At 51.6% G+C, this 262,237-nt stretch overlaps 1 protein-coding gene and 1 long non-coding RNA gene across 7 annotated transcripts; one reads left to right on the plus strand and one right to left on the minus strand.

The window, feature by feature from the left end:
* The first annotated feature begins 47,329 nt into the window (after positions 1 to 47,329).
* Positions 47,330 to 74,447, plus strand: LOC112449352 (uncharacterized). 3 transcript variants are annotated; one of them, XR_009497052.1, is made up of 3 exons: positions 47,330 to 52,713; positions 53,875 to 63,243; positions 63,990 to 74,447. It is a non-coding gene; the product is annotated as an uncharacterized lncRNA (long non-coding RNA). The 3 variants fall into 3 exon arrangements; XR_009497053.1 differs by lacking the exon at positions 47,330 to 52,713 and having other exon boundaries at positions 52,720 to 54,011; positions 54,110 to 63,243; XR_003037923.2 differs by lacking the exon at positions 47,330 to 52,713 and having other exon boundaries at positions 52,720 to 63,243.
* A 5,206-nt stretch (positions 74,448 to 79,653) lies between these two features.
* Positions 79,654 to 239,840, minus strand: NFATC2 (nuclear factor of activated T cells 2). 4 transcript variants are annotated; one of them, XM_005215064.5, is made up of 11 exons: positions 222,490 to 222,854; positions 202,082 to 203,090; positions 197,793 to 197,964; positions 157,141 to 157,343; positions 156,109 to 156,281; positions 141,844 to 141,984; positions 128,121 to 128,176; positions 127,361 to 127,487; positions 125,395 to 126,084; positions 91,464 to 91,551; positions 79,654 to 84,041 (listed from the first exon to the last, which is right to left on the minus strand). In XM_005215064.5, the coding sequence occupies exons 1-10, from the start codon at positions 222,617 to 222,619 to the stop codon at positions 91,508 to 91,510; spliced, it is 2,745 nt and encodes a 914-aa protein (XP_005215121.2). In that variant the 5' UTR covers positions 222,620 to 222,854; the 3' UTR covers positions 79,654 to 84,041; positions 91,464 to 91,507. The 4 variants fall into 4 exon arrangements, with proteins under 4 accessions (XP_005215121.2, XP_005215123.2, XP_002692403.3 ...); XM_005215066.5 differs by lacking the exons at positions 91,464 to 91,551; positions 222,490 to 222,854 and adding an exon at positions 239,605 to 239,840 and having other exon boundaries at positions 202,082 to 202,579; XM_002692357.6 differs by lacking the exon at positions 91,464 to 91,551.
* Between the last annotated feature and the right edge of the window lie 22,397 nt (positions 239,841 to 262,237).

A 262,237-nucleotide genomic window follows, 5' to 3' on the forward strand; every position in this document is an offset into this window, starting at 1 on the left:
GTTTTAGTGACAGTGATCACCATCTGAGCGCCTACTGTGTTCTAGACTCTATGCCAGGTGCTTGACGGGTTCTTTGAAATCCTTCACCAGCTCTTCAATGTGAGGATTATTGTCGCCGTTTTCTAGAGGCATCTGAAATGTGGAGATGGTGAGAAATGAGCTCATCCCTTTAGAGCAGAGATTGGCAAACTATGGCCCATGGGTCAAATCCGGCCCACCACCTGTTTCTGTAAATAAAGTTTTATTGGCCCACGGCCACCGCCATTCATTTATGTAATGCCTGCAGCCGCTTTCCCGCTACAAAGGCGCGGTAGTTGCGACAGAGACCATATGGCCCACAAAGTCTAAAATATTTACTATCTGGCCCTTTCCTGAAAAAGTTGGTCCGGTTTAGAGGAAACACGTGAATACTTTCTTCTTGCCAGGCTGGAAATCAGGTCAGGAAAGGCTTTGTAAGCCGGGGTGAGGAACTGAGCCTTGCTGGGCTGGCAAAGGATCGTCCCTGCGGGAGTTTTAGTGTGTGTTTGGGGATCATCAGTCTGGCTGCTGAGGGGAGAATTGGTAGCAGTGAGCAAGGGAAGCCTGGCAGGAGTCTGCTCAGGTAACCCTGGCAGGAGAAGGCTGGGCTGGAAAGTCCTGGTGGGGCGAGCGAGTTCAGAGGGAGAACCCACAGGAGAGAGGCTGGTTGTCTGGAGGTGAGCGGGGGAGAGAGGAATCAGGGAGAAATTCAGTTTGAGGAGGGCTTGGAGGGGACGTCCACTGAGGGACACAGGAGGAGTACAAGGGGCAGCTGGTGTGGGGAGCGGGGACTTCGGTCTGGGAAGCATTGTGTTTGAGGGGTCTGATGGATGTCTCAGCCGAGACGTCCAGCTGGGCGGTGGCCCTGTGGCTCTGGAGCTCAGAAGGGAGGGCCAGGCCGGGCGTGCCCTAGACGGTAGAGATTGCCTGGTCCCCGGCAGAGAGAGGCCCATGGCTGGCCTGCCGGGCGAGATTCAGACCTGGGGCTGGGTCTTTGCGAGCCCACACTCTTGCAGCACTGTGCTTCTCCTCCTGTCTGCAGACCACCTCTTGAGTGTCGGGTGTCGCTGCAGCCAGGAGGGGCGTCCAGAACCAAACAGCGCCCGGCCCATCCCCCATGCAGCCAGGCCCTCCTCCTGGGCCCAGCAGCAGGGAGAGAACTGTCTGTCTGCCTGCAGTCAGAGATCCCAGGAGGATTAGAGGCTGTCACTCTTCCTGAGAGCCTGACACCTGTCAGTTGACACTGAGGAGGCCTTTTCTGGGGCCTCGCACCCCCAGCCATTGCTTCTACTCCAAGGCGGGGTTCAGGGAGCTGGGCTGCACCCCATGGGGCTGCTTTGTTCTGGAGCTCTAGCTGCTGTGGGTTCAGGTGAACACCTGCCTGTTGGGAGAGCTGGACTGGGCCCCAGCCGCCCCCCAGGTACCATTTTAAGTGCACACAGCCTCCAAGAGGCATGCCTGATCCAGGCCTGGGAACGGATGGCAGGTGGGAGGCCTCCTGCATGCTGGAAATTCTTTGCACCTTCAAAAAGGCTGAGCAAGTCTTTTTCCTCCAAAGACATGCTACTAACTCCCTCTGATGTATTTTTCGCCTCGAAAGACTTGAAGGCTGTCTGATTCTTGGAGAGAGAGCAGCAGGGTGCTCCAGGCAGACCAGGTCCCTCTAGCAGAGAACTGCTCAGGAGCTGGTGTGGGGGGGTGGGGGAGGGCCGGGGCAGGTGCTGCTTCTCTGGGTCAAACGCAGCCCAAGGTCCCCCTGGCTGCCTCACGTCTCGGCTACCCCACGACTGACTAATGCTCTATGGGTCAGAACCATTTTGGTGACAAGTACAGCTCCAGCTGGCTTAAGCACAAAAGGAAATTTATTGGCTTGGGCCACTGAAATTTTTAGGGGTGGAATCTTCCTCCTTCAGGTAGAGCTGGATCCAGGTGCTCGAGCAGCATCATCAGACTCTGTCTCTGGGCTCTGCTGCCCTGAATGCTGGCTTTATTCTCAGTCAGGCTGTCCCCCCGTGGTGGGAAGGCGGCTGTCAGCTCCAGACTTATATCTATGAGATATAAGATATATTTATCTTCGAGATGACATTCACTGAGGGACACAGGAGGAATACAAGGGGCAGCTGGTGTGGGGAGCGGGGACTTTAGTGTGGGAAGCCCTGCGTTTGAGGTGTCTGTTAGATGTCTTAGCTGAGACGTCCAGCTGGGGGTGGCCCTGTGGCTCTGGAGCTCAGAAGGGAGGGTCACATGTGCCCTGGACGGTACAGATTGCCTGGTCCCCAGCAGAGAGAGGTCCATGGCTGACCTGATGCCAAATGGGCTGGCATTTCCGGCAGAGAGACAGTGCCTCTGTGCTAATTAAGGTGCAGGAACAGTCCTGGATTCCACGTCAGTGGCGCCAGCTGGAGACACGTGACCATTCCTAGCCAATCACTGTAGCTCTGAAAATGCTCCCTTGTTATCGGCCAAATGCAGTCACATGTCCAGCCCTGCAGCTGGGGTCATCATGATGCCATCAGAGCTCGAGGGGCTACGGGTGGGGCAAGGTGGATCTCCTGAGGGGACACAGGGGTCTGTTCCCAGAAGGGGATGTTCGGGGGGCAGGCAGATCTGACAGATGGGTGACATTACGCTTGCTGGCTCCCTCAGAACGGGACGTGCAAGTGTTATCTGCGAGCTGGACCGGCCCCCACGACACGGAAGGAGGAAGAGCTATGGTGGAGTGCCTTATGTTAGGCAGCCATCTACATGGGGGAAGAACCGGGCACTGGAGTCCAGGGGAGGGCGGGGTATGTGAGGGGGGGCTGGGGGCGGGAGGTGGGGAGACCCAGGCCCCGGGGTGTCAGGAGCAGAGGTTCTAGAGTCGGGTGAGGGCTGGGTCTCCAACTTCCTTCCCTCACTCTCCCAGGCAGGCCGCTGGACCCTAGGACGTGGAGATAAGCACGTCGGGGGTGGCCCCTGCCTCTTAATGCTCGTGTTCTCCTGGGGGAGGGATGAGAAGCAGGCTAACAAATAAACGAGCTCATCTTTTGAGAGATGAGCTAGAAAGCAACTAAGGTGTGGACAGCCGCTTTCACCAGGGTGGTCAGGGAGCGCTTCTTGGAGGAAGTGACATCTGAGCAGAGGTTAGGAATGATGTGAAGGAGCTGACCCTGGGAGAAGGAGGGGTGGGAGAGGGAAGGCCTTGAGTACAAAGAGCCCTGGGGAGGGCAGAAACACCCAACCGCCCGCATGGGTGGAGCCTGGGGATGGAGAATGTGCTGGAGGTCAAAGCAGGGCCTGCGGGAGCGGGAGGAGTCGGCCTGGGAAGCTGAGCTGCTGGGTCTCAGGGCCCCTGGGCAGGAACTGATGGGCGCTGGTCTAGACAGAGGGGGCGATGCTGATGGAGACTGAGACTGCGGCCCCGCCTTCCAGGAGGAGAAAGAGACGATCAACGCACTTCAGGCCACCCTGGGCCAGCTGCTGCATACCCTTTAGACTGACCCCATGAGAGGCACGATCCCCATTGTACAGATGAGGAAACTGAGGCTCAGCAGGGTGAGTGGCCTGGGGCCTCTTGCCCGCCTGCAGGGGAGGCATCTTTTGAACTCGGGTCCTTGCGACTCCCAAGCTCTTCCTCCCACCGGGCTCTGCCGCGGCAGGCGGATGAGGCAGCCGTCCAAAAGTGATTCATCGCTTCTCCTTCCTCCCCACCGCCCCTCCTTGCCTTTCTGGATTTCCACGTTTCTCAGCTGAAACAGGCTGGTATTTCAGTCTGTGGGGAGCGGAGTAGCAGATGGGGGTGGGGGTGTGGGCAGCACGAGGCATGGAGGCTGAATCCCCCCCAGATGCTGAGGCTAGCAGCCCCCCACCCCCCCGCCAGATGCTCCCATAGCCTAAAAGACGTGGGGGTGGCATCCACCAACGACCCCCACCTTCCCCAGCTCCTGAAATGGTTTTGGAGTAGGAAAGAAAATATGCTTCTCCTAGCACGTAAATGTCACTTTACTTCATGTCTTCCTTTTTTATCAGTGCAATTGGAAAATAGCTGCTATCTCCAAAGGAACGGCCTTGGTTTCGTCTTCCAAATGCCACCGCATTTGGGGCGGCGCAGGGCTTAATAGAAGATTATTTTTTACAGCTTCTGCTCTCCTGAGTCTTTGAATTCTGATATCATCTTAGCCAGACACATGAGAGGGCGCGTGGAAAGTCGCCGTCATAAACGAGCCAGGCGTCCTGTGCATTGTCACTTTTTAGGGCCCCTTCACGAGAATCCTGAATTCTAGGGTCCTGGGGTCCCTGGCGTGGGCTCAGGCTTGAGAAATTTACTGCAGAAGAAAGACTTCTTATTTCACCAAGACATTTTGTCGTAAATGTCTGTTGATTTTTTTCTGCCCGGTCACTGCTGAAAATAAGGCCTGGATTCCCTGCAGGGACACTGCTGCCCCTCTCCCCTCAGATCCGGCAATTTGGGTGGGGACGAAATCCCCCTCGGCCTCCTCGCCCACACATACTGTAGGGGTGGCCGAATTGCCCAAGCCTGGCCCGCGGACATCACTCTGTTTCTGACCTACCTTGATGGCTCAGGCATCAAGAGAAACCTAAGTCGGGCCACTTGGTTTGGGGACTTGTATAAGAATAGCCAAGAGGAATCCTACTAGGAATGGGCTGAATGGGTAAGAGGCGAACTGGGAGCTGCTGGCAACCAGAGTTGGGAGAGTCTTTTTGATGCTGAGACCAACACAGAGGAAGGCAGGGCTAAAACCTGAGGGGGAGAGAGGGCAAGATGGGAGTTCTAGTGGCATCACTTGAACTCCTGGATCCAGCCATTCCTGAAGCCGTTAATTTTGCACTAGATGGTTGTACAGATTCATAAATTCAGTTTGATGGCAAGAGTCCTGACTGATACCTGTTGGTAAGATCCTGGCTGCATAAAGCATCTCTGAGTCGCCCCACCCTCACATGTTGCTGCAAAGGTATGGCTCATAGCAAGGAGGAAGGGTAGGAAGTCGGACACCTTTCCTTCCCACCCACACAGATCCCTCGGGGGCCATCTCTGCAAGGTTCAGCTACTGCCTGGAGATCCCCGAGAAAGATGTTCAAAGTATAAAGGGCAGGGCTTGCGGCTAGGACAGAGCTGGCAGCTGTGGGGGAGGGCAGCGCTCGGGACTGCAGCGGGAGAGGCCGCTCAAGCCCCCTCCCTTGATTTATCACAGGGCCTCCCAGGCTACACTCAGCAAGACGTTTTCACAGAGACCTTCATTCTGCTTATTCACTCCCAGAACTGCACTTGGATTCAGTAGATGTTGGCTAAGGACTCTGCCAGGTACTGGGGGTTGATGGACTTGGGTCTGACTCCCTCTGACTTTGTCCCTTGGTGACTGAGTAGTGTTGACCGGGTCCCTGACTGCTCAGATCAGGAATAATACTATTGTCTGCTTCAGAGGGTAGTGAGGAGGACTCAGTGTTCAGCCCTTGTGTGTGCCCAGTAAGTTGTGTCCAACTATTGTGACCCTGTGGACTGTAGCCCACCAGGCTCCTCTGTCCATGGAATTTCCCAGGCAGGAATACTGGGAGGGGGTTGGTGGATTAGACATCTAAGCACCAACACACCAACTGAGTGGGTTGCCACTTCCTTCTCCAGGGGATCTTCCTTACCCAGGGGCCAAACCCACATCTCCTGAGTCTCCTGCATTGCAAGCAGATTCCTTACCACTGGGCCATCGGGGAAGCCCCGTGTCCAGCCCTGGGTCGGGCAGACAGTGAGCACCTGACAATCAGTTGCCAGCAGGACTGATCCAGAGAGGGTTATATCCTGGTCCCGTGCGTGTGTGTGTATGTGTGTGTGTGTGCGCGTCGGGGCTGCGGATGGGAGGACAGAGGTGGCTCAGATTTTAAAGAGAGAGTTATGTAGCTGGATTATTTCTAGTCGTGGGGTTGATGGCAGGATGAACACAGCCACAGGAACACAGACAGGTGCTCAGCCTATGGGTGGGCTTCAGGGAAAGCTTCCTGGGGCAGGTGAACACTGAGCTGAGTCTTGAGGACTGAATCGGAAGGCAGTAGGGCCAGATGCTTAGAGGTGAGGCCTGAGGGGAAGTGTGGCCAGTGTCTCGTTACCAGACAGCGGAGTATGACGGAACGTGGGCGACAAAGGGGGAGCTCGGAAAGACCGCAGGGCAAGATGACAGCATGCGTTTGGGGTAGAGCCTGGGAGCAGTGGCAAGTCCTGAGAGGGGTTTCTAACGAGGGAGCAGATGAGCAGGTTTGATCTTTAGGAGGTCTACCCCATCCTCTGTGCAGGGGGAGGGTTGGAGGGAGTGGCGCCCTTTGAGGGGGGAGGTCATGGGTGGCATCTGGAGGTCCAGCTCCAGGCAGAGGTGATGGTCTGGAGGTGGGGGGTGGAGCCTGGCCAGGAGGGGAGGAGGACTCAGCTGGACTGGACATCTAAGCACCGAGTTTCCCTCTGGTCCTTGCTATGCTGTGATTTGAAAACCTGTTACATGTGCCTTGTAGAGTGATGGGTTGTTTACCAGGATCTCTAAATGCTGACACCATCTCTCCCCTGGTTATCCTCATGTTTCTCAGCCAATCTGCCATAGCTGGACATGTTTCACCTTGGTCATCAGTTGTCCTTTTTTATTTATTTTCTACCTCCCCAAATACCAATCCCATCTCTTAGCTATCAACCTGATTCTCCAGTCCTTTATACGTGTATGGCCCGGGAAAGTGAAACTTAATCACTCAGTTGTGTCCGACTCTTTGTGACCCCATGGACTGTAGCCTGCCAGGCCTCTCTGTCGATGGGATTTCCCAGGCAAGAATACTGGAGTGGGTTGCTATTCCTTTCTCCAGGGGATCTTCCCAAGCCAGGGATTGAACCTGGGTCTGCTGCATTGCAGGCAGATTCTTTACCATCTGAGCCACCAGCGAAGGCCCTGGACCACTCACCAAATGCTCTCCCGTGCGTGATCCCAGTTTGTTTTCACAGAATCCCCAGATAGTAACTAGGATGGCTATCGTGGTGCCGACTTCAGAGATAAAAGAACAGAAGAGCTGGGAAATTAGCTGACTTGCCCAGGATCATACAAGAAATACCTGAAGCAGGTATTCAAATCCCAGTCTTTTTTTAAAAATAAACTTTTAAACTTTGGAATATAAACCTTTCACTACTGTCCAGTATTCTATTATTAAAGTAAATGAAAACTTAATACATGTGAACTACAAAAAATAATAAAACTATATTAAAGCTCACATGTAGGTTAATGTCTTCGACTTGAATGCCAGTTAGGGAGTTTATTGACAGTATGTAGAGTTTTTGGCTTCCCCAGGTTGCTCAGTGAGTAAAGGATCCACCTGCGATGCCGGAGATGTAGGAGACGCAGGTTCGATTCCTGGGGTGGGAAGATCCCCTGGAGGAGGGCATGGTAACCCACTCCAGTTTCTCACCGGAGAATCCCCATGGCCAGAGGAGCCTGGTGGGCTATAGTCCGTAAGATCACCAAGAGTCAGACACGACTGGGGCGACTGGGTACCCACACGTGTAGTTTTGGGCAGTGAAATTTTCTACTGAAGACGAGATGTAAGCAAGTGAGAAAGTCCAAGCCATTCATCAGCAGCTCGTGGTCTAGACAAGAGGCCAGTGGTCCTTCCTGCAGCCGGCAGGCTCTGCTCCATGACACAGACACACGGGGGCTTCGCCATCTGTTGAGAAAAGCTTTGTTTTTATCGCTCCCTCGGCTCTGGGTTTGGCCAGGATGGCCCGAGCCCCCGTCACTGCATTTGAACAGGAGGTCAGCAGCAGCCAACATCAACGCTGCTGTCACCAGTCATACGCAGGCAGCGATTATGGCCGTTTATAGTCATTTCAAGTGTAAAACCAGAGACTCGGGAGACGTGGGTTTCATCCCTCTGCCAGAAAGATCCCCTGGAGGAGGAAATAGCAACTTACCCCAGTCTTCTTGCCTGGAAAATCCCAGGGACAGAGGACCCTGGTGGACTACAGTCTATGGGGTTGCAAAGAGTCGGACACGACTGAGCGACTGAGCATGCACAGCTGTAAAAACTCATCAAAAGCAACAAGCAAAGCAAGTTCACGAGCCTCAGGCTGCTGTGATAGGGACGTAATCCACTCAGCTCAGCTCTGGAGTCGGTCTCGGGCGTGAGGCTTCCTCCCTGACGCTCCACATGCATCCCCTCCACCGGGATCTGACCATTTCACTGCCGAGTGGCCCTTGTCTGTGCCTGTTTCCTGATCTGGAAAATGGGACCACTCTAACTGTAGAATTTATCTCCTCTGGCCAAAATCCCAGGGCCTGTGGTGAGCCTCTAGTGGGGTAAAGCACATTATCTTCTCGGCCCAGTGCCCAGCCTTAGGTGAGCTCTCGTGGTCAGCACTGGGCACGTGCAGACAGAAGCACCCCTTAGATTCAGCGACCACGGTTTGCAAGGAGTGCTCACATCCATCACCTCCTTTCATCCAGCCTGGCAGGTATCGCCACCTCTGAGTCGCAGGTGAGCTGCTTGGAGTTCAGAGAGGCCATGCAGTTTGTTCCAGGTTGCACAGATCTGTAAGCGGCTGAGCCAAGAGGGACCCAGGCCCTTCTGACTGCGAGCACCAGGGCCGGGAATGGGGTAAGGAGAGCGAGACACTCACCTCGAGCGCAAGATGTAAGGAGACACCCTGAAGTTCAGTGATCATGATAAGTTAGATTTGAATGCAATATATATATGTAAATATATATATATTTACATCAGAATCAATGCCCAAAACAACAAAAAAAAAATCTATGGCAAATAGCCACAAGGCAAAATAGCAGATTCTGAAACAAAGCCGGGATCATCCTGGGTGATTGTTTCTCTTTGACTCAGACTCTGGCCGGCTGGGCACAGGCTGTGAGTGGCCCCGTGCTGACGGCAGGCTCCTGCTGCTGGTGGCCAACGTGGCACGCCATCCCCGGGCCTTCATCCTCCTCCGTGAGAGGGAAACAGAAGCTGTGAACCAGGTTCCCACCCACCCAGATGAGCGGGCCTGAGCCTCCCACTGATCTGGGAGTGGAGCCAGCCCCAGCCAATCGCATACAGTGACAGCTGGGGTGGGATGGCCCACCCAGATGTTGGGGTGCTGTTTCCATTGTAAAAAGAGGGCTGCACGTTAAACTTGCAAAGGGGACAAATTGTGCTGCAGGGGAGGCTAACACAGAGGGCTTGCACCCCGACGGTGGGAGAGCAGGCTTGGGGCGGAGCCAGACTTTGGCCTGGTCTCCTGCCTGACATCCCCAGGTTGGCATGGGTCTTCGAGGCAGCGGGCACTTGGGTCCTTTCCCAGCTGTGACCCCCCCAGCGTTACCTACTTCTGCTTCAGGCTGTTTAATCCCTGGTTAACAATGTACTCTCGCCTCCTCCTCCCACAAAGCAATCTTGCTGAACTTTCAGGCCAATTAGTGATAATTCACATTTCTTTTGATCAAGTCTGACTATTTTTGCACTAATAATGAATGGGCTTGTGTGGCAGCCCCTCCCCGCAGCGAAGAGTTCTAGGGGAGGAAGGCAGCCTGAGCCCCCTGGGTTGCGGGGGAAGGAGCCCATCGAGGCGTAATGAGGGGCCCAGGGCAGATATCCAGCAGGGCTGAGAAGGTCTGTGTGCAGCGCAGCAGAAAACGGCGGCAAATGTCTCCTAGCTGTTGCTTCCAGGAGCCTTATCTTTGCCACGAAGGCTGGCAGGATGCCTGGGAGCCAGGCCCAAGCCAGCAAGGGTGGCCAGACTCGGTGGAGATGTAACGCCGCCGTCAGCAGTCTGCAGGAGCAGAGGAGCAGCCGCCAGCTGGGCAGGTCTGTGTGCTCCAGTTTGCCGCAGTCCCCACCGCTCCCTATTGCCTTCCGTCTTGTCTGCGTGCCTCACTTACAGTGCCTGCCCTGCCATTGCAGAACTGCCGTCTTCTCTTCTCCCCCGTAGAGACTAGGCATTTGGCATCCTGGTATCAGAGTATTTGAAAACATCTCAGGGAAGAGGGGGTCATTAGCACTCAGATCCTCCAGAGCAGCCTGTAGGTTGGCTTTTGGCAAACTCTCTCTTTCTCCCTGTTTTCCCAAGCCTCTACTGAAGGAGTATATTCCTGCCCCCTTGCTGCTACCATATGATTTGTTTCAGCCAGTGGAATGGGAGTGAGTGTGACTATTTGCCAGTTCTGAGCCTAGACTGCAAGAGTGATCTCATAATTCTGCTTGTCCTCCTGGTAGCTTCTGGTTTTACCCGCGGACATTACAAACTCTTGGATCATGGCCTCTTTTTTCACCCTGCGTCCCAGAATAAACACACGTGGAGAGAAGCCATGTCGGTTTTCCTGCAGACCTTTCAGTGTGAGGATAAATGTTTGCAGTATGCCACTGAGTTCTGGGATGTGTTGTTACACAGCAGAAGCTGACAGATACAGAGCCTACCGTGATCTTCTGAGGTTCAGGGAACTGGCAGTGATGAGCCTCCGTGACACCAGGGTAAGGGCACGGCGTTGGGCCCAGACCGACCCAGCTTGAGCTTCAGAGGATCTTAAACTCACCAAACCTTATGATCTTAGGCAGTTCTTAACCTCTGTGTTTCTGGGGTGTCCTCGTGTGATAAATGGGTGCAGTCACCCCTCCCCCGGGGCTGTCGTGAGGCCTGACAGAGATTGCGTCAGAGGCCCATGAGATGTAGGACGTCCTCCGTACCTTAGTTTCTATTTTTTCCCCTTCCAAGTGTTGGCAACCTGGGAAGCCTCGAGAATGGCTTTGTGCATCGCCGTGTCCCCAGAAGCCACTTGATGATAAGCTTTGGATTTAAAGGCTCTGCAGTGAGTCTGCCTGGCTCCAAATCCAGCTGCGCCAGTCCGTTTACTCCCAGATGACTTTGGACAAGCTAACTAACCCCCCTGGCCTCCGGCACCGCAGGAGGGTGAATTTTCTAGCTCAGGGCTGCGGGGGTGGGAGGATCCCCCAAGACAGGACAGTGCTAGCAAGGCAGGCAGGTGGCAGCCAGCGACCTGCAGCCCTGGCCACCACGCTCGGTTCTGCAGGACTTCACCACTTCTGTCTCATCTCGTCACCTCTCCCTCCAACCAGGGTTTCTCCCCGTCGGAACCATGTGCCACCTGCCACAAAAACGACGTGGATGGGAGAAGGAGTTACTTGTAGAATGCACACTCCTGGGCCCTGTCTCTGACCCGTAGTGTCAGATTCTCCTGGGATGGGGCCTGGAACCTGCGCCCACTTTATAGAAGTTTGCACCTCAGCCTCTTGGGGCTAAAGCTTGCTAAGCTGACCTGGCCACATGTATTTTTTAATCCAGGGGCACAGCCATCCTGGCTACCTGGTCTGTCTCTGACGGAACTCCTCCAGAGGACCCTCCGGTCCCACGGTTCCCCTGGCCACGGGCAGGTCACTCAGCGGAACAGTGCAGCTCTGGGGTGCCCCCGACCCACCTGCCCCCGCAGGACACACTGCAGCCCCTGTGGCCTGGGAGCAGGCCGGGGAGGGCCTGGTCCTCATTCCCCGCTGCCCTTTCCTGCTGTGTGGCCGTGGGCACGCGGCTTCCTCTCTCCACATCCCAGTCACTGCGCTTTCGTGATGCTGGGGTGGGTTCCCCTTCTGGGTCCCAGCTGGGTCTTACACTCTGTGCTGTGTTCTTAGGACCAGAGTCACTGTTACGGCAAGTCACTTATTGCTCTGAGCCTCAGTTTCCCCATCTGTAAAAGCGCTGTAATAAGAGATGCTCTATTATAGGGCTATTAAAAGATTATAGTTGTTCAGTCGCTCAGTGGTATCCGACTCTTTGCGACCCCATGGACTGCAGCACGCCAGGCTTCCCTGTCCTTTGCCATCTCCTGGAGCTTGCTCAAACTCATGTCCAGTGAGTCAGTGATGCCATCCAAGCATCTCATCCTCTGTTGCCCTCTTCTCCTGCCCTCAATCTTTCCCAGCATCAGGGTCTTTTCCAATGAGTTGGTTCTTCTCAGGTGGCCACAGTTTTGGAGCTTCAGCATCAGTCCTTCCAATGTTAGTGTTAGGTAGGGCACGGGCGCCCTCTCGTGGTGGCATGGAGCTTAGCCTGGCGTCCTCCAGGGGGCAGAGCGGGAGGTCAGCTCTGGGCTTGACGGCTAGGCTCAGGGACCCCGGAAGGGGAGGCACCCATGGTGCTGGTGAGAGCTAGCATTTGTGGGGCACTCATGCACCTTACGGACACTGACTGGATCCTCTTGGCAGCTCTGAGAGGCTGGCCCTTTTGTGTTTCCATTTGAATGGTGGTGTCATTTCCTTAGAGAGACATGCACTGGACCCACATCCATTTCACACAGAGGCTGTGCCTTCAGCCGGTGAGTCTGGGGCCTATAGAATACACTCAACTATTACCGCTGGGGGACAATCATGTGGATCATGAATTGCATGTCTATTATTTTTAACTTGCTTTTTCCAAAAACCTTGTCTGAGGCTTCTGGGGGACTTAAGTGGTCCGGGATGGAGTTTGGGAATCCAGACTCCATTTCACAAATGTGAAATGCTGTGTGCATTTCTGCACATCTCCCTGGAGAGAGGCCCCGAGCAGCCATGAGATGGGCAGAAGGATTGGGACCCAAAGAAGTCACAGAGCCTCTGTTTCATGTGGTTCTGATGTTGTGTTTACCCCTTTGAGACTTTTGGAGGTGGGTGGGGATGGAACTGATTAGAAGACGTTTGTCTTGTCTGCACCCTAATTGACTTGTGACAGGCTTGGGTCTTGCATAAACTGGCTTTTGTTTAGCTCTGGAAGCATCTTGATTTTGACACCTAACCAGGGCCTCTCAGAAGCTGAGGAAGGCAAAAACCATTTTTTTAAAAATCTAAATAATTCTGCTATTTTATTTTGGCTGTGCTGGGTCTTCGCTGCTACACGGGCTTTTCTCTGGTTGCAGTGGATAGGGGCTCCTCTTCTTTGTGGTGCAGGCTTCTCATTGCAGTGGCTTCTCTTGTTGCGGAGCAAGGCTTCTAGGGCTCAAGGGCTTCGGAATCTGTGGCTCCTGGGATCTAGAGCGCAGGATCAATAGCTGTGGTTCACGGGCTTAGTTTCACGGGCGTAGCTGTCCTGCAGCACGTAGGATCTTCCCAGACAAGGGATCGAACTGGTCTCTCCTGCATCAGCAGACAGATTCTTTACCACTGAGCCACAAGGGAAGCCCCTAAAATTTAAAATTAAAAAAAAAATGTAAAGCTAAAAGGGCTATAAGGATTGTGGTCGATTTTAAGTTTTTTGTGTTCAGGTAATGCTTTTCATATAAAGGTCAATGATTACTCATCTAAGATACAGGTACTGTCAGAAGTCTAAATGGGAGTCTTCTAATGGCCCAGACCAGTTGGCCCCCTGGCCTGTCTGCCCACACTGTAAAGGGCACGGAGTAAGTGAACTGTGTCAACCCAGATGCCGGCTTTGAGGAGAGCTAACACAGCATCCACTGGTTTTCTAATTTTTGGAGAAGCAAGGCCACCTCCACTCCAGACAAATAAGGTCCCCTGGGTGGGGGCGTCCTGGGACCAGGGCCCAGGTGAGGGTGGGGAAGGTGAGGAGCAGGAAACAGCTCGTCTCCCCACGGAGAATTCTCCACACCTAGCCTCAGAGCTTAGGTTTAGCTTAGTTCCGAGCCCCCAGCCCTCCTTCAAAGGACACGTTGAAGCTCCTTCCAAGACTGGAAGAAATGACTTTGAATCTCCGCCTGTTGGAGCAATGACAGGAGGAGTGTGGGCTTTGAATTGAGTTTGGGTTCCTGCCGCTCTGGGGCTGCATGACTTTGGGTTAACCTCTTCGAGCTTCTGATTCTTCCCCTTTGTGGTGGGGTTGATAACAGCCCCTGCCCAGGTAGCTGGAGCAGAACGTGGGGTTTGTTCAGCTGGCGTCGAGGGTGGGCCTGTGAGCGCCTGGTGCTTGCGACCTGGGGACACTGCGATGCTGGTCCTGACCTCCGGGTCCCGGGGTAATGTAGGAGACATGAGAGGCGGTGGGGTTTCTAGGAAGGTGGGAGCATGGGGTGAGAATAGGGTCGTGGATCCACCACCTGTGGGTCAGTGCACCATCCAGAAAGGGGGAGTGGGACTGTGGTGGGTGATCCCCAAAGTCCTTTTTAGGCAGAGGGAGAGAGGCAGTCATAAACAGGGGTGAGGTTTAATGAGATGCATGCAGCTGACCTCACTCCTAAGTGTTAGTCACTCAGTCGTGTCCAACTTTTTGCAACCCCATGGACTGCAGCCAACCAGACTCCTCTGTGCATGGATTTCCCAGGCAAGAGTACTGGAGTAGGTAGCCATTTCCTTCTCCCCAGGATCTAGAAAGTCTATTACCAGCGCCGGTCCGTACCTCAGGAGCCGTGCTGAAGATATTCATCTCAGGACCGTGTGCACACACACGTAACAGGGACATACAGTGTCCATCAACGGGAGGACAGGGACAGGCCTTGTGCCGTATCCGCAGTGGAACGGAACCACAGCTATGTTTATGAATACAGACCGATCTCAACCCATCATTTTAGAATGAGAAAGGCATAGTCTTTTATTGTTACTTATGTATACCGTTTATTCATATTAAGTTCGAAGCTTGAAAAGCAATCGTGTGTTATTTACATACAGGAGCATGTGTTTTATAAAGGTAAAGGCAACTATGGGATTGAAGGATAATGATTCAGGAGGTGCTACTGACATCTAGTGGCGGGAGGCCAGGGATGCAGCTAAACCTCCTGCCGTGCCGGCCAGCTTCCCAGCCAAGGATAGAGAACTGCAACCAAAGGCCCGCGGTGCCGAGCTGGAGGGGGCGCAGGAGGGGCAGGGGCTAGAAACCACTCGGAGAAGCTGACATGTCATTCAGGGTGTGCAAATGGGCTGTCACGGATAGGAAGCATCTTCTAAAGGTCAGCTTCCCTGCAGTTTTGTCTGCAGAGAGACCTGAGCCCCGCTCCCCTGTTTTTATCAGGGCTGCCATCTCTCAGCCCAGCCGCCTGCCACAGGGTCAGAGCCGGTTGTGGGGGCCAGTGGAGCCCCTCTGAGGACTTCCGGGGACAAATTCCATCACTGGCTTTCTCATCCCCCTCAGGGCTGATTTCACACTTTAGTAAGAAATATCATGTTAGGTCCTTACAGCTGGGCTGGGGAGGAAACCAAGGCGCAAAGAGGCAAGGCTTTAGCTGTAGGATACACCCCAGTAAGAAACGTGAACTTGGGCCTGAGGCTCAGGAGTACTGAGCCGTCTCGACAGACACCACCCCTCAGGCCCGAAATCTCCAGGGTCTGGATAATGGGACAGCATGCTCTGAGCCAGGGGTTAGAGGAAGTGAGAGCAGATGAAAGCTGTTTTTTTTTTTTTTTTTTGGTATGAGCTGATGTGTGATCCACACAATCACTCTATTTACAGAATCGGTCTACACATGGGGCATTACTCAGTCCTCCCCGAAACACATGTGAAAAGCTAAGCATCTCTATCTCCGTTTCCCTTAAGGAAATGAGACGGAATCTGCCCCCCACATGGCCCGAGTAGAAAGGAGCAGAGGCAGGATTCGAACTCGGGGCTCGGGACGTGTCCCTGGCTCTGCCCTACTGCACAACGCCACCTTCACTTCTCAGCCGTTTCAGTCTCTCTCGTCCTCTCTCTGGCCAGTTCGGACATGGAAATCCTTGCCAATTCATTTTTGATATTTTAGGAAATGGAAGGGCCCAGGAAATCAACTTGAAAATTTCAGACTTTTAGCTGAAAGCATTTCAGAGGAACTGGCTCTGTGTGTGTGTGTGTGTGTGTGTGTGTGTGTGTGTGTGTTTAAAGAGAAGAGTTGAAACAGTGTTTGCTCAGAGGGGTGTGGAAATTTTTCCGGCGTTTCCTTGGTTACATGCTCTTCTAGGGTGCTAGGGATGGCTCCACCAAATCCCATTAGAAGTATTTTATAAATGTATGAATTTTTTTTACATTAAACCCCCTCCACTCAAAAATCCATAGAATTGGAAATTGATCTTTGTTTATAGCAAGACCGTTAACAGCGAATTCCTTCCCACAACCACCGAATCCATCTTCTCTTGAGGCCAGAAATAGCAGCGCCTGGGGTTTTGGTGGGCAGATGGAGGGGAAGCTCCCGCAGACACGCCGGGTCTGGCCCCTCGGGGTTGCCCTCACGTCACATCTCGGACCCCAGCCGCCGTGATGTCACCTGATTCCACGGTGCAGAGCTCCCCTCGTGGTGTCTGTGGTCAGCCCAGGACCCAGAAGTGTTGCCCTTCCCAGGATCCAGTGTCCCAATGAAGTCAGAGTTCCTGGCTGTGGATTCGGTTACCGATAATTGCCTTGCGAACTGGCAGATGCAAAAATAAACATTTTCTGAGCCTGAAGGACACGGAGCTCTGGGGGTGGCCCACCAGGCGGGGCTGTGAGAGTGCTGCCGTGGAAGCCATCTGGGGGGAGTTGGGGTGCGGGGGATCGGGCCTCGGGCTCTGGGTCTGGAACATTCACGCCCTGGGGAAACCCAGTCCCGGGTGAAGGGTGGTAGGCTCGGTTTTCCCTGACTTTTCGCCTGCGGGGGAGGGAAAGATGCTCTGATGGGGCAGGCCTGGGTCCCCGGGGGGTGCGGGCCTTCCAGAGTCACAGAAAGCAGATACAGCGGTGGGAGGGGCCCTGCCAGGACCCACCGTGAGTCACAGTTTCCAGCACCACGGTCCCCGCTCCAAGTCTGCTGTCTCACGCTGTGGTTGCTCTGAGGGGTAAGGGCAGGGCCTGCCCCGGGGACAGAGGTGCATCCTGAGTTAAAGGGACCTGTGTCCTTCCCATGGGCCAGGTGTGGGGAGCGTAGCGAGATCCCCTTCCCGCCCCCCACCCCCCCCCACCCCCGCCAGACAAAGAGCTCTCGTTGCATCTGAACGGAGAAGAGAATCCTAATTCCCACAAGGTCCTGCGTCATGTGGGCCCTGCCCAGCACCCCCCACCCCACCCCACCCCCGCCTTCTGGGCCCCTCGGCCCTAATATCACCCCTGCTCTGTTCCAGGTCCCCGGGCTCCTTCCCAGCACTGGGCCTCGGGGTGTCTGCACTGCCGGTGCCTTCTGCCTGAAATGTTGGCCTCAGGTCCCTGCCCAGTTGTCACGGCCACAAGGAAGCCCTCCATGATCACTCCGTCTATAGTGCCATCCCCACAGTTTCATCCCATCCCTCTTACTCTGTTTTTCCCCTCACAGCCTTTGAACTTACCTGGTGATGTCATGTGGTGGATGATTTACTGACAGTCTGTCTCCCCCTCTACAACATCAGCTCTTTGAAGGCGGGGATTTTTGCTTGTCTTGCTCACCAGGGTGTCCTCATGCCAAGAACAAAGCATGGCAGAGCAATGCTCCATAAAGAGAGGACAAAGGTGTGAATGAGTGCTGAACGCCTCACGGAGCTCTGATGAGCCGGGCACCAGGGCAGATATAGCTGTGCTTGCCTTGGGTTGGGGAAGCTGCCAAGGGAAGGGGCTGGGGATAGCATGAAGAACCTGGGAGAGCTGTTTCCCACCGCCCCCCTCTGCCCACAGAGGAGGTGATATTTTAGAGAGAAGCGTGAACAGGGAAGTCTCTGGAGTCTGACCACTTAGGTTTCAATCTCAGCCTTGCTTCTTCTCCTCTGTGTGAGCCTGAGCGAGTCAGCCTCTCGGAGTCTGTTTCCACATTTGAAAATTGGAGCTAAACGTGCCACCTTACGAGTGGTTTGGGATGGCTCTAATACGATCATATAGTCTGTGCACTTACCCGCGTGCCTGGCAGGTGCCTGAGAAGGCCAAGAAACCCACTTGGGAAATCATCAGCACGGTGGGAGCCTGGGAGCCAAAGTCAGAGCCCAGGTGAGCTTTGCAGAGGGCTGCTTCCGACAGGGCAAGTGACCCAGCTGGAATCTCTTTCAGATCGAGCAATCCTAGAATTGTGTCTACTATCATGTCTGATCACTAGGAGAGCCAGGGTGAGTGTGCACAGCCCATGTTCAACAGTGACCCCTAGTGGCAAGAACAATCAGTGCATGGAGTGCGTGGCTCCCTCTCACCAGTTCCGTTGTTCACAAGAAGGGCTGGCCCCCTTCGGACCCAGTAAATCCCTGAGTTCTTAGACGATGGGAGTGGTGAGGAAGTCAGAGGCTCACAGGAGCTGTTAGATTTCCTGCTAAAGAAGCTCAGTTTATTTACTGAAAACATGAAAGCAATAGAGAAGTATTTGGGTACCTCATTGCTCACAAAGAGTATAGAATAAATCGGAGGTCAGCAAACTTGTATTAAAAGACATCGCTTACATGTGGAATCTAAGAATAAATGATACAAATGAACTTACAAAACAGAGACTCATGGACTTATAGAGTGAACCTGTGGTTGCTGGGGTGGTGGTTGGGGGGGCAGGAATAGTTGGGGAGTTTGGGATGGATGTGTACTGTATAAATACTGCTGTATTTAAAATGGATAACCAGTGAGGACAGGGAACTCTGCTCCATGTTACGTGGCAGCCTGGATGGGAGCAGTGTTTGGGGGAGAAGGAATACACGTCTATGTATGGCTGGGTTTCTTTGCTGTTTACCTGAAGCTATCACAATGTCATTTGTTAATTGTCTATACTTCAGTACAAAATAAAGAGCGTTTCAAAGATTATATAATAAATATTTCAGCTCTGTTCCAACCAATGGGAGCTCTGTACTCATGATTATCTTCTCCTTGACACTGATGGAAGCCGAATCACGGACGAGGTGAGAGGCAGGAAGCTTCCACTTCTGTGATTTACACTCAGCTCGGTCCTTTTCAGGCCATGCGTGTACACACACGCACAAGCTTAGGAATGTACTATTTGCGGTTGTAAAAATGGGGTTGCTCATCTTCTGCTCTGAGAGCCTGGAAAAGTTTACGGATATCAAATAGTGCCCGCTGGCATTGTCGAGCAAGACACATCACTTCCCAGAGAGCGGGCACTTCCCTTCAGTCTAGCCACGTGCTTACCATCCAGGCTTAAGCTGGCATCAGGATTTTCCACTAGACAGTCTGATTCGCATGCTCCAACAGCCAGCTCCGAGATCCTCCTGCCCTCAAAGCCACTGCCGAGTCCAGGGCCCCCGGGAAAACCACCTAGTGAGTAGGCAGAGGAGTCTGGGTCACAGGCAAGGGAATTCCTCACATCCCAGCCCCCTCCTTCTCTCTGCACAGTCCTGCCCATTGTCTTGAGTGTCTTTCTTTAAAACTTTAAGCAGAGCTTTTAACCATGATTTGTAACATACGTAGGTATTGTTTACACGCTCATAGATTTTGGATATAGGTATTTGCAAACAGTGGAGCTACAAAGATAGGCTTCAATTTTTATATTTTAAAGTACAGAAATGAGAATTAGCCTCCAATTTTGGTACAAGGGCTTCCCAGGTGGCGCTAGTCATAAAGAACCCACCTGCCAATGCAGGAGACTTAAGAGATGAAGTTTCAATCCCTGGGTTGGGAAGATCCCCTAGAAAAGGAAATGGCAACCCTCTGCAGTATTCTTGCCTGGAGTATCCCATGGACAGAGGAGCCTGGCGGGCTGTGGTCCATAGGATCACAGATTTGGACATGACTGAAGCAACTTAGCACTCAATTCAGCTCAGTTCAGTCACGCAGTCGTGTCCGACCCTTTGCGACCCCATGAACTGCAGCATGCCAGGCCTCCCTGTCCATCACCAACTCCCGGAGTGCACCCAAACCCATGTCCATTGAGTTGGTGATGCTATCCAACCATCTCATCCTGTGTTGTCCTCTTCTCCTCCTGCCCTCAATCTTTCCCAGCATCAGGGTCTTTTCAAATGAGTCAGCTCTTCACATCAGGTGGCCAAAGTATTGGAGTTTCAGCTTCAACATCAGCCCTTCCAATGAACACCCAGAACTGATCTCCTTTAGGATGGACTGGCTGGATCTCCTTGCAGTCCAAGGGACTCTCAAGAGTCTTCTCCAACACCACAGTTGAAAAGCATCAATTCTTCGGCGCTCAGCTTTCAGTCCAACTCTCACATCCATACGTGACCACTGGAAAAACCATAGTCTTGACTAGACGGACCTTTGTTGACAAAGTAATGTCTCTGCTTTCTAATATGTTGTCAAGGTTGGTCGTAACTTTCCTTCCAAGGAGTAAGCGTCTTTTAATTTCATGGCTGCAATAACAATCTGCAGTGATTTTGGAGCCCCCCCAAAATAAAGTCTGTCACTGTTTCCATTGTTTCACCATCTATTTGCCATGAAGTGATGGGACTGAATGCCACGATCTTAGTTTTCTGAATGTTGAGCTTTAAGCCAACTTTTTCACTCTCCTCTTTCTCTTTCATCAAGAGGCTCTTTAGTTCTTCTTCACTTTCTGCAATAGGAATGGTGTCATCTGCATGCATCTGAGGTTACTGATATTTCTCCAGGCAATCTTGATTTCAGCTTGCGCTTCTTCCAGCCCAGCGTTTCTCATGATGTACTCTGAATATAAGTTAAATAAGCAGGGTGACAATATACAGCCTTGACGTACTCCTTTTCCTATTTGGCACCAGTCTGTTGTTCCATGTTCAGTTCTAACTGTTGCTTCCTGACTTGCATACAGGTTTCTCAAGAGGGAGGTAAGGTGGTCTGGTATTCCCATCTCTTTCAGAATTTTCCACAGTTTATTGTGATCCACACAGTCAAAGGCTTTGGCATAGTCAATAAAGCAGAAATAGATGTTTTTCTTGAACTCTCTTGCTTTTTCAATGATCCAGCGGATGTTGGCAATTTGAGCTCTGGTTCCTCTGCCTTTTCTAAAACCAGCTTGAACATCTGGAAGCTCAACACTATAGTATAAGGGTTTGATCAGAGAAAGAAAGTCAATGGGAGAGATTGCCCCTAGGAGTGTGACCTCATGCAAAATGTGAGAGCTGGTTCAGCAGCATATGTGACCTGTTTCTTTGAATGTGAGTCTGGGTGTCAGCAGGGTAGCTGCCACAAAGGAAGGATGGATGAGAATTGGAAGCCCAAGGGGACGAGCCAGAACCCACAGGACAGACTCAAAACCCCACCCAAGTAACCTGCAGGAGAAGGTTCAGCGCAGACAGGCACCTGCCCAGGATTTGGAGAAGCTGAAAGAAGATGGAGCAGGCGCTGGAGGCAGGGGCTTCCTGCTGGCCCAGGCCAGCCAGGTGAGCCCGCAGAAAAGCGCTTGTGGAGGCGGCCACAACAGCGCCCCCAGCAGCCGCCCTCTGGCCATGAAACCTGCGGCTCTGCTTCTGCATGTCTGTCTTCAGATCTTGCCTCAAATGTCTCCTGTGGCCCATGCTAATCACAAACTTTGCAGGGGAAGGAATTCTGGGAATTCCAACCTCGCTGAGTTGACACAATCCAAACCCACAAACAATTATGACATCGAAAAGTACGTGGCGGTGAGTGAGTTGACTTGGGCTTTTATTAGAAATGTCCTTCCCAACTGTTTAAATGTAGACGTTTAAAACATTTATGAGACAGTTCCGGTATCATGGGAAAGGCCCGGAGGTCAGAAAGCCTAGTTTCTGTCTTTTAGAGTTACTAGCTGTGTGACATAGAACAAGTTACTTCACCTCTCTGAAACTGTACTGCTTCTCTTGTAAAATGGGAGTAAAAGTACCTCCTGCAGATAGGTGTTATAGACAAGGTTTAGTAGATTCTCAGTTCACCAGGGCACAGGACAGTATGTCAGATTGTCTGGTGCTATCTTCAGATTTGTACCAGCCCCTGAGTCTCTCGCTGAACTGTGAATCCATGAAGTCCAGGGTGATAATTAAGCGACCAGCATGAATGAATAAACCTACTATGTCCCTGGGTACTAGGCAGAATAGGTGTAGTGCTCCCATTTAAAAATAACAAACTAAACTTCAGTAGTTTGTCAATCAAGTGTCTTAGCCAGGACTGGACGTCCGACCTCCTAATATCTAACCCAGCGCCTTTACAGCACAGTCTCATGTCTATCCTGTGTACTGGAACACTCTGGGCACACTGTGAGGAAGTGGCTTTGTGTTCAAACCCTGTTGCTTTGCTTTTTATTTCCCCTGATTCTGAAGTTGTGGAGAGTGCTTGGAGTCCTTCACAGGCTGCCCAGAGGAAAGGCCTGTTGGAGAGGCCAAGCCCCACCTCCCCGCAGACGAGCCTGTACATTCTGTTTTGGCTCAGTTCCACCTGGTCCTGTTCATCCACTGATTCAATCATCCAAAAAAATGGATTAAGCCCATCTTATGTGCCAAGCATTGTTATAGAAAATGAAAACACAGCAGTGAACAAAGCAGATACGATCTCCTGCTATTTACATGCTTCCAGGCTGCGGTAGCCAGCCTCCAAAGGGCCCCCGTGATCCTCGCCTCCCCGTGTTCACACCCTGTGCAATCCCCTCCCACAGTGGGCGGGGCTGACTTACGTCACACGCACGCACGCCTGCACGCAGAAAGGAGCAATGGCGGTGGCCTCCGAGGTGAGGTTGTGAAGACGTGGTATCTTCCATCATGCTCTCGCCTGACTTTCTCCCTCCAAGGGAACCCAACGGCCGTGTTGTGAGGACGCTGAAGCACGTCGGCGTGGCAAGCTGTGCAAAGTGAGGGCCTGAGGCCTCCCACCCTCAGCCGTGTGGGGGAGCCATCTTGGAAACAGACCCCCCCGGCCCCCGTCGAGCCTTCGCGTCAAACCATGGCCCCAGCGACGTCTTGACTATGACCTTGGAGAGACTGTGAGCCAGAACCACCCAGCTAAGCTGCTCCTATGCTCCTGATCCACAAAAAACTCTAAGATAATCAGTGTTTGTTGTTTTAAGCCATTAAGTTTTTAATTTTTATTTTGGCTGCATCGCAGGGCATGTGGATCCCTGGTTCCCCAGGGATCAAACCTGTGCCCCCCTGCATTTGAAGCACAGAGTCTTAACCATTCAACCACCAGACAAGTCCCAAAGCCATTACATTTTGGAGTAATTTGTTATGCAGCAATAGGTAGCTAATACATGGGCCGAGACAGACGATGCCCAAAACAATGCCAAATCAAGGTTAAGTGCTATGGAGAAAAATAAAGTGGGCAAGAGGACTCCTGAGGTGGAAGGAATGGCAGTTTTAAAAAAGGTAGGTAAGGAAGATGAGACTATGAAGGTGACAACTGATTAGGGACTGAAAGGAGATGAAGGATTTCACTGTGTGGAAGAGTCTTCCAAGCAGAGGGGTCAGCGGGTGCAAAGGCCCTGAGGCAGAGCTCAAGTATGCAGAAGGATCAGCAAGGAGGGTGATGTGCTTGGACCATGTGATGCGAAAAAGATGAGGCCAGAGAGATAATATGGAGCCCAAAGGTGAGGCATGGAAAGCTCTGTGGTAAGGTGATGGCCACAGTGGCCTGTGACTCTGGATCTGTCTCAGAGCCAGGCAAGGCCCTTCCCATGCATTGCCTCCACCAGTCCTCACCAAATGGGACTGTCCCCATCTTCATTTTCCAGATGAAGAAACTGAGGCCCACAGAAGTTATATTACTTCCTTAAGGCCCCCCCAGTCAAGCTGTGAGAGCCAGGAATCAAATCCAGGTCCTCAAACCCATGGTCTGAATAGCCAGCTGGAATCTGGGTGGGGAGGGAGGAAGAGGGGATCTCTGTCTGTCTCCTTGATGGCTCGCTGCCCCTGTGGTGCTCTGTGTCTCCACGAGGGTCTGCCGAATCCGTGTTGTGGGAGGTTAAGTGTGCATGTTTCAGGCCCTGGGTTGAGCACAGGCCATAAATGACCCATCGGGGTGGAATCCGGGATGGGCCTGAGGTTCTGAGGCTCAGCAAAGAAGCTTGGAGGGGCTCCAGCCCGGGGGGAGCAGGCCCAGCCGAGGCCCACTTGGCAGCGGGGTGTGCCAGCTTTGGTGCTGGCTGCCCACAGACAGGCGTGAGTCACCACGGGCAGCACCGCGCGGTCTGCCCGGGACGCGCCGTTCTGCGGGGACCTCGGCTCCCGCTGGCAGCCGGGGCCAGGCGGGCAGAGTCCGTGGAAAAACACTGTGGTGGGGTACGCCCTGGCACTCGGTGGTGCTCTGTGCTGCCCCCAGTTCGCCCGTGGCCTCCTGCCAACCACGTGGGATTCAGCACACTGGTTTTCTAAAAAAAAAAAAAAGCCAAGAGAACACTTTTTGAAAACTCCCAGGCCAGATGTTGGGCTGTGCTGTTCTGTGTCCGGTTAGAACAGCAGCATTATGTGCACTGAGTGCAACATGCTGGACCGCGATGTATGTTGTTCAATCACATTAAGTCCTCATCCCAGTCTTGTGGGGGTGTGCCTTTATCAGTCCCAAATTCCAGGTGAGGAAATGGAGGTTACAGGGAGGTGAAAAAACCTGAGGTTAAGAGAGTGTTTTCATATTGTGTGGTGTGATCCTCCTGGGGACCTCTGAGGTTAATTCAAGGTCACAGTGAGGGGCATGGAAGGAACCAAGGGCACCCACCCCTCCCCACTTCAGTGTGAGCACTGCGTTCTTATACGTGGGGCTTCTGGTTAATAGTATTTGTATAAATAAACAAGCTTTCCCTTGTTTATTTGTCTGTGGGGTCGCACAGAGACACGACTGAAGCGACTTAGCAGCAGCAGCAGCAGCAGCATACAAGGCCAACTCTTAGTCTGCCTATTCAGTATCCATTTTTCCCTTCTTCACTAACAAGAAAACCCCAGTTTTATTTAGTATGGCATTGGAGCCACATCCCAGCCCCGCTTTATCATCGAGGTAGCCAGTGAGATATAAGCTGAAGGCAACAGATGGGCTTTTAAAAAAGCTCTTAAAAGTTCGCTCATTCACTGGAAGGTGATCCCCTTTGGTCCCACTTCTCTTGGTCTTCTTTTTCCTGCTTGGAACTCCCAACAAAATGGCTGGAGCTCTGGCAGCCACTTTGGACTATGGCTCATCACTGAACATGGAAGCTTGTGCTGAGATGGTTAAGTCAGGAGCCTGGGATGTTAATGGTTCTGTGCCAGCCTTGCTGTGCCAGACCTGTACTGCCCTCTTCATGAAAGAAGCAGGAAACTCACCTTTTAAAGGCTGTATTTGGGCTTCTGTTATATTTAGCTGAAGTTAAACTTGTACAGCAATGTTTTTTGGGTGTTTGCCTTATGCTGGTCGCTGAGCTAAAACTGTATGCGCATAATCTCATTTAATCCTTAAAATAACCTGCTGTGTTAGGTGGGCTATGAACCCAGGTAGCCTGGATGTGAATCCTTACCTCTTTCAACTTACACAAGTGACTATCTCTTTGCGCCTCAGTTTTCTTACTTCTAAAATGAGAGTCGCAGCAACATTGCCTACCTTATCAGGTGTTTAGCAGATTAAGTGAGATTATGTACATAAAGCATTACTAATATCTGGCACATAGTAGGTGTTCAGTGAACGTCAGCTATGCTTAAAACTCTGTTTTACTGAAGTGTAGTTGATGTACAGTGTTGTGTTAATTTCTGCTGTACAGCAAAGTGGTGCAGTTATATATATTCTTTTTCATGTTCTTTCCACCATGGTTTATCACAGCGTATTGGATACAGTTCCCCGTGCTCTACAGTAGGGCCTTGGTGTTTATCCATCCTAGAGATAATGGTTTGCATCCGCTAACCCCAGACCCCCACCACATCCCTCCCCTACCCTTGGGCAACTGTGTCTTTTCTGTGTCTGTGAGTCTGTGTGTCATTGGTAAATTCACTTGTGTCATATTTTTAATTCCTCATGTAAGTGACATCATATGATTGCATATGGGCCTGGTCGGGGCTGCAGGGACAAGGAGCAGGAGCAGAGGGGGAGGTTGATGCAGGCCTGCAGGTCAGGGATGGCCTGGACCAGGCTGGCCGGCCAGCCAGAGGAGACACGACCAGACCTGGGGCGTCTGTTGGAAGCAGAGCCCACAGGACCTGCCCCTGGGTTGGATGTGCGAGTGGAGAGAAGTCGGAAGTTCGAAAGACACCATTGTGATCAGAGTGACCTGGTGGATGAAGGTGTTGTTTTTGGTGATAGAAAATATTACAGCCGTGACCTTGGGCAGGTCACTTAACCTCTGCCTACCTCAGTCTTGGTCATCAGTAAAGTAAGATTAGTAACTTCCTACCTAGGAGGGCTGTTGCAAAAATTAAATGAGATAATAGCTACAGGCACCTGGGGGAAGAAAAGAAGAAAGAATAAAACACACGCATACTTTATATGTAATATTTGATTTATATGGGCTTCCTAGGTGGTGCAGTGGTAAAGAATCTGCCTGCCAAGCAGGAGCCATGGGTTTGATCTCTTGGACTGGGAAGGGCCTCTGGAGAAGGAAAGGGCAACACTAGTATTCTTGCCTGGGAAATCCCATGGACAGAGGAGCCTGGCGGGCTGCAGTATACGGGGTCACAGAGAGCTGGACACGACTTAGTGACTAAATGGCAGCAGCAACAGGATTTATATACTATGTATGTGATTTTGTGAAGTATAGTTGATTTATAATGTTAGGTTAGTTTCAGGTGTACAACAGAGTGATTTGATATTTTTATAGATTATATGCCATTTAAAGTTCTTATAGGATATTGGCTTTGTCCCCTGCGCTTTACATGACATCTTTGTATCTTACTTATTTTATATTCTATTAAAATCTTGGGGAAGGAGCAGTTTGAAATGACGTAGAGGGCACCAAAATTTCACTTTGGGAATTTTTTTTCTCCTCCAGTTCTATTGCTGGAAGAAACATGCCTCTCAAAGGAAATAAGAACCCTCTTGATGAAAACTCACTTTTGCCAATTGTGGCAAAGGCAAATGACATTACGTTTTTGCTGTCATCTGCAAAGGGCACCCTCCTGAGAAACGGCCACTCCTCAAACCAGCAGAGCCTCTGAAATAGGACACCTCTTGGAATGGTTAAGTTTGGGCCCACTTGCTTTCTGACATCACTCAGGGTCTGAACGTTCCGTCTCGCCACTACAGATGTATAGATTTCAGGGTTTCGAGGGCTAACGGAATTGCAGCATACTTGTGGGCTCAAGTCATTTCTCAGCTTTCAGGCCCCCTCGTGGCCGCTCACATAACAGATGGTTCCGGAGCTTGACGTAGGTACCAGCCATTCTGTGTGTCAGATATGTGTTATGTCAGCCCCTCCAAGGCTCTCGGTTCCTGAACCTCAGGTGATCATGCCTGTCGTCCGTGCAGTCGTTCTAACTCTCCGGATAAGGGTTTTTCCTCCCCAATAACATCTGGCAGTATCCAGAGACATATTTTGGGCTTCCCTGGTGGCTCAGATGGTAAAGAATCTGCCTGCAATGCAGGAGACCTGGGTTCGATCCCTGGGTTGGGAAGATGCCCTGGAGGAGGGCATGGCAACCCACTCCAGTATTCTTGCCTAGAGAATCCCACAGACAGAGGGCCCTGGGGGTCTACTGTCCATGGGGTTATAAAGACTCAGACACGACTGAGCGACTAAGCACAGAGACATTTTTGGTTGTCACAACCATAGAGGTTGGAGTTCAGAGGGAATGCTCCTGTTACCTAATAGATGGAGGCCAGAGATGCTGCTAAACACTCTACGATGCAGAGAACAGCCCTCTCCTCAGGGAGTGATCCAGCCCCAAATGTCAGCAGTAATAAGGCTGAGAACCTCTGCTCTAGAGCTCCTTGTTTGCTGAACAAACGCTGAGTGCCTGCTCTATGCCAGGTCCTGTTCAGCCCTGGAGACAAGACTATGAGTGAGATCCGTGAGCTGCTTCCCCACGTGGAGTGAGCATTCTGGTGGAGAAGGCAGATAAGATACTGGTGTACAAGTTAGTAGGGCTTCCAGGCTGGCTCAGCGGTAAAGAATCTGCCTGCCAATGCAGGACACGGAAGACATGTGGGTTCCATCCCTGGGTCAGGAAGATCCCCTGGAGGAGGAAATAGTAACCCACTCCAGCATTCTGGCCTGGAGAATCCCATGGACAGAGGAGCCTGGTGGGCTGCAGTCCCTGGGGTTGCTAAGCGTTGGACACGACTTAGTGACTAAACAACACCAACAGTACAAACCAGTGTCTTTCCTAAGATAATGTCAGAGGATTCAACCTGCGTGAGAACAGGGCCCATCTGTGTTTTGACACACCATCGTTTCCCTGGTGCCCAGCACTCTGCTCGGTGTGGAGTAGGGCTCAGTGAGCTCTCCCCAATTCCGCAGTGATTAAGACTCTGCTGGTGGTCACCTGTGCACTCTTGGGCAAGGTCATCTCTCTGTGCCTCAGTTTCTTCATCTGTAAGGCAGGGATTGTCGTAGGACCCACTTTGCAGAATTGTGGGGATCAAATGAGAGGATATATATAAAAGGCCTGGAACATGCCTGGCCCGCAGTAAATGCTCAATAAACATATATAACATTCCTTCCTTCCTTCATCCTTCCCCCTTGCCATGGGTCAACAGAAATACTACTTGCTCTCACTCTTAGTTTCAAGTCTGCCCTTCATCTTTGGCAACTGTCGTTGGTTACAAGTGCCAATACAAGACCCTCCAGCTGGTATGAGAAGGATGGTGACTTAGAGGAAGTGGGCTTGATAGAGTGGTCCGGGTCACCGCTGGGGAGGGCACAAACAGAGCTCTGTGTCACCAATGGCCCTTGCGGGCACCGTGATGAATGGCGACTGTTGTTCATGTCCTGGCGCCTTAGTGGCTTACACGGGCCCCCACCTGGCTTCCGGCCTCCTGGTAAGGTTTGCTTCTCTCCCACTGCCAACTTCCACTGCCATCTGTGGCCAGGCCCCCAGGGGAAACTGCTCTACGGCCTCAGTGCTCTACCTAGGTGAGTCAAGAGCCTATTGGCTAAAGTCAGAGGAAATCGGTGGAAATGCACTTAAGCCAAAAGAAGAAAACACAGTTGCTCATGTAAGAGAAAAATCAGGGCATGGCAGGATTCAGGATGCAGTGTTTCCAGAAATTTCTTTCCCTTGATCTCAGTTCTTCTACCTTGGCTATATTCTCAGGCAAGTACTTCCCAAACACTAGCTCAGACTCCCCTCTCCATCCCTCCCTGCCAATGACTCTCGAGTCACATCAAACAAGTTTAGAAACCTCAGCTGAAAGAAAGCATATCTTTCCAAATCTTTCCAGCAAAAGTCCTGAAGTCAAGGGTGACTGGCCCACCTGGGGTCAGGGAGACCCCAATGTAGCCATGGAGAGGTGGTGTTTTGATTGGCCAGGCCTGGGTCACATGCCTGCCCCCTGGTCTGGAATAAGAGTGACTCCACCCATACAACCTAGGTTGATAAGAAAGGAGAGGTGTCCCCACAGAAGCAAATCAGGGTGCTGTTACTAAAGGTAACACCCAAACAACAGATGCCATCTGTACCGTCTGATTGAGCTTAAAACCCAAAGGCCGGAGTCCCCAGTCCCTCCTGACTTAACCAAATGTTGGGTTAGCGCTGTCAGCCAGCTCTCTTTTTTGTGAGCAGATGTCAGCACATGGGCCATTCCCATGAAAAGCAGAAGGCTTCAGGAAGGCTATATCCAGGTGGGCCCAGCAATCCAGTGCCAACTGCTTCCTGATACAGACTGGACATCACACCCCACCCATTGACCTATTCCCTGGAATGACCTCCTGGCCTATCTGTAGAGCAGAAGTTCCATGGATTCCCTTTCTGCATGTAAGACTCACCTTCACTTGGAAACAAACTCATGAAACCAGGCTAATCATAAAGCATACTCAGGGTGAAACCTAATCTCTCTCTCTCTCTCTTTTTTTTTTTCTTTTAATGAGAGATTTGGACATGCTGGCAACTATTTTGCTGAGTTGTTTTAAAATTTTAAATCCATTTGTATTTGATGTTTTAAAACTTCTTCCAGTGTTATCTGCTTTAAAATAAGAACAGGAGGTAGAAATGACTCTGAACTTTCTCCTTGTTCAGTTATTAATGGAAGAAATATAATAAAAGTGTGCATACTAAACAGCATGCAATTAAAAAAAAAAAAAACTTTGGGGGAGGACTAACTTGAAATAGGAACTGTGGAACAGGGACTTCCCTGGTGATCCAGGGGTTTTGACTTCTTCCAATAGAGAGGGTTGTAGGTTCAACCCCTGGTCGAGGAGCTAAGAACCTGTCTGCATCAGGGTCAAAAAACCCAAAACATAAAATAGAAGCAATATTGTAACAAATTCAATAAAGACTTTGAAAATGATCCACATCAAAAAAAATCTTTTTTTAAAACAAGAAAAAAAAATTGTGGCTAAATAATAATAATAATAATCGGTTCATCTCTGTCGCACGTCTCCTATGAACTAGGCTGTTCTAAGCAATCTGTCAGTATGTGTCAGCTTCTAATCTTGTTCCCATTTTATAGATGAGGACACTGAGGCACAGAGAGGTGAAGGGACTTGGCCAGGGTGACGATGGCTGATGGATGATAGGCCAGGGATTTAATACTGGCCGGTCTCATTCAATCGCCCACAGGCCTGGGACAGTCTGGTTCCCAGCCATTTCATCTTAAGATGACTTCATTCCTTCTGGATGGCTGAGAGCTCACCCCACTTGAACCTATTTTCAGGTTCATTCAGCAAAGGCTGCATTTTATGACTGCTTGAAGTTTTTGTAGTTAAGGCTAAACCCATATTGGTAAATGGATGCTCTCAAAACCTCTTCCTGCCAGAGCTCTGTTAGCCTGCGGCCCTCAAAGCACTTGGCATATACAAACTTCAAAGACAATTACATGCAGCCTGACGTGACCAGAGGATGCCTCCCAAGGCCCTGGCAGAGATGACAACTGGCAATGAACTGTTCTTAATGATGTTTCGTTTTGATCGAACCAGAAAAAATGTGCGAACACTCAAAAGGCTATTTACAAACTCCAGCTATGCCTGCTGATCTGCATCTAATTCTGCTAATCACATAAACACGAATTTTATCCCCACCCATGGAATACATTTCCAGCTCATACCCACCTGATGCCCTCCTCCGATCTCCACCCCATCCCCACCCTCAGCCAAGAAACTACTTTTGTTTGTTACTTCCAGTCACTGTAATTAGTATTGTCTACACAGCAATACCAGGCAGGTTCCCTTTCTTGCTCCTTGTTCCAAGATGTGCCATTAAAACACAGAACGTTAAGTTTTGTAAAATCTAAACAATCCCAAATGTGTAGGGTTGCATTTGTTAAAAAAGTTCAGAGAATGAATCCAACTTCAGACTTCCATCTATAGCCAATTATATGTTAGGATTAGGTTTCACTAAAAATAACAGAAGACCCGCACCCCACCCCACAATACGTTATGCCTTAAATAAGGTCAAAGTTTATTATTCTTTCATAAAAGTATCAGAGATCAAATGACTATCTTTCTGTTCTGCCATCTTCAGCATGTGGCCTCCATCCTCAAGGTCATCTTATGATTCAGAGTGGCTGCTTCAGCTCCAGCCTTCACATCTGCCTTCTAGGAAAACAGCCAGAAAAAACTGAGGGACCAAAGGGCCCTCATACCTTCCCTTTTATAGAGCCTTTATGGCAAGAACTCCACCCAAGTTCTTTTTATGTCTCCTTGGTCAAGTCATGGTCATATGGCCATATCCAGCTGCAAGGGATGCTAAGAAGTGTAGTCTTTGGACATTGGCTGATATTCAGCAGTTTCTGTACCATCAGAGATGTAGTGTGACTAGGTCATCCCAAAAGAACTGGAGTTCTGATCCCCCCCCAAAACAGTGCTTGGACCAAGGATCGCCTGGTGTTTCTCCCATCATTCACTGACCTGAGTCTTCATTACAGATTTGGGGATGGAAGTGGTTTATTGTTTCTAGTACAGTTAGCTCAGCAAAGCCAAAAGAGCAGTCTCCTTGTGTTCTCAGGAGTGTGTCTCCACGCTCCACCCCGGAAGCAGCCGTGGTCTCTGTAGCTGAGAATCTGCCCCTGCTTTTACCATCTACTTGTGTCTGCCCCAACCTCCCCCGATAGAAAAGCATTTCAAGGCTCTGCTTCACGTTTCTTGTCTCCCTCAAGGAGGCATTACCGAAAATCAGCTTTTCTGCCATCTCTTTTACCTTCTTGTTCTTATTCTTAATCCCTCATCAGCTCTTTCTAGAAATCCTAGAGGTTTGCTCTAGAGTTATGGGGAAGCTTAGAGGAACTGGGGTCTTCTTTAGTGGGAGCCCAGTGGGATGGGCATGGTTGGGAGTGGGGTGGGCAGTGGAGTTGATCAGGAATCACTGGGACTCAAAGACCAGAGAGAAGAGCTTGGGCTAAGGCAGAGGGTCTCAACCAGGGTGGTTTTGCCGCTAGGGGAAGTTAGGTGATATCTGAAGATGCTTTCAGTGGTCACGGGGGTGTTCCTAATATCTAAAGGGTAGAGGCCGGAATGGTGCCAAACACCCCACAGCGTAGAGCACAGGCCCCCACGACAAGGCATCATATGGCCCAGAGTATCGATTGCATTGAGGCCGAGATATTCTGTCTTAAAGGAAATGGAAGATGTAGCTCAGTAGTTAAGAGCATGTGCTCTGATGTCAAAAGCTTGGGCTCAAATCCCAGCTCTGCCACGTGGCAACTTTGTGACTTTAAACAGGCCTCGACCTGTCTGGCTTGTCTGCACACGTGCAGTATTTGAATGACCTCTGGGGCATCCTGAGAGCTGAAGGACAGAATCCTCACAAAGTGTGTTGTCTGGTTACCTGGTGCCTCGACCTCAAACAAGTTTGCAGAGCGGGACCAAGTCAGAAGAATACTTACATACACACTGGGATTGCCAGGCTGAGGTTTGTAACATATACGTCCTGTCCTGCAACTCAGAAGAAAGCAAACGGTTGATTTTAAGTTGAAAAACAAGGGGGACCTCCCTGGTGGTCCACGGGTTAGGAATCTGCCTTCGCAATGCAAGGGACACAGGTTCCATCCCTGGTTGAGGAACTACGATCCCATGTGCTGTGGAGCAACTAAGCCCGTGCGCCACAAGGAATGGTCGCAGAGGACACAGCAAAGAGCCTGCCTGCTGCCACTGAGACCGAGCGCAACCACATTAAATAGAAAGTTGAGAAACAAGGAACAGAAATCGAATGGGGTTATGCAGATGCCATTTCAGAATAAACAAGAGGCAAGAAGAAGATGCCACTCTGTGAACTGCGTACAGGAGGACAGTGGGAACGCCGGCCTCCCGGACCCTCTTCTGTGCTCACCAGTGTTCACAGCGGTGCTCCACTTAGCATCGTTGGAGGTTTGACCCGGCCTTCCGCTCTTCAGACTTCTGGCTGGATTTGGTCTCACTGCTCTGGGGCTATTTAAAAGGTGCTGCTCCTTGGAAGGAAAGCTATGACAAACCTGCCGCTGCTGCTAAGTCACTTCAGTCGTGTCTGACTCTGTGCGACCCCACAGACGGCAGCCCACCAGCCTCCCCCGTCCCCGGGATTCTCCAGGCAAGAACACTGGAGTGGGTTGCCATTTCCTTCTCCGATGTATGAAAGTGAAAAATGAAAGTGAAGTCGCTCAGTCGTGTCCGACTCTTAGTGACCCCAGGGACTGCAGCCCACCAGGCTCCTCTGTCCATGGGATTTTCCAGGCAAGAGTACTGGAATGGGATGCCATTGCCTTCTAGGCAGCATATTAAAAAGCAGAGCCATTACTCTGCTGACAAAGGTCCTTAGAATCAAAGCTATAGTTTTTCCATTAGTCATGTACAGATATGAGACTTGGACCATAAAGAAGGCTGAGAGCCAAAGAACTGATACATTCAAACTGTGGTGTTGGAGAAGACTCTTGAGAGTCCCTTGGACAGCAAGGAGATCCAACCAGTCAATCCTAAAGGAAATCAACCCTGGATATTCATTGGAAGGACTGATGCTGAAGCTGAAACTCCAATACTTTGGACACCTGATACGAAGAGTTGGCTTATTGGGAAAGACCCTGATGCTGGAAAAGATTGAAGGCAGGAGGAGAAAGGGTGACAGGATGAGATGGCATCACAGACTCAATGGACATGAGTTTAAATAAACTCCAGGAGATAGTGAAGGACATGGGAGCCTGGTGTGCTGCAGTTCGTGGGATCAAAAAGGGTCAGACGTGACTTAGTGACTGAACCACAGCAATAAAACAAAGACTTGAGGCAGAGATAGAAATGTCTGAGAAATGTTTCCAGAAAGAGCTATCCAGGCAGAGGGAACAGCAGAAGGAAAGGCCCTGAGTGGAAACGGAGCCTGTGCTGCGGAGCAGCGATGGGGGCTGGAGGAGGGAGCAGAGGGAGCAGAGTGATGGGGGAGACCTGGGCCCCCTGGAATGTCATCGGGACCCTTGCCCCTGCTCCTACTTAGACGAGAAGCTACTGCAAAGTTTTGAGCCAACAAGGGCCTTGATGCCAGGGGTTTGACGGAGCCCTTCTGCTGTCACACTGAGTGCAGACTGAGGGGCACAGGTGCCCTGAGGAGGTGGCTGTGAGGGCCCAGGTGGGAGTGGGGAGGGAGCAGGGAGTGAAGGAGATATTTGGGGTATATTTTGAAGCTGGGACCAGCAGGATTGGCCGATGGATTGGAGGTCGGTTATAAGGAAGAGTCCCCATGGAGAGGTCACCATGTTCTGACCTCAGAAACTTGTGTAGTGGGTTCAATAGGGGCCTCCCAAGAAACATGCTTGCATCCTAACCCCCCGAACCAGTGAAAGTGACCTTATTTGAAAAAAAGAGTCTTTGCAGATGTAATTATGGATCTCGTGATGAGATGATCCTGAAATAGAGTGAACCGTAAACCCAATCTCAGAGTCTCTGTGAGAAAAGGGGAGGATGGGAAGACCCACAGAGAAGACAGACACGGGAAGATGGATGGGGGCAGAGACTAGCGTGATGTGTCTAGTGATCCAGGGAGCACCAGAGATGGCCAGGCAGCCCCGGGAGTTAGGGGGACAGGACACGCTGGATTAGCCTCAGGGCCCCCAGAAGGAATCAACCCTGCGGACGCCTTAATAACAGACTTCCAGCCTCCAGAACTGGGAGAGAATCAATCCCAGTCGTTCTATACCTCTATTTCGGTACCTTGTTGTAGCAGCCACGGGAGGCTCCTAGAAACTGGTAAAGGATTTGCCACTGATTGAGATGGAGGTGCTAGAAGGCAGTTTCTGAAAAAGGGTGGAGGGTGGGGCCTAGTAAACCCTGTGTAGGGAACCTGGAGGCTCAGCTGGTAAAGAATCCGCCTGCAGTGCGGGAGACCTGGGTTTGATTCCTGGGTTAGGAAGATCCCCTGGAGATGAGAATAGCTACCCACTGCAGTATTGCCTGGAGAATTCCAGGGACAGAGGAGCCTGGCAGGCTACAGTCCATGGGGTCACAAAGAGTCAGACACAACTGAGCAACCAACACTCTCAGCTTCGCTTTTTCAGAGAAGCTGAGAGCGTCCAGTGGGGTGATGTGGGTCACATGTCCAGCACGCCTGACCCTTGCTGTCGCACTTGGAACCTTCTGCACGGCCCTTCTTGAGCCCAGTCCCCTCCACTGCACCCCAGAAAGGCCTTCCTCCACTGTCTGAAATGCCCCTGCCTCTCAGTGCGCCCACCGTGAGGTCTCATTCCCTCCTAGCACTGGATACCCTCTACTCTGTTTGCTTTTTGTCATCTATTTCCCCAATACCAAGACGCACACATGCCTTAGACTGAAATTTGCCCGGGGACAGGGCTTTTCTCTGTTTTTATTTCATCTTTCACCTTTTTGTTTTGCTCTTTAGGCGTTGTTTTCTTTTATGAATCCCCAGGGGTCAGGGCAGTGCCTGGGCCGCAGCTGGCCCCTGGGAAGCAGTCACCCAAGGCACTTAGCCAGTGTCTGCTGACTGTACTCCCTTCTGCATCTTCGACTCAGTGCTCAGACACTGAGTCCTGTTTGCAGCCCCATGGACTGTAGCCCACCAGGCTTCTCTGTCCATGAGATTGCCGAGGCAAGAATACTGGAGTGGGTTGCCATTTCCTCCTCCAGGGGGTCTTCCCAACCCAGGGACTGAACTGAACTTACGTCACTGGCAGGCGGATTCTTGACCGCTAGCGCCATCTGGGAAGCGCGCGTCTTAGACTAATGGGTGCGCCACAGTGCTGTGCTGAAGCCTCCCCAGGGAGGCTTACTAAAAATGTGTGACACTGAGATTCTGATTCACTGGGTCTGCATTAGGACTTAGAAACCCACATTTTTAACAAGATCCCAGCATGATGCCGACGCCAGTGGCCCGAAGGGTCTCACGCTTTGTCCAGCACCGCAGTCCAGGCTGCCCTGGGAATGGGGCCAGCACACAACTGCTGCTGAGACGCTACCCTCCTGGGAGGCTCCTGCCTGCTGGGGACCCGGTGGTGTTGTGACTGGCCTATTGCCTCGCCAAACTCAGGGTCCCGAGCTTGGGCTCACACTCAGGTTTAGGGCCTTATCCAAAGCCCTGTTGGTGGGGACAGAGCTTCAGATGCACTCAGGGTGTTTCTGCACACGTGTCTATCTGACTCACACCACATGAGGTAGAGCCAGGAGGGAGCCTCCCGTCAGGACACCCACTTTAGTGCCAGCGCTGGAGAATGTCAGTCCAGATGCCTGTGACTAACCCTTGGCCCCAGGGGCATCCCTGGGTGGGAAAGGGAGGAGGCTTGGCATCTCTGGGGTTTAACATCCCCAGACGATTTATGAAAGTGTCCAGTATACTCTGGGGAAACTCAGATAAAGGCTTGTGGAATGGAGGCAAGGAATGGTGGGCAAGAAGGCGACCTGCAAGCCTGACTATTTAAGGGTATGGTCTCCAGAGCCTTGGGCAACAGTCGACCTTCAAAATGATGCTTGACCTTGGAAAGCGATGAGTCACACGATGAGTTGCCGATGGCAGAGCTTCCAACCTCTGGGAGCCCCAGGGCATTTGGGTCCTGGGAAGCCTGTCTGCTTGGCTGATGTCAGCCGCTTCTGCCAAAATGCAGTGAGCCAATCTTGCTGGGGAGAGCTCAGCTTCCTGGGAGGACGCTGGGCTGATAAACACTTGGAGTCTCAAGGGTCTCATCTGGCCTTAGGGGTGGGTTGACTGTACATGGATCCGTGTTGTTGTTGTCCGGTCGCTAAGTCTAACGGCAGAAAGTGGAGAGGAACTGAAGAGGCCTTTTGATGAGGATGAAAGGGGAGAGTGAAAAAGCTGGCTTAAAACTTACCATTCAAAAAACCAAGATCATGGCATCCGGTCCCATCACTTCATGGCAAATAGAAGGGAAAAAAATTGGAAGCAGTGACAGATTTTATTTTCTTGGGCTCCAAAATAACTGCGGATGGTGACTGCTGCCATGAAATTAAAAGACGCTGGCTCCTTGGAAGGGAAGTGGTAAGAAACTTAGGGTATTAAAAAGCAGAGACATCACTTTGCTGACAAAAGTCCATCTAGTGAAAGCTATGGTTTTTCCAGTAGTCATGTATGGATGTGAGAGTTGGACCAGAAAGAAGGCTGAGCGCCAAAGAATTGATGCTTACAAACTGTGGTGCTGGAGAAGACTCTTGACAGTCACCTGGACTGCAAGGAGATCAAACCAGTCAATCCTAAAGGAAATCAGTCCTGAATATCCTTTCGAAGGACTGATGCTGCAGCTGGAAGCTCCAATACTTTAGCCACCTGATACAAATAGCTGAGTCATTGGAAAAGACCCTGATGGTGGAAAAGACTGAGGGCAAATGGAGAAGAGGGCAGCAGAGGATGCGATGACTGGATGACATCATCGACTCAACGGGCAAGAATCTGAGCAAACTCTGGGAGGTACTGAAGGACAGGGGAGCGTGGCGTGCTGCAGTCCATGGGGTCGGAAAGAATTAGACTTGACTTAGCAATTGAAGAACAACAGTCACTCAGTCCTGTCTGACTCTTTGGCAACAGCATGCACTATAGCTGACCTCTGTCCTTAGGATTTCCCAGGCAAGAATACTGGAGTGGGTTGCCATTTCCTCCTCCAGGGGATCTTCCCGACCCAAGGATTGAACCCAAGTCAACCTGCATTGGCAGGTGGATTCTTTACTGCTGAGGTACCAGGGAAGCCCTGCATGGATCCATACATGAGAATAAATTGTGTTGGTTTGTGGAGATAAGGCCAAGGAGAAGTAGAAACCAGAGGGCCGGGGGTGGGTGTGGTGTCTTCTTTCTATCTTAACTTGTACTGGAAAAACAAGGCAGCTAAGATTGACGGGTAGGCCCTGAATGGCAGACTGAGCAGGAAAAAAACCCGGTCCCTGGTTTCTTTCACGTACTACCTAATGCTGATGGCAAGCTGTGTTTCCATACATCAAGTCCCTCTGCAACACCGGCTGTGTGTCCTACCATTCAATTCGATTCTGACACTAACTGGAGTCAGCACAGACCCCACAGGTTAAGGGCTTAGTCCCACCAGACTGTCCCTTCCTCCACTTCAACACAAATCCAAATCCAGGTTGCTAGCCTGTGCTTCTGACTGACTGGCAATAAATGGGGGGGGGGGGTGTTCCCCCAGCTCCCTCTTCAGAACCCCGGAAAGCAGTTTGCTTTCTATCATCAGTTTATTACAAAGCAGGAGTCCCCAGCCTCGGGGAACTAATTCCTGCTGATCTGAGCTGATGTAATAATAATGGAAATAAATTGCACAATAAATATAATGCATTTGAATTATCCCCAAACCATCCCCTGTCCACCCCGGTCTGTGGAAAAACTGTCTTTCCTGAAAACTGGTCCCTGGTGCCAAAAAAGTTGCGGACGCTGTCATAAAGCGTATTTTAAAGGATCCAAATGAACAGCCAGATGAAGATACACATCGGTGTCTAGAAGGGCACCAAGTGCTGGGAGCCTGTCTCGTGGACTTGGGGCCACCCCCCATCCCCGTCCTGGTCCGCGGATGTGTTCATCCTCTCCGAAGCTCTCTGAATCCCATACTCTGGGAAGTTTTATGGAGCTTTATCACATAGCTATGATGGGTCATTGGGCTTCCCAGGTGGCTCAGTGGTAAAGAGTCAGCCTGTCAATGCAGGAGACACAACAGAGGTGGGTTTGATCCCTGGGTCAGGAAGATCCCCTGGAGGAGGGCTTGGAAACCCACTCCAGTAGTCTTGCCTAGAGAATCCCATGGACAGAGGAGCCTGGTAGGCTACAGTCCATAGGGTCGCAAAGCGTCAGACATGGCTGAGCAACCGAGCGCACACATGTATACTAAGATAACATATATAATATATATTTATCCATGTATATAAAATAAGCATGGCCCTGGCACTCAGATGTGGCCCAGACCCCACAGGCAGGCTGGGATGACTTGAACTTAGGACGCGCCAGTGTGGGTGGTGCCGCGTCCCCAGCACCGATCCTTTGGGTGGGTTTATAGAAGCGGGCAGCTGAGTGCTGGTTGCAGTGGTTTTTCTAGGGCCCGTCGTTGAAAGGTCTCCCCACCAGGAGGTGTTAGAAAAAGGTTATCACAATCCCGGACTGTCCAGGGAATGGGCACTGTCCGTCTTCGGGCCTGGCTGTCCCTCTGCCATCCCAGGGCCTTTGGACACACTCCCGATTGCTCCCTCCGCCGCCCCGAGTGGACACTGCCGTCCCCCCTTGAGGACCTTAGCAGCTCGGGCCACTGTGCTGCTCCTCCCTGCACAGACACACTAGCAGTTTTCTCTCCGAGGGCGGGACAAAAACGCCTGGTTTTTGGCAGAAGACTTCACAGAGGCGTCCAGCAGGTGTAACTTACGAGGGGGTCTGCGTTTGGGATGCTTTTAACCCTCTCAAGCCATCGCAGAGCCTTACAGTGCAGTGCCCTTAGCCAGTCCGTCCGTATGAGCACGTCATAGTGCAGGACATCTTGAATCGGATTCCCTGCTGGGCCACTGACGGCTGTGCGGCCTTGAGTGAGTGAGTGTGCGCCTCTGGACTTCCATTTCCCTGGGGTGAACGGCAGCAAGAGAGCCAGCCTTCCAGGCGCGCCATGAGGCTGCGCAGACTCCCACGAGGCCCCTCCCTTGGCGTCAGCCAGTCCACACAGATGTCCTTCCCGCCGCCCTGCAGCAGGGGGCCAGCCTTCCACCTCCCACCCACCCTGGAAGATGACAGAGGCTGGTGCAGAGAGCTTCAGGCCCACTCCTGCGACCACAGGTGAGAAGCAGCAGGTGGGGCTCAGGGGACGCGTGCGGACAGGGGCGCACAGCAGCGGTATTTGCGAGGATGAAAATGCAGAAGCCGTCTAGACGTCGCTGCTCGTAAAATTCACTGAGCAAATCACAGCACCGCCGCAAAGGGGAGCGCGCTTTCTGTGGACGCCTGCCTTTACGGGAGCTGTGGGTTGATCGCTCAGCTTTCAGCCCCGCTTCCCCTTTCTTCTTAGCAGCTCCACCACCTTAGGTGTTGTCCCCTTTCTGATGCGGGTTTCCCAGGTGGCACCCGTGGTGAAGAATCCACCTGCCAATGTGGGAGACACAAGAGGCAAGGATTTGATCCCAGGGTTGGGAAGATCCCCTGGAGAAGGAAATGGCTACCCCCTCCAGTATTCTTGTCTGGAAAATTCCGTGGACCGAGGAGCCTGGCAGGCCACAGTCTATGGGGTCACAGAGTCCGTGGGGTTGCAGAGTCAGATGCGACTGAGCTCACACGCACCCATACCTTTCTAATGCAGCCTTGAGACTCCAGGGAAGCCGACCCCACCCTGGGTCTAGCAGAAAGCTCTAGTTAATTGAACTCAGGGATCAGCAAACATATTCAGTAAAGGACCAGTTCAGATCAGATCAGTCACTCAGTCGTGTCCGACTCTTTGCGACCCCGTGAATCGCAGCACGCCAGGCCTCCCTGTCCATCACCAACTCCCGGAGTTCACTCAGACTCACGTCCATCGAGTCAGTGATGTCATCCAGCCACCTCATCCTCTGTCGTCCCCTTCTCCTCCTGCCCCCAACCCCTCCCAGCATCAGAGTCTTTTCCAATGAGTCAACTCTTCTCATGAGGTGGCCAAAGTACTGGAGTTTCAGCTTTAGCATCATTCCTTCCAAAGAAATCCCAGGGCTGATCTCCTTCAGAATGGACTGGTTGGATCTCCTTGCAGTCCAAGGGACTCTCGAGAGTCTTCTCCAACACCACACTTCAAAAGCATCAATTCTTCGGTGCTCAGCTTTCTTCACAGTCCAACTCTCACATCCATACATGACCACAGGAAAAACCATAGCCCTGACAAAGGACCAGATAGTAAGTACTTAAGGCTTCGCAGGTCACGCCGGGTCACAGCTAACTCTGGTGTGGTAGGAAGGCACTGCAGACGACCCACGAAGGAGCCGGCCTGTGTCCAGTGACTCTTTACTAACAAAGCCAGCGGGGCGGATGCGGCCCGCGGGCAGGTGCTGCCCACACGGCCTAAGCCAGCGGTGAACGTCTAACCCACACTGTGGCGGGTTCCGTAACTCAAGCTGGTCCCGTCGGCACCGAGCGTGGCCCTGGTGGGAGTTAAGGGTCTGATCTTGGATGAAGGATGCCAGGGAGGCCCTCTGTGGTCAGAGCAGGGCTCTCAGAGCAGGTGACCGTGGATCTGGGATGTGAAGGCTGAAGAGGCAGTCACTCGGAGCGGGGGCTGGGATCCCGGGTGCAGGCGATGCCAGGCGGAAAGCAGATAGGCTTTGTTCTCAGGAAGAGGCTGGGTACCTGGTGCAGAGTGAGGGAGGGCAGGAGAAAAGGCCAGTTCTGGGCCTGCTGGCCCATCAGGGGTGTGTGCTGTGGTCTAGTGGGCCAGGAAGCCCCTGGAGAATTCATCAAAGGGTTTCAATAAGTTATCTTGTGTCATAGGCCCCGAGAAACATCCAGAAAGTTACAGGACCAACGTTAATGGTCCTCATTGTGAGGAGATAACTATCCACTTGCTGGTGGCTCAGATGGTAAAGAATCTGCCTGCAACGCAGGAGACTCAGGTTTGATCCCTGGGTCGGGAAGATCCTCTGGAGAAGGGAATGGGTACCCACTCCAGTATGCTTGCCTGGAGAATCCCATGGACAGAGGAGCCTGGCAGGGTCCATGGGGTCACAGAAGCCCGTAACTTGGAACACCGGAATGTCCATCGACTAGGGTGTGGAGCAGCCAGATGTGGCAGGTCAGCACAACGGAACGCTTGTTCCTTGTTCAGCTGCCAAGTCGGGGCCAGCTCTTTGTGACCCCATGGTTTGTAGGCTCCTCTGTCCATACATGTTTGCTGTTCCCGGTGATGTCGGAATCCCTGGGTACCCACCACGGAGGGCAGCTCAGTGAGATTCAAAGCGAGTCCAAGGTGCATGTGTTACCTTCATAACTGAACCGTACTGGGAACGCTGTCAGCCCCCAGAGACGGGCTTTCTGCCAGGACCAGAGTTTGCTCTGAATGCGGTGAGAAGACACAGACAGAAAGAAATCCGAACGACTGCGGAACCCCTTCTTATGTGGGTTACTTCCCCGGATTAGTCAGCTGTTTGCCCTGAAAATGGTGACTTGGAAGGGAAGGGGAAGGTGGGGCGAAGCCTACAGCTTCTTCTCCTGTCAGTGCTCCCCCACTCGCCAGTGAGCGGGAGGCAGAGAGGGTGTGCAGATGCGCCAAGCAGGGACTGAGGGACACGCGCCCAGGATCCGGGGCCCACTGGTTCCAGGACCCACTGTGGGTTCCCAAACCCAGGTCAAGTCCTGCAATCAGCTGTTCTAGCCTTGCTTCTGATTCAGCAGATTCAACCAACTGGGAATAGTGTTCTTTTTATTTGTTTTTTCTAATTGAAAAAAGGTCCATCTAGTCAAAGCTGTGGTTTTTCTAGTGGTCATGTATGGATGTGAGAGTTGGACCATAAAGAAAGCTGAGTGCCAAAGAATTGATGCTTTCAAACTGTAGTGTTGGAGAAGACTCTTGAGAGTCCCTTGGACTGCAAGGAGATCCAACCAGTCCATTCTAAAGGAAATCAACTCTGGATATTCATTGGAAGGATTGATGCTGAAACTGAAGCTCCAATATTTTGGCCACCTGATGCAAAGGACTGACTCATTGGAAAAGACCCCAGTGCTGGGAAAGATTGAAGGCAGGAGGAGAAGGGGATGACAGAGGATGAGATGGTTGGATGGCATCACTGACTCAATGGACATGGGTTTGAGGAAAGTGCAGGAAAGAGTGAAGGACAGGGGAACCTGGTGTGTTGCAGTCCATGGAATCACAGAGTCAGACACAACTTAGCAACTGAACAACAATAAGTGGACTTGTGCAGTTCAAACCCATGTTGTACAAGGGTCAGCTCTAAAAGAGTTGAGTTTGTTTTGTATGATTTTCACTCTTCTGGTCTGGGTGGAATACACATGGTTATACGGACCAGGAAATAGAAGTTGTGTAGCTTTGGTGATTCTGCTTACGGGGTAAATGCTCTTCTGTCTGTATTTAGAATTGGGATTGTGCCATGTTCAAATGGATGACAAAAATACACGCCATCTGTGAATTTAATATCGTACGAATTTAATATAATTTAATACCATCATTCAAATTAAAATGCTTCCCTATACTTAGAACATGAAATAGCAAATATAAAACACTCTAACAAGTCAAGAGAGAGACCACAGAAGAAAGGAAAAAACTTTATATTTTAGTACCTCCAGTACCTGTAGCCGCATTTCTTTTCCTGCTTTTTGAACACGGGCCCTGCGTTCTCACCTTGCACTGGGCCCCGCATGTTGGGCAGCAAGTCCTGTGTATTGTGGAGAGAGAAACAAGAGAAGAAGTGGTCAGGGCAGTGAGCAGTGCTTGGCCGGCAAAGGATTGGCTCTGAGCCCAGGCCTGGCCTCCCCCACCCACGTTTGCAGAGAGGAAGGAGCTGGGAGATTTGTTTGCACTCAACTCACTTAATCAAGTGGCCGGGCAGGCATCAGCAGTAACTTAGACTTTATCACAATATTTTCTTTGGCTCCTGGCTTCACCTTGAAGGTGAAGTTGGGGGGAGAGGGGGTGGCGGCTGCTCTGAGCTCACTCCCTGGGGTCCTTCTGGAGACGTGTGAGCACAAAGAAAGCTCATTCTTCTGCTCTTAAAAACAATCAGGCCCTTTCCCTCTTTTATTTATTTTTTCATTTTAAGTCCAGTTTAGAAAGAGCTGGGGGCCGTGACTCAGTCCTTCCCCGCACCCCTTGGAGAGGCTGCTGTCGGGAGCTCAGGGCCCAGCTAATCTCCAGGAGCAATATTTGCGACCCTCGGGGAGGCGGAAGGCAGACTCTGCAGCATCACAGCAGCTGGAGCTGTGGTCTGGGGGTGGCCCAGCACCCTCCTGGAGGGTCAGCCTCACCAGCGCCAGCTCAGCTTCCCTAGAAGGCTCCTCGGCTTCTGGGCCTGGAAGGGCTGGGGAGCTCGGGCAGCAGGTGTCCAGGCCAGGGGTGATGCTGACAGCACCCTCAAGGCCCTTCTGTGGTGCTCCCTCTTCCAGGACCACACAGGAGCGAGCACACTCTGGAAGGAAGCCTTGAGCCTGGACAGCCCTCAGGGATCAGGAGGAAAGGAACTGAGAGCAAGAACACTGTCCACTGCAGACAGTGGGATGATGCCACCCTTCAGGGAGCGGGGCTGTGGCATTTACTCCTTGGGCCATTCTGAAGCTTTCTCCAGCATGGCCATCCAGCACCCAGACAGGGTAGAGGAGGGAACTTAGCTTTGCCATCCCTAGCAGTGAGTTTGAATGCCAGCCCACAGTGTCGGGAGGCCACACAGAGGTGCCCATGCATGTTAGTTACGCTTATACAAGGTGCCCCCATCTAAAATGTCCTCACTTTTGAATGTCAGTGTGTCAGACACAGTTGTTTGCCCCCTAGATTGATTTTCTCCTTCTTCTTCGATGATGGCATTTCTGGATTTTAGCTGGGCTTGTGACAGTCCTGAATAAACCATACCTTCAGCAGCTTGGCCAAATGACCAAGCTCAGGCCGGTGGGCTGGCTCTGAGCTGAAGTGATGTGGGAAGCTGCCAAGCCTTGCCCTCAAAAACAGAACAAGCCCTCCCCTGCCCACTTGCTGCGGGCTGAATGCGGGCCCAGGTGACGTGATGGTGAGCCAAGGTGGACCTTCCAGAGGGTGACACTCTGGAATGGAGACAGAGGAACAAGCAGGAGGGAGCCTGGGTCCCCTGGCTCCATGCAGCCTCCATATCCATCTGCTTATCCTTGGCCTGTTTTCAGAGAGACAGAAGAAATGGTCTCTTCTTTAAGATGCTGTCGTTTGCAGTCTCCAATCCAGCATCTGGACCTGTACCCTAAGCAATTCCTTTGGCAACCGTCTCAAGTTTTAAAACAATTGTGTGGGATGACATAGAACACATCCACGTGTTGGATACTACTGGTGGGACCACTGTAGTACAACCTGTGCCTTGGATTTGGAAATCTAACCTGGATCGATAGGTCAAGAAAAACATCAGTTTGGTTAGAGAGGATGAATTCATAAGTATAAAAATTAAAAGCTCAATCATCTATTGGGAGCTGTCTATCCCAAGGCTGGGCTAGGTCCTTGCCTTGCATTATAACTTTGTTTTCTATGTCTGTGAGTCTTTTTCTGTTTTGTAAAAATAGGTTCATTTGTATCTTCTTTTTAGATTCCACATATAAGCGATATCATAAGTCTTTCTCTTTCTGGCTTACTTTATTTAGTATGATCCATGTTGCAGTTTTTGTCAAAGAAGTTCATCCATGTTGCTGTAAATGGCATTATTTCATTACTTTTATGTAGCTGAGGAATATTCCACTGTGCGTGTAAGTATTCTACTGTGTGTGTATATTCCATTGTGTGTGTGTATTCCACCGTGTGTATCTATTCCACCGTGCGTGTATATTCCACTGAGTGTGTATATTCCACTGTGTGTATATTCCACGTGTGTGTGTATACTCCACTGTATGTGCATCTTCTTCATCCATGCATCTGCTGATGGACATCCAGGTTGCTTCCATGTCTTGGCTACTGTAAGTAGTGCTGCAGTGAACACTGGGATGCACGTATCTTTTCAAATTATAGTTTTTGTCTTTTCCAGAATATGCCCAGGAGAGGGATTGCAGGATCACGTGGTAACTCTATTTTTATTTTTTTAAGGAATCTCCACACTGTTCTCCATAGCAGCTGCAGCAAATTACATTCCCACCTTTGGTATGGGAGAGTTTTTTTTCTCCACACCCTCTCTAGTATTTGTTACCTGTAGACTTTTTAATGATGGAGTGAGGTGATACATAATTGTCATTTTGATTTGCATTTCTTTAATAATTATGATGTTAAGCATTTTTTTCATGTGCCTGTGCCATCTGTATGTCTTCTTTGCAGAAATATCTGTTTAAGTCTTCTGCCCATTTTTTGAGTGGGTAGTTTGTTTTTGGATACTAGTTATATGAGCTGATTAGGGCAAAGACTAATAGAGTTTGGCCAAGAAAATGCACTGGTCATAGCAAACACCCTCTTCCAACAACACAAGAGAAGACTCTATACATGGACATCATCAGATGGTCAACACCAAAATCAGATTGATTATATTTTTTGCAGCCAAAGATGGAGAAGCTCTATACAGTCAGCAAAAACAAGACCAGGAGCTGACTGTGGCTCAGACCATGAACTCCTTATTGCCAAATTCAGACTTAAATTGAAGAAAGTAGGGAAAACCACTAGACCATTCAGGTATGATCTAAATCAAATCCCTTATGATTATACAGTGGAAGTGAGAAATAGATTTAAGGGCCTAGATCTGATAGACAGAGTGCCTGATGAACTATGGAATGAGGTTCGTGACATTGTACAGGAGACAGGGATCAAGACCATTCCCATAGAAAATAAATGCAAAAAAGCAAAATGGCTGTCTGGGGAGGCCTTACAAATAGCTGTGAAAAGAAGAGAAGCGAAAAGCAAAGGAGAAAAGGAAAGATATAAACATCTGAATACAGAGTTCCGAAGAATAGCAAGAAGAGATAAGAAAGCCTTCTTCAGCGATCAATGCAAAGAAATAGAGGAAAACAACAGAATGGGAAAGACTAGGGATCTCTTCAAGAAAATCAGAGATACCAAAGGAACATTTCATGCAAAGATGAGCTCAATGAAGGACAGAAATGGTATGGACCTAACAGAAGCAGAAGATATTAAGAAGAGATGGCAAGAATACACAGAAGAACTGTACAAAAAAGATCTTCACAACCCAGATAATCACGATGGTGTGATCACTGACCTAAAGCCAGACATCCTGGAATGTGAAGTCAAGTGGGCCTTAGAAAGCATCACTACGAACAAAGCTAGTGGAGGTGATAGATTTCCAGTTGAGCTATTCCAAATCCTGAAAGATGATGCTGTGAAAGTGCTGCACTCAATATGCCAGCAAATTTGGAAAACTCAGCAGTGGCCACAGGACTGGAAAAGGTCAGTTTTCATTCCAATCCCAAAGAAAGGCAATGCCAAAGAATGCTCAAACTACCACACAATTGCACTCATCTCACACGCTAGTAAAGTAATGCTCAAAATTCTCCAAGCCAGGCTTCAGCAATATGTGAACCGTGAAATTCCTGATGTTCAAGCTGGTTTTAGAAAAGACAGAGGAACCAGAGATCAAATTGCCAACATCCCCTGGATCATGGAAAAAGCAAGAGAGTTCCAGAAAAACATCTATTTCTGCTTTATTGACTATGCCAAAGCCTTTGACTGTGTGGATCACAATAAACTGTGGAAAATTCTGATGGGAATACCAGACCACCTGATCTGCCTCTTGAGAAATTTGTATGCAGGTCAGGAAGCAACAGTTAGAACTGAACATGGAACAACAGACTGGTTCCAAATAGGAAAAGGAGTACGTCAAGGCTGTATATTGTCACCCTGTTTATTTAACTTATATGCAGAGTACATCATGAGAAATGCTGGACTGGAAGAAACACAAGCTGGAATCAAGATTGCCAGGAAAAATATCAATAACCTCAGATATGCAGATGACACTACCCTTATGGCAGAAAGTGAAGAGGAACTAAAAAGCCTCTTGATGAAGGTGAAAGTGGAGAGTGAAAAAGTTGGCTTAAAGCTCAACATTCAGAAAACGAAGATCATGGCATCTGGTCCCATCACTTCATGGCAAATAGATGGGGAAACAGTGGAAACAGTGTCAGACTTTATTTTTCTGGGCTCCAAAATCACTGCAGATGGTGACTGCAGCCATGAAATTAAAAGATGCTTACTCCTTGGAAGGAAAGTTATGACCAACCTAGATAGCATATTCAAAAGCAGAGACATTACTTTGCTAACAAAGGTTCGTCTAAGTCAAGGCTATGGTTTTTGCAGTGGTCATGTATGGATGTGAGAGTTGGACTGTGAAGAAGTCTGAGCGCTGAAGAATTGATGCTTTTGAACTGTGGTGTTGGAGAAGACTCTCGAGAGTCCCTTGGACTGCAAGGAGATCCAACCAGTCCATTCTGAAGGAGATCAGCCCTGGGATTTCTTTGGAAGGACTGATGCTAAAGCTGAAACTCCAGTACTTTGGCCACCTCATGTGAAGAGTTGACTCATTGGAAAAGACTCTGATGCTGGGAGCGATTGGGGGCAGGAGGAGAAGGGGACGACAGAGGATGAGATGGCTGGATGGCATCACTGACTCGATGGACGTGAGTCTGAGTGAACTCCGGGAGTTGGTGATGGACAGGGAGGCCTGGCGTGCTGCGATTCATGGGGTTGCAAAGAGTCGGACACGCCTGAGCGACTGATCTGATCTGATCTGAGCTGATTATATATTTTGAAAATTAATGCCTTATTGGTTGCGTTGTTTGCAAATATTTTCTTCCATTCTGTAGATTCCCTTTTCATTTTATGATTTTCTTTGTTGTACAAAATCTTTTAAGTTTAATTAGGTCCCATTTGTTTAGTTTTGTTTTTATATACATTACTCTAGGAGATGGGCCTGAAAAGATACTGCTGCACCTTACATCAGAGTGTTCTGCCCATGTTTTCCTCTAGGAATTTTATAGTAGCCGGTCTTACGTCTAGGTCTTTAATCCATTTTGGGTTTGCTTTTGTAAAGGTGTTAGAGTCTAGTCTAATTTCATTCTCTTACGTGTAATTGTCCAGTTTTTCAGCACCACTTATTGAGGAGACTGCCTTTTCTCCATTGTATATTCTTGCCTTCTTTGTCATAGTTAAATTGACTATACATGTATGGATTTATTTCTGGACAAGGTGGGCCCTTTTAAAGATAAGGGTTTGTGACATTGAGTATGAAGTAAGACATGCTTCACCTGGGGTCAGTGAGAACATCTGGGTATCTGGGGCCAACGGGAAGCATGGTGACACAGTGCATTCTAACCACCTACCTCCTATGTCAGAGATGACTGAGCAGCTGGGATACAGTGAGGGAACAGGGTCTGCCCCCTGAGCAAACACCCAGGTAGTGGCAGCACCGGGCTTCAAGAGAAGTGTCACTGCAGGTAAAGAAGCAGAAAGGAGAAACATGCAGGGGACCCAGGATCCCCTCACTCATGGGCTGGATATCAGAACTCCCTCCAGCTCCTCTGTAAGCAGCTGTGATGAGGGAGATGCCCAAAGGGTCCCCGGGCGTGCTGTGATAGGGTGAGGAACCTGGTCAACAGGGCGGAAGGGAGGGGAAAGCACATGCGCTCTTTCTTCCGTGGCTACACCCAGAGGTGGGAGCCTTCACTTCCACCACCATTCCATTGGCTGGAACTTGGCCACATGGGCGCCCCTAGCTGCAAGGAGGGTTGGGGTCATGTGATCCTTCTCGGTGGCCACATGCCCAGTAAAAGTGGGAGTCCTAGCCCCAAGTCAAGTTCAAGTTCAGTTCCGTCACTCAGTCATGTCCGACTCTGCGACCCCATGAGTTGCAGCACACCAGGCCTCCCTGTCCATCACCAACTCCCGGAGTTCACCCAAACTCATGTCCATCGAGTCGGTAATGCCATCCAGCCGTCTCATCCTCTGTCGTCCCTTCTCCTCCTGCCCCCAATCCCTCCCAGCATCAGAGTCTTTTCTAATGAGTCAACTCTTCACATGAGGTGGCCAAAGTATTGGAGTTTCAGCTTTAGCATCAGTCCTTCCAAAAAGAAAGGCAAATGTTAATATCAGGAGATAAATACCAATTCTGCTACAAGGCTAAGAGAGAAGAGAAAATGGAGACCTCTGTCACAGACATGGGGCTGCAGGTAGAAATAAACAGCCCCTTCTGGGGGAAGATATGAAAACATCCACCACACACAGGGTTAATAGCTTCCTCAGTGTCTCATCTCCTTCCTCCTTCCTAAGAGGAACCCTCCTTTGGTCAACATCACAAAGTACTTGGCTAAAAACTTCAATCTCCCAGTCTCCCCTTGGGACCATGAATTTGAGCAGAAATCTGCTGGGGATTTCTGGAAGAGCTTTCAACTTTCTGATAGAAACACTCTCCCTTCTTGTTTCTCTGATCTTCTTCTTCCTACTGGAAGCTCAGGAGTTTCTGCAAGTGCAGTGGCATCTGTCAGTTAGGACAAGCGGGTATCCAGGGGGAGCCTGGGTCTTAATCATGACACTGAGCCGCTGCCATCCATGGACCGCCTACTGCAGACCTCCTTCTAGCAGAGAAAAGCAAACCCTTTGTTTGTTTAGACCTCTTTGCTCTGGCAGTCTGGGGTCTCCCTGGCCTGCCTGTTTGCTCTCTGCCCTTGTATATTATAGGGAGGCTCACTGGTAGGCGTGCTCTGCCCACATGTACACAGCTCATGGCTGACCCCACCATGGAAGAAGAAACCTTCACCAAGGAAGAAGAAACCCATGTTTCTGACAGTCTTTATCTTGATCCTTTATTTGTAAATGCAAAACAACTTTCAGGGGATCTCAGGACATTTGGAGAAAACAAACATCACAAAAGGGAAGGTTCAAAATGGATAAACTGATTACTTTGAAATAAGCAGAGAGTATTCAAGGAGGCGAAGAAGAAGTATTTTCATTCTACTCTGAATCTTAGGAGGATTCAAGAGACTGTTGCATCCACGAGAGCAGGTTGTTATGAAAATGGAGTAATCAGAGAAGTAGGGATCATCTTTGAAAATGAGAAATAGGATTACATTTAAACATTTCCATGAGTGGACTGAGAAATAAGACATAGCCAATGATGAAGTTAGTGATCTAGAGTACGTAATTGAAAAAATCTCCCTGAATGTAAAGAGACAAAGCTGGAAAATGTAAGAGAAAATTTGAGACAAGGAGGATAAATCCAGGAGTTTCAGCTGCTGTAAAATGGGATTTTCAAAATAAGAGAGAGTGGAGGGGAGGAAATAATAAAAGAAATGAAAAGAACATTTCTGGGTGCTCCAGGAAAGACTTGAGTCCTTAGGTTACATGTTTCACCTGGTTCTGTTTACGATGCATACCTACAGACAAAATTTCCAGGGAAATTTTAAAACATTAAGAATAAAAAGGCTACTCTATGGGCTTTTGGAAATCATAATTTTTAAAGTGATAAGTTACCAAAGATTGAAAACCAGATTAACACCAGATTTGTCATCTACCTGGATGCCAGAAGATGATGGGGATATGAATTCCATGTTCTGAGGGTAAAAGATTCTCAAAACATGTATATTACCATATGAAATAGATAACCAGTCCAAGTTTGACGCATGAAACAAGGCATTCTAAGCCAGTACACTGGGACATCCCAGAGGGATGGGATGAGGAGAGGGATGGAAGGGGGGTTCAGCACAGGGAGACACATGTACACCCATGGCTGGTTCATGTCAATGTATGGCAAAAAAACATCACAATATTGTAAAGTAATTAGCATCCAATTAAAACAAATAAATTAAAAAAAAAGAATATTACATGAAAAAAAAAAGTTCTCAATCTAGGGTTCTTTATGTAGCCAAACCAAATAAAGATATTCTTAGGCATTCAAGAATTTAAAAATTCACCATCCATGTACTCTATTTGAAAAAGTTATCCAAGGATTTATATCAACCTCCTGAAAAAAAAATCTAAGAAAGAGGAGGGCATATATATTATTTTAAAACGTCAGTTGACAATTATACAGAAGAGTCAAAAAGAATGCTAGAAAGAAACTAGAACAGTGGGGGTTAGACCTGACACGGAAACTTCTCGTTTGAGCGGTGAAGTTTCAGTGACTCGGAATCACACTTGGTTCCTCGTGGATCCCTTCACACTTAATACTGTTTACTTGGTGATGTTTCGGTGCTGCTTGTTGGTTCACGGTCTGTGGAGTCAGCCTATTGGCAGTTCTACACTTTTCCCGGCTTTGGTTTTTCCAGCAGTCGGATGTGAGTGTTGGACTGTAAAGAACGCTGAGCGCCAAAGAATTGATGCTTTTTAACTGTGGTGCTAGAGAAGACTCTTGAGTCCCTTGAACAGCAAGGAGATCCAACCAGTCCATCCTAAAGGAAATCAGTCCTGAATATTCATTGGAAGGACTGATGCTGAAGCTGAAGCTCTAATACTTTGGCCACCTGATGCAAAGAGCTGACTCATTGGAAAAGACCCTGATGCTGGGAAAGATTGAGGGCAGGAGGAGAAGGGGCAGCAGAGGATGAGAGGGTTAGATAGCATCATTGACTCCATGGACATGAGTTTGAGGAAACTCCAGGATATAGTGAAGGACAGGGAAGCCTGGTGTGCTGTAGTCTGTGGGGCTGCAAAGAGTCAGACACTGCTTAGCGACTGAACAACAGTTGACAGTTCAAAGAAGATTTAGTTCTAAATTCTAGAACAGAATGATGAGAAATAATAGTAACACAGTGAGACAGTATATAGCAGGCACTATTCCAAGCACTTAGCATAAATTAACACTTTTTATCTGCATGAAAACTTTGTGAAGCAGAGATTATCCGTATCCTCATTTTTAGCAGTGGGGAACCTGGAACACGGAGAGGGTAAGTAACTTGTCCAAAGTCATCCAGCCAAAAGCGGCGGAGATGGCATTTGAATTCGGACATACTGATCTCAGGGTCTGCGAAGTAAAACTATCGTAACTAACGTGCTTAGGAGGCAAGAGGTAACAACAGAGTGAGGTCAGAATAACTGCACTCATTTCTTTATCTTTCAATGGAAGGAATTGATCAATACCATCTAAAAGAATCCATCTGCAATGCGGGAGACCTGGGTTCAATCCCTGGGTTGGGAAGATCCCCTGGAGAAGGGAATGGCAACCCACTCCAGCCTTCTTGCCTAGAGAATCCCCATGGACAGAGGAGCCTGGCGGACTGCAATCCATGGGGTCTTGAAGAGTCAGACATGACTGAGTGACTGAGCACAGCAAGGATGGATAATCCAGAAGTAGACATATTGTCAAAGGAAAACCCTCATGGCTCAGATGGTAAAAGCATCTGCTCGCAATGCGGGAGACCTGGGTTCGATCCCTGGGTAGGGAAGATCCTCTGGAGAAGGAAATGGCACTCCACTCCAGTACTCTTGCCTGGAAAATTCCATGGATGGAGGAGCCTGGTGGGCTACAGTCCATGGGGTCACAAAGAGTTGGACACGACTGAGTGACTTCAATTTCAAAATTTCACCATCAGAAAAACTAGAAAACCTGAGCCAAGAATTGACACCCCTGGGGAGGGGGCGGGAGAGGTCTCTGGTGGAAGAAGACTTCTCCTGTTACACTTTACTTTTTGCACCCCCCCCCTCGGATATTTATATCCTGAGATATTACATCTGTCTTCATGTTTGCAGCTAATACTTCTTTTTTATTGTTGAAACAAAATGTTTTATTATGTATTATTGCTATCGTTTTAGAAACAAGTTCAATTTCCCCCCAAATTAATTCTCTCAAAGCGTTGCATCACCTTGACGACCCTGAACGGAAGTTGAGCCTTTTGGAGTAACACTTGTGGGGCGGGGGGCAGTCCGAAGCCCCCCTCTCGCAGCCAGCTCAGCCTGTCCCCTCTGTTGTGTCCCGTCAAGCCTCCCTCCCACTCCCAGGAAAAGTCTGTCTGGCAAAGTCTTTCAAGTTCAGAACCTTGGCAGACGCAGTTTTCCAGAAGGAAGCCCACGACTCCCAGCAAACGGTTGTGTTTGTCCCTTCCCCACAGGGCAAGGGTGTGGGAGGCGAGCCTGGGACAATCTTGAGGAGGACTTGCTGGCACTGCGCCTCGAGCCATCAGCGGGGGCGTTGGGGACATCTGTGACCCCCACCCGGGTCTGGCAGTGTCCTCCAGCTCCCTGGAAGGTATTGGGGGGTGGCGGTCCCTGCAATGTCGGGGTCTCTTCTCGCCACCCCCCAGAGGGTCTGCAACCTCTTGGCCTCCTGTGTCCCCCACTCATCAGCGCCCGGCCCCCAGAGCCCCCTCTGGAGCCGCCGACTCAGCCGCAGGCCCAGCAAGGGCTCCAGACTCTGCCCGGAGCGACTGCATCCCTGTGGTTCTCGCCGTGAGTCATGGCGGGTCTGCGCCGCCTCCTATCTGGGGAGCCGAGATCGCCTTTAATTCCCTCCAGCTGGGCCCTGCAGGGCTGAGGTAATCTGTTCTGGCGCAAGAGGAAAGCAGAGAGTTTGTTGTGTCTTTGTTTCATTCAAATGGTTTGGATGATGACTCACTCGATTTCTTCTTTCTTTCTTTTTAAACCAGGGCACCGTCTAGAAGTCGTTTCTGATTAGAAGTTGACCTCAGAAGTATGCGCGCATCATTTTCAAAACATCCACCGGAACCACAGAAACCGACGCAGGATGAGGAGGGTCTCGCGGACGGAGGGCAGGGCAGGGGCCTCCCGCACGGCCCGAGGGGCGCGGGGGGCGCGGCCTCAGTCAAACTTGGGGTGCCGTCCCCCATCCGCTCCCCGGAAAGCGCGCTGACCTGGGGCCAGCCGGGGGCGACAGGGACGCTTGTCACCGTCGTGGTCGTCGTCATGCGACGCCGGCCGCTATTACTGAGTCATCACAGACCACGCGGTTCTCACGGAGCTGTCTGTTCTAGCAGCGTCCTGCCAGGCAGGCACCCCTGGAGTTTGTGGTCTGAGTGGCATTGTCGGGTGCTTCTCAGGAGCTGGGAGGTCAGAGTGGAAGGTCAAAGCCCCTGACCCACTTGGGCAGGGCTATCTGGTGGCAGAATCGGAGGTCCCGTTAGGAACACAGAGCCCAAGGCAAAGCCTGCTCAGCCCCGTGGGAGAAGCTCTGAGCCGGTGAGGTGGCAAAGGGGTGGTCAGAGGTGGTGAGCAGGGCGTGAGTGGGGTTCCAGGTCAGCGGTGATAGGAGAGGGGAGGAGGTTGGCTACACGGGCTGGGGAGCAGCAGAAAGCTGAGGCTGACCAAGGTCAGTTGCGTGCTCGCATGCTCAGTCATGTCTGACTCTTTGAGACTTCATGGACTGTATGTAGCCCGCCAGGCTCCTGTGTCTGTGGGATTTTTCCATGGTAAAAATACTGGAGTGGGTTGCCATTTCCTTCTCCAGGGGATCTTCCTGACCCAGGGATCAAACCTGTGTCTCCTGCATTGGGAGGCAGATTCTTTACCCCTGAACCCCTGAACACAGTCTTGGTTCTGATTATCTGCTGTCTACTCTGTGCCACGTGGTCTGTGCAGACAGGTGGGCATGAGACCTCCATCCCCCAGGGCCTGCAGGCTGTTGGAAGGGACCAGACTGGGAGCGGTCACCTCCAACCAGGGGGCTCTGGGAAGCTCCCGGTGAGGGGCCGCCATGGCCTTGGGCAGGGTGGGGGTGGGGGCCTGCACAGGATGGGGGCAAGCGCCTGTGTGTTTAGCTGAGAGACACACCTGGGGGGAAGACGGTGGCTGCATTTGGCAGGGGTGTGGGCTGAGGGAAAGGGGGGATTCCAGGGGCTCCAAAAGGCGGGATAGAAAATACTGTGAAGGTCTGCTCATGGCAGCAGTGGTGACTGGCACAGCCGGAGAGGCCTGGCGTCCGGCACCCCTGCCCAGGGAGAGGCAAGTGCCCCAGGCCTGGAGCGCTGAGCTGACCGCCCACCTGTGGGAGCAGCTCCTCGGATGAGACCCCTAGTGTCTGTGTCCTGAGAGGCCTTCCTGTGAGGTGCTTGAGCGTCAGTGAACTGGCGGCTAGTGATCAAGAATCCACCTGCCAATGCAGGAGACACGAGAGACGCGGGTTCGATCCCTGGATGGGGAAGATCTCCTGGAGGAGATGGCAACGCACCCCAGTCTTCCTGCCTGGACAGTCCCATGGATGGTGGAGCCTGGCGGGCTTCAGTCTGTGGGCGAAGCTTCGGGCCCGACTTAGCAACTAAACAGCAACCGTGTTTCTTGTGGGTGGCCTGTGTGTTTCTTTCCCGGGGCTGCTATAAAAAATTGCCACAAACTCACTAGCCTAAAACAACCAAAATCTGTTTTCTTTCAGACCTGGAGGCTGGAAGTCCAAAATCAAAGTGTCCGCCAGGCCACGGTCCCTCTGGCAGCTCCAGGGGCTCCTTGGCTCGTGGCAGCCCAGCCCTGGTCTCTGCCCCCGTCTTCACGAGGCCGTCTCTGGGTCACTCTGCCTTTTCCTCCTCTTAGCAAGACACTCGGCACTGGGTTTAGGCCCCACCCCCACCCCCAGATAATCCAGGATGACCTTGAGGTCACTGATAATGCCAAGGACGCTTTTTCCAAACAAGGTAACCTTCACAGGTTCCTGGTGGACACTCGTGGGGTCTGAGGCGTGCATGCATGTTAAAGTCACTGCAGTCGTGTCTGACTCTTTGTGGCCCCATGGACTGTAGCCCGCTAGGCTCCTCTCTCCGTGGGATTCTCGAGGCAAGAACACTGGAGTGCGTTGCCATCTCCTCCTCCAGGAGACCTTCCCGACCCAGGGGTCGAACCTGAGTCTCTTACATCTCCTGCATCGGCAGGCGGGTTCTTTACCTCTAGCACCACCGGGAGGCCCCATTTAACCTGCAACGGTCAGTAAGACCTATTTCCCCCCATTAAGTGGGAGCTTCCTGAGAACGGAAACCGCCTCCCTTCCTTTCTCCCTCCCTCCCTCCCTTCCAGAAATATCAAGGGCCCACCTGCCACGGTCCAGGCACAGTGCTGGGTCCCGGGGAGACTGAAGCAACGCAAACATATCCATTAGCTGCTTTCACAGGGCCAACTTTGCAGCGCGGGAGGCAGACCCAGCAGAAACAAACATTCCCACGGGTTGCAGGTAGAGCTGCAGAGGAAAGCAGGGAGGGGCAAGACTAGCAGGGTTGGGGGCTGGCTAGGGCGGGATGGGTGGACCAGCTTCAACCAGGGAGGTCAGGGAAGGCTTCACGGAAGATGTCACACTTGGGCTGGACCCCAGGTGCTGAGCCGGACCAGGTTGGAAGCATGCCCTCACTTCCTGGCCGAGTGTGATCTTGGCCAGTTGCTGCACCCCTCTGTGCCTCAGTTTCCTCATAGGTAAAGTGCTGGCAGCAATGACACAGTCTCCTGGAACCACCCCGAGGGTTCAGGGAGTGAACCCGTGAGGTTCCTTCACAACCACAGGGTTCCTAGAACTTGCTTCAAAAGCCACAGCTAATCCTGAGGAATAATTAAATGTTAACGTTCTTACTCACAATCAGAGCCAGGCACCACAAATTTTTGTTAATAATTTGAGGAATATTTATTTAAAAAAAAAGACCCTAAAAGTAGTCATCATGCAACATCCTGAAACATCTTAGAGCTCCTTGCGTGCATGCTCAGTGGCTTCAGTCCTGTCCGACTCTGCTACCCCGTGGACTGTAGCCCGTCAGGCTCCTCTGTCTGTGGGATTCTCCAGGCAAGGATACTGGAGTGGGTTGCCGTTTCCTTCTCCAGGGGATCTTCCCAGCCCAGGGATCGAACTCGAGTCTGTTATGTCTCCTGTGCTGGCAGCAGGTTCTTTACCACTAGAGCCACCTAGGAAGCCCCTTAGAGCTCCCTACTCTTTCCTTATCTTACCTCTTAAGAATGGGCTTGTTTGAATCAGGCTGGAGGCTGGGATAAAAACCCTATTTTCTTTAGGGTTGGGGGCTTTAAAGTCTTCAGAGAGGCCTGGCCAGTGTCCTGGGGGCCAGTGTTTTGGGCAGAGCGAGCTGAGTCCTTGGGAGCTTGGGACTGGCTAGTGGAGCTGGGGGCTCCTCCTACAACGTGTTGACGTGGCAGATGGACGGAGGTCAGGCGAAAGGTGGTCCTGGAGTGAGATGCAGAGGAGGGGCAGAGAGGCGGGGGAGAGGGGGGCCTTACAGGAGGCCCAGGGGGAGCCCCGGGCCCCAGGACCAGCATCGCCTCCCGCCTGGGCCTCGGGGACCTGTCCCTCTAGGGGGCAGCAGGGCTCCACCGAGCGTCTCTGCCTCGGGAAGCACTCCTCGTGTTATTAACAGAACGTGCCCCAGTGTCCGCATCAGGGAAATTTCTTCACAGACTTGGCCTTGGCTGGGCCCAGAGGATGTCTCTTTTCACCTTCGGACGTTTGAGGGGGAAGTGCTCATTAGGAAGAAAAGTATTTAATGTCACAGTAACACGTGAACGGTTCCGAAACACAGAAGCCAACAGCTGTACCCACTTAGGGAGCACGTTGGGGTTCCAGCTGGCAGGAGTTCACCCCCCTCCAGCCTGGCCTGGGAAGGAAGCTGGATTTCTAAGACTTGTAATATTCACGGGGAGAAGACGTGCGTTTCCGCACTAGCGTTCGTGGCCAGGTTTGGGTTTTTAGACCCTCCAAACAAACCTCCTTGAGCGGGTCTTCCCCACCCACCTTAGGGGCACCTCGTCCTCTTCCTCTCTTGCTGGGGGAACCAGGACAGCCCCCGGCTGTGTTTTGATGTAACCCTGTGACAGTGTTGATCTGAGGCTCATGGGCAGCACCCCCTCATGCTGTGGCCTCGTGGTCCCATCTGGGGGCAGGGGTTACAGGTACCTGTGTGGGGCACACAGACCTGGTTCAGGTCCTAACTCTGCCACTTCACGCCGTGTGGTCATCAGAGGGGGCCCACCTGGAGCCTCACATCTGGCCTGAAAAACAAGGAGAGCCCTGGCCCACGGTGTAACTGTGATCCGGGCTTCGTTTGGTTCCAGGCACACCCTAACACTCACAGTCACTCAGCCAGCCACCCTACCAGCGCCCACCCACCTGCCCATCCAGCCCCCTGGCCTGACCAGCCGCTTCCCTCTTCCGTGGCTCTCGTCACTCATCTCCATCCCTTCTGTGTCTACGGTTCACAGTCTGTCTCCTGCCAGAATGTGAGCTCTCCCCTGCTGTGTCCAGAACACATCCTCAGCATCAGTAAATACTGTTGAGTACACGTGTGAATGAGTAGGAGCTCTCACCCAGCTACCCAGCCTCCCGGGATGTGCAGTGAGGACGGAGCTACTGAGCAAAGTCTCCAGGTGCTCTGGATGGACCCTGTGAGCAGACCCGAGTAGAAGCACCTGGCCCAGGCACTCACCAGATTCTGGTTCAACAGAACCAGGCATGTTCACATCCCTGGTTGTCGGATTTCCAATGTTGTGCGCAGCTTTTGAGAAAAATACTTACTGATGGTTCATTTTTTCCAAGTCAGGCATTTTATATTTTATTCATGCATTTGTTTTCGGCTGTGTTGGGTCTTCATCGCTGCCCGTGGGCTTTCCCCTCGCTGTGGCGGGCGGGGTTACTTGAGTTGCAGCGCTCGGGCTTCTCATGGCGCTGGCTGCTCTTGTTCGCAGAGCACGCTTCGCATTAAGGTGGGCTCGGTAGTTGTGGCTGCCAGACTAGAGCACAGGCTCGGTAGTTGTGGCACACAGCTTGTTTGCTCCACTGCATGTGGGATCTTCACTGATCAGGGATTGAACCCCTATCTCCTGCATTGGCAGGCGGATTCTTTGCCGCTGAGCCGCCAGGGAAGAAGCCCTGTCTGTGGCTTTATGATACAGTCAGGAGAATCACCACTCCCCGCCCCCCAAAGGGCGGCCACCATTTATACAGACTCACCCAGTGAGGCCCGCGTGGGGTCTTTGCACGTCGAGTGTTTCTGCACACTAGCTGGCGGAGGCCCAGGGAGGAGAACCCTGAGGGCCAGGGAAGTGTGCTCACAGGCCTGTGGAACTGACGCATGGAGCTTAGGACTGTGTCCACTCTCCTGAGCAAAGCCGGTGGGGGCGCTCACTGCGGGAGGAGCTGGCCCGTGGCGGGTAACAGGTGCCCCCCATGGTGGCCAAGAGCCTGGGCTCCTGAGGCGCATGCGTGGACGTGGCCATGAGCCCCAGCTGGGCTGTTTTCCTGCTGGGCGGCCTCAGCAGGCAACTTCACACCTCTGAGCCTCGGTTTCCTGTCAGGAGGGGTGACGGGCGCCAGCCGCCCCGGGGGCCGTGGTGAGAGCATCACAGGCACAGCTCTGAGCACTGTTACTGTGCTGAGTTCAGAGCTGAGCAGAGGAGGCGAGGGAAGCACAGTAACAGCCCCTGAAGACATCCACCTAGAACCTGGAACCCGTGAATGGATGCCACCTCAAGAGGGGGCATTAAGGGTGCAGCTGGAATTAAGCTTGCTAGTCAGCTGACCTCATGACCAGGAGACTGGCCTGGGGGACCCGGGTGGGTCCAGTGGGACCACAAGAGCCCTAAACGTGGATGACCGAGGCTGCGAGGAAGGCTGGGCCTGCCACTGCTGGTGCTGAAGCTGGAGGAAGGGGCATGAGCCAAGGAGTGGGGGTGGCCCCCAGAAGCTGGAAAACGCAGGAAAAATCCTTGAGCTTCCAGAAGGAATACAGCCCTGCCAGCACCTTGACTGTAGCCCAGAGGCTTCTGACCTCCCAAACTGAAAGGCAATAACGCTCCGCTGTTTTAAGGCACATGTTTGTGGCAATTTGTCAGTGCAACGACAGGAATCTCAGAGAAGGGGAAGGAGCCATCCCAGGAGGCAGGCTACAGCCAGGCTTCCCTGGGGGCTCAGTGGCAGACTCGACCTGGGTCTCCCTCCTCGGAGTAGAACTTAGCAGTATTAGCATCAGTTGAAGACCGCTGATGGGGGTGGGGGGGTGGGGGGAGGTTGAAAGCTCATAGAACCCAGGCCCTTTGTAAATGAAAAGACTGTCCAGATCATCAGCATTTCAGAGTGAGGTGTCCCCAGACTTAGTCCTGAGCAATGTTCTGCTCCACATGGCCCCATGGGTCAGCCAGGCAGGAAATGCTGTGGGCACTGCCCACCTTTTAAACAGCCGCGGTACTCTTCGTCTCTGAGAGGTTCTGAGAAGGCCTGCAGCAAAAAAAGCAAGAAAAGCTTTCAAACTCCAACTCAGTGCTTCCAAAGATATCATACCGTAAACCTGCTTCCCCCAGTCTCTTCCCCATGGAACACCTGCTAACAGCTCACGAAGTTTGTGTTTGGTTGGATGGGCTGATCTAATTAAATCGATTCATGAGACAAATGGGGAAATTGAAGCCCAAAGAGGTGGAGGGGCACTGGAGAAGCAGTGCAGCTCAGATGGGAGAACACGGGCTTCGGAGTCAAAGAGCCGGGGCTGTGCAGCTGGGCTCTGCTGCAGCCAGTCCTGTGGCCCTGGGGAAGTCATGCCACCTCTCGGGGCCTCTGATTCCTGATGAGTAAAACGTAGGTAAGAGAGCCTTCTTCGCAGAATTCTGGGAATGACTGTCTCCATCCGTTTGGGCTGTTATAACCAAGTACCATGATGGCGGGGCGGAGTTGGAGGGGGGAGGGGGGAAGATGCTTGTGAACAATAGGAATTGATTTCTCACAGTTCCAGAGGCTGGGAGTCTGAGAGCAGGATGCCAACATGGGCAGGTCCTGGTGAGGACCCTCTTGTGGCCTGCAGACTGCCCACGTCTCCCTGTGTCCTCATGGGGTGGAAGGAGAGCTCTCTGGAGCCTCTTTTGTAAGGGCAATAATCCCCTTCACGAGGGCTCCACCCTCAAGACCTAATTACTCCCAAAGGCACCTCCTAACACCATCACATTGAGGGCCAGGATTTTAGCCTGAGTTTTTGGTCCATGTTCATGGCCCACTGAAGTGGCTGGCGTCCACCTGGCAGGTTGTTAGGGAAGATTAGCTACTACTATTTCTTACAAGTTTCCTGTTGCCACAACAAGTCACCACAAACTTAATGGCTTACATCACAAATTAATTATCTTACATTTCTGGAGGTCAGGAGTCCTAAAGGCAAGATGTCAGCCGGGCTGCTCCTTTTGGAGGCTCCAGAGCAGAATCTGGCAAAATCTGTTTGCCTTTTCCAGTTTCTAGAAGCTTCCTATGTTCCTTGGCTCACATCACTCTGACTTCTGCTTCTGCCACCACAGCTCCTTCTCTGACCTTCCTGCCTCCCTCCTATAAAGGACTCTGTGATGGCAGTGGGTCCACCTAGATCATCCAGGATAATCTCCCAACCCCCAGATTCTTAACATCATCACAGTCACAAAGTCCCCTTTGCCTTATAAGGTGACATAGTCCCAGGTCCCAGGAATCAGGATGTGGACCTCTCTGGGGACCACTGTTCAGCTGACCTCACTCCAGATGCCTGATTTCCTGGCCCTGCACGCCTCCTGCCACCATGGGTTCCCTCTCTCCTTTGCTACAGGCTGGACACCAGAGGAGTGATTTGGTTCTGACCTGGGGTTCTGGTTGAGTCAAGTGCAGGAGGAAGTCTGTGTCCCTCCGAACACCCCCAGCCCTCTCAGGCCATGCTGGTTGCAGTGGAAGAGCATCTCAGGAGGCGGGCTGCAGCCACGGATCCCAGAGAAAACTGACTGTGCGCTCTCTGTCCATCCCTCATACACTGGAGTGCCTGCCACGCGCCTGGCCCTTCTCAGAGCTGCAGGCACAGCTGCAGGCTGGACGGATGGGGCCCTGCCCTCAGGAAGCTGACCTTCTCATGGGGGAGAAAGGACAGTCGGGGAGGGGTCATTTAATAGGCACTAGACCAAAACCAAGGCAGTGGGGTATGGAGATGGGGGTGCCGGGGGGCACTCCGTCCACCGTATGGGACTGGGGAGGGGGAGGCAGGCTGAAGGCTGGGGTTCCGGGTCTGACAGTGGAGCTGATGCTGATGTCGTCTTCAGAGAGGGGTTCACAGGAGGAGAACGGCGTTTTCAGGGCTGTGGAGAGGCGACGGGCCCCAGGTCCATTTACTTGGGGTGTCAGTGGGTGAAGAAGAGTCTGAACTGAAGCTAATGAACATAGCTTTTGTTCATCCCAGGATGGGAGTCAAAGCAACGGGGTCCCCACGGAGGAGACGACAAGAGGGCCTGGGGGCTGATGCCTGGGGGGCCTCCGTTTGGGCTGCGGAGGACAAGGAGCCAATGGGCAGAAGGAGGAAGACAGGTGCACGGATGTCCAGAAAACCAAGAGCAAAGGAGCAGGTTCACATGGTGGAGAGCAGTCAACAGTGTGGAACGCTGCAGACAAGCCCAGGAAGGGAAGGCTCGAGAAGGACCCATTTGGTTCAGCTGGAGGAGGGCCCCAGTGGCCTTGGTTTTGGCAGCATGCTGTGGGCAGAGACTGCCAAGGGCAGCAATGGAGGGTGAGCAGGAGGAGAGGACACGGGGACGAGACGCGTGAACAGCTCTTTCCTTGGCTGGGGTGTGCGGAGAGAGCCAGGCCAGGGGCTGGAGAGGGGTGTGGGGGGTGACGACTTTCTCTGTCTTTATTTCTGGTTTATGTAGACAGGCGACACCCAGCTAGTTTAAATGCTGATGCTCGGGACCCAGGAGAGGGGGCCGTGAGGATAAAGGGGAGCATGTGACCAGGTGTTGAGTGGGCGGGAGGAGGCTCCCCCAGAATCCCCACGTTGGGGTGGATGGCCGCCTGGGAGGAAGGACCCAGCAGAGGGAGGTCTGTGGACTGCGAGCAAGAGGGGTGTGCAGTGAACATGTGGGCACCAGCTCTGGACAGGACGGACGGCAGCCTGAGGACCCCTGGATGGGTCATCATGGGGCTTTAAATCTATAAGTGATGTGGTCCATTTGGTGCCTCAGAACCAACGCCTGGCAGCTGAGTGAGTGGGTGGGAGAAGCACAGAGACCAGTAAGGAGGCCGATGTTTAGACCCATCCCCCTGTTAGGGCCGGCGCTCTCAGGTGGCCTTCTGCTTTGCAGAGGTGCTGGTGGAAACGTCCGTTGTAACTCAAGATGGGGAATGTTCTGAGATGTGGTATGCTTTGAAGTTTATTTTTGTAAAGCTTTTTGTGTGTGTGTGGATGTGGGCCCTTTTTAAAGTCTTTATTGAATTTATTACAATACTGCTTCTGTTTTATGTTTTGGTTTTTAGGGGCCACAAGGCATGTGGGATCTGAGCTTCCTGACCAGGGATTGAACCCACACCCTCTGCATTGGAAGGCGAAGTCCCAACCACTGGACCACCAGGGAAGTCCCTGTTTTGAAATTTAAAAACACAAGGTCTAGGGCGAGTGTCCCCAGCCTCCGTGCCAAGGACCGTACTGCCCGTCAGATCAGCAGCGGCATTAGGTTAGAAATAAAGTGAACACTTGAATCATCCTGAAACCATCCCTCCAAATCCCATTTTTCTGTGGAAAAATGGTCTTCCATGAAATTGGTCTCTGGTGCCAAAAAGGTTGTTGTTCAGTCACTGAGTCACGTCCAACTCTTTTGCAACCCCATAGACTGCAGCACGCCAGGCTTCTCTGTCCTTCACTGACTCCTGACTGCTCAAACTCGTGTCCATTGAGGCGGTGATGCCATCCAACCATCTCATCCTCTGTCATCCCTTTATCCAGCCCTCAGTCTATCCCAGCCTCAGAGTCTTTTCTAATGAGTTGACCAAAAAGGTTGGGGGCCACTGATGTAGGGGATAGACTGGGCTTGGATCCTGACTCCCTTCCAACAGGAGTATGACCTCAGGCTGGTTACTTGACCTCTCTGTAATGGTTCATTGGTTGTAGCTGTGTAACAGATTACCTCAAAACTTAGCAGCTGAAAAGAACACATTTATTATCTCACAGTCTGAGTTGGAAAGCCAGGAGCAGCTTAACTGGGGCCTCTGCTCAGGGTTACTCATGGGGCTGTGATCAAGGAGGCAGCCGAGAGGCTGCTGAAGGCCTGACGGGGTGGGATCCCTTTCCAGGCAAAATCAGCAGCTGTTGGCAGGACTCGATTCTCCCTGGGCTGTGGACTGAGGGCCTCAGTTCCTCACTGTCTGAGGCCAGATGCCACCTTCAGTTCCAAATGGAGTTTATCAAGTAGGCTGGTGGAAAATTGAGTCTAGAATTCAGGGGTAGGATCCAGGGCAGGCAGGTGATATAAACATGGGTGTCCTGGGCACGGAGATAGTATTTAAGTGATTGGGTGTGGTCACCAAGGAAGCCAGGGCAGATGGAAAAGAGGTCCAAGAGCTGAGCCTGAGGGTATCCCAGTGTTGGGAAGATGAGGAGGAACCAGAGATAGATGGTGAGGAGAGGCCAGTGGAAAAGAAGTGACTTGGGGGCCTGGGGCCAGTGAAGGAAAGTAGGAAGGCTTAACCTGCTGGTGCTGCTGACCGTTCCAGCGAAATGACCATGGACTATTGACCACTGATTTAATAAGGACCTGGGGTCGCTGATGACTTTGACAGGGTAGCATCACTGGGCATGGAAGCTGATGGGAGTGAGTTCAGGAGAGAATGGGAGGGGAGAGGCATGGGAGAAGGTGGACACATACAGTACTTCAAAGAGTTTCACTGTAAAGGAAAACAGAAATAAGGCAATCACTGAAGGGGGAATTGTAGGATTCACAATTATGTTTGAGATAGGAGAAGCAACTGCGTATTTGTATTTTGATCAGAATTATCTAATAGAGAAGGAGGCTGGGTGATGTCTTGAGAAGGTGGGAGGGAATGGAGGGGGTACATCTAAGAAAGGAACAGGGTGGTTTTTGAAGTATCAAAGGCAAAGCCAAGCGAGCACAGGGGCCCTGATGCTGGTGGGGCAGGTGTGGTGGTAAGAGTTCATGGCAGCTCCTTCTAGCTGCTTCTGTGTTCCTCCCCAAATAGGAAGAAAGGCTGGGAGAAGAGAGGCAGGGTGGCTGGAGGAGGCGCTGGGAGTTCAAAGAGAGAGAGGGCATCTGGAAGAGTCTAGAGTGGAGGACAAGGAGAAATGGTCTCTGGTGTCCAGGCAGTGACGGTCATGGTCTGCAGTGCCTTTATGTTTTTCTGTGGCCACATTTGTGGGCATGGAGGAAACAGAGCACTGGATTTAACCAGCTTGGGCGGGTGGGCGATGCTGGTCTGTGGGATTTAAGCTGGGGAGGGGGAAGAGGGAGCATGTCAAGGAAAGGGAAAACTGAAAAAAAAGGTGGAAAGGCAAAGGATTGTGGGTGGCAGGTGGGATGTGGGGTTACTGGAGTCGGAGCTAGAGAAGACAGTGTGGAAAGGGGGGTGCCTGATACTGAGACAGTGTCGGTGGGAGGCTGGGCTACGGTTGCTAGCACTCGGAGGACTAAGGGCCGTGGTTCCAGGACTGGGCATCACCTGGGCCTGGTCGGACATGCAGGTCTCTGGCCCCACCCGAGACCTGCTGGTCAGAATCTCTGGGGGTGGAGCCAGCAATCTGTGTTCTCATCAGCCCGACCCCCAGCTTTCTGATGAGCACGCAGGTTTGAGCACCACAGCTCTAGGGTAGAATGGCCTATGGAGGAGGACAGTGTCACAGGACCAGAAGAACTGGAGAAACTGAGAAGTCAGGAAGGCCAGAGCACCGCTTGAGGGGGATGAAATTGCTGAAAATTAAGACGGGGTACGGCAGAATAAAGTGCCCAGACTCAAGACCTACAGTTGCTGAGAAATGAGGACAGTGCCTGGGTGGAGAATAGTCTAGAAGTGGCAAAAAAAAAAAAAAAATAAAGTAAAGAAGCCCCCTAACCTGGAGCCCAGTGATACAAGGGTGGTGGGAGACAGGCAGCCCCTCTGAGGGGCATCGAGGGCCAGACCACGACTCCCCACAGAGGTCTACTGACACCATGGCGCTTGTGCACGTTACCCTACAGGGCAGTGGGGGACTTGCAGGTGTGATCGCTAATCTCTGAGTGGAATGACTAACGTGGGTTGTCCAAGTCGGCCCAATGTAGCCACAAGCGTCCTTATAAAAGGGAGGCCGGAGACGCAGCCCCAGGGAGGGCGCGCCTCTAAGATGGCGGCTGCTGGCCCTAAGATGGCGGCTGCTGGCCCTAAGATGGCGGCTGCTGGCCCTAAGATGGCGGCTGCTGGCCCTAAGATGGCGGCTGCTGGCCCTAAGATGGCGGCAGGCCCACAGGCCGGGAAGCCGGCCCTCCCCACGAGACCGCAGGAGGGACACGGCCCCGCGGGCACCTCGAGTTGAGCTCAGTGACACCATTTTGGACTTCTGACCTCCACAGCCGTAAGGTAGCGAATTTGAATCACTTTAAGCCACTGCGTTTGGGATCATGTACTATGGCCGTCTGTGAGGGAAGCCGGGGCTTTGGGAGGCGGGTGGGTTTCGGCGCAAAAACACCAGGCACTTGGGCGGGAAAGGCTGCCCATGTGGGGTTTTGCTGACGGTGAGCCATGAGGTGTGGAGAGCAGAGACGCCGCGGCCATGCTTTGGGAGCTGGGGTGGGCGCAGGAGGGGGAGATGCGGGGCGGCTTGACAGCCTGACGTCAGGAGGGGTGAAGGACGAAACGGTTCGCGCCGAGGGTGAGGCTGAGGGTGCTGGGGCCCCCTCCTCGGCGCTCAGAGGCGCAGACCCGCTCTGGGCGCCGGGGGCCCCGTCGGAGCAGCCGAGGCGTCCGCGGTGCGGAGGTCGGACCCTCCGCGAGGCCGCGGCGCCCACGCGGTGCCCTGGCCCGCTCCGCGGCGTCTGGAGAGCCGCTGAGAAGGTTGGTCCGGGAGCGGCGGGCCGCAGCTGTGTCTGCAGAGGACCAGATGGAGGCGAGCTGCCGGCCAAGCGCGTCAACAGTGTGACTGGCGGAGCAGGAGCGCCTTGCCCGCCAGGTTCACCTTGTCAAACAGACTCCCCGGGGCGGCCGCGGGTCGCGTTCGGCTTGTAAACGGCAGCTGGCCGGCCGCCCCGCTCTTCCCTGTCCCCAGGGAGCCGTGGAGCCGAAGCAGCCGGCTTTTTTACAGGCGGCAGGGCCACGGGTGACGGCAGGGTGCCAGAAGGCAGATAAGAGCCTGGCGGGCTTGGGTTCCTAGGAAGGATGGTCTTGACTGCCGTCTGCAGCACAGGGAGCTGGCTCGCTCCAGGAGCCAGTCTGGAATCATCCCCGGATGTGTAATTAGAAGTGAATAAAGTGAGACATACGGGACAGGAGTCAGATGTTTGGCTTTTTAAAATGTGTTGAATATTAGGAAATGATGAATTTTCCATGCATTCCGGATGAACCCATTGTTCCTCGTGTCACTTGCGTGTGTGAAACGTGGACGTGTTTGTTCATTCTGCACACACTTCCGGAGGGCCTCCTGAGGGCAGGGTCTGGGCACATGGCACTGAGCCAAAACAGACTGTCCTGCCGCTCATGGAATTTACAGGTGTAGGAGGCAGACGGTAAACAAGCCAGTGGTTGGAACAGTCCACGGGGTTGCAGAGAGTCAGACGAGACTGACAAACACGCACTCAGTATCAACTCCAGTCCGATTCTGTTGTGCTGGGTGTGTGTGTGTGTGTGTGTGTGTCGGGGGGCGGGGAGGGGGAGACCCCACATTCTGTGAGGTCAGGGAAGCCTTTTGAGGGTGACATGTTTGATTGAGGACCCAAGAGATGAGGGTGAGCAAGCCCACGAACCTCGGGGTCAGAGCGTTTCGGCTCTTGGCAAAGCCGAGACAGAGGTGAGATGGGTTGGGACAGGGTGAGGAACTCAGGACCGGCTGACCCTGTGGCCAGAGGTGAGTCTGATGAAGCGGTGAGCAGGGAAGGTTGTCGCAAGTCTTGACAGAATTCTAGATCATTCTAAACGGGAAGGGAAGGTCTTGGTCCTGTGGCTGGTGGCTGCTAAGCCTCTCAGACCTAAGTGACTGAGCTGCCTGTTATTTTGAATTTAAAAAGTGATACCAGCGAGATGGCAGAGTAGGAGTCTTCTACTGTTCTTCTCCCACAGAACACCGATGTCGTCTTCAGCTTTACTGAGGTGTGACAAGTGAAATTGTAAAATATTTAAAGTGTATATCATGATGAGATGATAAAAACTGTGAAAGGACCCCCCATTAAATGACACATCCATTACTGTTATTTATTTATCCTTTTCTTTATTTTTGGCTGCACCCTGGGTCTTCCTGGCTGCATGCGGTTTTCTGTCCCTGCAGCGAGCAGGGACTGCTCTCTAGTCGCCTTGTCCCACCTTCTCTTGTTACAGAGCACAGCTCTAGGCGCTCAGGCTTCAGTAGTCCAGCTCTCGGACTTAGTTCCTCTGAGGCATGTGGGATCTTCCCGGCCCAGGGATCAGACCCATGTCCCCTGCATGAGAGGAAGATTCTTTACCATTGGACCTCTCAGGAAGTCCCGTCTGCTACTTTTTTTGAATGCTGTACTGTTAGCTTATTTCCGTGATACAATGGTGATATGCTCTTGGGGCTTCCCAGGTGACTTAGTGGTAGAGAATATGCCTGCCAATGCAGGAGACGAAGGAGACTTGGGTTCGATCCCTGGGTCGGGAAGATACCCTGTAGTAGGAAATGGCAGCCTGCTCCCGTATTCTTGCCTGAAAAATTCCATGGACAGAGGAGCCTGGCGGGCTACAGTTCGTGGGGTTGCGGAGTCAGACAGGACGGAGCGTACACACACTCAGTGTTAACTCCAGTCACTGTGTTTTACATGAGATCCTCAGAACTACAGCTGAGGTTTTGTACCCTTGTACCAACCCCTCACTATTGCCCTCACCCTCGGAAACCGCTTTTTCTGTTTCTAAGATTTTGACTTCATTTTCTCTCACAGATTCCATATGTAAGTAAAGCCATGCAGTGTGTGTGGGTCTCTGTGTTTGTCTTATTTCATCAGCACTATGTCCTCCAATTTCATAGTTTTTTTTTTTTAATTTTATTTTTATTATTTTTTTTAACACCAAAACCATTTTGTATTGAGGCATAGCCGATTCACAGTGTTAAGATGGTTTCAGGTGAACAGTGAAGGGACTCAGCCACACACACACACGCATCCGTTCTTCTCCAAACCCCCTCCAGGTCAGGCCGGCACAGAACATCAAGCAGAGCTCATGTGCTCTACAGTAGGTTTTTGTTGTCCATTTAAACATAGCACTGTGCCCATACGTGATCTTCCCAAACTAAGAGATAGTTCCCTTAACTGTCTCTTCCCCTCCTCCCCACCCCCGCAACCATGAGTTTATTTTCTAAGTCTATAAGTCCCTTTCTGTTTTGTAAGTTCATATGTATCATTTCTTTGTAGATTCCACATATAAAGGATGTCATATGTTTCCCCTCCTCTGACTTGCTTCCCACAGTGTGACACTCTCTGGGTACATCCATGTTGCTGCAGATGGACTTGTTTCATTCTTTTTGAGGGCTGAGTGATATTCCATTGTGTATATATGTGTGTATTTATACGTACGCACCAGTCTTCTTTATCCACTCCTCTGCTGATGGAGGTTTGGGTTGTTTCCGTGTTTGGACTACTGTAAACAGTGCTGCAGTGAACACTGGAGTGCGTCTGTCTTTTCAGGCCACGTTTTGCTCTGGATACATGCCCAGGAGTGGGGTTGCAGGGTCCTATGGTAGCTGTTTTTAGTTTTTCTAAGGAGCCTCCATACTGTTCTGCATAGTGGTTGTACCAATTTACAGTCCCACCCACACACAGGAGGGTTCCCTTCTCTCCACACCCGCTCCAGGGTGTACTGTTTGCGGATGTTCGGATGATGGCCACGCCGACTGGGGTGAGGTGATCTCCTTGCATTCGTGAGTCGCGTTTCTGTGATCAGTGACTTTGAGCGTCCCCCCTTGCACCCATTCGCCGTCTGTGTGTCCTCTTTAGAGAAACGTCTGTTTGCTCTTCTGCCCGTTTGCTATTAAGTGTCATAAGCTGTTTGTAAATTTGAGACTAATCCCTTATCAGTCACATCACATTTGCAGATATTTTCTCCCAATCTGTAGGTTATGTTTTTATTTATGGTTTCCTTTGCTGTGCAAAAGCTTGTAAGTAGGTCCCATTTGTTAGTTTTTGCTTTTATTTCCATTATTCTGGGAGATGGATTAAAAATGATGTTGCTGTGATTTATGTCAGAGAGTACTCTGCCTATGTTTTCCTCTAAGAGTTTTATAGTGTCCAATCTAACATTTAGGTCATTAACCCAATTTGAGCTTGCTTTTGTGTATGGAGTTAAGGAATGATCTAATTTCATCTTTTGACATGTGACTGTCCAGTTTCCCAGCAGCATTTGTTAAAGAGACCGTCTTTCCAACACTGTGTAGTCTTGTTTCCTTTGTCATAGATTAACTGACTAGGTTCGTGGGCTTATTTCTGGGTTTTCCATCCTATTCCACTGGTCTGTATTTCTATTTTTCTGCCAGCACCATACTGTTTTGATGACTTTAGATTTGTAGTAGAGTCTGGGAGCCTGATTCTTCCAGCTCCTTTTTTTTTTTTTTTTCCTTTTTCAAGATTCATTTGGCTATTTGGGGTCTTTTATGTCTTCATACAAATTTTGAGATTTTTTTGTTCTAATTCTGTGAAAAACGCTATTGGTAATTTGATAGGGATTGCACTGAATCTGTAGATTACCTGGGTAGCATAGCCATTTTGACAATATTGATTCTTTCAATCTGTGACCACAGTATATCTTTCCATCTGTTTGTCTTCTTCAGTTTCTTTCATCAACATCTTATAGTTTTTGGAGTACAGGTCTTTTGTCTCCTTAGGTACGTTTATTCCTAGGTATTTTATTGTTTTTGCTGCAATGGTAAATGGAATTGCATCTTGAATTTCTCTTTCTGATCTTTTATTGTTAGTATATAGAAATGCATTAAACTTCCATGTTCAGTTCAGTCGCTCAGTTGTGTCTGACTCTTTGCAACCCCATGAACTGCAGCATGCCAGGCCTCCCTGTCCATCACCAACTCCCAGAGTCCACCCAAACCCATGTCCATCGAGTTGGTGATGCCATCCAACCATCTTATCTTCTGTTGTCCCCTTCTTCTCCTGCCCTCAATCTTTCCCAGCATCAGGGTCTTTTCAAATGAGTCAGCTCTTTGCATCAGGTGGCCAAAGTATTGGAGTTTCAGCTTCAACATCAGTCCTTCCAATGAACACCCAGGACTGATCTCCTTTAGGATGGACTCGTTGGATCTCCTTGCAGTCCAAGGGACTCTCAAGAGTCTGCTCCAACACCACAGTTCAAAAGCATCAATTCTTCGGCGCTCAGCTTTCTTTATAGTCTAACTCTCACATCCATACATGACCACTGCAAAAACCATAGCCTTGACTTAGACTGACCTTTGTTGGCAAAGTAATGTCTCTCCTTTTTAATATGCTGTCTAGGTTGGTCATAACTTTCCTTCCAAGGAGTAAGCATCTTTTAATTTCATGGCTGCTACCACCATCTGCGGTGATTTTGGAGCCCAGAAAATAAAGTCAGCCATTATTTCTACTGTTTCCCCATCTATTTCCCATGAAGTGATGGGACCAGATGCCCTGATCTTAGTTTTCTGAATGTTGAGCTTTAAGCCAACTGTTTCACTCTCCTCTTTCACTTTCATCGAGAGGCTCTTTAGTTCTTCTTCATTTTCTGCCATAAGGGTGGTGTCATCTGCATATCTGAGGTTATTGATATTTCTCCCGGCAATCTTGATTCCAGCTTGTGCTTCTTCCAGCCCAGCGTTTCTCATGATGTACTCTGCATATAAGTTAAATAAACAGGGTGACAATATACAGCCTTGACGTACTCCTTTTCCTATTTGGAACCAGTCTGTTGTTCCATGTTCAGTTCTAACTGTTGCTTCCTAACCTGCATACAGGTTTCTCAAGAGGCAGGTCAGGTGGTCTGGTATTCCTATCTCTTTCTGAATTTTCCACAGTTTATTGTGATCCACACAGTCAGAGGCTTTGGCACAGTCAGTAAAGCAGAAATAGATGTTTTTCTGGAACTCTCTTGCTTTTTCGATGATCCAGCGGATGTTGGCAATTTGATCTCTGGTTCCTCTGCCTTTTCTAAAACCAGCTTGAACATCTGGAAGTTCACGGTTCACGTATTGCTGAAGCCTGGCTTGGGGAATTTTGAGCATTACTTCACTAGCATGTGAGATGAGTGCAATTGTGCGGTAGTTTGAGCATTCTTTGGCATTGCCTTTCTTTGGGATTGGAATGAAAACTGACCTTTTCCAGTCCTGTGGCCACTGCTGAGTTTTCCAAATTTGCTGGCATATTGAGTGCAGCTTCTGTGTATTAACTTTTGAACCTGCAACTTTACCAAATTCATTGCGTTCTGTCCTCAGGTAACTTCACCATTCTTCTCGTGTACTGTTCACCTCTGTTTGTTCTTTAGTTCTTCTGGGTCCTTGGTAAACATCTCTTGCATCTTCTCAACCTTTGCCTTTGTTCTTTTTCCAAGATCCTGATTTATTTTCACTGTCATTCTGAATTCTTTTTCTGGGAGGTTGTCTATCTCCACTTTGTTTTTCTGGGCATTTATCTGTTCCTTCATCTGGGACATAATCCTATTTCTTTTCATTGGTGTTAGTTCTGGAGGCTGATGGGCTTGTAGTTCTTATTTCTTCTGTCTGACCTTTGGTGGATGAGGATAAGAGGCTTGTGCAAGCTTCCTGATGGTAGAGATTGGCTGTGGGGAAAGCTGGGTCTTGCTGTGGTGGGCAGGCCATGCTCAGTAAAACTTGAATTCAGTCCTGCTGATGGTGGGGGCTGTGCTCCCTCCCTGTTTGGCCTGAGCAACCCAGTCCTGGAATCTATCGGCTTCTATAGTAGGGCTATTGGTACCTCCAAGAGGGCACGTGCTGAGACGCATCTCCCACAACTGCCACCACCAGTGCCCCCACCACCGTGGCAGGCCACTGCCAGCCCACCCTTCTGCAGGAGACCCTCAGACACTCACAGGTAGGTCTGGCTCAGTCTCTTGTGGGGTCGCTGCTCCTCTCCCCTGGGTCCTCGTGTGCACAAGACCCTGTTTGTGCCCTCCAAGAGTCCCTGTTTCCTCTAGTCCCATGGAAGCTCTGCAATCAAATCCCACAGGCCCTCAGTCAGATTCCCTGGGGCTTTGCAGTCCCCTGGCTGGGTCCCCAGGCTGGGGAGCCTAATGTGGGGCTAGAATCCTCATGGCAGTGCCAGAACTCTTCTGGTATTACTGTTCTCCAGTTTGTGAGTTGCCCACCCAGCAGGTATAGGATTTCATCTTATTATAATTGTTCCCCTCCTACCATTTCGGTGTTGCTTCTCCTTTGTCCTTGGACATAAGGTATCTTTGTTCCGTGGGTTCCAGTGTCCCTGTCGACGGTCGTTCAACAGTTCGTTGCTATTCTGGTGCTCTGTCAGGAGAAGACTGCATGCACGCCCTTGTACTCTGCCATCGTAATCTCCTCCAGTTTCACAATTCTTAACATATCAAGATACCACGTTGTATGTCTTAACTATGCACACTTTGTCGATCAAGCCTTCATAAATTTGCGGAAAAAATAAATGCAAAGGGAAGCCACTGTGCAGACAGGGAGGGCAGGCGTGAACCAGGGCAGCCGGGGGCTAAAGACAAAGGTGGCCCAGTGGCCCGAGGCAGGGCTGGGATTCTGGAGACGAGCCACCAAAGCTTGCTGATTGTGGAGGCCCAGGGCCAGTGAGAGACCCAGGGCCGCTCCCAGATGCTTAGACGGTGGTGTCATAAAACAGGGTGTGCTAGAGGGTAGGGGCTAGGCAGTGGAGAGAGGAGATTGGAAATTAGGAAGCTTACGGGTGTGTTGAGCTAGAGATGCCTCCTGATTGTCAGAGTGAAGAAGTCACGCAGGCAGGTGCGTGAATCTGGAGCAGATTTGTGAAGGTGTGTGAAATCCAGTGCCAAAATGGTCCTATGAATGCTTTTCCTCAAGAACTGTCTTGAAGGTATTAATTGAAGAGAGCTCTCCATCAGATCTGCATGGCAGCCCTGACTTTGAGAACCAGTGAAAACCAGCAGCCTTGTGATCTGGGGTGTTTCATCAGCAGCTCATAGAAAACCCTCAGCTGCTCCCTCTGACCCCCACTTTTACAAAAAAGCTAAGATCCGATTATCACCGTACTTTGTATCTGGAGTTCAATGCAGAATTTTATTTTTTGGCTGTGCTGGTACTAGGTTGCTGCACGCGGGCTTTCTCGTGCAGCGGTGAGTGGGGGCTGCTGTCTGGTTCCGGCCCGTGGGCTTCTCATTGCAGTGGCTTCTCTTGCTGCGGAGCACGGGCTCTAGGGCGTGCAGTTTCCGTAGCTGGGGCGCACCAGTTTAGTCGTCCCGAGGCATGTGGAGTCTTCCAGACCGGGGATCGAACCTGTGTCCTCTGCATTGGCAGGTGGATTGTTTTAAAAAATTTGTGAGTGTGGATATGTGTGTGTGTGTTTCTTACTTGTGTCTGACTCTGTGTGACCCCATGGACTGTAGCCCGCCAGGCTCCTCTGTGCATGGAGTTCTCCAGGCAGGAATACTGGAGTGGTTTTTCGTTCCCTTCTTCAAGGATCTTCCTGACCTAGGGATCAAACCTGAGTCTCCTGCACTGCAGGCAGATTCTTTACTGTCTGAGCTGCCAGGGAAGCCCATTTATTTTTAATTGGAGGATAATCACTTTACAGTGTTGTGTTGGTCTCTGCCATATATTAACGTAAATCAGAGTTATACGTATGTTGCCTCCCGCTTGAACCTACCTCCCGCCCCATTCTGCTCCTTTAGGTTGTCACAGAGCACCAGGCTGAGTTCCTGTGTTGTGTAGCAACTTCCCACTAGCCGTCTGTTTTACATGTGGTAATGTATGTATTTCAGTGCTACTCTCTCATTTTGTCCCACCCTCTCCTGGCAGGCAGATTCTTAGCCACTGGACCACCAGGGAAGTCCCAGTGCAGAATGTGAGTTTAAAATCTCTAGTAAACCAAGAATTCCCCAAAATCCTGCAGTGAAGCAAGGGTTTCCATCTCTTTGGTGATAATTCTGTATTAAGCCATTTACCTAGACAGCGTGTTAAAAAGCAGAGACATTACTTTGCCAACAAAGGTCCATCTAGTCAAGGCTATGGTTTTTCCAGTGGTCATGTATGGATGTGAGAGTTAGACTATAAAGAAAGCTGAGCGCCGAAGAATTGATGCTTTTGAACTGTGGTGTTGGAGCAGACTCTTGAGAGTCCCTTGGACTGCAAGGAGATCCAACCAGTCCATCCTAAAGGACAAATCAGTCCTGGGTGTTCATTGGAAGGACTGATGCTGAAGCTGAAACTCCAATACTTTGGCCACCTGATGTGAAGCGGACTCATTTGAAAAGACCCTGATGCTGGGAAAGATTGAGGGCAGGAAGAAAGGGGACGACAGAGGATGAGATGGTTGGATGGCATCACCCACTCAATGAACATGGGTTTGGGTGGACTCCAGGAGTTGGTGATGGACGGGGAGGCCTGGCATGCTGCGGTTCGTGGGGTCGCAAAGAGTCGGACGTGACTGAGTGACTGAACTGAACTGAAGCCATTTACCAAGCTGGACTTCTGAATTTTACTGGGAGAGTGGAAGCAGAGATAGTTTAGAGTGGGAAGCCCTCTTTGGAGGAAGCTTGGTCCAGTTCATCACAGCCCCCAGGGCTCCTCAACAAAAGAAACTACTCTGCTTTCATTTCTTGATGATGCTTGTGGTCTGTGCCTCCATCACAGGGTTATTTCATAGTCAACCTGCTCTTGCCGGGAAATCTGTTTCCTTCTCTTCTGTGAACCTGAAAAGGTTGTGTAGGAGTCAGCGTTGTTTTCTCCTGGAAGCCCTGTTCCTTCTTAATCTCCCACGTGTTATAAGCTAGTGTTACACTTCTCCTTCTCAGCACAGATGTATGCACCTCTCTGCCGCAGGGAGCAAGGGACATCAGCAGAAGTGCAAAGTCTCCCCCAGGAGGGGAAGTCGGATGCCCCAGGGTGTGTTTCCCTATTGTTTCAGGATTTGAAAGTTGGATAAGTTCAAGATTGCAGCTTTAACTAGTTAACTAGTTGGCTAACTAGCTATCCAGTTAGAAAAATTTAAGACCTGTCGTCAAAGCTCTGAATGCTTCCTGCCAGATATTGGGGAATTGAAGCCCAGCTTTGACTATTAGTTTCCCAACATTTTAACTAGTAGATGTATTAATAGTTAACATGTATTAAGCTCTGTGAAATGGGGACTATTCTTATTTTCATTTTACATCTGGGGAAACTGAGGCACAGGCTGAATTTGTTTACCAAGCGTAGCTCACATAAATGTAGAACAGATTTATTTTTTAAACAGTCATATAGTTTTATCTATATAGGTGTATATTTTGTTTTCTGCTTCAGATGATTCTGGGTCCTAGTCAGGAAAAGGGGCACGAGGTCTTCAGAAAGTGAGTGAATTTAAAGAGAGCCAGGTATATACAGGCACAGCAAAAATCGTGAGGGGGCAGAGTTGCTGCTAGGGTGAGTGTGTGGGTTGGGGGGTGTTCCTGGAAAATATTTCTTGTGGGACTCTTGTATTTATAAGTGATTTGAGTCATACTCAAATCAACATTTCATGGGCTTCTCCAGTGGCTCAGCGGTAAAGAACCTGCCTGCAATGCAGGAGACGCGGGTTTGTTCCTTGGGTCAGGAAGATCCCCTGGAGGAAGGCGTGGCAACTCACTCCAGTATTCTCACTGGGAAAATCCCATGGACAGAGGAGCCTGGCAGGCTATGGTCCATGGGGTTGCAAAGAGTCAAACACAACTGAAGCAGCTGAGCACATGCACACACAAATCAACATTTCAGCCCCGTTCTTTTGGCCCAATGCCACACGATCCCACAAAAACAGAAATCCTGTGCTGGCTGTCAGGAGCAATCTGCTCACCAGGAAGCTCTTCTGGGAACTGGCTGGGCCCTATAGGTATGGGTCCTGGAGCTCTCTGGGACATCTGGCTAACCTTGGGCCCCAAAGGAAATGGATGAGATGGCCCCCCCAGAGCGGGGGACCAGGGGCCTTTCAAACCAGCACTCATGTAGGACCCTGTGTATGCTTAGGATGCCCTACCCACGTGGAACAGCTGGTTCCAGGCACTGGCAGGGGCTTGGGAGGTCCCCAAGAAGGCATCCCAAATGCAGGGTGTGGTGGGGTGGAGTGGTCCCTGAAGCACAGGGCCTGGGGCAGGGACCCTGCTCCCCTGGGGTTTAGGGGATGCGCTGAAGAGTTGGATGACCTTTGAACTGTATTACTTTAAGACTCTCAATAGCAACTTTTTCCCAAACTTCATAGATGCTTTAGCTATAAGGAGAAAAAACTGTTATAAAGAGGAAGCCAGCCAGAAAATTCTAGTTTTTATAATATCTAATTCTGCTTGTGGGTTTGATGGTAAAAAATAATTTGGGGGAACTTGGGGATTTTGTTCAAGCAGGAGACCGTTTTGCCTTCCAGGTGACCAGCTCAGCCCAGTTCACGTAAGAGCTGTGGGACCCCCTGCGAGCTGGCCCAAGTGGATGCTGTGAATCTGTTCACCTGGATGCTGCTTCTGGAGGGGTCCAGAGACTCAAGATAGCAGAGCTGCAGTGGGGGAGCAGGGGGGTTAGGACAGACCTGGAGTGAGCACACGGCTCTGTCACCTTGGGCTTCTGGTTCAGAGGTCAGGGTTCCTTCCACACAGCCTCCTCAAATCGTCATCTCCAGAGCATTGGAGGTGGTGGGTTAGTCTCCAGGTTGTGTCTGATTCTTATGACCCCATGGATTGTAGCCCACCAGGCTCCTCTGTCCATGGGATTTCCCAGGCAAGAATACTTGAGTGGGTTGTCATCTCCTTCTCCAGGGGATCTTCCCGACCCAGGGATCAAACCTGGGTCTCCTGCAGTGCAAGTGGATTCTTTACCACTGAGCCACCTGGGAAGCCCTCTCCAGAGAGTTAGGAATGTCTTTTGTATGCTAATGAGATGATTGGTGGTTGGGGGCCCCTAGAGAGCTGCCGGAAGGGGGCTGGCTGCTGAAGGAGGCATGATTGGAGGGTTGGAATTGTCAGCCCCAGATTCACCAATGGCCTGTGATTTAATCAATCACACACACGTAATGAAACTGCAGGAAAAATCTCTAAAGGACTGGGCTTGGAGAGCTTCTGAGTTGGTGAATCGAGTGCTGGGCAGGGAGGGTGATGATCCCAGAGAGGGCAGAGAGGCTTCAAGCCCCTTCTCCAGTCTTGCCCTATGCATCTCTTCCATCTCTTCATCTACTCCAGAGTTGTATCCTTTATAACAAATCTGTAAATATAAAGTGATTAGGATTTCCCTCTTCCCTCATAGCTCAGTTGGTAAAGAATCCGCCTGCAATGCAGGAGACCCTGGTTCGATTCCTGGATCAGGAAGATCCCCTGGAGAAGGGAAAGGCTACGCACTCCAGTATTCCTGTCTGGAAAATCCCATGGACAGAGGAGGCTGGAAGATGCCCAGTCCATGGGGTCGCAAGAGCTGGACACGACTTAGCGACTAAACCAACTACCACCAGTGGTTAAGAAAGTACCCTGCAATGTGGGCACCTGGGTTCAATTCCTGGTCAGGGAACTAAGACCCCCACACCCTGCACTGTGACCGCTGAGCCATGAGCCGCAACAGAAGATCCCGCCTGACGCAGCCAAAATCCTGCGCGTGGCTACTAGGACCTGACACAGCCTAATAAGTAGTTCTTTAAGTGATAATGTCAGAGGTTAGAAGCAAAATGGGTAAGTGCCGATCTCACAGGGCTGAGACGAGCAGGAGAGCCACGCACGCTTCATGCACGCACACAAAATAGGCCCTGCTGTTACGTGAACTCAAAATGGAAGGGTATTTGAGCAGCAGCTCTAGAGAAGAGACACACCCAAGGGGCCGTTGGTTTCAACAGTTTTATTGCTAAACTATCATGATACAAGCCGTATAAAAATACTTTACATATAGCAAAAATAAACTACATTAAACTGGAGATTAAAAACGTTTTGCATGGGAATGTGATGTATTCAAACTTATCTTAACAGTCAAGATTTTCAGAATCTTTAAACCTTCCAGCACCACCCCTGGAGAGAGACTTATTGTTTGTTGGAGAGTTAACAAGGATGTTGTCCACATCTTCTCCCCTCTGAGGACGCTAGAGGCAATAGCGGGGAGTGAGGCTCTTTGACAAGCTGTGTGTCAGGTGCTCAGCTTGTCCCAACCGCAGCCTCCGTGGGTTCAGGTCAGTCAGCCTGCTGAGAGCACCTGCTGATCGCATTATTTGCATCTAAAGCCTGAACTAAGTAGGCGGAGTTTATTCTAATTGGCCAGCAGCCGCTTAAAGGCAGGGTTTTAATCCTTTCTTCCAGCACTCAACACCCCAGCTTGTATTTTTGAGAGGGGAGCTGGCTTAGGGAGCACAGCTAGCTCACCAGCCACCAGGAAAGTTTGTATTCAAACAGGGTTAAGACAGTGGTGTTGGCTGTAACTCAAGACACTCATGAAAACTGAGAGAAACTGATGTTTGGGAGGAGTTTCATGTGACGCTTCTTTTTCTTAGGCAATCAGCTGGAATGCAGGAAAACCACTTGCATTGGCTGGTTTGGCTCCATGAGATTTAATGCCCAAGACCCAGGGTTAAGATGTGTTGGGTACCCCCAAGGGGCTGGCCCTCCAAGACTGAGTTCAGGAAGGTTTACCCCAGCTTGTCAAAAATGTCACAACCCCATGCCTCTTGTAAACGTAAAGCAAACAGTTGTTAACCAGACCCTGACATTCTTTCAATTCTGAACAAAATAAAAAGCACTTGGAAAGGGTTTGACATGAAAATAAACAAACTCAAGCCTCCCTTTAGTCCAGAGTGACAAATGAGAACACATCGGCTTCCGATCTGTCTGCACACGACAGCTCCCACGCTGGCCAAGGCTGGCTTCCTGAGAGGGATGGCTTGACCACTGGATGTAAACAAGAAAGGCTGCGTCTGTGCGTCCCCGTTCTTAGAAGGAGTCGCCTCGGTTGGTCGGGGTGGTGTCTCTGCTGGAGAACTCTGGGCGTCCCTTGGGTGACGTGTCTGTCTACCGGATGGAATCAGCTCAGTAAGCCGCAGCCTGCGCTTCTGTTCTGTGGACGTGAGCCTTTTTAGACTCCCCGTTACAACACAGGCAGTTCTATCACCTCAGAATCACCTCCTGGGTCACTTACTGGGGCCCGAGACACTTCCCAGGTCTCAGTGACAAGAAGGCGGCTCAGAGCTGAAGCTGGCAGCACACAGGTGCCTCCGCCTCCCACGAAGCCACCCCTCCCCTGCCCTTGGACGTGGCTTCTTCCAGGAGACAGGAGACGGGCTCTGAGGTGGGCTTTTTTTTTGTTTTGTTCTCCTGGGATGAGTAACACATCTTCAAGAATACATCCCCTCTCTCAAGAAAAAAAAAAAATCCTCAACAGATATGTAAAAAGAGACATTTGAAAAAGATTTTTAACCACTTATAAATATTTTCTAATTCCAACAAGGATGTGATATTTTGAGGACAGATACAAAGCATAAAAATACAGATAAGAAAATAAAATTTAATACCATACTCATTAATTTGGGGTGGCCATTATATATTATCAAGCAGCAGTTTTTTTGTACAATACAGGAAGACTCGCAAACTTTGGAAATATACTACATTCAGCAACAGGGCAGATTGCTGTTGGAAGGGTTATCTATTTACACAACCTTGGATGTAGCAAGTGCAAACCTCCACCTACCAGATCCTTCTAACACACGTGCAACACACCCATCCTGACAGTTTACACATCCTCCTTCTCTCTCTCTCTGAGGCCCTATTGCCTCTTCCCACACTGAAAATATCCCATGAACGGTTTACTCGGCAAAACTTCCCCCGGCCTCTGTCACTGACGAAACTTTCTTGATTGCCGTCACGCCCTGTTACACGTCCTCTGGCCTGTTTACATCTCGAATCTAATGCTTTTGTTTCTCTTTGCTTTGTTATTTGGTATAGCTGTTTATGAAAGTGCTTCCTATAATACCCAGCTAGGATGTCTTAGAAAAAAAAGGGTTTGTGTCTTACAGACACAAGCACATACATCTATACGTAGAGAAATCTGAGCTACTAGGAGGCCCTTTGCACTAACATGGTTAGAATAGTGATGGGAAACGCATTAGTCCTTTTTCACCCCATGCACAATGCAGCTGAGCGACTTTGCCACACTAGCAGGAAGGCACTTGGGTAAAACATTCAGATAACCGAGGAAAGGCCAAATTCCCTCATGTGCAAAAAAAAAAAAGCTCCCAGCCAGGTCAAGTGAGAATAGATTGCTCACCAAATGCTCGAGCCCCTTCCCCGTGAAGTCAGTATTGCTGGAGAGTTCTTTGGGTAAAGCTGCTTAGATAAGGAACTTTTTATCAACGAAGAATTTTGCATCCCAGGAAGTTTGCATCCTGCAATGGCGGTCAGCTTCTTACTGACACTCTGTTGAAAAGAATTTTGCTGAACTCTGCTTGGGGTGGGTGGAAAAGTCCCCCTCCTTGGGGGAAAAGAAATGCTAGGTCCTGACTGAAAGGGTGCAGACAGGTGGCTGCAGAGGCATTCTGCTTTCTCTGGAGCCCCACACACAGCAGGCCCAGGTCACCAGGTCCTGAGTTCTGGTCCAGCTGTCAAAAGGTTCTCTCTCTGGGGAGACTTGACGACAAAGCCAAAACTTAGAAAACCCACGGGGAACCCTTAACTGCCACCCGTCTCAGAGTGATTATCAGCTCTACGAGGCAGAAGGCCTGAGCAAAGCCTTTTGAAGACTGTTAGGAGTATTTACACTCCATGCCGCCTGGGGAGAAACAATTAACATCTGAAAAGGAATCCCTGGCTTGTCCTGGGGTCTCTGCAATTAGTGTAAACAAACATCTGTGTGATTAAAAACTCACCTGCCAAGAACTTGGAGGGTTTTATTTGTTTGCAAAAATTGCTCTAGGGGAGACAGACTCTGGTGGGTGCACTCCGCAGAGATAAACAGGGTGGGGGGGATACGCTGCGCACCCCTTTTCAGTGGTCTGAGCTGAGTGCATTCAAATTGAGGGCTGTGCAGGGAGTGGGTTTGCTTCTATTTAGGTCACTTTCTTGCTGGATGAAGCAGCTAATGTAGATGGGTCTTTGGGGGTGAGGGAGGGGGCGGGTTTCAGTGGGTCCAGGCAAAGGTAACCATCGAACTCTGGAGCCAAATCCTGAGCTCGTGTCCCACTTTGAGTCTAGGCCGGACAGGGGATTCGGCCTTCTTCCTGGAGGAACCCACCCACTGAAACACTTGGACCCGCCAATGACCACACTTCACTTAACAAAGATACCTGCATGGCTATTTTTTAGGGGGGAGTGGATTGCTTCAGCCCTTCTGCCATTCCTTCTCCAAATTCAATGCACATGCTTGAGATTCTTCTTAACTACATTATGGAAAATCACTTGGGCTGTTGGAGAAAAGTAAGTGGGAAGAGCAGAGAGTTGTGAAGCTTGTCCGGCCGCAGTGGACGGTGCTCACCCTGCAGCTGGGGTGACGCCCACCAGTCCCGTGCAGGGGGGAAGGCAGCTGGCCGAGAAGGCCCCCCTCCAGCCAGCTTTTTGAAAGCAGAGAAAGTTGGGGGGAAACAGACACATGTCATAACTTAAGGCCAAGAAGTTTTAACAGGTGAGCTTGTATAAACCAGATTGGGTTTGTTTTTTTTTTTGCTTCAGAAGCAGAAAATCTAAAAACCAAGCTTGAGCTGTGGCCCATCCACGGTGAGGCCCATGTGACTGCTAGGTGAGCATGGGCCGAGTTCTCTGTTTCTCTCCAGCCTGTCAGCTAGGCCACGTTCCTTTGGTTGCTCTGTGGGAGAACCTCCTTTCCTTCAAAAGGTACAAGAGTCATATTGGTGACCCGAGAAAGTGAAGGCGAAGGCTGGGGTTCAGTTGCCACGCCCCCATCTTCTGTTCCAGCGGGCGGTCTTGATCAGAATGTATCTGGGGTCAGCAGGCACTTAAGGCTTGGATGGGACACCGTCAAAGTCAACGGAGATGCTCTTTGGGATTCAGAGCAAGACCCGGGATGCAGAGAGAGAGGCGGCGAGCTCGGGAATGAAGGTCAGCTTTCAGCGGGCACTTGGCCCTGCCCGCAGCCCCGGGGCAGGGTGGATGCTAGGGTGGAGGGCGAGGGGGCCTGGGAGGCTCCGGGTCAGCAATGTGGACGGTGTCGTAGGAATGACTTCTACGTTTGATTTCGGACGGGAGGTCCTGAAAACTCCTTCCTGATGATCTCATTGACTACAAAAGAAAGAGGAGGGGCAAGTGAGATGGCAGGAGAAACACGAATGTGGTCAGCTTTCTAGAACCTAATTCAAGCGGGCTGTTTTTTAAAACAGGTTTATTGTGCTTTGCGATAATACATTCGACAGCTTTTAACATAAGAAATGCCTTCCCACATTGTGACCCCCCCTACCCCCTGAAATGATGCCATTTTGTGGATGGGTTTGTTAGTGAAAACTGCGCAAATGGTAACTTTTAAAAATTGTGGTGGCAGAAATGGAGCTGGGCCACGGGGCATGATTTAGGGAACACAGTCTCCTTTTTATTGAATGCACTGAGGTGCTCTACTTATACCAAACTCTGTCTGTTACTAGGACATCCAGAAAACACCCACTCTGTGACCAAAACACAGCTTGACCCACAAAACCTACAGCTCTGAAGAGGGGCCTTTAAAAGGAGAGTGGGCGGAGCCCCCACCAGGACCAGGCGTCAGTGCAAACAAAACCTCCATCTCTTCAGCACAAGCAGGAATTCCACCCCTTCACCCCTCCTCCCGGGTCACACTATGAGCCTTCTCAAGTACCAGCATCCTCCAGGGACCCTGGAAAGTTCCATTACCCCCTGCCCCAGGAGACTGGGGAATCAGCAGGGAACCAAGAAGGCGATGGCACCCACTAGCGTCAAGGAACTAGCCCTCCTCTCCCCTTCTCCCCGCTTCTCTGAGGCACCGGCTCCTAGAATCAGGACAGGAAGGTCTGGAATAGTGGCGATTACGAAAGCCTGCCTTCAGCGTTCTTGGGGAAGAGTTGCCGTCACAGGCAGCCCAGACACCAGGCAGGGCTGTGCACCGCCTTAATCTGTGTGTGTGCACCTTGGTTACTGCAGCTGATGGTGTGGGCTGGCCCCAGGGGCAGACCCCCCGGATCCCATCAAAGGGAGGTGGATCTCCCCCCTCCCAGTCCAGCATTGAATTTCTTCCCACAGGCTCCTTCTGCTTCGTTTTCTTATCTCAAGTCTTATCCTGAAACTATAGAGATGGGAGATGAGCAGCGAGGGCTAAGTGTTCAGATGGGTCCAGAGTCCCTCCGTGGTCACACCGGCCCTCCTAGGTTCAGGGTGCTTTTCCCTGGAAAACCCCTGCCGGGAAGAGTGCACTGCCCAGAATAAGGAGAGAGCACATGCACTCTGCTCTGTTGCCGAATGAGCCGGGTCTAACCCTCAGCTCTCTCACTGAGCGGGCTGCGTGCCCTCACCTCCCCGAGCCTCGGTTTTCTCTACAGAGTGACACTCCTTATTGTGTGTGCATTTCAAAATGGTGAGGATGTTGGGTTCTGATGTGCACGAAGGAGCCTCGCAGGACGCCAGGTGCCCAGCACTGCGTGGCTGTAGCTGTCGGCTGTGACGGGTACTGATTGCCCCCATGCTTGGTGCTGGACAGGAAGCCCAGTGCTTTGCATCAGTGGGCTGTGCTTTGTGGCAGAAGCGAATCGGCACCCTCCCTGTTGTTCAGATGTGTGCTGAGAGCAGGTGCAGGGAGAGGTCGAGGGTTCAGGGTCCAGAGCCAGGTGGCTGGTGCTAGACGCCACCTCTGCCACTCCCTCACTGGGTGAGCCTCACCTTAGCGATGGAGCTGCTCTGTGCCTCAGTTTCCCCGTCTGCACATTGTATAGACATGCCCTTCTGTCTACAGTTGTTGAGACGCTTAAATGAAATAACACAAAATTATCCCAGTCCCCAGGGTACAGCAGATGTTGGTGTGCAGGGTAGTATGTGCAGATGTCCTAAGAGAAAGTGACACAGTGTATCAGAGTGACAACTGGTTCTCAAGTGCAGGAATGGACCCATTGATAGGAACTCATGTGTTCAGCTAACCAGCTCTAACTGGGCACTGACTATGTACCAGCTGCCAGCTGACTCCCAGGGGCCCCGAACCAGGAGCTGGCTGAAGAAGCCCCCCCAACCCCCCTCCCCGGCCTCTGGGAAGCGGGAGGGGCTGGGGGTCCTGGGCGGGGCCGCGGGGCAGGAGAGAACGCGCGGTGCCAGGGGCGGAGGTGGGGCCCGGTGCGGCTTCACGCGAAGCTTTTCAAAGCCCGGATTCTGAAGGGCTTCCTGTTTTCTCAACCTAGGAAGCCGAGAGGAGTCAATCCTCAATGGAAACTCTCCACAGCCTCAGTTTTCTAAAAATAACAGCTGGGCAGAACCGCAGGCAGAGCCGCGCTCACCAGAAGGGTCGTTTCCCTCCTCGGGGCTGGGGGGCGGCCAAGCCCCCCGCCCGGTGGACAGGGACCACCCCGGCCCTCAGCCCGCGGGCGGGCCCCTCGGCCCACGGCCGCTCCTCTGGGCAGAGGAACCTTTCGGAAACCCCAGCGCTCCGCCCCCGCCGTGGCTGAAGCGGCGCGGGGTGGTGCCCGCGGCTGTGGCCTCACGGGGGTCTGGCTGAAGCATGGGCTCCACGTTCCTCGAGGCGGGTCTCGACCGGACCACCTCACCCCGACTTGAGAGGCCCCACCTCTGCGACCTCGAGCCCTGGGGTGGGAGGGGAGGGGGGCCACTGCGCTGCCCTGGCTCTGGACGGACCTCATGATGTCAGCAGGGAGCTGACATCACGTACCCCTGGCCCTGCCGCCTCTTCTCTGTCCCATCTCAGCCTCCCTTCCTCACTCCAGCCCACTGCGTGCTTTGCTGTCGCTGTTCAGTCGCTAAGTCATGCCCAACTCTTTGTGACCCCATGGACTGCAGCCCACCAGGCTCCTCCATCCATGGGATTTCCCAGGCAAGAATACTGGGGTGGGTTGCCATTCCCTTCTCCAGGGGATCTTCCAGACCCAGGGATCGAACCCACGTCTGCTGCATTACAGGCGGATTCTTTACCACTGAGCCCCCAGGGAAGCCCCCACCTCGTGCTAAAGGTCCCTTTTATCCCAGAGCCCTGCCCTGGGCCCGTTTCCCCTGGTCTAGTCCCCACTGTGACCTGCCTCCTGTCGCCCTCCTGCACCCCCGCAGCCAACCACGGGCTTCCGCTCTGCGTGCTCCCCAGGCCCGGTGCATGCCTCCCGCCTCTGCTGGGTTGCGGGCCTCGGCTTGGCCCCGGCCCTGGGGACAATCAGCAGTGACCCCTCCCTGCCCTGGGGACAATCAGCAGTGACCCCACCTGGCCCTGGGGACTATCAGCAGGGCCCCCTCCCTGCCTGTGGTGCTCAGCCTCCGTGTCTCCCCCATACACCAGCTCCCGGCGGTTCACGATCCTAGCTCTTTTGTTTTCTTGTCCCCTCCGGCACCCCGGGCTCATGAAGATGCCCTGGTACTGGGAAGCACTGAATAACGTATTAATGAGAAAGGAGAGCTTAGCAAGAGGCTCGGTAGCCTCAGGACACACTGTCCACACTGGGATGTGGCTCCAAGTCGGACTCTTGAGGTCTGAGTGTGGAAGCCCACTCTGCCGGGTCAGCCATCAGTATGTCCTTCTTCCAGTGAGCGTCCTGGGCACCCATCACATGCCACCTCTTCCCAAATCCGGCCACGGGCAGTTCTCCAAATGGCTCCTCTCCCTGTCCATATCCTGACTTCCCTCCTGCTCCCCTTCCTGAGTATTGCCTTTGCCCGGAAGCCACCTTACGTTCCTTCCCTGGGGTCCTGACTCCCTCCAGAAGCAAACTCTGAGTCCTCCAGGCTCTCTGCCCCTCCTGGGCCACCTTATCCGAGTCACCTGTCTGCTCGCTGAGCCGTGCACGGCAGCATACAACTTAGCCCACCATGAGGACCCCACACCACCAGCCCAAGCCACCTGGTTTTTCTCTTATCCAGCTGACAAATGGGTTGTTGGTAAGTTGTTTGCCTGGAGCTGCTTCTCCATTAAAGAATATAAGCTGTTCACTTTTTTTCAGAGCTGTGTGCCAGACACTGCACCAAGCCCTCAGTCACTTCTCAGACCACACCTAGCGATACAGTCGTCCTTTTATAGATGGAGAAAGACAGGCAGTCACCTGGCATAGCAGGTGAAGGGGGAGGGATCAGGATTGAACCCACAGCCATTTTATTAACCTGTACATTAATGATATGGCTTCACCTTACGGGTAAAGAGACTGTGCTGTGACGTTTGCTAGCCATCAGCTTTCTCCTGGGGCCCTGGAACCCTCAGCATCATTTGTATGAGTCCGGAAAGATCAGGGCAGCCTCTGCTAGCTGAATGAGCAGAGGCGCGTGTGCTGAGTGGTTAAGGTGGTCACTGAGAATCACTTTCTCAGAACAGAATTGAGGCCAGCAGTGTTCAGTCTGCCACAAGCACCCCTGACCTTTTGTTACCCTTATAGAGAGGGGCCATGATGAAAACACGGATGTCGAACACGGCTACAACCTCAGGGTGACTTCTAAAAGTGACACCCAGGGCTGAAACCAGAAAGAAAAGACAGACAGATGTAAGATATACTTACTTATATGTAAGTATATAAAAATTATACATTTTTCTTTAAAACTCCGTAAAAGAAATAGGTAATGTTTTCAGGTTACATGACAAAGGTCATTCATATATAAAGAGATGCCACAAAAACAATCCTAATGGCTACAGACATGAAACGAACATAGCAGGGTTAACAAACTTCTTCTATAAAGGGCCAGATAAAAATATTTTCAGCTTTATTATAGCCCCTTACTCAACACCTCAGCTCTGCTTAAAAAAAAAAAAAAAAAGGCAATATGAAAGCAGCCACATAATGTGTGAGCAAATGGGCATGGCTGTGTGCCAATAAAACTTTAACGAAATAGGCCGGGGGCCGCATTTGGCCTGAGAGCGAGTTCCCCAGCTTTAGTAAACACACCAGTGGTAAGGAAGAAAAGGAAAGCAGAGTGTGTTTTCTTTCCCTGCTTTTCAGGGGTGCCAGTCGGGGGAATCAATGCCTTTTACGAGTATTGTTCATTAAACAACTCTGGGTTGATTAGTGTTAAATTTCTTGAAACCAATTTCTGCTAGCATCCCACTCCGCCCCAGGAATTTTCCGGTTCACTTGCGGGCCCAGACACCTGCATGCTGACTTCCTTCTCCTGACCGAGCTCGGAGGTTCTCCAGCTTCAGCTTGCCGGAGAATGGCCACTCAGAGTTGCACACAGAAACCCACACAGATAGACCAGAGGTGCCACTTAAGACTTTCCAGGGAATTTTGACTATTCTAGGCTTTCTTCCCTTTAACTGCTGACTTTGGAACTTAATCCCCTGAGAAAGAAGCACCGGGAAGGAGGGGACGGGCCTCATCCTGTTTCTCTCCCAAACCTCAGGCATGTTTTCCCAAGTCTGGTCAGACTGTGTGCGGGCCCTCGAGAGCCCAGGGCAGTCAGAGAGTGGTTCCCAGAGCAGGGAGGTGGCGCGCTCGAGGCCAGAGGCCGAGTCTGCGCGTTTCGCTTGCGGAGCAGGGTGCGCTAACGGGCGGTCAGCCCCCTGGGGGCCTGCGCCTGTGCTGGCTGCTCTTCTCCCCACGGGGCCCGAACGGCGCCAGTGAGGTGGCTGGACACCAGGGCGGCCGAACCAGAAGGCCCGTGATGTACTCTCTGGATATTTTCCCCCTCTTGCCTAGCTGTGCTCAGGAAAAGCCACTCTGAAGGCCAGGTGTGAACTCCACAGCTCCTGCTGTGTCCTGAACACCAAGCCCGACTGCCCCACGCCGGTGGAAAGGGGGCCGTTGCCAGCGTGGAATGTCACACCCCTCGGCTTCCCATGACTGGGGTTTCACAGAGATTTTCACTTGCTAAGTGCCTCCGCAGCCTTTTCTCCCCTCCCAGCCATCCCCATGGGCTCTGGAGGCACTGAGAGCTGGAGAACAGCTTTCTAGAAGGGCCAGGCTTCAGAAGCTCAGTGGAAAGGACAAAAACCCCCTTGACGAGGCCTGTAGCCCAAAGCCGTGGGTGGGGTCTGAAGAGTTACGTGATGGTAAGTCCCCTCTGAGGCCATGCAGAGCAGAGGCAGCCTGCCAGCGGTCCCAGGCCCCCGCGAGGTCACAAGCATTGCCAAGTTCTAACATCAGGGAGGGAAGAAGCGCGTTCAAGAGGCTCTTTGATAACTGGCTGGGTCTGAGCACCGATCGTTCAGCTGCATCTTTGTCATCCTGGCCCCCGGACGCAGACTTCGCGGGTGGGACTCTTAGTCCCTGCTGGGTGTCAGTCAAGGGTCACTGGTGTTAATGTTGCCTTTCCACTGTCGATGGTGTTTGAGAGTCACTGGTGGGGAATGTGCTGGGAAACCCGCCGCCCTGCTAAGGTTCATGCTGCTGTTGGGAAGTTTTGGTACATCTCAGCGGGCATCCTCCTCTGGGAAACAGGGTTTGGGACGTCAGCTCCGCTGTGTGTGCTGACGGAGGTGACACTGGATAGTTATTTTTACTGGGTTTTCAGCGTGGGGCGTGTGATGCTACCGAGGCCTCTGGGTCTGGCCTGTGATGGAGTGAACCCGCTGTCGCTGACAGATGGACAATTAACACATCATTGACCAGGGGATTTCTACAGAAACTAACGCCCGTGGCTGTAATACGTCTCCGGTCAATACTGTGTTTATAAAGTCACAGCCCAGTAGAACATCGAGAGGCACATAAGCCAGAAATACTGGCACCGGCTGGCCTCTGGCGAGCACTCACCATGTGCTGGGCACGGCACGTGCTCCCGGATTCTAACCAGCTGCAGGGGAGTAGATGGCAGCAGTGGCAGCTGAGGCACGGGAAGGGCAGGGGAAGGGAAAGGCCCTGTCTCTACCCCCGAGCCTCCTGCTCCCGGTGCGGTCACCTGGGCTCCTCTGCACAGGCCCAGATTCCAGAGTTGGGCGGGGGGGGGATCTCCTGAGCTCAGCGGGAAAACCACACCCAGCTCTAGCCTAGGTCCAGAGCCTGGTTTCATATCCAGAAGTCAAGTGGTGGGTTAACCCCTTCCTAAGCACGTAAGAAGGCCCCTGGGGGGAGGTGGAGCTTTGAGTTGACGACAGGACTGGAGAGGACCCAAGTACTGGGTGCCTCCAGAGGTTTCTGATCTGCCTGCCCCCTCTCTCGTTCCCCAATGCAGAATGCCCCACCACTGACGGAGAACACCTTCCCTCACTGCAGACACCACGCACGGGGTACAAAACTGCCAGGGAGCTGACTCAGGGCAGGAGCAGAGCTTCCAAAGGCTGGGACCCAGCTCTGCTGCCTCCTCCCTGGAAGAGGGTGCTGGGTCCCCTGGGAGAGCATGCAGGCACCCCACGCCGCGTAGCCACCCCCTACGCCCCACCCAGCCACTGGCTCCAGCCTTGGAGACTCTCAGCTATGTCCCCGGGGGGTGGTGGGATCTAGCCCTCAAGAGCAGGAAATGCTGGAAAATGAGAGGGCCTTCAGGTGGTAGAGTTTTCCTTTAATTAAAAAAAAAAAAAATCAAGGTAAGGAAACACACAGCTGGAAAACAAAAGGAAAGGCAGAAGATATCAATTACCTTTAACTTTGATTTCTCGGATCAAAGATCACAGTCATTCTGTTTCATAATATGTTTTGTATCCAGCTAAGGTGTGTGTCTATCAGCTCTGAAAAAGATTTGCAAAACCATTTTTGAGAAGAAAAAAAAAAAATCACCTTCGACCTCTATTACACTTCCAACTCATGCTAATATTATGCATTTAATGAGTAGCTGTTGACCCAGGGCCTCTCAGAACCCAGAATAGAACTCAACCCTCTGGCCATAGTTTAAGCCCCAATTCTGTATGGTCTTAACACCTGTGCCAGAATTCACCCCAAACCAGGGTAGTATCACCGAGATGAGGGACTTGGTACAAAGAAACAGGAATCTCTGAAATCAAAGTTCATCAGCAAAGATAAGGGTAGTGTTTTTTTGTCTTTTTTCTTTAAAGCGAGACAAAATGACTGTACTGCCGGAATGCCATGCAATTTCAAATCATGGCCAGCTAAAGAGAGAACACTGGCAGATCAGAAAATCAGAATCTGATGAGGCAGCTACTCAAAATGCAGCCAGCCTCCTTCAGGCTTTTCTGCCTACGCTACATTTGACCCCCGCTTCCTCCGCAAGAGAGAGACAGCCTCAGTGGGCATGCAAATTCTCACCACTGTACACTTTCTTCCTGTTTTTCTCTGGTTGACAAGTTACTATCTTTATAGCCCCTGCCCAACTGAAGGTGCTTAGAGGAGGCGGGAGCTGTGTATGTTACAGGCGTTCAGGTCCGTTCCAGTCTCACTTCCCCGTTCTGTAGCTGTTGCATGCCTACAGCTTTCCAAGTACTGGTTTTCTCAATCCCCCTTTACAGTGGCTGAATTAGAAGACCAGGGTGCGTTTTGAGTGCCTGATTCAGAAGTATTTCCTGGGATTAGCTTCTTGCAGGGATGACCTCGCCCCTGCCTAGATGTAGCCTTATTTGTGTGCTTAGGTAAACCCGGACAGTCTCTCAGAAAGGCACGAGCACCCCGCGTGCTCATCCGCAAGGCACAGGACACGCGGCAGTGAGATCTCGTCTGCAGGTCCAGGCAGTCCCACGTGCTGGGCTCCAGGCGGGGCTGGCCTGATGGGGACTGGCTGGGTCAGGCACAGGCTGCTGCTCGTCTCCCCTCTCCTCCTCTGTAGTGGCTGTGAACAGCGTGGACCACGGATTCCAGGCCCTCTCCTGAAGCGGAAAAGCCCACAGGCGGCTCCCTCACCGTATCTCCTGTCTCTACCGCTACATGCTGGCTGGTTCCAAACCCAAGGCAGAGGCTGTCTGCCCGTTCACCACTCAGGGCCTTAAAATGACCCAAGGACTGTTTTCAGCCCAGACCTCAGCCCTGAACGTCTGACTTAGATGTCAAACTTCCCACGAGCCATTCAAAACGTCACAGTCAAAACCTGTCTCCCGATCGTCACCACCATCGCCCCCGGTACCCCGCTCCACTCCTTCCATCGTAGGAAACGTACCCGCCCTCCTTCCGGTCGTTCGGGTCAATCTCGGTCACAGCCCACATCCTCTCCAGATGCAGATGCTCCTGGATCTGCCCTCAAAGTCTACCCAAAACTAACAGCCTCCCCCACCTCTCGTCTGGCCCCCAGCACTGGCCCTCCCCCGTCTCCGTGCCTCTGTTCGGGATTCCTGGTCCTTCCCCCAACCCAGCTGGTCCTCTTGGCATTTAAGGCACAACGTATGGCCTTGGTGGTTGCTCCTGGGAAGAAATGGCTCCAAGGTGCTAACATGGCCTAGATGTTTGCACTCGACCCACCAAGTCAAGTGGGCTTCCCTGAAGGCCCAGCAGTAAAGAATCCGCCTGCCAATGCAGGAGACACGGGTTTGATCCCTGGGTCGGGAAGATTCCTGGAGAAGGAAACGGCAACCCACTTCAGTATCCTTGCCTGCGAAATCCCATGGACAGAGGGGCCTGGTGAGCTACAGTCCACGGGGTCACAAAAGAGTCGGACACGACTTAGCGACTGAACAACAGCAACCGTTCAAGCTGCACTTAGTGGGGACCGGTACCACGTACGTGTCCAAGGTCACACCCTTGGAGCCGCACTTTTGAATCAAGGTGAAACCCCCGCACCAGCAGCGGGTCCCCCAGGAGCCCAGGGCTGCTCCAGCTCCATGCCCCTCCCCCTGTCCAGAGTTCAGAGAGTTCATAAAACATCACACTGATCGGCTCGATTGCAGACTTTTGAGGTGCAGCTTCCGGTTCAGTTACGAATTTTCACCTTAGATCGTCCACTGCCTGGTGGAAGGCAGGCACCAGGAGCCAGAGGTGGGGCCTGTTTCAACTCAGCCCAGACCTTGACCACAGCCCTCCCACTCTGCAGGGGGCTGCCCATGCCCCTTACTTCCTCCTCAGTTATCTCTGGGGGCTGGGACTCTGCTGGCCACTTCTCAGGTCACGTTACTGAGGCGGAGAAGGATGGAGGGGGCCATCCAGGAACTGTCCTGGCTCCGCGGGTGCTAGTCCTAGATCAGGACTTCTCACACGTGTGAGATCATCGAGCTGCCCTGGGGATGGGTGATAATGCAGTTTTGCAGCAGCACGGCACGAGAGCACTCAGGCAACGTGATGTGAAGCCCACAGCCTCTGCCTGGGCCTCCGTTTCCCACACAGCGGGGATCAGGACGCCTCCTTGGAGACACTGCTGGGAGACGGAGCTGCCTTAGTCACAGGCAGATGTTCATCAGCTCAGCCACACAGACAGTAAAGAAGAAAGACGGAAGGATGAGAAAAAGCTGTAAGGGAGACAGGTTAGCCCATTCCGTCCTCCCCAGTAACCAAGAACACAGCTCTGTTTCCCTACATGGCTAAAGACGAAGTCCAGCCATTGGTCAGCTGTTAGTAACGTGGACACGGAGAGAGAAGGCAGCATTTAGAGTTACGACACGCTCCCTCAGCGACACCTGGAAACCCGCCCAAAGGCAGGGAAAGAGGCCGCTGGTCCCCAGTCGCTGCCCCTCTTTTGCGGTCTTCTATGAGGCTACCACTGAGGACCAATACAGTGATGGGCATTTTTCCAGTCCTTGGCATAAATCAGTGAACGGTCCTGCTAGTCTCGTGGATTTAGGATATGGATTAGGAATGGTTCATTGATTATCAGAGATAATTAACATGAAAGTGCAGGGTGTCAGCAGATAAAACACAAACTCCCTCTGTCACCGGGCAAGTTCTACACCAAGCTCCCAGCCTCCTGAGAGCACAGCACACGTCTGAAGGGGATGGCGTTCAGTGGGAAGGCCTCTGTACCTCTGTGTCAGAGGAGGCAGGCTGCTCTTGGTGGGGGCTGAGTCACTTAAGTCATTTCCAACTCTTTGTGACCCCAGGGACTGTAGCCCTCCAGGCTCCTCTCTCCAGGGAATTTCCCAGGCAAGAATACTGGAGTGGTTGATACTTCCTTCTCCAGGACTCTTTCCAACCCAGGGATTGAAGCTGTGTCTTCTGCATTGGTGGGCAGGTTCTCTATCACTGAGCCACCAGGGAAGCCCAGACTGGTCCTGGTGGTGGTTTAGTCATTAAGTCGTATCCGAGTCTGCGACCCCATGGACTGTGGCCTGCCAGGCTCCTCTGCATGGGGCTCTCGAGGCAGACTGGTCTTGGGAACGTTCAGTTTAATGATTTTATAACGGAAAGTCCGGGGTCCCTCCCAACCAGTACAGAATGCGATACTGTTTTCTCCATCCCCGCTTTTTCCATGATTACACACCAACTTACCATCTAGGGAGAAACTTTCTCTAAGCTAGAGAAACTCAGCCTCTCTCTAAGCTACGCAGCCCTACCAGGGAGGCACCAACCAAGTGTATCAACTGAGACCTGAGCTGAGCTGAGCTCTTCTGCCCCGTCCTTTCCTCCAATTCAGCAGAATTTCTTCCGATTACACGCAGCTAAGAGGCACCTCTCCTATCAAGCAACCGCACGGCTTCTAAGGTAGCAACCACAGGCAGGAAAGCATTCTGAACAAACCACGCTCGCCTCCTCATCCCCTGCCACTTCATCATGGCCTTGGCCCCAGAGCTCTGCCGAGCGGCATCAGCCACAAAGCATGCATTGCACCGTGAGCCGTTGCCTTTAAAACAAAAACAAAACAGAAGCAAAAGAGAAGCACTCGTTACTCCAACCAGCTGAGATTTGGGAGAGAGTGACCCAAACCCACAGCTCAGTCTGCAACCACAAATGAGATGATAAAATAAATACCTAATTGTTTGGAAAGCCAGCTTTGTCTTTGGAGGTCAGAGGGATTAGCCAAGCATTTCTGTGAGGATGTGTGTCCTTAGCCTTGCCTGTGTGGGGGAGGGGACTGAGGCGGGTCAGACAGGCCAGGTGGGTGAGCAGGGGAGCGCGGGGCAACAAGAGGCCGCTCCGTCCTGAGCTCCGTTCCTCGTGTCACGAGCGCACAGAAGTCCCTCGAGGCCTCTGAGAAGAAGTCCAGGCCTGCCTCATGCCACCTTTCCTTCGAAAACCAGCATGGCTCCTGCTGCTTAGAAAGGACTCACTGGCTATTTGCTGACTCACCCTGTCTCATCTCCACCTTATCCTTCCATCAGTTCACCTTCCAGACCGTTCTGTGTCCTGCCACGTGTCATGACCCGCTGACCACACAGCCCACTCCCCACCCCCCAACAAGAAGGACACCCTTACATTTATCCATGTGTTTCCAGAGCCCGACCTAAGCCCATCTGCCCAGGGAGGCATCCTGGCCACTTCATGCTCCATCAGGCTTAGGTGTTTGATCCTGAAATTGGCCCCCGAAAGTTTTCAGCCACATCTGTCTCCCTCTCAAGGCCCTCAGCCCAGTTTGGTGTAAGAACTGATGGACCTCACTGTCCGTCCAGCGAGTGCTGTCTCCCATGCACCTGGCGAGCCCACACCGTGGAGCCCCCCTGACAGCCTGCCAGCCACCCACCTGGGGAGGTGGGGGAGGAGGGGGACGAGGAGGAGGGGGAGGGGGGGGAGGGGAGGAGGAGGAGGGTGGGCGGGGCCAAGGAGCTGGGTGACCCCGAGGTACACCTGGGCCCCGGGCTCCCCAGCCACCCTGTGCAGGCCAAGAAGCCACTGGCTGCCTGGACCAAGCAGGGACCAGACCCTAAACTTTTCCCAGCGAGAGTCACAGCCCCGGGCCTGGCATGGACGGCTCGCACCTCACAGAGCACTTGGAGTGCCCGGCGAGGACTGTGTGTGTGACATCAGCCCAGGTGTCCCTCAGATACCGTAACTCTCCCAGGACACATGAGTAGAACCCTAACTCCTGACTCAGGCCCCTCGATCAAACCTTCACCTTGCTTGGGGCAGCACAGTTCATGCTGGGGACCCAACTGTGTCCCCCAGCTTGCCATGTGGAAGCCCGGACCCCCAGTGCAATGATGTTTGGAGGTGGGCCTTTCCAGTCTCTGGAATTCTGTTACGACAGCTGCTCCGCCCAAGACTGCCACTCTGATATCTCTGCATGCGCCCCCATGGCAGGCGTCTGCCAGCATGGCACCCGGGGTCACGGTCAGGGCAAGTGAGCTCACGGGTGTGAGCAAGAAGCAGGCGCTGTGGGGCCCCGGCATGCTCCCCAGCGCCACACACACCCGTGTGCCACGTGGCTCTGCCCCAGCGAAGCCGCCTCTCTCTGCCATGCACCCGGCCTCTCTGCACACAGCCAGCCTCAACTGCGGCCCGGTTCCTCTGGCCAACAGCCCCCTTCCCCTCCCACCCTGACCTCACCGGTGTGGCCTGTCTGTGTCTGGGGTCATACATGTTGAGGGTGGTGACCGTGGCCGGCCGGGTGCAGAGGCTGAGTGCTGTGGGGAGGGACCTACACTCCGGGCAGAGCCACAGGGAAGCACGCAGCGGGCAGCCAGGCTGCGGGGTCCAAGTCCAGCCGGCCCGGCCCTGCCACGGACTTGAGGCAAGCCTTGACCCACTCTGCACCTGCCCTGCAGAAAGTGGGCGATGCTGGTTCTTAACCTGGGAGGGTACCAGTTTTGGAGGGAATTAACGAGTTGACACAGGTGCTGTAGACAGCATCCAGCATGTGGCAAGCGCCCCCCACACACATTCACCATGGAATGGGGGCCAGTCGTTTCACTTCTTGGACCTCAGTTTCTTCATCTGTGAAATGGGTGTCTCTTAGAAAGACGTTGGCCAATGCGTACAGTCGGAACGATGCAAGTTAGCAGGAAACCCCATGTTGGCCTCCGTTCCCACTAACATGGTTAGCGTGTACTAGTCTACCTCACAGAAAACACTTGGTTAACAGATTGAAGTGATGGGTGACCAGGCCACCTTCTCTCACCAAAGCACTTTCACCCTGGAAGCTGCTTCTGAGTTTGCAGCGTGGGTGGGTCTGAGGTCAGCCGGGCCCCCAGAGGTGCATTTTCACATCCTGCCGACAGGGCCCTCCTGCCCCCACCCAGGCCACCCTCCACCGTGCGCCGGCTGCACTGGGCCAGCAGCACGCACAGTGGCCTCTGAGTCACCAACCTTCTGCAAGCCAGAGGCCCCGGAAGCCAAGCCCCCCAGCAGCCCCAGCGTCTCACCAGCAAGACCGCAGGACCTACAAGAAAAGTGCTCCACCTCGTCCCAAACTGTCCTCAGCTCTCGGGATGAGTAAACACAGTGTTTCTGAGGCTCCGGTTTCTAGCAAGAAGCTGAGGTGCTAACTGGGAGGAGGGCAGGTCGGTGGCTGGCAGCCAAAAAGGTGCCAAGCACTGAGTGGGGGGAGGTGCCCTGTGCTGAGCCAGCCTCCGGGGACATGTGCCAGTGTTCACAGAAGCTTAGCACTAGCTGGGCCAGAGTGAAGCCCACCTCTCCCTTGCACACGGTTACCATGGTGACGGCTCCTGATTGGTGGGGAGGGCTCCATGGCTCAGGCTAGAAGGACCATGTATCTTGAAGCTCAGGACATGGTAACATTAGCCCCTCGCTGGGTTGTCATCACCCCGTGAGAGCAGGCACCTTGTCTCTCACTCACTGCTGTAACCCCAGCACCAAGGACAGAGCCCGGCACACAGCAGGTGCTCAGTAAATGTTCATGGAGAGACAGCTGAGTCAGTGAATGAGACACAAACTCCTGATTGTTTCAGATTTAACCAGAATTTTCCCAGTTAATTCTGGTTTTTGATGGCCTCCAGAGGCTGGTCTGAAACCCCAGTTAATAGGAAGGTTGTAGGTCAGCTGTTCTGTTAGTTGCAGATGAAACCTTCTGAAGTGAGAGATGGCAGGACTTGCCTGGTGGTCCAGTGGTTAAGAATTTGCCTTTCAACACAGGGGAGTAGAATGATAATTTTATGCAGAATAATAATTACCATTATTTTTTAAATTTATATCACACTTTCTACACAGCACTCCACATATAATTATTTAATTCTAATTAAACAGACGGGGGAGATGCCCTCGGTCTGCTCTGGTAATCCTACAGAGCAGATATTAACTGTCCCCATTTCACAGGTGATGAAACTGAGGCACAGACAGATTAAGGGTCATACACAACTTACATAGATGCTAAGTCACAGAGTCAGAATTTAAACCTATCCAGTGTGCGTCAAGCTGCTGGAGATAGGAATTCTTTCATGATTATCATCTGGCAGTCCGAACTTGCTTCTTTGAATGCACCTCTGAGCAGAGTCTGGTCCTTGGGAGACCCCAACTTTTATCAGGGTTACACAGTAGAAGTCAGCCATCTAGTATTCAAGGAAAACTGAGAGTGCACTAACATAGCATGTTTACTGTAGCTAATCTAGGGGAGGAGCTTTAATACGCAAAGAGTGGCTTGGCCCCTTTGGGGCCACAAGGCCAAGCCTGGGGTACAAATCTAAAAGGTGAGATGGTGCTGGATATTCCTGAGACTTAATGTACAGCCAAGGCCTGGGGTTCGAGACATGGCAGGACTTGCCTGGTGGTCCAGCGGTTAAGAATCTGCCTTCCAAGGCAGGGGACGCAAGTTCGACCTCTGGTCGAGGAACTAAGATCCCACGTGCCGTGGGGCAGCTAAGCCAGTGTATCGCAACTACTGAGCCCACGCGGTCTAGAGCCCACACCCCACAGGAGACACACACACACCACAGTGAAGAATCCGCGCAGCCAAAACAGAGACAGATGGCAGCTACCCAGGTGCGACTAGGGCCGTCCCCGCTCGCTTCTGTTGGCAATAATCTCCAGCAGAAGAGGGAAGCTGAAGCCCGCTCCCTACAGACCCACACCCAGCCTGTGTGTCCAGACCTGGGAGGGCCTGTGCCCACCCGTGGTGTCGCTCTGGCTCTGGCGGCACAGGAGGCACCCTCTCTCCATCTTAGCCTCCCAGGCAGGGGCCCGTCTAATGGGGAGATCCGGGCGATCCCAGAAGGTGACATAGGTGAGTGGCTGCCCGGCTGCAACTCTCCACAGCTGGACACCCACTGGCCTTCCGTAAGAATCCCATTTGGATGAACTCTCACTAGCCAGCACCAACCCCTGCTGTGACCCACAGATCCCACTTGGCCTCGCCAAAGGCTGTCCCTTTAGGATCGAAGCTGACGCACTTCTCTTCCTCACTGTCCTCGGCGCCGCCTCCCAGCCTGCCTTCTACACTCCAGATGCACCAAGCATACTCCTGCCCCAGGGCCCTTGCACTTGCTGTTCCCACTCCAGGGGTGCTCTTCCCTTAGAGAGCTGCAGGCGTCCCTGAGCAGGATCTCTGCTCGTGTCAGCTCTGGGATGCTCCCCTTCTGGAACAGTAGCCCCCGCCACCACTCTCCATGCCCCTCGGCCCTACCTTACCTCTCGACAGAGCACTTGTTCTGCCTGGTGTTACCATGAGACCATGAGCTCAAGGAGAGCAGTATGTGTTCCCTGCAGAATCCCCAGCAACGAACAATAAATAGCTGTCGGATGAATGGCCAAGCAAGAGAAGGAACAAACGAATGGACACACTGTGGCTTTTGAGCACTGGCGACCCAGTGTGGACTCCATCGTGGTCGAACATGGGGTGCTGTGATACCCGTCTCTGCAGAGCAGGTGCCGAGAGAAGGAATCATGTTTTGCTGTCCTAGGGGAAATCCAGGGGCTCTGAGCTGTGGGCCGTGCTCTCTGTCCCCCATGGGCTCCTTATCTGACCAGTGGAGTCCTGGCTCCAGAGTCCCACATGGACCACCGCCCCCAGAGCACCTCGTACCGAGCTCAATACGCAGTCGGCATGTTAAATGGCGCAGCGAACAGGCTTAATAAGACGCGACTGTGGGACCTGGGGCCCTCAACCTTTGTTTTCCACTCGGTCCAGCTTCAAGGAGGAGAAACTGTTTCTCCATTTGTGAGCATCTCTATTCTGAGCGCATTTCATATGCCAGCTGGGATGTGGCTACAAACTGCCCACGAAAAGACCTTAGCAGGAGGCAGGTTTCTAATAGCAGCCTAGCCTCAGGAAACTGGAGACACTTAAAGATACGAGGGTCAGCTTTCCAGCCACAGCCCTCCGTCATCCCAACCCTGGGGACGTGTCCCCTGGGGCCACTGAGCTTCTAGGGGAGGACGTGGGTGTGGGGACCACAGTGATGAACTTGTGAGGTGCAGTGCAGCCCATGCGGCGGGGCCAGGGGCCAGAGTGACAGCAAGCCCCTGCGAGGGGGGTGCGCACTTTACTACAGAGGCCCTTGAGCAGGCCTGAGAAGGACCCCATAAACACCAATCCTGTACAGCGTCCACTGTCCCCAAGTTGAACGAAGGATTCGATGATCTAAAGTTGACATCAGAATTCAGCGCCATTGTGTCAAGCCTGACAAGCTGGCCTCTTAACGTGTCTGCAGAAAAGCCAAAAGACACTTACTGGAGAACTAAACCTACCAGAAATCAAGAATATCCGCAAGGCGGCCGATTAAGAACTGTCACTGGGACAAACTCTGTGGAGCAAAGCTGAGACCAGGAAGGCGCCTGCACTCACGTGAAAACGCTGACGGGCTGCAGGCCCGCAGGGAAAGGACGGACTTCTCAACGGATGAGCTGGGACCACCCCTCGTCCACATGGAAAGCGAGGAAATGAGAACCTTACTCTGTTTTGGACACGACAGTCGAATTCGGGTGGATTACAAACTTAGGTGTGAAAGGTAAGACCGTGATGTAAGTGGAAGACAATACGGGAGAAGCGTCACTGTCTGTCGTCCGGGGAGAATCCTAGACTGGTTCTTCCGGCTCGAGGAGCTTCACAGCCACTGGCAGGCTGGTAAAAGCGCTGACTGCTGGGCCCAACCCGCGTGTTTCTGATTCAGCAGGTCTGGGGTGGGCGGGGCCCAAGAATTTGCACTCTGACACGAGTCACACAGATGCTGTGGGTCCCATGACACATTTTCGGTAGCACCGTCCCAGACGATGCTCAGAAAGTGCAAACCTTTTCAAAGATAAACGTTAACTGTTACAAGTTGCTGTTTGTGGAGAGACAGCATCTCGCCCACACGAGTTGTGCAAACACTCGCGTAATCGCACAGTATCAAACGGTGGGAGGATGCGGAGCCAGGGAATGACTTCTCCGAGGCTGATGGCAGAATACACTGGCACTACCGCTTCCGAAGACACTTCGGTGCTGTTGACTAACGCAGCAGAAGGGCACACCCAGCGACCAAGCAATTCCACTTGTGACTACAGCCCAACAGAAACTCTTCTGTGTGCAGAGAAGGGACATTCTGGAAAGCACGGTCTCTACCAGCACAGGGGTCAAAGAAACCGGAAATGACCGAATGTCCACAATCCACGCAGTGGACTGATGAGCTCGACAAGGGACTACGACACGGCAGAGAAGAGGAAGAAGAGCAGCAACGAACACGACAGCCTGTGAGTGCCACGGGCGTCGTGCTGAAGGAAAAGGCGAGGTGCAGAAAACCAGTTAGAGCAGGACCTCGTTCATGTAAAGTTCTCGAGCATTCAGGACTCGGGCAGCCCAACATTTTGCTCAGAGAGTCAAACAAGTGGTGAAATTATTTTTTTTTAAAGCAAACAGACAAACACAAAATTGAGTGAGGATAGCAGTAAGTCTAAGGTGGTAGGAAAGAAAAAATACATTCAAAATTCTGTGCTCCAGGAGCTCAACCCGGTGCTGTGTGACCACCCAGGACAAGGCGCGTGGGGGGAGTTAAAGAGGGACGGGACACACGTGTGCTTACGGCTGATTCACACTGTTGTCTGGCAGAAGCCAACATGATATTGTAAAGCAATTATCCTCCAATTCAAAATTTAAAAAAAAAAATAGTGAAAAAAATTCTGTGCTCAATCCAGGCTTGGAGCATCATGGATATGACCACTGCAGAAGAGAGACAGCAGACCCAAGCACCTCTGATGGAGGAGCACACGACTGAGGAGGAGCCTCGCCCAAAGCGTCAAACCCAACCGGATCCAGTGCTCGTTTCACTACTGACTTACAGGAAATGCTGAGGACGGAGCAACAGTGATCGATGGCACCGAGGAGCTGCAGCCAGCAAAGCCCAGGCTACATGCAAGCCACCTGTCTCTCCAAAGCAAGGACAGCACAGGGAGAAGATGAGGGGCGCCCGGACAGGCGAAAGAAACGGAAAAACCCATTTCAACAGTCGAGACAAACCGTGGGGAAAGGGCGTTTATGAGGCAGCCGAGAACCTGAGCACTGAGTCTGATAGTGAAGAGTTTAACATACTATATATAGAAAATGGGTTTCCCAGGTGGCACAGTGGTAGAGAATCCACCTGCCAGTGTAGGAGACTCGGATTCCATCCCTGGGTCAGGAAGATCCCCAAACGGCAACCCACTCCAGTGTTCTTGCCTGGGGAATCCCATGGACGGAGGAGCCTGGTGGGCTACAGTCCACAGGTCGCAAAGAGTTGGACGCGACTGAGTACACACACACACACACAGACGTATATATAAAATAGAATATCTGTGTGTGTAATTAAATCACTTTGTTGTATAGCTGCAGCTAACACAACATTGTAAATGAACGATACAATTTAAAAAGTTTTTAATAAAAAAATTAGCCAAAAAAAGAGGTTCACTGTTGAGAATGAAAATCAGAGAAAAGTTCTTTTTAGAAGACTTCTCTTGTAGAGAAACAGAACTGAAAGATTTGCAAATACAAAATGTTTTTAGATGGCAGAAGAGTACAAAGACAATGATAATGCTCTTTTTCTTTACACTTGGGGTAGGTACACAGTATTCATTTGTATTATTTTTTATATCTTACGTGTATTTAATGAAGGCCGTCTGGCATTTAAAGGAAAGAAGGGAGAGAGGGAGAGAGAAGGACGGGAGAAGAGAGGAGGTGGGAGATGTGCAGACGAGGAGGAGGAGGAGGTGGGAATGGGGATGGAGCGAACCAAGAAGGAAGACGAGACGAGGCAGACCACCTTGTGCCTCCGACCCAAGAACCAGCCCGGGGAACAGCGGCAGCATGCCCGTGGGGGAGCAGGCGAGGGGGCCTCTGGCACACAGGGCACAAGAGAAGCTCACCTCCTCTGAGAGGCCCTCCCAGACGACCCTGTCTGAAGTCTCCTCTCTCAGCGTCTGCGTCTCTCCTTCAAAGCGTGTCTCACCATCAGAAACACGTTTCTGTCGTATTTATCATGTCTTCCCTGTTAGACTGTAAGATTCATCGGGCAGGGGCTGCCCCTCAATCACCCGGCACCTGGCACCTGACCCGGCTGCCTCAGCTGTCGAGAAGTCGATCTGTAAGCTGGCACCTTCTGAGCGCTTGCCCGGTGCCGGGTCCTGGCCTAGGGAATCTACATGCATTAACCAGCAGGCATTCACAAGGCTCCCTGAGTAAGTGGTATTGTTATTCTTCCCATTTTGCAGTTCAGTAAACCAAGAACTCAGCTGAGGGGGCCTTGCTCGGCCCACAGGTGGCCGAGCCAGGACTTAAATGCAGGCAGGAGTCCAGGGCGCAGGCTTGGAACCGCTCTGCTCTGCCTTCCCGCCTCGCCAGTAAACGTTGGTTTAATGGTAAAGACAGAGGCTTTCTGTTCAGACCTGAAATGGCCAGAGTTAACCGTTGAGGTCCAGGGAGGCCCTGGCTGGATCAGCTCGGTTCTCCTGCAGCCCACTGCAGACCTTGTCCTCTGCAGGCCTGATTTTGGACGTGCGCACAGGCATCTACACCACGTGTGCCCGCGTTACAAACCACAACGCAAGTCACCAAATCGGTGCCCTCGGATGTGTTCTCTGCAAAGCGCAGGAGGTGCTCAGCAAAAGCTGGAGGAGAACTGACTGTGTTTCAAGAATTGAGGCCAGAATGCCAAACCTTCCAGCGCAGAAACTGGAGGTGCCAGTGTCCACGTGGAAACATCCCATCCTCTTTCTCCCCGAGATCCGTCGGCCTGAATGAGCCCCCATGGGAATTCGGGGCATTGTCTGCCAGTCACCCCTATGTGAGCACTTCCTTCCTGCCTCCCTACCATCAGCCAAACAGACGGGCCCCTGAAAGTCCAGCAGATCCCTCAAGGCAGCCAGTACCTCAGTACCCCAGGGCTGCAATTTAGAGTTTGGATTTAGGAAACTTCCCAGAGTGGTGCCAGCCATGGCCAGGTGCCCCCCACGGCCTGCACTCTGACATCAGACAGCTAGGGGCTGGGGTGGGGGAAGGGCCGGGGCCCAAAGGGGTGGCACCAGGGGACGGGGCTGAAGTCCTTCCCCAGACCCTTCCCCCTCCTCAGAGGAGAACAGGAAGCCGGCGGGCAGAAGGGCGGGTATCCTCTTCTCTGAAAGGGGCCGAGGCTGAGTGGGAAAAGGGGTTTCTGGGCTGAGGCGTGAATTTCTCAGAAGCCTGGCAGCCTGGAAAACACAGGGCTGGTTTCTGTCTTCCGCCCCCAGAAACGCCTGGAGCCCCAGAGGGGAGGGAGGGCCCAACCAGGCCTGGGTGCAAACACGGCGCTGCTCATAGAGGGAAGGCCCGCGCCAGCTCGGATGCCCACTGCGGGGCGTCCCCAGGGGACGCGCCTCCAGGAGGACGGGGCGCTGGAAGGCGGCAGTCAGAATCGGGGCACCAGAGGCAGCAGGGCCACCTCTTGGCATAAGAAGGGGGAGCAAGCCTGTGGGTGTCTCTGCAAAAAGGGCACCCTGGCTGAGCTCCGTAGGCTCCCACGCAGACAGGGGGCAGGTCGAAGCTGTGCCGACCCGGCAGAGAACAGCTGCCCGGCCCTGCGGCGGCCTGCTCCTGCAATTGCACAATCGTTTCCATGGCGCTCGGCTTTGCTGTCACAACAGCCCCGGGATGGCCCAGCGCTGGGCAGCGCTGCCGGCTGGAGGCGAGCAGTGGATTTCCTCGTGGGCCCGGAAGCCAGCACATTTTTGAAGGCCTGCCCCGGCCCACTCTCTGGACTCAGCCTCTGTCAGGTCCACGGGGCGGTCGGGGGCATGGAGAGCATGGCATCGAGGAGGGGCCAGGGGGCCTGCGGGAGCCCCCATGTGGTCCCCACAGGGATGGGAACCCACACTGCCTCTCCACCAAGGGCCAGTGGGACACTCAAGGGCCCCAAACTCCAAGCTGGCCTTATGATGCCAAGCGAGTAAGATGTCCCCACTGCTCACAGGAAATATAAGTAGTGCTGTAAAGGTGGAAGGTGGGTGCGTGCTAGGTCACTTCGGTCGTGTCTGACTCTGTGACCCCATGACTGTGGCCTGCCAGGCTCCTCTGTCCTTGGGGATTCTCCAGGCAAGGATACTGGAGTGGGTTGCCATGCCTGCCTCCAGGGGATCTTCCTGACCCAGGGATCGAACCCGTGTTTCACGTCTCCTGTGTGGGCAGGGGGGCTTCTTTACCACTAGAGCCACCTGGGAAGGTGACTGCCTGACACCTTAGGTTTACAGACATTTGATTAAACATCTGCTACTTCAATTCTGTGGTTCTGCCCGCTACGTCTCAAACTTTTTTAATGGCCTTTTGCAAAGCTCACAGCCCTTGGTTCCAAAGCTGTAGTGCTAAGACCTGATTCTAGGACCTGGAGCACAGGTCGTCTCCCCAGAGTTTACATGCTGTCACACCTCGCAAGCAGTTGCTCTGGGCTGTATTTGTGCTCCTGAACTCCCAAAGAAACGTATGGCATCTTTCTCCAAAAAAAAAAAAAACTAGATAAAGAATATCTGTATTCTTTATTCACTGTTCTTCAGTTACTCACTGGCTGTGTGATCTTGGGCCAGTTATTTAACCTCTCTGGACCTGTTTCTTCATTTATAAAACAGGAATAATTATAGTCTGTGCCTCATGAGGCTTTTGTGAAGATTAAATAAGTTAATATAACGATGTCATAGAAGAGTGCCTGGAATACAATAAGTGATATCTAAGTGTTAGCTTCTATTATTATTAAAAAGAAGCAGTACCACTGTGGTTTTATGATGAATAGTTGTAAGTCATTTAAGACCCAGGCAGGATATAATCTCCGTTACATTCTGGGATATTCATTCAGTTCCACAAACATGTGGGGAGCATCTCGCGTGCACGGAGCGCGGCTGGACTTCAGAAAAGGCTGAGGGGCTTACCTATCACGTGCAGAGTCAGCCCAAGGGCAGCAGGGGTGCAGACCAGGTAGAGACACTGGTCCTCACCACCCGGAGCCCTGAGCTGAGCGAGAGAGAAAAAACACAGAGAAACACCTGAAAGGTCTATGTAATGAACAGCACCTGCGAGGGACCAGGTGTGTCTCCAGGACTCGCACGAACAGAAAAACCCTATGGCTGCAGGGAGCAGAGAGCTTGTCAGAGTCTTGAAATGCTGGTCAGGTTTCAAAAAGCACCAGGGAGAGGAGAGGACATTCTAGGCAGAGGTGATGGCTTGGGCACGGGTTCAGAAGCAAGAGAAACTCAACACTGCGACATGTTCTCCTCCACTCAAAGCCAAGAGCGGTGGATGAGGACAGTAACACATCCAAACAGTGGGAGGTGCATCTGCAGGCATAACCGAAGCTTTCTGTTTCTATATCCCCATTTAAAATATTATTTAATAGCTTTTAGGGTCATTGCTGGGACCTGAAATGTGTCCCTTCCTTTTATCTTTTTTTTTCCTTAATTTTTTTTAAAGTAAACACATGCATACGGCAAAAAAAAAAAAAAAAAAATTCCAAACCATAAAAACTAACAGGAAAAGGTCCCTCTTCTACTCTTGTTTCCAGCCGCTCAGTACCCCAGGTGTGGCTGACTCTCATTATCAGATACTGAGGTTGCTTCTGATCCTCTGCTGGCACGAACAGGGCTGCAGTGGACCTCTCGCACCCTACATGCAGCAGGGTGTCCAGAGGGCCTGGGCCAGCATCCCTGACAGCGGGGCTCACTGTGAGGCCTGCACAGACGGCCTCAACTGCAAGTGCTGATCAGCTAGTAAAGGAGGGTTGGCACAACCCTGGACAGAGCACAATGCTGAAGCTGACAAGTGCCAGCCACGCGGCTGACCCTCCTACATGCACTTTTCATACATCACTTCATTTAAACCTGAAGTACTGCTATTACTCCCATTTTACAGATGGGGAAACTGAGGTCAAGGACATTAAGTCACTTGCCTATGGCAACATCTCAAATGCCTTAACGACAGATAGGGGAGAGGGGCCAGGAACAGAGTAGCGTCAGGTAATGAGCTCACTTGAGCATTGGCCAAGGCTGGGGTTCCTGCCGGGTGTCCACACAGCGTCCAGGAGGCAGTCAGATCCCCGGGTCTGGAGGGAAAGCTACTTTTCTGATGTCTCATCAGATACACGGAGTGAAAGGCCCAAGATCAAGGCTCCGTTCTGTTTATGAATTGAATCTAGATCACTCTCTTACACGCACGCTTCCAAGAGCTCATCCCCTGAGCCTCGAGCTTGGAGACCTGAGACCAATCACGCCCCACTCCTCAGCCTGGTCTCACAGCCCTGATTTCGGAGATAATTAGTCTCTGCCTTCCAAAGGTGCTTATTAACTGGGAGGGCTTGTTGTTACATTATAATTATTTCCTGTACTTGCCAGCCTGTCAAACATACATCCAGACTGCAACCTTCCACCTGCCAGCAGCTTCCCTTCCCTTCAGGAATCAAATCTGAACCTCTTGCTATGGCCTCGGAGGCCGTCTGAGATCTGGCCTGCCCTTAAAATCTCATCTCCTGGTCGTGAATTTCAACTATCCCAGGCCTCTCTTCTCTCCCCCACACAAACCAACACTCAGACAGGCTGTTCCCTCTGTCTGGAATTCCCTGCCGCTACCTCCTCCGTCAGGTCAAGGTCACCTCCTCAAGGAGGCTGTCCCTGATGGCTCCATCTGAAGATACACCCTCCTCTACCTTCACTTCTGAGTTTTATTCAGAGCACTGAGCCCATCTGAAATTCGTATTGGCTGTTGTTCAGTCGCTCAGTCGTGTCTGACTCTTTGCGACCCCATGGACTGCAGCACACCAGGCTCCCCTGTCCTTCACTATCTCTTGGAGCTTGCTCAAACGCATGTACATTGAGTCGGTGATGCCATCCAACCATCTCATCCTCTGTCCCTTTCTCCTCCTGCCCTCAATCCCTCCCAGCGTCAGGGTGTTTTCACATGAGTCAGCTCTCCGCATCAGGTGGCCAAAATACTGGAGTTTCGGCTTCAGCATCAGTCCTTCCAATGAACACCCAGGGCTGATATCCTTTAGAATGGACTGGTTGGATCTCCTTGCAGTCCAAGGGACTCTCGAGAGTCTTCTCCAACACCACAGTTCAAAAGCATCAATTCTCTGGCGCTCAGCTTTCTTTATGGTCCAGCTCTCACATCTGGCTTCTGATTAACATCTCCCCGAGAGACTTGGTCCCAGGAGGGCCTTTGTCTACTGCAGTCACTGTTTCAGCCCAGCTCCTGGCACAAAGCCCAGGAGACCGTGGGTGCGCAGTGAATGTCCATTCAGAGAAGGGACGATGAACGGGCAGCAGCTGCTTAAAGGTAAACCAAGAAAAGAAATGCCCCAGGGAGACGCCTCCTGGCAGCTTCCTGGGGCGGCAGCCTGCCAGCCCGCCAGCCCCACGCTAGAGGAGCCTTCCCCCGTACCTGTGGGGCACACAACACCTATAAATTGCTTTTCACACGTGCCTCGCCCAAGGCCACAAGCAAGCAAGAGGCCGCGTGGGGCTCCGAGTCAAGCTTCCTCTGGTAACAGCTACTCATCAACATCTTCTGATCCTGAAGCCACTGTCCTGGGCACTCACCAGGGGAAACACTGAACGTAGCCAAGAAGGAGGTCCCAGGGGCTTCCTACACCCCGCAGGAGCCCAGAACTCTCCAGTCTACAAAACAGAGCTTTAGAGTCAACACTCAACATTATGAAGCTATTGTTTCCAGCAGAATCAAGCACAGGACCCTTCTGACTGGTGGTTCTTAACTGGGGGCAGTTCTCCTCCCAGACAATATCTGGCAGTTACCAGAGTCACTGCTGGGTGTCCCAGCTGGGGTGTGGGGCGGGGCGGGCTGGGGTGCTACTGGCATCTGGCGAGTGGAGCCCAGGGCTGCTGCTATATGTCCTGCAGCGCACCAGGTAGGCCCCAGGACACATGAGTGGCCCCCAGTGTCAATAGCAAACTAAGAGACCTGTTCCGGGAAGAGGTAACAAATGCTTTGGGGTTTCTGGATTGAGTCTGAGGAGAAGGGCTCCCTGAATTTGAGGAGAATTAGCAATAACTGGTGGAGAAGACAGTGGCACCCCACTCCAGTACTCTTGCCTGGAAAATCCCATGGACAGAGGAGCCTGGTGGGCTGTAGTCCATGGGGTCGCGTAAAGTCGGACACGACTGTGCGACTTCACTTTCAGTTTTCACTTTCATGCACTGGAGAAGGAAATGGCAACCCACTCAGGTGTTCTTGCCTGGAGAATCCCAGGGATGGGGGAGCCTGGTTGGCTGCCGTCTATGGGGTCACACAGATTCGGACACGACTGAAGCAACTTAGCAGCAGCAGCAGCAGCAATAACTGGACTTGAGGCCTCTTCCCTCTGCTGCTGCACATTTTCTTCATAGACTATAACCACCTGACATTATTATACACAGTCAGCCATCCCCATCCATGGTTCCACAGCCATCGAGTCAACCAACCATGGACTGAAATATTTGGGGGAAAAAATTCAGATAGTTCTAAAAGCTAGGCAACTGTTTATAGAATTTACCTGGTATTAGGTATTACAATTAATCTAGAAGTGATTTAAAGCATCCGTGAGGAAATGTATAGGTTACATGCAAATACTACATCATTTTATATATGAGACTTGAGGAGCTGTGGATTTTGGTATCGGCAGTGGGGTCCTGGGACCAAGTCCCTGTAGGTACAGAGAGACAACTGCATCTTCATTTAGCTATTTGTTTGGGTTTCCTAACCGGGAGGTAAGCTTCTTGAAAGCGGGGACCTTTACTATGCACTGCTGTGTCCCCAGGAGCTAGTAACTGCACTTGGCATATAGGAAGGATTCAATACATGTTTGTGGAATAGAGAAAGGTAACTCCTATGAAGATTAAACAAAACATCCGACCTCCTTTTGTATCCTTTTTCCCGAAATCCATTCTCCCGTCTTCCACTAGCTCTGCACACGGCTGTGAGGTGCTCAGTCGTGTCCGACTCTCTGCAACCCTGTGGACTGCAGCCCACCAGCCGCCTCCGACCATGGGACTCTCCAGGCAAGAATACTGGAGTGTTTTTGTTGCTGCCATTCCCTTCTCCAGGGGACCTTTCCCACCCTGGGATCAAGCCCGGGTCTCCTGCATTGCAGGCAGACGCGTCACCCTCTGGGCCACCAGCCCCACCCTCTGCACATGGTTGTGAAGTGAAGTCGCTCAGTCGAGTCCGACTCTTTGCGACCCGGTGGACTGTAGCCTACTACGCTCCTCTGTCCATGGGATTTTCCAGGCACTAGTACTGGAGTGGATTGCCATCTCCTTCTCCAGGGGATCTTCCCGACCCAGGGATCGAAACCGGGTCTCCCGCATTGTAGACAGCCACTTTACCGTCTGAGCCACCAGGGAAGTTGGTTGGGTAAATATAAAAACTACATTTCCCAGCCTCCTTTGCAGCTCACTGTGGTCATATGACAAGGCTCTGGCCAATGAGGCATCAGATACAGGGATAAATTCAATTTCCAGGTCATGACCTTAAAGGGACGGGACATGCCTTTCTTCCCCCCTTTCCTGGACCCTCTCCTGCATGCAGGAGCCATCTTAGACAGTGCAGATGAGGGTACCCTCCTAAAAATGGCAGAGTGATAAGAAAGAGCCTAGTCTTGGCACCATGGGACCAGAATACCAGCCCTGGATTGCTCATGTCTGTACTGTTACATGAGAAAGAAATCATCCATCTAGTTTAAGCTATTGTTACTTTGGGTTTCACTTACAGAAGCCCTCTACATTCTCATCAATACATAACTTCCCCCTGCCCTGCAAACTAACTATTTAAACCACACAATGCTGCAAGGAATATCTCAGCCAGCTGGCACTCAAGAGCTATTTTATGATTTTCCCCTTCACACACGTAGGGAATACAACTCTCAGTTTACATATAGAAATCTTTCTTTCCTGATGCCTCAGAATATCTGAGCACACTGCTTCATAAGCCAGGGGGAGAAAGGAGAGGAAGTCATTATTTAGATCCATCAAATGATAAGGACAAAAGAAACAAGAAAAAGCCCATTAAAATCTTAAAACATCAATTATGTTTCAATCTATGAGTTCATAATGGTACTTTAAAAAAAAAAAGTCCTTAATTGATCACCACTGGAGGATGTTAATGAACCAAACCATTATTTAAAAAACTGGTAAATAGAGGGAAAGAATCCAGCATTCATCCTGCTCTTCCTATATGAATTCTACCATTGTTGATGAAGGAAAGTTTCTCTTTATAGAACTTTTCCAGCTAACAGAAAGGAAGGGAAGTCAGAATTAGAACGGAATATAACCACTTTACGGATGTGAGACTTGGACCATAAATTAGGCTGAGAACCAAAGAATCGATGCTTTTCAAACTGTGGTGCTGGAGAAGACTCTTGAGAGTCCCTTGGACTGCAAGGAGATCCAACCAGTCCATCCTAAAGGAAATCAGTCTTGAAAATTCATTGAAAGGACTGATGCTAAAGCTGAAGCTCCAATACTTTGGTCACCTGAGGTCAAGAGCTGACTCATTGGAAAAGACACTGATAATGGGAAAGATCGAAGGCAGGAGGAGAAGGGGGCGACAGAGGATGAGATGGTTGGATGGCATCACTGACTCAATGGACATGAGTTTGAGCAAACTCCGGGAGATAGTGAAGGACAGGGAAGCCTGGAGTGCTGCATTCCATGGGGTCGCAAAGAGTCGGACACGACTTAGTGACTGAACAACAATCACCACCTTGCAATCACTGCACCACTAAAATTAATGCAGTTCAGCACAGACTGTCAGCAGCTGGTATCACGACCAAGAGGATGGCACCCGACACCACGTGCTTCCTGACGGAGAGATGCTCCCACCGCGGAGCAGTCTTGCCCAAAACAACTAAACCCGAATCCACGAAAAGCACCAGAACTGACTGCTAACTTACAGGAAATACGGAGGACAGGGGAACAGGCTAAACCTCACCATGGTAACTTACAGGAAATACGGAGGACAGGGGAACAGGCTAAACCTCACCATGGGGACATAACTGGTGAAAGCCGGACTATGAGAAATTTTATAGGATGAACAATCTGGTCTTTTTCAACAAGTAAATTGCTAAATAATAATGACGATGATGATAAAATGAAAAAAAAAGGTCCTGCCACTTAATCTACAGGGGGAACCTCTGAATGACAACAGTCTTAGACACTAACGGCATCCACGGGCACTGTGTGGGCCTGGTCTGAATCCTGATTCAAACTACAGAGTAATAAAACAAGGAGAAAACCTTTATGATATGGTGAGATGACTGGAACTGTATACACCAGCTCTTTCCCGATTTTAAGGAATTTTTGTTAAGTTTCATGCACTTAGTGGTTTATTATGAATATTTTCACAACCCTTTTCTTTTAGATACACATACTGAAGCTGTACACATGAAATGATATGGTTTTGGTATCCAGGATTTTTGATGTAGAGAATTTGCTTCAAATTATTACTGTGAAATGGAGGTGGTTGAAGGTGGACGTGTAGAACAAACCAGATTGGCCATGAGTTGACCACAGCTGAAGCTAATGGTGGGTAAGCAGGTACATTGTGCTACTCTCTATTTGTATATATATTTATAGCATTTTCATCCAAAAAGGTGTGTTTAAATCTTACCTCCAGCCACAAGGAGAGGGAGGGAAGCAAGAGGGAGCTGACACCTCCAAAGTCCCCTCTGCGCACCAGATGCTGGGCTGGGCAGCCACAGATGTGAGTGGCACTTCCTGACGACTGGTAACAAAGGCAAACGCCAAACAGGTCTGATGGAATCCCTGGCTGGGCGGGGTTGGCCAAGTGTAAGAGGAACGACAATACCGACATACCGATGTGCTGGTAAAAAGTGAGGGACGCTCCATCCACCCTCAGGAGATGGGAGCGGGTGGGGACAGCTACGGACAAGTGCGTGCTCTGTCTAGAAAGGGTCTCTACTTAGCACCAGCCTTGACTTTGACTCCAGGTAGCCGCCATGCAGAATGTGGGGCCTAGGGCGGCCAGATCTTTGGATTTTCCAAGGAAAGCCGGAAATCTGTCTTTTTATATGCAATCTCCTGGTTTTTAAACGTTGGCATCTAATCCAAATATTTTTTTTAAACACTGCGTGGGCCAAACAAAATATGTGCAGGCCCAGTCCGGCCATGGAGCTCCAGTGGGCGCCCCCGTGCCAAGCCCTGCAGAGACCACAACTCAGTCCAGCTGTGAGGCGTGGAAAGGGTGCATTCATCAACGCTGGGTCAATTCTTTTTTAGGCCTCCAATAAAGCTGAGCATTCAAAAGACACCATCCCCTTCCAGAAATCTATAAGAACCGGCTGCAGAACATTTCAAAGGCGTTCCCCACGTAGTCGGCTTATGCAACAGAACCCCCGCTCTGCCCAGGGTGTTTGGAAACTTAACAACCAGGGAGCGGCCTTTCAACTTTCCCGGGATGGTGGAACTAACGGGCTTCAGATGAAACCCATTTGTTGGTTTGCAGCATGCCTGGGACTTAAGTCCAAACCGCCTACAACAGACAACCTCGTCATAAAGCCGGGTCGGGGTTCTTGGTGCTCACCGTAAAATGACCGCGGCACACACTGTTTCGCTCGCCTGGCTGGAGAGCTGATTTCATGGCAGCTGAAAGGGACGCCGCGATGTCATCCTGACACCAGGAAGGGGCAGGGGCTGGATCTGAGGACCTGCCCAGACTCCCTCTTCACACTCCACCCTCAGGGTGCCTTGACTTCCCCTCGAGAGAGAGAGACACTTGACATGGTGGATGAGCAAACCAGGCTCCAGCCCTGCACTTACAGCCACGGTCTCAGCTAACCAGATCTCAGGGCCAGTAACAAATTAAAGAGGTGTCAGGAATGCGGTGGAGAAGAGCCAGAGAAATGGTTTCATCATTTCCCAAGAACAAAGCCTTTCTCTTTTTGTTTTTGGAAAGGAATGAAAAGTAAAAGAAAATGGTGCTAAAATAAAGTTGAGTCGGTCCACAGCAAGAAAAGAGAGTCCAGAACTAAGCTCGGGGATGAGAAAAGACAAAATGCACCCAAAGCTCAACTCTGTGGAATGGAACAAAACAAGGGCTATTCCATTAAAGAAGGGTGTTTCCCCCCCCCCTATGAAAATAAACTTTACTATTTATCTGAAATAGATCTATTGATACCAGAGAAGGTAGAGAGTACAAAGTAAAAATTTAGTATTGAAATAAGATTTGATTGACTGTCCCCCTCCAATATAGTTCACAGCCTCAAATAACTAAATCACCTTTCAAGTTCTAACTTTGCTAGAGAGAAATGAATTACAGCTCAAGCTGATACTGGGGAGTTCTGTGTTTTTTAATTCACGCATTCTGCACGATCTTAGGTGATTACCTGGGATGAGGCAAGATCCATCACAAGTACAGTCCTGCACGGAATGACGTTACAATAATCACCCAGTTGCTCATGACCCTGAAACAAGCCACGTCTCCAGCCTGCCCGGCACTTACACTGAGGGAGGAAGTGAGCCCTAGCAACTTCTGCAGGCTGTGCCAGGAAGAACGAAAGGCTAGAAGAGCCTTGGAAAAAAGGTCTGGATGCTCACCTCCTCGTATATCTTGCTTAACTGATCACCTTACTCCTTCACCAGGACGTTCACCTGTTACCACCAGACCACAACCTCATCCTGAAGGTGGAAACGGAACGCAGTGCAGCTAAAACTGGGGGTTTTGGTGGCTGACTGGGGGGCCCTCGGATGACACCAAATAATATCCTTGGTCCTCCTTCTGGGGCCCTGCCTGCTCTTTGTGGGTCAGAGGCTGCTCTGGAATGCGGGCTGAGTGGACAGCAAGTCTGAGAATAGGCTTTCTTGTGGTTTGGTAGCATCTGACCTCAAAATGCAAGAGCACATTCCTTTGAAAACATCTGCTTTGCAGAATCTCAAAAAGATGGCTGAGCACTTCTGGGTCTGGAGTCAGCTGGAAGGTGGCCTCTTGAATTTTCATAAGCCAGCAATGCAAAGTACACGTTGATTTGGGATGAAAGGACAGCTAAGTGCCACAGCTAGAAGCTAGAGGTTCTCACAAAGTGAGGAAACATCAGGAGGGGCAAAATAAAGGTGCCCTTGGGACAGCAGCCTCTCCCGGGGGAGAGGGAGGCAGACGCGCCACTGGCTCCGTGATCGGCGACCGCGAGTTCTCACAAATTCTGTGGGCTTGTCTCTCTGTGGTCGTTCAGTCCCTAAGTCACGTCCGACTCTGCGACCCCACGGACTGCAGCACTCCGGGCGTCCCTGCCTGTCACTGTCTCCTGGAGTTTGTTCAAACTCGTGCCATTGAGTAGGTGATGCCATCCAACTGTCTCATCTCTGTCACCCTCTTCTCCTCCTGCCCTCAATCTTTCCCAGCAACGGGGTCTTTTCCAATAAGTTGGCTCTTCGCATCAGGTGGCCAAAGTATTGGAGCTTCAGGGTTGAATATTCATCGGAAGGGCTTCTCTCCAGGCAAGAAGTTTTGTGGACTTCGGGCCTTTCCAGTGAGACTCTGAATTCCCTCTGCTGAATTAATGGGAAGTAGCCCAGCGGGGTGACAAGGACCCAGGCTGAGAGTCAGCCTCGGAGCTCTTCTCCAGAGTCAGCTCTGCCCTCCTCCTATGTCTGTCTTCGTCAGGTCGGGCGGCCAGAACAAAATAGTCACTTGGGGGCTGATAAACACAAATATTTGTTTCTCACTGTTCCAGAGGTTGCGAAGTCCGAGATCAAAGTGCCGGCAGATACAGCCTACTTCCTCCAAGACGACTGCTTTCTCATCCCCGCCTCACAGGGCGGAAGGGAACTAGAGGTCTCTTCTCTAAGGGCAGCAACCCCGGTCATGGGGCTCCGTCCTCGGGACCTCAGCACTTCCCAAAGGGCCCATGGCCTAAAGCCATCACACCGGGGGATACGCTTTAACTTATAAGCTGAGGCGACACAAACACGGAGACCGTAGCAATGGCCCAGAATCGATGATGGTGGTGGCAGAAACGAATATGAACCACTGAGCACCCCACGCACACATACGGGTCAGAGTGCTTTCCTTACAGGGATGCTGCCGTTTCCATGCCCGTGGTCACCCTGAGAGTCGGGGGCCACTGTCATCAGCCTGAGGTCACAAAGGAGGAAAGCGCTGAGGCCAGCCTGAGAGCCAGGAAGACAATTCCAGAAGCTCTACAGCCAGAGGCCCCGAGTCAAAGCTGGACCCTCAGAGCAGACATCCCATTCCTGAGAGCAGGCCCCCGACACGCCCGCCCGTTCCCCGTGTGACGGGTGCCTAAGTGCTGCCTGCAACAGCGAGAGACGCTCATTCCCGACTGCGGGGGCCTGTGGCGTGTTTTGCTCCCTTTGGTAGAACCAAGAGGGAAAAGAAGAAGATATATCTGCTTGTGCTCACGACTACAAACAGAAACCACAGCAGGCATTCCCAATTGGGATGATACATCCCCAAGGGGGAGGACGATCTTATATATCACGATGGTCTGTGGCCCCGCAAAGGGCCTGGTACTGGGATTGACAGTTCATGAGGGTGGTGATTAGGAAAAAAATTATTTTAAAAGGGGCCTAAGTGGAAAGGGTGGCATTAGTGATTAAACAAACAAAACAGAACCAAGAAACACTACTCTAGAAGGCTTGAGAAAACTGGTGTCAAGGAGCAGGGCAAAAATGGGAGGAAGGCGTCACTGGGTATCTTTTTGTATTGTTTTTTTTCAAGCATGCGGACATACTGCCTTTATAAAATACAGATATCTTTTAATGAACTTTAAAAAAGACGGCTGACCAAAGCCTTCAGCAGAAGCCTGGACTCTGTTGGTGCCCACAAAAGGCGTGTGAATTCAACCTGGTCTTGGTGCTTTCTGGTGCCCTGCCCAGCCCCACGCTACAACACCCAGGTCACACTCTCCACGGTGCCATCAGCCAGGCAAGCACTGTGCTCAGTTCTCATCAGAGCAGAGGATCCCTGCATGTCGGCCTCTGTCAGCGCCGCCGCCCCCAGGGAGGCTGCCTGGAAGCACAGCCCTCCCGGGCCAACGCAGCGGCCGGACGCACGGCCGTCATCAGCGGCAGGCAGGCTGTTGTGGGCTTCGCCCGCCTCTCCAAACACGAGCTGCTTTGTAACAGCCTTGCTGTGGGCCATGAGCAGCCCCAGTGAAAGCCCCCCGACCTGCCGGACAAAGCCGTGCCAGGCAGGTGTGCTTCCCCACTTCCCACATGCTGGAGGGTGTGTCTGTCTGCTCGTCCACTCTTCCCTGGCCTGGTTCTCACGCTCTGGCACACTGAGCCTCTGGGTAAAAGGCTGGGACCCTCTGCCAATGGCACAGCAAGCAGAATTTGGGCCTGAGTTCACGCTCCACTGGGCACGCAGCTGGCCCTGGGCCCAGGGCATCAGCCCCTTGTGTGGGAAGATGGCCCATGGCCCCGGAGAGAAGCTTGGGAAGGGAACCATGAGCCCGAGTCCTGGGGCTCTGTCCCCCCTACTCCAGCCCATGTGGAAGAGACAGGGCATAAGGGCACATGGGCTCATCGCCAAAGACCACAATAGCTGATTTTTACTCTCTTACGCAGACGTATGGTAAAAATTTTGAACCCTGTCCTCCAAGAAGTCAATTAAATTCAGAAACAAAAAGAGCGGCTAACATTTATTGGGGAGTTCTTTGGGCAAAGCCCTGTTGCTAAGATATGACGCACCTTAACTCAATACACTCTCACCACCACCTTATGAGGGAGGAGCTGGGATCGTGCCCATTCCATGGATGGGGAAACTGAGGCACAGCAAGGCCACAAGTAAGTACGAAGCCTAATATTCAAAGCTCCATTCAACGTGTCTTACAGAGACTTGGCAAGTAAGTCCTGAGAACCGAGAATAAGGGAAGCAGAAGATTCAAACAAGACCAAACGGAGGTCAGAGTGCTGAGGGCAGACTCCGGTCCTGAAAACACTTCGTGCGGCCGGCTGCACCTCTGGCTCAACGGCCTGGAAGCCCCAGGCAAGTACCTCCACGGAGGCTCACGCAAGGGTGGCCAGCTCCTTCCGGTGCACCCGTGCGGTGCCCAAGTTTCACGGAAAAGCTCCTGGGGGCTGCCTTGCCACCACGGGCCAGTCTGGGGCTCACTCTAACCTGTCCAGGTCTCTCCCGGGGCAGGAAGAGAGGGGCACCAGGGAACTGAACCTGAGCCGTGTGTGGCCCCCCATGGACCCTCTGCTTCTGGGGGCTGGAAGGGCCACCCCCGAGAGTCACGGGTTGGCGCCTTCTCTGGGGCTTTTCCCTACCCTTTGTCCACATGGAGGATTCTCATCGAACAAAAAAGGTCAGAGCATTAAAGGGACCCAAATAAAGGCAAGGTTGCAGAAGGCACCTCAAGAAACCTGAAGGGAAGCAGGCTATCAGGATGCCCACTGTCACTATTACGGGAGCGAATGATAACTGCTGGACGTCTCTTAGGAACCGTATTTACAAGCGCAGACCTTAATGTGTGTTTGGCAGCCCTGAGTATCTGAGCAGGTCAGAGCTCCTATACCCACACAGCCTGCTGCTCCTGGGTCTGAGTCCCCCGTAACTGGGTCTCTTCATCAGAAATGAGAGCCGGTCCCAGAGTCAGAAGATGCAAAGTGAACTACCCTTCAAACCACTCCACACGACCCCCTGCACCGCAGTGGGCATCGAAACTCGTATGACCACTTTGGAAAACCATCTGGCAAGGGCTCCACTCCTGACCGTCTGTGTGGATGGCCAAAGAAGAGTTCGAGAGTGTTCACACGGCTTCTCCATGAAATGAGGAGCAACCCAGTCCTCTCTATCAATAGCAACATGGACACAGAGGCTGCAGAAAATTCCCTCCACGGACAACAGAATGAATGAACCTCAGCTACACCCAGGATTGCTGGATCTCGCAAGCTACTGGTGGTGGAAGGAAGCCAGACACAGGAGAGCGTGGCTGCATGACTTCTGTTTCTGCAAGAAGGCAAAACGAACTCCCAGGGCTGGAAGGCAGGGCAACGGCCGTGGGGGCTCCTGGGGTCCTAACCAGATGCTGCGTCCTGCATGGCCCGGGTGGTAACTGCACAGCAGTCCACCTGGTGAGACTCAGCACACACCACTAATTTCTACGTGTGCCTGCATTTCAGTGTGTAGAAATAATCAAACTTACTTAACGTATTTCAAGAAACGATTTTTTAGTTCCTATGAAGAATAGAAAAGTAGATCCACAACCAAACTGGTCCGTGCTCTTCTGACATGTATAAACACACACACCATCTGCCATCCTTAAGAGCCAACGGCAGAGGCTCTGGTCATCACTGAGACCTCATCCTTCTCCCTAGACAAGGGGACGGAGGATCTCCTTTGAATCCCGAGCCTCCCCACCGTCCCTGGCATTCTTGTCTGCGGCAGCGTCTCGAGGCTGCCGGCGCAGGCTCGCCACCCTGAGCCCATGACGGGATGGCCTGAGGAGCTGCGAACCCGCAGCTCTTTGGAGACCATGTCACCAGCGGGACCCCGCAGGCGTCTCCTCCGAGGCCCCGCTTCCCGGAGCCTCTCCCGCCCGCCTGCCCCCCACACGTGCACACACTGCCAACCTGCCCCAGGCAGGCGCCCTGGGGGTGCACATGCAGCAGCCCCTCAGTCCTGGGCAGGGGACGGGTCAGAACTCCCTGTAAACTCACCGCACTCTGGCAGTGCAAGTTCTGTCTCCAACTAGCGCACTGAGGACAGGACTCGCAAGGCAGCGTTCCATCAAACGTGCCATCCCCCTGCCCCTGCGCGCTCCCCCACAGCACTGGCCACGGGGCTCACTGCCTTTGTCTCGGGGTTTGTCTAAAAGGAAGCAAAGCCCTTGTTTTCCATCTCTCGCCTCCCTACTGTCCACTGTCCAAAGGCAGCCAGTGACGGCCTCAGAAGGGAAATCAATTCACGGTGCCCTCTTGACGAAAACCCACCAACAGTAGTAGCCCACGCCTCTGAGCTCACGGCCTCCCGCCTGCTGACTCTGCCTCCTGAAACTCCTTCCCTCGGATCGTCCCTGAAGCCCACCTCTCAGGGCCAGACTTGCTGTACCACCCCCAGCCAGCCACACTCTGGCTTCTGACCTTGTGTGCGTTCCCTCGTGGCTTTCTACCGCCGTCTGCAAGACGCCTGTCTGTTACCTCCTGTGCTAACATCTGCCTCTTTTACCCGGAAGACACCCCACGAGAGCAAGGACTTTTGACTTGTCACTAGCGCATCCCTGAGTCCCAGGACTGTGCCTGGTACAGGGAAAGAAAGAAAGTGAAGTCGCTCAGTCAGGTCCGACTCTTGCAACCCCATGGATTGCAAGCCTGCCAGCCTCCTCCATCCATGGGATTTTCCAGGCAAGGATTCTGGAGTGGGTTGCCATTTCCTTCTCCAGGGGATCTTCCTGACCCAGGGACTGAACCCAGGTCTCCTGCACTGCAGGCAGACTCGACCATCTGAGCCACCAGGGTACAGAGAAGGTGACCAGTTAAATCAAGATGGAGGAGAGGGGAGAGGAAGTCAGGAGAGGAGCCCGATGCGTGGGAGCGGGAAAGGAGGGAGGGAAGGATTTGCTCAGGGCTCTCAGGATCAGGCTACTGTTTTGAGCTGAAGGTATTTCCCAGGTATAGCCTGGGGCTTTAGAGCGAGAAGCCAGTTACAGAAGGGGACAAGGGGGACAGAGGGGGGAAAAAAACTGAACGTGTGTGCAAAGCACGCATTTCAGAAGAACTGTGAAAGCAAGCCTGGGTCCAGGCAGGCACACAGCAGAGGAGTGAGGATACACTGGCCCTGGAATATCACTTATTTTGCTAGCTCAGAAAGAGACTTTTGGAAAACGTCTCGAGTCCTTGGAGTGGAGAAAGCAGAAGCTGCATTTTGGAGTTCCAAGGGAAAAAAACAGGGGCCAAGACAGACAGCGTCTGTGTGCAGGAATGCAGCTTGGGAAGGAGAGCGGTGGGACCAGGTGGGACGCAGAGCAGACAGGCCGGGTTGTGAGCCAAGGGTCGGGGAGAGAGCGCCAAGGGCCGGGGCTTCCCGGGATCACAGCAGGGCGGCGTGGCCACTGCAAGGGTGACGCGTCTGCATTTGGACCCCAGTCCTCCGTGGTGACCCCTTCCCTTTCCAGCTGCGGAACCTTCCTTTGACCCTCAAAGCAAGTCAGCCCAGCTCTCACAAAATAACCAAAGAAAGTCAAGTCTGCCAAAATCCCAAGGCAGAGAGGAATGGCATCTGAGAAACAGCCCCCCATCCTCGCCCCTGGGAGCATCTTCTGCTGGAGTTTGGGCAGCCAGAGTATATTTTCTGGGGGGATCTCCACTGGGGAATTGATCAAAGGGATGGAAAAGGACCTAGCAGGCCTCCCAGACAGACTAGAGAGATGACCCCGGGATTTCCAGTTTACTGGTCAGGAAGAAATGCCAGAGAGCTGACCGGTCTGAACCCCACCTTCATGAAGTCAACGGCGAAGCCTGAGAACGTTCTGTGAGTACACCGGCCAGAAGGCGTCTGCGAGAGGGACCTCAAAGCCAGCACCTGGCAGACGACGCTGTAGCCCTCTTCCTGGCGGCTACAGCGGTGGGGCAGGCTGGAGTCAGCCCTGAGCACACGACGGGCCACACGGGCGCCTTCCCGTTGAAGGGACCAGGGCTGGGCAGAGGCTTGGGGATACCACCAGTCAGGCGCAGAGCATCTCACCAGCGGCCCCAGGGCTGCATCTGGGGCCACACAGGTGGAGACCATCCCCTGCCCTATGCCCCGCTCTGGCCCCAGGAACATGAAGCCTGAACACAGCCCACGGGATGGGACAGGGCTGGCTCTGAACTCTGAGATGCCTCCGCGTTACTCTTCCTGACCGTCAGGGGAAAGGGGTCCCAGGCCCGCCAGGCTGTACAGCTGGAAGGGCTCTGTTCACACAGAGCATACTTGATGTGAGCAGCACCCCTGGAGTCGTACAGGTGATGGAGCAATTCTCTCTTGTTTTAGAAGCCAAGAGTGTCCACGAGGTCAGTAAGGGTTCTGAGAAGTCCAGCAGTCAACAAATGCTATGAAAACCTGGTTTTATCAAGTGTTTCTCCCCCTTTCCAGCCACAGAACCCTCGTTTCAGAGAACGCCTCCTAAGATTCCAGGGAACTGGGCTTACGGTTTCTTGTTTTAGTCTCTCAGTCATGTCCGACTCTTTTGCGACCCCATGGACTGTACCCTGCCGGGATCCTCTGTCTATGGGATTTCCCAGGCAAGAATACTGGAGAGGGCTGCCATTTCCTTCTCCAGGGCATCTTCCGGGACCAGGGTCTGAACCTGTGTCTCCTGCATTGGCAGGCGGATTCTTTACCACTGAGCCAGCAGGGAAGCCTGGGCTTACGGAGAGTGTACTTAAAAAAAGGCTCCACCCAGAGAAGCAGGTTCACTGTATTTGGTTTTCCAAGACAGCCCTAGAGCTGACTCGTGTTACTGACCCTCTGGGAGGCCATCCTCACTCTGACCTTGAACCTGCCTGTGTTCAGACAGACAGAGGCCCCAAAGGGTCTCCCACGCTCAGCTGCTTCCCCCTTAACACAAGCCTCTATCTGAGCAACAAGAGGTGCTCAGAGCTTACTAATGATCGTGGGTCCTGATGCATTACAGAGAACCAGCGACTGACCCCGTTCTCTTTCCAAGATGCTCGTGTTGGTCTGTGTGGTGGGATGACGGACAGGGTGGGAGGGGCCGGAACATTTCCTACTCCAGAGACCAAAGCAACGTGGGACAGAGTCAGGGGAGGACAGTTCCAGCCCCTGCTCCGGCATCACTTATTCATGGAGCGCCTCTGCCTGATCCAGCCCTGGGCAGACTCATGGAGAGCGGTCGGGTTACAGCCCACTCCATCATCTCAGTGGGGAAGGCGCTCCGCACCAGTGCAGTCTTCTACCCCTTTCAGCTAAGCATCGACGCTTGATCTTCGCCAGCCATTTCGGGTATACATTGTTTTGCGAATGGATGGCACCAGGGTCTCTCTCTCTAAAACAGAGCACAGTGCTCCTAACTCGATCTGCGTTTGAATGATCAGGACCAGTGAGCTCAGTGAGTAACTCAGCAGTACCGAGGTCACCTTTGTAAGGACTTGGGGCAGCCTGACTCTAAACTAAGAGGTTCTCAGGACCTTTGCTGGGTCCACTTGGGGGGAAGGTTTTGAAAGATAGTTTTTACTAGAGAGGGGACGTGGAAACTACAAAACATGGCGGATTGTCAAAACTTTGCATAAAGTAAAAGTCAACAGTCTCTGAGTGAGTGCCCTGCATTCACTGTGTCTGACACCTAGCACCTGGTCTTCATGATAACTATTGTGGCTATTTCGAAGCTTTCTGCCTTACTTCCTATGCCTTGGGTGCATTCCTGAGAGTAAATTTTCCTGAATAATTGACATTTCAGGGTGTCTCAGATGCTGTTGCCAGTCAAGGGCAAAGCTGGAGCTGCAGATGCCAGCCAGTGGGACAGGCTTTCCTTCTCACTGAGAAATCCAAGCCACCCGTTTCCTTCCTTCCCCAGGGGAAGGCCGCTCTGCCCACCCCGCCCTCTCTGCCCCTGCAGCGGCACCTGGCTGGTCCCAGGTGAGTCCTGTCCACACAGCTCACCCTCCCTCGCTGCGATCACAGACCCACGCCATCAACACTGCCACTCCCAACGAGCCTGCCCCCCCGCTGGGCCCTGCCACCCGACTCGGGCACCTAGAGACACAAAGCTGCCTCTGCATCTGTCCTTTGGCCCAACCAGCCCATCAGCTGGGCTCACCACAGCGGAAGCTCACTGTTTCCCCGCATCAATGCACGGCTCTGTTCCACGGGCACGTGGTGGAGCCCGCCTGCAGCCTGCCTGCGAGCCCCCATTCATGCGCCCTTTCCGAGGCAGCCACCCTTCAAGATCTCCCCTTCCCTCCACCCCACCCCCTCCCCTAAATACACAACAGAAGACTATATAGTGGGAGGTTTTTTTTTCCCTTTCTCTCCAGGAATAAAAGGTTAGCTTTCCTTCCTTTCTGTTGCCCTATCCTCGGTCTAAATTTGGCAGATGGAAAAGAGAGTGGAAGCAGTTAAACGGACCCAGTTTGTGACCCAGAGCACACACTCCTAGGGCCAGAAGTGCCCTCACTTGCTCTTTCTGTTGCCATGGTTTTAGGGGGGAGCAACTAAAACCCCTAATGCCCACCCCAAACTCCTGTTGGGCAATGATTCATGCACAGACTTGGGCGAGGCCTTAAAGATCATCTTATCCAATTCCCTTCATTTAAAGAGGGGGACACCGAGGCCCCAAACAGGTAAAGGAGGCTACCCAGGCCATACAGTCAGCTTGCTGGGGTGGGGGTGGGGGTTGGCTACAGGGCATGGAACTCAGGCGCAATGAGGAAGACGAGCCTCTTACCGTCATCCAAGTAGGTCTGGTCCAAGTTCTGCTCCTGTTTGATCGTCACGCCCGCGGGTAACACTTCCTTTTGGTCACTGACCGGGGGTCCGTTTTTGGCGGCTCTTTGGCTGGGGGCGTTCTGCTGCTGGATGACGGTGGGGTAGGAGCCAGGGCTCAGCCTCTGACCCTGACTGACAGGGGGCGGGCCGGGCCTGGCGGGGCCAGGCGCGAAGTTCTCGCAGTACACGATGTGCTGGAACTCCTGGTGGCTCCCGCAGCGCAGCGGCTGGTTGGTGGGCGAGTAGTGGATGACGGGCGAGGCCTGCTGGTTGGCCGGGCCGGAGTGCAGCAGCGCCGCGCCCTGGCCCTGCGAGCCGGCGTGCACCAGCACGGAGCGGTGGGCGTCCGCCAGCGCCAGCGGGCTGGCCATGAGGGCGGGCTGCTGGTAGCCCAGCAGCCCGGGGCTCAGGCTCTTGCTCCGCTGGTAGAGGACGGCCGCCGGGTTCTGCTGCTGGTAGCGCGCGTCGGGGGATGAGAGCCCCGAGCGGAACTGCTGGCAGGGAGCCATGGTGGCCACGAGGCAGGAGGGGGGCTCCGCCACCATCGGGTGCTGCGCGTAGTACGGCTGGCTCCCCAGGCCCCCGTGGGCGGGGCTGCAGATCAAGGCGGGGTCGTACTCATCAGTGGGCTCCGTCTTGATGGCTGGGACTGCGAGAAGAGAAGAGCACACCGGGCGGACCTCTTTTAGCGCCGCCGGGGGGCATGGAGGATGGGCAGATGGCGGTAGGAGCACAGCCTTGGGAGGCCAGACGGCCGGGATCAGAGATCTGGGCTCGGGCAAGAGGCTCCCCCTGTGCCACTGACTTAGGTTAGAAGTTTGACCTTGGGTGATGGCCTTGAACTATAGGTCTTTCCGACGGCAGAAAGTGGCTGGGGGGTTGCCGTCAGCCCTGGGACATGTGCTGTCTTTTCCCCCAGGGGGAGAGCTCCGACAAAAGCTTGATGTAAAATTATGTCTCCACCTCCTGCCTCTGCCCTGGCAGCTCCCATCCCTTCCCTGCCTGCCGTCCTTCACCACACTCAGCATCCTCTGAAATGTCTGTGCACTCCATGTGCTCAGTTATATCTCAACCTGCCCCTCCCCCACTAGAATGTGGGCTCCTCCAAGAGAGGATTCTTCTTCTTGGTCTTTTTTGTTCAATGCTGGGACCCCGGCACCCTGAACAGTTGTTACTGGTTAGTTGTTAAGTTGTGTCCGACTCTTTGGCAACCCCCTGGACTGTAGCCCGCTGGGCTCCTCTGTCCGTGGGATTTCCCAGGCAATGCTTGGGTTGCCATTTCCTTCTCCAGGGGACCTTCCCCACCCAGGGATCGAAGCTGGGTCTTCTGGATTGCAGGCAGATTCTTTACTGTGTGAGCCACAAGGGAAGCCCACCCTAAACAGTACCTGGCACTGAGTGGGCACTCAGATATTTTCTTGACAAAGGAATGAATGAAACATGGCTCTCGCTGCCTGTCTTGGGACCGCAGTGCTTGGTGGGAATGAGGCCTCCTGGCCTGGTGATCCACTCAGTAACTGTTTATCCACCAAGTGACCACCTACTGTGGGGTCCCTAAGGAGCTGGCTTTTAGGGCATATTCACTTTCTGCCTCTATTGTGATCAAATCTACGACAGAGAGAGGAGTCATCAACCTTGCCGTCTTCCAGTAAACAAGCCTACGTGTGCCCCATTCTTATTCTGCCCTTGCAAAGGAAAATACTAATAATAGTAGCTAATGTCGTTGATGTAGACGGTCCCAAGCACTTTACACACATTGGATTTCTACAGCTCTCATAAGGAAGGTGCCATCTGACAGAGGAGGAAGCTGAGGCTGAGACAGGGTGAGTCACTTGCCCAAAGCCGCCCAGCAGATCACAGGCGTCCTCACCCGCACACACAGCCGCCTCTTCACGCCCAAGGGGCCTCCAGAGAGAACTCCTTACCTGGATGGTAGGTAAAGTGCTGAGGCTGGCTTCGTTTTCTTTTCCCGTTGATGACGTAAAAGTTCACCTTCACCGAAGTCCGAATGTGCTTGTTCCGATACTCCGGAATCTCAACAAAAAGCATGTTCTGAAAGAAAGTTGTCAGTAATTTAACTGCAACCGCAAGTAAATTCCTATCCAAGGTCCTAAGCACAGTGAGCCAGCCCATCTAAAAGGATGGTGGGCAGGGACACGCTGGGGGTGTGGGATTAACAGACGCACAGTACTCTGTATAAAACAAATAGGATTTGCTCTATAGCACAGGGAACTGTATTCAATCTCTTGCAATAATCTATAACGGAAAAGAATTTAAAAAATATGGATATATATGTATACACATACATAACCGAATCACTCTGCTGTGCACCCAAAACCAACAGCATATTGTGAACCAACTATAGTTCAATAAAAATAAAAAGACTCATGACATTTCCTGCAGGCTTACAGGCAAAATTCTAATTAAAGGGAACTTGACTTTTCAGCTGCAGCAAAGATGACTTACTACTTACTCTATCAAAGTATATTAAGATGTCATTGTTATAAATCAGAGGGTCTGATGCTCAGGAAACATGTAATTCACTCGTCAAGTCAATGCCCACTAAATGCCTATTTGGTCCAAAGCACTGGGATGTTGATGAAGGAAGGAGAAAAAAGAGGGAAAGAACACAAGGGTTGGGGGTGGACAGGACAGGTCATCCGGTCAGCGCGTGTGGGTGCTTACAGGCTGGCTCTTGTCTTTATCCACCGTGGCCTCCATCTCCCAAATTTGCTGCCCATCTGGAAAAATTTAGAAATGACAGACTTTGAAGGAATTCTTAGCAACCGAAGATTTAAGACAAAAACTCACCAACTTATACTGATCTTGGCTTCTAGGTTAGATCATTTCAGTAAAGTACACCTGTATGTGTGCACTAGGTATGCACGTATGTATATACACATATTTTTATTTCTATAAACACATATTTCTTTTTGCAAAGAGAAGGCACATGGACAATGGAAAACTGGGCAACGCTACAGAACCAGGGAAAAAATAGAAATTGTCCATCATCCCAAAACCATTATCTTTTTTCTCTATATTTAAATATCTACATCTTTCTTTAAAATACAAAGATTGTTATACGCTTTATTTTATAATAAGCTTTGTTCAACCAAAGGCTATTTCCAAAATGCTCTGCATATGCCAAGACTGTCGCAGGGGCCCCATTACAGACCCACGGCTGTCCCAGACATGACTTCTCCATCGTCTGAGAACACAGGTGGCTCGCATATTCTGTCCTCAGAGGTTTAAACAATGTCCTGGCTCGTGAGGCCTTGGAGAGGGAGGGAACACAGGCGCCCACCCTCCACCTTTTAGTCAACAGACAGCCTGGCTCTCACGTGACCCGTCACAACAGGCATGGAGAGGTTTCAGTGGTAAACCCTCCTTCCCTGAAGCAGGGCTCTGGCTCCCCAGTTTGGGGCCAACAAGTTGGGCCAAACAAAACTCTGCATTTGCAAATAATAGATTTCTTTTGTTGACCACCTACATTGGCCAGTGGGCAGTTTGGGGCTAAAACAAATCATTTCCACAAGTGTTTCCAGGGTGTTTTGTGGAGCACTGGCTCTGAAGAATATTAAATGGGTTTATGAGAAAGGAAAGCAAGCTCTACCAGCTAGTAAGCATTTGGCAAAAGCAGAGTCAGGCAAGTGAATTTCTTCACTGCAGGACTGCTCAGAGCCTTTAATCTGCTCAGGTATAGCATTACCTCTCCAAGGTGGGCTGGGTATGTATTGTGTCCTGACATTTGGCCAAAGGACGACCCCCACCCCCTTTGCAAGCATGGTGATTAGCAGCTTCTGTGATAGGTCAGATTTGAACCATGTCGTCTTGGACCAGCAGGTTTACCCAAAGAAACTGAGTTTCCAGGCATTATTTCAACTTGTAGAGGACATATTTCCCAACATAATAAGTAATAAAAAGTCGTGATTGCCACCAAAGCTGATGCAATCGAGATGACCTGCAGGAAGAACAAGCACTAAGCCGGTTGGAGCCGTCTCCAACAAGTCAGCCTGCGTGTCCTGGCCTTGCAGTTCCTGAAATGATGAGGGGAGACACAGGTTTACGCCCAAAGGGAAGAGATCTCTGCGGAGGGGAGCAAGTTAAGAGTTGCCACTGCCTCACCAACACCCACCACATGGCAGGTGTCTAGTAAACATTTCATGTCTGAATGTACAAAAGTGTCAGCAGCTCCAAAGGCTGCTGACAGGAGCAGGGGAAAAACCAGGAGCTGACATCAGCCGCTGCTCAAAAGGAAGCAAGGGAGAACAGATGGACAGATGTCAAGGAATCTGAAGTCAAGTCATCGAGACAGGGTACGTCCGGTGTGTGAAACCCCGGATAGAGCTCTTCTGAGAAAATCCTCACTTTTTAAAATCAAAGACAGGTCACAGGTCATTGAAGAGACATGTGTCCGCCTCTCAGAAGGCAGTTTGAGCTAAGCACAGGTCCTCATCAAAAACCACATCCCCACTAGCTGCAGTGTGAGCTATGTCAGAAGATCAAGTAACAAATTAATCCAAGAAAGGGACGATGCTGATGTCTGGTGCTTCGCTCTCCTCCTCAGCCTCTCACTGGCTGAACTGAGCTCTTCCATCACGTAGCTGCAGATTCCCGAGCCCATGCAGCCCCTCCGCCAAGTTAATGGAGGTAGGTGGGTATTGGCGGTGGCTTGGCCTTCAAGACTCAGCTGAAGTCCCCTGTTTTGGACCAAGTTTATCCCCTCTGGGTACCCTCACCATCACCTGTCCTACAGGACACCCTCAGGGGCCATGACTTCATTTCATGCCTCAGGATTCAGTCATTTGTTGACATGATCAGAGTTTATTACATCACTGCAGTAAGTAACAGTTATAATCTAAGTGGTGGCTGAAGCAGCAAAGTGCTTCTTCAAGGAAAACAGAGGTCTGTGGGATGGAAACAACCCAAGTGACCATCAGTGGATAAAGGGAAAAACAAAATGTGCTCTATACATACAGTATGAATGTGAGACTTGGACCATAAAGAAAGCTGGAGGATGAGATGATTGGGTGGCAGCACCAAATCAGTGGACATGAGTTTGAGCAAGCTCCGGGAGTTGGTGATGGACAGGGAGGCCTGGCGTGTTGCAGTCCGTGGGGTGGCAAAGAATTGATGCTTTTGAACTGTGGTGTTGGAGAAGACTCTTGAGAGTTCCTGGGATGGCAAGGAGATCCAACCAGTCCATCCTAAAGGAAATCAGTCCTGAATATTCATTGGGAGGACTGATGCTGAAGCTGAAGCTCCAATACTTTGGCCACCTGATGCGAAGAGCTGACTCACTGCAAAAGACCCTGATGCTGGCAAAGACTGAAGGGAGGAGGAGAAGGGGGCGATGGAGGATGAGATGGTTGGGTGGCAGCACTGAATCAGTGGACATGAGTTTGAGCAAGCTCCGGGAGTTGGTGATGGACAGGGAGGCCTGGCGTGTTGCAGTCCGTGGGGTGGCAACGAGTCAGACATGACTGAGTGACTGAACTGAACTGATACATACAGTGGAATATTATTTAGCCTTAAAGGGGGAGCAAATTTTGATATGTGCTATAAGCACAGACCTTAAAAACATTATTAAATACACCAGGCACAGAAGGACAAAGATGGTTTGATCCCACTCATATGAGGCACACAGAATAGGGCAATTCAGAGAGACAGAAAAGGGGCTGCCAGTTCCCAGGGGCTGGGGGAGGAGGGAGGTGTCATTTAACAGGCACAGATCTCCTGTTCCAGAAACGGGAAATGTCCTGAAAACAGCGCTGTTACACAGCACTGTGGCTGCACCTCCATACTTCTGAATGACACGCCTGCACACGGTTAGAACGACCAGTGTTATGCTGTGTGTGGTTTGTATAGTCAGTCGTGCCTGACTCTTTGAGACCCCGTGCACTGTGGCATGCCAGGCTCCTCTGTCCATGGGATTCTCTAGGCAAGAATATTGGAATGGGTTGCCATTCCCTTCTCCAGGCGATCTTTCCGGACCCAGGGATGAAACCGGGTTTCTCCCGCTCTGCAGGCAGGTTCTTTATGGTCTGAGCCACCTGGAAGCCCAGCGTACACTTTACCACAGCTCTCTCTGTTTTTTAAAGCCAACTGGCCTACAGAATGGCTTAGTGACTTTTTAACTAGCTACTGCCATTTCAAGATGAAATTTCACCTAAAAAAACGAAGATTTTGCTCTTGAAAAAATAATTCCGACAGGTGGCACGGTGCCTGATTTTTCTTTCCTTTCAAATATGGGTCTTTCCACCATTATTTCCATTTTTTTAAGGCCCCAAAGGCAGTTTTAGATATTTGGCCTGGCTGCCTGAATGGAGGGCGGGGACACGCTCCCAGAGAGCAGGGCCACACCGCCGACTTGTTCTCTGCTTTCTCCCGGGACGACATGTCTGGCGCTTAATAGATGCTCCACAAACACAGGTGGACTAAATGCACAAACTGACCTCAGGATTCCCCGGCACTCAGCCCATTGCCAGAGCTCAGGAAATGGCCGGCTACTGGCCACTCTGCAAAAAGACCCCACGAAGCAAAATCACCGCCTGTCTGTGAAGAGTCCTTTGAGGGAACTGACTGCAGGAGCCTGGCATTACAGGTGCAGACAAGGAGTCAAACTCAACCCGAGCCACTCAGCCCGAGTTCTAGATAATTCTAGGTAATCCACTCCGGGTTGCTACCCTAGGTCCGGGACTCGGAAAACCTGCCCAGAACAGAAGAGGCTCGAGAAGACCAAGTCTGCTTCTACTGCTCTGGGCTGAGATGAAATAAAGGACTTCGGTCTCTCGAGCAGATGTTCGGGCAAACTTCCCCTGTCCTAAATTAAAGAGGGGCTGGCAGCCAGCACAAAATAGGCTCTTCCAAGTCTTTACTCAGAGGCTAAAAGAGCCAGCTCCTTCGGGCAAAGAGGTTGGGTCTACAGAAGCCTCAGCAAGACTCTGTAAGAGAAACAATGGGGTGGGAAGCACACGGCTCAAGAAATATCCCAGCCTTTGCTCTAACTTGGCGCCGCCGCCAGGAGAACACTCGGCCCCGTGGCCAGTGGGTCTGTGGGTGGATGGTCCCGTGCAGCTCTTGCAGGCAGCTCTTGAACCCCCTGATGGAGCAGCGCATCCGGAAGCAGCAAGCAGGCCGGGCTGGAGTCTCCGCAGTCAGCCTCGTGTCAACGGTGGGCTCACGTCAGCACCCCCTCAGAAAGGAGCACACTCCCAGAAGAAGGGAAGCAAGCCCGTCCTCACTGGGGCCCGTGAGCGTGCCACTGGGCTCCAAGCGAACCGGGAGGAAATCAAAGTGTCAGTTTGGGTTAGGAAACGGCTTGTGATGCTTCCCAGGCCTGGCTCTGCTTTTTAAAATTAGCTCCCTTCTCCATGAAGATGGCTGAAGTCATTTGGGTCTGCTCTTTACGATTGCTTAACTAGCAGAAAAACTCACGCTCCCTGGATGCAAGGGCTTAACGAGCTGAGCAGATGCGGGGTTGGGGGGGGCGGTCAGGAATGGCCCCTTAGGATTTCATCCACCCAGAATGGTACCACTGGGCTCCTCAGGTGGCTCAGTGGTAAAGATCTGCCTGCCAACGCAGGAGACGCAAGTTCGATCCCTAGGTCGGGAAGATCCCCTGGAGAAGGAAATGGCAACACACTCCAGTATTCTTGCTGGGAAATCCCATGGACGGAGGAGCCTGGGAGGGCTACAGTCCTCAGGGTCGCAGAGTCAGCCACGACTGAGTGGACTGAACAACAGAAATGGTGCCACTGCCCTCGATGGGTCTCCTGAGAGCTGGCAAAGAAGAGCCTGATTCCTACACCTCCCGTCTTTCCTTCCGCCTCCCCACATCCTTGGTAGGCTTACCCCATCTGCCGTGTCCCCATCTGCACAACTGCAGGGACGGCTCCATCACCCCGCCTCCACCCCGAGCTCATTCTCCGTGCAGATTGCCAAAGCAATCTTAAAAATGTAAATTTGATCATGACATCTCCCTGCTTAAAAGCCTCCAACAGCTACCCGCTTCTGCAAGGAAATGCAAACTCCTCGCCACATCCACACGGCCCAGCCTGACCTGGCCCCTGCCCCCCATGACCTCTCCAGGCTTGACTGGTGTCGCACTCGCCTTCGCCCTGCACCAGCCGCCTGGGTCTGGTTTCAGTTCCCCAAACACCCCAGGCTCAGCCCCACACTGGGACCCTGGCCCGGGGCAGTTCCTCTTGCCTGGACACTCTTCCGAGCACCCATCTGGCTCCCTCTTTCCCGCCTTTAGGGCTCCGTGCAAAGGCATGTCCTCTGGGAAGCCCTCCCTGACTACACAGCCCATGCTTGCCAGATATAAGAAACAAAATACAGACTGTGGAGTTAAATGTGAATCTCAGCAAGCAAGGAATACTTTTTAAACTACCGGTATGTCCCAAGCTCTGTGCCACTGCGTGGGACACACTCATACTAAGAAATCTGGATTCAAGTTAGCATCCTGTATTTTTCTCTTAACCTCCAGACCCTTTGGTCCTGCTCCTAGGACTGGTTCCCCTGTCCTCACAGCACTCATCCGATCTCAAAGTGACCTCCTTGTAGGCAAGTTTGAAACTAGCCATGCCCTGAGGGCAGGGATCTCCTTGGTCATATGCCCCCAGGGCCTGGCACAGAACCTGTGCACACTAGGTTTCTAATAAATATCTAGGGAGCAGCCACGGAAATCCCGGGGGCTGCGTGCGTGGAGGAGCGAGGCCAGAAGAGCATCAGCACATCATCTGCATAGACGCCAGACTTCAGCTCAGCTTTCATCCCAGCCCAGGGGCACCTCTCCTCAGCGATGGGCCGTCATCCCGAGGTGTCCTCCACCAGCCCCCACAGTCACTCAGGGAGCCAGGAAGTTGGGGTGTGGGGCCCAGCCTTCCTCTGACGTGTGCTGTCAACTCAAGGAAGTCTGCCCACCCCCCTCGGTGAGCTGGCTTCCCATCTGTGAGAGGGGGTAGGCGGCGGGACGTTCCTCAGTTTCCCTCCATTGCATCGGGCATGACAGCAGGGTCTGATGGCTGAGAGCTGAGAGGAGGGGAAAGGCTTGCCTGTGCCAGGAAGGACCCTTCTCCCAGACAAGAAACCAACCTGGGCCTTACTCGTTCAGGTAAGTAAATCGAGCTCTCAGAGGACACGTGGACAGTCGGCTGACGTCTTCTGGGCGCCTACCATGGCCCAGCACTTTCAGACCCTTGAGCTCCTTTTACGGCCCAAATACCACCAAACCCCCTTTTACAGATGGGGAAACCAAGTCCCAAAGCACAAAAGATGAGGTCTATTCAGGCTTCAAGCCAAATCTGCCGGACGATCCAAAATTCAGCCTGCTTACCCTTAAACACATAGCACTCCTACTGTTTTTAAAAGTACGCAACCAAAACCGTAGGAAAAAAAATAACGCAAGAGGGTGTCAAACAGTTCGTTGATAAAAGATATGATTTTCTCGACGGGGGTGGAAATTCCATCCTGCTAATTGCAAATTACAGAAAGTCTGTTGGCGCCAAGAACAATTCCTGATGGTGAAAACACCAGGGCCCATGTTAATCAGAAAACTCATGTCCTCTTTTTAAGACACTGAAATACCAGGATCCTTTTTCAAAGTCTGTTCTTGCATACAAGAGGACTGGAGTTCAGGCAAACAGCCCTCTGAAAAGAAGACCATCTTCTCTATCTCTGGGGCTGGGGGTGGGCTCCTGAGCTGCGATCTGACTTCTGTTGTTGGGGGAACGCTCAAAGCCCCAGCCAGCTGCGTATAAGTGGTGGGCTCTGGCCCAAGGGACCTGTGACACCGCGGACGTGAGTCACCAAGGGCAAAGGTCTACAGAGCCTTAGTCATGGTCAAGCCCAGCTTGAAGGCTGACCTTTCCCAGAGGCAAGTCCAAGGCAGAGAGACTTCCAGACCATGTCAATTGTTTCAGAAGACACCAGATGCGGTGAAGCCAAACCCATGGAGAAAAACAGGTGGGAAGAGGAGGTGTCTTCTCTAAGTGAGTTCCAATGTTTCCAGGGGACGAATCCACGGAAAAGTACTTAATTTAGCAAAAAATTTTTATTTTAAGCATATGCATTTATATTTATTAAACAAAGCTCAAAATACAACCTTTGGGAACCTCCAAGTCATAAAATGACTCACATTAGGATGTGATGACTCAGTGGGAAAGAGGGAATTCCAATTCCACCACCCACGCCTTCTTTCTAAAAAATCAATTTGCCCTCTCAACAGGTGATAGGAGCCTCTGCCATCAGACTGGTCCAAGAAACCATCCAGCAAAACAAAACACAAGTTCTCTTCAAACAATTTAAGTTTCAAAGCTGAGTAATCCGACACAGGCACATTTCCAACCTACGCCCCCGCGGGACACAGAGGGCCAGGGAGCTACTTGGCTGGAGCCAGGGGGAGTGGGGGGGTGCTGAATTAAGAAAGATTTACCAGCTGAAAAATTCCAAAACCCTGTGTCATGTGGAGGAACCTTCCAAAACATTGGATCCCACCCAGGCGCGCCGAGTCGCTCGGAGCCATGGCAACCCCGTTTCCGCTGCCACATCACTTTTATTTTTGTGTCCTTAGATTTTTTCCTGTTTTGCAATGTTTTGCTGGGACCCCCGACTCCGCCTGAGGCCTGGGTGGCCGGGGGCCAGGGTTACCAGCTGAAGTTAGGAACAGCCTGGACTTCCCAGGGTGAACTTTGCCTGCAGAGGTTCCACATTTCTTAAATTTCAGAGAATATAGAAAGGCTTTTCAGCAATTACTGAAAATGGTCAATGGGAAAGCTCCGGATCGTTCTGTGGGGCTCCTCTTTGTTCTCTTGGATGTGACTTGCGAGATCCCTCTAGGGTTGATGATAAATGTTCCCCAGGATTCCAGCTCTGTCACCAGCTGGCAGCTGACTTGGGGCCCATGGCTTGACCTCTGTGAGCCTCAGTGACCTCATCTGTAAGATGGGAGTAATGCTGCCTGCCTCTCCAGGCTGGTGTGACGATTAAATGCATTCACTCAGCAATATGTATAAACACCTGCTTAGCAACTAAACCACCACCACAAGCACCTACTAAGTGCCAAGGTCGTTCCAGATGCTGCAGACACAGCAGCAAACGCCATGTTCCAGCCCTCAAGGAACTCTATATGTGAGACTAGATAATAAATGAGCAAAAAAAAAAAAAATAGACAAAATAGACAAGATCTCTCCAGTAGATAGGACTTCCCTGGTGGTCCGGGGGCTAGGACCCTGCAGTGCCGACGAAGAGTTCAATCCCCTGGTCGGGGAACTAGATCCCACACGCTGTAAATAAGGATCTCAGATGCCACATCAAAGGTTAAAGATCTCATAAGACCTGGTGCAGCCAAAATATTAATAAATAAACGGTTTTTTAAAAAAGGTGATTCTCATAGAGCTAAGAACTTCAGAGGAGGCAGGGAAGGGCAAGGGGGGGAGGTCAAGCACCTTCGGAGCAGATGTCAAGGAGGGGCACCTTAAGGACGTCACCTCTGAGTCGAGCTTTGTAGAAATGGGATGATGCAAGCCACCAGGAAACAGCAAAAGCAAAGCTCCTCTGATGGAAAGGAGAGTGGGGCTGTCTGACGACAGAGTGAAGACAATATAGCTAAGGCCCCAGGAGCAAGAGGGCAAGTCCAAAGGGCCGAAATCGGAGAGATGGGCCAGGGCCAGCTCGCGCGGGCCCCTAGAAGTCCTGCAAATCATTAAAAATAGTAATAAAAACAATATAATAATCATTATTATTACTGCTGCTATAAATAAGATGCCACTTTCCAAAACACCGAGCTTTTCTAACTTAAGAAACACCACGCTCCCCTTCTCCTACTGTTTTTCCACCATCCTCCAATTTGTCATCCTGCTGGAGTGGAAACTGCCAATTCCATTTCAGTCGACAGCTATAAAAAGCACACTGGAGCTGGTGGTGCCGATGACCCAACGTGGGGGCTAAGATTAGCCCAGGAGGCTGTCACCTTTCCTTAATGTGAGAACCAGCTGGGGTTCCCCTTCCTTGGAAAACTTCAACTGTTCCACTCCGCCCCACCCCGCAGCAGCCCGGCCGGCCAAACTGTCCATGGAGATGGGAACGGGGAGCCGTTTTGGAAAAAAGAAGTTGAGCAACAGGGATTCCCCCTGCAGAAGGCGGTCCCGGGCTGGACAGCAAGTGCTTGGGGTCAAAAGAGCAGGAGTGGCTCCCTGCGAATACAAGGGCACCCCCCCACAACCTGTCGGAGCCTCTGGGGGCCAGACATCCCTCCAGGGAAGCCCTCCACTCCTCAGGGCCCGGGGGCACCTCACACACCCCAGCCTGTCTGCTGGCATCGGTCCAGGGACCGCATCCACCCCGGAGTCTTTTTGATCAGACATGGGACAGTCCTAAAGGACCCTCCTGCCCTCAGTGACCCACTGCAGACTTCAAGAGGCTGTCTCACCACAAAACAGTTCAAGTCAGTGTTTCAGAGCAGCTAAAGGACCTTCAGGCAGGCTCACCTGGTTCTGACCTTTTTCAGAGTAGAACAGCTAATGACCAAGCAAGACTAGCTAATGATCAGGCTTCCTAGGGGCCAGCCCAGCACTGCCATTCACCAGCTGTGTGATCTTTACCAGTTATTTAACCTCTCTGTGCTCGGTTTCTCAGCAAAAAAGGGGAAAAAAAAAAAAAAAAAGAATAGTAGCTATCTTCTAGAGCTGTCATGAGGAATCAGATTGTTAATATTAATACCTACCAAGGGCACCAAATAAGGCCTGGCACCTAGTTTATTATTACTCGTTCTTGTTTTTCAGTGTCTCCTGGTTCCATGAGATAAAATCATGTTCAGCCTTGTTCTTCCACCATCTAAATATAATAACAACCACTAACATTTAACAAGCATCTATGCAAGATGCTAACATTAGAGCCTAAAATGCCAAACTCCATGCAAAGAGCGTAACCTGTATCCTCTCATTTAACTTTCCCGTCTCTCAAGTGAAGTAAGTCATCTGTATTTTACAAAAGAGGAAATGCTGACTTAGGTGAAATGACTTACCCAGGATGGCAAAGCCACCAGATGCAGATCACAGATTCGAACTCAGGCCGTCTGACCTCACAGCTACGCTGGTAACCACTGCAGCTGACAAGCCTCCCACAGTCTGCCCACAAGGCCTATGCCTGTGGCAGTATGTATCCAATAAGTGACCTATGGCCTGAACAAGGAAAACGCTGGGGAGACTGTAAAAATAACAAGGAACACTCCTGACGCACTGAGTGCCCACTGCTTGCCGACGAGTTTAACTCTGGGAGGGAAAACTGTTAACTCATTGACTGAAAACGGATGTCCAGGGAAGCTGAATAACAAGATGCTGCTGGATACTATCTGCAGGCGAGTTCCCCAGCTTCTCCAGGCTTAGCCACCTGCCTGTCTGTCAGATGAGACAAGGCACGCCCACAGAGAGGAAACTTCATGATTCCTCTTATTAACATGCAGCTTTTCAAAGCTGAAAGAGACTCTGGGTTTTTCTCCCCTCAAGCGGTAAACAAATTTCTTCTGAAACCAAGAGAAGGAAAGCTGGAGAGTAAATGTCTGCCTGCCTTCCATCCTTCCATCCATCCATCCAGCAAATACCTATCTGAGGCCCTTGAGTAGCCTCACAAGTACCTGCACTCCCAGGACAGTTGAAAGCTGTCTGGCTCCTAGCTCCACAAGGAACTTGGTAGCACCTGGTCTGCAAGCCATCCCTCCATACTTCCAGCAGCTCCCCAAGGAGACTGCTCACCTGGACACGAAGAACAAGATGTATATGTATTCTCAGCATTTTCTGCTCTGCCAGTAAGGTGCCTTGAAGCCACACACTTCTTGTGGAAGTCAGCACAAGACCAGCAGGATGATTTCCTGGTCCTAGAGACCCATCCAAGCTGAGGAGGCTAATGCTAACTTGGTTATTTACATTTCATGCCACTTTCCTGCTCGAGAACCCACCACGATTCCTACCACGATTCCCTATCACCGTACTCACGTGCAGACTAAGTCAAGGCTGTGTCTCTACCTGGCGTCAGGAGACTTCTCTGGGCTCTGCTCATCAAAACACTTCCTGGTGATAACCAGCCTCTACTCCAGCCACAAAGGTCTGCTCTCTGTCTCATGAGAGCCCAGTAACTTCTTGCCATTGAGAATAGTGTACACTGTTTCACCGCCTGAAAAATAAAGCCTCCTCCAAAACGTGTCAGGATGTGCACGCCTTGAAACCCAAGACAGCACATGCCGGCCTCAACCTTAGGAAGGAACAGTAACAAACGGCATGAGTTAATGCATACTGAGCACTTGCTGTAAGCAGCTGGCTCTCTGTATCCGTAGGATCCACATTCATGGATTCAACCAACCACAGACAAAAATACTCAAAACAAAAAACAATTTAAGAAAGTTCCAAAACACAAAACTTGAACATGCCACTCACTGGCAACTGTTAACGTAGCATTTACCTAGTACTAAGTCTTCTCAGTAATCTAGAGCGATTTAAAGTACACGAGAGGAAGTACAAGGGACTTGTGCACTCTCCGAGTCTGGTATCTATCAGGGTCCTGGCACCAATCCACTGCAGACTCCGAGGGACAAGTGAACCGAGCATTTACAACTCTTAACCTCATGACCACCCTATAAGGTATGACTGTCACCATCCTCGTTACACAGAGAAGGAAACTGCTGCCCAGAGAGGCTAAGCAGCTTGCCCAAGGTCCCCCAGCTAGGAAGGAGGAGGACTGGGCTTTGAACACAAGCCGTCCGGCTGGAGCGCGTGAGCCCTCGCCTAGCTGACCAAAGGCACGAACAGGAGGCGCGTCACGGAGACACTTCAGTTCAGTTCAGTCGCTCAGTCGTCTGACTCTTTGCAACCCCATGAATCGCAGCACGACAGGCCTCCCTGTCCATCACCAGCTCCCGGAGTTCACTCACTTAGAACAGCACAAAGTTGGAAGCAGCCTCACGCCCAATAGAGGAGGACGGTTCAATAAAGGATTGGCCGCCACAGGACAGACGCATCACACCCACCTACACGTCCGCGCTCCTCCTCACGACATCATCACAGCCCGCACACCCGCAGGGCCTGACCGTGAGCCCCACTTCACGCCATTTTTCTATTGCAGTGGCGTTGGCAAGCCTCTTTCAAATCATGTGCCTCCTGCCGTGCTTCCAAGATGTGAGGAAGCAGTTCTCACACCCTGGACACGGGGCAGCCCATCCCAAGAGCAGGCTCTGTGTGAATGTGGGAAGCAGCCCCCCGTCAGTGACGGCCCCTTTCAGGGCCATCCTCAGGGCAGCAGACAGACAGACATCAACTCGCCTCTGATCTGACCTGAAATCATGTCCATAGGAAAGAAAAAAAAAAAAGCTCAACCTAGCACCCATAACTATCAAGCCAATTATATAACCTGATATTTTTCCTACTTCAGACCATGGTCTTTTTAACACGTCCCCATTGGTAAACACATTCACAGATGGCCCATTTTAAGAAAGGATACACATGTCCATTAAACCTCTCATAGCAAGGTGTACAAAAATCAAGTACTAATTCAGTACAATTTTTTAAATTACAAAACAGGGCATTTCCGGGATGGGTTGAAAGCACTACTGGCCCAGTACTGGTGGAAGTTTCCAATCTGTAAGTTTCCGGAAGGTGATTTGAATTCTACAAAGCAATATGTACTTAAAGCTCTCAAAATGACTACCCAAAATCCCACACGGGAATAAACCCAACATAAACAGAAAAGATACGCGTGGAGTTTCATGTGTAAGAAGACTACTTAATTAGTCCTACAAGTACAACCAGAGAGACCGCAGTATTAGTTACAATAAAAATATAAGCTGCCAATGTTTATTGACTTAAAATATACCTGGTGTTGTCATAATTACCTGACATGTATTAACTCGTTTAACCCACGTGAAAGCCCTATGGGGTAATAACTCTTGTTATAATCATTCTATTCATAAAGAAACAGAGGCACAGAAAAGTCAGGTAATTTGTCTAGGATCACAGAGCAATCAAGTAGCAAAGGCAGGATGTGAACCCGGGATATCCAGGGGCTGGAGGTATGACGTCAAGCATGTATGATTAATCTTTGTGCTCTTACTATTCTCTGTTTGGTAAGTCTAAAATCTGAAAGAAAAAAAAAAAGGTGTCTCCTTATGTGTAAAAAATAATTAAAAAAAAAAGAGTTGGGGGTGGGAAAAGCCTTTTCATCCAACCAAACCAGCCAGGATGAGTTAAAATTCACCATAGGACATTCAGGCAGCAGTGGGCCAGGTGGATATCAAGGTCACTGGAGACAAGGAAATCTCCCCGAGTGAGTAAGGAAACGCTACACAGTGGGATCTAACCCCCCAAACTAAGAAGAAAAAGACGGTCACTTTCATACGGCGCTCGAAAGGCGCTCTGACCTGTGGTCTTCTCGGTAAACACGACTTTGGACTCGGCCGTGAAGTTCTGTCCCGTGAGAATCATCTGCTGGCCGCCGTACACCAGGCAGCTGTCGATGTCTTGCCTTTCCACCATGGGCAGCTCGTGGGCGGACCGCTGGGCTGTGGGCGAGAGAAAAAGACGTCGCTGTGATGACGGGAGACACCCACTCGGAACCGTCCCGAGATTTCACAGGACACGATGCACTCTGCCCACCTCTGTCACTTGCTGTCACTGCAAGCGCGCAACCCTCACCCCTGGCAACCAGCGACTCTGCAAATGTTATGCTCTTGTCAACGTGCCTGAAGTCTTTGGGGCTAATTTTCTCCTAACAACAAGTTTCATTTTCATGACTCAAGAGACCGATGCCTATTCTCCTTTTAGGAAGGAGAGGAGAATACGAATTTGATTTTTTTTTTTTAGTAAAAGGATAGGCAAATCAACCTTTTTGTAAGAGGTTTCCTTTGCTAGAGCGCACGCTCTTCTACACTTGACGGCAGCCACACACAAAGGGCTCACGCACGCAAACTCGAGGGCCTAATTCCTGAGAGTGTAGGTGCCTTGGCCTCTGAACTCATTCGCCCCCATCCCGTCTCTGACCACATTTTCTAGCACTCCCCCTCGCTCACTCCCCTCCAGTCACACTTCTAGAATGTTCTCACCATCTCTAAAACACACACAGCACACTGCCATCTTTGAATGCTTGCACTTTCAAGCCCTCCTCTCTGGAAGGCTCCTCCCCGCTTGCCAGCACGGCTGCCTTCCTCACTTCTGGCAGGTTTCTACACAGATGTCTCCTCCTCAGAGAGGCTTCCTTGCCCCACCCTTGCACCCTGCCCCTCCCAGCTAACACAGCAGGACCACCTGTCCGTCTGTCTGGCGGTGCCCCCCCCTACCTCTTTATCCTGCTCCATCCTGCTTAGTTCATCCCCAGAGAGCTTTCCACCTTCAGAAACGCTACCTGTAGCGTTCTTGGTTCCTCTGCATTTCATCTCTTCCCCACGAGAACATAAGCCCAAAAGAGAGGAGCATCGCTTTACGCATGCTGTGAGCCCAGGGCTGGGCCCAGGGCCCAGGACTTAACAGGGGGTGCTTGAGAAGGATGTAGGGATGGATGGATGGATGGAGACAGATGTGGATACAGATGTATCTCAATATATCTTGACACATATTTATCTCAATATCTCAATATCCTCATCTGTATCTGCATTGAGTAATGGGACAGGCCGACTGTTTAACTACAATGATATACTTGAATGCTCACCATAACCTTCTAAGGAAAGAAGTATAATGAAATTATATGCCTTCCCGGAGAAAACGGAAGCCTAGAAGTCAGCTATGGTGATGCTGAGATTTGACCTGAGCCCTAAGAGCTGGCCTGCCCAGCTCCAGAGCCCCCTCCTTTAGCTCCTCCATTCAGCCAGTTCTTCTGGAGGGTGGGCTGCAGGAAAGAGTGAAGACCCTCTCCAGATGCCTGCCCTGGGCAGGGTGGGAAACAGGTCCGGCCGACACAAGGGACCATCCCCTGGGCCTCGCTTTGGCAGCGTGGGCCGCGGAGGCCGGCCCGCCCCCTGGGTGAGTCAGCCTGAGCTCCTGGCATCCTTCCCAGAGCCCGAGGACTGGGCAGAGGGCCAGCCTTCTCTGTGCCAGGGGCCGGCGGACTGCCCCCTCCGGGAGCCATGGACGCAGCCGTGTGAGGCCCTAGGCGCGGGCCTAACCCTGCCCTCCCGGCCGGCCTGGGCCTCCAGGTCCAGCACCCTGTCCCTCCTGCCCTGGAGCCACGTTGAAACCCATGCCTTCAGCGGCAACCGTGCACGCGGCAACCTTTAAGGAGTCTGCTGTGGATAAGACACTCCCAGACACTCTACGTCGAAAACACAGCCCAGGACTCTCAGTGACCTCCCGGCCAGTATCTCCCCATCCCAGGCTCAGCCCAGGCTCTCTGTTCCCAGGGCCCAGCCAGCCACTGTGGTTCTAAGGGGCTCCCAGTTATGGGCACATATTAAAAAGGCCTCTCAGCAGGAGCTGCTAATTTCTCCCACATGGGCTGGGTTATTAATCCTTTCTTTCAATAGAGGAGGTTTGTGTGACTTCCTAATTGAGCTGCCATCAATGGAGATTTATTAGCAGTGAAAACAGCAGTCACACCGCCTAGAAGAGCAGGTCCCGGCTTTTCGGATCTGCCTTGGATGTGTTTCGGGGGCGAGGAGGGGCTTTTGGTCCCAGGGATGGATGGGTGGGAAGGCCTCAAGACCCATGCCGCCCATTCTGCAGGTGGAACGCCTGAGTCATCACTCTCGGGCGAGCTGGCCAAGGGCTCGCATCCAGCCAGGCTGGAGACTGGACGTGGCCATGGGCTCTCAGCGCTGGGCGGGAGGCTGGCCCGGCCAGCTGCTCTGTGAGTCACCGAGCACTGCTGTGGACACAGCTTGGCCATTTCCTGGAGCAACATCACTGCTTCTCCCTCCAAAGCCTCGTAGGTTCAGGCAACCAACTGATCCTCCTCTGACCAAACCTTCATTTCCCACCCCTTCTCCTTGATGCTTAGTCCTCAGTCGTGTCAGACTCTTCGCAACCCCGTGGACTGTAGCCCACCAGGCTCCTCTGTCCATAGGATTCTCCAGGCAAGAATACTGGAGTGGGAGCCGTTCCCTTCTCCACAGGGATCTTCCTAACCCAGGGGTCAAACTCAGGTCTCCCACATTGCGGGCAGATTCTTTGTCTGAGCCACCAAGGAAACCCCTGCTTCTCCTTACCTGAATGAAAACCATCTTTTCTAAAGAAAATGTACAGACAAGAGTCCAGCCTCGCTTCCTGTAAGCTTTTATCTGAACTGTGGTCTTGCAACTCAAAGTGTGGGCTACATCCTAGGAACAGGGTTGGGGGTGGAAGGTGATATTAGAGATGTAGAACCTTGGGCCCCACCCCAGACCTACTGAGCCTTGTTAAGACTCTGCAGCTTAACGAGGAACCCAGCTGACTCTTATGAGCTGTCAAGGGGGAGAAGTACTGCTTAACCCTGGCTACACATGAGCATCACCTGGGGGGTCGAAACAAACACGACATTCCAGCCCTAATGCTACCACTTTACAGACAGACAGACATGCTCAGAACTCGGCTCCATGGAGGGGCAGCCCCTGCCCGGGTGAGGCTGCCACGTGGGACCGTCCTCGGTCTCAGCTCAAGTCCCCACCAGGTGACCCTTTAGGGGGCTTCCCAACTCAAAACCTCACTTTGCCAAATAGGAAAAACGGGGCCATCGGCAGACCCATGCCACAGGCTGTTTGAGGGTTAAATGGGAGAATTCACAGAAAGCATATTTGATTTAATAAATCCCAGCCGGGAAAGCAAACAACAGGATGCGCTGCAGTTCCTGGGGCGGTTGCCCTGTGTCAACCGATACCTGTGACTGTGTCCGCGTGTTTACACGCAGTACTGCGCTCATCGGCGCGGTTCCTGCTGGATCCCGACCCCAAACCCAGGTGTCTTGGCCCTGAGCCCCAGCATTTTTCAAAGTGGGGTTCCCGGGTCACCTGGTTGGGGGAGGCGCTTAATAAAAATGCAGCCACCCAGGCCACGGCCCTAACCCTGGGCCCCGGCGTCTCTTGGAGGAGGCTGGACATTTGCATTTTTACAATCTTTCCAGGTGACCTGTTGCACACACTCTGCTTGAGAGCCAAGCCCCACACTTAAAAGGCCACCTGAGGACCAGGGGACCTCCTCCAGGGGAGGCCCTGCACCCTCAGAGAGCCCAGAAGCAAAGCAAACGAATCCAATTAGCCTCTGAAAGAGGAAACTGAGGAGAGGCAAACAGCAACCGAAAGTGCCCTCCTGGGGTCCACTTCCTTCTCCCTCTCTGAGGGCTACTCACTGGGGTGACACCGTCACAGAGGCAGGGCTCCCCGCAAGCCCACTGGGCCTCCCAGGCCTGCATCACCACCCCCGACGGCCCCCACCAAGTCCCGTTTGGCTCTTCAACCATCAGCGGGGCCAGCCCCCCAAGCCCCCAAGCCCTAGAGTGGTCTAAGCAAGCCGTGGCGGGTCAGCAGCTTAAAGCTAAGCCCACGGCCCACGTCTCACCTGTGGGCGGAGGCCAGCCCCTCTGCTCCTGCTGAAGCATCGCGGTGGCCCTCGAAGCCGGGAGATTTCCCCAGGCTTGGCTCCTGCCCCTGGATTCTGGCACGTCATAAAGTGGCTTGGGGCTCCTGGGTTTTATGAGCTCTGAATCAACAGGGCGCCGCTGGTGTAGCCCGTATGGGTGTTTACTTTCACTAGCAACAGTGGCTGACGGGGAGTCGAGCCGCGGCAGCAAAGACTAAGTGAAGGAAATTCACCCCAGGCGGGTCCTCCAGGTCGGCCTGGACAGGGAACACTGCTGTCTGTCTGTCTGCCATTCTCCATCATGGGGCTGCCTGGCCAAGAATGCTGGAGAACCGCAGGGGAGAGGAGAGGCTGGCCAGGGAGACCAGGTACGCAGTGTAGGTGGCATCTGTTAACAACTGCAAATGGTTATAGCTGCAGCAGAGAGTGCCTTGGATCCCAGAGACTTCTCATACACATTGTTCTTTACATTATAAAGCACATAATGAGGCAATTCATGGTCATGGGTCAAAGGAAGGATGCCGACAGGTGACTGCCTGAGTCTGAAGCCCAGCTCGCTGATATCTTAGCTTGGGGAACCTTGGGCGAGTCATTTCACCTCTCCGCGCCTCTGTTTTCTCATCTACAAAATGGGAACACATCACACACTGCTGACCTCAGAGGGCTGTTTGCAGATTAAATGAGCTGGCGCACGGGAAGTGTGTGGTACCTCGTCAGAGCTCTGTGAGCGTCAGTTCTGTTTATTTTTATGGCTGAACTTCATGAGACCACAGAGCAGGAACGATTCCCATTCTGGTGCTGAGGGCGCTGAGCCTCCCAGAGGAGGAGCTCCATGCCTGGGAGCTCACAGCTACAGCAGGCAGGCCGGCAGAGCTTGACCCCAGACTGTGGGATTCCCCCACCCAGAGGGACTCCTTTTTAGTAAAATGAGGAAGACTCAGTGGGAAAGCGGCCAGCCAGCCTGAACTGGGAGGCCCCCCGCCCGCCACGTCAGTCTCACCCGGGCTCCAGCACTGACCATCCCCCAGCCGCACAGCCCTTCTTGCCTGTACTTCGGGCCCCTGGCCTTGGCCGTGAGCCTGGCCTGGCCCGGAACGCGGTGCTTCGGCCTCGCCCGGGAGGGCGGGGAGCAGGCCTGGCAGACGGCCCCTCAGGCCCCTACCCTGGTGTTGCTGGCTCTTCCCTGGGAAGCGGGAGATGGGGACAGGGGAGCACAATTCTCCCTGAGTGGGGGGCTCACCTCTGGAGGGGCCTGTGAGCACCCACAGTACAGGGGTGGGGTCCACGGCGCTGAAGACCGCCTTCCAGCTCTGGGCCTCAGCAGGTCTCAGCTTTCTCATATGGAAAATGGAACACGAACCCCGGCCCTGCAGGACTGGGACCTCCCCTCCAGACCCCGCAGCGTTGTCCTCACAAGGAGCCCCAAAGGATACTCCCATGGGTCTCCAGTAACCAAGACCCTTCCGGGGGCTCTGCGAATCCCCACGTGACTAGTGAGCTCCCTGGCCACTGAGAGACCCAGGCAGCCACAGCAGAGAACTGGACAAGGGCTTTAACCCCTAGCTCCGCCCTTGCCAGCCATGTGATGAGCAAATCGGTTAGCCCTTCTGAACCTCAGCTTGCTAGATACAAGCTCAGTCTTTAAGATGAGTCTGCGAGGCTGGGGGACTTCCCTGGTGGCCCAGTCCAGTGGTTAGACCCCACGCTTCCAACGCAGGGGTGTGGGTCTGATCCCTGGTCAAGGAACCAGGAGCCCACATGCTCCATGGTGTGGCCAAATTTTTTTTTAATGATAAAACTTTTTTTAAAAACTAGAAACACAGAAGAAAATCTTTGTGACCTGGAATCAGGCCAAAAAAAAAAAGTGTTCTGAGGCTATGATGAGGATGGAAATGAGTTCCATACATGGCAGCTGGGGGCACACAGCAACTCTTCAATACAGGGGAGTTTCACCTGCCCCACCCCTGCAAAATGAGCTTGGTAAAAGGCCACAATCCCAGGGTCAGGTAACCCTGTCAATCAGCAGAGAAGCCACCCCAATCCTGGGCTCCCCAAAACCGAGCTTTCCTGTAATCGCCACCCAGCCAACCCATAGCAGATAACCATCTGAGCTCTACCGAGCAGCAGGGTTGCAGCTTGCTGCCAGCTCCCCTAAAACAAAGTGTTTGCTGAGCCCCCGTACCTGCTGCTACCTGGGCTGTGTGCTCCTGGCAGTGACACAGGTAACTGCAGAGAGAGGCAGGTAACATGTGCTTTGCAGAGCGTCGGGGACGGCTGCCGTGGGGGCGGGGCAAGCCATACCACAAGAGAGATACTGGGGTCATTCTCCTGTACTGATGCAGATATCAACATTCTTACCAGCCCCACTTTACAGATGAGAAGACTGAGGCACCGAGCACTAAGTAACTTCCCTGGGACCAAACAGTGAGTGAGCAGCAGAGGCAGGATGTGAACCCGGGTCCCCAGTCCTAACCAGCGGCCTGCTGCTGCTTCCCATCACGTTGGTTTCTGATGTTTCTGAAACGTGGCTCCTTGGTCATTGCTTAAAAGCCACCTCAGGGAGGCGGCCTGGCCTACCTGCCCTCTGCTCCATGCCCTGACGTCCTCCCAGATCTGCTGCTACACTGCCTCGAAGGAGGCGACGCAGTATGGAGCTATGGAAGGGCGCCCACAGCCCCCTGAGGGTCGCTGAGCTGGTCTCCAGTTTCTATGAGAGGATTAATCAATCAATCAGTCACTCCTGATGGAGCTCAGCCTGGATGTCCTGGGATTCAGCAGGACACGGACGTCACAGTTGGCTTGGCCCCTTACTAGCGGTGTGACCACAAGCAATTAGCTTGACCTCTCTGTGCTTTAGATTTCCTGTCTGTAAAATGGGAGTGGATGCTGAGTTCCTAGAGTTCTCACAAGGATTCAGGAGCAACGGAGAAAGTGCTCGACACAAAGCGTGACTAGTAATTGTTGCCTGTCCTTCACCTCTTCCCTGTCTCTCTCATCTCCTTTCTTCCTTTGGTCTTCAAGTATTTATGAGCATCTGCTCTGTGCTAGGCGCAGTGCTAAACAAATTTTCCCTGGCGGTCCAGTGGTTAAGACTCCACGCTTCCACTGCAGGGGGTGCAGGTTCGATTCCTGGTCGGAGAACTAAGATCCCACGTGCCGCACTGTGAGGCCATAGATAAATAAGTGTGCATGTGTGCTCAGTCACTCAGTCAAGTCTGAATCTGTGACCCCATGGACCGTAGCTCACCAGGCTCTCCTGTCCACAGAATTTTCCAGGCAGAATGGAGTGGGCTGCCATGTCCTACTCTAGAGGATCTTACCAACCCAGGGATCAAACCCACATCTCCCGCATTAGCAGATAGATTCTTTACCACTGAGCCACCAGCGAAGCCCATCATGACATTCAGTTGTTTGAAGTCTTGCCAGCCTGTTGACTGTGGGTTTTCCCCACTAGAATGTGACCTGCGGGATAGCCAGAACTTTGTTTTGTTCGTTGCTGGATCCCTAGTTCCTAGCACTACATGATATACTCCCAAAGAAGAAGGGGGCAGCAGAGGATGAGATGCTTAAATAGCATCATCGACTCAAAGGACATGAATTTGAGCAAACTCCAGGAGACAGTGAAGGACAGGGCGGCCTGGCGTGCTGCAGTTAACGGGGTCACAAAGAGTCAGATATGACTTAGCGGCTGAATAGCAGGAACAACAAAATACGGTTTTAATTCAAGAATAACATGAAGGAGCCCATAAGAATCATGTGGGTCATTCTGGCTTCTGGCGGGGCAGATGGACAAGACAGCATCTCTGATTCATGAAGCAAAGTGCGATCAGTTTGCCCGTCTGGTCTCCCTCATTCTAAGGATTCCCACAAAGCGCTGCCGTGCGATCACCCACCTCCCACGTCAGACTTCGGGAGTGAAGTGGAGGGGAAGGGAGAGGTGGCGAGGGAGGAACAGGCAGGTTTTCTACGCTCTTTCAGAAAACGGCATATGAAATAATTGCATTTCCATATGGAAAATGATGGGACTGGACCTTACTTCACACCCCACACAAAAATAGATCTGAGACGGTTTGTATCCCTAAATCTACTAATAAAAGCCAGAATCAAAAAACTTTTAGAAGAAACCAGAAGAGAGTGTGTCTGTTATCATCAAATGGGCAGAGATTTCCTAGGGGAATGTAAAGAATAGTAATCTTCAAAGAAGAGAATAAATTAAGACTTCATAAAAATAAAATATTGATCCTCTCAATACAGCACAATTGAGAAAATAAATAGGCAAGCTACAGACTGGGGGAAAATATTCATAATACATAAATCTGACAATGCATAAATGAAAATACAAGGGACTTCACTTATCCAGTGGTTAAGACTCCATTTCCAATGCAGGGGGTGTGGGTCCAATCCTGGGCAGGGAACGAAGATCCTGCAAGCCACGCATCGTGGCTCAGTCAAAAATTAAAAAAGTAAAAATATGAGTAACCCAATAAAAAAATGAACAAAATCTTTGAACTAAGACTTTAGTGAAGAAGACATAAGATAACCAATAAGCACACAGATTAGGGGCCAGCAACATTAGCCTTCAGGGAGATGCAAACGATGGGTTATGCGCAATGAGACACCATCTTACACTCACCGGTAAGACTGTAATTCCAAAGACCGACAGAGCCAAGTACTGGGGAGCATGCAGAGCACGTGGGATTCCCAGATGCCCTGGTACGGAGTGTAAAATGATTTGGAAAACACACACATTGAAACATACACTTTCCCCCATGACCCAGCAATTTCATTTCTGGGTATTCACCCAAAAGAAAAGAAAGTGTTTGTGTACAAGGGCCTTGAAGGAGAATGTTCACAACTGCCTTATGCATGATCCTCAAACCCCAGAAAGAGCCCAAATGTCTACCAGTGGTAAATAAACAATTGTTACATTCACACAGTTGAATACTGTTCAGCAATTAAAAAAGAGAGAGAGAACCACCAAGTCACGCAATAACAGCACTGGATCTCAGAAAACATCCTGCTAAGTAAAACCAACCAGACAGAAGAGGCCACGCTGTACTAGCCCGTGACACAAAGTTCTGGGAGAAGGAAAGCCCACGGAGGTGACGGAAACCGCAACAGTGGTTACCTGCGTGGGGGGGCTGGGGAGGGGGCGATGGCTGTGGGGGAGGAGGAAGCCTTCAGGGGTGGAGGGAAACGCCCTTGATCTTGCTCGAGTGGCGGTCACATGGGTGTGCACATCTGTCAGAACCCACCGCGTCTGCGCCATCTCGCGCATCTGAATTACACCTCGGAGAGAGAGATTTGTGCCACAAGAGAGACACTGAAAACAGTGTATGAGAAAAGCCATTTTCTAGTCCACACCTCGTACCCACACCCCCAACTCCTGCAGAATGAGCAAGGGAGCTTGCACTCTGCACGGGGCGGGCCCGGCCCGGTGGGGATGGCTGTGGTGACCAGAGAGGCCCCTCGGCCCGCAGGGAGAAAGCCCAGGGAGGCTCGCCCAGGACGCACGGCGCGTCCACTCTGTCTCCTCGCTGCCCTTCCACCCCGCCGAGCAGCCTGGGGATGCTTGTCGTCATGCTTTCAATTTTTCAACAAACATTCTAGAGTCAGCTGCTGTGTGCCAGGCCCTGACTGACACCCCACTGGTCCCTAACCCTAACTGAGAGACTGACAGGTAAATTAGGTGTCAGCAAATACAGAGGGGAACCCTGAACCCTGTGGGGTGTGGGCAAGATTGCCCTTTATGGGGGCCTGTCTCAACAGGGGCTTTGGACAAACGAGGGTTAACTGAGTAGTGGAAGGGTGGGGGAGGGCCACGGCGGTGGGTGTCTAACTTCATGGGGGTGCGGGGTGGAGCGAGTCAGAATCACCGGGCCCCTCTAAAAGTCTCCAGGCCCAGACCTCCCTGCAGACCAACTGAGTCAGAGTTTCTGATTCAGATGTGGGCATCGTATTTTTTCTTACAAGTTCCCAGGTGATTCCAACACGCAGCTAAGACCAAGAACTAGTGTTCTGGACAGAGGGGCAGTGCAGGCAGAACCCCGGGAGCAGGAGGAAGATCCCGGCGGATCTGGGAACTGCAGAGCAGAGAGGAGAGGGAAGCCGAGAAAGCTTCCCATCCACCCCGAAGTCAGAATTCGCCCTTGTTTGAAAACGGAGCCTTCCACGATGTAAATGAGGATGCAGACGAAGTCATCCTGGAGTGGGGATGCTGACACCCAATGACAGTGACCTCACAGGAGTCAGAGAGGCGCGTGCAGAGGAGGTTGCATGAAGACGGCGGCAGAGACTGCAGTGATGCGTCTATAAGCCGAGGAATGAGGGTGACCACTGGCCCCCACCGGAAGCCAGGAGAGGGGCCTAGAACAGTCTCCCCAGAGCCTCCAAGACGGGACCACCCCTGCCGACATGCTGATTCCAGGCTTGTGCGCTCCAGATCCCTGAGAATCGATGTCTGTCGATGGAAGGCTCCCCGGCGGTGGTATCTGGCTTCACCCGTCCTGGGAACTCACACAAGACGGACAGCATGGGTCCCTCCATCACAGGGAACTTGCAGCTGAAGCTGAGAGCTCGGAGCAACCCGAGGGGAAGGAGAACTGTCCCACGTGAAGGGGCCCGACGCGGGAAGGCTGCCCACAGCTGCGACCGTGTGGAGGCTTATTGCTGGGCAAGGCAGGGCATTCCCTTCTGACCTCTTCCACGTTCTCCTGCGAGTGGGAGGAGGGTTATCTGCCTGGCGAGGGTGGGGGTGGCCTCCAGAGCTTGGGAGACCCAAGAAGGTTCAAAACAGTCTCTCTGCTGCGAAGAGGGGAGGAAACCCAAAAGACCTCCTTGGCAGCACCGAAGAGCAGGTGGAAACGAGGCTAGGGAACAACAGGGCGTCTGTCTGGGCACAGGTGAGACGTGGCCTCAGCCGCGCTGGCCAGAAAAGAGACAGAAGGACCTGCCTTTCCAGCAAGTAACTCCGCTTTCTAAAGAGTGGCCTCCAGGGTCTTGTTCGAGACTTTTCCACTAGATTCTGAGAAATCACCCTTGATCCCTGAGCCATCCCATAGTAAAGATTCCTCCAAAGTCAGTAAGTTAACCCTGCAAATCAGCAGCAGCCCACTAAGTGTTTTCCTTACCAGCTCACCTTCCCCGAAGAGTGTGCATGAAATCAATTAGTGAAGAAATCTTTGTAGTACATACACCGTGTTGATACAGGGCTTCGCAGGTGCTGCCAGTGGTGAGGAACCCGCCTGCCAATGCGGGAGACGTGAGCCATGTGGGCTGGGTCCCTGGATCAGGAAGATCCCCTGGAGGAGGGCATGGCAACCCAGCCCAGTAATCTTGCCTGGACAATCCCATGGACAGAGGAGCCTGGTGGGCTACAGTCCACGGGGTCAGAACGAGTCAGACACGACTGAAGAGAACTGGCATGGACGCACGGTGCTGATCCATGTCACGGGCTGTTTTGTCAATAAATTTTGTATGCACCCCTAAGAACCAAATGAACGGGGAGCCAATTAGCCCATAGATGTTGGCGAAACTGCCAGGTGCCGATCCAGGAGAACAGAGCAGAGGAGGAGACAGAAGCGGCAGAGGATTCTGTCTCCCTCTGTGAGAGGGAAAGCAGTCCACCAGTAGCTCTGCTTGGTCTTGCCAGAAGGGCGGGTGTTACAGAACCCAAAGCAGGCATTTCAGAGAACTAGAAAGCTGGAGACCGAGTAAAAACGAATGCATCACCTTACCAACAAAGTCTCGGTTTCTTTATCTGTCAAAGCACAGTAGGTGAATCACTCAAATGCATTTTTATGAGAAAAAAAAAATGCCCTGTTCAAAGTTCAAACTACTTTTTAACACCCTGGGGAGGTGCGTGCAGTCAGTGACGATCCTTAAAAATCTCAGGCTGACAGGAGATAAAGGGACTGGAAGGACCCAGAGATGGAGAGGGACGGGGCTCCTGTCAATGGTCCCTCCGGCTCCCCACCTTGCTGCAAAACCACAGCCCCATCCTGAAGACTGAGTCATCTGCCAGAAAGGGGAGACCTTATCTTCTCAAAATCCCCCAATCACCGAGGAAGAGCCTGAGTTTCCTTCCCCAAACATCTTGAGATGTTCAAAACCAAGAGCAGGGCGGGGCAGCCACCGTGACCAGCACTTGGGGGCCCAGGGCGGGCTCTGCTGGGGAGAGGAGGGGAATTCCAGGGCTTCTGAGATGATGTTTTTCAAACACTTGTTTTTCCTTTTTGTCTGCCTTTGGGTCTCTCTTCTCTAACATCAGAGCACAGACTCACCACCAGATCCAGCCTGACTCCCACCCTGACTTACCAGCCTGGGGAAAGACCACAGGCCTCCTTCCTCCTCTTCCGAGGACCGATCGAGACCAAGTCCCAGCTCCTCTCTCAAAGCGGGTCCACCCGGTCCCCTTGCTGGCTGAAGGCCAGTCTTCCTCAACGCATTCTGCGTAAAATATTCATCCTTTCCCTTTGCTCATGGGTGTTTGATTAAGACTACTTCTGATGAGTCTAAGCCATGTGCAGTCCTCAGCTGACCCGCAGAGTGTTTTGTATTTGTTGCTGCTTTTAAAAAATCAGGGATGAATTGGGAGCGTAGAATTGGCATAAATACAGTACTGTGTGTAACAAAGATGGCTCGTGGGAAGATGCCGTGTAACACAGGGAGCTCAGCCCTGTGCTCCGTGATGACCTAGAGGTGTGGGAGGAAGCAGGGGGCGGGGGGAGGTTCAAAAGGAGGGGACATATGTACACCTACAGCTGATTCCCTTTGTTGTTCATCAGAAATGAACACACTGTAAAACAATTATACTCCAGTAATAAAATAAAAATCATGAGATTATAGGTTTATCTTTTTTAAAAAAAAATCAGAAGATTTGGCCACACTGAGTCGACACTCCCACATGAAAACGCCGGCTGGGTTTGAGTAACAGCAGCCGACTGAGGCGGCCGACGTGCCATCCTGGCCCCCAGTCTCCACCACACCTACTGTTGACCCCACAACCCACCACACTCATGTCCATCACCTCCCTGGTCTCTGTAGGGAGCTGACTTTGTGACACCTAATTATGGTGAAATGTCCAGTAAAAAAGGGGGAGAAAACCCTGAAACGTAACTGAATATGGAACACTATTCTAACATAAAAAACAAATTCTCAGAAGAACAAGACTTCAAAAGTTATATAAACAGCTTTTGTTTCTGTAACAATGTTTACATCTTTCCCTCTTTATGCTTTTTAAAATGACTTCTAAACGCCCAGAAGCTGAGCTGATGGTGAGTTTTGTCAGGTCTAACTACAAAATCCAACAACAAACTTGCCCAAAGTACCTAAGAATGAGCTCAGAACAGTTTCATTTTTTGAAGCCTGGGGGAGCTGGTCTCTGCTCAGAGCCTTGTCAAACGGCAGATCTTGGCCCCTGTCCCCATAGAGGATTCTGAAAGTCTCCTGCATCTTTGTCTGGGTATCTTTATCTCTACCAGACCACGGGCTCATGAAGGACAGAGAAAACATCACACTCATCTGCAGGCCCTCAGTACAGCACGAGACAGTGAGCAGATTCTCAGGAAATACCCGGATGGACTGAGGGTGATGGGGATGCCTGGCTCCTGTATACCAAAGCTCCTGCTCAAAGCCCACTCTGCTGGGACAAGTCACCCAGCCCCTCATCTCCATCCTTCTTCTCTAAAAGGGCACGAGGACAGGAAGAGTGCACACTGAACGCTCAGCCTAGTGGCCGGCGGAGTCACCATTCTGTAAGTGAGAGCCACCGTGATGATGCTATTATTCTACTGAAAGAAGAGAAGAGGACCAGCAAGACGACCCTCAGTACAGCCAACTCACTCCAACTGCATCTGCCCTTTTTGAGACCAGCCCAACATGTTATACACTTCAAATCTTCTCAACCAAGCTGTGGGCCACTTCTCAGCCATATTATTTTTCACATGAAACCCTCCACTAGTAAAGCATAGAGAAACCCTGAAATGTGCTCGGCCTCTGGCCCCTTTGGTCAACTTGGGCCGCCGTTCATCCCCGTGGGCCCTGCACAGTCTTGCAGGGCACCTTGCCCAGGCGCCAAGGCCCGGGGCGGAAGGTCGTGTCCACTGCACTTGCCACAGACCCGCCCTGCCCAGAACCCAACTTACAGCACTCGATGGGGTTGGACGCCGTCTGCAAGGAGACGATCCTTCCGCTGGCCTCGGGGATGTGCACTCGGAACACCAGCCTCACGCGCGTGTTCTTCCGCCCGATGTCCGTCTCGCCTTTCCGCAGCTCAATGTCCGCGTTCCTCAGCTTCAGGATCCCGGCGCAGTCGATGCTGCCGGAGAGGAGAGAACCCACTGACCACCGACCATCTCAAGGAGCTGGAGGTCACCCACAGTGGGCCACCGCAATATACGGGTAAGTTGTTCAGCCAGGAATTAAGACCACAGTGGGGGGTCTTAACACAAAGCAATTAGGGAAACTCCCCAGGGGAAGTTACTTCTCTAGGGAGATTCTGCATGCCAGCTGTTCTCTCAAAAGTATCTGAAAAAACTCAAACACGCAACTGGGGGAAATTGGTTATGGACTATGCGATAGTAAGAACAGTGTATCGCCAGCAAACACCTTGAATCTGACGCATGCACCTTGCTGTAAAAAAGGCATAACGTTTGCAACTAACTCTCAGCTGGCTCCGGAAAAAACGGAGGGATGGGGAGAGAGAGTCATAAAGCAAACGTGGAAAAGGTTAACAGTTGGGAGTTCTTCGTAGGCTGCTTGCAGTTCTCAAGTTTGAGATTAGTCTCGAATAAAGTTGTTTACACTCCAACACATGGGTGCAATGTTTCCAACATTTTAGCAACATGCACATTAGCCCCGTGAGGTTAGACCTACCTGCATTATTACTTAATGATTTTTAAGTCAAATAAATACTTTTCATAAAAATAAGTTTAGCCTCATTCCGAACAACACCATCTAAAGGTGGGTAAGCAGCCTTCCTCTCAACACACCTGAAAAATATCAGGGTCTAGAGCTTTTCAGGTGCAAACTTTTAAAACAGCAATTTCTGTGGGTCCATCACAGACTGGGGACCCCATCAAGCTGCTCCCATCGATTCCACAGAGTCAAGCCCACACCTCGGCCTCGCAGCCCACCCCCTCCCTGTGAGGACCTGGCGCCCTCGCCCCCGGCCTTACGTTGCCCTCATGTTGTTTTTCGGCTCCAGCGGAATCTCCAAGACTTTGGTGTTGCCCACGATCTTCTCGTAGCTGGTGGTGGTGACGGTTTTCCCTGTAATTCGATGTACCTGGTAGAACGCATGGGGCTTAAGGATCCGCTCGTCGGCCGTCCCAATGAAGATCTGAAGCCCCAGGGGCTTGTTTTCCATGTAGCCGTGGAGCTGACGGTGAGAAAACAAAACCAACTGTTACAGCACCATTAACACACGGGGGTCAAGAATCCGCCTGCCAGTGCAGGAGATGCGGGTTCCATCCCTGGGCTGGGACGACGCCCCAGAGAAGGGAGTGCCAAGCCACTCTAGTACTCTTGCCTGGACAGTCCCCTGGACAGAGGAACCTGGTGGGCTACAGTCCACGAGGTCCAAAGAGTCAGACACGACTGAGCGACTGAACAACAGCAATGGTGGCTGGAGTCCCAACAGACAGAAAAGACCAGAGACACACCGGAGTGGCAGAGAGGACACAGGACTGCTGCTGAGTCTAGAGTGATGGAGAACTGGACACCACCTGAATGCCAGTCAGAGGGGAATGCTTGGATCAATTACAGGGATCCTCTCTAAAAATGAATATTAAGCAGCTTGAGAAAGAATCTGATAGATCAGAGCTGCATTTATGGAGAAACAGCCAGAAACTATGCTTCACTGGTGACTGGGGTCACGGAGATGGTAGTGAGAACAGAAAATAATTGGAAAAGATAAACCAGAGCTCTTGACAGTGGTTGCCTGGAAAGAGCAGAAGAAGGAACTTTCAACTTTTATATGACTATATTTCAATTAACAAGTCAAATTTCATAATTTTAAAAAAGAGCAAGGCAAAAGTACTGTCATCGAGGTTAAAAGAGAATTAAAGACTGGAAGAAAATATGTGTAACGTATAATAGGCAAAGGATTAATATGTAAAGTATGCCTACAGAGGGGACTTCTCTGGTGAGAAGGTCACCAGAGGTGAACCACCCCCCTTTTCTCCCAGTAATAAGAACACTGAGCATCTATGGTAGGTGTTAGGGATAAAACAAGGAATAGAGACCTGGTCCCTGCATTTTGGAACTTAGAATCTAGTGAGGAGTGGGGGACGGGAGAAGAAAGAAGAAAGCCTAAAACAAGTAAATAAATGAAATCAATAAACACTGTATTAACTCTTAGATGGCAACAAATATTCCCCCTAGATTAATTCAGCTCAGGGACAGCAGTGGTTCCACAGAGGAATGTAGAAGATTAAACTGCAAACTTTTTAAGTTTTAAGAAGTGGGTACTGGACACTTGCAAAACACCATTAGCTCACATAGAAGTTAAGTTTTACAAACACGCCAAAAGGCACAATCATAGCCATCCGTGAGTTTCCATAGCCACCTTGGGACGCTAGAGAACACCCCTCCAGGAAAGCTTAGCACCAAACAAACAAACAAAAAACAGTTCTAAGTTCCAAAACACAGGGACCAGGTTTATGTTCCTTGTTTTATCCCTAACACCTACCACAGATGCTCAGTGTTCTTATTCCTGGGGGAAAGAAAGGGGGTGGGGTAGTTCACCTCTGGTGACCTTCTCACCAGAGGTCCAGCAGGTGAGTCTGCAATGCAGGGGAAACCAGTTCAGTCCCTGGTCCTGGACGATCCTGTGTGCCATGGAGTAACTGAGCCCACGGGCTCTGGAACAAGAGAGGCTGCCACAGTGAGGAGCCCCATAGGGAGGAGCCCCACGCGCCACAGCTACAGGGCAGCCCCCGCCCGCCGTGAGAAGCAGTGGAGACCCAACAGAGCCATAAACAAATAAATGAATATTTTAAACAAAAGAATGACTACAAATGAGTAAGTAAAGGACCAGATTCCTGGCCATCCTATTTAAAATCGAGTCCTACCCCCAGTGGCTCTCCCTAACTTCTTCCCCTTCTTTTCATCCCATAAAACATCCTATCTATTTTCTCAGTTCCTTTTGCTTAGGTCTTTCTCCTACAACTGGACTATCACCTCCTTGCAGGCAGGGATGTCTGTCGATTGAAGTTGCCACGGAATCTCTAGCACCTGGAACAATGCTTGGCACGTGGCAGGCATTCTAAGGCAATTTGCTAAATCAGTCAATAAAAACAACCCAACAGCGAAACAGACAACAGGTTTGAACAGGCGACTCACAGAAAAACGAATGACCATCAGAATAGAAAAGACGTTCAACCTGCCTTGTAAACAGGAAAATACAAATTAAACAACTATGCGGTATCATGTTTCACCCACTAGAGAAGCACCCGCGTAGATATTTGATAATATCAGGTATTCTGGAGGCCGTGAGAACACACTCTCCTGAAGCTGATAAGAACGTAAATGGTTTAACTATTTTTCAAGTAGCAGCTATTAAAATTAAAAATACATATTCCCTATGACCTAATAAATCCACTTCTCAGGATATACCCTAGATGAAATCTGCATACAAGAGGTAAGCACGAAAATGGTTACTAACACGAACAGAGTAGATGAACCTCGTTTCATCAGTTAGGCTTCTGAGTAATATAACATGTCCTGGCTATGAAAGACTGCAACAGTTTAAAAAAACAGTATGGTAGGAATCTATGACCTTGCCCAGGAAGATTGAAGACATACTACTGAAAGACAAAAGCAACTTGTAAAAAAAAAAATTTTTTTATATGCATAGCAGGATACCACTTATTATTTTTAATGCTGCATGCTTTTGATCCATTCATTTATACTCATGTAAATACAAGAGCAAAAGGTGTGGACAGATGTGCTCCAAAATGACCATACCATGATCACTTCCAGGGATGGAGGAGAAGATCAAGGTTGAGGTCAAGGTCAAAGAGGACTTTAACTTGATCCACAAAGTTACAGGCAGAAGAGCTGCCTGGAAACCTGTGAAATTTAACACTGGTTTTTGAAAATTATACATCAGAAAAGAGAAAAGGATGCTGAGCTAAGAGTTAGAAGCAAGGTTCCTATGTGGCCACTCCGCAGCTGAGAGGCGTGGGGAAAATCCCGCACTCTTTCTGCCACTTTGCCCTTTCTCTGCAACTGGGAGGAAGCGGGGTTGTGACAAGTGACAGCTCACTCACAACTCCACAGAGCTGTACAAGGGTTCAGTGGGCTGTCTAGTCAACTATAAACCCAGGGCTCCAGGGCAATAGATGATCACACGTGGTCTAGAATTTTGCTGTTCAAGACAGCAGATCACATAAAAAGTGAACTGAGAAGTCAGTTTCTCACACGAGCCACACATGACAAGCACCCAGGAGCCACAAGTGCAGCTACCACGATGGATGGCAAGATAACAGGACGTTTTCATCCTCGAGAAAGTCCTACCGGACGATGCCAGTCCAGAAAGATAGCATCTCTCGTGCCCCTCTAAGCTCTAGACCAAGAGGCAAGCTCAGGGTGGAGCAGGGCCAGATGGCAACCTTCTTCATGAGCCGACAAGCTGACACCCACAACATTTACATACGTGTCCGATATACACCCGAGAAGCACCCTTGGGCAAAGGTGGAAATGCCGTCAGTCTTATCTTTCCACCCCCACCCACGCAAATTGCAGAACAAGGTACTGATGCAGACAAAAATCACAGAAGGGCAGTGTCCAGAAGAGGTTCTGCTGTTGTTGATCTTGCCTGGCATTTGGACCCAAGATAAACATCTCTCCTCACCTGCTGTTCTGGATTTCTCAGGAGGTGGTAATTACAGAACCAGTCAGAATCAAGGAGGAAAGTAGTTGGCATAGATAGTGACCCTAATGGTCTGAGGCTCCGTCCGCCTCCCCATGACCTAAGAGCAGAAATCACAGGCTGCGTGCATTCAGGGTAAATAGCCAGAGAACAGAGGGAGATGGAATCTGTCACAGCCCCACGACTCTGAGTCGAGCCACCTCTGGTTCCCCCCCTCCCCAGCGGCATGTTAATCAGGTCACCACCGCCTCCCCCTGCCCAGTGACTGCTGCTGCTCTCTCGATGACCTCCTGCCGGTGTGTAACAGAACCGCCCACTGAGCCCTAAAAAGATGCAAATCGGACCCAGACATCCACCGCCCCCTCCAGCTTACAACCCTCTAAAGACTTCCTGTGACCGGAGAATAAAATTCAAACTTGATGCCATGGTCTGTCTGTAAGGCTGCCAACAGCCCAGCCTCTGTCTTCCTATCTGCCCCCCATTACGCTCCTGCCGACACCAGCCAAGCTCGTGTTCCCTGCGCACACCAAGCTCTCTCCAACCTCAGGGCCTCTGCATGGCCATCTTCTCGGCTCGCATACTCTTCTTCCACTGGTACTTTTAGCTCTCAGATCTTCAGGTCTCTCCCAAACCACCACTGTTTACATATGCCCAGTGCTGGAGCCAGCTCTTTCAGACTAGCAAGAGTCAGTTGGTTAAACTTCCAGGAATTTTGAAGAGCCACCAGACATCATTTTGATAGCCTGAAACCAACCATGGTGAGGACATCCACAGAGATCAGCAAATGCTAAAAGCCGGGTCTCTTTTTTCCAGAAAAGGGGATCTTAAAGGTTCACTAACACACCCTGGAATAGTCCCTTCGTTACCACCTGACGTTGTCTTGCTAGTTGTGAATTTGCTCAGCATCTCTCTTTCCCACTTGAACAGGAAGTCCTTGGTAGAAGGAAGTGTGCTTGTTTTGCTCAGCGTGATCACTAAGAGTCAATGGCCACCATCAACAACAGTGCGGTGACTAAGCATACGCTGCCCGCAAGGCCAAGGACCAGACTCCACGTTTCACACATGTGGCAACAATTCTAGGCAGGATGGGCCCATTCTATACATGAGGGCACTGAGACTGGCGAGGTTCTGGCAGTGCACCTCAGTGGGCACTGTTAGAGTAGGGCAGGGCAGGGTGCTCTGGACCTCCAGGCTCTAAGTCCATTTCCACAGGGTGCTGTCTGTGTCCTTGCCATCTGGTGGGTTCACAGCTGCTTTATCATCTACGGCTACGGGTCAGAAAGAGCAGACTGGGTTCTCAAAGGAGACACAAGCCAGTGCTAAATGATAAGATCCAGAATGTTCTTCCTGCTGAACAAGAAGCGGGGGAGGCAGGCGGAGGGAGGGAAGCAGAGAAACGGGCAACAGCAACCAAAACAAATAATGCTGCTTCTTGAGAGAGGAACCTGCTGCTTTCAGCAGGAACTCTCCAGGTCTCGGAGCAACCCCTGGTTAAGCTGGACTAGCTGACGCCATGTGCGCCGACGGAGCCCGCCTCACCCGCGTGAGCTCCCCCTCCCAGAGAGGGTGGGAGCAGGGATTTCATGTTTGGTCAGATACACACAGCTCTCCATCCAGGCCCTGCTTCTTACGAGCAGCTGTGTGACCTCAGAGCGGCGACCCCACCTCGCTGAGCCTCCGTTTGCTCCTGTGAAACAGGGACATCACCTCCCACTTCCCAGGGCTCTTTGAAGGCTAAATAAGATGACCTCTGTAGGGCCCCGAAGCCCAGCACACAGGAGGTGCCCACGAAACAAGACTTCTTGTCATCAGAGGATGATGCAACCCAAAACATGGAGGCGATACGACAGAACTGAATGGAGGAGCGAAGAAAGAATGTGAAAGACTCAACACGCGAAAAGCAACCCGAAACGCTCGCGCGTGGTGAAACCCAGGCACTCACCCCCTCGTCTCTGTGGGCAGCTGAAAAGCCCCTGACGTGGAGGGCTGGGAGGACCACACCACCTAACCTCGAAAGACAGCCTCCCCTCCCCTCTCCACCCTCCCCCTCCCCAGAAGGTGGCAGAAGGTGCCCAGAGCATGTGCATTCCGGGGGAGCCTTGCCAGTTCTCTGGAGGTTTGATAAGAACATATAGCAATTTACTTGCTTCTTCAAAAACTGAGTGATTGGGTCTTGCAAATAGAGCTTGATGTCTTGGGAAGGCACGACCCACCCCTGAGGTCCCAAACACCCTGTGGTCCCCCATTAGAGGAAGACCAGGGTCTTGAGGCCTCTTTTCAGGCTTCTCCAAAGATAAGGTCATCTCAGGGGCACTAGTCAAGCAGGGTGGCCTCCCAGCCATAGCAGACGCCCGCCTGCCAGACGCGGCAACCCAGAAGCTCGAAGTCAGCGAGCTTCCAAAGCAGAAGAGGCTCCACTTGCTGCAGCCGAGGTGAGAGCGAGTGTGTCCCACGTCTTGTAATTTCCCAGGCAGTCAACAAGATTCCAGGAAGAAGGGGGTGCTTCTGACCACGAGGGTCTGCTCCACAGGCAGGCAGGTGTCAGAGCTGATTGCACCCACACAGCAGCATCCAGAGGGAAAGGCAGGGCCGTCTCTTTTGGGGTGAGAGGGCTGAAGCTTAGTGGGATTAAGCCACTTGCTCATGACCTACAGCTCGAAAGCCATCGGTGGAACCGCAGGGACGCGGCCAGACCCACCTCCTCTCTGTCAGCTGCCTCCAGGTGCTCCCAGATCTCAGACTGTGTCTATTAAGACACGCGGGTCCATCCCACCTTCTCAAAGGAACAAGGAATACAAGGAATGGTGTCTGCATCTCAGAGACCCCCAGTTTCCCAGAGAAAGCTCATAAGACCCACCCTCACCCCCAGATTCAAGCTCTGCCCACTCTTAGGGGCAACTTAACTCTCCTGATGCCCAGATCAAAGGGCATTGGTACACGATGATACTTGCATTGTCTTGTTATGAAAGTAATAAGGGCTCATCATAAACTGTAGAAAAAAATGGACAACATAAAAATATATGAATTATAGAAGATGCTTGAGAGTCGCTTGGACAGCAAGGAGATCAAACCAGTCCATCCTAAAGGAAATCAGTCCTGAATGTTCATTGGGAGGTCTGATGCTGAAGATGAAGCTCCAATATTTTGGCCACCTGATGAAAAGAACTGACTCATTGGAAAAGACCCTGATGCTGGGAAAGATTGAAGGTGGGAAGAGAAGGGGATGACAGAGGATGAGATGGTTGGATGGCATCACCGACTTGACGGACATGAGTTTGAGCAAACTCCGAGAGATAGTGAAGGACAGGGGAACCTGGCGTGCTGCAGTCAATGGGGTCACAAAGAGTTGTCCATGACTTAGTAATAGAACAACACAGAGAAAATACTCATGCAAAATAAATACGCATTTTGGTATATGTCTTTCCACACTCGTCTTCTAGGTGCTTCTAGGGAAGCACAGCTGGGATTCTATTTTAGATATGGTGTGACCATTGCCCTTTGTCGCTAAATGCTGTTTAATGGGACAATCGCAAATGACTGTATAGAATCTCCCGGGGCTTAGATTGGCACAAGACTAGTGAGGTGCCCAGGCACACGATTTAAGGAGGCACTGGCTCTCAGGGCTGTGCAAATGCAAACTGGGTACCTGAGAGTGAGTGCTACCTTAAATTTTGAACTTCCCTGCACCCCTCATGTTCATCGTATGTTTGGACCACAGCTTTAAGCCTCCTGCAGTTGGGCATTTAGGTTGCTCAAGCATTCCCTCTTATATAATGTTGCAATGAGAACCTAGAAATGACAGTTCCCTGAAAACCATTCGTCTATCAACTCTGTTCAGAGTTTTTAAATACTCTCAGATGCATGAGGCTGCCATCAAATCTAAAATGTGGGATTGATTTTCAAAATGGCAACTGGCCAAGGAAACTGTTTTGAATTTTACTAAAATCAAATTTTAACAATGTTAAGTAGCATTTTTTTTTTTGTCGAATTTGGAATATTAGGAAACTGGTATCATCCTCAAAGATTACATTGTGAAAGAAGGAAAAAGCCCATGGGGATATTTCACTGTAATTCCCAACTGCCACACAGCACGTGGGGCGAAGGTCTGTTACAAACACACATGGATCCCAAATTCTGCCTTTATTTTTAGATGTAAAAAATTGCAGAACACAGCTGCTACCCCAACCGCACTCCTGTCACACTCACTCACACACACACCCCACCCCCCAAGAAAACTAGCCCATGAGCTACCCCAACTGCACTCCCATCACTCACACACACACGCACACACACACACTCCCCAGGAAAACTAGTCCATGAACTACCCCAACTGCACTCCCATCACACACACACACACACACAGAAGGAAAAGTAGTCCATGAGCTACCCCAACTGCACTCCCATCACACACACACACACACACCAAGAAAACTAGTCCATGAGTGTACTGGTCTCAGTGGTCCCAACAAGCATTACATAGCCACCTAATGAGCACATATTAAAAACATCATTAAAATTCCTAACTCATCCCTCCTCCCTAATCCTCCCTGTACCTCACCTCCACAGTGGCTCCGTCTCAAAGTCCTATCAGTGTGATTTCCTGAAGGGCACTCAAATCCATCACCATTTCCCCATCCCTCACTTCCATCCAAAACACCACCGCTTGCCTCCTAAGGAGCTTCCCTGCATTCTGCCTGGTCCTCACACATCATCTTCTGTTCTGAGGCCGGAATGACTTTTCTAAACTCCCAGCCCCCGCTGGCTGCACCACCACCACCTCGTGCGATCCGGCCCCCAACCAAAATCACTTCCCCAGCCCTCGTGCGATCCGGCCCCCAACCAACATCACTTCCCCAGCCCTCGTGCGATCCGGCCCCCACCCAACATCACGCCCCCAGCCCTCGTGCGATCCGGCCCCCCAGCCAACATCACGCCCCCAGCCCTCGTGCGATCCGGCCCCCCAGCCAACATCACGCCCCCAGCCCTCGTGCGATCCGGCCCCCACCCAACATCACGCCCCCAGCCCTCGTGCGATCCGGCCCCCCAGCCAACATCACGCCCCCAGCCCTCGTGCGATCCAGCCCCCCAGCCAACATCACGCCCCCAGCCCTCGTGTGATCCAGCCCCCAGCCAACAACACGCCCCCAGCCCTCACCACGGGCTCCCTGCGTCTGGCCTTTCAGAAGCAGCCTCTCTCCGAGTTAACTCCGAGTCATACTGTGGCTCAAATATTATTTCCCAAGAGTCTTCCCTTGCCCCCTGGATGAGGTGGGGGTTCCCAGTAACAGTTTTCTTTGTTGTGCTTCCCATAGTTGCAGGATACAATTAGGTGCCCAATTAACTGTTGCCTGTCCGGTCCCTTTCCATCCTCCTGAAGTTCCGTGAACAACTAACTGCCCTTTTACTGAAGAAGAAATGGAGGCTCAGAGATGCCTGAGCAAGCTGCAGTGCAGAGATTTGAACGCACGTCTACGGCAGGAAGGATATTTCCTTCATCTGCTCCATGTCCGACTGACACAAAAGACGGAACAAGGGCGTCACCCAGGTAAGAGTTGACCTGGTGGAAATGCAGGAACCTAAGAGCAGAGCCCGCAGAAACAGGGTGTGCCCAAACCTGTGGCAGAGCATTTTGCAGTTATCTGCCAAAATTACAAATTACTACACTCCCTTGGCTGCAGTAATTCTGCTCCTAGTGAGTGGGTTATCCCATGGATGTGCAACAAAAAACTAATGACAAGGTTATTAAATACAGCGCTCTTTAAACCAGCAAAATACTGGAAGCAACCTAAAGGTCCATCAGAACAGCACCAGTTACATCAGGAGCAGTGCATCATGGTCTATAACGCTGTTATTAAAAAAAAAGAATGAGTATGCCGGGGGCCAGCACCACAGTGAATATGAATGGCAACCCCTCGAGTTGTGCAGTGCACAAGCTGGGCAACCATATGGGGCACCCTCAGGAAGCTGTTTATATACTGATATAGAATAATCTCCAAAATAAAACATCACTGTGAGAACGAATGTATCTGTTGTGTCTCTAGGATGGAGAAGGGACATGTGTTTATGTGTATGTGTGGTGTGTAAGTGTATATCCAAAATAAAAGTAGAAAAGAAATCAGGCCTTACTTTACAATGTCTACTGGGCTTCAGTCGGACCCCATGGTTTTAGCTCCCCTGAACCCAATATGTGGGTTACAGTTCAACACAAAAGGAGGTGTAACATAAGAAGAGAAAAGCCAAAAATCCATTCAGACAAAGTGAGCCCCTCAGCTTTTCCCTTTGTAAACCCGGACATTTCTTTTAAAAGCCACAAAGAAGGAAACAAAAGCGATAAAGGCATAAAAGCATGTGCCCTGGCCCATCCCATCCTGTAAGACAGTGAGGACTCAGCACCCACCCACAGAAACCCAGGAGCAGGAGTCCAAGGCGGAGGCCGCCAGCAAAGGAAGGGGCAGGCAGAGGTGCCAGCAGGGCCCCCTCGAGCCTAGGGGAGGGGGCCCACACCAGCAGAGAAGCACCCACACACCACCTCCAGGGGAGCGGCAAGTCTCGGTGGCTCAACGTTGGAAACCCAGTGACTCGCAAGTCCAGTTACCACCAACTTTTGCCCTGACCATTGTCGTAGACTCTTCTTCACTGGGCCCATCTCCTGCCTGGACTGCTACCTTAACCTCCCTCCTGGTCTCTCTGCTTCCATCTTGCCCGTCTCTTCCCCTTTTCACATGATCTCCTGCACAAAGCAGCTAGAATGTACTTTAAAACTGTACATGATGGACTTCCCTGGTGGTCCAGTGGTTAAGACTACACCTTGAAAAGCGGGGGACAAGGGTTGGATCCCCGATCTGGGAACTAAGATCCCACAAGCTGCTTAGCAACGAAGCCCGCACTCTGCTACTGCCGAGCCCGTGAGCCGGAACTAGAGTCCGTGCGCCAGGACGAAAGATCTCGCGGGACACAACGAAGGCACGACGTGGCCAAGTAAATAAATATTTGGGGAAAAACAACAACCATTGTACATTCTATCCTGTCGCTTCTCTGCTCAACACCCCCCCCCCCCTCCCCAACCCCGCCAAGGGCAAACATCTAGTTCAGATCACAAAGCCAATGTCTTTAACGTGGCTCAGAAGACCCTCCACCTCCGGCCCACCCTCCCGGATCCTTCCGCTGCAGCCACAGGGGTCTTGCTGCCCTCCAACAAGCCGTGCAGCACGATCACACTCCGGCCTCCGGGTCTGGGCATGCAGTGCTCCCTCTGCCTGGGGCGCTCATCCCCCATGCCCACAGGGCTCATCCCCGTGCTCTCTCAAGCCTCTCCCCAGCTGACCTCCCATCAGAGAGGCTCTGCCTGACTGCTCGTCCCAACAAGGCAGCCCACGCCCATCTCACAGTTCACCCACCCACCCGTGGCTTTGTGTTGCAACAGAGATTCATCATCGCCAGACGCTCCGAGATGTATTTATGTGATTTTTTTCCCCTCCCCTACTAGGGCATCAGCAACTTCCCTATGTTGCTCACTGAGGCCTCTGGAGTGCTTAGAACAGCACGCAGGTGCTGGACATGCACACGACCCCGGGAGGGGAGCCCCTTGGGAAGAGTTTGAGCGGCTGTCATCCTTCCAGACCTGCCCTCCTCCTCCACGACACAGGGCGGTTCCGCTGCCCACGCGGGCACCACAATTATCTTCCTGGCCCGCAGAGACCATTGTGTCCCGCTCAGTGTGGGCAGGACTCGGCTGGTTGGACAACTGGCACCTGGACTCCCCCTGCTCCAAAAAGAGGTGGCAGCATCTCCAGGGTGTGACGGGGCCGAGCCCTCTGTCTGCTTTCTCAGCCAAGCGGGGGATGCCCCCGGCCAGGGCGGTCTTCAGCCTGGCAGGAGACCTCTGGGGCCAGAGGCGTCTCTGCCAGAGCCACATTCTGTTTTATTTTACTTTATTTCAACCGAGGCATCATTGCTGTACCATGTTACATAAGTCTGAGGTGTACAGTGTAGTGATTCACAAATTTTAAAGGTTATATTCCATTTATAGTTATAAAATATTGGCTCTGTTCCCCGTGCTGTACAATCTATCCGTGTAGCTTATTTATTTTGTACGTAGTAGTTTGTGCCTCTTAATCCCCCGATCCCTATCTGCCCCCCCAACCCCTTCCACAGGGCCACGTTTTGAAAAATCGCACACCAAGCCCTAAAAAGAGAATGAGACGTTTTGCACGGGCTCGAAAACAAAACCAGTCAGTCTCTCTCGGTATTCTAAATTAAGAATCAAGTCATTCTATATTTCTCGCATCACTGGAAATTAAAAACAGACACATCTACCGCACAGCAAGCACGCCGACTAAAGAGAGCGGCTAGATGGCCTGGCACACGCTAAATTTGTTTCCAATTACCACGTCCACATTTGAAACCCGGAGGAAGCCGGGGAACACAGTGTGGCGAGATCAGAGGCAGGCACGTGAGCCGAATGGGGTTCAGGACCCAGTGCTCTGCCCCACAGCCCTCTTCCCAGAGCCCCCCAGGGGTCTTTGAACAAAGAAACTGGATCAGTGTGCACCCCCGCCCCCACCCACCCAGACACCGACTTTCCCCTCTCTGGCCCCACCCACCCCTCTGTGCACTCAGCCCCCAGCTTCTGGTCCACCCAACAGAAACGTCTGCTCAGCCACGGCTCCCCACCGGCACCCCCATCCTGAGCAACTCTCTTTCCTGGCCAAGGAGCGACTGAGTCACCTAGGAGATGAGTCTGGAAGTGCTGGACTGAAATATGCAAGCCTTTTCAGAGTCGACCTTTGGAAGGAGCTTTGGGTTTGGGGGTTTTTTTTGTTGGGTTTTTTTTTTTTTTTTTTTTGCTGCTTTAAGAAGCCAAGCGAGTACTCGTCACATCTCTCTGTTCTCCTCCCTGGGTAGAACCAGTGTAACCCTGAGATGAAGAGCAGGAACCCTGGAGAAGCCAGACTGTCTGGGGTTACATCCTGGCATGGGTCCCTGACTCCATCACAGCAGAGAAGGACATTTACATCTCAGGGCCCCAGTTTCCTCATCTGTTGATGGGACTAATGATAACACAGCCTCACTAGGTTGCTGGGAGGTTTCAGTGACACAGAGCGTGTCGCAAGCACTCAATAGATGTCAACTTTCATGAATATCCCTTCACCTACGGCTGGGTGACTTTGGACAATGAAATTCTTCCTTCTAGTCTAAGGTCTTGGAAGAAACCATGAAATTCTTCCTTCTAGTCTAAGGTCTTGGGAGAAACCACCTTGAAAAGTTTTCTTTGGTCTCTAAAATGTAATAACCCCAAGGTGCACTTAGAAAATCCAAAAGCTTCATCACAGTCTACAAAACCCTACACCATCTGGCCCTTGCCCATGTCACCAACCTCATCTCCCCACGCTGGTCCAGCCACATGGGCCTCCAGGCTGCTCCTAAAACACACTGAATTTACTCCTACCCCCGGCCCTTTGCACTTACACTCCCCCAGCCTAGAACGCTCTTCCCCCAGGTCTTCTCATGGCTGGCAACCGAATCTTTAGGTCTCAGCCTACATCCAGGGCCTTCTCCGAGCAGCCTTTTTAAAGCTGAGCCTCCTCACTGTCACTCCATCAATCCTGCTGATTTCCTTCGATAAGTGTTATCTTATGCATTGGCTCATTGCTGATTGTCTGTCTGCTAGAATGAAAGCTTATTCATTGCTATGTCCCAACATCTTGAACAGTACCTGGCATATAGCAGATGTTCAATAAATATTTGCTGAGTAAATAAATGAACAGATTAATTCTTAGGTTCCTATGTGGCTCCACATACAGCCAGGTGATTCATCCTCCAGTGACCCTGAGAAAGGAGACTTATTCATGTCTAGAAGAGAATCCCCATGTTTGGAGTCTGCCTGAATTCACTACCACTTGAGCCAGTCTGCAGGAATGTGTCTCACCATGAAAGAGACATATTATACCAGGCCGATTCCATTGGAAGTCAAAGAGGAGACAAACTCAGGCTGGAAAAATTAAGTGTACAATCTCTTTTCCAGTAGCATTTAGAGATGAACATAGGGAGAAACTGAGTTGAAAGGGCATTGACTTGGTATCCTCTTGGAGATGGTGAGGAAAGGTGAGACACGGGCCTTTGTGTTCACCCAAAGAGCAGACAACAAGCAAGAGTAAGCTTCAAAAACATTTCTCCATGAGCCTCTGGCCCAGGGCATCGACCTGATACTGAGGAACAAAGTGTCTGACGTCTGCAGGGTACCTGGGCTCTGGGAGAAGCAGGGAAGGGGGAGAAATTGAGTGCCCCCTGGAAGGGGCCACGGAGGACTGAAGTAGCTCATGAAGCCCTTGTGCACCTATCTGACTCTGACCAGTGGTACCCAACACAGCTGCGTGAACACCCGAGGATGCCGAGACAAGAACCCACAGCCAGCTCCCGGGCAGCCCCTCTGAACACTCTGGTGAAATATCCCAAAGAAAATGCAGCCCAGCTCACATAAACGTTCCACTAAAGACAGTGCCATCTGGGCGAGGCATAAACTCTGGCCCCTCCTCTTTCCCTTGGGCCAAAAGCTGAAAAAGAAGCCAGAGATGGTGGGCTGGGAAATGCCAGAACTTGTGAAATGCAAGACAGGCAGCTGAGCCAGTCAAGGCACTAAAACGGTGAGTTATTCCCAATCAAATGACACCCCTCCTGCCCCCACCCCAAAGGCCACGCAGGTCTCTCTGGATCCAGACCAAAAACTCTGAGTCACTTTTGCCACAAAGAGGAAAAAAGGAGAAGGCAGACATGATGTGTACCCTTCAGCGCTCTATTTTGGGATTTTAAAGATCCAATTTCTTTCGTTTCAAAGGGTGGGTTTTTGGAGGGCTCTGCATAACCCTAGCACCCTGCGCACGGCGAGACGGCGCGGAGACGGGCCTCTGTCGGTGACCTGGGGAGAGGCAGGGCCCCTTTGGCAGATCAACAGATCGCATCATCCAGGAACAAGGAGCCCGTTCTTGTATGGAGCCACTCGGGGCCGGCTTTCACAACATGATGGAAGCATGTGGGCTGATCCAGCCTGACTCACCTCTTTCTGGAGGCAGCCCCGTGCTCATTCACTCATTCATTTATTCGTTCATTCAGCCGACAGCCTCTCAGGGCAGGGCTGTGAAGCTGAAAGTTGTTCTCAGAAGACTGACCGACCACACAAGCCCTGGGTGGAGAATCAGGTACCTCTCCGGATGGACGGTGACATCTGAGATTATCACTGTCCCACAATTTACTGAAGATGTGGGGTTTTGAAAAACTGGTGAATCGGGATTTTTCAGCCTCAGCACGATTGACTGAGGTTGGTTTAGGGGCCAGCTCATTCTCTGTGGAGCTTCCCTGGTGGGGGCTCAGCTGGTAAAGAATCCGCCTGCAATACAGGAGACCCCAGTTCAATTCCTGGGTCAGGAAGAGCCACGGGAGAAGGGATAGGCTACCCATTCCAGTATTCTTGGGGTTCCCTGGTGACTCAGCTGGTAAAGAATCCGCCTGAAATGTGGGAGACCTGGGTTCGATTCCTGGGTTGGGTAGACCCCCCGAGAAGGGAACAGGTACCCACTCCAGTATTCTGGCCTGGAGAACCCCATGGACAGAGGAGCCTGGCAGGCTACAATCCACCAGGTCGCAAAGAGTCAGACACGACTGAGCAACTTTCACTTTTTCAATCTGGGTGCAGGGATGGGGGGTGGGGCACGCGGGCAGAACTGTCCTGTACATTATGAAGGTTTAGCGGCATCTCTGGCTCCGCCCACAAGATGCTCCCCTGCTCAACTCAGTTATGATGACCAAAAATAGTCTCTGGACACTGTCAAATGCCCTCTGAGAACAAAATCACCCCTCTGGGATCATCCATCCTAGACCTTTCCTGCCCTCTCATCAGGAAGCATCCTCCATGGACCCCTCCCAAAGCCCTGTTATTAGCTCTCCAGGCGTCCTAGGATAGCGCTAGTGGTAAAGAACCTGCCTGCCAGTGCAGCAGATGTAAGAGACACAGGTTCAATCCCTCAGTCGGGAAGATCCCCTGGACTAGGAAATGGCAACCTCTTCCAGTACTCTTGCCTGGAGAATATCACAGACAGAGGAGCCTGGCGGGCTACAGTCCGTGGGGTCGCAGAGTCAGACACAGTGAAGTGACACCCAGTAGCACTCTCTAGGCCACAGGCTATGGAAAACCAGATAATACAGGAAGGACTCACATCTCTCAAAAATTTTAAATTGTATTATAAAGTCAGTGTTATAATGTCTTTCTTCAAGGTCATCTGTTGGGGCAGAGACCACTTGCTCTCCACCCATTATCCCTTTCCCCTTCCTCAGTAACAGAATCTCTGTTACCTCAGGTGGCAACAAGCCCATCTGAGACCCACACCTCCCAGCCCCTTTGCAGATTAATGCAGCCACATTACTAGGTATGAGTCAACGAGATGTAAACAAAAGCGTGGAGAGGACTTGCACAAAGGTTCCTGAGAGGAAGCTAACTGGGGAGAGGGCCCCTTTCGTCCTGCCTTCTTTCTTCTTGGAAGTATACTGCTTGGGATACGGATGCGATGGCAGCAGCTCCAACAATCATCTTGGACTGTGAGGCAACCCTGAGCAGAACAGGAAGACAGGAGGAGCCTGGATGCCTGATAACTTCGTAGTATTTTGGAGGCCCTATCTCTAGACTGTCCCCATAAGAAAATAAGCTTCTGGGTGTTTGAAGCAGCTATTTGGGGTTTCTGGCAGATGTAACCTAAACCTAATTGAAAGACCCATCGTCCCACCATCCTACCATTTCCTCCACACTTTCACATCCCCCTCGACTGCCTTTCAGTGGGAATAAGACGACCATGCTTAGGTGAACCTCAATTTAAAAAATACTCAAGGTTCAAAGAGTAGACATTTTGGTGCACAAGGCTTCATAAAAATTGATTTGTCTTAAGAGCCAGTACTGAAGTCAATCTGAAAGAAAGTGCCACAGACAGAGAGTCAAAAGATCCAACCGCTCAGAAACCTTTCAGGCAATGACACTCCAGTCTGCTTGCCCTCTTAGGCACAATTGGAATGAGTGTCTAGAGAGGCTGTCTGTCTGACACACGCGGGGGTGACGATGGTGTGCGCTAGAAATAAAATCGCTGCTTACTTTCTGTCTGGTTTCCGAATTGCTTTTTCCTGGTTGAAAGGTGCCAGGCCTGGCAGTTTTCTAAAAATTTAAAACTCAAGTCAACAAATATTTGTTGAGCACTCTCTATTCACACACAAACAAAAAAAGCCAGTCTAGGGAAAATTTGTATAGTGGGGGATGCTATAATTAATCATCATCTTAATAACAACCGAAGCACCTAATGATGTCCCGAGTGCTTGTTACATACTGGGCATTGTCCAGCAGCTATCAGCCCATCCAGTCCTCGTGGCTACCCTGTGGGGCAGACACTGTTATTTTATGAGGGAGCTGAGGCGCAGAGAGGTTAGGCAGTTTGTTCAAAGTCACACAGTCAGGAAGGGAGAAGCCAGGGTTCCAAGCAGACGGGTCTGCGTCCAAGGTCCACCTTCCTGACCCTAGTATGATACTCTGCTCCTGCTGCCTCAGAGCGGGGGAGACCCACGGGGGCCACACAACGTCCCCAGACCTCACTCACTCTCTGGCCGTGTTCCTAAGCTGTTACTGGGCCGCTAGTTACGGAATCTTTCTCTCTTACAATGTGACTTGTATTTTTACTTGTAGAAACATTTTAAAATACATTTTACATCTTTTGCATAATATGTAGCTATACGAATATTTATAGAAGGCTGCCGTTGCTCAGTCCCTAAGTTGTGTCCGACTCTTTGCCACCCCATGGACTGCAGCATGCCAGGCTCCCCTGTCCTTCACTATCTCCTGGAGCTTGCTCATACTGTATGTACACCATAAACAGTTATACAAACTATTATGTATAAGAATAAATAAACCAAAAGGTTATCTTGTACAATACAGAGAACAGAGCCAATATTTTATAATAACTATAAGTGGAATATAACCTTTAAAAATTATGAATCACTATGCTGTATACCTATGAAGTATACAACATTGTACCTCAAATATATCTCAATTTTAAAATGTTAAAAAAGAATTAATAAACTCAAGTTAAAGCTATTAGAAATATCTGGATATACAATAACGCTCTTCAAAACTCTTCAGTAGAAACTGCTGACAGAATGTTGATCGTTGTCAACTGATAAGTAGATAGGGGGTTCATCGTACCATTCTCCCTCATTTAATATATGTTTCAAATTTTCCACAATTAAAAATTTTTAAAGAATAAAAAGTAATTCAACTTTATGTCTCTACCACAAATAGGGAAGCAGGATCATCAGTAAGCAATCAAAGGTACACGTAAATGCCCAGAAAAATAAAGGTGCCAAGAAAACAATTATAAATGTTTTTCTAAAACGCTGACTAAGCGCCACAGAATTCATTGACTAGGAAGCCCCAGGGAACCCCAGTTTGAAGAACGCTAACTGACGTAGAAGTCCATCAGAGGCAGTGCTGGGGAAAACACAGGCAGACTCGGGAGCCAGGCGATCATCAGGGGACAGGACTGGCTAAAGATCTGCCTCCATCAGAGCCGGACACAGAAGAGGCTCAGCAAACCTTTTGCTCAAGGAGCTGAGAAGCTCTGCAAGAAGAAAAGGTACCGCTGCCCTGCCTGTGTGCTAGCAGAGGGGTCCTGTGTGCAGAGAAGGAAGTGGAAAAAGAAAACCCACCAAGGCGTAAAACCGACGCATGTTCCTGGAACCAAAAGCGGCCATGTTTTCAGGGAGCCATGGGCCAGCCTGCCCGTCCTCATTCTGTGTGGGCACCTGGGGGGTCCCCAGGGCTGGGCTAAGTGGTTGACAACCCGCTCTCCATGGGAAAGCTCAGTTTGTAGGGTTTGCTGATTTTCATGTTGTAAATATTCCCACCATGGTTGATTTCAGTTGGCAAAGAATCCACCTGCAATACAGGAGACCCCACTTCAATTCCTGGGTCGGAAAGATCCCCTGGAGAAGGGATAGGCTACCCACTCCAATATTCTGACCTGGAGAATTCCATGGAATCGCAGAGAGTCCGACACGACTGAGCGACTTTCACTTATGGAAAGTTACCGGGTTTGGGAAGGGATGTTCAGTGGTGGGCCCTACAGATGATTTCCACTGTAGGGAGACATTGGATATAAATAACCTCAGAGGCATAGACTATAGGAAAACAGCAGAATCCTGAAAACTTCACAGTAGACTCCCATAAACTAGTAGAAACCAGCAGGGGCACCCCCTGGGTAGACACGGGTCTCTACACACATTTGTGAACACGCATACCTGCTTGGGCATCCATCTATCCACTTCTCACTCTTGTCCCACCGATGGGGAGCAAGCACACAGGCCCCGCCCCTCTCTCCAGGAAAGACCTAAGGATCTCTCTAGGTCTGGCCCCATCTCCCCGTGGCCCGCCCCTCACACACAGCTCCGGAAACGTCCCTCCGCCGGATCCTGGGCCCCCGATGCTCCGGGCTCCTTCTCACCCAGCGGGAGCCTGGTCTTTCAATCCCATCACACACATCTTCCTGTCTAGACAAGGCCGCTGGCTGCCAGGGCCCAGAGTGAATGAATTCACAGCCCTCCACACCCTGGCACCGCCGGGCGCTGGCGGAGCTCCGCGGGGCTAACCCCGGGAGCCCAGGGACCCCCACTTGGACCCGGCACAGCCCTCCCCTCCAGGTTCGTCCAGGAGCCGCAGCAGAGACTCCGGCCACAGCCGGGGGTGGGTTCGCATGAGCACGGCCGGGCGGGTGGCGTGCCACCCCCAGAGAACCGGGCGCCGGCACCGCCAACAGCCATCCGTCATCCTCGCGCTAAAAAGTGGGAAAACAAACAACAAAACCCCGACCCCGCCTCATTTAATGTGAACCAAATACAAAAGCCACAGGAGAAAGGCTTTCCTCTTTGCGCTTCCCTTTTCCGGCCCAGAAACACCAACAGGCCAAGATAAGGGCGGCCTGGGCCGCCCCCTGGATTGTTTCAAAGGGTTGGCACCCACCCACCCCCAGGCCCACTCCCATGGCTAATGGCCTCCCCCGCCCGCCGGAGCCCCTGGGGCGGGGGTAACGGGGAGCAGGGGAGGCGGCCGAGGCCTCACGCCAGGGGCTTGGAAGAGGTTTAAGGCTCGCGCTGCAAAAGGGAGGAAGCGCCGCCTGTCAAGAGGCGTGATAAAGCATCTCCTTATCGGGAACTTTCCTTTTAACTGCATCCAGCCAGCGCCGGGGCTGGGCCCCTGTCAAGGCCGAGCGCCTTCCTTTCATGTCGCCCTGTGTCCTCTGGTCACCGCCATGTCCGCGGGCCCACGGAGTCAGACCATTGCGTGCTGGCGTCCTCAGTTTGGGGCCAGCATCTCCAAGAGGCCGGGGTGCTGAGCCTGCAAGCCTGGGCGTCTGGTGGACCGTGTGGCATTTGCAAAGTCACCCAAAGCTTCTGGGCCCTGGATTTGTCATCAGGAAACCAGAAGAAGGGATTTCAAAGCAGTGGAAGCCAGCGGTGTAGACCGGGGGCGGGGCTGGGAGCTGGCAGACCCAAGCTCGAGTCTTGGCTGCTGAACTCGCTGGCTGGTAACCTGGGACAAGCCACTCAGACCCTCTAAAAATGTGTCTGCGTGTGTAAAATGGAAACAGTGCCTGCCTATTCCACAGACTCGTGAAGAGGAAATGAGTTGTTACACACGGGCAACTTACAACCGCGTGGGCACAGAGTAAGGGCTCAATGCATGGTTCACCCTCTTCTCTGTGTTTTCACGGGGCTGCTGTGGACACGGGATGAGGTTTAGTGGCATCATGTCACGTCTGAATAATGGAAAATTAATGATGTACCAGAGAAATCGCTTCAGTCTCGCAGACCATTCCGCTCACCTTCCCACTCAGGGGTGACGCCCCAGATGGACCTGTGACGCCTCTCTCGCAGGAGGAGAGATCCTCCCATTATGGCTCTGGATGCAAGCCAGCTCCTCCATCCCAGGCAGCTCTGCAGAAAGAGCCGCCTAGCTCAACACCCCGAGAAGACCCGGCCGAGAGGTCAGCGTGCGGAGGCAGCACCGAGTCCAGCTCAGTCCCCGCACAGCCCCTTCGTCCGTGCTGACGTTGGCACCAGGATGCTCTCCTACCAGGATGGGCAGAAAGACCCAGCAAAGAGCCTGGCCCGGAACCCGGCGTCTCTGACCGTCAGCTTTCTCAGGGCCCATCTGTGTCTTAGGTCTGACACTCACTGGGGCTACAGAGCACCGCCCTGTCTGTACAAAGGTAGAAACAGACGCCCACCTCGGGTGTGCTCACTGCCTCGGGGATTAAATAATACATGCAAAGAGATTTAGAACAGCACCCGGCACATAGTGAGTGCTCCATAAATGTCGGCGTTACCATCACCCATTTCAAGCCTTTCTCTAAGGCAGCTCAGGGTCATCACTCATTCATTCGGCTCATGAATCCTTAGAACAGAGAGGAAGGGGTGGGGCCCACACTGCCGCCCAGGCCAAGCTGGCACCGCGCACTGTGACACCCCCAGACGGTAGCTCAGAGAGGTGAAGTAAGCCGCCCAAGGCACCCAGCTCGGAAGGGTTACAGCTGGGAACCAAAGGCCAGTCCAGAGGCTTCCCCAGCCAGCTGCTCTTCTGCTACAGCGGCTCCTCCCATTTCCTCTTTGTTGAAAAATCCTTTTACTTTCAAGTGGAAACGCAGCACACACCAGCGATTCCCTTCCACTTCACTCTGAAGAGATTTGTTATTTCAGGCCCCAGAGCCCTTTCCTTTGCTACCATTCAGACCTCTGCTCGTTCCGGCGGCAGCCCACCCTAGCCAAGAGCTGAACACCGCTCGGCCTGTGTTCAGAGACTGGGGACGGTGAGGGGTGAGGGGCTGGAACTCGGCTGCCCGCGGAGAGGCCCCCCGGGGCCCCCACCCCCGGTCCCCTCACAGCAAGGGCGAGATTCTCACTTCCCTAGACAGGGAGGTGAGAGGCCGAGAAGCCAGAGTTTGCCAAGAAGGGCTTCTGGAAGGAAAGGGAAATGAAGTCTGTTGTAAGAAGGAAACACTCTCCCTCCTCAAGGACTAGCGAGGCCTGGGAGGCTGCCCGGACGCCCAAGTCCTCTGTTCATGGAGAGAGACAATGAGCGAGAAGACGGCCACTCGCTGGACCGAACGCGACTGCGAACGGGGGTGCCCGCCGCCCGCAAGCGTGCCACGCGGGGACAGGAGGCTGCACGGGGACCCGGATGCACCCCGCGGGAGGGTCACAACTGGGGCCCACCAGCAAGTTCAGAGGCTTCCCCAGCCTCCTGTCCAGTCACTGGGGTCTCAGAGCTGACCCCCCAGCAGGCAGAACGAGCCCCCGCCCCAGCCAGAACCCCAGCCACCCCAAAGCCTCCTTTCTGATGGGAGTTTGAGTGTGCCTCTCATACGCCGCTCAAAGCGAATGCAGCTTCTCCATCATTTCAGGGGCGAGAAGAGACAAAACCCACCTTCAACGCCCAAGATGAAGCTGGGGGCTGGGTCAGTACCACAGGGCGTGTGGGTCCTGCCGGGTTCAGCCTCATCCGGTTCTGAGCTGGGATTTCCTTTGCTCACTGGCAGAGTGCAGATAAAGCCTACAGCCCTTGCTTTTAGCAAGCATGGAATTTGGAGGGGCCAAGGGAAGCAAACTGGCTCCCTGTCTTCAATCTGTGGGGTTCAGTTCCATTTCTTTCCATTACTTTCTGAGCTTGAAACGCATGATAAACACCCTCGTACCCGCTCCCACGTGCCGGAACTCAAATCAACCACGCTGGCCAGGCTGACACCTCAGTGTGTCACCTGATGAAGAATTTAATTCACATCTCAATTATCCTTCCTTGATCTCCATGAAAAATCTGTGCAAAAGAACAGACCCCAACCCCTCACTACTGAAATGAAGGACAACACTGTCATTTTCTTGAGGGGAAGTTCAACTTTATAATTCAAAGTCTCACTTCTATCTATCTACATATTTTTTTAAAAAGACTTTGGGTAAATCCAAAGTCCTTTTTCCCTGAATATTCACAGAAGGACTGATGCTGAAGCTCCAAAAATTTGGCCACCTATGCTTGGAGCTGACTCTTTGGAAAAGACCCTGATGCTGGGAAAGATTGAGGGCAGGAGGAGAAGGGACGACAGAGGATGAGACGGTTGCATGGCGTCACTGGACATGGGTTTGAGCAAGCTCCAGGAGATGAAGGACAGGGGAGCCTGGTGTGCTGCAGTCCATGGGGGTGCAAAAAGTCGGACACAACTGAGGGATTGAACAACAAAAATGCTTAGACATGAAAGTCGGTGAGACCTGGGAACTTCTTTCCAAGCATTTCCCACAACCAGTAACAAATCCCTACCCAGGGTCACCATCAAGGCGCCCAGAGGAACCAGGGAAGGACTTGAACAAACACACTAGACGTGGTTACAACTGGGGGCCCCGGGAGCCCAGCGCTGACCTCAACGGAGGGCAGCCCCCCCAACCCCTGAGCACTCTTAACACAGAGAACACGGGCCCAGTGTTGCCAGACCTTCTGATTATTAACACCAGCCAGAGGTCCAACCTTTTAAGAGAAATCTCCGAATTTGTAAGCGTTGGTAACTGGTGTCAACTTGATGTCCTGAGCTGCTAAAGCCATCTGCGGACAGACTTGGGCCTCGAGATCCGAGTTCTGCACGCTTTCTAGGCTGTTCCTGAAGCCTGGAACATTCTTCCCTCACGTCTCTCAACACCCCGCTCAAATGTCACCTCCTCCCAGAAGCTGCCCCAGATTTTCTGAGCAGAGTGAGTCGTTCAACCCAGATCCTCACCACCTCCTCCCCCTAGTACACCCATATCTGCTTTATCCTTATCTCCATAAAAAGAATAATAATAATACCTAACCTCTATGGGACTCATTCTACCGGGTGTTCTGCTTAACGCTTCTCCGTTGTCATCTCTTTTCTGAGTACCGTCAGTATTCCACTTTAGCCACAGAGAGGTTAAGTCACTTGCCCAGAGTCACACAGCCAGTAACTGGCAGAGTCAGGGTGCGAACCCAGGGCACCGGGCTCTGTCCCTCCCCCTGCTATTAACTCTGCATCAACCGCCTCCCTCAGACCTCCCGTATTCCCAAGTCCAGTTCTCCCAGCAGACTGAGCACTCCCTGAAGGCAGAGACTGATTCTCTCTCCACCCTGGGTACAGAGCTGACACGTGGTCAATATTTGCCGACTGAATGAGGGATGCAGCCCAACCTGACCTCCTAGAAACCCCTGGAAGGTTCTAGGGGCAGGCGTTAGGGTGTCGTCCCCTAAGACGTAGGTTGTTCTCAGCAGCTAGCTGGGGGTGGGCAGATGGGCCCAAGAGGTAAGGAAACCCCCCCTCCCTGACTGAAGAATGTTACTCCTGTCCCAGCCCTGAGAGGGGACCCGGGTCTGACCACAGGGCAAGACCCGCACCCCGGTCCCCAGCGAGTCACAGCCTCCCTAAGTGCACTTGGCACCTGGCGACGCACCTGCCAAGGCTGTGCCTCTGCCCGAGGAGACGGCGACACACTCGCCCCCAACCTCACCCCCCACTGGGGATCGAATGTCAAGGAGCGATTCTGCTTCCCCAAAAAGAGAAACAAGTCCACCAAAAAATTAAACACACACCAGCAAAATGCGTGGGAGCAGGACACGGGGGTGCGGGCCCCACGGGAAGGGTACACGGACTCTCTGGACGCACCCCGGCAGCTCCCTGATTCCCTTTCTGCACAACCAGCCCTCGGTAGAGATGCCTGGCTGAGCCCGAAACCGCCGCTACCCCGAGCCCAGGAGCCCACATTCGACACCGCCCGCAATGGGCATCCACGCCGAGTTCCCTGCAGCTCCTTCCACCCGCCTGGACCCCTCCCCCTGCAGGGCAGGCTGAGGAGGGGTCATCGGAACAGGAAGACGACGGGGTGAGAGCTGGGAGGCGGCCTGCACGGACAGGGCCCTCGAGGCACAGTGAACAAGCCTGCTGCCTTGTTCCGAGCCGGAGCCCAGGAGGCCCGATCCTAGCACAGCCCTGAAAGCATGCGTTCAAAGTTAAAGTTAGACTCACGCAAAGCTGCAGCCCCTAGGGGAACTTGGGCTCCACACAATCCTCCCTTTGACTAAAAACCACAAGGAAACACCCACGGCATACTTCTCGATTAAAAAAGGAAAGTGAAAAATAAGGTTCTTCTTCTTCTTCTTCATTATAAAACTAACTTGTGCCCATTCCATCAAGTCCGCACTTCTGTTAGCCTCCAGGGAGCCCGAGTCACGCTGGGCAGAGAGACCAGGGGCAGCGGAAGCCTGGGAACGTCCCAGGGCTCTGAATTGGCCCTTCTTCATTGTTGTCACTTCCTTCCTCCGCTTCCTTCAGCACAGCAGAGCCACCGAGGAGCTGCCCGGGCCAGCAGCCCCGCCCCCCGGGCACAGTCCGTCCACGGGGCCAAGGCGAACTGGGGCCCCCCAAGCCTTCTGAGGGCCAGCGGGGACGGTCCCTCAACTGACACCCTTGCACATTAGGTGCCTAAGAGTGACAGGCACGGTGCCCAGGCCTGGGATGGAGCCATGATGGAGGGTGGGCGGGTGGGTAAGCTGGAGGGAGGGGTGGAAGGAGAGGTGGAAGGGAGACTATCTCGGGCTATGAAAAAAACACCGCCAAAGAATAAGGGAGTGGACGGCAGAGGAAAAAAAGAAAGTGAGGTCGCTCAGTTGTGTCCGACTCTTTGCAACCCCATGCACTGTAGCCTACCAGGCTCCTCCAACCATGGGATTCTCCAGGCAAGATTAATGGAGTAGACTGCCATTGCTTTCTCCAGGGGGTCTTCCCTACCCAGAGACTGAACTGAGGTCTCCCGCCTTGCAGGCAGAGGCTTTACCCTCTGAGCCACCAGGGGTGGCAGAGGACGAGGGTAGCTATTTTGACAGAGAAACCAGGGAAAGCTTCTTTGTGGTACCCGTTAAAGTGAGACTTGAGTGAAGCAGAGACGAGGGCCGTGTGGACATCTGAGAACGTGAAGAGCACGTGCAGAGGCCCTGAGGAACGATGTGCAGAAGTGCAGAGGCCCTGAGACAGGATGCTGAGGGCCGCCAGGACGGTGAGCGTGGCAGGCGTCAGGACGAGCAGAGAGGCAGGCAGGGGCCTGGGGACACAGGGCCCCGCAGTCCACAGTAAGGAGTCCGTGGGATCAGGGCGGGAGGGGACACAGCAGGATTCAGAACCTGGGAGGGCTGTGGACCCATCCATGTCCCAGACAGACCCTCTGGCCACTGTGTGGGGAGCAGACTGGGTGAGGGGCACACGCGGGGGGAGGGATACCAGTTAGGAAGCCGTAGTGCCACCCAGACAAGGGGGGATGAGAGCCCCAGGGGGCAGAGGAGAGGTGATGAGTATGGTGGGGCCAGGGGCACTGAAGTGCCAGCGTCACCCTCCCTGGCACAGACACACAGGCCTGTGACGGATGCCGACAGGCAAGCAGGGTGCCGAGAGATGCGCACAAGGAGAGAAAGATCAGAAATCTGAAACAGTTCCACGTACTCTTGGCATAAGGCTTACCCTGGGCAAGCCACATGTTTCTTGGGGGCTCAGCTTTCTCATTATAGTACCCAATTCGTAGGGGAAATACGGGTAAGGCAAGGTGGTACTTAGTGTCTGGCGTGTTGTACATGCTTGATAAAAAATACACTCCCAACTTCGGCTTTTAACACTCCGAGTGGTAGCTCTGCCGATTTAGTCATCGAATAAACTTTATAATTCATATCATCTCTCTGAGCCTCCATCTGATAAATGTAAACCAATGATGATTGTACCCTCCTCAAGCACTTGGTGCGAGATGGAATGAGACATTAGCTGAGCAAAGTCTGGCCCTTGGTAAAACAGCAGCTGAGGCCCTCACTAAAATGGTAGCTGAGGCCCTCAGTGAGATAGTAACTAAACCTCTCAGTAAAATGGCATGAAGCCAACACACCAATCATTCAGCTAGATGATTTCTAAGTCTCCTTCTAGCTCAAGGATCCCCAAACTCTAAACCAGTCTGCTTCAAGTCCATGAATGAGTCAACTCTGGAGGTAGGAAATGATGCGAGTGATGCAGGCCGAGGTGACAAGAAGCTGGAACTCCCACCTCAAAGTGAACAGAACTAAATGCAGGCATTTCTACTCAGGTGACACCTATTGATCTGAGTCACAGGCTCATGTAAGTGTAGGGGTGGGAGGGAGCTTACAGAGCAGCACCCCCTGTTTCAGAACCAAGGCCCCACCGCTCAGAGAGGAGAAGTGTGAGGGCTGGGGCTGCACAGTCAGGCTTGGGCAGAGGTGGAAGCTGATGAGGCTCCACGCCGGCTGGTGAGAGAGCAGAAAGGAGAAAGCAACAGAAACCCCACGGTGAGAAAGAAAGGCCTGGAGAAGGGAGGCCTTTCAGACGAGCAGAAATGCCCTTCTTGCCACCAAGAGGTAAAGTCAAATGTCTTAAAGGACCAGGTAATATATCAATGAGCTGAGCAGCTGGTGCAAAGGCTGATGAATGTGCCTAACCTACAGATACTCACACTCAGATTTTTCCTCTTTTTAAGAATTATATCACCAGGGCCATCGCTAAGTTGCCTGGCATTTTTGTACAAATTAGGAAAAGACACCTCTCCCTCTGCACCCTTAGAAGGCATGTGTCAGGACACTGTCTTGATAAAAATGCAAATGTGAGTAGGTGCCCTTGTGATAGGCAGCACCCTTGTGCAGTGCACAGCCTGTGCAACTGTACCCAATGACACACAGAAGACTCCCTGGGCTGCGACGGGGGACCTCTGTCTACATTCCATGGTCATATAAAAGGCACTCAAATGCCACAGCAAAGGTCATATGGGGCAAAAAAACATGTTCACTATTAATACTTAATTCCTAGTCAGAACCCACCTCTGAACTAGTGTCCAAAGTGGACACCAAGAAGGCTGCTGCCTCAGGGCCTTTGCACTCACCGTTCCCTTCCTACAGCACTTTCCCTCAAGACAGTGACACAACGTATTCTCTCCCTGACTCGAAAATCTGGTTAAATCTCACCTCTTCAGCAAGTTTTCCCTAGACAGCATCCTCACCAACTCACAACTGTCTTCCATCCCCCATCCTGCCTCATTTTTCTCCTTTTTGCTTTCTTTTTCACTAGATTTATTGTTTGCTGTGTGTCTCACTTCATCAGAACACCAACTCTGTGAGAACACGGGATTTTGTCTATTTTGTTCACTAATCTATCCCCATCTCCAGTCAGCAAACTTTTCCCGAAAGGATATGAATCACCAGGGGATCTTATACAAGGCAGGTTCCAACTTGGCAGACTGTGGAGAAACCTGGGACTCTGCATTTTGAACAAGCCCCCAGGTTCAGTTCAGTCGCTCAGTCGTGTCCAACTCTTTGCAACCCCATGAATTGCAGCACGCCAGGCCTCCCTGTCCATCACCAACTCCCGGAGTTCACTCAGACTCATGCCCATTGAGTCGGTGATGCCATCCAGCCATCTCATCCTCTGTCGTCCCCTTCTCCTCCTGCCCACAATCCCTCCCAGCATCCGAGTCTTTTCCAATGAGTCAACTCTCTGCATGAGGTGGCCAAAGTACTGGAGTTCCAGCTTCAGCATCATTCCTTCGAAAGAAATCCCAGGGCTGATCTCCTTCAGAATGGACTGGTTGGATCTCCTTGCAGTCCAAGGGCCTCTCAAGAGTCTTCTCCAACAACACAGTTCAAAAGCATCAATTCTTCGGTGCTCAGCCTTCTTCACAGTCCAACTCTTGCATCCATACATGACCACAGGAAAAACCGTAGCCTTGACTAGATGGACCATTGTTGGCAAAGTAATGTCTCTGCTTTTGAATAAGTCTGTGCTATTGGTCCATGGACTGAACTGAGGGGAGACTCCAGCGTGGAGCCCGGCGTGTGGTGAAAGCCCCGTCAATGTTTGTTGAATAAATAAGAGAGAAGCAGGAAAACCACTCAATCCTACTCCAGGCTTTTCTCGCTACTTTTTAATCACACCATCCTGCCCACAATGATACCATCGTGGCTTTTATTGTCAATGTATCATTTTTGGATGGAGAGAGAAAGGATGCAGGCATAGATGTGGGATACAGCCAGTGTAGGCTGATGGATTCTTTTACATCACTATACCTGCTGCTGCTAAGTCGCTCCAGTCGTGTCCGACTCTGTGCGACCCCATAGACGGCAGCCCACCAGGCTCCCCGTCCCTGGGATTCTCCTAGGGACATGTAAAGCCAAGGCTTAACAAACATTTACTTGGGGCAGCTTCCAAAACTATTCATTAGCGCAGTAGTTACAGTTTTACAATAAATGTCAAATTAGGGAGATGGAATTCCCTTAACAGCAACCTAAGTTTGAATGAGAGAGTTCCATTTGGTTAAGTAAATGATGCCAAGAAGATCCACTCAGCTTTACTTACTACTTGGAAAATCAAAATGTGTGCCTTTTTAAGCTCCACAGTAATAATGGCCTTGATCATTTATTGGCAATTTTAAATATGCAGGGCATTCTGCCAACCTCTATAAATTACACCGCCAGTGATGAAGGCGATGACAAGAAAGCACCCAGCCACAAGGACAGACACAAACCGCCCCTTGAAGGACTCGAGAAACTGGTGACACTGGAGCTCCAGGGAGACGGTGCCCCCGCCCCCGAGGGTCCGAGGAGGGAGGTAAGGCTTGGCCTGCGCATCTCTTGTATCTTTCGGACTCGGCATCATGTGAATGCACTTCCTTCCCCAAAAGTAAGTGGTACAGGAAACCAGAGCTGGCTGTACTCAGCACTGTCTCACACACTCATCCCCTCTAGATCCTAAAAGAGAAGTAACATGCTTTCCAACGCGCCGTGAGGGACCTGAGACCCCAGCGGTCAGCTGATCCTTGTTCACAGACATGGCAACTAGTGTGATGAGAACAACTCAGGGTGGGCAGGAACCCAGGTGCGGGGAAGGGCGACGGGCAGCACGAGACTAAGCACCCTAGCAAGGGGAAGTCTGTCTTGATGTTCAAATAGACGGGATTTATTTCCTGATTCTTTTTCCCCCAAATACCTAGGCAACAACAGAAGCCCTTAGGAGCAAGCTGGAAAATTATCTAAGGATCATCTACGATTCCTAAGGGGGCAGGCTTCGGAGCTGGAGCCTCTAGGCTCAGGTCGAGGCTGACCCACTTCCTTAACCTCTCCGTGCCCTCGGGTGTTCCCGGAAATCATGGCAGCATTGCATCCACTCACACACGGAAGGCACGCAAAGCAGCTCCCAACCTTAGCTATTTTCCCCGGAAATCGTGAAAATAACACAGACTCAGTAAAGGAAGGGGGCAGGGCAGAAGCTGGGTGCCATGAGCTTACGTGCGCAAGCGTGGGGAAAACACCAAAGCAAGGAGATTCGTTCTCTCCAGGTGACAAGGGGGCTGTCTGCTTCCTGTTTTATATACTTTTCAAATGCTGAATACATACTAAGATAAGAAAAATAGAACAAAAATCACATATATATGATCACACATTACACATACCTGATGCACATAAACACACACATATACATACAGTATATGTGTGTTTATACATTTATATTAAAATATTACATATATGTACATACACACACACACACAAACTTTTCCAAACCTGAGTCAGAATGTTCAGAATCAGCCAAAAGCAGTGAGCCTGAGGACCATACACAACAGGGGAAACAGTTTGGCCAAGGAGCCCTACAGGTATGCTTTTAAATTCAGCTCCAGGGCTTCCGTGGTGGTCCAGTGGTTAAGAATCCACCTGCCAGCGCAGGGGACTCAGGTTCGATCCCTGGTCTAGTCAGATGCCACATGCCACGGGGCAACTAAGCCTGTGCCACAACCACTGAGCCTGCGTGCCCTAGAACCTGTGCACAGCAACGAGAGAAGCCTCTTAGTGAGAAGTCCACGCCCCACAAGTAGACAGGGGCCCCTGCTCACTGCAACCGGAGAAAGCCCACACACCGCAACCAAGACCCAGCACCGCCACAGATAAACTTCAGTATAAATTCAGCCCCGCCACGCCTCAGCTACGCAACCCTGAGCGAGTCCTCTGACCTCACCCAAGGCACCTGCCAGCAAATGATGGGCACACGTGTCATCGTATCATCAGTATTGCGTTCGTGTCCACCCCAGCGCCAGGGTGACAGCATGAAACCAGACTTCCACACGGGAAAAAAAGGCTCCCTTCTTTATCCTAACAGGATGGTCCAGAGGAAGACAAATAACAACAGGGATCAGGGATGCTGCACACACGGGGAGCGCTTGGTGCACGCCAGGCCCCGTCCTATGCGTTTTCCCATTTTAAGTCATTTATCTTTGCAAAAGCCCTAGGAAGTAGGCATTGGTATCGCCCTCTCTGCTAAGGGGTGTGACCTTGAGCCTCAGTTTCCTCATCTGTAAATGGGGTTAATAGTGCCTCCTGCAGGTGGCACACAGGGGAAGCTTGGTCAGAGTCACTAGTGACCGTCTGCTCCCTGGGGAAGGCACTCAGCGCCCCCGAGCTTTGCTCACAGAGCAGGGACAGCATGCCTGCCTGAGCCCCTCCACGCGATGCGCCTGTCACACAGTAAGCGCTCAATAAACAGACACGATTATGGGCAGAACCAGCCCACAGTTCTGGGAGGCTCAGAACAGGCAGCCCTAACCTCCACGCTGTCTCCCAGGATTCAGAGGATGGTTCTTCTCAGTGCGGGTTCTGCCTGTACACCTCTTGTGTCCACGTCAGAGCCACCACTCACCGGCTGGGTGACATCAGCCAAGTCTACCCTCTCTGTGTCCCAGTGCCCTTGTCTGTAAAACGAGTCATCCTACCACCCACACTCCACTGCATGGCTACAAAGATTTAAGCAGCTCACTCGAAGGAGAGTCCTCAGAAGATGCTGAGCACACGTAGCCGCTATTGTTCAATCCCCGCACCTGGCCCTTGACAGGGACCCACGGATTTGTTTATGAACAAGTGAAGCTTCCTCTCTATGTTCCCACTGGTTGCCAGACGCACTGCGAGCACTGTTCTCTTTCTGGAACAGCTCTTCCTTCAAGATCCTAGAGCCTCCGTTCTCTGCTTACCCTGGGGGCGAGGGGTGGGCGAGGTCTGGTGCTCACCCATGAGCACCTATGGTCATTTCCATTGTCCCGTGAGCACCTCATGCTTCCCTCGGTGTTTCCGGTGTGCAGTCAGGCGAGCACACTGCACCATCCAACCCCGCGCCGCCCCGCCCCTCCACCCGTGCAGGCCCCGCCCCCTTGCAGGCCCCGCCCCCTTGCAGGCCCCGCCCCGCCACGGCTCACCTTGAAGGCCAGCCCGTCTCCCTACTTTCGCAAGGCCTACATGAGCACTCCAGCCCCAGCCAAGATCACCCAGGGGGGCTACATCTGGCCCACAGATACACTTGGTTTGGTCTGTACTCTTTTATTAAAAAAAATTCTTTTTTTAAAATTAGTGGCCAGTGTTACAATCAAAAGACTGGTATGTAGACAAAGGCAGGGCAGTGAGGACGGCCCCTCCTAAAGCTGCCTCGGCATCCCCACCCCAGCCCACCCCACCCTCACCTTTAAAGGAAAAGGCCGGGTCAAGCCAGCCCCAGACGGTCGCCCCCTCTGAAAACAGGAGCATCACAGTGGCGAGGGCAGGCCTGCTCAACCCTCAGGACTCCAGCCTTCCCCAAGACTGCGGCCACACCGTGCCTCCAGCCTGTGACCCGTGTCTCAAAAAAAAAAATCTGATTAGCCTGAACACAGCGAGAACCCGACCACCTCTCAGGCTTCCCATCCCTCAGTGCCAGTCCCTGTGTCGCCCAGACCATGAGAGCCTCCCGCGTCTCGCTGCTTCTCTCCCAGCCCCCCGGAAGGCAGTCCTCAGATGCAGCCAGAGGGATCCCACAGAGACCCGGTGTTCCCGGCCCCCACCTTCCGGCACGTGAGTCTGCAGAGCCCAGGGCCCGAGTCTGCGCATCCTCTGGGACCCGCCCTCTACTCGCGGGTCCTGACTCAGCCTGCCCTCCCCACGCAGGCCTCCTCTCTGTCCCCAGGCCGCACCCAGCGTGGCCCTGGCCCCCCGGAGCGCTCATCCCCAGAAACGTGCACCTTCCGGTCTCCGGGCTCAGATGCTAGCTTCTCAGGAAGGCCTATCCGACCATGCCCACTTCCCCTCCCCCACCCCGGCAGGTTTTCCCACAGCACTTATCACCTTCCAACACACTATTGAATTTTCCTATTTATTAGATGTATTGTTTATCTCACTGCAGCCAGAAAACTCAACGCCATGGGGGCAGGAATTTGTCTCTGTTTCGGTCACGGCTGTATTCCCAGCGCCTGGAACGGGGCCGGGCACCTGGTAGGTGCGTAGTGATGAACTCCGAGCCAAGGAAGGAGCAAGATGAGCCCCCGGTGACCGGCGCACACGCCCCTCCCCTGAAGCTGGAGCGTCGTTTCCTCTCCCTTCCTTCCCCAGAAGGTCTGATGGAACCTCTGTCACGCAAACGCAGCAGCCCTGATCGAGACCAATTAGCCTCAGCAAATCCCGCTTCCGTTTCCCCAGCCAGCCTCACCGAGCACAGGGTTTTATGAGTCGACAGAAGCCAACACGCCCAGCCGATTGCCAGAGAAGTGAGGCTCCTTGTCACGACTCCAGTTTCGCCTGGTAAGGAGGAAACCCCATCTGGCTTCTTTCTCCCCTGTCTCAGATGTAATTTAAAGTGAGTCGCAGCAAGGACAAAAGCCCAAATCCAACAGGATGAAAATCATTGTCCTGTCATCTGTTTTATGAGAGGAAAGCTCAGGGACTTGACTGGCCTCCTCTGGGCTGGGAAGGTGGCAACTGGGACAGGTGCGGCTGGCCTCCGGGTTTTCTCCCTGCGAAGCTCGGTCCTGCTACCCAGGACGAAGCTGAGATCAGGTTTCTGCATCTGCCAGGAATTTCTCCTAAAGGAGCTGCCCATGTTGTTTCCAGATGTCTGAACATCTGTTGGAAAGAATCAGGAGTATTGTCTTTGGAGGTGTGTAGTGTGCTTAAACAGCCTCGGATTTTGATTACTTTCTAACAAAAAGGATGGCTTTCCAATCCTTCTTTCAGTTGAAGACACGTCCCAGAGAGTGGTGAAAATAACATTTATCGAAAGCCCCCACACAAGGATGGACGAAGAAACTGAGTGTCCTCTAGGGGAATTTCTAATGCAGGATTAAGGTGAAAGGGTCTGGAAGCAGGCAGGAAAAGGGTTAAGTGACAATGGAATTATACAGGCAGCTCTCAACTGGGGTATTATGAGCTCCCATCAGCTAAAGAGCCAGGGAAACACTTAAAGCCCAACCTTACAAAGCTGCCTTTGAATGCCAGTTTTGTCCACCCAAGGACCACTGCTTCCTGCCCTGAAATAGAACGAGGAAATGATGGCCAGGTTCCACCAAAAGGCATGTGGCTCTTTCGAGGTGAATTGAGTGGTTCCCTTTCTCTGATCCCTACAGGGCAAAGTCAGGTCAAAGAACTAAGATAGCCAGACTCCTCAGAAAGAACCATAACCTATTCTTTCCTCAGAAAGAACCATAAATCGGCTCTAGTTCCATGGGATTTAGAGCTTTCTAGGTGTAACTTCCTGAAGAAGGCAATGGCACCCCACTCCAGTCCTCTTGCCTGGAATCCCATGGACTGAGGAGCCTGGTGGGCTGCAGTCCATGGGGTCGCTAAGAGTCGGACACGACTGAGTGACTTCACTTTCACTTTTCATTTTCACGCATTGGAGAAGGAAATGGCAACCCACTCCAGTGTTCTTGTCTGGAGAATCCCACGGACGGTGGGCTGCCGTCTCTGGGGTCGCACAGAGTCAGACACAACTGAAGCGACTTAGCAGCAGCAGCAGGTGAAACTTCCAGGTTCATACACCCAACCACAGACTTGCCATCATTGCCTGGATGCCTCGCAAGCCCTTCCTAATTCCCTCACCCCACAATGAACTTGTAATCTTCCCCTAAGAAAATGACTTTCACCCCAAGTCTTCCGGAGTGGCAGATGATACTTCCCCTCCACCCACAGCTAAGCCAGCACTGAGTCCTGAACCTCACACCATGGAACCCATTCTCTCCCCTCCCAATGCCACCTCCCCATCCTCACCACCTTGGCCTTCCACCTGGCACTGCCATAGCCTGTCAAATTCACCTCCCTGCTTCCTCCCTTAGAGGAACCCACTCCTTAGAGGGAAGCCCAAGCGATCCCAAAGTATTCAATCAGAATCACCTTCCTTCCCTGCTCAAAACTCGCCACTCCCTTCCGCTTGCCCTGAAATAAAACCCTAGTTCCTCATCTTGGCTTATGAGTCCTGCCCACCATCACCCTCCAGGCTAGTCAAGTGATGCTGGCCTTCCTTCGGGTCCTCAGAAGTTCTTCCCTGCCTCAGGACCTTTGCATGTGCTGTGTCCTGTACACGAACACTCCCCCTCCGCCACCACACCAAGAGAGACAGAGAGGATGGGCAATACTCCTCTCTTTGCTGGCTCAATCACCTGCTCCAGGCCCCAGGTGATAAGTCACCTCCATAGAGAGATCCTCCGTCTAATGCAGATCATCCAAGTAGTGGTTGCTTGGCACAGCTCGTTCTGTCTCAGCAGTCACCCCCAACTTTCACATCCAGCAGATGAACTCCCAATCAGCTGTCAGTCTACCTTGGAGTCCAGGTATAATCCCAGATGGCCTCATCTGGCCTGCCTGACCCACACACATCTCAGCAACAGTCACACCAAATCATCCTGGTCTGCTTGGCACATCCTGCCCACCCCCTCGAGTTCCACCAGGGCACAGACCTCATCCATCTCACACCCATCAGTACTTTACCAGTGCCTGGCGCACTGCCTGGCACACAGAAGGTCCTCGACAAAATATTCACCGAGCGAATGAGTCATGAGATCTGAAAAGCATTTAAAGTTTGGAGCAGACTTTCTTCCCAGACCAACTGACATTCAAGAGAAAGAAAAGACAAAAGAAAAAAAAAAAAAAAAACAGCTGAACATGGCATATGCTTAAGATTTGCAATTTTATATTTAAAGAAAGAGGAAGAAATGGTCATGTACTCATTTTATTTTCATATAAAGAGGCGCATAAAACCACTAGGCATACAGAAAAAGTGAAGGTTTATAGTGTGGCAAATAAAGAGAAGGGTGGGAGCCAGTCACTGAGAGGGAGAAGAGAGCCAGGGCACAGCACAGAAATAGACACAGATGGAGAGAGACAGAGATCAGGGGAGAAACTGGCAGGAGGTCCTAGGCAGGGTGCGAAGCAGGGCTCTTCTGGGATTGGAAGGGCAATCCTCCAGGCTTTGACAAAGGTTTCCACACCTCCTTAAAGGTTGAGAGTCCTTGTCTTCTTAAAGCCCCCTCTTCTTGTCATTTTTCAAAGAGGGGTTTTTTTTTTTTTTTTTAATAACTTCCTATGCTAAAACAAATCAGGGGTTAGCACATTTCATTTTGAAGAAAACCCAACCTATTCAAATGATTAAAAAAAAAAAAAGGCTTCACTTTGTGTCTTTTGAGGATATGGCTATAAATTTTTTAAGTCATACACTGGGTTTTCAAAGTAATGAACCAGAAGAGGGGCAGAGGGCCTTCCCTGGCGGCGCAGTGGCTCCACTGTGGGAGGCGGGGTGGGGCGCAAGTTTGATCCCTGGTCGGGGAACTTAGGCTCCTGCGTGTTGCATGTGCAGCCAAAAAAAAGAAGAAAAAAGATGGATCCTGGGGAGCTGCTGGAAGGAGAAGTGTGAATGCCAGGCACGGCGTAGAGGACACCTTCAGAACTCCATCTGCAGTCTACTTCCTTTTCTGGAACTTTCCATGGCCCCAGCCCTTGATGAATGGGTGAGCAGAGCCTTGCACTGCACATGGTCTGACCTATCTGGCCAAGCTAACTGGACAGTGGGTGGCACCCTTCCTAATCAGAGCCAATTAGGATCTCCCTAAAGGTCAGGATTTGGACTCCAACGAGCTGGTGAGGGACTAAAATTAAGACAGCATAGAAAATCTGACAGGCAGAAGGTGCGGGCATCTTTCCACCAGCTCTTCTCTGTCTGGTGAGAACGAGGAGGCAGGGAAAGTTGGTCTGCAGAGAGATGTGGAAGATGAGAAAAGCTGTCTAGCAGGCAAAGCCAGACACCAGAGTCCAAATTCTAAGTCCACCATTTGAGAGCTGTGACCTTGAGTAAGGTCCTTGACATCTCCTTGACCTAACTGTAACTACTTCCTTGGGCTTTTCTGAGGATTAAATAAATTTAGCTTAATACAGATCTCACTTGCAAAGGGTCTGACATGAGATAAGTGCTCGCTAAGTGTTAACTATTATTTGCATCATCTTGCTAAACTGTGAGTTCATGGGGGTGAGGGTTTCTGGCTGTTTCGTTCATACCATATCCCAGAATCTACAACCATGCCTGGAACAGAGCAGTGCTCCACAAAGGGTTGCTGAATAACCAGAGAGCAAAGACACCACGCAGCCCCTCGAGGACAGACACCGTGGGCACAGCCCCCCAGCTCTTCTTGTTTCTTCCCTGCTTTGCCTGCGCCAGGATGAAAGCCAAATCCTCCCTACTGGTTGACCAGGCCACCCACGCCCTCCCCCGGCCCTTCACAGTCCAGTTACGTTGGCTCCTCAAGTTCCTCTGCCGTAGTTTGCTTCCTTCTGCCCCCGGGCATTTGCACCTACTGTTCCCACCACGCATCCTCAGCCCTGGTCTCATCGTCAAGGAAATCTTACCAGGGAAACCTTCCCCTGTCTACACTGACCTCCATCTTACACGCCCAGAGCCTCGTGCACGCTTCCTTCCTGCCACTCGCCACAGTTTGCAATGTTATTGTTTGTATGATTATTTAAGTTAGCAACTTTATACCCCCAGATTGTGAGCTCCATAGAGAAGAAGACCACAGCTTCTCTCTCAGTCTTTACTGAACCTCAGCATTAAGCAGATGGCAAAGGGCAGGTGCTCAGCAGATTCCTGCAGGACGTGTCTACCTGTTGACTGGATTGACTGAGCAGAGAAATAAATCTTGGACTCGTGACTACCAGCCCAAGTTCTTCTTGAGCTGAATCTCCTGACCTGATTATATGTAACTCCAGTAGGCTCCTCATACACTCCACCTTTGCTCATTGACTTTCAATGAGTTTCTCTCTCAGTTACAACCAAAGGCTTTGACTCCAACATACCCTGCCACCACCTCCAGGCCAGGAGGTTCTCATCCTAGAGTAGATAAGCCTCACTTGATAACGATATGAAGATTTTCTTTTCTAAAAATCAATTTTCAAGCATGATGGAGCAAATAATATGAGACCAGCCCTACCATCATAATCTATAAAATATGACAACAGTTGGTAAGTCCACTGCTTTCGGGGCGGGGGGTTGGTTAGAAGAGAACAGGCACATGGATATGTGAGGCTGAGCCCCTTTGCCGTCCACCTGAAAATACCACAACACTGTTACTCGGCCACATTCCAATATAAAATAAAAAGTTAAAACAATGCTGAATATATTTGAGATCGGAGGTCATGAAAGGATAAAGACGGATGTGCCTTTTCAACCCAGGAAAAAATAAGCCAACTGCTTTCAGGCATTAGACAGCAGGCAGCATACGACTGTGGTCCGTGAGGGAAAGGAGACACGCGAGGTGAACGCATGTCCCCTGCAGCCCCCCGCCTGGGGACACTCTCCCTCCCGCATGCAGAGCGTGGAGTTCAAACAGAACACAGAGGTCCTGCTGAGCAAGGGGTGGGGGCAGGGTTCCGAGTCCCAGGCTGTGGAAGCAGCTAGATTCTGTGAGTAAAGCATCAGAGAGGGGGAAGGGGCTAGGGGGGTTCCCCAAGTCCGTGAGCAAGGGCTGGGCTGAGTAATCACAGGGGCAACGTGCAGGGTTTATCAGAAAGAGGCAGCTATAGGGTAAAAAGGGAAACAGAGAAGCTGGAGGTTCAGCGGAGCTGGAATATCAGAATTCTGGCCCATCAGAGAGGAGTGACCTCCCCAAAAGGCATCCGAAAAGACCAGGCCTTAAGAATGAGGTCGTGCCTTGGAGTAAACCCTACTTTGGACCCACCCTTACACAGTCTAAAACCAAGTCTGCGACACCCTGGCCGTCCAGAGGGGGAGAATCTGCCTTCCAACGAAGAAGACACAGGCTCCACCCCTGGTCTGGGCAGACCCCGCATGCCTTGGGGCAATTAGCCCATCCCACAGCTGCTGAGCCCACACTCGAGAACCCTGGAGCCCCAACTCCTGGGCCCTTACGCCTCACCTAATGCAACCCACACGCCAGGGAACCCACGCTCCGCCACAAGAGAAGCAACGAGACACCCGAGCACTGCAACTCGAGAGTAGCCTCCGCTCTCTGCAACTGGAGAAAAAAGCCTGCACGCAGCAACGAAGGCCCAGTGTAGCCAAAAATAGATAAATAAACAAAAATTTTAAGTAAAAATTTAAAACCAAGCCTCAATTAGATCCACAAAAGAAGGACTTTACTGGCTAACCCTATGAAGTTGAAGGGTACGGGGAACACCTCGGGCTTTGCACAGGTCCCCCGTAACAAAGAGTAAAATCAAACCCATGAAAGTTCAAAGAGACTAGTCAGAAACTGAACTACCTTAAGAGGAAGACAATAAAACCAAGAGTCTCTACAATGCCCAGAGCACATCCCCGTCCCAGTATCAGCACACAGCCAGCAATTACTAGACGTGCAAAGAAAGAGGAAAACGTGCCGTGCGGTAAACGAAAAGCAATGAATAGAAACAAATCCACCCAAACTTGTGATGTTAGATTTAGAAAAAACAATTACCAGGGTTTAGAAGTTCCGACTAGTATCACTAAAGTCCTTAACCAGGTACACGCACTCAAAGCGATCTGCGGACATTTTAGGGCTTAAGGTCTGTATGTTTGGTTTTTGTCTGAATTGTGCTCATGTCACACAGCTTCAGCAGATGCTCAAGAATCTGCATTTTTAACAACTACTCTCAGAGGTTCTGATGCACCATCAGATTCTTATCATAGAATATTTTGATAAGTATTTTGCCTTCACTTTATACTTTGCCCTCACTTTATACTTTTAAATACTTTGCCTTCACTTTAAGGCAAATTAAAAAAAAAGTTAAATTAATTTAAATATATTAAAGGGCTGGTTAATTGAGTTAGCAGGTAAGCACCAGTCATCAGTTCCTGGTTAACCAGACTATACAATTAAGAATACTCTGATCATTTTGGAGGGGGAAAAAAAAAAATTCTCTACTTATTTTGAAAAAAATATCTGAGGTTAAATCAAAAGCCACAGACATAAAAGATAATGATTAAGGAAAAAACAGTAGGAAATGCTCTGGGTATAATGTAAAGAGAAAAAAAAATCAAAGTACAAGCTACTGTAACATCAAGTATATAAATATACAGTGATAGACACTGCCATGTCTGTGAATGGAAAACAAGCAACAGGAAACATCAAAAGGCTAAATATATATATATATATATATATATATATATTTATATATATATATTCTAGGTAGTTGGACTGTGTATAGTTTTAACTTTTTCCCACTTTTCAGTATGCTGATTTTCCTTAATGGACTCTCACCTAAAATTTAAACACAAAATGATGGCTTCAGAAACCTTCAATCCAAACACCTCCACTAAAGCTACAGTAGTTTGTCAATCAGAAAGAGAAGGAAGAAGACAGAGCATGAATATCACTTCGATCCTTATCCAGCTCAGGAAGACTTTTTTCCTGGCTTCTGAGTGGCTTTTTTAGCGTCCGACACTCAATCTGAGACTTCCCATCCCTTCGAGGAATAGGAAGCTGAGACACGCACCGCAGTCTAATAAGCACCAAACAGAAGCTCCGCAGCAGTGAGCGGCCCAGTGGCCCACGAGGACACGGGAGGAAGGGAACGCGAGTCCATACCTGAACGACAGGGTGGCCGCCCGTCGGGGCCTTGACAGCCCCGCGGCTGCCCTCCGTCTCGTAGTGCGCTCGGTGGTGTGGCTTGGGCTGCACCTCGATCCGCAGCTCGTAGGCGCCGGACTGGTGGGAGAGCGGCCACTCGAGCGGAGGGAGGGAGGCGGTCACTGGGATGCTGGAAGGAAGAGCAGACAGAGCGGTCACGTGCGCAGTGAGACCCCCGGTGCCCCGTTCAATAAACGTAAACGGCCCCTTCCCTGAAAACCATCCACCCGCACCCGGTAAGGTGCAGGCTGCTGGGAGGCACACGTTCCTGAGACATGATCGGCGGGGCTCTTCACGAGGTGATCTTTCTTCTCCTCTGTTTTCTCTTCCATCTTGATGAAGACGGAATGACTGACATCACAATTTCTGAAGCTCATTTCACGACATGTTAGTTCTAGCACGTTTCTAACTGCTGCATCTTCTTTTCCTCTGGGAATTTTGAAAAATATCACCTCCCACCTCTAAAGGATAGTCCTTACAGGATGGTTTGTTTTTTTTTCCCCCAAAGGAGTAAGTGTGGGACAAGGAACTGTCACAGAAATCAGGGGTCCCATGGGGTCACTAACCTGCCATGTGACTTTAAGTAAGCAACTTCAACTCTTATTCTCAGCCTCCTATAACCACAAATGGACTAGATGGCATCTGAAGTGTTTTCCCAGCTCTTATTTCTATGTCTGATTATCTCAATTAAAAATAAATTTAGGAAGAGGCCTTTCCCAGTCATAGTCATTACTTCTCGGGTCAAGTATAGAACATCTAACCACAGGGAGGTGTCTGGCTTTGGCATGGATGAGCCAAACCACTGAGATTCCCTACAGTTAAATAGGAATGAAGGTCAAGAGCATGACTGAAGTTACACACCCAAGCTCCAGTCCCAGCTCCATCTCCAAATACCTGTGTGACTTTGAGCAAATACCTCCATCTCCCTAGGCCTTAGCTTCCTCAACTATGAAGTGGAGACACTGAGATCACAGAAAGAGCTTAAGCCCAATAAATGCTCAGTAAATATCAGCTATAATTATTTTTCATGTAATGTATATTTCAAATAAATGTTTCTTCCTGTTGACAATCTGTATTAATGGTATTGGTAGTGTCAGACAACCTGACTATATTATTAATGATATTGAAAGTTGTAAGATCTTTGAGGTCAAGCCATTAAGTTTAATTTTACTATAAAATCTCAACCCCATCCAGCACACACAACAGGTACTTGATGTGAGCTTGGAATTATGTCATTGAAGAGATAACTGAAGGCTTGACAGTCTATATCTAGAGCATGCACTCAGAGTCCCAGAGAATCTAAAAACATTTTCCCAAGATCACAGAGGAAGACACAGTCAAAGCTCCAATTTAAGCCTCTTGCTTCTTCCACACCTCTTCCTTATGTCTTATCTTACTAATTTATTTAAAATAGGGCCAAGGAAATATTTAATTCATGGAGTGAGTCTAGAGCAATGCCTGGTCTTCCACGAATATTCAGTGGGTGGGCGGATGAACAAATGGAAGGATAAATGAAAGACTGAACAAGCAGTTTTATTTCACGGAACCCTTGCGTGTTCAAAGTAGCTTTGAAGCTGCAAATGCATGAATTTGGGTCACTGTGTCCTGATTTTTCACATATAGGAGGAAACATTAATCTAATCAGGATGGTCTTTCCTGCTAAGTCCAGAACTGCCAGAAGCTACTGGACTTAATTAAGCATTTGCAATGAGGCCAATTCTGTTCCTTCTCTCTTAGAGCAATTCCAAGGGGAGAGGGGAAAACCTCACACACTCCATCAGGGCTGCAGCTTAACCTGAACATACCACTCAACTCATCCTCACAGCCTCACTATGCAAGCACATCTCTAGCCACTCTTTATAATGACATTGCCCGTGAAGTTCCTCTAACCCTGAAATCTCAAGGTGTCCAAAGTGCCTTTATTTCTACCTTGGCTACAGTTCCAAGATGCCTTCAAGCTCTGCCTACAACCAAGGTGCCCTCTGTGTTATATATTCTTAGTCTCACATTCTCAATTTAAAATTGTTTAAAGTTAGCAAATTAAGGCTTATTGAAAAATCACTCCACCCCTGTATTAATCAAAAAATATAGTGAGTAGAAGATTCAATTCAATATCCCTAAGTACCAACTTCTAACTTTGTTTGCTTCTAGAACAACTGGAATACAATCTTAAGACTCAGACCACTGGAGTGAATCTGACATTCTGCACATGAACTTCAGCCCCTGTAGAGTTATCCACACTCCCTGAGATAAACATCATCATGAGACTTCTTTGAATGACCCATCCTCTCAATCTAATAGAAAACTCTAGGAAATGTCTCATGGGCTGGCACAGATTGGGCACTTGGTAGGGGCGGAAGGACTCTAACCCATCAGAACCTCTCAGATCAAGCCACGTAATAGAGAGGAAAGGGTTTCATATACAATAAAGTCTCAGATAAATGCCTCACAATCATGTCTTACATTAATGTTCCTCCTCACTCCCAATCATGACACAAATCATGTTTTGGAGATCAATCCAGGAGTTGATTAGGAAGAACAAGGGGTCAGGAATCTCAAATTCTGGTTTCCAACTTGGTCATGATCTAGCTGGGTACTGACAGGAGTGTTGCTTCACCCCTCTGAGCCCCGGTTTCTCAACCTGCACCAGCTGTTGTTCTTGATTGGCTCCAGGAAACTTGAGCCTCAGAGCTCTGTGGCCAGATGGCCTTTGAAATGACCGCACATTCTGCCCACAGCTGGGAGTAGCCCCTACACAGAGGCACTCATTGAACCCTATGAAACCCAGAAACTCCTTTTCTCACGGGACACTGACTGACCTACGATGGCATGGTGTTCTCAGAACCTGCCCTGGAGGACACGTCAGACCAGAAGCTCCGTTCAGTCCACTTCGGTCTGGGGTGCAGGGGAGTAGGGGGATTTTGACAGTTAACATTTTATTTAAAAAAAAAAAAAAAAGACTTGCATTTGCTAAAAGCAAATGACACTTTAAAAACCACTGGAGTAATGGTAACAGCATAAGGCTTCGATTCTTGACCTGATAAAATAGCATCTGCTCCCAATTGCTGTGCACCTCATTTTCCTTATCACTGAAATGAAGACAAATATATAAGCAAACCAGGTTTGGGGGAGAATTACCTGACATAATCCAGAGAGAGAGCGTACTAGAAGCGTGCCTGGCACACAGCAAGCATCCTGGCATGCTGGTGACTACCATCGCCAGCATCGTCACTCTAACAGCTATTGGGAGCTCAGTCTCCTAGCAGCCAGCTCATCAACAAGGAAGCAACGAAGTGCTTCCTCTGCAGTGATAAGATTCCCCTGATAACAGTAACAGCTGTCTCTTTCACGAGCTCCTACTTCTGTAGGTTCTATGCTGAGTTTGATATGTATTCTCTCACCTAATCCTCAACAAGAATAAATGAGGTCCGTTCTGTTGTTATCCTCACCTCACAGGTAATGAAGCCAGGCCCAGAGAGGTGCTCAATGAGAACGAAGATTCTGATTGATTAGCAATGTCCGCCTTGGGCATAGCATCGAAAAGGTGCTCAAGGACAGAGAACCCTGCATGACTAGTGATGCCTGACCTGGGCATAGCAGGATGGCAGCGACACTCATGCCCAGGATCACACAGCCTGTGAGGGGCAGAGCCAGGACTCAGGTCCAGACTGGGAGACCCCAAGTCTGCACACTGCAGTTTGCCAAGATTTGAAGCTCCTTGAAGATTCTGGCTCCCACATTTTCAGAGGGCCTCTATATCACTGACTGCGATATCGAAACACACAGTAGATGCCTACCAACTTCAGTTCTTCTTATAGAAAGATAGTAAATTCCACGTGTTGAGGCTACCTTTGTGCTTACTAGCATGTCAGCTCCACGAAGGCAGAATCTCCATTTTGTTCACCCTTTTCTCCCCAACACCTGTTACTAGTGCCTGGCACACAGCGGGTGTTTGATAAACACTTGTTAAATAAGTGAATGAATGAACACGCCAGGCGCCTTAGGAGCAGTCACAGGCACCCTGGGACCATCCAGGAAGTCAGGTACACTTACACCCACTTTAGAGACGGGAACACTGCCACTCAGAGATTCTTTTCCCCAGAGAATTTCGAGATCTGGCAGCCAAGAACAGAGAGAGAGCTAGGATTGAAAATCAGCCCAGCCCACCCCCAGTCCCATGCTCATCACCAGAAAACCTCCTCTTAAAACCGGACGGCGGAGTAAATCCCTTCCAAAGCTGGACTCACCTGCAGATAGGAATGGCCGGCACCAGCTGCTTGGGCCAGGTGGGCGGCACCAGCAAGATGGATTCGGGGGCCGAGTTCCGCCTCTCCTCCTGCTCGCAGGGGCCCAGGAACTCCACGGCCGGGTAGAGGTGGCGCGGTAGGCCGGCCTTGGGCGGGGCGGCGGACACTGGCGACGGGTCGGGGCTGGTCTTCCACATCTTGGGGGGGATCCCACAGGGCGAGTCGCCGGCGAGGCTGTTCAAGGCATCCATGAGGGCGGCAGGGCCGGCCGAGGGGGGGTACCCGGCGGGGACGCCGTCGTCCCGGGGCTGCGGCGAGGGGCTCCGCGAGCGCTGGGGTGAGGCTGCGGGCAGCGGGGCAACCGAGGCCCCGGCGCACGAATGCCGCCGCTTGGTACCAGGCGACGAGGAGCGGGAGGCCGGACGGGGCACGGGCGAGTGGCGGCCCAGGCAGCTGTCCTCAGCGAGGCCGGTTCGAGGTGACATTATTGGCGAGGTTCTGGGGGAATAATGAGCAGGGATGTTTTGAAACTGGGGACACAGGTCGTCGGGCCCGCCGTTGTTGGGCGAGACGCAGGGCGAGGTGTAGGGGGAGAAGGTGTCGGAAATGAAGCTGGCAGAGGAGCCGCTGCTAGCGGGGCTCAAGCAAAGCGGCTCGCGGTACCCCTCGAAGCCGGGCACGGGCAGCGTGAACCTCGGGCTGGCCGCCACCCCCGGCGGGGGCGGCTGCTCGCCCAGGAGGCCAGTGTCTCTCACGCGGAAGGGCCCCCCTGCCTGTATCAGTTCGTGGGATGGAGTGATCTCGATCCGAGGGCTCAGGCCCGAAGCCCCCGGTGGCTTGGCCGGGCTCAGAAAGTTCTGGGGCCCCACCCTATCCGGCTCTCGCAGCCGGCCGGGGGGCTCGCCAGAGAGACTGGCCAGGGGGCTGTATGGCTTGAGGCCATAGTCCAGGACATCATCGGGGTAGAGTCCGGAGGGTGGGCTGGCCACCTTATGTGCACTCGGTTCTTCTGGAAAGAGAAGGAGGGAAGGAGGGGTCTTTTTAAGCCTCTAAAACACAAGTCCTGATGCACAACAATCACAGGTTGGGTTTTGCCTCCTGTTTTCTTTTTTTTTAATCCCCACTGCGCCAAACCCCAAAGCTAGAACCTCCTTCTCTCACAGAAGGAAACTGAGGTGACTTGATCCCAGATTCCCTGAACAGAGACCAAAGCAGGGAGGATTTAGCACAGGAGCACAGCTGGCCCGAGCCATGCAGCCTCAGCCAGAGACCTGGAAGGCTGGCCGCCCGAAGGCTTCCAAACTTCTGTCCCTTAGAGGAGGTGCCCTTTTATTTCACAATTCGGTTCACACCATCATACTCACTGGCAACTAAACAAAAGCTTCCCCCGAACAATACTTACCCCATGCACTCTTATCTATCCTCCTGTCTGGGGTTACTTTGTTTAAATGCTGGTCATAACTCATTAAACAGATTTCCTGTCCCATCGGTGGGTCCTGACCCACAGTTCGAAAAACACCGACCGAGGCCATCTGATCATCCTACCCTTGTGATACAGTGACAGGAAAGCAAGGGGGTGGCCACACCAGCTCTGGAGGCCGTGGAGCCCTCTCCAGGCTCAAATCCTAGATGTCTGTGCCCGCGTGTAAAAAGCGGCTTCATTTCCAGCCCAGACTCCCGAGCCGTGTCTCATCTCATGCCATTTTACAGATGAGGAAACTGAGGTCCAGGGAGGGGAAGGGAGTCACCCAAATACAGAACGAACAGGACTGGAAATTCCACAGATGAGCTAGCTATTCGGCCCCCAAAAGACAGCCATAACTACAGAGCTCCCAAACTAGTAAAATCAGTGGATACAAAGTGATCCAATTTTTTCTTTAATGGTGGCTGCCTAACTCAGGTTTCTGCTGCCATCTCGAAAGAAGCCACGGCTGGAGGGTAAATTAGCGAGGGAACTACTGTTTGTTCCACCACCCCATGCTGCCCCTCCTTCAAGCTCCCAGAGTCAACGGAGACCCCCACCACCACACACACACACCCTCTCTTGCTGCTCAGGGCAGCCTCTACTCTTCTCTCATGCCCTTAAGTCCAATCCATCAGCTAAGTCTGACTCCTCTATTAAAAGAGAAACAAATTAACTATCGTGCCGCCCCCTCCCACCACCCTCTCCCACTGAGCCAGTTGCTCCCTCCCTGGTCTCCCCATTTCTACACTCGCCCCCTCTGGTCCGCTCTCCAAGCAGCCGTCTATTGAAATGTCCACTGTAAAGTGAAATCCAGCTTAAAGGCTGTCCCCGAGATGTCCCCAGGCCAGCCCTCAGCACGGGCTGGCCCCAGCCTGTCTCCCCACCCACCTCTCCCCACTCTCCCCAGGCTCACCCAGCACCAGCCCTGCTGACTTTGTCCCCCATTCTTCAAGCACCTCCTGCTGTGGAGTTCCCTCTCCCTGAACTCTCCCCAACCTCCACCTGGCTGCTGCCCTTCACCCACCTGCTCAGTCCGCAGCTCCTGTGACCGGCCCATCAAAAAGATCATTCCCAACCCCGTTTCCCAGCCACCTTTTCTCCACTAACCCGTTAGCAGCTCATGTCACATCAGATATCTGTTTAGAGAATCGCATCCTGCTAAGGGGCAGGCGAACTCCAGTCCATGGATGGAAGCTGGTTGTGTGTGTCCATAAAGCTTTATTGGAACAAAGCCGCCCCTTTGTTCACGCAGAGCCTGTGGCTGGCTTTTGCTCTGTAACAGCAGGATTGGTGGCTGTAACGGGGATGCCCCTCCTCCTCTGTGCCCGTTTTGGGCCGGCCACCCTGGAGGAAGTGCTATCTGGTTTAGCTGAGCTCATCTTACAGGGTTCGGGTGGTGCCCCTCCTCAGGTGGGAGCCCAGAAATGACTTTCCATAGCTCCCGGGGTAAGGATAACCTCAACTAGGCCGGCCAGGCGGAGCCTCTGCCTGCCTCTCCAGCCTCTCCTCTCTGGACTCTGGCCAAGCTGGCTGTTCTTCTCAAAAAGTGCCAAGCTCTTTTCTGCCTCAGGACCTTTGCACTTGCTGTTCCCTTGGCTCAACAGCTCCTTGCCCAACTCCATCCAGCCTTCTTTCTCTCGGTAACTAAGGCCGCTCCTTCAGTGGAGTTTTGCTAAAGTGTCACACACCCCCGAAAGTCTTTCTGACCTTCTTGACGAGATCAGACCCCACGCACACGTCCCTGCTCTGCTCCACTGCACTCCTCACAATTCTAATTCAGTAATTCTCCAGTTACTTGTTTATATTTTCAGCCTCTCCCCAGCTCCCAGCCCCCACTGGACCCCTAACGCCTGGACAGGATCGCCCACAAAGCAGGCCCTCCAAAAATACTGTCAGTCTGCTGAATAAAGCACGAAATATTTAAACTGCTACTCAAAGATGCTAACATCCAAACCAAAAGGTAGACAGAACCTCAAGAGGGGGTGATTGGGTAGTATCAAAACTCCAAACATGCACACTTGAAACCACGCAATGGCACTTTCAGAAATCTCTCCTGCAGGTACACTCCTGTGTGCAATGTGATGTGTTTATAAGTTTAATTAGTCCAGCCCTGTTCTTAATCCCCCCAAACTGGAAGTAACCTTCTATCCATTGGCTGGGGATGGGTTAAATTCTGTCATTCATACAGAGAGATATAATGCAGCTATAAAAGGGTGGGAAAGGTTCCTTTTGCATTGATATATAATAACCACCAGATAGTGTTATGGCACCCCACTCCAGTGCTCTTGCCTGGAAGATCCCATGGACGGAGGAGCCTGGTAGGCTGCAGTCCATGGGGTTGCTGGGGGTCAGACACGACTCAGCGACTTCACTTTCACTTTTCACTTTCATGCATTGGAGAAGGAAATGGCAACCCACTCCAGTGTTCTTGCCTGGAGAATCCCAGGGACGGGGGAGCCTGGAGGGCTGCCGTCTGTGGGGTCGCACAGAGTCGGACACGACTGAAGTGACTTAGCAGCAGCAGCAGTGTTAAAGATGCACACAGTATGCATAAGACAGAAACAGAGGGGGAGTGTGTACACACACACACACACACACACAATGCTGATGGGTGCGTAGGGTTTTCTCTGCAAGTCTCAGGTAACAGGGACCTCCTCCAAGGAGAAGAACTAAGTATTAATAATGAGGAGCAGAGGCAGAAAGGAGAGTCCGATTTCTGTATTATGTTGAGAGTAGAAATACAATTTTCAAAAGACATGTTTTATTTTATTTCGTTCCAAGGGGAGCAGGGTGACATGAGATGGTCTCGAGTAGTGACACCTGGTTTGGAAAGCAGGGGCCTGAGTTCCAGTCCTTGTCTGCCATTGACTAGCCATGTGACCTTGGAAAAGTCCCCCACCATCTCTAGGTCTCGACCTCCTCGTTTGGAACAGGACAATATTAAACCCAGTCTGTCTCCTTGGCTGCTTCTGGCTCTGAAATCTTTTCATTTTTTCTAGCTAGAGTCTGTAGGGTCTAAGGTTCTCGTAAAGCTGCACTTCATTATCAACTTGCATTTGGGCCTGCAAACACACACACACACACACACACACACACACACACACACACACCCTTCCTGAGGGGTAAGAGAGCATAGATTTTTAATCTAGGAGGAGATCCAGGTCAAATCCATGTTTGACAACAGTCTGCAAAAGAAAACACAGAAAGCCTCTTAGCAAAAATTCCAGCCTTATCAGAAAAACCGAGCTACCTCTTAGCAGAAACACCCTCCTCGGGCTGATGTGAAAGTCACAGAAAACTTAAAAACACACATCCCTCACACTCTTGGGCAGCAATGAAAAACAGAAAGGCCAGTGTCCGCTGAGCAAAAGCACTTAAAGCATTTACATTGGTTTTAATTAATCCAAGCAGCAGAGTGTCTCTTTCTTTTCTCTCCCCAGGATTTTGAAAGTTTATGCACAAGCAAGGAATATGGGGGTAATTTATAATTATTTAATTCTCAGTTTCCTGGGCATTTGACAGTAATTCTCACAGACAAAAGGCTCATCGTTCAGCTATTTCTTTAAGTAGCTAGGGCTCTTCACTGTGTCTCTGTAAACAGCTGCCACCCTTGCAGACAGCTCCCTTGCAGCCCGCGCCATGCCCACGCAGCCCTGGGCCAAGTTTGTTTCATGTCAGAAGCACCCGATTCTCTCAGAAGGGTTTCCAAAGAGCTTGCTTTTCTTACCACTTGCATGATCTTTGCTATATTCATGTACCACCAGTGAATATTATTTACTTAATATTTCTATTTAAATTCATTCGCATATGACTTTTTTTTTAAGGAAACTTTACACTGCTGCCACAAATGGAAAATCAGTGTCACCTCCATAAATAGAAGGGAGGGTAAAAATACAATCCAAATAAAAGTTACTAAATTCAAGCGAGACACTGTTGCTAGCCCAAGGCTCCCAGCCTCAGGCCCACTGTTTTTTCCTCCTGGATGCTCATTCTTTGTAAGTAAGGCATCATTTCTACATATGGATTTTGAGTGTAGAGTTCAATGAGTTTTGCCCAATGTTCCATGCACTGGTAGCCATCACCATAATCAAGATGTAGGACATTACCACGACCCCAGAAAGTCTACATTTTTTCCAAAGCTGGAAGTGGGAGGAGGAAATGGCAAACGTCAGGAAAGAAAGGCGTTAAAGATACACTGACACCTCACTCCTTCTAAGGAGATTAGAGGGAAGCAGCTTTGCCAAGAGGATGGCCCTCTTATGTAATGTGCCCATGGAGAGCATAAAACCACCCCACGTGCCGTGGGAGGCACCTGGCCCACACTCCACACATCAGTGTTCAGAAAGAGACAGAGGATGGAGCAGAGATGGGGGATTCAGAGGTTGTTGCTCTAGGTCCTCTGTGCCTCCATGCCTTTGCATGTGCTATTCCCATAGCTCAGAACACCCTTCCATACCTCCTGTCCTCACTTCTCCTAGGAAGCCACTATTTGTTCATTAAGATTTCACTTGGGCCACCTCCTCCTGAAAGCCCTCCCTGATTTTCCCTAGGCTGGCTCAGACACTAGACTCTGCAGTGTTGCCAGAACAGAGTCATGTAGGGAAGTCTATCAAGTTCAGATTCACTTCTCTGTCTCCCTACTAGACTGTGAGCTTTCTGAAGACAGGTTAAGGTCAATGATAATTAACAGTAATAAGAACAGCAGCAGCAGCAGCTAACATTTATTGAGAATTTATATGGCAAGCTCTGATATAAGTACATTACAAGTAGTCCATTCCTTAATTCCCACAACCTATGAGATGGGCGCTGTTTACTCCCCTTTTACAGATAAGATAACTGAGGTTCAAACAGGTGAATTAACTTGCCTGAGGTCATGCAACTTGAACCCAGCAGACCTGAGACTAGGGATTCTCAACCTCAGGACTACTTACATTTAAGTGAAGTGAAAGTCGCTCAGTCGTGTCCGACTCTTTGCAACCCCATGGACTATACAATCCCTGGACTTCTCCAGGCTAGAATATTGACATTTGGGGCTAGAAAATTCCTTGCTGTGGAGGCTCTGGGATGTTTAGCAGCACACTGGCCTCCGCCCACCAGACGTCCGTAGCATCCCCAGTCCTTGCTCAGTTTGAACAAGCAGAAGCATCCCAGGCTTGCCAAACTTCTCCTGCCAGGCAGAATCGCCTCCAGATGGGAACCCCTGCTCCAGGCCCGACTGCTCCAGGGCCTCCCCCCGGGGCCTGCACATGGCCAAGGCCCCAAACACTGCTGGGAACATCAGCCCATGAGTCACACCTGAACTGACTCAGAAATGAGACGTCGGCTCCCTGTGAGCCCTGGAAGGTAAACCGCTTCTGCAACAGACATCTGAGAGGCCACATCACCACCGCCCTCCCTATCCCATCAGGCTCTCAGGGGCTCACCCCACATCCAGGCCCTAAGAACATTTGGGGAGACTTCTGGCCACTCTCTGGAACCGGAAGACAAGAAGGCCGCGGCGGCCACTCTAGCCCCACCGCAGCAGGGCGTCTGCATGGAGATCCGGGTCTCGGTCCATACACGGTGTTTGAGGCCCCCATTCCACAGCCTTGCACCCCGGCTGTGTGACCTGGGGTCCTCTGAGTCCTCATGCATGATACGGGGCGGAGGTTGGTGACAATACCCACCTGACACTTCATCTCATGCACACGAAATCCAAAACACACAAAATAAACACTCGATAAATAAGGCCTTTTGGGATGTTAGTATCATTATTATGGAAAGAATTATCATTTAAGTTGAAAATTCTACCCTTTCTCTGCTTTAATTTGGCTTCCCTGGTGACTCAGATGGTAAAGAATCTGCCCGCAATGCAGGAGATCTGGTTTGATCCCTGGGTCAGGAAGATCCTCTAGAGAAGGGAATTGCAACCCACTCCTGTATCCTGGCGAATTCCATGGACAGAGCATGGGCTACAGTCCCTGGGGTCACAAAGAGTCAGACAGGACTGAGTGACTAACACTTTCTGTTTTCATTCCCTTATTTTACAACTTAAAGTGTGACACACACCGGCCCCCCCCACCCCACCACCAGGGACTTCTTTTAAAAAAGAAAAAGGGAAGAAACCTTTATAAAAATAAAATGGATCGGTCAGCACTTTGGATTCTCTTTTTCTGCTAGCCTTCAGAAAATATGTGGAGTAGGTAAAGAATGCCTCCGACACTCATTTCGTTCCATGCTTTGTCCTTCTTCTGGGCTACCTGGGAGCTGATCAACTAACTCTTACTAAAGTGTTAGTGACACACCAAGTTCAATGGACATGAGTCTGAGCAAGTTCCAGGAGATGGTGAAGGACAGGGAGGCCTGGTGTGCTACAGTCCATGGGGCTGCAAAGAGTCGGACGTAACTGAGCGACTGAAGAACAAAGGTAACCGCAACAACAAAAGTGACTGTGACACGTCTCCACCTTTTACTCCACACCAAGAAGCACTCTGTATGTATTTAACATTCACTAGCATTTGTCTTGGGAGAAGGCAATAGCACCCCACTCCAGTACTGTTGCCCGGAAAATCGCATGGATGGAGGAGCCTGGTAGGCTGCAGTCCATGGGGTCGCACAGAGTCAGACACGACTGAAGCGACTTAGCAGCAGCAGTAGCAGCATCATTTGTCTTACAAGAACCCTTCGAAGCAGATGATAGGGTCCTCATTTTCTAAAAGGGGAAAGTGAGGCTCAGAGAGGGTGATTAATTTGCCCAAGATCACACAGCTGCTAAGTGGCAAAACCGGATTCGGTCTCAGGCAGCCCAGCTCCTCCAGCCCCGTAACTCACAAAAGGGAATATTTCCTGGATCGTGACGCCTTCACCCCAACACAGAAAACTGAGGTGTCCCCAGGACAGGAACTGCTCCGGAGCCCCATGAGGAGGTAGGCTGCCCTAGACAACGGACGACACAGATTCCTTTCTTCTGGAATACTCATAATCCCTCCGTTTGCCCCAGGATTGAGTCAACGATTATTTAAAAACCTCACTCAGGCCACATGGAGCTCTCTGCCACCTCCTGCCCTCCTGTTGCTCACCCTCAAGGACACACGGCCAAGTCTGAGACCGCCGCCAGCGCCAACCCACCGGCCAACAGATTGCTTTTGAAAAAAGGAACAACGAGAGAACATCTTCTCTCCGCCGAGGACAAGCTGGTGGAATTTTCAGGAAGCAGAATAGAATGACTAAAATAGAAAGCCAGCTCAGGAAGCTCCAGGAGGCGTCTGTCCTCAGGAGGGGGAGGGGCCGAGCGAGCCAGGGCGCTCGACTTCAACGACGACGCCAGGAGAGGAGCCAGGATCCAGCCCGCAGGCCGGACGCCCCGCGGCCCAGCGGCCGAGCCCCAGAGCCGAGGTCCACCCCTGTCTGAAGCGACAGACCCACCGTTCACACCCCGAGGTGGTGGGAGGCCCGGGCCCTGGGTTTGAGACATCACAGTCTGTTGCCATGGCAACGGAGTGAAGCTTCTACAACCTGGCGGCCGCACGTGCAGCAAGAGGGCGGAGAGAAGCCAAGCCGGAGGGAGGGGGTCCTGGGGGTTCCGCCCCTCCCCTCCATCCCTCGGCTCTCATGAGCCCTGTGTGTTAGGGGCTGCAGGAAACGCCAAGAGGAGCCGAAGCTGGATGGACTTCGCATCTGGCGGCTTGCACCACCTATAGGAAAGACCTTCTTTGAAAAGTTACAGATTGCGCTTTGAGTAACACATACAGCACTCAGCAAACTTTCCAACAGGCCCCCCATGCCCCTATGGCCCCCAGCAGACACACATGCGGGCAGTAATTGGATTCCTGATCAATGAATCGTGTGTTAATGATGACGGGGAGAATCAGGTGGTCACACCCTTCATTCAGAAATGACACACACAGACGCAGGGCGTGAGAGGTGAGAAATTCCATCCAGCTAAGTCAGGTCCAGAGATGCCAGCAAGGGAAAGAAGGCAGTTTACCATCCTGTCTCGTTCGACGTGGAGCCACTGGAAAAAGCCACCGTGACTGCTGTGCTCTTTGCTGACCCTGCCCCGGCTAAGACAGCTGTCTGCCTTCAGACAGGACAGAAAGGAGCGCTGGGTCCTGCCTCCCAGGCAGCCTGCTGTGAGGCCAGGCGCCCGAGACCCAGGACCCAGGACAGTGTGCCAGCTCCAAGTCTTACAGACTGGCTACTGGCATGGCTGTCTGCAAATCCACACGCACTTGCGTGTCCTCCTTCTGGAGAGAAGTGGAGAGATGTGTGAAATCTGCAGGCCTCGAGTTCAGCTTCCGGATGGGAGGGCAGGACCCAGGCATCTGATAGACATGGAACCCACCTCATCCTCAAACTGGAATGGAAAGAACCGGGTGGAATCATTCCATGGGGCCCTCATGCTTTCAAGAACTTCAAAGACCTTCCCATCTGCCTTCATTCATTGCGCCTCGAGCTCTCCTGTGTACCACGAGGCTGACAAGCACCTGGAAGGCAGGTACCATCTACTCCTCTGTGTCACCGAGGGGGCCAGGGAAGCTGAGGGGGGTGGGGGTTCAGCCCCAGGGACAAGAACAGTCAGGGCAGGGACTCTTCTGGCGGTCCAGAAGACCTCGCCTTCCAGTGTAGGGGTGGCGCTTCCATCCCTGGTTGGGGAGCTGAGAGCCCACGTGCCTCTCGACCAAAAAACCAAAACATAAAACAGAAGCAAGATTGCAACAAATTCAATAAAGGCTTTTAAGAAATGATCCACATCAAAAAAAAAAACCTTTTGAAAGAAACCAGGGGCAGAGCTGGGGTTCAAATTGAGACATCATTTAGATGCAGTAAGATATTAAAAGGCCTCGGCGCCTTTTTACAAATGTGCATCCACCATTCAAGATACAGAACACTTCAATCCTGCTACATGGTTCCCTAGTGGCCACACCCAGCCAATAACCCTCATTCAGTGGGACCCACTCGCCTGCCTTCCCTCACTATGGCCTGGCTTTGCCTGCTGTGACCATGACATAAAACTGTATGGAATGTACATGTACATGCTGTAAATCTCAACCTTATGTCTGAGATTTGACCACATCGTATGCAGTTACGGTTTCTTTTTCATGGCCGTGTAATAGTCCATCAGATGCCGACATCAGCCTTGGCTTATCCGGTCACCATGCCACCCTGCCTCCGTTTTTCAGGAAGACAGCCATCTGAGGTGGGATTTGTGCTTCAGAGAGGCCCTTCTCTAAGAAAGGACAGTCTTTCCCCATTTGTCATGAGGCACACAGCAGAGAGAGGGGCTCCGGTGACTTCCTTGCCAAAAGGAGAAGAAAAGATCTGGTCAGAAGAATCAACCAGAAACAGACCTCAGATAATCCTCCCTCTGAAGCGGGGTGCGCGTGGCTACCCCGCCTCTCTGCCAAGGCCCTGCGCAAGGAGACACAGGCAGGGGCCCGGCCGCCTTCTCTGCTTTGGTTCCTCCAACTCACTCGGCCAAGACCCCCGTCACCTTTATGCCAGTGCCTCAAAGAGCTGTGCCCACTGAGCCCCGCAACTCCTGACACAGCGTGAAAAGCTGGTTTCCACCTTTCTTTTAGCCAACTTGAAATGCAAGTGTAAACTTCCCCTTGAAAACAGTGGGGCCCCTGGAACCCCTGGCCAGGGGCAGAGACTTAAAACTAATGCCTGATTGACAGATGGCTTCTTTATTTACACTCATCGCCAGGAGTTTTCACTTCAGTGCCCTGTCCCCGGGGGCGGGTACATTTCATCAGAGGCTCCTGCCGACCCCGGGCATTAATGACCTCCTCCTTTCTCCATGGCAACAGAGATGAGGTCACGGGTTGTGGATTTCACACCCGGAGCCCACCTTCTCAGGACCATGCAGGTAAACAGCCCCTTTCTGTGGTCTTTACAATAACGTACGCAAGCACTGCAGACGTCAAGGCTCCCCCACCCCTCCCCGCGCTCGTTTAACAGTCCACCTTTCTCAGCGTGCCCAAGAAGGTTTGTTTTGATAAGGACCTTTATAAATCCTGAGCTTTTGCAGGCACCTTTCTTACCTTCAGAAAGCTCACTCAGGCGTGGCTCAATTAAAATTCACGCAGAAGCACTGCCTCTTAGAAACTTAGTATCTCAGTAACTGAAACAGGCCCAAGTGAGAAAATTCCCTTTTTTCTCAAAACCTCAGGTCAGGACGCACAGATGGTCCCAAACGCCAACTCAGGAAAAGCAATCTCTCTGCTCTTCCTGTAGCGTCCTCTCTACCTTGGATATATTTCTCTGCAGAAGAAAACAGCACTCAAAGTCTACGGCACAGAACTTCAGATCTGAATGCCAGTTTGTAAGAGATGCAAGGGACAGAAGAAGACTCAACAGTGCCACAGGGACACCACTGGCAAAGTCCGTCACACGGAGGCCAGTGCAAGAAACATGACCTGCTTCTTCAACAAAGGCAAGAAAACCGACTGGTGGGGATTTTTATAAAGTAAGAGAGATCTAATGGCCACGTCAATGATTTACAATGTTCGGGTCTTGTCTGGATCTTTGTTCAAACAAGTTAACCATGAAAAGACACTTGTGAGACATGCAGTAAGTTTAAACACTGGACGTTTGAAATTAAAGATTATGGCTTTGGGGGCTTCCCAGGTGGCGCTAGCGGTAAAGAACCCGCCTGCCAATGCAGGAGACTTAAGAGATGTGGGTTCGATCCCTGGGTCAGGAAGATCTCCTGGAGGAAGGCATGGCAACCCACTCCAGTATTCTTGCCTGGAGAACCCCATGGATAGAGGAGCCTGGCGGGCTACAGTCCATGGGGTCGCAAAGAGTCGGACACGACTGAGTCAACTTAGCACGCAATACAGCTTTTTAGGTTTGGTAATGGTATTGGATTTTTCTCAGGAGCCCTTATATTTGAGAGCTACATCCTAATCTATTAATAAAATATTCTATCATCTGCAATGTGATTTAAAGCAAGCAGAAGTGGTGATGCAGAGCACACACTGAGGAGGGGGGGACATAAGACTGGCCTTCAGTAGGTAACCATAGAGACTGGGTGCTGGGAACACGGCAGCTAATGACGCCATCGTCTCTGTTTCCACATTTTGGACAAAGTTTAGGAAAACGTCACAGGCTGTTCCTCTTGCTTTGGAGGAACCCGCCGCGGGCTTTCTTCCAGGTAGGAAAGTTGACACAGCCCAGGAAGAGCCCCAGGGTGAGTCTTGCCTTCTTCCCTGAGCTTGGTTTGGGAACAATCAGTAAAACCCAACCTCGCACCAGCCCAGGGAAGCCGGGTCTGGCCGGAGCTCTGGGGCGCCTGTGGCTGTTTCCTGTGCTGGGGAGAGAGGAGACAGGAAGTCCCTTCGTGGGGGGAAGCCACAAGACATCCACCACACGGCACTTCCCAAGGCTGCCGCGTCCTGGCCCAGGGTCAGGGGTCCGCAGCGCCGGGGCAGGACCCTGAGGAGCAGCCTCAGGGAACCTTGCAGCCTGAGAGTCTGGACAACTGAGAAAGCTTTTGCAGCTGGCCTACTTCTGCGGCTGAGGCAGGGACCCATGCCCCGGGCAAGCTTTTCATCAGAACTGACCCCCTACAGAGGGCTGCCCCGGTGGCTTAGTGGTAAAGAATCCACCTGCCAATGCAGGAGGCAAGGTTCGATCCCTGGGTCGGGAAGATCCCCTAGAGGAGAACATGGCAACCCACTCCAGTATTCTCACCTGGGAAATCCCATGGACAGAGGAGCCTGGTGGATTCCAGTCCATGGGATCACAAAGACTTGGACACAGCTGAGCATGCATGCGAATCGCATGTAAGTTAGGTATCATGCTGCGATGCCAGCTGAAGCCCCGCGGCCAGTGACTCATCTCCAAAAGGCATCTTCTCTTCCAGGCAGAGGCTTTAACCTCTGAGCCACCAAGGAAGCCCCTCTTAAGGCTCAGGATTCCTTAAAGGCGAGGGCAGAGACTTTCCCCTCCAAGGACCCAACGCTCTCAAGAAGGTGGGTGAGCCCGACGGTTTCTCAGAGCCCACCACCCTGCTCCCAGCCTGCCGTCCGACCTTCACGCAGCCCCGCTGCCCGCACTCAGTCACACTGCCTTGCGGGAACCTGACCACCCCCATCTCACAGATGAGAAAACACAAGCGGAGAGGATCAAAATCACCTGCCTGGAGGCAAACCACTCAGCGGGGATTATGCAACTTCTCATCCATTTATAAGGCGATGGTTTACTGCGCGCTTGCCAATGCCCGGCACTTCAACTTGGCCAAGGCCAAGCTAGTAATGGACACCTAAGTCAGAATTTCAAGCCGGGATTTCCTGACTTCAGTCCTGTTGCTCTGGCTCAGTAGGCCTATGGCCGTGGAGTTGGGGGGGACACGTGCCCCGGGAGGCATGCACGACAATCCACTGGGCTGTAGAGAGAAATACAGAAATAGCAGAACCCCAGTTTATATTCTGTCCTTCCCCACTTGGGTTTTTGTTGCATATTTTATGAGTATAATCCCATTAGGATAGCAGTGAACAGTCCACTGATAATTGCATAGATACCAAAACATCATGGGTGAATGCAGCCCATGTTGGCATTAAGGGTACCCAGGAAAGCTGGGGTCAGTGAGATTCCGGCTGAGCTGTAGTGCTGAGGACAGGGACTCAGGACCCCAGCTGCCTGGGCTCGAAGCCTGTCCTGCCGTGTACTGCTTGTGACTCTCAGCAAAAGTGAACTGACCCCCAAGAATTCTGACTTCATGGGTCCTGGGTATGCCTGAAAGATTCTAGTCTGTAGCCAGGATTAAGGACCACTGGCCACCAAAGCTGCATTTCTCAAATGTATTCAATCCCATCATCTTACAGGACTAAAAAGCCTTGGGCACCAACTCAAATAGCACAGCATTAAGATTTTAAGAGCCTCTACTTCTGATCAAGGGCATCCCTGGGAGGTCAGTGGGAAAGAATCCGCCTGCCAACGCAGGAGACACGAATTCTATCCCTGGGTCGGGAAGATGCCCTGGAGAAGGAAATGGCGATCCACTCCAGTATCCTTGCCTGGGAAATCCCATGGACAGAGGAGCCCGGTGGGCTACCGTCCCTGGGGCCCCAAAGAGCAACCGAAACAACTTCTGATCAAAAGCTGAGGGCGCCTTAAGAACAGACGGCCTTTAATTTGGAAGCTGGGATGACATGTGTTCAATAGTAAAGGATGATTCAGGCAACTTTCTCCCTAGCTCTTGCTCCTCCCTCGACGAGGCCACTGCTCGACTCAGCCCTCGTTTCACCTTTCCAGCTGCACCTGGAGACGCTATTTGCACAAAGCAGGCTCATTAAGGCTTGTCCTTAACTCAACACAGACGGCAACATCTCTGAATGTCACATGTGTTTAGCGAACTCGCTTGCTTAGAGTAGAGCTCTATTTTTAGTAAGCACCAAAAAAAAAAAAAAGCCCATGATGCTGTATATCAGCACCTCATTTGTCCCTATTTGTTTACCAGGCTGTGTCCCACACTGGCCTGGGGGCCAGACAGGGGCAAGACCACATTTCATTCATCTGTGTACTCCCACAGGGCCTGGCACAAAACCAGCATTCAATGAGTGTTTGCTGAAAGAATGAGGCTTTAATTGTGCCCTGTGAATGGGCCGAGAGCAGGTGGCCCTGAGCTCAAGTGCAGGTGACATTAGAGAGCGGGTGACAGCAGGGTCTGTGACTCTACCTGAAAATGGTATAAAGCTGAGCCACCCGCCATGCAGGAGACCCGGGTTCCATTCCTGGGTCAGGAGGATCTGCTGGAGAAGGGTATAAAGCTGAGCCACCCGCCATGCAGGAGACCCGGGTTCCATTCCTGGGTCAGTGTGACTCTACCTGAAAATGGTATAAAGCTGAGCCACCCGCCATGCAGGAGACCCGGGTTCCATTCCTGGGTCAGGAGGATCTGCTGGAGAAGGGATAGGCTACCCACTCCAGTATTCTTGAGCTTCCCTTGTGGCTCAGCTGGTAAAGAATCCGCCCGCAATGCAGGAGACCTGAGTTCAATGCCTGGGTTGGGAAGATCCCCGGAGAAGGGAAAGGCTACCGGCTCTAGTACTCTGCCCTGGAGAATTCCGTGGGCTGTATAGTCCTTGGGGTCGCAGAGAGTCGGACACGACTGAGTGCCTTTCACCCCGGGCTTTACAGGTGCAGAAGGGACACACACGTGCAGTATGCTCCTGCGGTACATGGGACCTGCGGCTTTCATCAGCCTTTCAGAGGTCTGTGACCCAAAGAGTTTGAGGATCAGCAGAACAAACTATAAGCAACGGTCAGGAGTCCATTTTCCTTTCTGAAAGGTCAAAGTTAACGCCATATGCATCCGCTTACCAGAGGAGGGGCATGCCAGACTCACTGAGGCAGACTGGGAGCAAGCCCTCCCAACACGGCCCAGAGAAGATCTGGCACTGCTGGAGGTGACTGGGGATCCCCAGGGCCCATTCGTCTTTCCCAGTGTATTACAAGTTGGAAGAAGTAAGAATGCCTTGAATTCACATGCACATACAAAGAAATTAAACTTCTGTCTACCAACAGCCAGCACGCCTCTCCCCTCCAAGGTGGGCTCATAGCCAGGACCCCCAGAGCCCTGTCTGCATTCTTTCTATTACTATGCATTTAGCTCTTTCCCTCAAAAGAAAATAAGAGTTTACCTTGCATGCCTCTAAGCAAATAAATCTGAAAATTCAGAAAGGTGAAGTGGGTGATTTCCTAGGAAGAAAGTTTACCAAAACTGGCTCTAGTCAAAATAGAAAATGGATACAGCCCAATTCCCATAGACACGATCGAGAAAGTTATCCCAGAACAAGACCATAAAAAGGCACCAGGTCCAGATGGCTTCACAGGGGATCCTATCCCAACGGGAGAAACTGGATAGTCCCAACAATACACACGTTGTTCCTGAGCATAGAGAAGGAGAGACGTTTAGACTTGACGGCACACCAAAAAGCACATTACAGACATCACTTGCGGCTTAGCTGCTAGGCCACATCCAACTCTTACGATGCCATGGACTACAGCCTGCCAGGCTTCTCCATCCATGACATTTTCCAGACAAGAATATTGGAGTCAGTTGCCGTTTCCTTCTCCAGGGGATCTTCCCTGATCCACGGATCAAACCCAGGTCTCCTGCATTGCAGGCAGATTCTTTACCGGCCACCAGGTGAACACTGCTAAAAGAAATCTTAAAACAATATTATCCAGTAGATGCCAGGCCCACCACCATAAGAAAATAATACCCAGTGACCAAGTGGGGTTAATACCAGGAACGTTTCAATATTAGGAAAGCTATTAATATAAATGATCTTAGAATAAAATCATGTTTTTCTATAGATGCTAAAGAGTCTGTGGCATCACTCAACTCCCATTCCTAATCAAAACTCTTATGAAAATAGAGACGGATGGATACTTCCCTAACATAAATACATATGCCTCAATTCTAAAGCTAACACTGAAGATTCTCCTGCCTGGGTGAGGAACAAGGCAAAGATGCCTATTTTCCACTACCATGTAGATGCTACTGGAGGGATCAGTCGATGCAATTAGACAGAAAAACAATTAGAGACACTAACTGATTGAGGGCAGGGACTGAGTCTCATTTTCTACTACATCCCCAGGATCTAACACCATAGGAGCTCAATAGTTAGATGGATGAGTAAGTGAATGATGACTCACATGAACTGAGCACCTCTATTAACGAAATCAAAGGTTTAATAAAAAGCTAGTGACAAATGACACTGTGTTAAGTGATGTGAATGGGTTAAGCCATTCAAGGCAAACAGTTGCCTGTATGAGGTAAGTACTATCATTCAATCATGTGACAGCTGAGCAAACAGAGGTCCAGAGAGATTAAATGACTTACCCAAGATCATCTTGTCAGTAATGTTTTAAACTCCAGTCTTACACGGTGCCAGGCCCCTAACGGCTTTGTGCGCATCTCTCGTCAAGTGAGGGGACGAGAACTCACACGGTAGATCCGAAAGATCTAGAGCAGGACTCTAGGGCTCCAGAGCAGGACTGCCGGGCTCACATTTCAGCTCTGCCGTGTACCTGCTCTGCTTTCTGGGGAAAGTTCCTTCACCTCTCTGTGCCTCATCAACCCCCTCTACAAAATGAAGGTGACAACCTTCTGTGAAGTGTGTACCTTCTATGGTTGGAGGGGTACTACACGGGCTAATTACAGCTGCCACACGCTCAGGTTCCACAAAATAAGCATCTGACTTCCCCCAACTCCCTACATGCCGTCACCAGTTCCTGACAATGTCTGTCCCAGGAGCAATCCTCTTCCTTTCTTGGCCTTTTGCCAAGCCCATTGCCCAGAGTTAAAGAGAACACCTCACGTGTACCACCAACATATTGTCATGTGGGACAAAGCCCATTAGCAAGACACGGACTAGTGTTGACCCTTGGGGAGTTCCATCATGCGGAAGCAGAGCAAAGTGACTGCTATTAACATCTGGGTGAGACTGAGCCTGACCCACATCTGGAACAGCTCGCTTCAGCCTCTCAAGGCTCGCAGCATCCCTTCTCTTACTGAGCCATGACGTTTCTGTCCTGGTGCCCTCCCAGCAAGGCCTGATTACAGATTCCACAGCATAATTCCTCATCCTTAAGTTGGGCTGCACGTTTGGCAAGGAGTAACTTTATGGTTGGAGAAGGCAATGGCACCCCACTCCAGTACTCTTGCCTGGAAAATCCCATGGACGGAGGAGCCTGGAAGGCTGCAGTCCATGGGGTCGCTAAGAGTCAGACAGGACTGAGCGACTTCACTTTCACTTTCCACTTTCATGCATTGGAGAAGGAAATGGCAACCCACTCCATTGTTCTTGCCTGGAGAATCCCAGGGACGGGGGAGCCTGGTGGGCTGCCCTCTATGGGGTCGCACAGAGTCGGACACGACTGAAGCAATTTAGCAGCAGCAGCAACTTTATGGTGGAGCAACCTGCCAAAGGTTACCTCGGCCAGGTGATCTAGGCTATCATCAATAATGATAAATCATGTTGATGGTAGGTACCCACAATATGATGTGATGGAAATGGTCACTTTACCTCTGTGGTCTTCCTCCTCCAAAACCCATAGCCCTGTCTAAGCATGAGAAAAACATAAGACCCCACTGAAAGGACATTCTACAATGCACCTAGTCAGTATTCCTCAAAACTGTCAAGCTCATTAAGAAAAGGGGGGGGGGGTACAATCTAAACAAAGTATGGACTTAGCTTTATAAAACTGTATCATAATATTGGCTCACTAATTGTAACAAATGCATCCTGCTAACGGATATTCCTCCTATGGGGAGCTGGGTGCTGGGTATACAAGAGCTTGCTGTACTCTCTTTACAATTTTTCTGTAAATTTAAGACTGTTTCCAAAAATAAAGTTTTTTTTTTTAAAGATAGATGCTGGGGCCTTCACCATGGTCATTTAGACACCCATCTGGCAGCCACCAAGCACCCCTTTGCCAAGAAAAACTATAAAAAGCACCTCCCATCAGATTTGGCTTAGAAACTATTTCCCCGGAAATCTCCCCGCTGCAGGAAAAAAAAAAAAAAAATCCGTTGATTGTGAATCTTGGAGGGGTGTAAGTATTCCCTCCAAACATGACTTTAATCTTAACGAAGAGCAAGACCACGGATGCTAGAGGGATCATTTACAGATTCTTAATTGTATCTTTTCAAAGCAAAGGATGGCCTCCAGATTGCAACTCAAGAAGACTGGTCTCTTTGGCTGGCTAATTATTTCCATCTCCAGCCAAAATAGAGAATAATTACTAACTACCATCTTCACTTGGTATCCGATCGAAGGGCATCTCTGAAGTCAAAGCAAGGCCCTCACCTGGAGTTTCACCTGAAGATGCTGCGGAGGGAAAGTTGAAACTTCTCTGCCTCACACAGCATCTCTGGGAAACAGCAAACTTGGGAGAGTCCGGAAAGGGCCTCCTACACACACCAGCCAGCACAACCCCTTCCTGCTCCCCAGAAGCAGCCGAGCCCAAGTGCATCTGGAAGTCACCAACAGGCCTGCCCCCAAGGCTTCAACAAGCACTGGCTGGGCTAGGCTGTCAAAATCAGGAAGCCTGTCTGGTGTTCTGTTTTTTTCCAAGACAACCTGCTAACCAGAAAAATACAGTGAGGCTGGGTGTGCGACCGCCTCCTCTGACCAAGGCTCCTGTTAAACACGTGAAATGACGGCCCAGCGGGGGGAAATCCCCAGCCCCCAGCGCAGAGCGCACTTGCAGGTAGGGACTGACAGGTCGCTGAGGCAGGAATAAGCCTGCACCTTCCTGAAACCACAGGCGGGCACCCTCCAAGCCCCCACAGTCTGGTTGCCTGTGGGGCGGGGGTGGGGCCCACTTAATAAAGCTCAGACTGAAGCATGTGAGGTGATGTGCAAACGGCAGCGGCAGAACGCAGGGAGGAAATGGGCCAGCCGCCTAAGACGAGGGCAAACCACGCTCTACCATTAGACACAGACAACCTCCTCCTCAGAGTCAGCGCAACGTCCCCAGCAAGGGCTCGCACACGGTGGGGCTCGGAGGTGGGCGGATCCGCCTCACCAGCCCTCTTTTTGCACCAGTCCCGGCCGAAAAACTCCATTCTTTGGCTTCCTCACCTCTTCCCTCCAAAGGCAAAACCCATAGCTTCCACCGCGCACTGATGACCAGCAGCGGGCAAGAGACCAGCTGAGACCCCTGCTCCCTTTTGCTTCACTACCAGGGACCCTCGGGGAGAAGGAACTGGAAACTGGCGCCCCACCAGGCAGAGTGAGCCTAGTGCCCTCTAAAGGCGGCTGCAGTCTCCGACGGCTCCCTCCCTCCCTCTCACCTGGGGAGAGGCAACTTCCCCCCAACTCAAGTTCAGGCCCCCCAGGAAATGTGACGCGTGGGGCAAAGGGGCCCCACCCGCGGCCACTGCCCAGGCCCCAGCCCCAGCCCAGGCTCGGGGGCCAGGCCGGGGCGAGCCTCCACCGACCTTCGATAGGATTCAAATAGTCATAATCGAAGAGGATGGAGAAGTCGAACTCGTCTTGGGGGCTGTCCCCAGGCTCGTGGCCCGGGGCGTCCCCGCCGTCGGGGTCAGGCTGCGGCTCCGGGGCGTCCATGGCGCGCGGAGCGGCGGGCGGGCGGGCGGCGGGCCGGGGGCGGAGGCGGGCTCGGTGGACTCGCGGGCCCCTCGCCGGCGACGGCGAAGGGAGCAGGAAGCGGGGCGGAGAGGCGGGCGGAGCGGCGGGGTCACTGTCCTCGTGGGGACACACGCGGGGTCCGGGGATGGCGCGCCCGGGGGAGCTGAGCGGCGGCGGCGCGCGCTTCCTGCTCCGGAGGCACCTGTTGCAGCCCGGGGAGGGGAGGCGGGGACAGCGCGGCCCGGCCGGCGGGGCGGGGCGACACCCCGGGACCGGGGAGGGCGGGGACGGCCGGGAGGAAGCAGGCCGCCCCTGGTCCCGGCCGCACCGCCCGGCGCCGCGCGAAGCCACCTGCCAGGCGCTCGGGCGCAGCCGCCGCTTCCACCCTCCCCGCCTCAGCTCTGCGGCCCTGCCGGACCCAGGATCCGGATGAGAAAGCCACTTGTCTTTTTGCCCTGGGTGACCGGCTGACACCAACAAGGTCGGGGCGGGGGGCGGTGCACCCACTGCCTTCTCTTGCAGACCTGAGCCTCTGTGAGCCCGCAGCTGCGGCTGGATTGCCACCTCCATCAGTCACATCCAGGACTTGGCGAAGAATCCCAGGTACTGGCAAGGCGCAAGTCCTACCTGCCTTTCCATCTACACCTCTTGGCCGCCTGACATCTCCAGGGACCAGCAGGCACCAGACACTCTCGCCCGGGGACCTTTAGGTCCTGGTGGGGCAAGAGTAAGGACCGAGATAAACTCCAGAACAAAGAGCATCCCCCTGGGCTGTCTGGAGAGTGCTCACCAGAGATGTAGGGGAAAGGCTGGGGGCTGGGGCGGCTTTGGTCCCCTCAGCTGTCGGGGGGCAAGAAGTGGCGGGGGGGGCTCTGGCAAGATGGCATTCGGAGGAACCTGACTGCTGGGCAGACCTGGAGGAAGAATGCTTCAGAGGTGGGAACCAAAACCGAGAGGCAGAAGCAGCTCAGTGTGGCAGAGCAGGTCAGAGGGCAGTGCAGGTGGAAAGGGCAGCTGGGGACGAGTACACCTGCACGATTGATCAGAACGCAGATCCCCAGGCCCGCACTGGAGCTTGAGTACTAAGTCTGGAGGAGAGGCTCGGAGATGTGCATTTCTAGGCAAGCATCCACGGTGAACGCTGTGAACAGGCACTTAGGGAACAACGCATAAGAACCAACTCCCAACACCCCCTTATAAAACCCTTCCAGGGGTCTTGCACCAAGTTAGCTCCAGTCAGAAAGCAGGCTCACAGAGGTACAGGGGACGCGGCCAGCGGCCTCCTTTTACGGCACATTGGCGTCCCCTGAGACGCTGTAAAAACGCCTGTTCCCAGGTTCTGATCCAAACCCCTTGAAGGTGTTTTCTTTTTAATGACCTCAGATAATTCTAAAGGGCGGCCAGGGTTGAGAATTACTGGATCAGAAAAGGAGGTGGGAGAGGTTCAGGGGTTCCCTGAGAGCCACAGCTTGACCTGAAATGGGGACTGACTCCGATCCTTCCCCAAGTGCCAGAGGGTGGAGAAGATGCCCTCTTTCAGGGCAGCCATCTCGGTTCCATTAAGGGATTCATGGGAAGCTGTCAATCATTATGCATTCCCCAGACCTTTATTGGGCACCTGCTAGGTACCAGGCACTACCACAGATCCTGGGGGTGCAGCCGTCAGCAGGACCGGGTCCCTACCACCCTCATCATGTTTATGTCCTGTTGGTAAAGAGATACGGCAATGAATAGGGTTTCCCAAACTGCACTTGGACCAGTGACTCCTAACCCAACTTACACATTGGCCTCACCTGGAGAGCTGTTAAAAAAAATTCAAGAAGCTAGGTCCTAGGAGGGGCCAGTTACAATCAGAATGTTTGAGACTCAGGCATCAGTATTTCGTAAAAGCTCCCCAGATGCTTCCAGTGTGTGGCCTGGGGTAAGAAGCACTGGTTTGGACACAAACTCCATTCCAGGGTCCTGGGCCTGGATCCAAGACTCATGCATTTTCAGTCTTGGGAAGCTCTTTCTGGCTGTCAGAACATTTAAAAAAAAAATCCTCTTGTTTGTTTCTTAGGCATAAACATACACACACCAGGTGAATCCAGCAAGTATCCTAGGGGTGGCTGACAAATTTAGGTGGAGGAGGGGAGATGACCCACACTAGGACTGCTGAGAGCCCAAGCATCCAGAAGGAGGGGCCTCCCGGGTGGCAAAAGAATCTGCCTGCCAATGCAGCAGACATGGGTTTGATCCCTGGGTGGGGAAGATCCCCTGGAGAAGGAAATAGCAGCCCACTCTAGTATTCTTGCCTGGAGAATCTCATGGACAGAGGAGCCTGGCGGGCTACAGCCCATGGGGTTGCAAAAGAGTCAGACACGACTGAGCGACCAAACAACAGAATGATCCAGAAAGAGATGGATGCTCTCGGGTCCCTGTGACAGGACTCAGAATCCAAACCCTGAAATTTAGCCAGGGAAAATCAGAGGGACCAGCCTGTCCTTGTGCTACAGACAAGGAGAAGCTAGTGTCATCCTCACTGGTCTCTTTTCATCCCTCCAGCCATGATGACTAAATGCCTCTAATCTAGAGGACATCTGTTGATTCTGCGTACCTGGCGTCATTCCCCCCTGCTTCTGATAACAACACCCCAGTGTGTTCCTTTGGGAAACTACTCTTGATGATGCAATTCTGGTAAATTATCGACCCAGTTGTCCCATACTACCCTGGCAAAGAAGTGTACAAATGACCCAGGCTTGGCCAATCAGAGCATTTTTATCTCCATTAGCCTGTGAGATCCACTCGGGCAGGGGTCATGATTGATTCATTCACAGCTTTATGTACAACGGGTGTGTGGATGTGCAGATAGATGAATGGATGGATGAGTGCATGTTTGGGTGACAGATGGATGGATGGATGAAATGGAAGAGTGGATGGATGGATGGATGGATGATGAATGGATGGATGATGGATGGATGGATGATGAAAGAGTGGATGGATGAATGATGGATGAATGGGTGGGTGGGTGGAAGAGTGAATGGATGGATGGATGACGGATGGATGGACGGGTGAATGGATGGATGGATAAAAGAGTCTGACTGTCCTTGTGTATATAAGATCCTTATATTTGTCTTTAAGGACCCTCTTCTCTAAGACTTAATCTGGCCACCCCATTGTTTGGGCAAAAATCTAAATTCTTACCCCCAACTGACATCCTCCTGAGACAGCCAATAATAAGATGACATAGTAAAGGTAAAATCACCATCCCTTTGATAGACTGCCTTGTGAGAACGGTTCAAGACCTGGCAATAATACTCTAACTGCCTCAGTTGTTCCTCTGAACAGTAGAAATATTTTTTAAGTTTCTAGAATCTGGAATCTGCGCCAAATCAGAGCTCTTAAAGGGAAGGGGTTCAGACTAGGTCCTGACCCAGAACAGAGTTTCTGCTAGAGCGCTGGGAAGTGAGAGCGTTTTCTTCTCTACAGGCCACTCTGAAAGCTGGGGCTTGAGTTGGGGGATGGCATATTTTCAATTCCAAAATAAATAATTTGTGCTGTTAGAAGCAAGGAGCATAATGCATGACCTTTATGCATTCAGAGGCCACTCCAGGAGCGCAGGCTGGGATGCAGGCCCCAACGGTGCAGCTCTGTCAACCTGCCCTCTGCCCCACCGCTGACCTTGTGGAGGCCCTGGCCTTTGAGCTTTCCTCTGGGCTCCCCAACAGAAGTGCAATGGGAGGTTAGTGAGGCTGCTGAGGGTCTGCAAATCCTAGCACACGTCTGATCCTGGCCCAGGATTTCAGCTCCACTCAAAAGCACTGACTCTAGTGTATAATTACAAACTGAGACAAGTGCCATGAAAGGAGAGCAGACGACAGGACAGAGGCTACAACAATAATGTCAACACGGAATTCAAGAAAGGCTTCCTTAGGGAGGTGATGCTTGAGCTGAGAACAGGAGGCTGAGCAGAAGGTAGCCAGCGAAGAGTGAGGGGAAGAACTAACAGCCAGCTGGGAAAGCATGTGCAAAGGCCCTGAGGCAGGAAGAGGCAGGAAGAACCGAGAAAAGACTGGAGGGGACGGACCAGAAGATGGTGTGGGGTAAGGCTGGGGGATTAGTGGGGCCTTCATGGAGAATTTTGGACCTAAGACCAATGAGGAATGACTGAAGTGCATTTAGGCAGGTACGTGACAAGACCACATTTGGGGTTTTAATCGGTTGCTCTGGGTTCTGGGTGGAGAAGAAACTGCAAGGTGATGAGGTTTACAGCAAGAAGACCAATTAGGAGGTTCATGCAGCCATCCAGGCAAGAGACAATGGGAGTGCGGGCCGTGGGGAGGACAGGAAGCAACGGAAGCACACTCTCACCCTCTAGTTCACCCTTGAGTTCTCTCTTTTCCTCTTGCCGGCTGCCTCTTTAAAAAGGCAGCATAATCTGATTGCAAGTGAATACAAATACTCAGAGTATACCAACTCTCCCACCCACCCCACCCCACCCCACCCCAGGAGACTCTGAGTGCTGAGGCCCCTTCAAGAAGGCCCTGGAAGGACCCCCCCAACCCCGGCCAACACATAGCTCTGTGCTCCTTTCCCCCTTCTGGTATGAAGCTTATCTTTAGCCTCAGTCTCTACCTCTCCCAGGGCTTCCCCAATGGCTCAGCCGGTTAAAAAATCTGCCTGTGATGCAGGAGACACAGGAGATATGGGTTTGATCCCTGGTTTGAGAAGATCCCCTGGAGAAGGGAATGGCAACCTGCTCCAGTATTCTTGCCTGGGAAATCCCATGAACAGAGGAGCCTAGTGGGCCGCAGCCCAAAGGGTCACAGAGGTGGACAGGACAGAGCGACTAAGCAGTGGACTTGTCTCACCGTCCACTCAACAGCTGCATCTGGGCACCCAGCAGGCGCCGTGGAGCACACCTGTCCAAACCAACCTACTTATCGTCTGAAACTGCTCCTCTCCCACAGTTCCCAGCCAGATCACCCTCCCATTTATCACTTTCTCCCACCGAAAACCAATGAGCAAGTCCTCTATTTCTCTCTGCTCACACCCACAGGCAACCCCCTCAGCAAACCAAAAAACCCCAAATCCCATCACGTTTCACCAGCTTCACCATTCCGCCTCCGACCCCGGCAAGCCTAGTGCACATCATCTGTCATCCTGATGACTGTCCTCCCTGGCCTCGTCACTTCCACGCCGGCCCTGACATGGAGCAGCCAAAGGGATATTTTGAAAGGGATCCCTGTAAGGGCCAACATGGAAGTAACGAGATGAGGGCAGAGGCTCCCGTAGGCGTCAGGGAGGGACACACAAGCACCCTGACCGACAGGTTCCTAGATCAGCTGCCCCACGCCAGCCCCCTTTAGGCATCATCTCTGGCCACGGTCCCTTCTTTTGACTTCCTTCTGCCACCCACTCCTCAATTGTCCAGCTGTTCCTTGAAAATACCAAGCGTGGCCCTACCCTGGGGCCTTTGCACCTACTATTCACACTGATAAATGTCACTTCCTTGCTTTGTTCATTCCTCAGCTCAAATGTCAGCTCCTCAGAGAGAACTTCCACGATCATCCCAATAAAAATAGCACCCCCTGGCCTCCTCCGTCCCCTGACCCTGCTTTGTGTTCCTCGAAGCCCTTATCTTGGCAGCATATTTATTCATAAGTGCACTTGCTCATCTTTTCTGCCTCTTCTCAATCGACTGTAAGCCCCACAAGACCAAGAAGGTTTGTTTTATTGACTGCTGTCTCCAGGGCTGTCAGATATAGTGAACAAAAACACAGGACACTAGGTTAAATTTGGATTTTGGACAACAATGCACGCTTATGTTTTTTAGCTCAATATGTCCCCCAACATTGTATGGGACATACTGAAACTAAAAACGCATTCATCATTTGCCTGAAATTCAAAGTTCACTGGATATTCTGTACTTTAATCTGGCAAGTCCAGCTGTAGCCCCAGATCCTGGAAGCGTTCCCAGGGCACGGTGGGCACTCTCGAAGAAGAAGCCGAAGGACTGGATGAAGGACAGTGCCCAACAGAGCTCACCCTGAGAGATCTCTCAGAACACGAAGTGGCATCGAGAGGCGAACCTGAGTCCCTGGTTGCCTCAGTTTCATGGGACTTGTCAGGGATGTCCGGAAAGCTGGTGTTTTGCACAACTGGTGGCCCAGCCTCTAGCATGGTTATGACACCTGTAATTATTTTTATGTAAATAACATTTCATCTGACTCAGTGGCTTCAGGGAAATTCTGCCTGTACATGCTTTTTTTCTTTTTCAAAAGGAAAAAAAAATGACTTATAAAAAAATATGCTCTGGTATAGGAAATAGATTCCTGGGGTCATTATAACAACACTGATGGATTTGAATCCAGTCGCTGCCTCCTCTTCCAAGCTGAACTTCCTGGAGGTCAATGGCACCCACAGGCATGAAGAGATCATTGTTTGGCCGAGGTTGGGGTGACCCTGTGGTACCATCAGGAAGATCACAGAATGGGGGCCCAGGATCCAATCCGAGTGCTTCCTCTGAATCACTCTGTGACTTTTAAGCAAGTCAGCTGGCCTTTCTGTGCCTCAGTTCTTCTATCTGTAAAATGGGGGCCAGTAAATCAGCTCATACCTGAGGCCCCGTTCCAGCTGGGGGTCCAGGAGGCTCTAGTGCTAACCTGAGCAGCAGCCAAGGTCAATTTCATGGGTTCAACCTGTGCTAGCCCACAGGGCCCTGCACCCAGAGGACCACAAGGTCTAACACCCTGCCACCACCATCTTAAAATTCTTAGCAATATTTGAACCAGGGGCTGAGAATTTTCTCTTATGCTAGGCCCTGCGGACTACAAAGCCAGCCCTAACGGGCTGTTCTCAGCCCAAACCCCACCATCCCGACGACCCCATCGTAAGAAAAGCTTAACTAGAAAATGTAGGCCCCGAAATGTGTTTAATCGGAAAAGTAGGAGCTCTCCCAGATCCCAGAAAGGACCGCCCCTCAATTTAAGTACATCCGGGGATTATCACTTGAGATGCTAATATTTTAATTTACAGATGGATGCATTGGACTCCTTCAGAACTGGAACCAGAGTGAAGCAAGTGAGGCAAAATTCAAGAGGGAACCAAAAACCTCAATAGTCAAATACACTATGCTTTCATAAGACATGTTTTAAAAATAAAAATAAATACAAAGAAAATCTATGTTAAGCAAACTATTACACTTGGAATAAAGACAGGGTCAGTATCAGTGCTGTGTGGACCCATCCTAGACCCTGAGGTAAAAGGAAAAATGAATAATAAAGATCTTGTCTTTACTTAAATTTTTTTTCTATTTTTGGTTCATCGTAGATTTTTGCATCAATTTTTTTGTATTTACTATTTTGCCCTGTAGCATATGGGAATCTTAGTTCCCCGACCAGGGATCAAACCCACACCCCCTGCAGTGGAAGGCAGATTTGTAACCACAAAGTCCCTTTGCATCAATTTCAATTTCTAAAATATTTCGACCACTGAGTGTCCTGGCGTCCCCTTCCACGTTGCCTCCCCTCAAAGCCAGTTTTCAGGGGTGACCACGTTGCCTCCCCTCAAAGCCAGTTTTCAGGGGTGACCTCATGATTTGGGGGAACCACAAGACACTTTCAAACTTGGCTTTCACTCCAACCTACAATCAACACCATCTTTCAAAGCCTGGACAGGACTTCTCTGCTGTAAGAAAGATAATTTCCAGGAGAAGATTGCAGCGGAAGGCAGTTTGTTGAAACTGGCGCCACCCCCCACCACCCCGCCTCATTACTACCAGGCAGGCAGAGAGGGTTAAAGCTCCAGGAAAACAGGGATCTACCAAAAGCCAGAACCCAAATGGAGGTGTGGACTGTAAGGAGACACCCCACAGCACAGCAGCGGTGGTCCCAGGCCAAACCCATCCTGCAGGCATATTATGTCTGGCCTGCCCCGTAATTTTTTTTTAAATCTGAACTTTTTTTTTTAATTGAGAGTATTCATTTAAAACTTCAAGTGTCTGATGGCTCCCCACAACGGGAAGACCAGGCCACACGGGACCTGTGCTCCCTGTGGCCCTGCCACCTGGGGCTGAGTAGAAGCTTCTAGGTGACTCTACCGCTCTCGGGTCACCACCGCCCCACCCGCTGCCCCCATCCACCCTGTGGGCATGTGGGCACCAGACCCTGGTCTCCGGGCCCTCAACTCGTCCGCCCTGGTCCCTGCTCACCTACTTTGTCCTGGCTTTGTCTGTTCTCTTCATCCCTTGCTTCCGCAGCACATTCCCTTCCGCCTTATGGAACTGACATTTCACGGGAGAGCACGGTCAGCACACTCATCTAGCCCTTAAACTGCGGTTCTTGCCTTTAATTAAGCAGGAGGTGTCACCATCCCTCTGCCAGGGGAGCTTCGCCTTCCACTGAATCAGAGCCTTAATGGCAGCAGCAGAGGGCTGGTTAGCTGGGGGATGGAACATTGGTTAGCCTTTGCCCAACCCCAGAACTATTTCTTAACTGTCTGCCGTCTCCCTCTGTCCACCGTCACCCTTCTGTCACCCGGCCGTCTCCCCAGATGACCGCACCCCCAGGGTTGGGGCTCCCATATCCATCCTCTCTCCTGCCTACTCTTGCAGACTCAAGCATCTATGTCGAGTCCATAATCTATGAAGTCAGAGAGGGATGCGGACAAGCAAGCTGACCTCAGGGATCCGGAAGCCTCCAGCCTCCCTCCAGCACAGCCACACCCCAGAGCATCTCCCACCCTCCCCTCCCAAAAGACCACAGGGCCTCCCTCTTAAATTCCTCTATCAACACAATCAGTAGACTTCATTGAAACTTTTAGTTCCTTTGCATGTGAATGGTTTCACACACGATTGTGCCTCTCTTTCGAGTGTAAATGAGTACACCTTATATATCTTGGATATTCTCCGTACCACCTAGCCTGTGCCTCCACAAACCCCTCTGAACTCACTGGTTGAGTGACTGAGCTAGGTCATTCAGAAGAGACCCCAAAGACTTAGAAGAAAGTCGATTTATCCCAATCAGGAAGGACTCTTGTAGGTTAATTGTTCTTGTTTAGTCGCTAAGTCCTGTCTGACTCTTTGCCACTGCATGGACTCTACCCACCAGGCCCATAGGATTCCCCAGGCAAGAATACTGGAGGGGGTTGCCATTTCCTTCTCCAGGGGATCTTCCCAATCCAAGGATCCAACCCGAGTCTCTGGCATTGGCAGGCAAATTCTTTCCCACTGACCCACCAGGGAAGCCCTTGTCGGTTAGTAGGCTGAAGAAAACGAACAACTGGACTCTGAAACCCTAAAATAATAGTGAAAATGGCAGCTAACAGGCACTGATCACTGTGTCCACACCGAGAGCAGCACAGACCTGATCTGCAAGCCTCCCGGCTTCCGCCACGTGTGACGCTTACCGTCACCCCCGCTGCTCAGCTCAAGAAACTAAGGCATGGAGCAGGTCGTGATGTTACTTTCGAAGTCACACATGCCACCACGGAAGTGGTTTTGTCCCACAGCAGTCTGATACTCATTACTGAGTCACAGTGTTCCTGGGTTATTAGCTCAGGGTGGATGCGCTGAGGGACGTTTTTGGACTAAGATGAAACACTGAGAGAAGCCTTCTGACTCCTGGTGATAGCAGAGAGGGAAGGAGGGGCGGCCGGGGGAGTCCAGGCTGGGCCGAGAGGAGACCCACTGGAAGAGGCCCGTATTACTCACAAAATTGATGGCAAGTGCCCTTGAGGGCCAAAGATAGGGACCACCGCTTCGCAGCCCCAGGACTCAAGGGAGCACAGTTTGGAAACCAAAAAGGAGAAGTCTCTGCAGACAGGAAAACACCAACTCCTCCCCACTCCCTGCTCCCCACACTGGCCCCAGCCCTTCATCCCTGCCCAGGCCTCTGCAGTCACCTCCCACCTGTATTCTAAGCATCCCCTGTTACCTGGGAGAGGTTTCCCACTTAATGGTCAGTGTGATTCTCTGAAAAGACTCAGCAACTCACACCCTCAGTGACTTCTGATTTCCCCAGGGCCTCCCCATTACCATGAGAATGAACTTCAAAGAATGAACTTCAAACTGCTCGCAAAATCCTGCTGGGTCCCGCCCTGGCCTGCTTCCCCCATCTTTCTATTTGTATCACACTTCTCCTCCCTCCCTTTCTGTTTCAGCCACACGGGACTGGCTGCTCCTTGACTATCCCAAGCGCAGCTCTCTCCTCTGGGCCTTGGGGCTCACTGTTCCTTCCGCCTGAGATACTGTAGAGACAGATCCCTCACTGTTCAGAGGTCAAAGAATTAGACATCTCTAAAGAGGAAGGGACCCACGAGTGTGAATTATCCCCGCGAGTGTGTGTTGAATTACATCCTCTCCCCAAATACGCTCAAGTCCTAACCTCAAGAACTGGTGGCTGTGATCTTATTTGGCAAGAGGGTCTTTGCAGATATGATCAAGTCCAGATGAGGTCCTCAGAGCTAAGGGTTCAAATTCAATGGCTGGCATCCTTGTAAGAGGAGGAGAGGACGCACACAGGAAGAAGGCCATGTCAAGGTAGAGACGGAGAGTGGAGACACGCAGCTAGGAGCCAAGGAACACCGAGGACCGCCAGGGACCACTGGGGTCCAGAAGAGACAGGGAGGGGTCGTGCCCCTGCGCCTCCGGAGAGCACAGCCCTGACACCTTGATTTCACACGTTGAGTCTCTGAAACTGTGCGAGAATAGATCGATCTCTGTTGTTTCAAGCTACCCGGCTTGCGGTAATTTGTGTTGGAGCCACAGGAAACTCAAACACCCACGCAGCACACACATGTATAAACCAAGACCTTCGCAGCTCTGTGCTCCTAGTATGGTCTCTAGCCCTTAACACCATTCCAGTTTATCTTGGATGTTCCTGGGTGGCTGCCCTGAGGTTTGCCTTGTGAGGACAGACACCCTCAGTCTTGTTCACTTTATCCCCAGCCTGTGGAAGGGCAACCGGTACATCGGAGATGCTTGAAATGATGAAAATGAATTAAATGGTCAAGGCGGCTTCTAAGAGGAGGTAAGAATGAGTTGGGCCTTGAAGAAAAATGTGGGAAAAAAAAGGGAGCAGGGACCCCGGGGTGGAAAGACTGGCTCAGGCCAAGGCCAAGGGAAGGACTGGGGGGCGCCAAGGGGTAACTGGGCAGCCCGGACCTGCTCCCACAGCAGCTGTGGCACCGGACACAGGCACCCTGGCAGCCCAGGGCAAAGAAGTGCAAGGCGGAGATGTGGCCAACAAGAGAGGCTCTGAGGAAATGGGTCCCTACTGGCAGGTCCCAGCTGGACAGGGAAGGGATGGGGCCGCCAGAAGCTCCTCAGCAGCCCAGAGAGGCAGGTGGAAGGCAGGAGAGAGCCCCACCGTGAGCCCACCCAGCTCACTGACCGGGCGGGCGATCCTGCTGCAAGAAGCAGCAGAGGCAGGACTGCTGCTGCTGCTGCTAAGCCATGTCCGACTCTGTGCAACCCCATAGATGGCAGCCCACCAGGCTCCCCCGTCCCTGGGATTCTCCAGGCAAGAACACTGGAGTGGGTTGCCATTTCCTTCTCCAATGCGTGAAAGTGAAAAGGGAAAGTGAAGTCGCTCAGTCATGTCCGACTCTTAGCGACCCCATGGACTGCAGCCTACCAGGCTCTTCCATCCATGGGATTTTCCAGGCAAGAGTACTGGAGTGGGGTGCCATTGCCTTCTCCGGAGGCAGGACTGGGCAACCCTTAAAAACAGAGCTTTCCGAATCGGTGCTGCCCTCTGAATGCCTTGACCAGGCCCCGTCTTGGTTTCCTCTTCTTGAAATGGGAGGATCATACTCAATTCCAACCAGTCAGGTTATTTTGGGAGAATCCGCTAAGATAATGTCTGTCACTGCTCGGCCCTACAGTATATACAGTCTGGTGGGGAAAACAGATGCCCTCTTTGCGATGACTGTCCATCCCTAACGAGGAGCAACAGGGTGCAAGGGGATTGCTTCCGAGCTTTGCCACCAGCGATGTGCCCCGGGCGCAGAGGGCACCCCTCCCTGTCCAAGATGGGGCTGGGTGGGAGCCAACGCGGTGGCGGTGGAGAAGCCCTGGGACGGTGCCTGGCAAATCCAGGGCGCTCGGGAAGCGGTGGCGGCTGTCACGGTCGTTATTGTTGTTGGGAACTGACTCATTCCAGACAACAGCGTGAAAGCGTGGGCCTGCTGATGACCCATAAGGAAGCCTGCTTAGGTCACCAGCGCTTGGTGGGAGAACGCGCAAGTCAAAACCACCGTCATGGTCAAAAAGAGGCAGAACGAGTGAGCCAGAGGACGGCGGCGGTGCTTCGGCATTTAAGTCTTAATTCTGTGGCCCCAACAGGTCAAGCGACCCTACTGTGCGTCATTCATTCATTCCTCCATCCACGGAACAAAAGTACTGAAAACCCACTGAGTGTCAGGCACATTCCAGGCGCTGGGGCCCCCGGAGTGAATGAGACAGCTGACGCCTCTGGTTCCTGGTGTTCAGTTCTGGAGGAGGATGCAGACGTGTCATGGACAACGACCATCAGTGTGAGGCGCATAGGATAGGAGAGGGCAGGGTGGGGGCCTGCGGGGCACAGGAGGGCCCCCGTCCAGTCTGGGCGGTCAGAGTCTCGAATTCCTCATCCAGCAAAGGAACAAAAAGAGTAACCTGCTCTGCTTCTTCGAGGTCAGAGCCGAAATACTCAATCACACGTGTGTGTAGTGAGAGCTAGCCAATGAGAACATGTGTGGGAAGCACTCGGCAACTATTGTTTTTAGGTTGGATTTGGGGTGTATAAATATTGAATTAATGAATTATACAATAATAATAGCAGCACTTATTAACTGAGTAGTTTGAGGTTCATGCTGCTTACTGAAAGACTGGAACTCTCCTTAGACTGGTAAACGATCCGTCATTCCCTCCAGGGGCCTCTGCGGCCTTGAGACCCTCCCTGTTACGGTTTTTGTTGTTTAGTCGCTAAGTCGTGTCCGACTCTTGACACGTCGGTCATCACTGTCATTATTCCCTTTTACAGACGAGGGCAACCCCGTGGACGGTAGCCCGCCAGGCTCCTCTGTCCCTGGGATATTCTAGGCAAGCATACTGGAACAGGTTGCCATTTCCTCCTCCAAGAGATCTTCCCGACCCAGGAACGGAACCCGCATCTCCTGAATGGCAGGCGGATTCTTTACTGCTGAGCCACCGGGGAAGCCCGAGACCCTCCCTGATTGTTGTCGTTCAGTCTTAAGTCATGTCTGACTCTTTGCAACCATGAACTGCAGCACGCCAGCCTCCCCTGCCATTCACTATCTTAGACCCTCCCTACAATTCGGTAAATGAAGGGTTAAAGTCTGGTCCAGGAGGGGAGGCTCCTGGGACATTGCTCCTGGCATTCTGATTGGTTGATACTCAGTTCCTACATATAGTAACCAACACCCCAGACAACATCACTAACACTTTTCTAAATGTGGGGAAACTGAGGCACAGGAGAGTGAATCACTTGCATGAGGTCACGCAGCCAGCAAGTGGCAGAGCCAAGGTTTGAACCTCTCACTCAGATCCTAAGCTGCTGGCGACTTGGATATAGAAACTGGGATCCACCACAGAGTCACAGAACCGGAGGACCTGGCCCTGTCCTCCGCTGACCTAAGAAAGGTTCTTGATAAAGGCAGGAGCATCTGGGGAAATGAGTGCTTCTCTCTGAACTTCTGGGAAGAAAAGGAAAAGCCCAAGGTCTTTGTGGAGGAGGCACAGACTGGGTAGCCAGGGAGGGGCTCAGCCAGGAGCTGGGGGCTCTTGGAGCGGGTCTGAGTTCTGCGTGGGAAGAAAGCAATACTGGCTTTACAGCCCCTGGCCGTCCAGGGACATTTAGTCCTCTAGTGCAAGTGGAGAGATGGTGCTCCTGAGGCAAAGCGAGGCGCTCTTCCTGACTCACCCTCCACCCGGGACAAATCAGAGGCTGCCTCAGTTGCCCCGTCTCCATCAAGGATGCTTGTCCCCTCCATACCACCCTCCTCACACAGACTTCTCTCTCTTCCAGGATATGGTAAGGACCAACACAATGTTGGCAAAAGAGGCCAGGACAAGGGTCTGGCCTTCCTCGGTGTCCTCATCCGCCGAACAGTGCGATACCCAATGATAACAGCAGTAAGTTCCAGAGGCAGCAGAGCGCGTGGTCGAGAGCCTGGGTCCGAGTCCCAGCCGCTGCCGCGTGCCTGCGGGTAGTGCTCGAGTGGCCCCTGCCCGCTCTGCGCTTCACTCCCTCCTCCAGCCCTGACGATGAGAGGCTTCACACGCGTCAAACCCCCAGCCCTGCCGCCCCCAGTCAGCGCTGGTAACGCTCTCTCACCCCCGCGGAAGGCGACAGAGACCTTGCCAGGTGCTGGGGCTTTGTGCTACAAACTTGGGTTGTGATCCTGGGCAGAGCTGGTTCTCATAGTCCTCAACTGTCAGAAAATAATAACAGCCAGTATGTGTTAAGCGCATGTTAAACACAGAGCTAAGTGCTTTATACGCATGATTTCATACGATGCTCATGACTCCCCATGAGGTCATCACTGTCATTATTCCCTTTTACAGACGAGGAAATGGAAGCTTGGCAAACCCTAATCCTAGCCCAACCTGTGTCACTGTGAAGCTTCAAGAAGTTAGAGTCTCTTGAGAGGTTTAAGGTACTGTGACTCTTCAAAGAATTTTGCCATGAAATCCAGTTTCTATATCAATATGTTACTGTTTTGCATTTAATAGGAATCACAGGGTATTTATCCAGTGTTGACTATAAGCACGGCAGCATTTTAGATGCTTTACGTGTGCCACCTCACTGATTCTCACAACCTTCTTTAAGCGAGACATTATTATTGGCTCCGTTTTACAGATGTGGAGACTGAGGCCCAGAGAGTTTAAGTTGCTCACCCAAGATCACACAGCTGCAATGCAGTGAAGCAGAAATTCTAAGCCAGGCAGAAGGCAGGGAATTTGCGTCTGGGAGTGAGCAGAGCTCACCCTGAGTTTGTTTATTCCTGAAATAGTTTCCATCATCCCACTGCAGATAAAACTGAACACACCTCTTTCGGATCTTCAGTTTTTCCCAGAGCCTCGGCCCAAAACTGCACAGCAAGGTCGGCATTTTCTTACCATGCAAATACTTCTATTTGCTATTTAATGACCCCGCCCATCTGCAAGCACCCTGAGATCTGCCCCTCTGCTCCTGGTGGTGTTTGAGTGTGAAGGGCCATTTGGGTTTCCCTCAGGAGACCCCGATGCGGGCACAGTCGAAGCGCCTCTCATGCCAACTGTCTCTGAAGCCTGGAATTGCAGCCTGTGTGCCCAGTCGCTTTGGCATGCCAAGAGTCGTTTGCCGGGAACAACTCGGTGCCCTGTCTCCCACATGTGGACACACACTAGCATGCACGTTCTACAGTCCCTGGACACACGAGCGTGGGCTGGGGAGGTGAGGCAATGCATGTGCACACACAAAACCCACACACTTCCAAACCTGGAGAGAGGACCAAGTTCACAAACCTGGAGCAGAGGTGAGGCTCGCGTGAGATCACACTGTAAAACAGAAGTCTCTTCCCAACCCTCTTCTTCCAAACAGACTTAATTTTGGCGTTTGTCTGTCCCCCACCCCCACATCATAACATCAAACACTGCCTTTCAGTATACATGGCATGGCAGTAAAAACCCATTCCCATCCTTAATGTATCTGTCCCCTGTCTCAAAGCACCCCTTTTACAGGTGATGCGATATTAGTAATGATTTTGGTCATTATGTCATAGGCTTGACCACCAGCCGAGGACAGGATAAACTGATACCAGTTAAAACGTCCCGTGTTGGCAGGGTCTTGCTTTCAAAAGTGCAACTCAGCTAAAAATATGTCATTGAGTCCACTGTGGCAAAGCACACCATTTACCTAACCCAAGGCATTTGGCCCCACTCCGGTTTTCAAAAAAAAAAAAAATAGCCCCTCAGGTTTATTTACAGAAATTGTCATTTCTTCCCCCCTAGAACTTTAATCAGCCACGCAGAGCACAAAACCTACATTCAACTCTGATTTTATGACACGAGGCTAACTCCTCCTACGCATATTTATTTCATTTAACTCTTGCAGCCCTGCCCTCCGGGCCATGCCCCCCACTTTTCCCGGGACTGGCCTCCGAAAAACACATCCCATCGCCTAATTTCTACTTTTCAAGTCCGGTGGGTTGGTGGACAGCCAAAACCCCTCCACAATCCCAAACCAGATGGGACATTTTCATATCATATTCGTATAGGTTAAGCCCCTCCCGTAAGATCTAAGTAGTATGATTCCAGGGTGAACTCCAAGAGGAGGGGGAAAAGAGACAGAAACACGGAAAGGAGAGTGTAATCAGATCGCGAAACAAACTGATGGTACATTGCACTTTAAAGGGGGAACTGGAACACTGAATCCACTAGGCACATCAGGGAGGAAAAAAAAAACAAAAACGAGAAAGAAAATTGTTTAAATGTCCCAGAGCATCTGCGGCTCTGTTAAAAAGTAAAGCCTTCATTACTAGATAGTAAAGTACCAAGCCTGTTCTCCTAAAGAAAAAAAAAAAAAAAAGCTAAATAATGATGATGATGATGATAATAATAATACCGCTGACATCTGCTCCCAAAGCCCAGCGCGGAAATGGTTAAGCAGCCCGCGGTTAGTAGCGAGAATCCCTCCGGGTGTCCCACGGAAGGGACCATCCTTCTGACAGGCTGGCCCCGGGAAGGAATCCCGCCTGGGGACGCTTCGCTGCCCCCGCGCGAGGTGGTCCCAAGTCGGCGCCCCCGACCCCCCTCCTTAGCCAGGGTGGGGGCGCCCGTCCTCCGGGCCACGCTACCTGTGCGCCCTGGGAAAGCGGAGTCCCCGGGCCTGCCCGCGACCTCCGCCGGCAGCCGAAAGCGCTGGCTGGGGAGAAGCAGAAGGAAAAGGGCCGAGAGGCGGGAGGAGGAAGCGGCCGGAACGGGGGCGGGGGGCAGTTACCTTGGTCCACAGACCCCATGGCGCGGAGGGGCTCGCAGTGCCCCCGTCTCAGCGCAGCCTCTCTCTGCATCTGGAGGGGACGGGGGCTCGGCGCGCGGGCTGAGAGGGCTCTGCGGGGGCAGACCCGGAGCCTGGGGGGCGCCGTCCTCTCTAAAGCATGCTCAGGGGGCTGCCCTGGCCGAGGCGCCTGCGAGCGGCCCGGGAGCTGCGCGCCTCCCGCCTCCCGGCTCCCGGCTCCCGGCGCGGCGGAGTCGGCGCGGCTCGGCGCTCGGGCTTACTCGAGAGGGAACGCGACTTCCTTCCCCGCGCTCCGTGTTTATAGGCTTTCAATGCAGTAAAATAACGGGATTCCCTCACTGTTTCCTCCTGTTTATCCAGCGCCATGGAAACCGCTGGATCCCGTCCATCTCCAAAACTAAGGGCTTTCCTGCAAACTTCACACTCAGGAATCCATGACGTCGCCCGCTCCGCGGCCAGCCAGCTCCGTGGCTCCCTCGGCCGCCAGCACAAGTCCCTGATTGTTCGCGGAGAAAAGTCAGGGAGACGGAGCGATGCGGGCGACGGCGAGGGGAAGGGGGTGGGGGCGTGGGAGTGTCCAAGTCGGTCTTGCCCGAGCTCCAGGCGGCCGTTCGCAAGGATCGCCCCGGCCACCGCCTCCCTCGCCCGCTGCAGCTTTGCATAAACCCTGCCCAAGGCTCCCAAGCGCCCCCCAGCCCCGCGACCCCCGTCTTCCAAGCGGGCGCCTCTCAGAGCATGTCGCCCAGGGCTCACACGGACATCTCAGGGGGTCCAAGGGCCCCTGGACACTGACCAAGGGGGCCCTTCCCTGTCCCTGGGGACACCCGGCTGCCCAGAATTTTTGTGCTCAGGACTGATGCGGAGGAAGAGGGAAGTGTGGGAAGAGAGGGGGGGAGGGGAGGAGGGAAAAGAAATAAATAACGGTGCCTTGTGTCAACTCTCCAAGATTTTTTTTCAAAGAGGTCTATTTTTAGATTCATTTAGAAAACCCAAGGTTTCCAGTGATGCTCAGAGGCTCCAGCAATAATGAAATGGCCAAAGAGACGCCGGAAACCAGGCAACGCATGTGTTTACACATGCTCTGAATAAACAGGAAAATAAAGGGAAGGGATGTCATGAACTCTGCGCAGCCTCCAGAGGATGGTCTGTGGGATGCCACGCGTGGCCCCCGTCAACAGGCCGGGGACCCCGGAAGGGAGGAGGGCTGGGGGAGGTGCTGCTGTCAGAATGCTCTTTCTGAACTCAGCCTGGTTTTCCCTCTCCCCCTGTGCACAGGGTGGGAAATTGGGGGCCCCCCAGATAAAGCCGACTTTGCAAATGGCCATTTCAGACCCTGTCGTGGGCACTGATAAAACTTTGGGTAGCACCAAGGCTGCTGACTCATCAGCGCCTCCACACTTTCTTACAGACCTTGAAGGGACGTTGAGAGGGGCTGGCTCCATTGGTGGGGCAGCTCTGTGTTCCACGCCTTGACCCACTGGAGCCTCGGTGGGCTCTCGGACGTGACCACCCCTGCTGGAGATGTGGTCCCACAAAGACCCCCACGCCCACCCAGCTCACTTCAAAGCCTGCTTCAGGCAGGGTGGCCTCCAGCTTGAGTAACACTGTTCCCCCCCTAAAAAAGCAGCTGTATCTGCCCACCTACCATGCGACCTTGCCTCGAACTCCTTGCAGCCAGCCTCCCAGTAGGAGAGCCTTCTCCCCGACTTTCTACAAGGGAAACCGAGGCCCAGAGAAGGCAGATGACTTGCCTGCTGGTTTTCCCCGGCAGACACCACAGGGCAGCCAGGGAGGTCAGAGAAGAGATTCTTTTCAGGGAACCCTACTGAGGAAGACCCATCCTCTGAGGTCCCGGCACCCCATTATCTGGGGGCAAGAATAGGGTGACCACCCGCCCCGGTTTGCCTGGGGTCGAGGTGGTTTCTAGGATGCAGGACTTTGAGTTTTTAAGCCGGGAAAGTTTGGGGCATGCTGAGACAAGTGGATCATCCTGACCATGAATGAACCTCCACCTCAGCTGCCTTTCTTGGGCCCAGGCCTCTGGGGTAAGGCTGCAAGCCATCGTCACTGCAGACAGCCTCCGCCTGCAGCCTTTGAAGAGCAACCCAGCTCTGCCGGGGTCCTCAGTAAATCCCTGCGCCTGCGTCCCCTGCAGAGTAACGCGGACACTGGGAGGGGTGAGCCCAGCGCCGGCTGCCAGCGTGGCCACCAGCCACATGGGCTCTTAAAATTTAATTAACAATGAAATAGAGAGCTAAAAGTTCCTTGATGCAGAAGCCACATCGCCAGCGCTCAGAAAGCCACCTGTAGCTGGTGGCTACTGGGTTGAACAGAGCAGAAGAGAAGAGCTCTGTCCTGCAGAAAGTCCTATAGGGTGGTGGGCGCTTAGGCAACCTGAGAGGCAGCATAAAGTACAGGCTCTAGAATCAGAGGCTTGGCTCTGCCACAGGATCACTTACCCAGTCTGTAAAATGGGAACACTATGAGCACCTTCCTCGGGGTTGATGTTAGGATGTGATGCTAAGAACGTTAAAGTATATAATAAATGCTTAAAATGTATATAACATATGTCTGTATACATATACTGCTTATATATATGGAGGTGTGTGTGTGTAGGTTTTCTTTTCGCCTTCCTACACTCAAGGACTGAGTAGTCATTAAGGCAGGATGACTGACCCTGTTGTCCATGGCCTTTGCCTCCACTGAGTCGCACAGTGCTGTCTGACTCTTTGCAACCCCATGGACTATATACAGTCCATGGAATTCTCCAGGCCCGAGTACTGGAGTAGGTAGCCTTTCCCTTCTCCAGGGGATCTTCCCAACCCAGGGATCGAACCCGAGTCTCCAGCATTGCAGGCTGATTCTCTAGCAACTGAGCTATCAGGGAAGCCCCTTGCCTCCAGGCTTCCCTTTATTAAACACAGCTGCATCCAGGGCCTAACACATCCTCTCTGCAACATCTAGCCTGTTTCACACTCCCACTGAGCTTGACGCTGGAAGCCCTGTTTACAGATGAGCAAACCAAGGCTCTGTGCGCTGACGTCCACACAGCCAGTCCAGATCGGAACCCGACTCTGTTTGGCCAGAATGCCTGTGTTCTTGGCACCATGCCCCTGCCTCCCTGAGGCCTCCCTGGAAGCTGAGGTCTCAGAGACCAGCAGGGAGGCAGGAAACGGGCACGCTGGGCCCTCCTCTGCCAGACTCATTATCGGGATAATTTTAGACTCCATCCCACCCAGGCTCAGGCCTCGGGGGCGGGCCCGGTCTCCGCAGGTGCCCTGCGCTGCTGAGAGGGGGACGCCTTTTGGAACTCCACAGAATTGGCACTCAGCACAGTTTTATAGAGCCCACTCTTTGTCACAGTTAAGCATTTTTCCCTTTTAAAGCACATTAATACTACAAGGAGTGCAGCCGGGGGAGTCGCAGCTGAGTCACCTAATTTGCCCTTATGGGCTGCAGCTCTCAGCTTCTTAGTTTAGCTGCTCTTCGGTTCCTCAGACAATTTCTTTCCTCTCCCAGTGCCAGGGCAAGAAATATTTTGTCCTTTTGAACTGAACCACCCACTGTTTTTCACTTCTCTCAAGCACTCTCCCTTTTTTTTTTAAGGGATGCTCCGAGGGGGGTGGGTGGGGAGCTTCCGCCCACTAAATTATCCACGAAAACTCCCAAAAATAGAAGCTCTCAGCTGGGGTGGGAAGGAGCCAGCAGATGGGGAAAAAGCAAGAGAGAAGCTGAATCAAAGCAAATAGAAGGCGTCCAGGTGGCCGTGGGGAGAAAGGCCCAGGGAGACTGTCAGGCACACGGGCTGAAGGAGACCTTGAATCACCGGGGAAGCCTTTTATTAGAATCTCTCCCCTCCGACAGCCTCCTAAATAAGAAACACAGGTATTTCTGCTGAGACATCACTTACTGATGCTGCCCAGACAACTGATTCAACACCAGGAATATTTAAGAGGGCTTGGGCAGCTTCGAGGCGAGCACCCATGGGTCCTCTCGCTACGTTTATAGCCTGGGTCCTCCTGACCCGTCAGTCACCTTGACCGCCAACCCCTTCCTGGCTGGAAGGCAGGGCTCCCGTGTGTCTCAAACACAGAAGGTGGGAGAGACCCCGACATACGAAAGACAGAATGACGAGGCTTACAGATCTCTTACCACATGACCGCGGCCTGAGTACTTGCTGTGGGGCAGGTGGAAACTCACTGCCTCCTCTCAGCAACCCTAGGATTATCACTTTGCAGAGGAGGAAACTACAGCACAGAGAGGTTATGCAATTTGCTCTAGGCTGCACAGCAAGGACGTGGCAAAGATAAGGTTGGAACCCCAATTACCCGGTTCTAGAGCCCAGGTTCTGACCCACCAAGCAGTGCTGCCTCTCAAGTGGCAACTCAGTTGCTCCACTGAATATATATGATTATATATATATATAAAATTACCTTCAGCAGAAAGTCCAGAATCCCATAGGCAGTCTACAAAGGTTTATCCAATTTACCCCCATCCCTTCCAGCCTCATCTCTGACCTCTGACGACTCTGAACTCCATGCTTCTGCCTCCAGAAGTGCTCAGAGCCCCCGAACCATCTGAGCTGAACTTCCTCTCCCTCCCATCTCCGCTCTCCTCTCTTGGGTAATTCCACTGGCCTCCAGGGCTTACCCTGGATAGTGTTTCTTTGAGGACGTCTCAGCTTCCTCTGGCTTCCCTAGGGGCTCAGCAGTAAAGAATCCACCCGCAATGCAGGAGGCGCAGGTCTGATCCCTGGGTTGGGAAGATCCCCTGGAGAAGGAAATGGCAACCCACGCCAGTATTCTTGCCTGGGGAATCCCATGGACAGAGGAGCCTGGTGGGTTACTGTCCATGGAGTCACAATAGAGTCAGACAAGACTGAGCGACTAAACAACAGCTTCCTCCCCTGTAAAATGGAGCTACATCCACCTCTTAGGGAGGCGTGAGGACTTGAGGTGTATCTAATGAAGTACTAAGGATGGTGCCTGGCACGCAGGAAGCACTCGATAAATACATAGGTACTAAAGCTGCTCTCATCTTGCCACCACACGCAGCAGTTACCAAGCACCCACATCCACCAAAGACACCGTTTCAGAGCTCTCTCATCCCTCCTAGAATATAATCCGGGTACCTCACCACGGCTGTCATAGCCAGCCCCCGAGAAGGTCCCGGTGGTGCCCGCCTGGGTATTCCGATTCTTGTCCAGCTCCCTCCCACCCTGCGAGACACTAGGACATCCCCAAACGGCAGTATGTGACCACTAAGCTAGGTTATAGAAGTGTGGCTTCTGCTTTGAGATCTTGGCTCGCTCCCTCAGGGGGCAGCCGGCCACCACACTGTGCAGGGCTTGGGTGAGATCGCGTGGTGGAGGAGAGAGGCCTCCTGCCATCAGGCAAGACTGCGGGTGAGGCAGCCACGCCAACCACAGAAGCTGCTCCAGGCCCACAGAGACATCACACGCGTGTTCCTTTAAGCCTAAGGAACCAAGACTGCAGTGAATGTCAGCGAACTGGCACGCGGCCTCCAAGACCCTCCCTGACCCCCGCATTCTCTCTCACCTCCCTCCCTCCCCCACTCGCTCACCCACTGCAGCCTCACTGTCCTGCCCTACCTGGCCCCACCTGGTGACTTTTGCGCTCCTTGCCCCTCACCTGGAGCCCTTTGTCCCATGACCTCGCATGGCTGGCTTCTTTGATCCTCTCAGTCTCAGTTCAAACGTCACCCTATGAACACATTCTTCTATGACCCTCATCTTCAAAACCGGCTCCTCTGCCCTGGAGCCCAACCCCTCCAAACAAATCTCCATCACAGTGCCTGCTGTATTTCGGTAGAACATTTACCACTTGCCACAAATAAATGACATATTCACTATTCTATCAGAGGTCTCCCTTGCTTCCCAACAAAATATAAATGCTACAAGCGCGGGACTTTGCTTTATTCTCAGCACCAAGAATGATGCCTGGCATACGGTGGGACCTCCAAAAGTTTTGTTGAGTGAATAACAGAATGTAAAAATTGTCTCATCGGTTCGTTTAGTTGGTTATGACTCATCTCCCCACTAGATTAGGAAAAGAGGACCATGCCCGCCTTACTTGGGGTTTGGAATGATGTCTGGAATTGGTGGGTACTCAGTAAATAATCCTATGGTATATCTCCCGAGTGATGTCTATGGGCCAGGCCCTCCCAAGCCTCCTTACGTACTAATTCATTTGGTCCTCACAATCCTGTAGGAGGAAGACTACTATTCTCCCCATTTTGCAGGTGAGGAAACTGAGTGGCAGAGACCCAAGGTCCTCAAACAGTAAGGAGCAGACAGAGCGTGAACTTGGACAGTGGCAGCCTGGCTCCGGAACCACACTCCCAGGTCCTGTCGAGGCTTGTCGAATGACTGGCAGGCCGGCCTGAGCATCTGGCCACCTTCTCAGCCGGCTGGGGAGGACCCTCGCTCGCTCGGTCACATGGCCGAGGGGGTGGCTGGGATGCTCGGCTGGGGTTGGCAGGGAAGCAGGAACGGGGGAGGCGGCTGGGCAGCTGGAGAGGCTTTCCCCGTTTCCAGGCGATGGAAAGGTTCACCTCATGCGGAAAGAACGCCCCGTTCCGTGGCTGTGGCGAGGAGCGAGGTGTCTCCCCGGCCTGGTTCATTTCAAAATACATTGTCTTGCTTCTCATAGCCTGCCTGATCTGCTCTTGGAGGTTCTCATGACGGACTGTTCCCAAAATAATACCCGGCGCCGCTTTTTCCAACTCAGAAGTGCTGAATCTTGCTACCTCCCAATCAGCCACTGGCTGCCTCCCAGAACCCTGGTAATCCCAGGGTCCCCCAAGCCGGAATGTGACCCAACAGGGAGATTTCCGAGGCATTTGGAGAGAGCCCCGGACGCTCCCTGCCAGCTCATCGGGCTGCTGACGGCGAGTTTCCAGGGAGAGCCTGCCCCCGCGGCGGGGCGCCCTCCGCCGCTGCACCGGGGTTGGAGCAGAGGCCGGCGGCAGCCCTCGGGATGCCCGGGCCCGCGGCAGGGGAAGATTTTCCTAGAAGCTGGAGAGCTGACGTGGAGAGAGAGGGAACGGCTCGGCCTGCCTTCCTCCCGCTGCGGGCAGAAGGAAAGGAAAGGCCGGGAGAAGGGAAGCTTTATCTGCTTTGCATTCTTCTGAGAGCTCAGGCTGAAACATTCTGGCTTTTCTTTGGTCTAAAAAATAAAGGGACTGACATGTAAGAAACGAGTTGCCAGTCCAGGTTCGATGCACGATACTGGATGCTTGGGGCTGGTGCACTGGGACGACCCAGAGGGATGGTATGGGGAGGGAGGAGGGAGGAGGGTTCAGGATGGGGAACACATGTATACCTGTGGCGGATTCATTTTGATATTTGGCAAAACTAATACAATTATGTAAAGTTTAAAAATAAAATAAAATTAAAAAAAATAATAAAGGGACTGAGGTGCCTACACCTAGAGTTTTCCTCATGTTTTATTTTTTAAATTATTTACTCATTCATTTATTTCTAGCCGTGCTGGGTCTCCGTACCGCGCCTGCGCTTTTCTCTCCTTGTGGCCAGCGGGGCCTTCTCATTTGCCGAGCCCCAGCTCCAGGGTGCTTGAGCTCAGTAGTTCTGGCTCCCCGGCTCTAGAGCACAGGCTCGGTACTTGTGACGCACGGGCTTAGTTGCTCCGTGGCGTGTGGGATCCTCCCGGATCAGGGATAGAAGCCGTGTCTCCTGCCCTGGCGGGCGGATTCTTTACCAACGAGCCACCTGGGAAGCCCCTCCCCTCATATTTTAAAAATCAGCTGGGGACCTCCCTGGTGGTCCAGTGGCCCCAGAAAGGGTCCACATCTTCCATTACAGGGGGCGTGGTTCAATCCCTGGTTGGGGAACCAAGATCCCACCTGCCCCACAGTGCAGACAAAAAAATTTTTTTAATTAAAAAAACAAAAAAAACAATCGGCCTGTCTTGTTGCTTTATTGCTTGATTCCACCAGATTGTCACATACCTGCAAAAATCTGGACACGGGGCTACCGCCATGAGAAAAACAGGCTCAGAGCACGTCCTACCGGGGCTTACAGCCTGGGGGGAGGTAAGGGAGAGGGCACACACATGACAGGGATGGGTGGTGACACATGCCAGGGAGGAGACAGAAAGTGCAGCGAGAAGGCAGAAAAGGATGGGGAAACGGGCCGGTCTAACCAGGTGGTCAGGGCGGGCCTCATCGAAGAGGTGAGGTGAGCAGAGCTGAACCAAGTATGAGAACCAGCTACACAGCTCGCTGGGGAAAGGCCTTGAGAGCAGAGGGAACGGCACGTTCAAAGGCCCTGGGGAAGCCTCCTTTGTGGTAGTGAACCTTCTGTCACTGGAAATACTCACCCTTTCACGCGTTCCAGAAGTTTTCTGGACGCCTGCTGTGTGGCCCTGAACTCGCTGCTAGAGATACAGTGGGAAAACCAGACAGAGAGTGCGTGTCTTCTGGAAACTCTCCACCCAGAGCGGCAAGAGAGCTCAACACACATCACCAAGCAGGGTTCTCGGGCTGCAGTGGGAGAGGCTTGGGGAGCCACGAAACACATGTGAGAGCGACATAGCCTAGTCACGTGAGTGGGGTGGGGACCGTCAGGAACAGTGTTGTCTAAATGGCATCAATCATAATAGTCACTAACATTTATTGAATGTTTATACTTTGCCCTTTTCCAAGTGTTTGACATGCACTAACTCATCTAACCATCATAACCTTTGAAAGAAATTCAAATTTTTTTCAAAGATGATGAAAGAGGTTAAATGACTTGCCATAGGTCACTAGGCGGAAGAGCCTAGAATCAAACCCTTAAAGAGACAGGACATACAGTCCACTTTCCCTTCTTTTCTTGCTGCTAGAATGGGGACTTGATGGTAGGAGCGCAAGCATCCATTTTAGGCCATGAGGAAGAAACTGGGTTAAAGAAGACCAGGCTGCAGATGGAAGAAGCTCAGGTGCCCAAGGATCATGGCACCTGCCATATCAACCCTGGCCCTCCCACCCAGGCTCTTTTGTAAGAGAAAAACAAGTATCTAACTTGTTAGATCTCCTACTATGTGTGGGTCTTCTGTACAACAGTTAAACTTGCTCCCTAGTCAAGGTGGATTTTACTCTAAAAGAATAAAGGTAGCAAGTACAGAGATACTGAGTAACATGATCAGATACGCACTTCAGAAGCATAGCCGTGGGTGGAGTGAAGAGTCAGGCTTCAGAGCCAGCTGGGCTCCTAGCTCCCCCTCTGCTCAACTCTATGACCATGCTACTTCATTTCTCTGTAACTCGGTTTCCTCATCTGCAAAATGGGGATAATATTAGCCAACTGGAGAGCTGTGGTGAGGAGTGGCCACCCGGCACATGTTAGGGAGCCTCAGGCTCTGCAAGGGCAACTGTTGGAAGACACCCGTTACCTGAGCCCTTGGGTCTCCACGAACCTCTCTCCCCTAGGAGGCACTGCTCTGTACCAGGGAGTCCGGAAAGCTGTCTAGAAGCAGCCCCAGTCCTCTGGTGCAGTCCGAGGGAATGGGCCACAAAGGGGAATGCCTGGATGGGGCAGTCACCCAGGATGACGCCACTGAGCCCTGGGGAGCTGCATCTCTGCCGGGGGTGACCCGGCTGTCTTGCAGGAGCCACCTCAGCACAATCCAGCCCAGGGAGCCGAGCCTGAGGGCCCAGCTCGGAAACGCGGCCGGAGAAGCGTGCTGCCCCCCTCGGCGGGCTCCCGAGAAGATAAGGGGCCCCGGCTTCCTGAGGATGTGCTCTGAACCTTCCCGCTGGCTCCTCCGGGCTTGTCAAAATATTTCTTTGTGGAGCCATCCCTGTTTTTCCATTAATAAAGGTATTTTTGGGCTCCTGGCAACAATGAGTGAATGTTACAAAAGAGGTTGGGCCTTCCAGGATAAACACTGCTCATCCCAGACCCCAGTTGGCTGGCTCTGGGCTGCCAAGTGTGGGGAGCAGAGTTCTTACTCCAGGGCTCTCTGTGTTCCGAGTCGTGATCTGGCCCAGGAGAGTAGGCTCTGGGCCGTCTGCCTCTGTGGGGAGGACAGAGTCATGCCCGAGCAGAAGGGCACTGCCACCGCTGTTCAGGACCCCTGGGCTTTCCCAGGGCAACACGGGCCACAGCCATCCATCCCCGCTCCAGCTGACGAGCCAGATGGGCAAAACACACTTGTTGATGTCCTGCTTTGGGTCCAGCACCAGACAGAAAAGGCATGGCACTGGGGTTTTGGAGAAGACTCTTGAGAGTCCCTTGGACTGTAAGGAAACCCAACCAGTCCATCCTAAAGGAAATCAGTCCTGAGTGTTCACTGGAAGGACTGCTGCTGACGCTGAAGCTCCAATACTTTGACCACCTGATGCAGAGAGTCAACTCATTGGAAAAGACCCTGATGCTGGGAAAGATTGAGTGCAAGAGGAGAAGGAGGAGACAGAGGATGAGACGGTTGGATGGCATCACTGGCTCGATGGACATGAGTTTGAGGAAGCTCAGGGGGATGGTGAAGGACAAGAGACCCTGGAGCGCTGCAGTTCATGGGATCAGTCGGACACGACGTAGCAACTGAACCACAACCGCTGGCCTGGAAGAGCACAAGCCTTGCAGAGAGACAGACGCGGAAGCAGGTAGACCCCCAGGTGTGTGGTGAGTGTCTCCCTGGAGACAAGCCAAGTGGGACAGGGGCACGTTCAGCACAGTGGTGAGGACACTGGGCCTGGGCTCTGATTCAGCTCCACCACTGACTGCCCGTGGGGCCTGGGGAGAGTGACTCAGCCGTTCAGGGAGCCAGTTTCCTCATCTGCAAAACGGGAAGGCAGCGAAAGTTAATATTAAAAATATGCTCAAAAGAGAACTGCTCACAGTGCAGGGTTAGCTATTAAACCGTTGCTGATAGAGCAATCTACATGTCCATCAACAGATAAATGGATAAAGAAGATGCGGTGCACATGCACGCCGGAATACACAGAAAGAATGAAGTAGTACCAGTTGCAGCGACATGGATGGATCTAGAGACTATCACAGGTCAGAGAAAGACAAATACTATATGACACCACTTGTGTGTGGAATCTAAAACTTGACACAATCAACTTACTTACCTATGAACAGAAGCAGGCTCACAGACAAAGAAAATAAACTCATAGCTACCGGAGAACAGGTGGGGTGGCGGGGGACAAATCAGGAGTTTGGGATCAGCAGATACAAACTGCTACGTGTAAAACTGAAGACAACACAGTCCTACTATGTAACACCGGGAACTACTGTCAACATCTTGCAGTAAACCGTAATGGAAGAGAGTATGTATATAAGTGCACACTGAGCCACTCAGCTCCACGCCAGAAACTAACACAACACTGCAAATCGGCTACACTTCAGTAAAAAACACATAAATCCAAAGAAAGCGTTGCTGTCAGATAACTGAAGCATACTCTGTAAAGTGAGCGTTTGCCCTCAAAACTTTTTTAGCAAGTTTTATAGAAATCGTTCTAAATTTCATTAAACTTTCAGTTCAGTTCAATTGCTCAGTCGTGTCTGACTCTTTGCGACCCCATGAATCGCAGCACGCCAGGCCTCCCTGTCCGTCACCAACTCCCGGAGTTTACTCAAACTCACGTCCATCGAGTCGGTGATGCCATCCAGCCATCTCATCGTCTGTCGTCCCCTTCTCCTTCTGCCCCCAATCCCTCCCAGCATCAGAGTCTTTTCCAATGAGTCAACTCTTCGCATTAAACTTTATACATTGTTTAAAATATATTAAAAATAAATAAATAAATAAAGAAAAATAAATAAAAATAAAATAAAATATATTAAAGATCGATGTTTGTTGAATGAGTAACAGAGGGGTGGGTAGACAGATGGACAATGCAGTGTCAGTGACTGTGTTAGTAATCCAGGGAGGCATAAGAAATCACCCCAAAATTTAGCACCTGCAAATAACAATAAACACCCTTCTCTTACATAGAGTGGGTGAGAAATTCGAGAGCAGCTTGTTTGGGGTCAGGGTCCTTGATTGCCCTGAAGTCAAGCCGGCCAGGGCTGCAGTCATCCGGAGGCCTGGCTGGGGCTGGGAGATCTGGTTCAAGGAAGTGTCTTCCCATAGCTGGCACACAGGTCGTAGGTGCCGGCGGGCGGCCTCAGTTCCCCCATGTGGGCCTCTTAGGCCACTTGAGCATTCTCAGGGCATGGCGGATGGCCTCCTCAGAGAGACCAGAGAGCCAGAAGTCCAAAGACCCGATCGCAGAAGTCACTCCCACCACCCCACCACACCTGCTCCCCGATGCACCCAGCGAGTCCAGCCCAAGTTCCAGGGCCAAGGGACAGGGCCCACCCTCACCTTTTGAAGGGTAGTGTGTCAGAGAACTCAGATACACTTGAAAATCATGACAATGACCAAAAAGACCCCTGAAACAGACCGGAAGGGTCCGAATGCCGGCTTCGGCAGACTGAATGAGACGCTGTGTGAAACATGGAAAGCAGCCCTGAGTGGTCTAGAGGAGGGCGCTCCGAGCAACGGCTGGTGGCACGGAGGGTGGGGTCACCAGCACACAGCAGCAGAGGGGGTCTGTGTCTTGACGGGGTGAAGGACACTGTTTGAGCTGTCTATTTAAAATGTGCATTTCACTATATGTAAATTAGGACTTAGTAATATTGACTTGAAAAAAATACCAGCTCCCGGACGTGGACATCTAACTGCTGTAATTGCTTTGGTCTAGCCCAGGGGTTGACAAACTGTTACAAAATCTGGCTCACTGCCTGCTTTTATAAATAAAGTTTTATTGAAACATAGCCATGTATGTTTATGTATGGATCGTCTCTGGCCTCTTCCCTGACAAAACGGTAGAGTGGTGCAATTGGGTTACAGCAGAGACCACACAGCCTATAAAGCTGAAGATATCGACTACCTGGCCTTTTACAAACCCAGTTTGCTGACCTCAGCTCTAGAGGCAAACTAGAGACATAATACTGCTTTAGACGCATTTATTTTCAGGGCATAATGGATCCAATGTCCCAATCTTTTTACCCCCAAACTGTCCGGCCCCTATGTGTGCGTGGCAGCTTCTCTCAGAGGCAGGCAGATGTGGGAAGATCCACGCCCTCCGGAAGATCCCTCCATTTGCCCGATTTGGGAACCACCTGAGGCGGCCTTGGAAGCGCCTTCTGCAGCCCACTCTTGTCTAGCAGCTCTGCCTCGGCTGGAGAGCCAAGAGAGAGTCATCAAATAGAACCTGGCCTCACGGAGCAGAAGCCAATGGCATCACTCCTGGGGGACTGTTTCTGTTCCAGGAACTATGCTTGTTGACCTGGTGGCTCAGACGGTAAAGAATCTGTCTACAATGGGACACCCGGGTTCAACCCCTGAGTCAGGAAGATCCCCTGGAGAAGGGAATGGCAACCCACTCCAGCATTCTTGCTTGGAAAATTCCATGGCAAGAATTTGAGCCTGGTGGGCTACAGGCCATGGGGTCGCCAAGAGTCGGACATGACTGAGCAATCACGTTTGCTTACTTTCATGCTTACTGATGTTCAGCCCGCCTTCACTTCCTTCCCTTCCCGCTTCCCTGGCTCCTTCCTTCCTCTCTTCCTTTCTGTGAAGATATGTCAGTCCACCGGATTAGTCCTGGGCCAGGTTCCCTCAAAGTGAGTCTTTTGCATGGTCCAAGGAGCCGTGGCTGCGCAGGTGCAGGAGGGCCTAGAGGAGCTATGCCACGTTGAAGGTCAGGAAGGGCGGCGGTGAGGAGATATTCCTCGTCCAAGGTAAGTACCAGTGGCTGCGCTTTGCTGGAGCAGCCATGAAGAGAAACCCCACGCCCAAGGTAAGAGAAACCCAAGTAAGATGGTAGGTGTTGCAAGAGGGCATCAGACGGCAGACACACTGAAACCATACTCACAGAAAACTAGTCAATCTAATCACATGGACCACAGCCTTGTCTAACTCAATGAAACTAAGCCATGCCTTGTGGGGCCACCCAAGATGGGCGAGTCATGGTGGAGAGGTCTGACAGAATGTGGTCCACTGGAGAAGGGAATGGCAAACCACTTCAGTATTCTTGCCTTGAGAACCCCATGAACAGTATGAAAAGGCAAAATGATAGGATACTGAAAGAGGAACTCCCCAGGTCAGGAGGTGCCCAATATGCTACTGGAGATCAGTGGAGAAATAACTCCAGAAAGAATGAAGGGATGGAGCCAAAGCAAAAACAATACCCAGCTGTGGATGTGACTGGTGATAGAAGCAAGGTCTGATGCTGTAAAGAGCAATATTGCATAGGAACCTGGAATGTCAGGTCCACGAATCAAGGCAAATTGGAAGTGGTCAAACAAGAGATGGCAAGAGTGAATGTCGACATTCTAGGAATCAGCGAACTGAAATGGACTGGAATGGGTGAATTTAACTCAGATGACCATTATATCTACTACTGTGGGCAGGAATCCCTCAGAAGAAATGGAGCAGCCATCATGGTCAACAAAAGAGTCCGAAATGCAGTACTTGGATGCAATCTCAAAACTGACAGAATGATCTCTGTTCGTTTCCAAGGCAAACCATTCAATATCACAGTAATCCAAGGCTATGCCCCAACCAGTAACGCTGAAGAAGCTGAAGTTGAACGGTTCTATGAAGACCTACAAGACCTTTTAGAACTAACACCCAAAAAAGATGTCCTTTTCATTAGAGGGGACTAGAATGCAAAAGCAGGAAGTCAAGAAACACCTGGAGTAACAGGCAAATTTGGCCTTGGAATACGGAATGAAGCAGGGCAAAGGCTAATAGAGTTTTGCCAAGAAAATGCACTAGTCGTAGCAAACACCCTTTCAACCACACAAGAGAAGACTCTACACATGGACATCACCAGATGGTCAACACCGAAATCAGACTGATTATATTCTTTGCAGCCAAAGATGGAGAAGCTCTATACAGTCAGCAAAAACAGGACCAGGAGCTGACTGTGGCTCAGATCATGAACTCCTTATTGCCAAATTCAGACTTAAATTGAAGAAAGTAGGGAAAACCAATAGACCATTCAGGTATGACCTAAATCAAATCCCTTATGATTATACAGTGGAAATGAGAAATAGATTTAAGGGCCTAGATCTGATAGACAGAGTGACTGATGAACTATGGACAGAGGTTTGTGACATTGTACAGGAGACAGGGATCAAGACCATCCCCATGGAAAAGAAATGCAAAAAGCAAAACGGCTGTCTGGGGAGGCCTTACAAATAGCTGTGAAAAGAAGAGAAGCCAAAAGCAAAGGAGAAAAGGAAAGATATAAGCATCTGAATGCAGAGTTCCAAAGAATAGCAAGGAGAGATAAGAAAGCCTTCCTCAGCGATTAATGCAAAGAAATAGAGGAAAACAACAGAATGGGAAAGACTAGAGATTTCTTCAAGAAAATTAGAGATACCAAAGGGAACATTTCATGCAAAGATGGGCTTGATAAAGGACCAAAATGGTATGGACCTAACAGAAGCAGAAGATATTAAGAAGAGGTGGCAAAAATACACAGAAAAACTGTACAAAAAAGATCTTCACGACCAAGATAATCACGATGGTGTGATCACTCACCTAGAGCCAGACATCCTGGAATGTGAAGTCAAGTGGGCCTTAGAAAGCATCACTATGAACAAAGCTAGTGGAGGTGATGGAATTCCAGTTGAGCTCTTTCAAATCCTGAAAGATGATGCTGTGAAAGTGCTGCACTCAATATGCCAGCAAATTTGGGAAACTCAGCAGTGGCCACAGGACTGGAAAAGGTCCGTTTTCATTAAAATCCCAAAGAAAGGCAATGCCAAAGAATGCTCAAACCACTGCACAATTGCACTCATCTCACATGCTAGTGAAGTAATGCTCAAAATTCTCCAAGCCAGGCTTCAGCAATACGTGAACTGTGAACTTCCTGATGTTCAAGCTGGTTTTAGAAAAGGAAGAGGAACCAGAGATCAAATTGCCAACATCTGCTGGATCATGGAAAAAGGAAGAGAGTTCCAGAAAAACATCTATTTCTGCTTTATTGACTATGCCAAAGCCTTTGACTGTGTGGATCACAATAAACCGTGGAAAATTCTTCAAGAGATGAGAATACCAGACCACCTGACCTGCCTCTTGAGAAATCTGTAAGCACGTCAGGAAGCAACAGTTAGAACTGGACATGGAACAACAGACTGGTTCCAAATAGGAAAAGGAGTACGTCAAGGCTGTATATTGTCACCCTGCTTATTTAACTTATATGCAGAGTACATCATGAGAAACACTGGGCTGGAAGAAGCACAAGCTGGAATCAAGATTGCTGGGAGAAATATCAATAACCTCAGATATGCAGATGACACCACCCTTATGGCAGAAAGTGAAGAGGAACTAAAAAGCCTCCTGATGAAAGTGAAAGAGGAGAGTGAAAAAGTTGGCTTAAAGCTCAACATTCAGATAATTAAGATCATGGCATCCGGTCCCATCACTTCATGGGAAATAGATGGGGAAACAGTGGAAACAGTGTCAGACTTTATTTTGGGGGGCTCCAAAATCACTGCAGATGGTGACTGCAGCCATGAAATTAAAAGACGCTTACTCCTTGGAAGGAAAGTTATGACCAACCTAGATAGCATATTCAAAAGCAGGGACATTACTTTGCCAACAAAGGTTCGTCTAGTCAAGGCTATGGTTTTTCCTGTGGTCATGTATGGATGTGAGAGTTGGACTGTGAAGAAAGCTGAGCGCCGAAGAATTGATGCTTTTGAACTGTGGTGTTGGAGAAGACTCTTGAGAGTCCCTTGGACTGCAAGGAGGTCCCACCAGTCCATTCTGAAGGAGATCAGCCCTGGGATTTCTTTGGAAGGAATGATGCTGAAGCTTAAACTCCAGTACTTTGGTCACCTCATGCGAAGAGTTGACTCATTGGAAAAGACTCTGATGCTGGGAGGGATTGGGGGCAGGAGGAGAAGGGGATGACAGAGGATGAGATGGCTGGATGGCATCACTGACTCGATGGACCTGAGTCTGAGTGAACTCCAGGAGTTGGTGATGGACAGGGAGGCCTGGCGTGCTGCGATTCATGGGGTTGCAAAGAGTTGGACACGACTGAGCGACTGAAGTGAACTGATTCAGTTTGCAGTCAGAGAGGCAGCATAAAATCACACACTATAATCAGCTTGAAAAGCAAAACTCATTAAAAACCAAAACGGGAGCAATGATGGAAGGAAGGCTGCAAGAAGGGCCACCAGCTCTCTGCCACCAGCTTTCCTTCCCAGACCCGAGAATTCACAGCCCAGGACATAGCCAACCATCTCCAGGTCCCAATCCTGACCAACCTTAAACCCTGACTGGGCCGCAGGGTCCTTTGGGCGAGAGGAACCTTACGCCACAGCCTGCTGGGAGCATCCTAGATACTCCTGGGCTTTGCCCCCACCCCCAACACCCCTGCCTTCTTCTTCTGGAAATGGTGCCCTGATTCCTATTTGGAGATCAAACCTTTCTCTCCGTTCATGCTGTTCAGAAGGGCTGCGTCCACCCCAGCTTTGAGGATGGGCATGTGACCTGGGTCTCCAGCTTACCAGCGTCTAGACTGACTGGCTCAGGCCACTAAGAACCGGCTCTGGGACTTTAGTGTGAACTATTAGAGAAGAGACTCCCACCCACACAGACATTCTCTCTTTCCTCCTGAAATAGAAGGATATAAGCCCAAAATTGCTGTCAGCAACATCGGTGCGTGGCATTTTCAATAATAAACTCTTTCTTTTCACTTAGATCAGTTTGTACATTTGCACAGGTCATGGATTGAAGTTGAATTTCAGATAATAATTTTTTTTAGTACAGGTATGCTCTATGTAATATTTTGGAAAACCTTAGGCAAGAAACCTATTTGCTGCTTATCTGAAATTACAGTTTAACTGGGCATCTTGTCTTTTATCTGGTAAACTTAGCAGCTTGGGCCAGGTTTCAATTCAGGTTACTTGACTCCAAGCATGTCTCAACTGATGTCCAGCCCCACAAGGGCTCAGAGGTACCACCAGCCCTGCCTCCTTGCACAGACCAGCCCTGTGGCCCGAGAGGAATTTGCACTGAGACTCCACCGTCCTCCTTCAGACAGTGACTTCTCCTGTTGGCAAGGACACCACGCCTGGAAGTAAAGACCCACTGCCAACCTCCTGTTTAGAAATGCCTCCTAGAGGTCAGAGCTTGCTGGGCATTCCTTTGCTTCCTCCTTAGGATGTTATTCTAGGAGGTAACCAAGCCACAGTCCTCATTTTACAAATGAGCAAACGGAGGCTTGGGCTTCCCTGGTAGCTCAGTGACAAAGAATCCACCTGCAATGCAGGAGATTGTGGGTTCAATGCCTGGGCCGGGAAGACCCCCTGGAGAAGGACATGGCAACCCCCTCCAGTATACTTGCCTGGAGAATCTCAAGGACACAGGAGCCTGGCGGGCTACAGCCCATGGGGTCACAGGTGGACGCGACTTAGTGACTGAACACCATGACACGGAGGCGCACAAGCCCTGTGCGTCCCACCAGGTCAGCCATGTTTCCCACCAGGCACCGGGTCGGGGTGACACATCTCAGCGGGAGGTAGCGGCTCCCCAAGGACCTTTTGGAAGAAGCCTCGTGGCTGTTCTCTGGACGGAGGCAAGAGGCCTGGGGCGTCTGAGTCACTGTGGCTGGAAAACCCAGTGGCTTCCTTCCCTGACAGATTGCAAGGGTCTGGAGAGAAGGGAAGCGAGCAAGCCGACCCCAGACGGAAGGGCAGGGAGGACCCCCAGTGGGTCCTGGGGGGGCAGGGTCCCCACACCCCACCCAGCCTCCCCAGCGTTCGCCAGGCCCCTCTCCTCAAGGGCTCTTTCATGTCAACGCCGGTTTTGCTTCTTTTTTTTTCCCTTTCTTTCCTTCTCTCTGTTGTTACCACTTTAAAAATAAATAAATAAAGCAAACCAACAAAGCAAACATCTGGAAAGTTTTGTGGAAAATGGCATCTCGCTCTGACAGCCACCCCTCCCTGGAGTCAGAACGCAAATGCCCGCGGGACTCACAAGTGGCCCCCAAATGCTCGCAGAGGAGAGCCCGGGCCCCTCTGTTCTCCTACCAAAGCCCTGTCTTCGCCTGGGGTCACGTCCTTCCAAGCACGCCACCATCACCAAGCGGGTGGTTCCCAACTCCCTGCCCTGCACAAGTGCCCCGCAGGCTCCCGGGCCTCCTGGCCTACGCCCCGCATGTCCCGATCCCACCCAGCCGCCTTCTCCTACCGGGGCTCCTTTCCCACTCAGGCAGTCGCTGCCACACCCCGGACTTCCATCGCACTCCTGACCCATCACCATAGCCTCTTCTCCCACCATCTCATCTCTTCTCCTTCACTCCAACCCACCCCTCTCCCACCATCCCTGCCAAGGGTGTCTTCCCAAAAGAGAGCTCAGATGATAATATCGCTCCCCTGCTCAACAACCCTCTATGGCTCCCCACTGCCTCCTGAGATAAATACCGGATTTCCTCACTGTGGTGTTAAACCTTCCTGTGGTGGATGTCTGTTGTTCTGGTTTTCCATCATTCCCCTTCTTTTCTCTGGGCAACTCAACTCTCAGTCTTCTCGGGGGAAGAGAGAGGAGTCACACACTCCCCACTCTGAGTCCACGTGGTTAGGGGGCTGCCCCCAGTCCCACCTCCAGGAGGGGACTGTGTGACCCAGGCGGGGCTGATGCGCGTGCTACATTCCCCTGAACACAGGAGTTGGTTCAGGGGTGGCCACGTGAACTAGGTTTCTGGATGGAACTATTGAGAAAGAAGGGCTTTCTCTGTCTCTTTCTCTCTAGTGGTGTTGCCGGGCTAAAAAGATGCAGGCCGGAAGTTGCAGGGGGCCCAGTGAAGGCCACCAGGAGAGATTCTGCCCGAGAAAGAAGCAAACATCCAATCAAATAAAGCCGGGAGACAGAAGCAGATGCTAGATAGCAATTTCACCCTAGATCCAGCCATGCCTGAAGCTGACACTACTCTACTTTTTAGATATGTGAGTCAAGAAATGCCCAGGCTCCTGTCACTGACAACCATAAGTCTCAGCTGATACAAGTTCCACATCTTTCTCTCCAGCATGATGACTGACCGAGAGCGCAAGTGGTCTACCAACATTTAGTCCTTGATTAATGAGGGCAGGACACACCGTCTGCCCGGTCACCACCTCCGGTCCCTCAATTCCACGTCCCCTTCTCTTGGTCTCCTAGAATCTACCCATCCTTTAAGCCTCAGGTGAACTGTGACTCTTAGATAAGCCTTTCCCGGGCTTCCCCGGTGGCCCAGTAGTTAGGAGTCCACCTCACCATGCAGGGGACACCAGTTCCATCCCTGGTCCGGGAAGAGCCCACACGCTGCGGAGCAACTAGACACGGGCACCCCAACTACCGAGGCCGCACGCCCTGGAGCCTGTGTGCCCTGGAGGCCGTGTGCCCTGGAGGCTGTGCTCTACAACGAGAAGCCACCGCAGTAAGAAACCCACGCAGCAGAGAACAGCCCCTGCTCACCACAGCCAGAGAAAGCCGGCACACAGCAACAGAGACCTAGCCCGGCCAAAAACAACTAAGGAAATAAATAACGTTATAAGAAAGGCTTTTCGTAATCCCAGAAAAAGAAAGAACATCTATTAGGGGAAGACGTGAACCTCTTCTGGGCCCCGTAACACCCCAGTCTTTTCCTTTATAACACTTCTTGCAGTTGGTGCTTCCTAATTATTGGCGAAAGTAGTTAATTATTCTATGTTCCTTTCCCCTCCAGACTACAAACTCCACCATGTAAGACATTGTTTATTCTACCTCCACATCTCCAGAGCCAGCATGGAGCCTGGCACAGAGTAGGTGTCCAGTAAATGGCCAGTGAATTAACAAATGCCTTGACACCACCCCGAAATCGATTAAAAGAACCTGGGACTCATGCTTCTCAATTCGAATAAGGATGGCAGAACCACATCGCCTATTAAGACCCGATCCAGTGAAGGGAGGTTCGAGGGAAAATCAGGCTGGGGAAGGCTTGGAATGAAATTGCCTTTTTGTGCAACTCCACAGGGGTTTTAGCATCTTGAACTTGATCAGAAAGCCCGACACAATTTGTGATTCATTACTAGGGACCCTAGCCACGCCCTGAAGCAAATGTCAAATTTCACACATTTAATGAACTCCATACTTGAAATATGTGGCCTGTAAAATCTGATTTACACTGCTGTTAAAATCCATGGTGCCTAAAAAGGAATGCGAAAAGTATATATTTGTGCTTAGAGAAGGGCCTTTTTTCCCCGAGACATTAATTCACTCCAAGGCGCATAAATGTTCCCTAAAGCATTATTTCAATTGCAATATTTCTTTCAGCACCTCAAATTTAGTTACCAACTTTTGAGAAGAGTGGCTGTGTTAGGTCACACACGAGTGGGAAAGTGCCACCATGTAACTGTCAGCTCTCTGGAAGGTAAGCGGAGTTGACAGCTGAGCTGGGGACAGCCCCCAACCTGCACAGCCAAGCTTACTTGGCACCATAATTAAAACCTGCCTTAAGTCAACACCAGTGCAGCCATGGTGCTTGGCAAGGTGGATTTGTTTTTCAGTTCAGCCCAAACCCTTATTTATTGGATGCTACCACCTGGTGTTTCTTTCTTCTTCAGGTTCGCCGCTGGCTCTGGCACATTTTAGCTAGGTTTGATACCTGGGGCGGCTGAGCTACCTGGCAGGTGACACGTGGCGCCCCTCTGGGCTGTTCCATGGAGCAGTAAGGGCACACCCTTTATGGCTACTTCCGGACTGAGCAGGACCCCAGGACCACCACCCAAGCTTCACTGGTTCAAAAAGTCCGTCTAACAAGAGAGAAAGCACTGCAGACCATGCTGGGGTCAGTCAACTGCCTCTCCCACAGTGGCTTCGGAGAAAGTGAAAAAGTGTTACTCATTCAGTCGTGTCTGACTGTGACCCCATGGACTGCAGCCCACCAGGCTCCTCTGTCCATGGGATTCTCCAGGCAAGAATTCTGGAGTGGGTTGCCATTTCCTTCTCCAGGGGATCTTCCTGACCCATCAAACCTATGTCTCCTGCATTGCAGGCAGATTCTTAACCTTCTGAGCCACGTGAACAATGAAAAGCAGGGGTCAAATCTGATTGGTCATCCTGCGTTCCTCTCTCAACAGTGATTGGTTTAGGGGTGGGCGTGTATCTTGGTATTGGCCAATGAGATGTAAGAGGGACTTCCGGGACACGTTTTCAAAGCTGATCAAAAGAACGTGTCTTCATTTTTCTAAAATTCTACCAGAGACCCTGAGGGTCACCCTGGTGTGGAACTTAGTGCCTTCATTTCAGAGTGGGAACCGAAACCCAGAGAGGGAACATCTTGATCAGGGAGTTCAGGGGCAAAGCCAGCATTATTACTGTAAGGAACAGTTATTCTTTGAACACCAAACGTCCATTTGCCTTTTCTTCTTGGTGAAACAAAAACAATCCTTTTAAAACTTACCTCTTCCCCATGGTAGACCATCTGGAGGAACTGTGAGTCAAAATACCTGGCCATGCAACCCAAACTGGATTCATCAGATTCTCCCACCAGGACTTTAACTCTGGAGTGATGTGAGGTTCAGTTCAGTTCAGTCACTCAGTCGTGTCCGACTCTGCGACCC

This window comes from Bos taurus, chromosome 13 (assembly GCF_002263795.3).
Source record: "Bos taurus isolate L1 Dominette 01449 registration number 42190680 breed Hereford chromosome 13, ARS-UCD2.0, whole genome shotgun sequence".
NCBI classification, from domain to species: domain Eukaryota; kingdom Metazoa; phylum Chordata; class Mammalia; order Artiodactyla; family Bovidae; genus Bos; species Bos taurus.

Coding starts and splice junctions, on each gene's coding strand:
- NFATC2 (XM_002692357.6), bottom strand. CDS start 222,619: ATGGACGCCCCGGAGCCGCAGCCTGACCCCGACGGCGGGGACGCCCCG. Junction 128,177..141,843: donor GTTTACCGAGAAGACCACAG/GTCAGAGCGCCT, acceptor AAATTTTTCCAG/ATGGGCAGCAAATTTGGGAG. Junction 126,085..127,360: donor GCACTTTACCTACCATCCAG/GTAAGGAGTTCT, acceptor CTCTTCTCGCAG/TCCCAGCCATCAAGACGGAG.